This window comes from Phyllobates terribilis, unplaced genomic scaffold, assembly GCF_046119375.1.
Source record: "Phyllobates terribilis strain yellow unplaced genomic scaffold, ASM4611937v1 Scaffold_1__5_contigs__length_1240528914, whole genome shotgun sequence".
NCBI classification, from domain to species: domain Eukaryota; kingdom Metazoa; phylum Chordata; class Amphibia; order Anura; family Dendrobatidae; genus Phyllobates; species Phyllobates terribilis.
In genome coordinates this window covers 482,290,029-482,578,386 of record NW_027362761.1, presented here as the reverse complement: position 1 = coordinate 482,578,386, position 288,358 = coordinate 482,290,029, and the positions used below count along the sequence as shown (strand labels likewise).

Below are 288,358 nucleotides of genomic sequence, written 5' to 3'. Positions count from 1 at the left end.
CCAAAAGGCAGAACCGGAGGGTGAAAGTTTTCTGTTCCAGATTCAGTCTGGCTTATGCCTTTCCTCCCGTGTCTCTACTTCCGGTAGTCATTAGAAAGATCGGGGCAGACAAAGCGCGGGTCGTGCTGGTAGCCCCCTTCTGGCCCAAGAGGCCTTGGTTCTCTTGCCTGAGGTAGATGTCAGTTTTAGACCTGTGGATTCTACCAGAGATTCCGGATCTCCTCTCACAAGGGCCAATAATCCATCCTCAAGCACCCGATCTACACCTGACAGCGTGGAACTTGAGAGGGCATTGTTAAAAAGAAGAGGTTTTCATCGAACCTCAGACACCTTTTTACATAGCAGAAAAGTAATCACTGCACGTATATATGTGAGAACCTAGAAGAAGTTTCTGGCCTTTTAAGGAGCCAAAGTTGAGGATGGGGCACGTATAGGTAAAATCTTAGAGTTCCTACAGAAAGGCCTTGAATTGGGGTTATCCATCAGCACCCTAAAGGTTCAGGTGTCAGCACTCGGGGCTTTGTTTAGCTGCCATTTGGCAGGAAATTACTGGGTCTCGCGGTTAATTAAGGCATACTTTAGATCTAGACCTATTGTTAAAGCTAATCTGATGCCATGGGACTTGAACTTGGTCTTGACAGCATTGTTCAACCCGCCATTTAAACCCTTAGATTCAGCAACCCTTAAAATCATTTCCCCTAAAACAGCCCTTCTGCTTGCGTTAACTTCAGCCAGAAGAGTTTGTGACATCCAATCCCTGTCTACGGACAATAGTAGATGACAGAGTGATCTTTAAACCGGACCCGGCCTATCTCCCTAAGGTAGCAACCCGCTTTCATAGGACTCAGGAGGTAGTTTTGCCCTCCTTCTGTTCCAATCCAAAAAATCCAAAAGGAGGAAAAGTTACACACGTTAGAAGTTAGGATATGCATAATCAAGTATCTTTCGGTCACTAAAGATTGCAGGAAAGATAGGTCCCTTTTTGTGTGTCACCAGAGTGTTAGGAAAGGGTGTATGGCCTCGAAACCCACTACTGCTAGATGGATAAGGGATGCCATCGCTGTCGCCTAATCATCAAGCGATGAGGAAATGCCGGAAGGTCAGAGCCAATTCCACTCGGGCTGTGGCGACCTCCTGGGCGGAGAAGACGGATGTCTCCATAGATGAGATATGTAAGGCCGCTACCTGGTCCTCTCCCTCTACTTTTTACAGGCACTATAGACTAGATATGGGTGTCTCTATTGATTTCACCCTTGTGAGAAGGGTGCTCCAGGCTCTGGTCCCTCCCCAGAATATTCAATCTGTGCAATTCTCTCGTGGTGCTATCATGGGTGATCGAATAAAGTCTTAGTTACTTACCGGTAATGGGACTTTTCGGAACCCACGAGAGCACCCTTATATTCCCTCCCTTCACGTTTGTGGGAGCACCCCCCCTTTTTTAGTCTATTATAGTCTCACATTCAGGGGTGTCATGTGGTGTATGTTAAAGTTGTTGTTTTTATGTTGTTATAACCTTGGCAGTCCTCTCATGCTCTGTAAACCAACTGAGGCAGGAGAGAGGTGCCACCCTTTTAGCCTGTATATTTCCTGTCCTCGGTGGGCAGATCCACCGTCGTGGTGCTGTCATGGGTTGCCGAAAAATCCAGTTACCGGTAAGTAATTAAGACTTTTAATCAACAGGAAATCATCGCTAGAGGACTAATAAGCCTGCTGCCATGTAGTCTAACCACACCCTCATCACAGATTGGCAGCTTTCTGCCTATGCAGAGTGTACACAGAAAGCTGCCAATCGGTGTGGACAGGGTTATATAGAGCTCAGCATTCAGAGAACTGATAGATCTGTATCAGATAAAAAAAGTTTTTATTCAAAATTACACCCAGTAAAGTAAGTGACATATCGCTGGAATCAGGGTCTCTGCCCCACATCATGCTGGGGTAGCAAAAACTTGGTGACAGATTTCAGCTGGCTCAGCATATGTCCGGCCACTCCAGTATCTATGCGGCTGACAGACGTGAGCGCTGTACTCTGCTGTACTACAGACAAATAAAGTGGCAGGGCGGATCGGCAATGACAGCTCCATTAGGCGCATAAATGCAAATTGGATCCTGATAAGTTTGCCAACAAGGGGTACAGCCTGAAGAGGGGCGCCCCAACAATACATGTATGGTGCTAAAGAAATGCATTGCACAGCAACATGTAGCGGCCTACAGCCCAAAATGAGCCAATAAATTAACTTTAAATAAATAAATAGAGGTATTTGATAAGATGTGACTGTACACAACAGATATACATACATACAAACATAAAAAGGCATTGTAGAATGAATAATACACGCATCATATGTAATCCCAGTAACATACATAGGACATCCAGCGCACTGTGCTTGACAATGTATGAAGCCAATAACGGTCAGATGGCGTCAATCATCAACCTCCATGAAAATATCGCTAAAGAAATATTCAGACACCGGAGCAGCTTCTTCTTCAGTAGCCAGGTCATGAGATTTGGATGGACTTTGTAGTTCTGTATTTTGATTGTCAGAAATCTGGAACATGAACAAAGACACAAGATTTAGTCTGGAGCCCAATGCAAAATCTGTAATGGACAATATACTACAATCGGCAACAAATTCCCTCCCCACCAGCTGTCCTGTGGCATTTATAATCTTCTCTTTCCCCATCTGCCACGCATCTTTTATCACTAACCTCCTCCTTCGGCCTTTCACAGCTTGCTAATTCTCCTACACATGAGGACGGGAACACATTGGACCTGATCTTCTCCCGGCTTTGCTCAGTACATGACTTTACTAACTCTCCCCTTCCACTCTCTGACCATAATCTTCTTTCATTCTCTGTCAAGAACTGTGACTCTACTCAAGACACTCCCACCGTCCACACTTATAGAAATTTACGCGCCATTAACACCCAGAAATTTATAAAAAGGTTGCACTCATCATTGGCCTCAATCTCCTCCCTCTCATGTCCCGACTCTGCATTGAAGCATTATAACAAAATAATGCTATGCGCCCTGGATGAAACCGCACCTCCTACACAAAGAAAAATTCAGCATAGACGGCGACAACCCTGGCACACGCCTCAAACACGTCTTCTCCAGAGGTACTCCAGGTGCGCTGAAAGGCTGTGGAGAAAATCTAATCTGCCCGAAGATTTCCTCCATTATAAATTTATGCTGAAAACATATAACTCTGCCCTTCACCTCTCCAAACAAACCTACTTTAACAACCTCATCATCTCACTGTCCAATAATCCTAAACGACTCTTTGACACGTTTCATTCTCTCCTCAATCAAACAGCACAGGCCCCAACCACCGACCTCAGCGCTGACGATCTGGCCAATTATTTCAAAGAAAAAATTGACCATATCCGACAGGAAATTTTCTCCCAATCCCCAAATGTTATGCATGCTCTCCCCCGCCACATTGTATCCTGCTCACTTTCTGACTTCGAACCAGTCACAGAAGATGAAGTGATCAGGCTCCTTGCATCTTCTCGCCCTACCACCTGCACCAGTGACCCTATTCCCTCACATCTCCTTCAGTCCCTTGCTCCAGCTGTCACCACTCACCTAACTAAAATTTTCAACCTTTCCCTCTCATCTGGTATCTTTCCCTCTTCTTTTAAACACGCCAGCATACAACCATTACTTAAAAAAACATCCCTTGACCAGAACTGCACGGCCAACTATAGACCTGTTTCCAATCTTCCCTTTATCTCTAAACTCCTGGAACGCCTGGTCCACTCCCGTCTCATCCGCTATCTCTCAGACAACTCTCTTCTTGACCCTTTACAATCTGGTTTCAGCTCTTTACATTCTACTGAAACTGCCCTCACTAAAGTCTCTAATGATCTACTAACAGCTAAATCTAATGGTCACTACTCCCTGCTGATTCTCCTGGATCTCTCCGCAGCATTCAACACTGTGGATCACCAGCTCCTCCTCACTATGCTCCGCACTATTGGCCTCAAGGACATTGTTCTCTCCTGGTTCTCCTCCTATCTCTCTGATCGCTCCTTCTGTGTCTTTCACCGGCTCCTCCTCCTCTCTCCTTCCCCTTACTGTCGGGGATCCTCAAGGATCAGTCCTAGGCCCCTTTCTTTTCTCCTTATACACCGCTCCCATTGGACAAACAATCAGCAGATTCGGCTTTCAGTACCATCTCTATGCTGATGACACCCAATTATACACCTCTGCTCCGGACATCACCCCTGCATTATTACAAAAGACCAGTGATTGTCTTTCTGCTGTGTCTAACATTATGTCCTCCCTCTGTCTAAAACTGAATCTGTCAAAAACTGAACTACTCCTATTTCCTCCCTCCACTAACCTACCTGTGCCCGATATTGCCATTTCCGTTTGTGGCTCAACCATTACTCCCCAGCAACAAGCCCGCTGTCTTGGGGTCATTTTTGATTCAGATCTTTCCTTCACTCCTCACATCAAATCACTCGCTCGTTCAGGTCATCTACACCTCAAAAACATCTCAAGAATCAGGACTTTTCTCACCTTTGACTCGGCAAAAACTCACTGTAGCTCTTATTCATTCTTGTCTTGACTATTGCAACGCTCTACTAATCGGGCTCCCTCTTACTAAACTCTCCCCTCTCCAATCCGTCCTTAAAGCAGCAGCCAGGATCATATTCCTCGCCAACCACTACACCGATGCCTCTTCCCTGTGCCAGTCATTGCATTGGTTGCCCATCCAATATAGAGTTCAATTTAAACTTATCACGCTTACCCACAAAGCGCTCCATGCTTCAGTACCCCCCTACATCCCCTCTCTTGTCTCAGTCTACCACCCTACACGTGCCCTCAGTTCTGCAAATGACTTAAAACTAAAATCCTCCATAATCCGAACTTCCCACTCCCGTCTCCAAGATTTCTCGCGTGCTGCGCCAATTCTTTGGAATGCACTACCCAGGACAGTTCGATTAATTCCCAATACCGACAGTTTTCAAGCGAACCCTAAAAACACATTTCTTTAGACTGGCGTATCGCCTAAACACACTGTCCGTCCCAGTTTTCCCCCATATTAAAATCTTCTTCAACTTCAGGTTCATACCAACCATGCACTTAATAGCCTCTGTCAGGACTGTACACATACTGGCTGGCGACCAGTCCATGTATTATCTATCCTATTTAGTATTATTATTTATCCTATTTAGTATATCAAGGTTGCATTATACAATATTTGTACTTTTTACCTTTTGTGTCTCCCCCATTTCCTCATAGACTGTAAGCTTGCGAGCAGGGCCCTCACTCCTTTCGATATGAGATATGCTTATTCTGTATTGTTTGTATATGTCCCCCCTAAAAATTGTAAAGTGCTGCGGAATATGTTGGCGCTATAAAAATAAAAACTATTATTATTATTATTATTAATAATAAACTATTATTCTCCTGGTGCTAAAGGGTCTTTGATGCAACTACTACCTTTGCATACCTATGCTCCTTTACTGATTTAAAGAGGTTATTCGGGACTTCAACATTGATGGCCTATTCAATATGTGATTGGTGAGGGTGCGACACTCGACAACCCCTTCAATCAGCTGTTCCAAGTTTTGGCCGGAACTGCTCAGTTACAGAGCTACACAGCACAGCTACATCGACTGTATAGCGACCATGGCGGGGTACTGCACATCCGTCCCCGATTCAAAATCAATAGGAGGTAGATGTGCAGTGCCCGGCCACTATGCCATCGACAGCTTTGCAGCAATTCCGGCTGCCACCTACACCGGGATAAGCTGATCGGTGGGGGTGCGACACCCCGTACTCCTGCCAATCAGACACTGATGACCTATCCTAAAGATAGGCCATCAATGGTAAAGTCCCGGACAATCTCTTTAATAGTAGCTCTATTCCTACAGGAAAATTCTGTTTTTTGCCCAGTTTTATATTCATGTTCCTGGGGAATCATATTATAGCGGAGGCTGCTGCTAAAAAGCACATTATTTTTTGGCACCTTTCTACTGCTCCTCTGTATAATGCAAAATAGCTCTCCACCAGAAGGAAGAACACTTCCTCCAGTGTCACCTATAGGTCACTATCCTGTAAATCGATGTCGGAGCTTTGCAACATGACTGGTTATCAGCCAAACCAGAGCCCCCCCATCTGTGGACAGCACTGCTTCAGGGTCCTCATCAGCATCTGGTGGGGTTTTGGTCGGCTTTATCAGATGCTCTGGGTACTGCCCCTCAGGAGATACAGTACCTCCAGACAAGTCCAGTTTCTGGATTATAGGGCAGATAGAAAATGTTTATAAATCTTATAAATTGTAGAGATCTTTCAGGAAGCCATCCCAAAATAAAATGTTAAAATGGTGAGACAAGTACAGCATATCGATGGGGCATGCCATAAATGTTGACAGATGCAAGTCCCACATCTATATCAAAAACAGGGTCTTGGCGTGCGCTGTCATTTTCAGAGCACCTATAGAATATAATATCTGCGAGCAGCACATATGCGGCCTCCTCTCCATTCCCAAAAGCGTGGGCAGGATGCCCTGTCCTTAACATAAATGCAGGTCCTACTGAGACCTGCACTATTCTGGCATTAATGCCATAGTCCACTGATGTGCCCTAAATATCCCAGGTGGGATCAACCCTTTTCTACTCTAATTGTTATAGGTATTCCTTTGGCATATCCACGAGTTTCTGAGCCTTTTCTTAAATTGCAATACACTTCTTTAAAGTGCTGGATGTAAGCATGGCCACTTCTCCAATGATGTATACAAGGAAGGTGGTGGCTGGAAATTGTCAACCAGAAGTCACCCTGTGCTGCTCCACGGCTATAAGCCACAATCAAACCCTATGAGTAGTGTGATCTGGCAGTCCTATTACTCTATAACCCAGACCTGAGCCCTGCCGATCTTTCCACCTTAAACATCATCAGGACTAGCCATGTCATTTCTCAATGTTCTAGGAAAGCAGAGAGAAGTAGTAAGGAAAAGTGGGGTCTGCCGGTAGTCCCGTTACTTGGCAAGAACATTAGGAGAAATCAAAGGAAGAGAGAAGGCGCGCACCACTGCGAATACAGGCGAGCTGTGAACAAGAACGTAGTCAGAAAAAAACAGATTGTGCAACTAAAAGAGGATCCAATCCAGATTTGATTCCCAATTGATAAAAGAACTGCAGCAAGTGCTACAACCATGATGCCCGTTCTTCGTGAGAACGTCCCCCAGTACATGAAAGCGCTGACACTCACTTGAGATATGGAGGTTAGGGCTTGCTCAGTACTTGTACTCTGCATTTCTGCAGCGGATGATGAAGGCACTTCATTGTCATTAGCATTTTCTAGGGTCAAGTTCGGACTTTCTTTCTGTCGACCACAAACTGTAGGGGAAATCTTTCTTTTTGTTTTTGGTAGATTTTTCTTCTTTCGATTTTCTTTTGTTTTCTTTGACTGTTTTTCTTTGCAAACCAAAGATAAAAATCCCAAAGGTTTTCTACCAGGTCTGAAAAAAACAAGAAAAAAATTCTGAATGCCAGGTAAAATATGGACTGGCTCATGGAAGCAATGGTGGCTACATCTAGGGAAATAAACAATCACATTGGTTGCAAGGCCCAGACCACCCTCCCAGGCTTCGTGCCGTAAGTGAGTAGGAACCTCTTCCTGCCTGTGCGCCACCTGCACCGCCACACAGTGCGCCACCTGCACCGCCACACAGTGCGCCACCTGCACCGCCACACAGTGCGCCACCTGCACCGCCACACAGTGCACATATATTCTGTGAGATCAGAAAGCCTTATCACTGCAGTATCTAATATACTATGAAGAAAGGAGAACAAGGCAATATGTGCTCACGCTGGAGACATCCCAGCATATGGCTGTAGACCTACTCTATATTACACCGGATTGGCGGGTGCCATACGCACCTTTTCAATGTGGGTTTAGAAGTCGTTACTGGATTTACATATGTTAAAGGCAAATTTCTGTCTAATGGATCAGTAACTGACATTCCAGGCATCTCCACAGGAACAACACTGGTGGTCCTAGCTATTGCCCAGTTAGAGGGTCCTTCAGCAGCGGCACCGATTGGAGAAACTCCAGCTGATTCTTCAGGCATGGGCTGCGTATCCAGAACCTCAGGTGCAACTTTTCCATCATCCCCTTCCACAGCTGAAAAATATACATGTAAGTGATATCAGGAGCAGACAAAATGATTGAATTTACTGACAAACATCAGATCAGTAAAATAAGATGAGCTAAAAACTAACTGGGGAATAAAAAATACAGATTTTGGTAAGACCTTACCTGTAAAATCCTTTTCAGCGAAGGAAGGAAGGGAGACACAGTCATTACTAGTGGGTAGGCGGAGCCCCACAGGATAGTTCACCTCAGAGATTTATAAAAAGTGACGACCGGCCCCTCCAGCTTAGGCTCCTCCTACTTCCATGTTCCTCAGTCCGTACACAAGCTAAGGAAGAGCAGACAACACCAGCGGAACAACACAACCCCTTCCGAAAATTCAGAAATGCGAGAGAACAGGTTATGCATATAACAGAAAGAACACACAGTCCCAGGCACTACTCACTGGACCTGACAACTGCAATGAGCTGGCAATGCTGGAACAGAGCCCTAGCGCGCCGACCCCAGTCCCGATGACCGCCATCAGAGAGGAGTCCTGCCGCATCTGGAAAACAATAATACACTTCTGCCATGGGAGGGTGCTGTGTCTCCCTTCCTTCCTTCGCTGAAAAGGATTTTACAGGTAAGGTCTTACCAAAATCCGTCTTTCAGCAGCAGAAGGGAAGGAAGGGAGACACAGATCCATTACTAGTGGGACGTCCCAAAGCAGTCCAGAACTCAAGGGTGGGAAACAGTGGCAGAATCGCCAACACCCCAACAACACAGTCAAGCGCGCAACAAGCGCCAAAACTAGATAAAGAGATAACCTAAACCACCGCCGCCTGCAGGACCCTGCGTCCCAAGGCCGCATCGGCGGAAGCACTCACGTCCACTTTATAAAATTTAGTAAAAGTGTGGACGGAACGCCATGTAGCCGCCCGGCAGAGCTGCGCTACCGAGGCCCCCTGACTAACAGCCCACGACGAACCAACCGCTCTCGTGGAATGAGCTCGAACCTTAACCAGACAAGGCTCGCCCTTGAGCCGGTACGCCTCCAGGATAGCCGAACGTATCCACCGAGCTATAGTGTCCTTGGAAGCCAGCTGACCACGCCTACGACCAGCACGAAAAGAGAGTCCGACTTCCGAAACCCTTGCGTGATGGTAAGATAGAACTTCAAAGCCCGCACCAAATCCAAAGAGTGCAAGGCCCGCTCCTTTGGATTCCTTGGTTTCGGACAGAGAGAGGGCAACACGATGTCCTGATTGACATGGAAACGCGACACCACTTTGGGCAGAAAATCGCAATGGGTACGAAGCACCACGCGATCCGAGTGGAACTCCAGAAAAGGGGGCGAGCAAGACAGTGCCGCCAACTCAGAAACCCTTCTCAAAGAGGTGGCCACCTTCCAAGAAAGCAAGTAAAGGTAGCTGAATCCATAGGCTCAAACGGCCCGTGCTGAAGAGCCTCCAAGACTAGATTGAGCCGCCAAGGAGCCATAAACGCCCTCCGGGGCGGGAACTGGCATGCAATCCCGCGAAAAAACGAACGCACATCCCTGCGCGAGGCAATAGCTTTCCGAAAAAGCACGGATAGTGCAGATACCTGACCCCGCAAGGTACCAACCGCCAGACCCTTGGCCAAACCACATTGCAGAAAAGCCAAGAAGTTGGGAATGGGAAAAACCCTCGGGTTCCTTGACGATCCAAAACACCATGAATAGAAGGCCTTCCAAGTTCTGTGATAAATCCTGGTCGTAGCCGGACCTCTGGCCGCCCGCAAGGTGGCGATGACTTCGGCCGAAAACCCACGACGGGTCAAGATCTCGGTCTCAAGAACCACGCCGTCAAACGAAGCAACTTCAGGTCCGGATGGCGAATGGGCCCTTGGGTTAGCAGGTCCGGGCGAAGAGGCAGTGGAAACGGAGGCGCCGCCAGAAGAGACACCAGCGTTGAATACCACGCCCTCCGCGGCCAATCCGGCCCCACCAAAATCGTCGGAATACGCTCTAGTTTGATCCGCCGGATCACCAGTGAAAGTAAGGATACTGGCGGAAACACGTAGATCAGCTCGAACTGGTCCCACGGGGCCACTAGAGCATCTACCGCCACAGCTTCCGGGTCCCTGTATCTGGACATGAACGTCGGAATCCTGGCGTTCAGCCTGGATGCCATCAAGTCCACTTGGGGAGTCCCCCAACGGGAGCACAGCAGTGCAAAAACTTCCGGATGAAGACCCCATTCCCCGGGATCCACCTGCTCGCGACTGAGGAAGTCCGCCGTGATATTCAGCACTCCTGGGATGTGAATCGCGGATATGGCTGGAACCCTGGATTCGGCCCAAACCAGGATCCGAGAGACCTCCATCATGAGTCTGGAACTCCTCGTCCCGCCCTGATGGTTGATATATGTGACCGCTGTCGCATTGTCCGTCTGAATCCGGACCGGCAGACCGCTCAAAGGGACCGTCCAATGTCGGAGGCAGAGAAATATCGCTCTCAACTCCAAGATGTTGATCGGCAGAGACTACTCCTCTGACGACCAGACCCCCTGAACCCAGAGATCGTTCCAACCCCCCCCCCAGCCAGTCAGGTTGGCATCGGTGGTAATGACCGACCACCGTGGGAGGAGGAAGGATTTCCCCAGGGATAAAGTCTCCGGACGTAACCACCATCCAAGAGACTCTAGCACCTTGCGGGAGATACCGACACAGCGAAGGCGGCGATCGGTCCCAACGGGTCAGAATAAGATCTTGAAGACCCCGGGAATGAAATTGTGCAAACGGTACCACTTCCATTGCCGCCACCATCAGACCCAGAAGGCGCATACACCTCCGAAGAGACATAGTCATTGCTGACCTCATAGCCTGGACATGGTGACGAAGGTTCGCTTGTTTGTCCGGAGGCAGGGACACCACTGCCCGTACCGTGTCGAAATGCATCCCCAAGAACAGGATTGACTGCGACGGCTCCAATGACGACTTCTTCCAATTGACCAGCCACCCGAAGTCCTCCAGGTGCTGAAGGGAGAGATCGCGAGCTGTCACCGCCTCCTCCGCTGTGGGTGACACAATTAACAGGTCGTCCAGGTAGGGGAGAATCGTAACTCCTTGCTTTCGAAGGAGCGCCATGAGTGGCGCCAGAATCTTTGTAAAAACCCTGGGCGCCGAGGCCAACCCGAACGGTAGGGCCACAAACTGGTAATGGGCCTGACCTATGGCGAACCGCAGGAAGTGCTGGTGAGCCCTGCCGATAGGGACATGCAAATAGGCATCGCGGATGTCGATCGACACCAAAAAATCGTGCTGCGACAGGGCCGCCACGACGGAGCGAAGAGACTCCATACGGAATTTCCGGCTCCGGACATGCAAATTCAATTCTTTGAGGTCCAGAATGGGGCGAAACTTGTCCTCCTTTTTGGGAACCACAAAAAGGTTGGAGTAAAACCCCCTTCCCTGGTCCTCCGGCGGAACCGGAATCACCACACCCTGCTGCAGAAGAGAGTCGACCTCCCGCAGCTAGCCTGGGCTCGGACGGGATGCGCGACTGACGAAACCTGTCCAGGGGTCGAGAATGAAACTATGAAATAACCTTCCGACATAACCCGCGTCACCCAGGCGTCCGATACATGTGACGCCCAAATCGACCCGAATTGTAGCAGACGACCTCCCACCCGAGAGCCCTCGAGAGGGTTCCTGGCGTCAGGTCCGCCTTAGCGGGCTTTTTGTCAACCTACCGCTTGTCCTGACGGAAACGTTGTTTCCAGGGAGTACGGGATTTCTGGGAGGTCTTTTTTCCGGAAGACGAGGGACGATCCGATCTCCAAGAAGGCTGACCGAACCGACCCCTGGGCCGAAAGGACCGACGACCACTACCGGCACTTGACTTGCCGGACGTAGAAACCGCTGCCTTTCGCTGTGGCAAAGCCGTATCTTTGGCCTTGGCCTTAGCAATCAGCTCCGTGAGGTCCGAACCAAACAGCTGACCGCCCTTGTACACCAGACTCAGCAAACCTTGTTTGGATACTGCGTCTCCAGTCCACTGTTTAAGCCACAGAGCTCTCCTGACTGTGACGGCCGAGGATTGAGCCCTGGACATCACCGAAGTAGTATCCAGCACTGCGTCCCTGCCATATCGGGCCGCCTCTTCCAAGAACTGGAAGAGCCTTTCCACTTCAGACAGCGGAGTTCCATCTTGCCATGCCGTCCGCAGCTGATCCAACCACCGCAGCGAAGCCTCACCAGCCCACATGGCCCCCAAGGCCGCTCGGAATCCGTGACCCGCAGCCTCGTAGATGGACTTTGCCGCTAACTCCGTCCTTCTGTCCAGCGGGTCCTGAAGACTCGCCTTCCCTTTAACAGGAAGCAAAGAGGATTTGCTCAGCTGAGACAATGGCACATCCACTTCAGGAGAGGGGACCCAATTAGTGATCGTTTCCGTGGAACAGGGATACAGGGCATCAAAAAACCGCAACCCTTGGAAACGTTTATCCGGACACAGGCGTTCTTTCTCCACCGCCTTGTTAAGTTCCTCATGCATCGGCAGCGTCGAGCGAGCCCGACGCGACTCCTGATACAGCCGGGCCGATTTGCCAGGGCGCCCCGTCACCTCTTCAGACAGTTGTAACGCTTCCCGCATAGCTTCAACAAAAGCGTCCACGCGGCCCGAAAGCGAAGCAGAGCGACCCCGCCGATTCTCTTCATCAGAATCGGAGATCTCACCAGAAGAATCTGTTGGCGATTCTGAAGCCTCCGACGCACTGCGCGGAGGAGACGGCGCCGCCACAGGCCTGTGACGCTTCTTGCTTCTAGACGTCGGTTGGGACTTAGCAGAGACCCAATGACCCAGGAGGTCAGACAGACTGTCAATGGAGCGAGTGAGCGCCTCCACCTTAACATCACTGAGACCCCCAACTAGCGTCGAACCTGACGCCGTTGAAGACCCCGGCGTATCAGATACGCGTGACCGATCCTGAAGCGGACCGGGAGAGAGGTCTGCGCCCCCTGGTCCCTGATCCGACATGCCCCCACACAGTTGCGAGCGTCGCGGATAAGGCGGTAATAACCTTACAATGGGTACAGTAACCAAGGATGTGTGAATTCCACTACCACAGCCTGTTCTTGCACAAAAAAATCACCCGGCACTGAAGGGTTAAAGCTCCTCCTTAGAAGGAGAAAAGCTACCCCAGCAGCCTGCAGAGCAAAAGTTAACCTAACAGACTAGAGAGAAGCACCCTCTGATCCCAGAAGGGTGCACCTCCAGAGGGTTAAGAGCCTGATCCCGTTCAGAAGGGGTTAATGCTACTGATCCGCACTACCCTTTTTGTGAGGTGTGCGTCAGAGCCATCTCAGCAGGGAAGTAGCAGCGCCGTATACAGCACACCCTGTCAGCCTAGGACATAAGGAAAGTGCTCTGCGCTGTAATACCCAAGAAGGAACTTTCTGCCTAAAAGGCAGGAGAGACTCACCAGCTGGTGTAGCGACTGCTCTTCTCGGTGTGATGAGAGCGGGGAGCAGGGAGTAGGAGACGCTGCACGAGGATGGACGCTGGCTGGAAGAAGAAGGGGCTGGGACATCTCCAGCGCGCGCTTTCCCGGCACTTCCTGTCACGAGCTAAGAAGACCGACAGCAGAGAAACGCTAAGCCACGCCCCCCGCCGAGCTACGAACGGAGCGCGCGAATCCTCCATCCCTGCTCCCCTGCCAGCCGAGGATCAAACGCTGCATGCAGAGGAGAAATCCCTGCAAGCCAGAAAAAAACAGCAGTCCCCACAAAACACATATACAGTGACTGCCGCAGCAGCCGCTGAAAGCACTGAATAAGAGCACTTACCCAGCTGAGCGCCACAGGGACCCCCAGGGATGTGTGGCGCCGTGGGGGGGAGCAAGGGCTCAGGGACCCCACACGAGCGGTGTGCGTCTCCGCCAGGGAGCGCCCTGTATCCCCCGGGGCCATCAGGGTTCTGCGGGGACCTCCTTAGGGGGTACGCAGATCTGCCAGGGGAGGGTCAGGGGTCCCAGCAGTGCTGAGACCCCCTGAGACCTCTAGACCACGGGGGGTCCAGGTCTCCGGAATAAAAATAAGAAAATCTTCTGAGGAGCTGCGAAGGCAGCGACTATCCTCTGCGACCTCAAATTTCAGACTGAGGAACATGGGAGTAGGAGGAGCCTAAGCTGGAGGGGCCGGTCGTCACTTTTTATAAATCTGAGGTGAACTATCCTGTGGGGCTCCGCCTACACACTAGTAATGGATCTGTGTCTCCCTTCCTTCCCTTCTGCTGCTGAAATAAGGATGTTCCCGTTTAAAAAGTAATAATTCAGCCTCCTGACCAGTTCTCTATAATATATTTTTTTCTTGTGGCTCATACTAGCCCAATGAATGGACACCCTCAGAACAGACTACTACTAAACAGGGTTGTAGGATATTAGAACAACATGGCGGCTTTCCCGAATCAACTGTTGTCCATCTAGCACTGGAGCCTGGTAAAGGGGGCTGAGCTCTAATAAAAGACTTGTCCAGTGGATCAGAATGATGTCTTCAGAACAAAACAGCCATGTTTTTTACGGATCTCATACAAACCTTTCAAAGAAATACATTAAAATTGGTTTTCCCAACTCAGACATTTATGGTATGTGGCAAAGTGAGAAGTAGAGGCAATGTCCGCTAATCTAGCTCTCGCTGCAGTTCTTAAATGAAATTTGTCAGTAGGATCAACCCTCCTAAGGACTTTATATGGGCATGAAGGTCATAGGAAGCTAAATAAAATGACACCTTGATATCTGCGAGCCGTTATTTTATTCCAGAGATATCCACGTTTTTTTATATATGTAAATGAGCTGTTCAGCACTATGGGCCGGACATAGATCTCTATGGGAGTGTGGCCCAGAGATTATATTCAATAAAAGGAGGGGTTACCAGTCTGAGATATGCAAGTAACACAGAGAAGAAAAACATGGTCTCCTTACAAATACATTCTTAATATTTAATTAGCTTTTAAGATCTATGGGCGGGACTTTTTTTTTTTTTCTTTTAATGGCCTTTGGCTCAATCTCGAACCATGGTGACTTGATGGATGAATTATCTTTAAGAACAATCTTGTACAAGCCTAGTTAGGACCAGCAGTCTTTTCCGTCGTTATCTTGATAGTATCAAGCCATCAGGTTGCTGGTCTTCCTCTTCGCCTTGTTCCTTCTATTCTTCCGACCATGATGTCATTCTCCAGTGATTGCTCTCTTCGTATGAAGTGTCCAAAGTAGACAAATCGTAGCTTGGTGATCCTTGCTTCGAGTGACATGTCTGGCTTGATTTGTTCCAAAATTGAGGTGTTTGTTCTTCTTGCCATCCATGGTATTGGTCCATCCTTCTCCAGCACCACATTTTGAAGGCATTGATTCTTCTTCTGTCTTGTTTCTTTATCGTCCAGGTTTCACATCCGTATTTTTCCACAGAAGAAACCAACATGGTTCTCCCTGAGAATCTGCCTCCAGAGATTATTTTAAAAATGAAACGAGGCATTTCCAGTGTGAGACATGTAGATCAGGAGAGCAGACTGTCATTACATGTCTCACACTGGTTACACCCAGTTTCATTTAAAATAAGCCGTGGAGACAGATTCTCAGGGAGATCTGTGTCCGGCCAGTAGATCTATAAATCTACTATGACTTACATGCTCATATAGACTGCTTAGGAGGGTTGATCCTACTGATAGATTCCCTTTAAAGGGGTTGTTACCTTTCAGAATTTTTTGTTAATACGTACAGTTGGTTGAATGACAAACTGTGCTTTACTTACCCTCCCGTGGTCCAGCGCATTGTCTCTTCCACTAATCCTGGTCTCCATAATTTGGCTGCAGCAGTGATATCACTGAGCTCAGCAGCTCGGCCCATGTAGACGGCGCAAGCCTCTGCGCTCACTGATTGGCTGCAGCACTGTCGATGTGGTGTCACCGCTGCTGTCAAATAAAGAGACCAGGGCAGTGCATACACACTGTGCTAGACCCTGGGAACTGTTCTTGTACATATCAGGAAACGTTTTCTGATAGGGAACAACCCCTTTAATTTTATGAGCAGATTGACACTTTGTTAAAGAAAAGCACATTTGTGTTATTGGTGTATATTTTACTATTTCATTTGTATTTAATCCAGACTATCCGTGCAGGTTGTTTTTACATCTACATTGTGGCTTCTGTTCTTCCTGGTAGCCATAACATATCATTTACTGCATCCACCACACAACAGACACCACTGGTGGTGCGTGGCAGCCCTCAGACTTCTAATGAGACTTTCCAGGTTACTTCTACTTGTCTATCATTCTACGAAGAAAAACCGTGATTGTTGCAGTGACATTTTTCCTGTAAAATAAACAGTCTGCGAACTATGTGGCGAAGCAAATAAAGACATACAAGAGAGAATACGATTGTTATACTTAAATATTTACCTGCTTGTTTGATTTTTGGATCAATTACCTGCGACAAAGAATAAAAAAAAAAAAGTTAACAAACTTATCTTAATCAACAGCAAATTGAATAACAAACAAGCAAGAAACATTGATGCACAATATGGACAGATTTGGAAGGGCAATGGGGGCCATTTCCCCTACATCCAAACAACTGCTGTGTCAATCTTTGAGAACTCCAGGATTCTTTTCAGCTCCGGGAAATGCAGCATTTGGCTTCTCATCCAGGATTAAGACATAGCGGGTGGCACAGGAGACAACATCCTGATTCTGTCAGTCTTCCACCCTTTGTACAGTGCAACCCAGACTGAAGAGGGATCCAGGAATGAGAAAGGCATATAAAAAAGTCTGAAATGAGGACAATAGCTTTCTTTTCTCTGGACTTTAGATTAATTTTGGAATCTGAATTTGAATCTAGGAAGTAATCTATTTGTGTTGCTGTAAAGGGTAGGGATGGTCTGCAGAAGTCAGGGGCCAAACTCTGCAGCGGGCAGAAGTCATGATGGCAATCAGAACTAATTGCATACGGTTTTATTAGTAACTCACTGTAGAAACAGAATGAATTACAGTAGAAGTCCTGAACACAACAGGAAACTAATCAGCACAAAATGTTACTAAAGGATCAGGTACGCACAGATATAGGTCAAGCACAAAGGGAGTTATTCACATCTACAATTTTATTTGATGTAATCTATGCCACAAAAGAAGAAGATTGGCAGTAGAGAAATAGGACTAGACCCAAACAATGTAATGTTACCTCTGAAACACTGGGTTTCTTTGGCAGTGGAGCGAGGTCTCCATCATCCATGCACTGCACACTTCTCTTTCTTTTAGTCTGGCCTAACCCCGGATCTGGGGCTTCCTGGCTGACGGTAGGAGGCTCATGTGATACGGTCTCCACACTATGCAAAGAACATAAAGAACAATAACGCGTCAGCCTGAAGAGGGGGGATTTTACACATTAGGCCGATGTCAGCTGACAGTCAATATCGTTGGTATTGGCCGACAGTATGTGTTTGGAAGATAAGGATCTGTCATGTTTGAGTCCGGACTGATGATCCTTATGTTCTTGGAGAAATAAGTCCCCTTGCGCCAGGAGAGTCAGGCAGGGTCTCTCATAGAGAACAATGGTGCACTCCTGTGTATGGGAGAGTTGGGAAACATAGCAGCCGGCCGAACGATCAGTCACACCATCGCTCAGCTGACACCTGTCTTATGTTTGGGGGGGCTCAGCCTGGTTACACATCACCATTATCTCACCCTGGATTTAGCTCCTCTGTTAGCGCTTCAGTGGAGCCCGAACTGATGAATACAGGTGCTGGGAGACTTTCTGCCATGTTGGAATCACATGAATAGACATAATCCTCTTCAATGGGAATTTCCACCAGCGTCAGAATAAATGTGGCTTCCTCTCCAGTGTTTTGTTCTCCTATGAGGCAATCTGTACAGAAAAGCAAACAAGTTAAACTTTTAGATACTGGTACAACAATCGTAATATGATTCACCTGTAAGAATGGAGATGCTCAGACATGGCTTAAAGAGGTGTGATTATGGGTGATGTAATGCTCTGTGTGTAAAGCTAATAGGGGACTGCACTTTGGAGGTAAGTTATGTTTCCAGTTCCACTTTCCCTTCCTAATAAATAAGCCATAGAGGTCTAATGCTGGTTCCACCTCCTGGATCTGCTCCTATGTGGTCTCCTGACCCACCACATCCAGTGAGGTCTTTATAACACCGTAGTATGAGATGCCGCACTGCCCCCGGATCGGCAAGTGCAGCCCATGATGAGTAGGGAGCACACAGTAGTGTCGCAGTTTACTGCTGCAGTGGCAGAAAGTGCCCAAAGAGGGAACCCAAGTAATTTTTACATCAGCTTAAAGGGGTTGTCCAATACTTGGACAACCCTTTCTCATTCTTCATGTTTGCCCCCATTAAATAAAAAACACCTATACTCGCCTCCCATGCCAGCGCCATTCCAGCGGTTTCAGCACTTGTTTTCCCAGGGCTCCCGTGAGGTTGTCACACAAGCCCTCCGCCCAATCAGTGCTGGTGTGTCCCCACCTTCAAACATATTGTACATCAACAGGAAACCATCGCTGCGCCTGCTTCACAACTTCCTATTGATGTTCGATTTATCCGAAGGAGGGGATAGTGACCTCACTGCTCACAGGGCTCGCGTGTCAATCTCATGTGAGCCCCAGGAACGCGAGCGCTGACACCGCTGGAATGGCGCCAGCACGGGAGATAAGTACAAGTGTTTTTATTTCCACAGGGCCAAACATGTCCTAGTAGTTGACACTGTTAACCCCTTTTTGCCATCTGCAGAGTATTTATGGATGAAGGTGCCATGGTGTGTATGTAGCAGGACCCAAGTCTCACGGTGGGCACAGGCATCCACATACCTGCAGCTATACCTTTTAACAGATTGAATAAAGGTTACAGGGATTACTTTTTCTTTACAATACAAAATGGAACAGAATATCAACATACCCGACACACTGACATGTTGACAATTAAAATCTTGTGGCAGAACATCAGCATCCCCTTCCATGATGGGGTAACTCCTCTATAAAATGTAAAAAAACAATATGAGCTAAATGCTTACAGTTCTTGGTAAACCGTACAGATCCCGTGAGGATCCACCAGCATTGCAAAAGGTTCAATTTGCATCAAATCTATATATCTATATAACATTTGTTTCAGCACTACAATTCCAGCGCCCACTTACCTGCACTACTGGAAATGCTAAGTTTTCATGTATTGCATCGTTCTCTGGATTTGGGGCACAGTGAGGATCTGCCTCAATTCTACACAAGGATGTAAAAATAGGATATTGTAGCTATCTAATGTGGTTAAGATTAAGAAAAAGCAAAAATTACAAGTTTCCAACCTTGGATCTCCTGTAACGCTGTTCTCCACAGCACACACATTATCATGATGGCTGGACGGAGAGGATGGCAGTTCAGGAGTTGGCAGCGGTCCTTGGTCAGATTGTTGTGCATTACTGGACGGGTCATTTTCTGTGCATTGATCAGAACTCAAAAATTCCTCTAGCAAGAAATAAGGTTTGCAGTGGGTCAAAAAAAAAAAAAGACATGAAAACTTGCACTTGCATAAGTAAAACATTTCTTATTGTGTCGTCACGTGTGGTCATTTTGAGACTTACAATGGCCTTGTACGTGTCAGTATGATGGGTAACAGTCCACATTGAAAAGGCATTAAAGATATTAGGTATGTAATAATATTGCGTCTCTCTCTCATATATATGTTCTCACATAACGTAAATGCTTCGCTTTCCTGGTTTTTTTTTTATGCAGAAAATCTACGAACAATCGATGCGATTTCATGAAAACTCCTATCCATTGAGCGTTTCAACATTGATGAACTTTCCCTGTACAATATACTTATTAGGAGCCTTAAAAGACACATGAATAATTACAATTGAGTTTTTAAGTACTGATTGGGATTTGGGAGGAATCGTAAAGTTTCCGTAAAAATAAACAAAAAAAAGTAATTAAAAGTTCTACAGCAAATTTGTCATTCAAAGACCGGAAGCAGGTGGAGGGTCCGGGGAATCACAGTAAGGGAGGAGAAGACCCCATGCACAGTCCCGGCTCCTGTGCCCCAAAATATAATTAGTAGAAAACTTCACATGGTGATTAAAGAAGAATAAAAAAGAGGAATTCTACACCAAAGGCAACAATGTAATCCGCAGTACAGCCATATCTTACAAGGAAATGCAACATGCAGCTTTTGGTGCCGAAAAGGAGTGAACATTACAAAAAAAAAAATGTATAAATGAAAAGACAGACACTCCTGGATTCTTTGTCCAGACCATGACCATCACTACATGTAAGAGATCTGTAGAGTCTTGCACAATTGATATAACAATTAAAGAGCACACCATGACAGCAACACACCTACCTATGTTAGGCTTGTAGACCGAACTGCCCATTGATATTAGGGTCATTGCTGCTTCTGCACTTCCATCATACGGACCTGTAAAACCATTTATAACACAGAACATCAGTGTCAATGAAAGTGTCAAGTCACAGTCTGTGTTCTCGAGTCCAGACATGTATTCATAGGTATGTCTAGGAAAGTTTCTATTCTAAAAACTATATATAAGCAGCATGAAAAATACAAAACATTCATCATTGCCTTACATGTTATTAACAGTTAAACATTTACCTTTATCTGCATGTACTTGAGGATCCACAACCTAGATGTGATGAAACAATGTGAGATTTTTAGAAAGTTATTCATTTTTAATTTGACAACCCCAGTCTATAAGCCCTACAAGAGGCTTCACCTCGGAGTGCAGCTCTCGTTCAGACAGACTCGAGACGTCCAAATATTACCTTAGGAGCAGGGGCGTAAAGATCATGGTCGCAGAGGTCACAACTGCGACCAAGCTGTGCGGGTGAGGAGTCCGCCGACACCAGGGCAAACTTTAGCTGAAGTATAATGCGGTGCAGAGACCCGCCAGGTCTGTGCACTGCAATACACCCTGCCAGCCAATCAGAGGCTAGCAGCTATTGTCAGCGTGCACGGTACTGGGGGCGCGTGAAAGTGACGTCATGCAAACCTATTGCTTGCACGCTGAAGTCAGCTGCTGGCTTCCGAAGAGGACGCCGCATGGCGGGGGAGCAGAGGGAAGGTGAGCAGAATCATTTATTTTTTTTCTATGCATTAAAAAAAAGCGCCAGAATGGGGGACATATGTACCAGGATATAAGGTATATCTCAGAATGGGGGATATACAGTGAAGGAAATAATTATTTGATCCCTTGCTGTTTTTGTAAGTTTGCCCACTGACAAAGACATGAACAGTCTATAATTTTAAGGGTAGGTTAATTTTAACATTGAGGGATAGAATATCCAAAGAAAATCACATTGTATACATTAGATAAATTTATTTGCATTTTGCAGTGAGAGATAAGTATTTGATCCCCTACAAACCATTATGAGTTCTGGCTCCTACAGACCAGTTAGACGCTCCTAATAAAACTCTTTACCTGCTTTAAAGACAGCTGTCTTACATAGTCACCTGTATAAAAGACTCCTGTCCACAGACTCAATTAATCAGTCAGACTCTAACCTCTACAACATGGGCAAGACCAAAGAGCTTTCTAAGGATGTCAGGGACAAGATCATAGACCTGCACAAAGCTGGAATGGGCTACAAAACCATAAGACGCTGGGTGAGAAGGAGACAACTGTTGGTGCAATAGTAAGAAAATGGAAGAAATACAAAATGACTGTCAATCGACATTGATTTGGGGCACCATGCAAAATCTCACCTCGTGGGGTATCCTTGATCATGAGGAAGGGGAGAGATCAGCATAAAACTACACGGGGGGAACTTGTTAATGATCTCAAGGCAGCTGGGTCTACAGTCACAAAGAAAACTATTGGTAACACATTACGCCTTAAAGGTTTAAAATCCTGCAGTGCCCGCAAGGTCTCCCTGCTCAAGAAGGCACATGTGCAGGCCCATCTGAAGTTTGCCAATGAACACCTGGATGATTCTGTGAGTTATTGGGAGAAGGTGCTGTAGTCAGATGACACAAAAATTGAGCTCTTTGGCATTAACGCAACGTGTTTGGAGGAAGAAGAAGGATGAGTACACCCCTAAGAACATCGTCCCAACCGTGAAGCATGGTGGGGGAAACATTATACTTTAGGGGTGCTTTTCTGCAAAGGGGATATGACGACTGCACCGTACGGAAGGGAAGATGGATGGGGTCATGTATCGCAAGATTTTGGCCAACAACCTCCTTCCCTCAGTAAGATGGGTCGTGGCAGGGTCTTCCAGCAAGACAATGACCCAAAACATATAGCCAAGGCAACAAAGGAGTGGCTCAAAAAGAAGCACAGTAAGGTCATGGAGTGGCCTTGCCAGTCTCCAGACCTTAATCCCATAGAAAACTTATGGAGGGAGTTGAAGCTCCGAGTTGCCAAGCGACAGCCTCAAAATCTTAATGATTTAGAGATGATCTGCAAAGAGGAGTGGACCAAAATTCCTCCTGACATGTGCGCAAACCTCATCATCAACTACAAAAAATGTCTGACTGCTGTGCTTGCCAACAAGGGTTTTGCCACCAAGTATTAAGTGTTTGCCAGAGGGATCAAATACTTATTTCTCACTGCAAAATGCAAATAAATTTTATACAATGTGATTTTCTTGATTTTTTTTTGGATATTCTATCTCTCAATGTTAAAATTAACCTACCCTTAAAATTATAGACTGTTCATGTCTTTGTCAGTGGGCAAACTTACAAAAACAGCAAGGGATCAAATAATTATTTCCTTCACTGTACATATCAGGATGGGGAACATGTCTAGCAGGATGGGTGATATATATACCAGGAAGGAGACCAAAATGGGGGATATTACTACATAATGGGGATGGAGGTGCAACCCGTATGTACTTATAGGATTTAGAACGCTACAATGGCCCATACATCTGACCAACATGTGGGGGAGCAGGTCCAAATCTTGCACCGGGGCCCATTGCAGTCTAGTTACGCCACTGCTTAGGAGTATGGCCAGTTTAAGTAAGAGGCCATTCTACAATTACCAACACCACAACACCTCATCAAGGAAACAGAAATCACCTAGTAAGTACACCAGCCTCTAAAGGTCTAACGTCTATTTAACAATATATACAGCATGTATTTGTGAAATCTGGTGACAGATCTGCTCTAAATTTCAGGTTTCTTATATTCACAATGAACCAGTATAAATTAGTACAACCGTTGTTTTGCATTGTTCGGTAAGGACAGTTCATAGATACTCACATGCTGAAAAAGGGAGGTTTCCAAATCCTGGCTTATGCCATTCTCCAAATCCACTGGTATTTCAAGCTGTTTTAGATTGAAAAACAAAAAATGCAAAAATTATAGCAGAACATGCAATAGAAAACTGGAGATCCCAAAATTGGTGGAGATGTGGGCGTAAAGGGCTTATTTCTGCATTGGGAGGGGAGTACTGGTGATGACATCCCACCTACAGATACCTGTCAGGATTCAGCAGCTGTCCTATCAATCAGAATAGGTCATCTACACGTCCCGTAGATGTGAGGTCATCAGTGTCACTCTGATCCCTCAATCGCTGTTTTAAGGGTTTTTCTGGGTGCAGCACTTCCGCAATGGGAGTAGACATTTTATCTTCCCCGTAGTAACCCCCATAAAAGAAGATCCCAATTATTTTTCAGCTTAATCCTGAAATGGTTAATAACAGGTAAAAGCTGTGTACCTCTTCCACCGTCTCTTCTATCTCAGCTGGAACTGGCTTTGGTGACCTCAGATGGAAGGGAATAAATACAGGAGCCTGGTTCTGCATATCGGGTGAAAGATCATAATTCTCATCCTCAAACCCTACGTCTGCGTCTTCTTCCTCATCATCTTCCTGCTGTGTAGCCCTGATCTTCACAAGAGTGGTCTTCCCTTTGCTCTTGGTGGTCACAGGCTTTGACACTTTGGGTGTGCTTGATTTGACATTGCGCACAGCTTTTTCTTTCTCTGGATGATCGGATGCATTTTCAGATTTGGGTGATGCAGATGGCGGTGTGGAGAATTTCCTTAAAGGCCTTCCAAATCTTTTACGTCAAATAAAAAAAGAAGTATTTCAATTAGCTTTTACACATGAATAAAATACCGAGCTGCACACAAATCATGATCGCTTCACTACATCTACAAGATTAAACCAGCTCAGGCATCATGTCCGCTTCATGGTCTCCTGAAACGTGTGGGGAAGATCTCCTCTTCTGCCAAAGCACTTCTAATAACTAGGGACTCTCCCCATATAAGAGTGGGTTAACATTAGGCTTCTGCTCTACATTCATGACTCTATTGAGTTCAGTCTCTGGAATTCAGACATTAAAAATTACGAGGCAAATGGAGTTCAATGTTTGCAACTTTTGACTCTATTTGGCCCCCGTTTCAACAGTGTCCAGCTTTTCAGCCAGATACCAAAGTGTTAATAAATAATGCCACCTGTTTAAAGGTTGTGTTTGACAACACAGCTTAGCTCCATTGAAGTGAATGGTGCAGAGATGAACACCTTTAATCATTGAAAAAAAACAAAAACATAAAAACAAAAATTATAACTTAGTAGACCTGGGGTTTTCTGCACATAAAATAACCCCCCAAAAACAAAGAAACAAATTAGTTTTCTTTATCGCTTCATTGGGGGACAGGACCATGGGTGTATGCTGCTGTCGCTAGGAGGTTGACACCAAGCCAAAAAAAAAAAGGAAATAGCTCCTCCTCCGCAGTATACACCCGCCTACAGGCACCAAGCTCACCAGTTTAAGCTTAGTGTCTGTAGGAGGTAGACCTGGATCCTACTGATCCAACCCTGTTGTGTTTTATTAATGTTTGTTCTTTATTTTTCAGATACAGCTCTTCAGGGTTATCAGGGAACACTGCGTCCCCTGTTGTTCCCATTCTCAAGCGACCCCCACATCGCCCACTCTCGGACCCGCTGGGCAGGATCTATCCCCCGTCACCTCCAGGTGTCTCAGGGCGATTCCCGGTGGCCAGTCCTTGCCTATTCCCCACCCCAGCCTCCTCCTCGGAGCGGCCTGGGAGGGAGACGGTGGTCACTGCGGTGACCTTCCCCCAGATTCTGGGGTCGACACCGTCTCCTGCACTGTCCAGGACCGGTCAGTGCGGGAAGGAGGAAGAGACAGGATCCCCCCTATCCACGGAGGACCTCCTGTGACCATCCTCAGAAGGGGAGAGGAAGAAGAGGCATCGGGACCTCTAACAAAGGTAATCCCTCGCACTCCTCTCAGCCCCTCAGAACACTGGATATGGCACAGAGTTGCCTGCCAGCGGGTCCCGTAAATCCCGTGGATTATTAATGGGGGCATCACATCCCCACCGACGCTCACTTACAGCAGTGCTTCCCTGGCCACGCCCCCTCTCCTCGCATATCCACGGCATCTCCCGCAGCATGGCTTCCCCCCAAACCCCCTCCTTTCTTTTTCCTTTTTGCGCGGCAAATCTGCCCGCGCTCTCTCTGTCGGGGGGCGTCTCGGGTGGGGAGTTCCTCTTACCGGCGGGTATATGCCACCCCGGAAACCGGTCAATCAGGACCGAGGGGCAATGTGATGCTTCCGTCACGCCCACAGTTCTCCCGGGGACCTATCAGCGGCTGGGTTCTTAAGCCCACCCCCATTCTTTCTGCCTATCAGAGCCTCGGCTGCCCTAGGGCAGCACGCCCTGCTCCTGCCCCGCCCCTCTACGCTGTTCTCTGTTCTGGCTCCGGCAGCATCACTCTGTCTGACTGCCTCATCACCGCAGCCCTGCTCCTGTCTCCGCAGCTCCAGAGTTTCCGACGGGGGATAAGGGACAGTGCACATTCCAGACCGGGTAGGCCCTGCTCTGGCACCTACACACACCCTTTCCTGTCCACAGGCTCCCTCCTCTGCAGTATTCCTGGTTAGGCACATATGCCCAAACCCAGGGAGCTTTCTGTCCGTCCCGCTCACACAGTCAGATAGTACTGCAAAGAGCACAGGCGTAGTAAGTGGCCCGCGGGTCTGACAACGGCTTTCTGCTCCACCTGCAAGCCTCCCACCATGCTGGCACCCCAAGATCCACCTGCCGCCCAGGACGAGGTAACTCTCCCTCCTCCGGAGTGGGCTGTTGCTATATCCCAGTCTGTCTCTAACCTCACCAAGGTATCTCAATCTCTGGTGCAGGTCCTAGAACGCTTGCCCATGCTATCCACGGCCACCAGTGCTCCGAACGTTCCAACGGACGATTCGCAGGCACCCCTGCCCCCTCCTCCTAAGGGCAGACCGAGGGCACGTTCTCCGAAACGGACTCACACAAGCTCATCCTCCAGCTCTCCAGACTCCAAATTGCTCCCTGCATCTCACACCTCTTCCCCAGAGGTCGCTCCGGGATCAGACACTGCATCAGGTTCTGACTCTGGATCCGACACGGACCAATATTCTAGAATCCAGGACATGGTTGACAGCCTTATATCGTCAATCAGACTCTGCATGTTAAAGAGGACGAGAACCCTCTATGTTCAGTGAACATTCAGGATGCTTATCTTCATATCCGAATCTGCGCACCACATCAGAAGTTCCTTCGATTTGCCTTCCAGAACGCACATTACCAGTTCACTTCTCTCCCCTTCGGGCTTGCCTCCGCCCCGAGGGTTTTCATAAAGGTAATGGCGACGGTCATGGCCATTCTTCGAGCCAGGGGGATTGTAATTATCCCCTACCTCGACGACCTAATGATCAAGGTCCCACGTTCAGGGACTGCCTCCACATCACCCTGAACACGCTCTTTCGGTTAGGCTGGCTGATCAACACAGACAAATCCTCCCTGGTCCCATCTCAGTACTTAACCTTTCTAGGGATGCAGTTCGACACGACCCATGCCCAGGTCCTTCTCCCGAGGGAAAAGATAAACGCTCTCCGTCGGGGGATTCACCTTCTCTCCGACCCAAGTCCACGCCGTCTTCGCCTATGCATGAGTGTCTTGGGAAAAATGGTGGCAGCTATGGAAGTAGTGCCATTTGTCCAGTTCCATACCCGGCCTCTTCAACTTGCGCTTCTGTCGGCATGGGACAAGAACCCGTCGTCTCTAGATCGACGCATCAGGTTACCTCTTCATGTGGGAAGGTCATTAATTTGGTGGACTCGCCCTTCTTCTTTCAGACCCGGGATGTCATTCCTACCACTTCGCTGGCAGGTGGTCCCGACCGATGTCAGCCTCATCGGTTGGGGGGCAGTTTTCCTCCACCACACGGTGCAGGGCCGTTGGAGTCCCCACGAAGTCTCCCTACCGATCAATATATTGGAGATGAGGGCAATCTACCTGGCGTTGCATCACTGGCAGGACATTCTTGCAGGGTTCCCAGTCCGCGCACAATCGGACAATGCCACGGCTGTGGCATACATAAACCGTCGGGGAGGAACGCGCAGCAAGTCCGTCTTGAAAGAGGTGGCAAGAGTGCTAGTTTGGGCCGAGAACACTGTTCCGGCAATATCAGCAGTCCACATTCCGGGGGTCGACTTCCTCAGTCGGCAGGGCCTTGCCTCAGGAGAATGGTCTCTCCATCCCGAGGTGTTCCATCAGATTTGCTTACGATGGGGCACGCCGGACGTCGACCTCATGGCGTCTCGGTTAAACCACAAGGTTCCATCCTTTGTAGTCCGATCCCACGATCCCCTTGTTATCGCTCAAGACGCGCAAGTCATTTCATGGTCTCAGTTCCAGCTGCCCTATCTTTTTCCCCCTCTACCATTGATACCTCGGGTCGTCAAAAAGATCAAGACAGAAGGAGTACCCGTAATTCTAGTATCCCCTGATTGGCCCAGACGCACCTGGTACGCAGATCTAGTAAACCTGCTCGTCGACTCCCCCTGTAGACTACCGGACCGTCCGGACCCCCTCTCTCAGGGGCCTATTCTTCATCAGAGTTCTCGTTCTCTGAATTTAATGGCATGGCCATTGAGGCCGCAGTGTTGAGGAAGGCGGTTTTTGCGGACGTCATCCAGACCCTAATTAGTGCAAGGAAACCCGCAACCTAACGCATATACCACAGAACCTGGAGAGCCTTTTTTCATCACTGCGAGGAGGATCAGCTAGCTCCCATGTCCTTTTCGCTACCGGTCATTTTGGCCTTTCTTCAGTCTGGCCTGGAAGTGGGACTCTCTCTAAGCACTCTCAAAGGCCAGGTTTCAGCCTTGTCCATTCTATTCCAACGTAACTTGGCTTTCTGTCCTCAGGTCAAGATGTTTCTACAAGGGGTGGCTCACCTTGCACCGCCTTATCGCCCCCCAGTGGATCCATGGGACCTTAATATGGTCCTGAGCGTCCTTCAACAGCCCCTGTTTGAACCCATTCAGGACATCTCAGCCTCTCTTCTCTCCTGGAAGGTGGCTTTTCTGGTGGCTGTTACCTCTATTAGGAGGGTTGCAGAGCTCGCAGCCCTCTCTTGTCGGTCGCCTTTTCTGGTCTTCCATCAAGACAAGGTAGTGCTCAGGCCAGTGCCTTCTTTTTTGCCAAAAGTAGTCTCCTCTTTCCACATCAATGAGGACATTGTTTTGCCTTCCTTCTGCCTGGCCCCAGTGCACCCTCGGGAGAAATCCCTGCACAAACTGGATCTGGTCAGAGCTTTACGTGTGTACCTGTCTAGAACGGTTTCCCTTCGGCGTACAGATGCCCTGTTTGTCATCCCCGAGGGGCGTCGCAAGGGTCTTCCTGCTTCCAAGTCAACCATAGCATGTTGGATACGTTCGACCATTTTGGAGGCATATCGCGTCTCGGGGGCAAGGGCTCATTCCACCCGGGCGGTGGAGGCCTCTTGGGCTGTTCGCCATCAGGCTTCAGCTTCTCAGATCTGTAAGGCCGCAACATGGTCTTCACTCCACACCTTTTCAAGGTTTTACAAGGTCCACACTTATTCCTCGGCTGATGCCAGTCTTGGACGGAAGGTTCTGCAGGCAGCGGTAGCCCGCAGTCAGACCTAGTCTGTGGCTATCATTTGTTCTCCCACCCAGGGGACTGCTTTTGGACGTCCCATAGTCCCGAGTCCCCCAATGAAGCGATAAAGCAAGAGGGATTTTTGCTACTCACTGTAAAATCTCTTTCTTGGAGCCTTCATTGGGGGACACAGCACCCTCCCTGATTTTGGGCATAGGTACAGTTGGCCCTGTTGGACATCTAATTTAGTTTTCACGGTTGTGCCCCGTTGGGCATTGTATAGTTAATTGTTTTATGTTTCTCCTACTGCTTTAGCCACTAACTGGTGAGCTTGGTGCCTGTAGGCGGGTGTATACTGCAGAGGAGGAGCTATTTCTTTTTTTTTTTTTGCCTAGTGTCAACCTCCTAGCGACGGCAGCATACACCCATGGTCCTGTCCCCCAATGAAGGCTCCAAGAAAGATTTTACGGTGAGTACCAAAAATCCCTCTTTTTTCTGTAATGAGTCCCCAAAACCTTTTTTCTAGCTCTCCTTCAGCCCCATGCTGCCATCCTAATAATGTATTATTGTTTACATCCTCTGGACAATATTACTCCAAGAGGCAGAGCTGTATCTGTCCCATAGCGTACGCACTCCTATCCTCAGTAGCTGCCTACAAAGCACAATGTTGACAGTTTTTCTCCCCTACCATTCCTCTCACTTCACCTAGTATATACAAATACTCTCCTTCAGTCAGTAACGTTACATGTGCACACATCGGCTGACTCAGATATATCGTATAATATAGTCATTGTAATGTAACCTAGCACTCTGGAATGCCCAGCACCATCCCCTCTAGCTAAGGTCACAAACCGGTAAGATTACTTGCACTGCAGTGCTTGAGCGCCTGCAATGTCTCAGTGCTCTCCATCCCTTCTCCCTGCACCCTTTCCATTTATTCTACTTGCTGAGGATTGCCAGCCAGCCAGGCCCCCCCCCCCCACCATGACATGGCCAGCCAGGCCGCCCCCCCCCCCCCCATGACATGGCCAGCCAGGCCGCCCCCCCCCCCATGACATGGCCAGCCAGGCCGCCCCCCCCCCCCCCCCATGACATGGCCAGCCAGGCCGCCCCCCCCCCCCCCATGACATGGCCAGCCAGGCCGCCCCCCCCATGACATGGCCAGCCAGGCCGCCCCCCCCCCCCCATGACATGGCCAGCCAGGCCGCCCCCCCCCCCCCATGACATCACTGGCTAAAGCGCATTGCAGAGCTGCTGGCTAAGCTAATCTAAGCACAGACAGGAAATCTCTCTACTCTGTGCCATGAATGGACTGTAGCAGGAGGTACAGAGCTACCACATGTTACAGCTCAAGAACAAAGCAGAATTTTACCAGTAAGTAAATTATGGAGTTTCTTTCTTAATTTTTCATAAGTTTTACAATGCTTTCATAATCTTTTGCCCAGAAAACCCCTTTACTCAGCAGACCATTTCACTTACCTAGAACGCTGCGTAGAAGCGAGGTCCTGCACACTGCTAGTCTGGCTGCTGCTCTGAGGCTCAGTCAATGAAGGTTGGTCCACTTCAGAGTCCAACAAACATTTTGGCTTCTGGGTTGCGCCCAAGGGGCAAAATCTCTTGGGTGACAAGTCAGCATTGCAATCTGCGGCTTTTCTTTTCTGAGTTGGTGAAGATATGGCCACTACCTGATCTTTATCCTTCCAGAGAAAAACAAAAAATTGTAATCACTTATTCCATATCCATGATGTCCTGTAAATTATAGATTACCAAAAAGCCAGGTTTCTCTTCTTAATACAAACAGTATTAGTATTATTTTTGCACCCAGACCCTGTAGTATAAGGCAATAATATATATGTATCTATATGTAAACAACATGGTCAGAAGTAAAGCGCCACCTAGTGATACTATGACCACATGGTCACGCTGTGCATAGGCTCCTGTACTGTATATGCTCCAATGTGTGCACCGGAAAGAGCCCATATAGACACTAAAGGTCACTTAATTATATAAAGAATTTATATCCTAAAATCTGTAGGGTATCTTTTTTTCTTTTGTCTTTTCTTAGGGAAATTACATTTTTTGGATTTCACTTAATACATGTCACTCATATTGCATTATACTCAGCTAGTAAAATATGAAGGAAGACACTTTCACAGGGTCGGGTGTTATGTCCAGTGCCTGCAGAGCTGTGGAATTCATTTTCCCATGAAACTTTCTTTACTCTGAATATTTTTTTAAATATAAATGATCCATTAACCTTAAATGTAATATTAATTTAAAGGCTATGGACACCTTTGACATTAGTGGTTACATTTAGTTAATAAAATGATCCTAAGTTTCAGTCTGCAATCTTCATTTCCAAACCCCAAGATATGCAATTTGCTGCCTGATCCGAGGTTTTTCTCGTGGGAGTGTTTCTCTCAGTAATATATGCTGGATTTGAGGTCTGTGTATATCCTGTGTGCTGCTGTCTTCCCTGCTCATAGATCAGCACAGCTTTTATTCTGCACTTATTTCTTCTTCATATGCTTTGGTCTTTTTCTATTGCCCCTTTACTGTGTCCTCTGTGAGACTGCACACATACATTCCCCCCTGTCCACATGGTGGAGATCTGTATACAACCCTCCCCCCTTCCCTGCTGCTATCTCTGACACAGAGAAGGGAAGTGGAGCAGGGGCTCAGAGGGATTTGTGATGAACACCATGTAGAAAGTTGCTTAAAAGCACCACTCCAGCGTGCGTTTGTTTCTTTCACTGCTGGAGTGGTGCTTTAAATGCAAGTCCCATGCCCCCGGTCATATACTCTTCACCATTTTCGGCACCGCTTCGGTCCCACGACGCCATCTTGTGACAATAGCTTCTGACTAGCCGAAAGTCAGAAGTTACGTCCCACGCTCTCAATACAAGTCTACGAGGCCAGAACGAGGCAGTCATAGACTTACATTGTAAAATGACCTCCACGCCGCTCCATGAAACACTGGAGCTGTCGGCAGGTCACTTTTTCTCGGAGACCGACAGGAGCAACGCTGGAAAACGATGAAGGCTGCGGCAGGCGAGCATCAGACAGGGGGCAGGGAATTTACATTCAAAGCACCACTCTAGGGGTGCAATAAAAAAAAAGAACTTCAGGACGTATCCATGGGCAACCAGGTGAGAAAAGCCTCCGACATACAGATTTTCAGGAGGTGAAATCCAATTTCCAATTTGCAAATTAATTGCATTTGACAAGTTTAAGGATTTTAAGGATACATATTGAGGGAATATCCCCTTTAAAATCCCATATAACCAGAAGCTGAGCTACATATTATGCTAAGGGAAGGAGTCACAGACTCCATGAAATTGTTACATTAAATCTTAAAGTAACCTTGTCATATTGCAAAACTCAATTCGTTAACAAAATAAATAAAAATACTAATTCACGTGATCAGTATAACCAAAACCAAAGAAATGAGCAGGAGCATAAATTAGTATACATGTGTAAGAGCCAGTTCACACTGTGGCCATTTAACAGACAAAACCTAAAATAAAAACAAAAAAAAGCAAATACCCTATAGTTAGTAGACACTGTTCTTGATCAAAAAAGGGATATTTTTGTGTACTCACGGTAAAATCTCTTTCTCTTAGCCTCTAATTGGGGGACACAGGACCATGGGTGTTATGCTGCTGTCCACTAGGAGGCGACACTATGCACAATCTGAAAAAGATTAACCGTGGCTCCTCCTCTGCAGTATACACCCCTGGACGGCATCAGCCTTCTTCAGTTTTGTGCAAAAGCAATAGGAGGAAAGTAACATGGATAACATAACCATGCCTATAAGAAGGCAACTATGTACGAGCTCAAGAAAAAAACAATATGAGAACTCAACATAACGGCCCAGAACGGGCAACAGGGTGGGAGCTGTGTCCCCCAATTAGAGGCTAAGAGAAAGAGATTTTACGGTGAGTACACAAAAATCTCCTTTACTCTGTCGCCTCATGGGGGGACACAGGACCATGGGACGTCCCAAAGCAGTCCCTGGGTGGGAAGCAATGGACGAATATTGTGTAGACAGGCCCCTAGAATTGGGGCACTGCTGCCTGCAGGATACATATACCCAGGCTCGCGTCTGCTGAGGATTGGGTATGAACCCTGTAGTGTTTTGTAAACGTGTGTAGGCTAGTCCAGGTGGCTGCCTTACACACTTGTTGCGCCGAGGCCTGGTGCCGAATGGCCCAGGAGGCCCCTACCGCACGTGTAGAGTGTGCCGTAATACCTGCTGGAAGAGAAGAATTTTTGAGGCGGTAGGCCTCTTGTATGGTGGATTTGATCCACCTGGCAAGGGTAGCTTTGGAAGCTGGTAGACCCTTGCGGCCTCCCTCCAGTAGAAGGAAAAGAGAATCAGACTTCCGGAAGGGCACAGTCCTAGACACATAGATACGCAATGCCCTGACAAGGTCAAGCGTATGCATATCCTTCTCCACTCTATGAACCGGACAGAGGGATGGCAGTGAAATTTCCTCATTGAGGTGGAAGTTGGACACAACCTTTGGAAGGAAGGATGGGACCGTACGGAGAACTACCTTGTCCTGGTAAAAAGCCAGGAAGGGTTGTCTGCAGGAGAGTGCTGCGAGTTCAGACACCCTGCATAGCGAGGTGATTGCCACTAGGAAAACCACTTTCTGGGATAGAAGGCGGAGTGACACTTCCCTAAGGGGTTCAAAAGGTGTTTCCTGCAATGCTGTCAGCACCAGGTTGAGATCCCACGTTTCTAGTGGTCGTCTGAAGGGGGGAACCAATCGGGAAACCCCCTGAAGAAATGTCCTTACTTGCGGCTTATTAGCAATGCGCCTCTGAAAAAGCACTGAGAGCTGACACCTGGCTCTTAAGGGAGGCCAGGGACAGTCTGGCCTCCAGACCCGATTGGAGAAAACCAAGTACCCTGGGGAGGGAATAAGGGAATGGGGTCTGGCCACGAGATTCGCACCAGGTATAGAAGGCTTTCCAGGTACGGTAATAAATCTTTGCAGAGGTTGGCTTCCGTGCTCTGATCATGGTTCCAATGACGTCAGGCGAGAACTCTGACTGAGTTTAAACCCAGGTCTCAATGGCCATGCCATCAAATTGAGGGCCCCTGAGTTCTGGTGGTAGAAAGGGCGTGGTGACAGAAGATCCGGGCGGTCGGGGAGACGCCAGGGGACGTCTGCTGTGAGCTGCACGATGTCTGCGTACCATGTATGTCTGGGCCAGTCTGGTGCGATTAGGATGGTTGGAACTCCCTCTTGCTTGATCTTCCTCACCACTCTGGATATCAGGGGAGAGGTGGAAAAATGTACAGGAGCTGGAACTGGGTCCAGTCCTGGACCAGGGCGTCCCCTCCCAGCGCCCGCGGGTCATGTGTCCTGGCCATAAAGTTGGAGACCTTGGCATTGAAGTGGGATGCCATTAGGTCCACGTCCGGATTCCCCCCGTGATGGCAGATCTGGCGAAAAACTTTGGGATGGAGAGACCACTCTCCCGAGTCCATTCCTTGCCGGCTGAGGAAGTCTGCTTCCCAGCTGTCCACACCCGGAATGTGGACCGCAGAGAGAACCGAACCTGTGTCTTCCGCCCAGTGGAGAACGTGTGTAACTTCTCGCATCGCCTGGGCACTGCGGATCCCTCCTTGGTGATTCACATATGCCACAGCCGTGGCATTGTCCAACTGTACTCTGATGTGAGAGGCTGCCAGTAAGTGATGGAAGGCTCTCAACGCCAGGAGGATGGCACGAATTTCCAAGATGTTGATTGGCATGGTCGCTTCTGCTGGGGACCACTTGCCCGTCAGGCTCGCGTCGGTGGTCAGAACCTTCCATTGACCCGTGAGAAAGGATTTCCCCTTTGTTAGTGAGGTTGGCTTGAGCCACCAGTGCAGGGACCTCCTGGTTGACGTCAACTGAAACTCCCTGTCGAGAGAAAAAAGGGTTCCTATCCCATGACTTGAGGATGGCTAGTTGGAGAGGCCTGAGGTGAAGCTGGGCAAATGGGACCGCTTCTATTGCCGCCACCATCCTGCCAAGGACTCTCATGGCAACCCAGAGAGATCGAGGGGGTTTGCTTAGGAGGGTGCAAACTCCTAAACGGAGAGGCAGCGCCTTGTCCTTGGGAAGGAGTACTAGACCCCTGAAGGTGTTGAATAACATTCCCAGGAAGGTCAGAGACTGACTCGGGGTTGGTGATGACTTTTGTAGGTTGACTAACCAACCCAGGAGACTCAGAGTGTCGATTGTAATTGAGATGCTGAGCTCGCAGTCCTAGAAGGTGGGAGCCTTGATAAGGAGATCGTCCAGATATGGAACGACAACTATGCCTCTGGAGTGCAGGACGTCCATGGTGGCTGCCATGACTTTGGTAAACACTCTGGGAGCCGTGGCGAGTCCGAACGGGAGAGCCACAAACTGGTAGTGGTCTTGGTCGATTGCGAACCTGAGAAATCTCTGATGGGCGGGCGCAATCGGTATATGCAGGTATGCGTCTTGAATGTCTATGGAGGCGAGAAATTCTCCCTTCTCCATGGACGCAATGATGGACCGAAGGGACTCCATGCGAAAATGACGTACCCGTACATATTTGTTGAGCTGTTTCAGGTCCAGTATGGGTCGTACGCCACCTCCTTTCTTGGGGACTACGAATACCGCGGGGACCGGTACTATGACTCCTGCTTGAAGAAGCGAGGAGACCGCTTGGTGGAAGGCACAAGCCTTGGCTGGCGGCTTTTTGGGGAACAGAAAGAAAGAGTCTGTTTGGTTGGAAGTGAACTCTATCTTGTATCCCGAAGACACTAGTTCCCTGACCCACCTGTCTTCTGTAATAGGCAGTCAGACTTGATGAAAAGAGAGAAAGACGGCCGCCTACAGGTGGGGTATCTTTCAGAGTCCGTGAGTCAAGATGAGGAGGAAATCTGAGATTTTCCTCCTTTAAACTTTGACTGGCCTGCTCTTGACTGTCAGGTCTTGTCCGACTTCTGCGTCGACCGCGAGTTGTCTTTGCGTGGGGCGCGGTTGTTATTTTGTGCTGGTCGCGAGACGGACCAGCCGGTAGAGTTCCGAAAGGATTGGAATCGTGTTTGGTTGCGCTTTTTGTAAGTGCGTTTGGGCTTCAGTTGGGGGAGAGAGGTACTCTTACCCCCGGTGGTGTTGGATATCATTGTGTCCAACTGTTCACCGAAAAGTCGACCACTGAGGTACGGGAGGTGCGTGAGGGACTTCTTTGAGGCTGCATCTGCTTTCCATTCCCGCAGCCAGAGGATACGCCGAATTGTGATTGCGTTTGATCCCCGCTGCACCCCTAGCAGAATCCAGAGCTGCATGAAGCATGTAATCTGCTACAACTGCTATTTGGGCCGCTTGGTCCGACAGTTCAGGGGTAGATACTTGTAGGCTAGTTTGTAAATTTTGGGCCCAAGCCAAGATGGCCTTGGCAGCCCAAACTGAGGCGAACGCGGGAGCGTTCTACCTGCCGTTCTGCTGTGTCCCTAAGGGTTGAGCTATCTGGCAGTGAAAGGAGTGACTGTGCTGCTAGCCTAGAGACTGGGGGATCCACTTCAGGTGGATCGGTCCATTGTTCGGTGACCTCCTGTGGGAAGGGGTACCGCGCCTTCAGATATTTGCGATTAGTAAACTTCTTCTCAGGTTGTGAGAACTGCTTTTTAAGGATCGCTTTAAATTCTGGGTGGTCAAAGACGACTTTAGGCAGTTTCAGAAGTCCTTCAAAGGAAATCTTATGTCCTGGTGTCTCCGGGGTGGATCAGAGATGTCCAGCACCCGATGGATGGATGAGATTAGATCATCGACTAGCACCGTTTTGCTAGGGGGGATAGGGATTAGGGAACCTTCGGTTTCCTTGTCTGAGTCAGAATCACAGATGTCTTCCGAATCCTGTGTATCACCAAGGCGTCTCCTGCTGGATGAACCGGAGCGGAGGCCTTCTCTGGTCAGGGATGGCTGTGGAAATCTGTATTGTCTGTCCCTGGCAGGGGACGGTCTAGATGAGCTGGGACTACGGTGTCTCTCCCTAGAAGGGGATGACCGTGTGGTATGGGATGACGCAGATGAACGTGACCTGTGGGTCCACTTGCGTACTGACCTAGACGTGGATGTGCCCGTGCCATCATGTCCCCGAGTGGAACTCTCCCTTTGCTGGGTAGAGTTCATAGCTAAGGCAGGACTCTGCAGAGCCTGAAGCAACGTGGCTGTGAGGTTATCTATAGACTGCGTCATAGATTGCGACATCTGAGTGACCCATTCCGGCGTGGTATTAGACACCGAAGTATTGGCAGGGGCTTCTTGGGGCTCTGGCACAGCAGTCTGGATGCAGTCCTGGCAGTGTGGGTACATGCTGCCACTGGGGAGAGTATTACTGCAGGCTGTACAGAGTGCATAATAGCAGTCCTGCCTGGTTCTCTTGGACCTTGAGCCCGGCATAGTGTACAGGGGTGGCTATGCAGAGGGCCCTGGTTATGCAGAGGAGCTTATAGGATTCACAGCTGAGGGAGAGACTCCAGCTGTGATCTTACCCCACCAGTGTGTCTCTATAGTCCAGCGCCGAAGATCCACAATCCTGTGCCCCCCGGAGACTGGCAGGCCTGGCTTGCATGTGCCGACTGGTAGCTGCAGGGTTAATGTTTTCCTGCAGTAGATAATGGCCGCCGGAGTATAAAGAAGAAGGTGGGCGGAGAGCTGAAAAGGGCTGCAGTGCAGTGAAAAACGCGCCCTTTCAGTCTGGATCCGCCCCCTCTATGACACTGTAGACCCCCCCGGCTTTAAAGGCAGTCATAGCGGTGGGGGTATCAGTGGGAGGGGGGGCCCTTGAAGGGTCCCCCTGAAGCACCATAGCGCTGGTGCTGCCACAGAGACAGAGCCAGGAAGGCCTGTGTCTGTATGTGCCATGTCTGCCTGCACTCTCCCCCACCCGGCCCCAACAGGAGTTCGCAGCAGGGCAGTGTGTCAGCTACTGGGAGCTGCAGATTGCTGCCTGTACAGGCCCTACCTGAGATGTCTCAACCTAATACCCCCCCTCCCCAGAGGTGGATTAGGAAGGGTGCTGTTATCACCGTCAGGGGGCTTTATCCTTGCCTCTACCTCAACCCAGAGACCAAAAGGAATTGGGTGAATGAGGGGGGTCTCGACTTCGGACCAGCACCCGAGGGGTTGGGGAAGGAGCGACATGGTGAATAGTCATCTCTACTTCAACTGTGCACCCCATAAAAGGGGGCAGAGGAAGGAGCCATGCCGGGAGTCTCGCAGGAAACCCACTTATCTTCATCTGTAATCCTCGGAAAAAAAATCGGAGTAAAAATTTTTAGGTGTGCCTCCTATGCGACACTAAGCAAAAACTGGAGAAGGCTGACGCCGTCCAGGGGTGTATACTGCAGAGGAGGAGCCACAGTTAATCTTTTTCAGATTAAGCATAGTGTCGCCTCCTAGTGGACAGCAGCATAACACCCATGGTCCTGTGTCCCCCAATGAGGCGACAGAGTAAGTGTAGAAGCCATTCCACCACGACAAGGTGAACCCAATCGGGACGGTCCTATCCTCTAATATTAAAACCTCACCATGTGTCAGACGACCTCAATGCAGATGGGGCAGAGCAGGACCGGAGCCTGGCTGTTTGCCAAGTACCCTATGCTATTTATATGTACCACTACTATTTACTTACTACAGGGTATGTTCTCATCTTCTTTCTAACCAGTATAACTTATTACATGGCAAGATAACAAAATCAGAAAAAAATGTCTACAAGTAAAATTACCTTGTCAGCAGCTGCTCCGTTTAAGTCTTCATCTTTCTTGCTCTTTAATGGACCCAGGGTCTTGGCAGACGGTTTTCCCAGGTTTGGCACGGGCCTGATAAGTCTGCCACGTCTTAGCTGCGCTGGCTTGATGGAGGCAGATTTTTCTTCAGTGGTACTGAGGGTAGACAAAATGAGGAACAGAAGTCAGAAGCCTGAAGTGAGAGTAATAATCTGCAAATTTAATGACTTTAGGAATTAAATCTTTTCAAAAACTGCGGCTTTGATATCCCTCTGTGGATGTGCCATAAAGGAATGAGAAGGACTATCTCTTTATGAATCTAAACATGGAAGAGATTTTTTTCCTACTTACTGTCCAGCTTCTTTACAGACATCACCAGCGGTGGACGCATCAGGGAAGTCCCGAGTTTTAGAAAGGTCCGCAGTGGATGTCTCTTTTCTCACAGCTCGGCCAAGGTTTGGACTGGGTTTCGGAAACCTTGTGGAGACGGGTTTTAAACAAGCATCTTTGCCTTTTTCTATATCAGTTATGGCTTCTTTAGGTCTAAAGAAGAAGAAGAATTTTTTTTTTATTATATATATATATTTACATATATAATTACTAGTGATGAGCGAGTATGTTTTGTTAACCCTTTCGCCGAGTACCGAGTATTTACAGCAGCTCGGTGATATGTTTGAATCACTCCAGTGTGCATGATCTGCTTCTTACACATTCCTCACATGTAATAAAGCTGTCAAACCGTCGCAAATCATGCACACGGGAGCGATTCAACCATATCACCGAGCAGCTGTAACTACTCGGAGCTCAGCCCGAGCATACTCGCCGAAAGGGTTAACAGAACATACTCGCTCAACACTATTACATAACATCTATATTTATGCATTACATAATATATATCTCTATCTATCTATATATACACACACACAAACATTGCTCAAAAAAATAAAGGGAACACTCAAATAACACATCCTACATCTGAATGAATGAATGAAATATTCTCATTGAATACTTTGTTCTGTACAAAGTTGAATGTGCTGACAACAAAATCACACAAAAATCATCAATGGAAATCAAACTTATTAACCAATGGAGGCCTGGATTTGGAGTCACCCCCAAAATTAAAGTGGAAAAACACACTACAGGCTGATCTGACTTTGATGTAATGTCCTTAAAACAAGTCAAAATGAGGCTCAGTATTGCGTGTGGCCTCCACGTGCCTGTATGACCTCCCTACAACGCCTGGGCATGCTCCTGATGAGGTTGCGGATGGTCTCCTGTGGGATCTCCTCCCAGACCTGGACTAAAGCATCCACCAACTCCTGGACAGTCTGTGGTGCAACGTGACGTTGGTGGATGGAAAGAGACATGATGTCCCAGATGTGCTCAATCGGATTCAGGTCTGGGGAACGGGCGGGCCAGTCCATAGCTTCAATGACTTCATCTTGCAGGAACTGCTGACACACTCCAGCCACATGAGGTTTGGCACTGTCCCGCATTAGGAGGAACCCAGGGCCAACCGCACCAGCATATGGTCTCACAAGGGGTCTGAGGAACTCATCTCGGTACCTAATGGCAGTCAGGCTACCTCTGGCGAGCACGTGGACGGCTCTGCGGCCCTCCAAAGAAATGCCACCCCACACCATTACTGACCCACTGCCAAACCGGTCATGCTGAAGGATGTTGCAGGCAGCAGATCGCTCTCCACGGCGTCTCCAGACTGTCTCGTCTGTCACAAGTGCTCAGTGTGAACCTGCTTTCATCTGTGAAGAGCACAGGGCGCCAGTGGCGACTTTGCCAATCCTGGTGTTCTGTGGCAAATGCCAAGAGTCCTGCATGGTGTTGGGCTGTGAGCACAACCCCCATCTGTGGATGTCAGGCCCTCATACCACCCTCATGGAGTCGGTTTCTAACCGTTTGTGCAGACACATGCATCATTTTGCAGGGCTCCTCCTGTTCCTCCTTGCACAAAGGCGAAGGAAGTAGTCCTGCTGCTGGGTTATTGCCCTCCTACGGCCCCATCCACGTCTCCTGGTGTACTGGCCTGTCTCCTCGTAGCGCCTCCAGCCTCTGGAGACTACGCTGACAGACACCGCAAACCTTCTTGCCACAGCTCGCATTGATGTGCCATCCTGGATGAGCTGCACTACCTGAGCAACTTCTGTGGGTTGTAGAGTCCATCTCATGCTACCACAAGTGTGAAAGCACAACCAACATTCAAAAGTGACCAAAACATCAGCCAGAAAGCATTGGTACTGAGATGTGGTCTGTTGTCCCCACCTGCAGAAACACTCCTTTGAGTGTGTCTTGATAATTGCCAATAATTTCCATCTATTGTCTATTCCATTTGCACAACAGCATGTGAAATTGATTGTCAATCAGTGTTGCTTCCTAAGTGGACAGTTTGATTTCACAGAAGTTTGATTTACTTGGAGTTATATTCTGTTGCTGTTGTTTAAGTGTTCCCTTTATTTTTGTGAGCAGTATGTATGTATGTATGTATGTATGTATGTATGTATGTATGTATTATATAAATATCTATATCTATATATATATCTCCACGTACAAACTGCGCAGGGGAAAACATTACGTTCTTGAAAAGGAGTCTAAGTTCCCAATTAGTGTATACACCAAGCACAGCACATTGTATGGACTGTGCCCAGAGGGGGGGGGGGGGGGGAGGAGTAAATAAAAATTGAACTTTTTAATGCTAAAACCCCTTGCGTCGCTTTTAATAAAAAAACCATTATTCTTCTATGCTATATTTTAGCAGCACATCTTGGGGGTGACCTAGCAGTTGAGTGCACCCTGTTTTTTTTCCACGTCATTCTGCTTGATTGACCACAAATGATTCACAGGCGCCAGTGCGGTCTCCTCAAGAGATATGCGCCGTTGAGGAAAGAAGAGCTGCATAAGTAGAACAGCCTTTATCCTGGAGTTGTCCTGTGCAGGTACCCTTACAAATGGCGCATGTGTGAGATTTCAGTGGAGACGGTGCTGGCGACTGTGAAGCCAGTGTTGTCAATCAAGCTAGACAAGGGCAAAGATAACCTGAAGACAAAACCGCTCAGCCACTCCCAAGGTGCACCAATCATCTAATTAACATAGCCTTATTCTGATATGTGCCCACGATGCAGAAAATTTCACATGTACAATGCTGAAATGAATGTCACTTACTGAGCAAGCACTTTAACAGCAGATCCGTCACATGTATCTTTTATCGCAGACCATTTATTCTCCGTATCCGGTAACATTTCAGCATCCACTGAAATATTGGAACCATCCTAAAGTTACAGGAACATATCAGATTCAGAATTCACATTTTAATCCTCAGCCAATGGTGTAGTTATTAGAAATGGCATTGAGCATATATTTACCTCTGACCACCACTAATACAGTTTCCATAAATCAAACTTATGGGAACAGTATAACTTGCTCTGCTACACCATTTCGGTATCTTCCTTCATTGGAAGGAAACAGCTCTCGGCTGTTTCTGTAGCCTCAACGGGTTGGTGCTGGGACAGAGTTATTCACGTCTCAGCCATGAAAGGCTTAGGTGGGAATAACCCTTTCGGGCGGCCATACAGCTTCAACAGTAATCAGTTGTACACATTTGGCTGAATGCCACCCTTCCCATACAGATACGGTTTGACCAATCACCTGATGTCAATGGGGAGAGGGGAATAAAATCACTGCCAGAGTCTCGTTACTATTAAGCATGTCTTACATTGTCTTCCCGCACAGCAGACACGGGTGGACCAGTCACTGCTGGTCTTGGAGCGGATTTGCTTAAGTTTGGCTTTGGTCTTTGCATTCTACCCCTTGTCACAACCGGTTTCAACGTCTTTCTTTCTTCATCAGATGCATTTCGTTCTTTATCAGTTCTGTAAAACAGATCATCTTTAGCCAGCTTCCAATACTACACTGTGTTCCAAATTATTATGCAAATAATATTTTCTCAGATTTTCCCAAATTACCTATATGAATTGCAGTCATTGTAATTTTCCAGTCAAATAACTATTAGCGTACAATTGAAAGGTTTTTGTACAAACTGCCTATGATAACAGTATATTTTTAAAAAAATAAAAAACTCAAACTGCACTCAAAATGCATGTTCCAAATTATTATGCACAGCAGAGTTTTCAACCTTTTCATTTTAATAAAGAACAAAAAAATGGTCATTTTTGAAATTATAAGCATTAGCAGGTTATTACAAACTGAAATCAAACAGTTTTCAACTCAAAACTTTATTCTAGGTGATGTTACATTTGCACATAGGACCGCTTGTTCGAAAGGAGCTTCTGAACTCTCTCGTCCATTGAATTTGTCAGGTTTTGGATGGTTTCTGCTTCAATTGTTTTGCATGAGGACAGAATACCCTCCCAGAGCTTTTGCTCAGATGTGAACTGCCTCCCGCCATCATAGACACTCCTTTTGATGATGCTCCAGAGGTTCTCAATGGGGTTGAGGTCAGGGGAGCATGGGGGCCACACCATAAGTTTGTCCCCTTTTATGCCCACTCCATCCATCTGGACCATCGAACTGTTTTGTTCACCGATGAGTACCATGCAATGCTTGATGGTGCAGATGGATGGAGTGGAAGATGGCTGGTTGATGGACACCCCATGCAAACACGGCTACGGCGCCAACAAGGAGGAGGTGGAGTAATGTTTTGGGCTGGAATCATGGGGAGAGAGATTGTCGGCCCCTTTAGGATCCCTGAAGGGGTAAAGATGAACTTTCTTGAGAACAATAAAATTACATCTTATGCTTAGTTAATTAATCCAGGGATTTAATCGGACTGCCAGATTGGTGTCGGGAAGTGAATTTTTCCTCAATGATGTAAATTGGCCTATACCGCATGGGTTTTTTTTTTGCCTTCCCCTGGATCAACGCTGCGGAATAGCTGCAGTGCACAAGAAATAGGCTGAACTGGATGGACGCTTGTCTTTTTTCGGCCTTATAAACTATGTAACTCCATAATGTATGTTGAGCTTCTCAAACAGCACTTCCTTCCATGGTTCAAGAAGAAGAACCGTGCATTCCACAGCAAGATCATTTTCATGCATGATAATGCCCCGTCTCATGCTGCACATAACACATCTGCATCTCTGGCTGCTATGGGCATAAAAGGGGACAAACTTATGGTGTGACCCCCATGCTCCCCTGACCTCAACCCCATTGAGAACCTCTGGAGCATCATCAAAAGGAGTGTCTATGATGGCGGGAGGCAGTTCACATCTAAGCAACAGCTCTGGGAGGGTATTCTGTCCTCATGCAAAACAATTGAAGCAGAAACCATCCAAAACCTGACAAATTCAATGGACGAGAGAGTTCAGAAGCTCCTTTCGAACAAGGGGTCCTATGTGCAAATGTAACATCACCTAGAATAAAGTTCTGAGTTGAAAACTGTTTGATTTCAGTTTGTAATAACCTGCTAATGCTTATAATTTCAAAAATGACCATTTTTTTGTTCTTTATTAAAATGAAAAGGTTGAAAACTCTGCTGTGCATAATAATTTGGAACATGCATTTTGAGTGCAGTTTGAGTGTTTTATTTTTTAAAAAATATACTGTTATCATAGGCAGTTTGTACAAAAACCTTTCAATTGTACTCTAATAGTTATTTGACTGGAAAATTACAATGACTGCAATTCATATAGGTAATTTGGGAAAATCTGAGAAAATATTATTTGCATAATAATTTGGAACACAGTGTACATTAAATACATAACTCTATATAGTGTCCAATCCCCTTTGGTTCTGCTCCTAGATCTGTGAATGGAAATCTTACATCCTACAGAAATCTCCGAGCAGTGCCAAAGGAGTTTGAACTCTAAATCCTTTTATTCTCAAAATCAGGGGTCAGTCTGAGATCACACATTTCCCCATGTGATCTTCTTGCATGTGATCGCAGACATATTAGAAAATCATTCAATGCATAAGTGAAAACAAATGAAACATAATAATGATAACCATAATAAAGGGAACCAGTCATCAAAATTGCTAATAAATCACCTCTAGAATGTTACAAGGCCCATAGACAAAATTTATAGGTTACCCCATGTTCAAACTGCTGATTTTATAAGGAAGGAGAAGTATATGCTTCCTAGCAGTTGAGCAGACAGGAGCGCACAGCTACTGCCTGAGCATGGATTCAACAGGCTTCCTAGCCCATGTTTTCTATTGAATATGTCCTCCGGGGCTGGGGGAGCGCTCAGACAGCAGCTGGGGGAGCGCTCAGACAGCAGCTGGGGGCACCTGACTGCTGAGCTGCTAGAAAGCATATGCTTTTTATTGAATCTGTCCTCCAGGCTGTGCACGCTCAGATGCGAGCTACGCTGTCCTGTCTACTTAGCTGCACATTTCTCGGCAGTTTATTTTGCGATAGAAGGGAAAGGAAGGGGTCTCAGGACCCCATCCGATCATAGGCAATTGAACTGCCATGGTAAAAAAAAACAAGAAGAAAGTTTAGTTATTCTTCAAGTTCAACGTCTCCCTCCTAATAAATGCAGCATTTTAAACACAAGAATATCTGGAAAGGTATTTCTGTGTATCATGTTGGTGGTGGTATCAAACAAATGTTTCTAATATGATGGGGGTAATTAAATGGCTATAATAAAACAGAATCCAACAGAAGATTAAGCCACAAATTCTATTGCATGAAGGGCCAAAAAGCTAGGTCTATATTCAGAAGTAATCTTCAATCATACGAGAATAAAGCACTTTAAGGCTGTGTGCCCACGATGCGTTTTTTAAGCGTTTCCGCAGCGGCAAAAACGCTGCAGAAACGCTTAAAAATGCATGGTAGAAGGCCTGCCATGTTCCCCAATGATAATCTGCATGTGCTGTGCACATGCTGCGGAAATTTCCGCTGCGGATAAAAACGCAGCACTACCAATTATTTTGCGGAAGTGCTGCGTTTTCGCCGCCATTGACTTGCATTAGAACATGCCAATTCCACAAGACTGCATCTGTACTTGCGTAATTGGCGAGTTCTAATGTGCGGATGGTACCCGGGTGTGGAGGAGAGGAGGGTCTCCTCCACACCCAGAAACCATTAAAAAAGCTGTAAAAAAAAAAAAAGAATAAAATAAATGTATACTTACCTTCCGGCGGCCCGCAGTGAGCTCCTCCTTGCTTCCCGGCACTGAAGGACCTGCACTGACGTCAGAGTCATGTGACGGGTCACACGACGCTGACGTCGGCAGGTCCTTCAATCCACCGCTGCCGGCAGCCGGGATGGACGGTGAAGCAAGACAGCGCGGGCCATCGGAGGGTAAGTATATATTTATTTTTTTATTTTTGTCATTCTTTCGGTCACAGTATATAAATCCATGATGTTTGCATGGATTTATATAGTGTGACCAAGTGACAAGCACTTTCCAAGTGATGCTAAAATCGCTTGGAAAGCGCTTGTCAACCCGCATGCGGAAATGCATGTGAAGAACGCTTCACTTAGGCTGCGTGCACACGATGCGTTTTTCATGCGTTTATGCTGCGGAATTTCGGCAGCGGAAACGCATGGTAATCCGCACCCCATGGTCCCCAATGGCATTCCGCAATGTCAATGCACATGCTGCGGATTTTTCCGCAAAGTTTCTGCAGCGCAAATAAATCCGCAGCATGTTCATTAATTTTGCGGAAGAGCCGCCATTGACTTGCATTGAGACGCATAGAATCCGTGTCAGTACATTTGTACAAGCGGATTTTATGTGTCTCTATGTGCGGATGGTACCCAGTTCTGGAGGAGAGGAGACTCTCATCCAGACCTGGGTACCATTGTACCTGTAAAAAAAGAAGAAAATAAAAAATAAAGTTTATATTCACCTGTCCGGCTTGCCGGCAGCGCTTCTCCTTCCAGGACCTGAGATGACGTCGCGGTCATGTGACTGCAGACTGTCTCGCGATGTGCCGGCAACCCGGAAGAAGCCAGGACAAGCGCTGCAGCACACGCCGGGGCATCGGGGGTGAGTATAGCTTTATTTTTTTATTTTTACGGTCACACTATATACATTCATGCCGTTTGCATGGATTTATACAGTGTGACCTAGTTGTCAAGCACTTTCCAAGTGATGCTATCGCCTGGAAAGTGCTTGTCAGTCCGCATGCGGAAACACATGCGTTAACGCATGTGAATCCGCATGTATTCTGCAGGAAAAACACATGCACAATCCGCATGCGTTTTTTCTGCCAGGGAGATGCAGAAATGCTCAGGAAAAAATCCGGAGCATTTCTGCATCGTGGGCACAGAGCCTAAAACAGAAGGAAGCTGAGAGCGGCAATGAAATGTGAACAAGATAATGTTACACAAAGAAACATACATGGCAGGTGTAGAGTCCACAGACGTCCTGGGAGAGGCTCCATTATCAGATTTTTTCAAGGTTAGAGAATCCTCTTCAGTAACAGAACTTTTTTCATTATTTGCTGCCAGCAAGGAGGCTGCTCCTGCTTCATTCCCAGGAATCTGCCAACAGAGAAAGGAAAAAAAAAAGGCAAGAAACACTTGAAATAGATCACTCTGTTTGTAATGACTCTATATAATATATGAGTTTCACTTTTTGTATTCAAGAACTGAAATAAATTTACTTTTTGATATTCTAATTTTGTGAGATGCAGTGTACATTCCAGAGTCTGGTAAAGACGATACATAATCAGAAGCTGAGATTGTGGTGATATTTGTCACTCAAATGTTGAAGAAAATAACCTATATTTACATTCTTTGTGTTCATATCAGGCATTTCCATGTAAGTTTATGTACTTGTACTTTGCTCCTGGCCGATGCAATAGTTATTCACAATTCTGCTACTTACATTTTCGGCCCCAGATGAATTGATCTCATCAGTCGCTGGTTTCTTCTCAGCATTACCAGAAGACACCTCAAGGCTTTTACTTTCTCTATCATCAATTTCTGCTTTCCGTTCAGATCGTCTTCCTAGATTTGGCTTTGGTTTCTGCAACCGTCCCCAAGGCAGAGGAGCAGGTTTAGATTTAATGTCCTGAGTTTCAGATATACTTGTTCCTTCATTACTAAGTATGTAAAAATAAAGGAAAGAAAAAAACATTTTTTTCCAATACTTTTACAAAAACAAAAATCTAGAACAAAAATTGCAACGATCAGCAATAATACCGAAGCACTTACAGGGGATCCTGGCTCACAGTGCTGTCTTGGGTCAAAGATGGAGAATGAGAGTTGATTTCAGACTTACAAGAATCTTGATAAGATCCAGATCCAGGAATCTTCATATCACTTTCTTGCTATAAAATGAAACACAGATTATTATATCAAACGTGTTTATAAGGAATGGCCTTGTGTCCTGTGAAAGCAGATGGATTACACACAGTGAAGCTTTGCTGTATTCTGTGCATGGCTTTTAGGTCAAGGGAATTTCAGCATATGCATGAACAATAGCGACTGCAGCACCTGGATGCTGTCTGTGCAGGTAACTGCAGTCAGTTCCTGCAGCTTACAATTATTCATCTGGTCTGTAAACTGTCCAGGTAAAATCCATTACTGATGACATGACATCTGAGAGTAGCCATATACGAGAACAGCTGCCACATACTTTTCCAGAATGGTGATCAACAGGAAAGTCTCCACCAGTGTCCCCATCAGCATGTGCAGCGCTCGGTGCAGAGGAGTCCTCCTTGTCCTCTGATCCTCCTTTCCTACAAGTGGCCTTTATCACATTGGGCTTTAGTCTCTGGAAACGTCCTCGTGCCAAAGGTGCAGGTTTTATGGATGATTTTCCACATTCATCTTGAGAGCCAGATGATGATTCCGCCCTAAGGACATAAATACTTTCTTTTAGATGTATTGATCCATGAAAAAATGAAAAAGAGGATTTTGGTTACTTAGCATAAAATCTTTCTCAGAGTCTTTATTGGGGGACACAGTACCCGCCCTTGTGGTGCCCATGTTGGACTTGTTCAAGTTATTGTTTCTTGTCCTTCTACTACTTTCTCACTAGCTGATTAGCTTTGTGCCGGTTGGGGGTGTACCCAGCTGAGAAGGCACTAACCTTTTTAGCCTAGTGTCAGCGGCATACACACATGGTCTCCTTGTCCCCCTATCAAGCGATAGAAAAAGGGAACTAAACACTTAGAATTTTACTACTAAGAGTGTCTGTAGAGGAAAGGTGGAGAGGAAGCCTAAGGAGTTTTCCAGGATCACAATAATAATGACCTATACTTAGATTAGACTAGTGGGGGTCCTACTCTAAACTATCCCGGTGATCAGCCTTAGCCACTTTATTGCTGAGTAAAGCAGTCCATTCTATAAAATGAAAAATGAAGAGCTTAGCTCAGCACCATGGCCCTCAAACAGCTGATTGGGAATAGGGGGAGTGATATGATATGGTTGACCTATCCTAAAGCCCCCCCATTATGCTTTAGATAGCTGTCTGATATCGCCTGACTCTCCCATACACCAGAGGGCTTGCTCTGCCGACTCCTCTCTAAATAAAAGGGTCATCAGTCTGAAATCAGACATTCCGGATACTTATCTCCTTCGACAGATGGGTCGGGGACCCTCATACAGGATAGACCATCAACCAAACCCATTGATATCAGTAGGTTTGGGCAACATTTGTTCAACACGTATGGTGGCCTTAATAGTGGGCCCTGGAAACCCCCTTATTGCAGCTATATTAGTGATGAATCTCTCAGGATAAAGCTACTTAAAGATGTAAATGAATTAATTTGCCGTCAGACAGGGTCCCACCGGATTAAAAGAATGGAAGTGACTAGATAGTCTGGTGTACTGCACATATCTATGTATTTTTAGTATTTCTATTTATACCCAGTTTAGGAGCCATTCATTTGTGGACAAATTTAGTCTTTACACAAAATACAGTGTTTGTTACCTTTCCTTAACTTTACTTTCTTGACCACCGTGCGGTGTATGTGACGGCGACTTGATACCAACAGGTGAAACCTGAGAAAAGTAGAGGCCATAAGACAAATACATCCGTTGTAGAGAAAATATATGCAGATCTATACTAAAAGTGAGAGTGATACTAGAAATAGTACGAGGAAAAAAATAAGTGAGAAAACTCAACTCATAACGATCCAGGTTATCCAGAATAATAGAGACACTGAAAGGCTACTAGAAAACTGTAGGCAAGGTAGTCCCACATAATGCCGCATAGTGTCTTACTATCGGGAGCATGTCTTAGGATTCGGTCAGCATACGGCTACTTTTAAAAATATTATTAGATTTATTGTAAATGGTAAAAATAAACAAGCAATTTACTATTAACTTGTAATAATACGCTCATTGTCACTGTGACTTTTAGGAAGCAGCCGCATGGCAGTAGAGTCACAGCTACGTGGTACCAATGCTCTGAACGATTTGTGGGACCACAGACTCATGGCTGAATTCACACGTCAGTTTTATTGTTTTAGCATAGAAGAGGACTGATGTTCACCAGTGCGCTGGATGATATTTTCATCTGTGCCAGTCTGTTCCCATAGGAGAAAAACAAAATGTTTAAGGTCCCCAAGCTACTCCTGGCATTAGTAAGTGAATAATGAACTGACATCATTCACTTCAACGGGCGAGTTTGGTCCACAGATAAGACCACAACTTGGACAGACATCTATCCTGTCTTTTGAAAAGAACCATAAACTAAAATGGGGATGTGATCTATTTCACAAAAAAACCCAACAACCCCAAACAAACAAGAACTATAGAAGACAAGTGAAACTCAGATGTCAATATGGGGTCTTAAAGGGGTTCTCTACTAATGTCCAACCTCTTAGTAGCTCCACTGTATTATATTCAGCCTCCCTGATGAGTGCTGCTCCTACAATATTTGCATGGTGTTCCTTGGTGGTCACTGATCATTTCCACACTTCTCCGTGAGAGCAGAAGTAATAAAAATAAAATAATAAATATGTCAAGTGACCATTAAAGGAAACAGCGGCAACGCTGCAGGAACGACACCAGTCTGGGAGGTACATTTTGGGGTTTAGTGATGTGCAGTGAGCTATTAAGAAGGGGTGGTCCAGTAGTAGAGAGCCCTTAGCCAGCTTAATCCTGCTCTGCACTGATGAGGGGTGAGTACAGACACCTGTCTGAAGATGGTTGTCTTCTCAGTCATGTGGACACTGTCTTATAGGTGGCACTTGTGAGACATTTGTCATTGTTAATTTTCGTGCAATACATAGACATACCCGTCCAGATATTGGTGAATGTTCACTTCCTTGCTCGGTATCTGAAGACGTCTTATGCGTTTCTGCCTTGGTCAGGTTTGGCTTTGGTCTTAAACGTCCTCTAACGGGCAGGGCAGGCTTCTCCTTACTGTGGGTAACAATATCTCGTATAAGCTTTTCTTGTCCTTTACATTTCACCACTGCAGCAATAAACTACACTCACTGCATACAGCAGCCGAATTGTAAAATCTACCGGCATTTGGTTTAGTCCATTTCACATAGACATGTAAGAAAGGCTTTAAATGTGGATTCCCCAGAAATCCTTACCTAGAGTCCTGCTGTAGGTGGTTGGCCTTCTCTGTCCGTGCCACCGGCTCAGACTCTGAACACACATCTCTTTGACCACTGGAAGAACGGTCCTGTCTGTGCTGATCGACTGATGAAACATCAACTTCTCCACGGTCAACCTAATGAAAAAAAGATAAAAATCATCAGCTCTGGAGTCTTTACTACATCTGTTACATGACACACACAGATTTTAAGGTCCATAAGCCCAGAAGGGATGTGCCAGAACATCAGAATTTACAATTTGCAATTAGAAGAGCATTTATCAATCTCATTTGAACAAGAAAACTAGTGGGTCTCTAAGGTCGGGGTCACAGGACCATAGAGTCTCTAATCCGAGAGAATTGGGTCGATTATGAAAGTGAAACTCTGATCCGAGCATCAGCCTAGTGTGATCTCATTCTCTCGGATTAGAGAATTGGAGCACACTTTGAAGAGAAGATGGAGAACAAAATTTCTCCATTATGTCAGTGCGGGAAATCGGACTGCATTTGGATGTCATCAGAGTGCAGTCCAATGATTTCCACTGCCTCTGACTAGCATGGTCAAGTGCGATCTGATAATATGATCAAACTCTGACATGGTGTGATTTTGCGCAGCCCTATAGAATAACAATGGTGCAAGCGTGTTCCGATGTTTAGTCGGATTGCACTCAGATGGCAAATATGGTGGTGCAAGCGAGCCCGAACTGTAAAGATCAGACAGGGCAGCACTGACTCGGCTGTAAACCCCATCTGTGTGCAGCTATTGCCACTTTCAAATTTAACATTAACTGCCCCCAAAATAGTTTTTTTTAAAGAAAACCCCGCTCCAATTTAGAAGTCACAATAAAAACTGCAGCAGCTGCATAGCTGTCAGACACATCACTCAAAGTGGTTTAACAATGACCTGACCCATCGGGGCAAATGCTATACATATGACCTATTAGATCCAAAGGACCCTACATTGTAATCTCTTACAGCAATATAATGATCGATGTATTGCTGGATCATCTTCGGATCCGGACACTTGGTTCTGAATGTAGTTTTCCAGTATTTTCATTCCTTACCTTTACTGCGTGTTCCTTCTTGTTCTGCGTCAGTACATCAGCGTGTTCAGCACACGTCTCCGTTCCTGCCACAAGGACGTCCACAGAGTCAGGTACATCAACTTTTTCTCTTTTGGCTGATGCCCTAACTGGCAAGTTAGGCTTAGGTCTCTGTAATCTCCCTCTCCCCGGTAATGTGGGTTTTATAGATGATACTTTATCTCCATTATCTGTAGAAAAATCCTCACCCCTACAGTCAAACAAACCAACAGCAAATTAGGCAAAGGCAAAAAAAAAACAAAGTTTTGTCAAACACCACTACGACAATGTGAGTAAAAAAAAAAAAAAAAAGGGTTATTCCCGGTTTCTAATGATAGAGACTTAACCTGTGTTTAAGCATACTGGCTTTAGCACTGAGCATCTAACTTATTTTTTTCCAGTCTTACTTTTCGGCTTCGTCCATTTGCTTCTGGTTATCAATATTGAAGCATTCTTCCGGCATTTTATTATTACCCTAAAAAACAAAAGCAAATCAATTGCATCAACAGAATAACCTAGCATTGCAAGAGGTTTTTCAGGCAATACGCATTGTTAGTACATCTAGAAATTCATTTGTTTCAACAATGTGTGTAATACACTTTAAAAGTACCTTCTCAACATCTGTATCATCGCTATGATCTTCTCGTTGCTCCTCAGTGGAGACCTTCATCTTTAAAGAAGCGCTGGATAAGTTTGGAGATGGACGTGCTCTGCGCCCTTGAGGCATTTTTTGTCTTAAAGTAAGATTAAGTGTAATGTTATATAAACCCTGAATTCACATATGCACAATACATATATAACCAACCCCCCCTCGAGAGATTACTTCTAGTTTATTGATCACTAAAGTACATGTCCACATCATGTTCTGGCTTTAGCACTGAACACAGAGTTTAAGTGATACATTAGTATAGATTTTTTTTCCGGTCTTACTTTTCTGTTTGGTCCATTAGCTTCTGTTCTTCCACGCTGAGGATTTCTTCCTGTACTTTATTACCACCCTGAAAAACAAATGTAAACCAATTATGTCAACAGATTAATCTAGTATTGTGAGAGGTTTTTCAGGCATTACAAATTGTTAATGCATCTAGGAAATTCATATATTTCAACACAGTGGCCTGAAAATATCAAGGTGATTTATGGCAGAGTTCTTGCATAAAACACCTTAAATGTTGCCATTTCTTTTTTGCACAAATCAAAGTTGAGCAAAATTGTTGCGGTTTTCAGCATTTTTACACCAGCTCAGGTCAAATCTGTCAAAGTGGGCAGAACAGGGAACGGTGAACCCTGCCCAATATCATCATAAATCACTCCAAAAGGTGGTGTAATGTACACCAGCCCCTAGTAAGATTTCTGGCGGAGGCACACAGCAGTTAAATTATGTGCCAAATTCATTAAAGAGACGCAATGAATTTGGGGCAAATAACTCCAGAAGATGCCTTCATTAAGACTGGTGTTTAAAACTCCAGTCTAAATTAATTGGAGCCCATGTGTATTATACAGTATAAAGTACCTTCCCAACACGGATATCCTTATTATCGGATGGGTGATCACTTTGTTCTTCAACGGAAACTTCCTTCTTTACAGAAGCTCTGAATAAGTTTGGAGCCGGCCGTGCTTTGCGCCCTTGAGCCATCTCTTGTCTGAAATAATAAATTAAAGTAACAATCTAGATCACTTAGGAAGAACGATAATTAGATAAAATGATAATTTGCACTCACTTTTCCTTAGGTTTTGAATCCTGTTCACTAGGTTGACCACTTGCTGCATCTAATGTTTTATTTGAACAGTCAAACTGCAAAAGAATAAAAAAAGAAAAAAAATCATTTTCTAGTAAGGAATTGCACAGATGGTAACCGGGCTGATCTTCACCTGTACAACTAGGTAGTAGACCAACTTTGCCTCCTCAGTTTGTGGTGTTGATTGAAAGCCTACCAAATACTGGCAGGTGCAGGCTAGGATGATTTGCAGTCATTATTCACTAGGGAGTCTAAGGGACTACTAAATGGATAACTAAGGCTAGGGTTACATGGCCACAACCACACACATCATGCAGCCAAAGTTTGCTAGGTGTCACTGCTACATCGCAATACAAGTGAATGGGGTCGCATTGGAGCCCTGAGTATACCGTGACTGCAACAAGCAACTCGCAAGATATCCAACTGAATCTGATTTTTTGTGGCTTGCTTGCCGTCATACCCTCACAGTCGCACTTGTATTGCACTACTATGTATAAGCGACACCTAGCAAACCTTAACTGCACAACCCAAAGTCGCCATGTAGACCCAGCCTAATGGGAACTTTCGGCTTTCACTAGACCTCAGCCACGGGCATGCGTGGTCATAGGATGTATCTAAACAAATGATTCCCAATCAGATAGGATAAGGAGAATTAACTCATGAACAGAATAGGTCACTAACAAGAAATATTAAATACATACCTTATCACTGACTGAAGAGATGGTTTCTTCTTGGCTGACATCCATGGGCTCCTTTTCCCCCAGCATGACATTCGAGGCAACCAGTGGGACATCTGAGGCTTGCGACTCGGCTTCGTTCACCTCGTCGAGGCTGTGATGGGTGCTAAAAAGTGTGCAATTGTTCAGAAAAGGTTGTGAAAAGAAGGTACTGCTTTTCTAGTCAAAACCCATCAACTACTCAGAGTTACGCAAAGAGATTAAGTGGGATAAAAGGATCCAGTTTTCCCAATTTACGGGATCACCTAGTGCTGAGCACCATAGCAGTGACACGATAGCACATAACTTACACTTTGTTCTAGTAAATACGCCAATGCTACAACATCCGTGCTCGCGACTACAGATCGTGCTGAACATTTATTAATAATCCGATAACTGGGAGTGATGTGTCCTTACATTGTCTGACAGTGCCAACATTGATTGGATAATGTCAGCCTGTGTAGATAACACTGATAAAACACGCATCTATTCAGCCATACATTTCAGGAGGAATAACAGGGGAACGGCAAAAAAAAGTTCAATAAAAACCGTTCCAGAATTGTTACTTCATAAGAAATACTAATTTCCTTAAACAGACAAGTCAGATAAGAGGATTTTTGGTTATTTACCGTAAAATCTTTCTTGGAGCCTTCATAAGGGGACACCGGAGACCATGGGTGTATGCTGCTGCCACTAGGAGGCTGACGCTAGGCAAAAAATGTTAGCTCCTCTTCAGCAGGGTACATGACTGCTAATCAGTTAGTGATAAAGCAGTAGAAAAAGTTACAACGAAACTAACAACTTGAACATGCCCCAACATAAGCAAACAAGGGAGGGTGCTGTGTCCACCTATGAAGGCTCTGAGAAAGAGATTTTATGGTAAGTATCCAAAATCCTCTTTTCTCTATTGCTTCATTGGGAGACACAGGAGACTATGAGACGTCCTAAAGCAGTCCCGTGGGTAGGAAAAAGTAGATGAAAACACACCTGGGATCAGTCTAAGCCCGTTGACTGCCACTAGAAGAACCTTCCTACCTAGGCTCGCATCAGTCGAAGCATAGGTGTATACTCCGTAGAACTTTGATAAGGTATACATGGAGGACCAAGAGGCCATCTTGCATATCTGCGTCACTGAGGCTTGATGGCGAACGGACCAGGAAGCCTGTGTGGAGAGATCCCTGACCCTATGAGGGGGTGTTTTTTTTTTGAGGCAGATAGGCTTACAGGATGGCAGAGCAGATCCAGTGGGCTATTGTGGCTTTGGAAGCCAGGCGACCTTTGTGATGACCTTCGGGAATCCAAAACAGAGTTGGAGAGTCTAAACGATGCTGTTCTGGAAAGATAGAGATGCAGGGCCCTGACGAGATCCAATTTGTGAATGGAATGCTCCCGAGGATGAAAGGTGATGGACAGAAGGATGGGAGAATGATGTCCTTGTTAAGATGGAAGGGAGAAAACATCAAGGGGCGAACGGAAGGAATGGACACAGCAACACTTTGTCTTGATGGAGGGCAAGATAGGGTGAACGGCAGAATAAGGCTGCCAGATCTGAAACATGTCTGATGGAGGTGACCTTCCAGGAAAGCAAGGATTGAGAAACTTCTCCAAAGGGAAGACCCTGAAGAGCGTTCACGACCAGGTTGAGGTCCCAGGGGGTTCATGGAAGGAATGGAATAAGTGACTCCCTGTAAGAACATCCTGAGTCACGAGCGTGAAGCTAGGTTACTCTGAAACAGGATCGAAAGAATAGAGATCTGACCCTTAAGGGAGCTGAGAGACAGGCCCAACTAAAGAAAAGACAAAAGGCACAGCAGAGAGAAGGACATGGGAGCAGCCTGGTTCCATTGACACCATTGGAAAAAGGCCTTCCATGTGCAATAGTAGATGAGGGAGGAAGAAAGCTTCCTCTCTTTGATCATAATTTGAATAACCTAGTCAGAGAAGCCTGCATCTTTCAGGACTGTGGCTTCAACAGCCATGTCGTTAAATTGAGAGAATGTGAATTCTGGTTGAAGAGGAGACCCTGGGAAAGGAGGTCTAGACGATCCGGACGTTTCCACGGGAAGTCTGCGATGAGATTGACGGCTTCTGCATACTAAGATCTTCTGGGCCAATCTAGAGCCACGAGAATAACCGGTATTCCTTCTGCTGCGAGGGGGTGTATGGAAAGTAAAACTGAGACCACGGAAAAACCAGTGGATCAGAGTGGGTTGCGAGATCTGGACATGAAGCGTGGAACCTTGTTCATCCTGGACGTCATCTGGTCGACGTAGGGCATGCCCCATTTTTGACAGATCTGGAAGTCTTCAAACAGAGGCTGGACAGACACATGTCTGAGATGGTTTAAAGAATCCTGCAATGAGCAGGGTGGGTTGGACCAGATGACCCTTGAGGTCCCTTCCCACTCTAACATTCTACGATTCTATTAAAATCGACAGTTTCAGAGACCACTTGCCGGGGGAGAGCCCTTGGTGACTTAGGAATTCGGCGCCTCAGTTATCCACTCCCAGACTGTGAACTGCTGAAATCACCGGCACCTTGTGTTGGGCCCAAGCTAGGATCCGAGAGACTTCCACCATGACGGAACTGTTTCCTGTTCCGCCCTGATGATTGATGTAGGAGACGGCCGAGGCATTGTCGGACTCAACGGCCTGCTAGTAGGTCCAACCAATGCAGGAGGGCGAGAAAGATGGCTCCAAGTTTCAAAATGTTGATGGTAATTGAGGACTCTCAAGCTTTCCAGCGGCCCTGGGCCGTGAACTGGAAAAACACTGCTCCCCAGCCCAGAAAACTGGTGTCCGTCGTCACTATCTGCCAGTGGAGTGGGAGAAAGGATCTCCTGTTGCGGACGAGGGGAGAAAGGCACCAGGCAAAAGACTGATGTACTTGCAGAGTTAAGAAGATGGGATGATCCAAGGAGGAAATCTGCTTGTACCAACTTGATAGAAGTGCAAGCTGAAGAGGGCAAGTGTGAAACTAAGCAAAGAGATAGAGCCTACCTGGTCCTGAAGGCGATCCTGTTCCTGGGTCAGCTTGCACAGGAGACGCTGCAGAGTGAACTGCGTTCTGCAGAAGATGGTACAGAGCGGAGGAGGGGGTGGAGTCCAGGGAGATACATAACGAGCCTGCAACCCCAAAGAAGGAGTGCTCTGAAAGCCCGCGCGATGCAATGCAGATGGAGGGCGGGGATTAAGAGAGTAGGCCCCGGTCAAAGTCGAGACCTAGATTAACGTGGTCGGCCCGGAAGACGGAGTGAAGGAATACCGCGAGAGGGGGACTCCCCACCATGTGAAGAGAAAAAACAAGTGCCCAAATAGGAGAAAGGAATCCCCAGCGAGTGGAGGCCCAGAGAACCGTGTCTGAGAGGAAGGGGGGGGTGCTGTGCCGTTGTGGTAAGCCCAGGAGCTAACTTATTTTTCATTCCTCTTCTGTAGTCTTTGATGCAAAAGGGGGATCCTAGAGAAGGGGGAAGAGTATCTGTACAGATGCAGTCCCGACTGCTCCTTCTCAGAGTAGAAGACGGTCTTCAGGTACTTGGAGTGGAAAGGGGAAAGTCACGGACAGGTCCGTCTTCCTCCCGGCGCCGTTTCGATCTGGTGGGCTTGGAAATAGGTGGCAAAAGACAGTCGTCTGGCTGCCCCGAGACACTCTTTATGTGTTGAGGGGGTAGGGTCCTGCCACGTAGACACGAGAGGGTATGATGTGGCTCTCTCGGTCTCTAGGTGGGAAATCAGGGTGATTATACACCCTTTTGCCCATAGTCAAAAGCTGAGCCTGAAAGAGAAAGGGGAAAGATTAATAAAACACAACAAGGCCCTAAGGTAGAAATGGGTCTGGGAGCAGACCCATGTCTGCCTCCTACTGACACCAAGCTAAAATTGATTAGCACCCGTGCCAGCAGGGTGAGTGTACCCTCAAGGAAGAGCTAACTTTTTTTGCCTAGTGTCAGCCTCCTAGCGGCAGCAGCATACACCCATGGTCTCCTGTGTCCCCCAATGAAGCGATAGAGAAAAGCCGATTCTTTTAAATCGGTCATACATAATGATTTGGCTCAGACACAATTTTATACATTTTGATTGCAAATAGCTAGTATTGTTTAATATACCCAGATAGATCATCAAGTCCCGACTGACAGTCACTCTCTTCGGTAAACAGTACCAGTGAGGCTTCCTCTTCACATGTCAGAACAGGAGACTGAGAGGAGAGGTCAGCGTCCTCAGCGCAACCAGACACGTGTGCATCATCGGCATCAGAACTCTCTGCTGTGGCAAAGTCTTCTAAAACAGGGACAAAAGGGAGAATAAAAACGGCACATTCGTTATCATCGCTCACAAAGCCAGTGATTACGGTACATCCCCAATCATGGAAATAAACAGCAGTTTTACATTTTGGTTATCGTCATCAGCACAGTACCCATAGCCCTATGTAGACCATGAGGCTGATTCATTAAAACGGCAGTCTTAATAAATGGCGTGCTGGTAGAATTCATTCACTCAATGAATTTGACGCATCTTCTCAGGGGCGTGTGCCTCCGTGCACCTCGCCAGAAATCTTACTACAGTCAGGGACTAGAGTAACATTTTTAGCATAAGACAGCAGGCACTTCTGACGAATTTGAGGAGTAGCCGCAGCCAAGCCTCGTCTCCTCTCCAATTCTTCAAAGTAGAAAACGTCTAAAGAATGGTCGGCTCACTTTTAACTACTTGGCGTCTTTGGAAACCTGAAGCGGTTGAAAGACAAAAGTATGACCAGCAAGTGGTCTTTACATAGAAAAAGGCCTACGTTCATTGTTTTCAGCATTTAGTTAATGTTTTTCAAGAGGGTTTTGGAGCAGAATCCACCTGAAAAGGATGTCGTGTGCATATGCCCTTATTGGAAAACATCCACCAGTTAGTGTAACATGCGGTGTCTTGGTGTCCAGCTGAAAAGGACATCTGTAGACAATTTTGCTGGAGCCACTAACAATTTTCAAAAGGACAATGGGGGCGATTGAAGCTGGCCAAGAGAAATAAGCAAAGCCTCCAAGACCCTACACCCACCCAGCTCGGTAGAGCCCTCAGCCATATGCATCTCATTGTCGGCCAATACTGCTGGAAAGGTCTGGATTTTAAGCTAACACCTATGGGTAGCTGCAATGTATATTTACCATCATTTTCATCTTCCAGCTCAGTCTCTTTGTAATTAGGTTTCTTTTTCTGTACCCTCGTTTTCTTTTCAGCCAGGGTCCCTTTAAGATTTCCATCACTGTCAACTGAGTGAAGCTCAGGTTTGTTGTCAGTGTCCAGTGCGAGGGTCTTAGCTATACAGACATAAAGAGCACATCAATAATAATAATGTATGTAAAGTGCTGCGGAATATGATAGCGCCATATAAGCAATGCATAATAAAAAATCATTCAGACAAGGAAAGGCAGTTTCTCGGTCACTTCATTCACAAGGGGGACTCTGCTGCCACCAGGAGGCGGACACTAAGAACTACACTTAAAAGAAAAGTCAGCTCCTCCCCTGCACACACCGGACTAAACCAGTTCAGGTTAGTGTCACGTAGGAGGCAGACAGAGGCCTGGAGCTCTAGACCTGTCTCTAGCTATGGTGTTTTTTATTTTGTTCTAAACTTTTTTCCCCTTTTCTTTTAGGTTTGAAAACAGAGCGGAATAGCTGAAAGGGTCACACTGTGCCCTCCATGGTCTGGATGGCAGGACTTTATTTCCTAATGCAGCTGCATCCTGGTGACCAGGCAGATGGTCCTTCCCTTGTCTCCGGTCTGCCCACCGCAGCGCGATGCCTTGCATGAAATGAAGGCGGGTGTGTCAGTATCCAGTGCAGGGGTCTTTCCTATATACACATAATGAGCCCATCATTCAGATAAGGAAAGGCTGTATATGACAGTACCGATGGATGCATAGAAACCCAAGTGCCAGAGTTCTTCATTGTTTTGTTTTTTTTTCAAATCTGCAGCATGTCAATTCTTTAAGCGGTTTTAAACCATTTTTCATCCATTCAAATTAATAGGGAAAAAATGAAAAGTAAAAACACATCAAAAACATATGTAAGAACACATCAAAAAGTGGCATATTTTTAGTTTTTCTTGCCAACACTGGTTTTAGGTGCAGAAAAATCTGCTGAAATACTCAACGTGTGCACATAAACCCATTGGTTAAGTACAGGTTTGGTAACTTAGCCCTCCTGGGAAACCATAGAAAATAGATATAATAAAAAGGAAAAAATCTAATGGTACAAGCACATGGATGGGTATATTGTATGCAAAAAAATTCCCAGTTTTAGAGAGTAAGAAAATGAGATCTCACTTTTACTAGACTTCTCCTCTGTGGGTAGCTGTGTTAGATCATCATCCTGTGACTCACGATTTTCCTCTTCCGGCTTCTTTGTGTTATCTTTTTTCCTCTTGGCCTTCTTCTTTTTGGCGGGTTCAGTCACCCCTGAGCACTCATCGACATCTAGAGATCTCTTGTTCTCCTTCTCAGCTGTGCCAGCATCAGCTCCTTCCTCCTCGGATATGGCCGATTCCTCATCATGAAGGCTTTGTTCTGCGACAGCTTTGTTGCATAAATCAAATCTATTAATATACTTTAAAAGGGGTATTCCCATCTCCAAGATTCTATCCCAATATTTAGTAGGTGTAATATGTAATAATAATAATAATAATAAATACCATCAATTAGAAATTTAGTATAGTTCTCCTGATTAGCAATGCCGCTTACCCCATGTGCAGGGCATTGCTGAAGCTTCGGAATCGATTGTTACGACCACTCATATAGTGAGTTCGTTAGCTGTCAAGCCCCCGTCTCACATAGCGAGATCGCTGCTGAGTCAAGATTTTGGTGACGCAACAGCGACCTCACAGCGATGTCGTTATGTGTGACACTTTGCAGCGATCAGGCCCCTGCTGTGAGGTTGCTGATCGCTGCAAAGTGTCCTGGACCATTTTTTGGTCCTTGCCCTCCCGCTGGTCAGCACACATCGCTGTGTGTGACCAGCGGGAACAGCGATCAGGCTGGTAACCATGATAAACAGCGGGTTACTAGGGGCACACGCGCACTTAGTAACCCGCTGTTTATCATGGTTACCACTGTGCTACGGTGAGCGGTAACATCCCGCTCACTGTAGCAGAGGGGTAACTATGATAAACAGCGGGTTACTAAGTGTGCGTGTGCCCCTAGTAACCTGCTGTTTATCACGGTTACCAGCCTGCTCCTGCTTCAGCAGGCTGGTAACCAGGAACAGGACATCGTGGAAAGATTCTTTCCACGATGTCGCTGCTCCTCTGATCGCTGGTGAGCCTGCCTGTTTGACAGCTCACCAGCGATCACTTAGCGACGCACCAGCGATATAGGCCAGGTCACATCGTTGTCGGGATCACTGGTGCGTCGTTATGTTAGACGGTACCTTTAGTGTTCATAACAATGGATACCTAAGCTGCTGTAATGTCCTGCACATGGGGTAATTTGCTAATCAGCAAACCATCTCACAAGACATCTGCAACAGTGTAGTTTATTTTTCCCCGGGCACCAGAAAGAGAATGATAGCCCAGTGTAAGTGGAGAGATAAGGCATTACCTTTTTGTTTCTTGCGTGGCTTAGTGTTAGTCTTACGTGGCTGATTACTTCTGGTTTTCTTTTTCTTTCCTTCGTCTAGAGCTTTCTCAAGAAGTTGAGCAAAAAACTCAAAATCAAAATCCTTGGTCTCCCCTGATAGTCAGAAAAAAAATGGATTAGCTGGCAACATATCCGATTTCTAGCTACCGGCACCTGAAAATTGGGAAAAATATTTTTGAGGTGGGGTGAAATGATGAAAAGAAGAAAACAAAACTCAGTAAAAAATTTGATTTGGGTTGCCATTTTCCGAGACTTAACTTTTTTTTTCCCTTTCCCATCGATAGGGCTATGTTTTTTTGTGCACCGAGCTGAAGTTCTTAATTATACCATTTTTGGGTACATATGACGTTTTGATCTCTTTGTATTGCGTTTATTTTTTGGGGAGAGGAAATATGGGAATTTCGATGTTTTTTTTTAACATCACTTACATTATGGGCTAAATAATTTTACATTTTGCTAGAGCGGACTTTTCTGGATGCGGCGATTCCGAATACATGTATTATATTATTTTTGGATAGGAAAAATGGGAGAAATCTATTCATATTTTAATGTTTTTATTTAAGATTTTTTTCTATAGGCTTTTCACTTTTTCAGTTCTTATAAGATACTTGAACCTGTGATTGATCACTATTTGCTGCAGTACTTTAGTATTGCAGTATATAGTAAAATAAAACATCTTCTATGAAGCCAAGCCTTTGGCAAGGCTTGACAGGAGGACGAAGATGGCAGTGACAGGGTCCTTTAGAAGGCCCCCAGATGTCATAACAATCCTTTGGCACACAATGACCAGCATGGCTCACCAGGATCACGCCACCTAAATGCCAGCGCCGATTGGCACTGTGTGAGGCAGGTACTCCTGAGCCCGCACCATGATGTAACAGTATGCTATGGAGCGAGAAGAGGCTAAGAAGTGGTAGAATTCTTCTACACAGCTTTTAAACAGGAGTTACACTTGCATACTGCACCTAGGGGGCTGTGAGCAGGCTCATACTGCACCTAGGGGGCTGTGAGCGGGCTCATACTGCACCTAGGGGGCTGTGAGCGGGCTCATACTGCACCTAGGGGGCTGTGAGCGGGCTCATACTGTATGCAGGGGGCTATATGGGGGTTCATACTGTATGCAGGGGGCTGTGTGTGGACTTAATTGTATATATGGGCTATGTGGGGGATATTGCCTGGGCCTGTGAGCTGTTATCGTCACTGCAGTACAGCTTAAGGAATTTCCTGATTGCCCCCCTCTCTTGGTCATTCAGGGGGTTCAACGCATCAGAAGAAGTTACCATGAAATAAATAATATATATATATATATATATATATATATATATATATATATATATATATATATATATATATATATACACACATATATACACATATATATATATACACATACATATATATACACACACACACACGATGGCAAAAATTAAGAGACCACTGAACAGTTTTCTATTGGAAAGCGTGGAAAGCATGCCAAAACGCATGAAAGCTGTGATTAAAAATCATGGTTATTCCACCAAATATTGACTTCTGAACTCTTCCTGAGTTAAAACATGAGTAATCTGAGGTCTGAAAGCACTGTTTCTTTTTTAGTATTTTGACGCTTTATCATTTGCTGCAAATAAATACAAAATTTTTAGCTATGAATTTTGGAGACATGTTGTCAGTAGTTTATAGACTAAAACAACAATGTACATTTTACTCAAAAATATACCTCAAAGAGAAAAATCAGAGAAACTGAAAATTTTGCAGTGGTCTCTTAATTTTTGCCAGTGCTGTATATATACATACACACATTTAGATATATACATACCCACATGTATATATATCTCCAACCTTCTTAAGGGCACAAAGAGGTCAAGCAGAGATGGCGTTCCAAGAGTTGAAACTCAGGGCTACAGGACTTAGGACTTCAACCTTCATGTAGAACACAGGCCTGGGAAGCTGAATGGCAACGTAGATGCCCTGCCTAGACTTCCCTGTTTGGTGACTGAAGGTGCCAAAACCCACAGCTTTGGGTGGGGGGGGGGGGGATATGTGACAAAGTCACTGGCAAAGTACTAGAGGGGAGATGTGTAGCACTGAGGTTGTTAGCTTCAGTAATATACACCTAGGAAAAATGATACAGCACAGAAATTGCTGAGAGGGGTTAATCAGCCATGTTTAGTGCTAGGATGATTGAACAGCTGTAGAGTGGGAAGAGTCCAGAGGATAAATACCCAGCTTTCTAGAGCAGTGTGTGTGTGGGCCTGGAGGTACAAGCTCTGGAGCTGTGTTGTCATGTGAAGGAACGCTAAACCTTGGGTTATTGTTCCTGAAGTGAGCGGTTTCCCGTAGCAACAAGGACTGTGTGATACATTATGTTTTCCTGCTAGGCCGGGAAGGCCGTGTTTGTTTTGCTAACATTGCCATGGTTTATGCAGTACTCTTAATAAACCAGCGGAAGATTTAAAGAGACCGTGTACCTGTGTCTACCTCTATGTGCAGCTGAGTGAGCCGATCTAATTATATATGTATATATATATATATATATATTTATATATATATATATATATTTATTAATTAGAGAGGCCAATGGAATAAACTTATGTGAGAATCATACCTACAGTGAATTTTTTTCCACTAGGTGACGTTAGAACAATCAAGTTATATACCACTGTCATTTAGCACAAAGTATGTATGGTTCACTATCTAGTTAGTTTGAGAACCCATATACCTCTATAGTCACATTATATATTATAAATATATTATATTATATGGAAACGTGACTATAGAGGTATATGGGTTCTTAAACTAACTAGATAGAGAACCATACATACTTTGTGCTAAATGACAGTGGTATATAACTTGATTGTTCTAACGTCACTTAGTGGAAAAAAATTCACTGTAGGTATGCTTCTCACATAAGTTTATTCCATTGACCTCTCTAATGACACAAGTGCATCTAATAATGATCTTTAGGCAATAAAGTACCAGATGTAGACCCAATGGACCCAAGGTAGCAGCACAAGTGCGTGAGATGTACAGTCCTTAGTTACAAATGTTTCCAAGGTGCAAAATGCAAAAAAAATTGTGAATAGCATGGACTCTAAGTAGATCTCTATCACATGTGCCGCATGGTGTCAGCAAATACTACATCAATAGTCTATAGCTAGGCATTCATCATTACCGTTAGGTGCGTATCAGCCATGTTCTGAGTCCCCCTAACGCACGTTTCACGCAGGCTTCTTCTAAAGAAGAACCACCTCATAAGTCTTAGATGTTTTTTAGAATTGTGTAATGTTTTGTCTTAATGAAGTTTTGATGATTTTACAAAGTAAAGTCTCCATTTTTGATAGGATGTTCTTGTTAATGATATAGTGGAACTTTGCAATACAGAGGCCTATTCTTTGGTTATAAATAAAGAGAGAATAGAAGGTTTTTTTTTGTTATGGTTGACATGTATAAGGGCACCATAGGTTGATCGCTTTTGGTTGTTGATTGAGAGGGCTATGTAGGGGCTCATACAGTTTATAGGGGGATGGCAGCTTACTTAATTCTGCTCAATATTAAGACATACAACAGACACGGTCTCTCATGTGGCCCCTTGGGAACATTAATCTCCCACCGCTGCTCTATTATGTATGGTGCTGTACATAAGGGAAAAGTTTGCGTGGTGCACTGAGCGCGCCGCTATCTGTCATTTTCCATCTACAGATGAGCACCTGTGTGTTACTCACATGACCTATCACAATATCTATCAAAGGGCGGTCACGTGACAAATCGGATTACAAAAATATTTAAACACAGGTTGTAATGTAACAAAATAGGTAAAAAGTCACTAAAATCTAAATATTATATATACACACACGGGGCTGGATGCCTTTCAAGAATGTACTTAGCCCTGTAATGAGCATACATTTATGGAAAATACATTTATAGAAAATCACTTACTAAACGCCTTGTCTATCCTCCATCCATTTGCTTTTTCTTCCTTCTTAAATTTGTTCTAAAAAGTTTAAAAGTAAAATATATATATATAAAAAAAAAATAAAACATTTTTTCTTTAAAAAGTTTATGGCAAATACTAGAAACCATCTAATAAAGGTTTACTGCACATACAAGCCATGAAATCCTTGAACATTGGCGTTGGGGACGCCCCCCTACAAGGGTATATTTAGTTGTGAGTGCGTATTATATGTTTTTTTATTGGTTATTTTTTACTTTTTGGTCTCGGTATCCGCATATTCATACACTGGCATATACGCGTCTCCTACAGAGCCCTAAGCTTATTGGACCCTCAGAGTACACACGGTATATATAATATATACTAAGCACATTGTCCATTTAAAGGGAACAGGTACAAGTGTGACTTGTATTATGTAAAATATAATAACAGGTGCTATATCATATCATGTTTCTGATGGGTGGGGGTCCGGGTCCTCAGACCCACAGTGACCAGTCAAAACATGGAGTTGCGCACAGAGCAGTGTACAAGCCTATGGGTCCGTATACCGGTCTGAGAGAATGGACAGACCCACAGACTTGGTACTGAGCTCATATAACGCTTTGTGCACGCGGCTCATGCAGGAACTGCAGTGTTTTGTCCAATCTGTGGGGGTATCAGGACTGATGTATAGTGACTATATATTATAAGTGAAAAGTATAGTAACGTTTACTATGGAGGGGGTCACTTTAAAAATTGGTATATCTGTAGAGGAACATAGTGTGGGTAAGCAGTGACCACAGAATCCTGCCAGTGGCCACTGCTGTAGAAAATGTTAATAAACAAAAACAGTGGCTACTGTGAAAACTGCAAAGTTTTATTTAAACTCAAAATTAATCTTTGTGATAACTTTCCCAATATTTTTTCAAAAAAAAAAAAAAAAAATGACGTAAACATTTCTGTCGACATCTCCCCTTTAGCCAAGCAGAAAAAGAATACAATGGAGACTCACCTTAATCTCTATTCTCTGTCTGTGAGGGAAAAGTTGGCTTATCATTGTGAAGTCTGTTCCCACCATACTGATGGCCAAGAAGAACAGATCTGTTTCTAAAAGATAAGTAAAGGTGCAGTCAGATATGTACCCAGACACCTCCAATATCAGACGACGGCTGCAGGAAGAGATGCTATACAGACCTTGATTAGACCAAGGCTTTGAGTAATTCGACCGCCGAAAACTAGTATATGTTGTCGTGGAACCTCGTTCAAAAATGGGATCGTTCCCTTCAACAATCGCTGCTTTAGCTCTAGTCACTTCCACGGTTAAACTAAAATAAAAACATAAAACAGTTAAATGTGTGGACCTACATCTCAAGATGAGCAGAATTTATTTATTTTAAGACCGCACTTCTAGATTTTTCTTGATATCAGAACACCTAAAGTAGAGCAAATGCCACTGTAAACAGCCACAAAATCCTAACTAAAATTTAATTTCCATGTCTTCCTAGCAGCGTGCAGTCCATTCGCTTAAAAGGGGTTGTCCACTACTCGGGACAATCCTTTTTCAATTGGTACATTCACCCATAAAAAATAAGACAGTAATCACCTCCCGTGCTGGGTCTCCCATGGCTCTCGTGACTTTGTTATGCCATGTGAGCCCTGCAGCCACTTTACTCTCAGATGGACACACACATGTAAGAATTGAAAGCGCGCTCTGACTTCCTCTAAATGTCACATATGTCCGAAAGAAGTGAGTGAAGTGGCCGCTGATTGGCTGCAGGGCTCATGTGGCACAATCAAATGACGCGTGCCCCGGGAGACACAGTGCTGTCACTGCTGAAATAGCGAAGGCACAGGAGGTGAATGTAGGATGTTTTTATTTTGTACACGAGAATATAGCAATTGAAAAGGGGTTGTCCAAGTATTGGACAACCCCTTTAATGTTCAACTATGTCTAGAGTTAAATTAGAGCAATTAAAAAATGTGATGCAATCCGACTCAATTTCCCTGACTCACGACTCCACAGCACGACCTCACTACTGAGCGTGTACATAAAGTGCAGCACAGATTCATCTCAACAAAAAGCTGAGATCCTTAGATCAGGAACAGAACAGACATTTATAGGACATTTCATAACTTTTCCAAATTCTTCTGTAAACATTTACAGCACATCTTGCATTGTACTACTGTACCCAATTTATTATATACAGTACAGACCAAAAGTTTGGACACACCTTCTCATTTAAAGATTTTTCTGTATTTTCATGATTATGAAAATTGTACATTCACACTGAAGGCATCAAAACTATGAATTAACACATGTGGAATTATATACTTAACAAAAAAGTGTGAAACAACTGAAAATATGTCTTATATTCTAGGTTCTTCAAAGTAGCCACCTTTTGCTTTGATGAATGCTTTGCACACTCTTGGCATTCTCTTGATGAGCTTCAAGAGGTAGTCACCGGAAATGGTCTTCCAACAATCTTGGAGGAGTTCCCAGAGATGGTTAGCACTTGTTGGCCCTTTTGCCTTCACTCTGCGGTCCAGCTCACCCCAAACCATCTCGATTGGGTTCAGGTCTGGTGACTGTGGAGGCCAGGTCATCTGGCGTAGCACCCCATCACTCTCCTTCTTGGTCAAATAGCCCTTACACAGCCTGGAGGTGTGTTTAGGGTCATTGTCCTGTTGAAAAGTAAATGATAGTCCAACTAAACGCAAACCGGATGGAATAGCATGCTGCTGCAAGATGCTGTGGTAGCCATGCTGGTTCAGTATGCCTTCAATTTTGAATTGAATAAGTCCCCAACAGTGTCACCAGCAAAGCACCATCACACCTCCTCCTCCATGCTTCACGGTGGGAACAAGGCATGTAGAGTCCATCCGTTCACTTTTTCTGCGTCGCACAAAGACACGGTGGTTGGAACCAAAGATCTCAAATGTGGGCTCCTCAGACCAAAGCACAGATTTCCACTGGTCTAATGTCCATTCCTTGTGTTCTTTAGCCCAAACAAGTCTCTTCTGCTTGTTGCATGTCCTTAGCAGTGGTTTCCTAGCAGCTATTTTACCATGAAGGCCTGCTGCACAAAGTCTCCTCTTAACAGTTGTTGAAGAGATGCGTCTGCTGCTAGAACTCTGTGTGGCATTGACCTGGTCTCTAATCTGAGCTGCTGTTAACCTGCGATTTCTGAGGCTGGTGACTCGGATAAACTTATCCTCAGAAGCAGAGGTGACTCTTGGTCTTCCTTTCCTGGGGCGGTCCTCATGTGAGCCAGTTTCTTTGTAGCGCTTGATGGTTTTTGCAACTGCACTTGGGGACACTTTCAAAGTTTTCCTAATTTTTCGCACAGACTGACCTTCATTTCTTAGAGTAATGATGGCCACTCGTTTTTATTTACTTAGAATTTGTATTATGGCAAGAAAAAAGCAGCTAACAGTCTATTCAGTAGGACTATCAGCTGTGTATCCACCAGACTTCTGCACAACACAACTGATGGTCCCAACCCCATTTATAAGCCAAGAAATCCCACTTGTTAAACCTGACAGGGCACACCTATGAAGTGAAAACCATTTCCGGTGACTACCTCTTGAAGCTCATCAAAAGAATGCCAAGCAGTCATCAAAGCAAAAGGTGGCTACTTTGAAGAACCTATAATATAAGACATATTTTCAGTTGTTTCACACTTTTTTGTTAAGTATATAATTCCACATGTGTTAATTCATAGTTTTGATGCCTTCAGTGTGAATGTACAATTTTCAAAGTCATGAAAATACAGAAAAATCTTTATATGAGAAGGTGTGTCCAAACTTTTGGTCTGTACTGTATATTTTAGGAGGAGGAGCTGTGATCCCCTGCTGTAATATATCTGTATACTCTTTTGCTTCCTCCCCTGCCCAGGAGATGTGGTATGATCAGACCATGTTCCTGTACGGTCAGACACAGCCATTACACAGTACACAGCAGGGGCACATGTATAAGATTATCTCAGCACAGGAACATTTTATTTAAACACATCCAATTGTGGAAGTTATTATTATTCCAAGATCTATTGAATAAAATTAACTTTTGTTTGTGGGAAATCCCCTTTAATTTACATGTCAGATGTTGAGAAACACAAAAGTACGACGGGTGGGACAGCAGCAGAGGCAACTAGCAGTCATCCAAACTGGTCCTATATTAATTAACAGGACAGCTGCTCAATACCTTTCGGATGTTGTAAGGTTGACTCAGCAGCCCTCCAATACAGCATGCCACAAGGTGGAAATAAAAGGCAATGCACAACCCCTTTAAGAACAGGTTACACATTTTAAGTGCTTCTAATATACACAATATAATATGCACATCTGCTACAAAACTAGAGCACGAACTAAAGTAGGATGCTTTCTACAGAAATGTTTTGATTTGATCATTAAGTTATAACCCAAAACTAAAAGGAAATTACAATTTCTAATTGACATCATAATGGCTTACCTCTCCTCATCAAGAATAATGGAGCCATCCTCTGCCACCTTCACGCGAGGCGCCAATAACTGGCTGTCATCTTCTTCATCGTCGTCATCATCATCATCATCATCATCATCATCAAGATCCTCTTCTTCAGCATTATTTTTCACTCCCAATCTAAAGTGTTAAGTTAAAGACATAATAAAGAAGGAGAATAAGGAATAAATCTAGAAAACTAGTACAAAAAAAAGTCTAGCTCCATTATGTTTCAAAGGTTTTCTACAAGCACAAAAACCACTGAAACTTCCAGATTGTGCCTTCTCAGTGGCGAACACAATATTGTATGGTGCAATGAACCGGAAAGAGATTTATAAAACCTTACCCCGTGACCTGAGGTTCCACAGGAGAAGACTTCTCACTGTTTCTACTTTCTTCAAGTGAAGAACTTAAAAAAATAGAAGAGAAAAATAAATTAGTCCGGTATCAACAACGCTAGAATTGCTCAGTAATATCTCACATCAGCCATAACCACATCTCTACGCACATAACGTCAGTCTGGTCCCATCGCAGACCTACCTCATCGGGTTAGTCATCGGAATGAAGTGTATGAAGTCTCTCATCGTCATCTTGGATTTTTCCAGCTCCGTTATTTGGTGTATAACAGGATGCTTCGCTCTCCAAGCTTTCTATACCAATTATCAATAAGACAAAACTATTAGGATCACCAGGAAGGGCGAGGTATATCCTGATTTCATTACAATTATTCTGACTTCATTGTAGGAGAAATGCCTCTATATGGATTGCGTATGCTCCCAAAAAATAAAATATTTTATTTTACAGGAATTGCCTCTATTAACCACTTAAAGAGAATCGGGCACCAGGTTTTTGCTACCTAATCTCAGAGTAATGTAGGAGCAGAGGCCCGGATTCCAGCCATTTGTCACTTATTGGGCTGCTTGCTGTAATTTAAATAATCTCCTTCTGATAAAATAGTGATTGTATCACTAGAGGACTAGTAAACCTGCTGCAATGTAGTCATCCATACTTATGAGCTCTGTGTAACCCCTGCCTCCATCACCGATTGCATAGGCAGAAAGTTGCCGAAGTGTACACAGAAAGCTGCCAATCAGTGGTAGGGTCGGGTTATACAGAGTTCAGCAGTCAGATCTGCAGCAGAAAAAAACTGATTTTATAAAAATTGCAGCAAGCAGCTAGTAAGCGACACATTGCTGGAATCAGGGTCTCTGCTCCTACATCATGCATCAGATGGGGTAGGATTAACCTGGTGACAGATGCCATTTAAGGGCACGTTAAAGGGGTCTACAAAAATTATCATTTATCCACTGAATAGTTGGTAGATCGTTTTAGAGCTAGGTGGGACGAATCATCCGAGCTCCACACATCACCAGATCGTGCCTCTAATATAGTCTCTCTTATGAGTGGCAGAGCTCACGCATGGAGGACATCTGGTGAGGTGAATCGAGGTGGGGGGGGGGGGGGAGATGGGGAGCCCCCATATGTGTAATACTTTGATTTATTTCTTGTGCATAGGAGAGATCCTCTTAGATCCCGGCCCTAGCAGCAAGCTTTATATTACAGCTGGGAGTCAATGCTGATGGCAAGGGCACAGCTGCTGATATGCAGGAAGGGAAGATAGAAACATATACTTTTAAATCTGTATTTAAAAGCGGTTTATCAACAACAAATCCTAAAAAAAAGTTTTTTGGGTTGTTTTTTTTTGCATAGGTCCAGCTACTGAAGTCTGCGGATACAGCTATACCATGGCCTTGAATATACCATTTTCTGTGAAGGAGGCTTAGACACATTAAAATGAAAATCCATAAAAGATTAAACTAGTGCAATCTCAGAAGAACCAATATGCAGCCTCCTGAATCGGAGATGGGGAGGGAACTGTAGAATTCGCTTGGCATCCAAATGAAAAGGACAAACTGAAGGAGCGGTGTGAGCAGCTCTTGCACAATTGGCATTGCTGTGTCATGTTTGGCTGACAGATTGGATTTGCCTCATACTTTTAAGAGGACCTAGTGATATAAGAGAAAGGGTCATCTTTCCAGTTGATGAGGCTACTATCCCCTAGCACTGGCTGCACGGCGCTGGTCCTATGGGCTTAGTACTCAGCTGTCTGCTGCCATCACTAGTGTGGATGCCACATATAGGCTGAGCCCCGAGCGGCACGGTTAGGCATATTACAAGTAAGGGAGAACAAAGTCCAGCAGTAAACTAACGCGTTTCATATGTTTTCAGAACTTACACTTTAGGCTGATGGAGGAGGAACGTTTGCTGTCACTCACCTGCTCTTTCCGCAGTTCCTCTTTCAGCAGGTCGCGCAGTTTTTGCGCTCGTCGGATCCTCTCCTTTTCCAGGTTACTGGTGATAATCTTTCTCGGATTTGATTTTTTAACCACTTCATAGAAATCGTTACTACAGGATTTCTGGGATGGCCGTTCTTTCAGCGGACTGGGATCCTCCTTCTGGGCGCTCTCCACAGGTTTAGCAGGGCTAACATCTTCGTGTTTAAGGACAGATTTCTTATATGGAGAAAACTGGGGAACTTGAGGGACAGGTGTTCTTTTTTCAGGTAAAGTTACGAGTTGTCCTTGAGGGGGAGATTGAAGCCCCTGAGATTTTTGAGGGCTCAACACCTTGCCCTTCTCAGCAGAGGACCCTTCATTCTTACATGGGACAGGGATGACGGGTGGTGTTGAAGGCACCTCCACTTGAGAAGGTTTGGGAGGTGGACCAGCAGAGGCAGAATTTGACACCCTGGGTTTTACAAGGTTGGGCAAAGTAGAAATTCTCTTGCGTCTTTGGAGCGGAGCAGACGCGGTCCTACCGGGCGTTTCAATGCTGACTTGGGCCGTTATTTCAATGCTAGAAGATAAAAAAATGAAAGTGGAACATTTGTGACATCTATGTGACACCGGTCATTTATTGTATTATGTACTGGACCAGGAGGAACCTTCATTGTGAAATTGATGTCAGGACAGGCCATTTGTCCATATCCTCTATTTTTAACGAGCCTGACCTACGACTGTACAGCACAAAGCCGCATTGTCCTCCATACAGCCGTGCCTTCTACTGTAGGCCAGATCTGACTATACACATTAACAGCCGATGGCCGGACAATTGCAATTAATAAACCGCTATTTCGCCATAATAACATCGAAACCACTCACCCTGCCCTTTATAAGCCCTTACGTTCACCCGGCATAGTGTCCATGTGTTCTATATGGGAAAACTTTTGGAGTAAGCATGCTCCAGTTCTAAGCTATTGATCATGCGAGGGAACAGGCCCTGGACCCGGACTGGTCTTACAAAGCATTACATTTTTTTTGTACTATCTGGCAGATTTTAAAATCTGTATCCATATGATACAGGATTGTTGCATAATAGGGACTATGACATTAGGACTGACCCAGTCCGTAATTTACACTTAATTACAGAACATATTTTCACATCGGTTTTGGGGGGACTCACAAGCTGCACCATTCTGACAGATAAAAAAAAAAAAAAAAAAAAAAAAGACATCCACAAGGCCCCATTCTAGTTAATGGGACCCATCATATGTAGCTGGTGTCCAACATGAGACAGATCTGGCAGCGCTAAACTTTTTATGTTCTGCTTCCATGATGGAACAGAAGACTGAAAATAAAAAAAACACTGATGTGAACACAGAGTCCAAGATATTATGGTCCCTTGAGAAACGAAGATGACATGGCTGGAGTGGGAAATATGTGAATTTCACACAAAACAACAATTTTACAGCAATAGTGTATACACAGGGAGATTCACTCGCTACTTTACACGGAAAAATCGCTGTAACTTATAAAAGACGGTCGACCATAATGAATTTTGGACTGTAGCTTATTTGGTTCATGAGAAGTGAGAGTGCAATGAACCTCAGCAACAGCGACGAGAAACATCCTTGTGCTGAGTGGTCTCGCCGACTTGTCGACCCACCAGTCGTCCCGCCGGTCATCTACACACCTTTCTGCGCGTTGGTAGTTTATGTGGCGCTGGCATTTCACTCCTGCTGAATTCCTTCTTCAATTCTTAACAATGTACAGATACCAGGGCTGTGGAGTCGGTAAGCCAAACCTCCGACTCCTCAATTTCCATGACACCGACTCCAACATACAAGGCTCATGTTTAAGTGATAAATTTACTGTAGCACAGATTCATCTCAGCTAAAAGTCTAGACCCTTAGATCAGGAATAGGACAGACATTTATAGGACATTTCATAACTTTCCCAAATTCTTATGAAAAAATATTCCCCACAAACTGCATTGAATTACTGCACCCAATTTATTATATATTTTAGGAGTCGGGGGTCGGTCCATTTTATACTGACTCCACAGCCCTGACAAATACAGTTTGGAGTAGCATGTTTATATTGTGAAAACTTATTGGAAAACTGAGTCCTTTAGACTATGAGCACACGGTGCGTTTTTTGTGCATTTTTTTTTCCGCACTGAACTGGGCGAAAAAGGCATTGTAATCCTTATCCCAGCATTTCCTATGGGAATTTGGAAGATTGGTGCACATGATCAGGAATTTTCCTGACAGGATTTCATATGCGTTTAAATAAGCAGCATGTCCATTCTTTGTGCAGATTTGCCAGTGTTTTTCCTATACAATGCATTGGAAAAAAACTCATGGCAAATACTCAAAAAAAACCATGAAAAATGCAAAAAAAAACCCTCAAAAAAGTGTGGAATTTCTGCAGTGTTTTTGCTGCCAAGAGGTGCAGAAACGTTGCAGAAATATCTGCAAGCTAATACTGATCGTGCGCACATAACCTAAGTTTCTAAAGAAGTTTGGAGGTTGAAATCCGCCATCCAAACCGTGTATTCGGTCATTGGTGAATAAGCTGGAACATACAGGAACATTACGGGATAGGCATGATGGAGGACGTCCGAAAATGTCTGAGGAAACAATTCAAGATGTGAACAGCGACTTCTGGCAACTCCACGTAAATCGTTGCACAGGCTTTCTCAGTAGACAAACATGTCGTATTCCACGTGTCCACGAGCGGCCAAGAAAAGTTATGTTTACCCATATAGAGTCACTGTTATTCAGGAATTGAAAGGGCCCGATCAAGAGAAATGAATTTGTTATTGCCGGATTTTTTCCTTTGTGACCATTTGAAGGGTCGGATGTACAGTAACAAGCCACGAACATTACAGGCCCTCCGAGAAATTCAGGCTATGACCCCAGACATCCTGCGGAATACATTCAACAATATGGAATGGCAAGTGCAGGCGTGCTTGGATGAAAATGGTGGATATTTTCATCTCCTGCTTTATGGCACATGAACCAAAGTATGTACAGTCCAAATTTCAATTACAGCTATTTTTTTCCGGGTAAAGTAGCGAGTGAATCAGTGTGTTGTGTAATAAATAATATACATATGTTTGTGTGTGTAAGTACATATGTATGTGTATACAAGTGCATGTAGGGAGAGGAATAGATGTCAGACGATAAGACTCAGCTGTACAAGGTGCCCGGCCGCCTCCGAGCTGGATCTAATAGGGCCTAGACAGGTATATACAGTATGGGGTAATGAACACTAGTGATGCCGGCCTCCTCCTCACCCCGCTGACTGTATACCAGTTACTATCTACGCCCTATTGCTCGGGTGACACATACCTCGTAGTTCAGACCTCAAATATGTAACACACAGTAACAAGAAGTGATGTAACAGACAAACCGTTGTACACTGACTTCTCACATTACCGATATACTATACCCACATAACGCCGGCCCCGCAGCAGGACTACAGGTGATGATGGCACAATGCAGGTAATAGGACAGGTATAACAGCTTCCGCACAGATTATGAAGCAGAAATCATCATTTACTGTGACGCAATCCTTGTGAAAAAAGTCTACAAAAACAGATCCAATTGTTTTCAATAGAAATCTCGTCTGTCGGCCATTTCACCTGGCTGCGGTTTTTCCCAATGCAATTTCTAATATTACTTCAGTCACTTTCTAAGACGTTACCAGGCATATTCTGTCAAAGTCAAACTCCGAGAAAAAAAATAAAATGGCGGCGCCCCAATTGTAGATGTAGACCGAGGAACAGAAAAAGACCCCTAAAAAATAACCTTTAATAATAAAGTTAAAACTCTCCAAAATTATTAAAATATTAAGGGGTGTATATCCACATACACATATTATCAAATGGACAAACAATGTTGGCCACAAAACTATATATAGAGGCAGGAAATAAAGTGCAAACTATCAAGGCCCTAATAGTCCCTAAGGGAATACCTGCCTACCAGCGGAGGTTGGCACCCTACTTTGAAACGGTATAGCACCCCCGCTCAACGGCGGCTGTCCCTTATGACCCTATAACACCCCTAATATGACAATGCGTCATCAATATGACAGTATCCTGTGGCAACAAAGATTCATGTGCACAGCTTAGTAGCTCAAAGTGCCGCTATTTAAACCAGCGTCTGACCTCATTTCCGGTTGCATTGCGTCATTTCTGGTTGTAGGAAGTAGCTGCTAGTGCAATGCACATGCGTTCCACACATCAATGGTAGGTGCCTCTACAAATTAAATTAATATGCATGTGCTCCACACATCACTAGTGGAGCGCAAGTATCACCCATGGAGCATATATAAGATTTGTGCATATATTATGGCCACAGCTTTCTTCCATAATTAGAATGTGGCTAAAAATAAGGCACAAGGTGCATCCCACTTACAGTAGAAGCATGAATGTTAAAATGTGTATTTTTTGTTTAGGACCTATATATAAAAAGGTCCAGCAGCATAGTATTAAATTAGTGGACAATCCAATACCATTGATCATGTTTAAAAACAGTTATGTACTCAGGAAGCAAATTGGCATAGGCTGTACTCATGTACATAATAAAATCTTACAAAAATTATATACTGTCCATTATTAAAAAATTTGAGGGAAAATATTACCCACCATCAAAAATAGATGGGACAATCATATATCCAATGATCATTTTGAAAAGTATGGTTCCAAGGAATAGCCGTAAAAATTTTGTTTTTAGATGAGACTAGCAAAGCTACATTGCTCATTGAGTCCTCGGGGGCTGGTAGATTCCATCCAGTAGATCTATCTAGTCTCCCGCTGAAGTATCCTTTTGTCCCAATCACCTTGCGCCGAGTTAACGTGCCGTGCTATTGGTGTGTCCCTATTGTTCCTTACAACTCCCAAATGTTCACTGATACGTACGCAAAGTTCACGCTTCGTTTTGCCCACGTAATCAATGGGACATGTGCAGGTGCATAGGTACACGACACCCACTGTCTTACAGTTTGCGAAACACTTTATGTTGTATGTTCTCTTCGTTACAACACTCTGAAAAGTACTTGATGGGGATATATAACGGCAAAAACTACAATATCGGTGCCCAAAACCCTTTTGTCTAACCAGGTTTTATCCTTTTTTGGTGGAATGAAATGACTATGGACAATCCTATCACGGATCGATTTCCCTTTCCTAAATGTTACAGATGGATATGGAGACACAAATCCGCTTACATCTGGGTCAGTTCTCAGGATTTGCCAGTGTTTTCTCAATATCCCCATGACCTTATTGGATTGGAACGTATGATGACCAATCAGACGTGTAATAGAGTCACTCTCTACTTTAGGTTTAGGAATTAACAGGGATGATGTATTCACACCCAAAGCAGGCCTACATGCCGATTCAACTGTCCCCAACGGATATCCCTGATCCAAAAATCTCCTTCTTAGATCAACTGACTGGTTGTTGAATTCAGCTAGAGAGGAGCAGTTCCTCCTCACTCTTAACTGCCCCTTCAGGATCCCCCTCTTTAAGGAGATTGGGTGATGGCTCTCCAATTTAAGCAAGCTGTTCGTTGCTGTGGGTTTCTAATATATGGAAGACCTGAGAGAGCCATCACTACCTCCCTAAACAAAAGGACATCCATGAAGGCAATCTCCACCTTCCCCATTTCATATGTGAAGGACAGGCCTAGGCTATTGGTGTTAAGATAATCCATAAAGGATTCAAAATGTTACCTGATCTCCGGCCCACAGGACGAAGAGGTCGTCAATATATAGCGGCCTCAGAATATAATCCTGGGGAACCAGACGACATCCTCATCCCTGAACACTACAGTGTCCTCCAACCAGGCCAGGAGCAAATTGGCATATGAGGGGACACAAGGGCTCCCCATTGCCGTGCCCCTGAGCTGGTGGTAACATTTGCAGTTAAAGAGGGAGTAGTTGCTTCGAAGCACAAATTCCAATAATTCTTGAAGAAACACATTATGAGATGTGAAATGTAAGCCTCTGCTGTTCAAGAAGTGTTTAACCGCTGCAAGACCTGATGTATGCTGCTATAAAGTGCCTCCACGCCAATGGAGGCCAAAATAGTACCTGCATCAATAGATAGGTCTTCAAGCTTGTTCAACAATTTTAGGGGGGGGGCTTGAACAGACAAAAAGACGTTACAGAATAAGCATAACTCCGATATTAAAAGGAGTGAGGGTCCTGCTCGCAAGCTTACAGTATATAAGGAAATGGGGGGGGGGGGGGGGGGACACAAAAGGTAAAATGTACAAATATTGTATAATGCAGCCATAATATGCTAAATAAGGTAAGTACATAACACTGCATGAACTGGTCGCCAGCCAGTATGTATGTATAGTATATACAGAGGCTAATCACTGCATGGATGGTATGAACATGATTTTGAAGAAAATTTTAATATGGGCCAAACTGGGACAGTTAGATAAGTGTGTTGAGGTGATAGGCCGGTCTAAAGAAATGGGTTTTCAGGGCATGCTTAAAACTGTGGGTATTGGAAATTAATCGAATTGTCCTGGGAGGTGTGCTCCAAAGAATTGGCGCAGCACGCGTGAAATCTTGGAGACGGGAGTGGGAGGTTCGGATTATGGAGGATTTTAGTTTTAAGTCATTAGCAGAACGGAGGGCATGAGTAGGGTTGTAAACTGAGATGAGGGAGGAAATGTAGGGCGGTGCTGAATCGAGGAGAGCTTTGTGGGTAAGAGTGATACTTTTATATTTCCCAGTGCAATGACTGGCACAGGGAAGAGGCATCGGTGTAGCTGTTGGCAAGGAATATGATCCTGGCTGCTGCATTCAGGATGGATTGGAGAGGGGAAAGTTTAGAAAGAGGGAGACCGATTAGTAAAGAGTTACAATAGTCCAGACGAGAATGAATAAGAGCTACAGTAAGAGTTTTTGCCGAGTCAAAGGTAAGAAAAGTTCTGATTCTAGAGATGTTTTTGAGGTGTAGATGACATGAACAAGCGAGTGATTTGATGTGAGGAGTGAAGGAAAGATCTAAATCAAGTATGACCCCAAGACAGCGGGCTTGTTGCTGGGGAGTAAAGGTAGAGCCACAAACGGAAATGGCAATATCGGGGACTGGTAGGTTAGTGGAGGGAGGAAATACGAGTAGTTCCGTTTTTGACAGATTCAAATTTTAGATAGAGGGAGGACATAATGTTAAAGACAGCGGAAAGACAATCACTGGTCTTTTGTAAAAATGCAGGGGTGATGTCCGGCGAAGAGGTGTATAATTGGGTGTCGTCAGCATAGAGCAGGCATGTCCAAAGTCCGGCCCGCGGGCCATTTGCGGCCCGCGGTCCGGACTAATAAGGCCCCCAGGTATCCAGCAGCATGTACCTTGCGGCCGCTGCCGCTCTCGTCGCCACCGCCGCTCTCGTCGCCACCGCCGCTCAGTACTCCGGCGCAGGGAGAAGAGCCGAAATCTCGGACATCGCGAGATTTCGGCTTTCCTTCTCCCTGCGCCGGAGTACTGAGCGGCGGCAACCGGCCAGCCAAGATCTCGCGACGTGCGAGATCTCCAGCCCCCAGGGGTTGTAAGACGTTCAGAGGTCAGATAGGCTGAAGACCTCAGCTTAGTTGTGTAAAATTATATAAATAATATATATATTAAGTTATATATAAGTCCCTGCGCCACCTTACACCTCCAGAAAGGTTAGGCCAGCAGGGCTCTCACACAAGCTTGTGGTAGCAAGCTGTCATACCCTTCATTAACCCCTGACTGCCTGTCACTGTGCTATAATTCCATTATCTGATGTGCGACTGTTGCACAGCTTGCTATTCTCTGCCTGTGTTATAAAGCATATAGCAGTATCTTATTTTTGCTGTTCCACCCTCTGCGCCTTTTAATCTCTCCCCTTCTGGCCAATTTTTATAATGGCAACTACAAATAAGAAACGAAAAGTTGACAGTGAGGGCCGCCGCTTCCAGGACAAGTGGAAAGTAGAATATTTTTTCACTGAAATAAAGAATCACTGTGTTTGTCTGATATGCCAAGAGACCGTTGCTGTTTATAAAGAATTTAATGTCAAGCGACACTATCAGACGAGACATAGCACATACGACAAGCTAACAGGGCACGACCGAAGTGAAAAGTATAAGCAACTTGAAGCTGTTTTATTGTCACAACAGCGATTTTTTACAAGAGCCCGTGAGTCAAATGAAAATGCCACAAAGGCGAGCTATGAGGTGGCAGCGTTAATTGCTAAAAATTGCAAATCTTTTGCAGAGGGTGACTTTATCAAAGAATGTGTTATGAAAATGGTAGAGAATGTCTGTCCCGAGAAGAAGCAAGAGTTTTCCAACATTTGCCTGGCTCGTAACACTGTAGCACGGAGAATTGAAGAAATTTCATCGGATATTAAGAGACAGTTAATGTCAAAAGGAGCTGATTTTGACTTCTTTTCAATAGCCTGTGATGAAAGCACGGACCTATCTGACACGGCTCAGTTGCTGATTTTTTTAAGAGGGGTGGACGATGAAATGAATGTGACTGAAGAGCTACTTGACCTCCAGAGCCTCAAGGATCAAACAAGAGGGAAAGATTTATTTGATTCTGTTAGTTCTGCCATAGATGACATGAAACTGCCTTGGAACAAAGTTACTGGATTATTACTGATGGGGCACCTGCCATGACTGGTGAACGAAGTGGATTATCAACCCTAATCTGTAACAAGGTGAGCGAAGAAGGAGGCAAAGCTATTAAACTTCATTGCATCATTCATCAACAAGTTCTCTGTGCTAAACATCTCCAATATGATCATGTTATGAAACCGGTACTAAAGACCATTAATTTTATCCGCTCTAAAGCCCTGTGCCACCGCCAGTTTAAACAGTTTCTACTGGATATCCAGGCTGAATATGAAGATGTTTCATATCATAACGATGTAAGATGGCTCAGTCGGGGGTCTGCACTGCAACGTTTCTACTCTCTCAGAAAGGAAATAGGAGAATTCTTGGAAACAAAGGGACAAACGATGCGAGAACTATCTGATCCAATTTGGCTGGCTGATTTGGGGTTTCTAGTCGACCTAACAAAGCATCTGAATGTACTGAACATGAATCTTCAGGGCAAAGATGCAGCGGTGAACCAACTTTATTCACACCTCAAAGCCTTTGGAACAAAGCTGCAACTTTTCCTAAGGCAGTTGTCACAAACACCGCCCAATACCATCCATTTTTCAGCGCTACAGGAAATAATTAACAGTTTTCCACAGGATGATATCCATGCGCAAATAAGCAGGTATGCAGCAGACATCACATCTCTGGCTGGGGAGTTTCAACGGCGCTTTCAAGATTTTGCAGCTATTGAAAAGGAGATCAGCATTTTCTCCTCTCCATTCTCTGTTGACCCCGACAATGCTCCTGATCAGTTGCAGCTCGAGCTCATTGAGCTACATTGTGACAGCGAGTTACGCAGTCGTCATCAACAGCTCTCTCTTGTTAACTTTTACCGCCAACTGGATAAGAGCCGGTTTCAAGAGATTCGAACATTGGCTAAGAAAACCCTGAGCTTGTTTGGCTCAACATATTTGTGTGAGAAGACATTCTCTGTTATGAACTTTAACAAGAACCGCGTGAGGACAAGACTAAGTGACTCTCACCTGCGTGACATTTTGCGCATCAAAACCACGGCCATTGAACCAGACCTAGTCTATGTGCTGCAGTCCAGATCCCAGTTTCACCCTTCACATTAGTGCAGGCTAGTTTCTTTTTTTTAATTGAGATTAATATGTTGTAAAATCTCAATTAATGTCAGTTGGATAGACAGTTATATATTTGAACACATGTATACTTGCTGTTATGTTCCTGTTCACATTTTTTGAACTTATAAGTTGACAGACAACCTTACATTACTTTGTGTAATGTACTTTAAAATGTTCCTGAGATATCTCAGTTTCCTGTTTTTATTATATTAAAGGGGTTGTCCAAGTTCAGAACCCAGACATACCCCCTTTTTCACCCAGGCAGCCCCCCTGCCATGGGCATCAAAGCATCTCATGCTCCGATGTGCTCCCTTGCCCTGTGCTATTTACAATGACACACTGCCGGTAGGAGGCTTCACCGGCTCTAATGTGCAGGCTTTAGCGCTGCTCTAGCTGGTTTACTGGTGATAAAGCCCGCCCATCAGTGCCGGTGACGTCACTGGGCTTTCTGCCAGCCCCGTGGAGAGCCGGGTATGTCACTAGAACTCCAGAAAATGCCTTTCCTCTGCGCAATTTAGTGCAGGGCAAAAGTAGGACATTGGAGCATAAACTGCTTCGATGCTCAAGTCGGGGAGGGGCTTCCTGGGTGAGAATGGGGGTATGTCTGGGTTAACCCCTTTAAGGCAGATTGATTAAACACCTGTTTAGATTTGTCATCCAAGTCACAAAATAAAAAGTATGCCGTTTTCAATAAACTTTGCAAAAAAAGTTTATTTGCATTCATTTTAATGGTCCAAAGAATGTCAAGCAAAATGATCGGCCCTCGCACATGTTCACTTCATCAAATTTGGCACTCTTAGAAAAAAGTTTGGACACCCCTGGCATAGAGATAATACTGAAAACCGAATCTGCTGATTGTTTGTCCAATAGGAGTAGTGTATAAGGAGAAGAGGAGGGGACCTAGGACCGATCCTTGATGAACCCCGACAATAAGGGGAAGGGAAGAGAAGCCAGCAAAAGACACAGTGAAGCAGCGGTCAGATAGGTAGGAGGAGAACCAGGATAGAACAGTGTCCTTGAGGCCTATAGAGCGGAGCATAGTGAGGAAGAGCTGGTGATCCACAGTGTCGAATGCTGCAGAGAGATCCAGGAGAATCAGCAGGGAGTAGTGACCATTAGATTTAGATGTTCGTAGATCATTAGAGACTTTGGTAAGGGCAGTTTCAGTAGAATGTAAAGAGCGGAAACCGGATTGTAGAGGGCCAAGAAAAGAGTTCTCAGATATAGCGGATTAGACGGGAGTGGACCAGGCATTCCAGGAGTTTAGAGATGATGGGAAGATTAGACACAGGTCTGTAGTTGGCCGTGCAGTTCTGGTCAAGGGATGGTTTTTTAAGTAATGGATGTATGCTGGCGTGTTTAAAAGAGGAGGGAAAGATACCAGATGAGAGGGAGAGGTTGAATATTTTAGTTAGGCGAGTGGTGACAGCAGGGGAAAGTGACTGAAGGAGATGTGACGGAATAGGGTCACTGGTACAGCTGGTAGGGCGAGAGGAAGCAAAGAGCCTGAGCACCACTTCTTCCGTGACTGGTTCGAAGTCAGAAAGTGAGCAGGATACAATGTGGCGGGGGAGAGCATGCGTAACGTTTGGGGATTGGGAGAAAATTTCCTGTCGGATATGGTCAATTTTTTCTTTGAAATAATTGGCCAGAACGTCAGCGCTGAGGTCGGTGGTCGGGGCCTGTGCTGTTTGATTAAGGAGAGAATGAAACGTGTCAAAGAGTCGTTTAGGATTATTGGACAGTGAGATGATGAGGTTGTTAAAATAGGTTTGATTGGAGAAGTGAAGTGCGGAGTTATATGTTTTAAGCATTAATTTATAATGGAGGAAATCTTCGGCCAGATTAGATTTTCTCCACAGCCTTTCAGCGCACCTGGAGCACCGCTGGAGGAAACGTGTTTGTAGTGTGTGCCAAGGTTGTCGCCATCTGTGCCGAGTTGTTCTCGGTGTAGGAGGTGCGGCTTCATCCAGGGTGCATTGCAATGTTTCATTATGATGCTTCAGGGCAGAGTCAGGACACGAGAGGGAGGAGATTGGGGCCAATGATGATTGCAGCGTTTTCATGAATTTCTGAGTGTTAACGGTGCGTATATTTCTATAAGTGTGGAAAATGGGGGTGTCCTGAGCAGGGTGACAGTTCTTGACATAAAATGAAAGAAGGGTGTGGTCAGAAAGCAGAAGAGGAGAGTAAGGCTGTGTGCCCAAGATGCGTTTTTTAAGCGTTTCCGCGGCGGCAAAAATGCTGCAGAAACGCTTAAAAACGCATGGTAGAAGGCCAACCATGTTCTCCAATGATAATCCGCATGTGCTGTGCACATGCTGCGGAAATTTCCGCTGCGGATTATCATTGCGGAAAAAAACGCAGCTCTACCAATTATTTTGCGGAAGTGCTGCGTTTTCGTCGCCATTGACTTTCATTGGAACACATGGAATCTACATCACTGGATCTGTACATGCGGATTACATGCGTTTCAATGTGCGGATGGTACCCGGGTGTGGAGGAGAGGAGACCATAGAACCTGTGAAAAAAAGAATAAAATAAAAAATAAATATTATATTTACCTTCTGATGGCCCCCGGTGTGCTCGTCTTCGCTTGCCGGCAGCTCTCGGTGGACTGAAGGACCTGCGCGGACGTCATTTAGTCATGTGACGGCAGGTCCTTCAGTGTAGTGCACCGCGAGCTGAAGCCAGGACGGAAAAAATCCTGAGCATTTCAGCATTGTGGGCACAGAGCCTTAGTAAAGTCATGTACTGAGCAAAGCCGGGAGAAGATCAGATCAAGAGTATTTCCATCATCTGTGGATCGATATTTGTATGAATTGATGTCATTGGGACTGGTTGCTCCTTTACATGGAAATTAAGAGTTAGGCTTAGATCATGCAAATACTAATAAGTGGGTATGGCTGTGTGCCCACAATGCATTTCCGCAGCGGCAATTCCGCCGCGGAAACGCTTAAAAAACGCTTGGTAGAAGGTCTACAATGTTCCCCAATGATAATCCGCATGTGCCGTGCACATGCTGCGGAAATTTCCGCTACGGATTATCATTGCGGAAAAATCCGCAGCACTACCATTAATTTTGCGTTTTCGCCGCCATTGACTTGGATTGAATCGCTTAATATCCGCATGCTATCAGGTCATGGAAGGTCCTTTTACACCACTGCGAGCAGCCGGGGAGCCAGGACGCATTGGAGAGAAGACCACATGCCATCGGAAGGTGAGTATAATGGTTTTTTATTTTTTTTTATCATTTTATTCTTTTTTTAAATTAACTTGGTCACACTATATAAATCCATAACGTTTCATGGATTTATATAGTGTGACCAAGTTGTCAAGCTCTTTCCAAGTGATGCTAAAATCGCTTGGAAAAGCGCTTGACAACCCACTTGCGAAATCACATGTTCAAAACGCTTCTACCTGGCAGAATGTACAATCCGCATGTACAATCCGCATGCGTATTTTCTGCCAGGGAGATGCAGAAACGCTCAGGAAAAATCTGAAGCATTTCTGCATCGTGGGCACATAGGCTAATAATATCCTCATACAGTGAAGGAAATAAGTATTTGATCCATTGCTGTTTTTGTAAGTTTGCACATAATTTTAAGGGTAGGTTAATTTTAACATTGAGAGATAGAATAACAAACAAACAAAAAAAAAAAAAAAAATCAAGAAAATTACATTGCATAAATTAGATAAATTTATTTGCATTTTTCAGTGAGAAATAGATATTTGATCCCCTACAAACCATTATTGAGTTCTGGCTGCTACAGACCAGTTAAACGCTCCTAATCAACTCGTTACCTGCATTAAAGACAGCTGTCTTACACTGTGTGCAGAATTATTAGGCAAGTTGTATTTTAGAGGATTATTTTTATTACTGATTAACAACTATGTTCTCAATCAACCCAAAAGACTCATAAATATCCAAGCTTAATACTTTTGAAAGTTAGAGTGCGTTTTTTTTAGATTTGGCTATCTTAGGAGGATATCTGTTTGTGCAGGTAACTATTACTGTGCAGAATTATTAGGCAACTTAATAAAAACCAAATATAATCCCATCTCACTTGTTTATTTTCACCAGGTAAACCAATATCAGTGCACAAAATTTAGAAATAAACATTTCTGACATGCAAAAACAAAAAAATTTGTGTTCAATATAGCCACCTTTCTTTATGATGACACTCAGCAGCCTTCCATCCATAGATTCTGTCAGTTGCTTGATCTGATTTCGATCAACATTGCGTGCAGCAGCCACCACAGCCTTCCAGACACTGTTCCGAGAGGTGTACTGTTTTCCCTCCCTGTAGATCTCACATTTTATGATGGGGTTCTCTATGGGGTTCAGATCAGGTGAACAAGGGGGCCATGTCATTATTTTTTCTTCTTTTAGACATTTACTGGCCAGCCACGCTGTGGAGTAGTTGGATGCATGTGATGTCCTGCATGAAAATCATGTTTTCCTTGAACGATACCGACTTCTTCCTGTACCACTGCTTGAAGAAGTTGTCTTCCAGAAACTGGCAGTAGGTCTGGGAGTTGAGCTTCACTCCATCCTCAATCCGAAAAGGTCCCACAAGTTCATCTTTGATGATACCAGCCCATACCAGTACACCACCTCCACCTTGCTGGCGTCTGAGTCGGAGTGGAGCTCTCTGCCCTTTACTGATCCAGCCTCTGGCCCATCAAGAGTCACTCTCATTTCATCAGTCCATAAAACCTTTGAAAAATCAGTCTTAAGATATTTCTTGGCCCATTCTTGACGTTTTATCTTATGTTTCTTGTTCAAAGGTGGTCGTTTTTCAGCCTTCCTTACGTTGGCCATGTCCCTGAGTATCGCACACCTTGTGCTTTTTGATGCTCCAGTAACGTTGCAGATCTGAAATATGGCAAAACTGGTGGCAAATGGCATCTTGGCAGCTTCACGCTTGATTTTCCTCAATTCATTGGCAGTTATTTTACGCCTTTTTTGGCCAACACGCTTCTTGCGACCCTGTTAGCTATTTGCCATGAAACGCTTGATTGTTCGGTGATCACGCTTCAAAAGTTTTGAAATTTCAAGACTGCTGCATCCCTCTGCAAGACATCTCACAATTTTGGACTTTTCAGAGCCCGTCAAATCTCTCTCCTGACCCATTTTGCCAAAGGAAAGGAAGTTGCCTAATAATTAAGCACACCTTATATAGAGTGTTGATGTCATTAGTCAACACCCCTCCTCATTACAGAGATGTACATCACCAGATTTAATTAATTGGTAGTTGGCTCTCAAACCTATGCAGCTTGGAGTAGGACAACATGTATAAAAAGTATCATGTGGTCAAAATACTAATTTGCCTAATAATTCTGCACACAGTGTACATTGTCACCTGTATAAAAGACTCCTGTCCACATACTCAATCATTCAGACTCTAACCTCTACAACATGGGCAAGACCAAAGAGCTTTCTATGGATGTCAGGGCCAAGATTATAGACCAGCACAAAGCTGGAATGGGCTACAAAACCATAAGCAAGACGCTGGGTCAGAAGGAGACAACTGTTCAAAATGACTGTCAATTAACATAGATCTAGGGCACCATGCAAAATGTCACCTTGTGGGGTATCCTTGATAATGAGGAAGGTGAGAAATCAGCCTAAATCTACACGGGGGGGGGACTTGTTAATGATCTCAAGGCAGCTGGGACCACAGTCACCAAGAAAACCATTGGTAACACATTACGCCTTAAAGGTTTAAAATCCTGCAGTGCCCCCAAGGTCCCCCTGCTCAAGAAGGCACATGTGCAGGCCCGTCTGAAGTTTGCTAATGAATGAACACCTGGATGATTCTGTGAGTTATTGGGAGAAGGTGGTCAGATGAGACAAAAATTGAGCTCTTTGGCATTAACTCCACTCGCCGTGTTTGGAGGAAGAAGAAGGATGAGTACAACCCTAAGAACATCGTCCCAACCGTGAAGCATGGTGGGGGGAAACATTATACTTTGGGGGTGCTTTTCTGCAAAGGGGACATGACGACTGCACTGTACTGAAGGGAAGATGGATGGGGTCATGTATCGCGAGATTTTGGCCAACAAACTCCTTCCCTCAGTAAGAACATTGAAGATGGTTCGTGGCGGGGTCTTGCAGCAAGACAATGACCCAAAACATACAGCCAAGGCAACAAAGGAGTAGCTCAAAAAGAAGCACATTAAGGTCATGGAGTGTCCTAGCCAGTCTCCAGACTTTAATCCCATAGAAAACTTATGGAGGGAGTTGAAGCTCCGAGTTGCCAAGCGACAGCCTCAAAATCTTAATGATTTAGAGATGATCTGCAAAGAGGAGTGGACCAAAATTCCTCCTGACATGTGCGCAGCCCTCATCATTAACTACAAACAATGTCTGACTGCTGTGCTTGCCAACAAAGGTTTTGCCACCAAGTATTAATTGTTGTTTGCCAGAGGGATCAAATACTTATTTCTCACTGCAAAATGCAAATAAATGTATCTAATTTATACAATGTGATTTTCTTGATTATTTTTGGGTATTCTATCTCTCAATGTTAAAATTAACCCACCCTTAAAATTATAGACTGTTCATGTCTTTGTCAGTGGGCAAACTTACAAAAACAGCAAGGGATCAAATAATTATTTCCTTCACTGCATCTATTAAGTCCTTTTATCTGAGCACTTTATATTAGGGGTGTTATAGGGTCATAAGGGACAGCCGCTGTCCAGCAGGTGCACCATACCATTTCAAAGTAGGGTGCCAACCTATTAGGGTCTTGATAGTTTGCACTTTATTTCCTGTCTCTCTCGCTCTATATATATAATTTTGTGGCTATGATTGTCTGTCCATTTGATATGTGTATATGGATATACACCCCTTAATATTTTAATACTTTTGGAGAGTTTTAACTTTATTATTAAAGGTCACATTTTGGCTATGTGCCCACGTTGCATTTATGAAGCAGAAAATTTCTGCTGCATAAATGCAAGTCCTCTCCCGGAAAAACGCATGCGGAATTCCGCACGCGTTTATCGCGCTTTTTTCGCGCGTTTATCACGCGTTTTCCACATGCGGAATTGCCTTGCGTTTTTTATGCATTGAACAAAGGCAATTCTGCTTGCGGAAACGCAAAATTAAATGACATGCTGCGGATTTTTGAACGCAGCATAAACGCTGCGGAAAAATCCGCAGCATGTGCATAGAACTTGCGGAATCCCATTGGGGACCATGGGGGGCGGATTACCTAGCGTTTTTCAAGCGTTTACGCTGCGGAAATTCCGCATCAAAAACGCTTGAAAAATGCTACGTGGGCACACAGCCTTAATGAGTCTTTTTCTGTTTCTCGGTATTCTGTCATATAAGCATGGTGGGCAGCAGCATGTATAATAATCACTGAACGGGATCAAACCATGTGCGGGCCTGCGGCAGGATCATGTCCAACACTTCGTGTGAACACTCCTCTACAATGCTGCAGAATTCGAAGCCTTTTGGCTTATTCAAATGTTAGGAAAGTCCAGCACTGAGGCAAGAGACCTCCACCGCCACCTTGTCCTAGTGTTTGGCAATGTGCAGAGTTTTAGGCTGATAGGTTGCATACCACTGCTGCATCGCAGCACAATGCAAGTGAAGGAGCAACATTGTGACCTGAATGTACCGCACAAGCTAGTCACCAAAAATCCAATATGATCTAATTGTACTAGACCACGATGTAGCGGCAGAGTACAGCGCCATCTCAGACCGCGCACCCACAGTGCTGCACAGCAGAAGGGAACCTGTCCCATTGTACCTACGGTCACATGTGGGCAGCACGGTAAAGGGCAGGAGAAGCTGAGCCGTGCTATATGGGTCTGTGGGAAATGCTTCAGTATCATTTGTATTATAGTCCTTTACATCCCCGCTCATTTTATACTTAGGAGTCCAGTGGGCGGTCCTACATATTTCTGTATATACAATTATACAGGAAAGGCAAATAACCGCCCCCTGGACTCATAGTATAAACAGGGCAATGATGTAAGTGAACAATGCACAAGTTACACTGACACGTTTCCCACAAACCTTTGTATCACTCTGCCCTCCTGCCCCTGTTCAGACTGAATATCCCCCCCCGTGTTAGGGCCGACGCAGACGGCCAGAGAAGGTCTCATCCGAGAATCCAGACGATTATATAATCACGGCCTGACCAGAGCCTCTAAGATGATTAGATGGAGAATAAGCTTTCTCCATTCTGTCAGTCCACGGATATCCGACCACTCAGCTGTCATCCGAGTGCAGTCCGATGGTTTCCAAGCATGACCGAGCGTGATCCGAATATCATATCAAACTCAGGCATGCTGAGATTTTTCCCCAGACTGTCAGAGGGAAAAAAATGTAAAATAGATATATATCTATCAGACATGTGCGCGACCCCAAAGACTGACATTGGTCGGAGAGTGATCTGATGTTTTATCGGATCGCACTTGGACTGAAAATACGCTCGTCTGCACCTGTCCTTAGAGGGGAGGCTCATATCACTGACACATCGCTAAAGCCTGTGCCCATCATACTGCTCACTTGTGTAACACACACACACACACACAGGAGCGGCCCCTGTACAGTAACGCTATCTGGGCCCCTTGCAGTCCACAGCCCCTCATGTGCCTGCTGTGGGGGTAGTAGCTCCTTGCAGCAATCGCAGGTCCGCCCTCATACATACAGGGTGACAGCAGCTGGGACTTGCCCGGCTACAGCTGCACAACCTGCAGGACACAAGTCACACTCACGGTTCCGCCTGCTGCTTCTCCTCTTGCGGTTTCTCCTCCTGCGGTTCTCCCGGCTCCCCAGGCTCGGTGGCTCCGCTCTCCTTTCCGGGGTCAGGCACAGGATCTGCTGCGGGGGCGACTCCTCCATCCCGAGCAGTGGTCGCACTCGCCTGCCCCGCAGCACGGCCGCCGGGCCTGACGTTGGGCCGGACGCTGAGCCTCGCTCTGCGCATCATGGTGTGGCCGGCTCTCCGCTGCTCGTCTTCCTCATCCCGGAGCCGCCCGCACACTCACAGCCAGGCTCCGAGCTAAGCACAGCACACTCACAGGCCTATCACGTGGGCTACAGAAGGGTGTGCGGGCGGAATAGAGAGGTTTCATGATGACGTCATCTCCGCGCGACTTCTCCAACGTCCTGTTAGGCAGCGCTCACCTAGAATTACAGGATGACCAGAGCACAGTTGCTGATCGGATGGTTTTCTGTAATTCCATGAATGATCAGGATGCTGCTCCATCACAGCTATGCATGATAGGTGCATTGTGATACTGAAGCTCATCTCATACCTACAATATACAAATTAAAGAAGTTGTCCACTACTTTATATGAACCCCCAATGATAGCGCCGCTCACAGGCAGAAAAGGCACCGCAAGATATTTAGAGAATGAATGCATTGGGGGATCATATAAAGTAGTGGACAACCCCTTTAAACATTTCCTTTTATTGTTTCTAGAGACATCAAAATGGAATTGTATAGTAAAAATAAGGGTGTGTAATACTGCATACAGGTTTAGAAGAATTCAAAAATCTGAGACAAATTAGTCACAGATAAAGAAGAGGTCTATGATAATATAAAACATAGCATTTTTATTTAGATAATATTAAAAACAAAATTTTACTTAATAAAATCAATTAAAAAACAAGGCTACCTCAAAAAGGAGCAACAAATCATTAGCATCCAAATTAAATAAGAAAAATGCATGATAAGTGATGATAGGTATTTTTAGATATATACAGTACAGACCAAAAGTTTGGACACACCTCATTTAAACATTTTTCTGTATTGTCATGACTTTGAAAACTATACATTCACATCGAAGGCATCAAAACTATGAATTAACACATGTGGAATTATATACTTAACAAAAAAGTGTGAAACAACTGAAAATATAGAGTGTGCAAAGCAGTTATCAAAGCAAAAGGTGGCTACTTTGAAGAACCTAGAATATAAGACATATTTTCAGTTGTTTCACACTTTTTTGTTAAGTATATAATTCCACAGGTGTTAATTCATAGTTTTGATGCCTTCAGTGTGAATGTACAATTTTCAAAGTCATGAAAATACAGAAAAATCTTTAAATGAGAAGGCGTGTCCAAACTTTTGGTCTGTATTGTATATGCATATAAAGTGCCAGTGCATAAGATTATTGCTGTATATCTATAAACATGATTCAGATCAAATTCTATGTAGTAGGCTTGTATTGATCTAAAGATAAGTGAAAATCTTAAGAATCTATAGGTAAGGAGGTTACCTTTAAATATATAGACTAATGCTAAGAGTGGAGCTGTGTGGTTTGTGCCCCTCTTAACAATGACGCGCGTTTCATCACAATGGCTTCTTCCTGGAAGCCTAGTTTTTCAGGTTGTAGATCATGTTGATGTATTCACAGTATATAGATTGAGTGGTTGATCTAATAAGAACATAATTTATGTAGAATATGATCTGAATGATTTCTATAGATATACAGCAATAATCTTATGCACTGGCACTTTATATGCACATATATATCTAAAAATACCATCACTTATCATGCATTTTTGGGTAGATTATTTTCTTATTTAATTTGGATGCTATTGGTTTGTTGCTCCTTTTTGAGGTATCCTTGTTTATTTAATTGATTTTATTAATTATGTAAAAAAAATTCAATTTTATCTAAATAAAAATTCTATGTTTTATATTATTGTTATCTGTGACTAATTTGCCTCAGATCTTTGAATTCTGATGCATAAATGAAGTGCTATGCTGTAACTTTGGAGAAAAAAGTTCTTATGTTATGGATTCACAATCGCCGTATCAGGCCGGGATTACCAGAGCGTATTTCATGATCCAACTGCAGGTCTCTATATAGTAGAAGGGCTGTATAAGCTGACGCGCCCCCAGGGCCGTGGGGTACTCGACAGCCGGGCCTCTTACGAATGCCGGTATGGGGAATATCACGGTGGCTGGCCCGGCCCGTGACCCAGGGCGGTCAGTAAAAAGGGGAAGAAATTTATAGGGGAATTTTGGGAAGGTTCGTGACGCCACCTGTGGATTGCGGCTACAGGGTGCCGCCGCTGCGGAGCAGGTCCTATGGAGCTGGTGTTACGGCAGCAGGGATGGTGTGGCTCTCCACAGGTAGAGCTAGCTCCAGGGCAGTGTCGGCGCAGCGGCGTCCCTGCCCCATGTCAGACAGGGACACCGTCTCTTTCGCCCCCCGACTCCTGGCGTGGCTTCTCCCTGCGCTCCGTTCCCTGCTGTGGCCGGCGCGCGTTCCTCCTCCAGCAGAGTGCTTAGGGCGCGCGCGCGCGCACTCCCCCCCTCGTAAAGGGACGGCGCGCATCTTCCTAAAAAGTCCCCGGCCAATGGCCAGAGGACTTCCCATATTTAAGGCACCTCCTCCAAAATGGAGATGCCCGAGCAACAGTTGTCGCACTGTGTCTTCACCTCTGCTTCAGCCCTCAGGTCCCTTCGCTAGTCTGACTAGTCCAGCCTATTTCCTGCCTGTCACCTGTCTGCTACCTGGAAGCACCTGCCAGCACTCGCTGAGTCTATCCTCCTGCTTACCTGGAAGCGCCTGCCAGCACCTGCTGAGTTATCTACCTGCTTATCCGGAAGCGCCCGCCAGCACCTGCCGCGGCTATTCACCTGCTTACTCGGAGGCACCTGCCAGTACCTGCCGTGTCTATCTGCCCGCTGGGTTGAAGGTACCTGCCTGTCTACCCAGAGACTGTCCCCGTCACTTGCCGTGACCACCTGCCTGTCTACCCAGAGACTGTCCCCGTCACTTGCCGTAACCACCTGCCTGTCTACCCAGAGACTGTCCCCGTCACTTGCCGTGACCACCTGCCTGTCTTCCCAGAGACTGTCCCCGTCACTTGCCGTGACCACCTGCCTGCTTACCCAGAGACTGTCCCCGTCACTTGTTGTGACTACCTGCTTGCCTCCCCTGGGAGTCACCCGCTTCCTTACAAGGACTTCCCCTTTGTATTGCAGCTCAGAGGTTCCACCTCCCGGACCCGTTACATTGGTGACTCCTTGCCTTGACGGACACATGTATGCGGACAGTCACAGTTGCAAGGGGCAGGGTATGCTTTTGGCTCCATTCTGGGACCCGGCCCACGATGGGAGGTTCCATATTGTTGTCTTTGATCACGCACATAATGGCGCCCGTTCTTCTGGGGCGGGCGCCACATTCAGTGTAGAAAAACAGTTCCTTAGGCACACAATACCCGCTGATAACGGGCTGGTCACGTATCCTGTTCGTGACGCCAGAAGCTGACGCGCCTCCAGGGCCGTGGGGTACTCGGCAGCTGGGCATCTTACGGATGCCGGTATGGGGAATATCACGGTGGCTGGCCCAGTCCGTGACCCAGGGCGGTCAGTAAAAAGGGGAAGAAATTTATAGGGGAATTTTGGGAAGGTTCGTGACGCCACCTGTGGATTGCGGCTACAGGGTGCCGCCGCTGCGGAGCAGGTCCTCTGGAGCTGGTGTTACGGCAGCAGGGATGGTGTGGCTCTCCACAGGTAGAGCTAGCTCCAGGGCAGTGTAGGATGCGAAAGGTGGCGCTGGGCGTTGTAGTGCCGGGAGGTAGAGATGGCGCAGATGAAAGAAGGGACGGAGGCAGTGCGGTGCAGTCATCCGAGTTTTTACTCACAGTTCTTATGACAGTTCCACTGGTGCACTGTACAGGTGTCAGCCTCCCACGTCGCTCTGCATTCACCAGGCAGGGGTTCAGCACTTCCTCAGGCAGTTTGGGAGTACCTGTCAGAACCCCACTTTCTTGTGTTCCTAGCTAGACCGTCTTCACGCTGGGTCTTTCTCCCTCCTGCCCTGCGCTTCCCACTCTCAATCCCGCTCGGGTGCTCTGAAGTCCCTCCTGTCTCGTCGGAGTTCCCAGACCTGCTTGACCCTCACGGTGATTAGAATGGGGCTTCGGCGACTGACTATATAAGCCAGAAGCCTCCGGTTTTCCCAGCCAGGATGTAGCGTAACATGGCTGGACCAGGGGCTGGTCCCCTTCTTGCGGCCTACGATCCCTCTGTCTTCTGACAGATGCGGGGCATACGGGTGCCGTCCTGCACTCGCCGTACCCCGTAGGATCCCTTCATTAGAACGGAGCCTACTCCGCTGCTCCCCACCTGGGCCTCTTAGGACTGGGCCCTGCTTGGGGATCAGAGCTCCTAGAGAGACTCTGCTCCCTGACTGACTTCTCTCACTTACTAGCCTTACTGAACTGCCATCCTAAAATGGCTTCCCTTTATATACCTCAATCTATAGTGCTCCTCTAAACTGCTTCCTCCATCCACACCCACTACTGGTTCCCCCTACCTCTGGGTTCCCCCGACTCCAGCCAGGGACAGGGCTCAGCAGGAAAACACATTGCATCTTGCCCTTCCTGCTGGCCTGGATCAGTGTAGTGTTGGATGCAGGTGTGGGGGTTCCGGGCAGCACTCCCTCCCTACCTGAGAGAAGGGGATACCACACCTCTGGGTGAGGTGCAGTACCTCTGTGGAGACTGAAACCTCAGGGGCGCCACAAGTACATGTGACGATACAGCGTAAAATCTTAACTATGCCAGACATACTTTCTGATGGCAAGAGCAGCATACCTTTATTTTTATGTTGACTCTTTAATCTCTGTTCTTCTTTAGTTGATTAACACAGAATATTATTTGTATAACCCTGAATGTTATCTGCTCTTTGAGTCTCAAACAATGATGTGTATTTCCAGGGCCCCTGTAATACCAACTATGTAAATTGATTAAGCTTTATGTGGATTCTGTGGCTTGTTGACTCTCGTCACCAGACAGGAGGACAAACTATGTAAATAGATTAGCTAGAATAATGAACGTTTGCTAGATATGTTAAATACCATTATAGGGTTTTTTGCCAGTCAATCTTGGGGGATGAGCTGTGGATACTCAAGCCCTGTGGAATAATATCATCCCTAATTCTTAACCTCTGTAATTCATAACCTGTGGATGTGTATTTAAGAAGGGATATGTGTTTCTGAGACAGAATCAGTCTTGGGACAGAGATTCAGATTTAGAAGGAGAATGAGAAACATCCTTCAGGAAAGTAGATGAATTGCATGGCATCCAACGAGACACAGATTTGTATTCTACATGATTCTAATCTAAGGGTGATGGCCCTGACTGGAAAGATTCTGATCTACTTGATTAACCATCAGAGAGACATGGATACATTTTGGGGAGTCCAGGAGAGAACAAAGAAGTCACCTGGTCCCATGGATATGTTGTTTTGGGGTTGCTAGGAGGGACCCACCGGTCGCCTAGAACTCATGGAGACATTTGGAGTTGCCAGGAGGGACCCACCAGTCGCCTGGCCCCATGGAAACTCTCGGAGAGGCCAGGTTGGGACCCTTGGGTCTCCTGGTCTTGTACCTCAATGGACTGCTAGCTTCCTAAGCTTTCCGCTACCTCCTCTCTGTGGGGGCCTGCATGAAGCGGGGGGCCACTGGTTGAGGTCGTTGGCCCTGGAAATCTCCAAAGTCACAGCTGTTCTATCCCAGGTGGGTCAGCGGAAGGGTGAGACTGTGTAATGTTGTACCATCTTGGGTATTTGCTTGGACTGTTCTGTGTGTTTATTGTCCGCTTTGTGGTTCAATAAAGTATTGCCATGCTGTTTTACCCTCACCCTGTGTTGTCAGAGTAGTGTTACGTCCACGGAACACCCCGGGTCTTCACAGTAGATTTGTACAGAGGGTCTCTCCAATAACACATTTTTTTATTGCAGACAATCATGTTTTTAAGATCAGCATATGCAAATTGCCCCTTCAGAAGAAGAGGACTTGAGCTCTACTATTGGAAGTAAAAATCCTAAAAGTCACTATCAACCCTTTAACAAGCCTTTACACATGACTTCATGATCTCAGAGCATTAGGGTCTGCAGCTAGTAAGGAGCTTAATATAAACAGGACGAAAACTTATTATCCTTTCCCTGAAATGTACAGGATTGTATACAGGGGTGGACATACCATTGGTGCAGCCACACAGGAGCCCAAGAGGTAAAGGGTCCACTACCACCTCCAAGACAGGCGAAATTTTGCATTCTTATGAATTATTGGCCTGCAAAGGGACAAATCCTAACTCCAACCCTAACTGCAAAGAATGGAAAAAAAATATTTTTTATTTTACAATTTTTATCTAACTAAGGGGGTACAAAAGGGGACTTGATTAACTTATTTTTGACTTTTGATCACTGTGATAGGGTTTATCAGTGATCAAAAGGAACCAATAGGGAAAATTCCCCATTGTTGCCGAGTACCGGCAGGGAGATCTCAGCGGGCGCCGGCAGGGAGATCTCAGCGGGCGCACTGAGCATGAGCCCGCCATTTTCCTTCAGAAGAAAGAGGGGGTTGGGGGATGGTACTAAGGTACTAGGGTTAAATGGGAGACATTGTTTCTCTCTCCTCTGAAATGTAAGATTATGTCAGAGGAGAGAAAATCTTTTTTCACACGATCAGTTTTTTTCTCTGCATAATCGCCGTTATTCATTGAATAACGGCGATCACGTGATCAGGGACCGGAAAAAACATCCTGATCATGTTCTCAAGTGTCTCAGCTACCCCAGGTAGCTGAAACCCCAGAGAGTTTGCGCCTCTGGAGGACGCTACAGCCTTATTCCCGATGGCCATTTTAAAACGGCAATGGAGGAATAAGGCCCCTTAATGACTGCCTTTTAATGGGCATTGGCGGTTATTAAGTATCCCATGGAGACTATAGAAGCATCCAAAAAGTATGTTTTTAAAAACATTAAAGAAATAAAAAAATATAAAAGTTTAAGTCACCCTCCTTTCGCCACATTTAAAATAAAACAATAAAAAAAATCCCCACATACAAATATTTGGTATCACCGAGTTCAGAATCGCCCGATCTATCAATATAAAAAAACAAGACTTAATCCGATCGTAATGAGACAAAAATTCGAAACGTGAGAATTGTGGTTTTTTTGGTCGCCGAAACATTGCAATAAAATGCAATAAAGGGGGATCAAAATATCAGATCTACCCCAAAAAGGTATCAATAAAAACTTCAGCTTGGCATGCAAAAATTAAGCCCTCACCCGGCCCCAGATCCTGAAAAATGGAGATGCTACGGGTCTTGGAAAATGGCGCCATTTTTTAAATTTTTTTTAGCAAACTTTGGAATATTTTTTCACCACTTAAGTAAAAAAGAACCTATACATGTTTTGTGTCTACGAACTCGTAATGACCTGGAGAATAAGAATGGCAGGTCAGTTTTAGAATTCAGTGAAAGTGGTTAAAAAAAAATAAAAAAAAAACATCTGTGGTATTGCAATTTTTTTGCAATTTCACTGCACTTGGAATTTTTTTTCCATTTTCCCGTACACTATATGGTAAAACCAGTAATGTCGTTCAAAAGTACAACTCTTCCCGCAAAAAAAGCCCTCACACGGCCATATTGACCAAAAAATAAAAACGCTATGGCTCTGGGAGCAAGGGGAGCAAAAAACAAAAATGCAAAAACGGAAAATCCCAGGGTTGCAAAGGGGTTAAAGTACACTCTTCATCCCATCTTGACTGAAAAAACCAGAAATGTTGAAATTTTTGCAAATTTATTAAAAAAGAAAAACTGAAATATCACATGGTCATAAGTATTCAGACCCTTTGCTCGGTATTGAGTAGCAGCACCCTTTTGAGCTAGTACAGCCATGAGTCTTCTTGGGAATGATGCAACAAGTTTTTCACACTTGGATTTGGGGATCCTCTGCCATTCTTCCTTGCAGATCCTTTCTAGTTCCGCCAGGTTGGATGGTGAACATTGGTGGACAGCCATTTTCAGGCCTCTCCAGAGATGCTCAAGTGGGTTTACGTCAGGGCTCTGGCTGGGCCAGTCAAGAATGGTCACAGAGTTGTTCTGAAGCCACTCCTTTGTTATTTTAGCTGTGTGCTTCTTAGGGTCATTGTCTTGTTGGAAGGTGAATCTTTGGCCAAGTCTGAGGTCCAGAGCACGCTGGAAGAGGTTGTCATCCAGGATATCTCTGTACTTGGTCGCATTCATGTTTCCTTCAATTGCAACCAGTCGTCCTGTCCCTGCAGCTGAAAACCACCCCCATAGCATGATGCTGCCACCACAATGTTTCACTGTTGGGATTGTATTGGACAGGTGATGTTAGAACCCTCCTGTTTGTTTTTTCCATCTTGTGTTTTGCGGTCACATGACCATCTGCCTTTATATTCCAGCTCCGCCCTTTTGGCTTTGCTGGACTTCAGTGTTTGACTCTTTCTCTAGCCAGGTGCTTCTGTGCCTTTCTCTGTCAGTTCGCTTTGTCCTTCTGGGACCTCTAGTACTTTTTTGTCAGTTTGTCTTTTGTGTTCTGCAACAACTTCTCTGTTTAGGAGGTGTCCCATTTTTTGTCCCAGTCCTTAGTTCTTTTAGGGACCCCTCCCTTAATGCTATAGGTCTTCGTTCAGACTAGCCGAGGACTAAGGCGGGTCTGTTCGCTAGGAACAGGCAGCCCGCTACAACGTAGGGATTCAGCTTAGTCTTATTTTAGGGACAGCTTTCCCCTATCTTTCCTTAGTTCTTGTTGCAGATCATAACAGGTGATGAGAGCCTGTCTCTGCGCGGCAATACACTGCGCTACAGCGCTGATGTCAGCTGCTCCTGGACCAGGCCGCGTGCAGAAAGGATGCCGAGGGAACGGAGGACAGGTGAGAATAATCTTTATTTTTTTTTTCTGTCATGCCTATGTGAAATACAGTACAGGGGACCTGTGCGCAGTATGGGGGGGGGGAACTTGTGCGCAGAATTGGGTGGGTGACCTGTGCGCAGTAGTGGGTGGGTGACCTGTGCGCAGTATGGGGGGGGGGCACTGTGCGCAGTATGGGGGGGAGGGAACTTGTGCGCAGTATTGGGTGGGTGACCTGTGCGCAGTATTGGGTGGATGACCTGCGTGCAGTATTGGGTGGGTGACCTGCGCGCAGTATTGGAAGGGTGACCTGCGCGCAGTATTGGGAGGGTGACCTGTGCGCAGTATTGGGTGGGTGACCTGTGCGCAGTATGGGGGGGGCACTGTGCGCAGTATGGGGGGGGGACTTGTGCGCAGTATTGGGTGGGTGACCTGTGCGCAGTATTGGGTGGGTGACCTGTGCGCTGTATGAGTTGGGTGACCTGTGCGCAGTATTGGGTGGGTGACCTGTGCGCAGTATTGGGAGGGTGACCTGTGCGCAGTATTGTGTGACCTGTGCGCAGTATGGGGGGGGGGCACTGTGCGCAGTATGGGGGGGAGGGAACCTGTGCGCAGTATTGGGTGGGTGACCTGTGCGCAGTATTGGGTGGGTGACCTGTGCGCAGTATTGGGTGGGTGACCTGCACGCAGTATTGAGTGGGTGACCAGCGCGCAGTATTGGGTGGGCGACCTGTGCGCTGTATTGGGTGGGTGACCTGTGCGCTATATTGGGTAGGAAAAAAAAATGGTATCACTAAAAATGTCACTTTGTCCTGCTAATAATGCGGCCCCCCAAATTAAATGTTTTTCCATGTGCGGCCCATATACCCAGCTGAGTTTGAGACCCCTGGTGTAGGGAGAGTGCTGCTGAGCTAGGGAGAGATTTATACTGCAAAATAGGTAGTGCAGGGTCTCTAAAGCCTGCAAAATCAAACAAACAGTCCTTCTGAGGACTAATATCCATCCCAGATAGACAAGGACTTGCACGGGGATAGTTGCAAGTCTGCATCTTCTGATGCGGAAAGGATCACTTCTGATGGGCACACTTTTAGGCAGTGATCTGGGTGTCAGATGCTTCCAGGGGTCTTCCCCATGCTGTTCCTTTTTCAGCACTATATGCATGTGTCACACAGCACATGGCCAGATAAGGTTGTAAAATGTTAAAATGACATTTCCCGGTGAATGCATTTGTCACGGTTGAAAGCAATACAAAAGTGCAAAAACGCATAAAAAATGCTACTTGTAAACATAGCCCAAGGTGTGGAGAAGTATTTTTGTTTTTGGTTATTAATTTTACCTTATACACAAGTCTTTACCCTGGAAAGGATGTTCCTTAACATATTTCACAGGAAAACCGTTTCAGTTTTGTTTTTGAACGTTTTATTGTGAGCCCGTAAAAGTGGTTTAATACCTCTGACCAAGTTGTTGACAGCAGTGACCTTGGGGTCAGAAATGCTTCCTGGGGTGATGCCCATGCTGTCTCCATGTCTTTTGAGCACTGTCACTATCGTTTTGGGCACTTTTTAGGCTTTCTACAGACTGCCGGGGGTGCCGCAAAAATGCTCGGGTCTCCGATAGACTAACATTGGGCTCGTTGCTCGGGCCGAGCACCCAAGTATCACGGCAAGCTCGGGCCGAGCTTCAAGCACCCGAGCATTTTAGTGCTCACTCAACACTAGTGATGAGCAGTGCCTGGTTTTCTCCACACATACCGCTTAGAATTATCACCAAAAAGTTCTATCTTCGTCTCATCAGACCAGAGAATCTTATTTCTCATAGTCTGGGAGTCCTTCATGTGTTTTTGAGCAAACTCTCTGCAGTCTTTCATATGTCTTGCACTGAGGAGAGGCTTCCGTCGGGCCACTCAGCCATAAAGGCCCGACTGGTGGAGGGCTGCAGTGATAGTTGACTTTGTGGAACTTTCTCCTATCTCCTTTCTGCATCTCTGGAGCTCAGCCACAGTGATCTTGGGGTTCTTCTTTACCTCTCTCACCAAGGCTCTTCTCCCACGATTGCTCAGTTTGGCTGGACGGCCAGGTCTAGGAAGACTTCTGGTGGTCTAAAACTTCTTCCATTTAAGGATTATGGAGGCCACTGTGCTCTTAGGAACCTTGAGTAATGCAGAAATTCATTTGTAACCTTGGCCAGATCTGTGCCTAGCCACAATTTTGTCTCTGAGCTCCTTGGGCAGTTCCTTTGAGTTCATGATTCTCATTTGGTCTGACATGCACTGTGAGCTGTGAGGTCTTATATAGACAGGTGTGTGCCTTATCAAATCAAGCCCTATCAGTTTAATTAAACATAGCTGGACTCCAATAAAGGAGTAGAACCATCTCAAGGAGCGTCACAAGGAAATGGACAGCATGTGACTTAAATATGAGTGTCTGAGCAAAGGGTCTGAATACTTATGACCATGTGATATTTCAGTTTTTCTTTTTTAATAAATTTGCAAAAATTTCTACATTTCTGCTTTTTTTCAGTAAAGATGGGGTGCAGAGTGTACATTAATGAGAAAAAATTAACTTTTTAGAATTTACCAAATGGCTGCAATGAAACAAAGAGTGAAAAATTTAAAGGCGTATGAATACTTTCCGTACCCACTATAAGCCCTCAAATGGCCATATTGACCGAAAAATAAAAAAGCTATGGCTCTGGAAACAAGGGGAGCAAAAAATGAAAACAGAAAATGCTCTGGTCATTAAGGGGTTAACCAATTCAATCCTGCTGTCAATCCTTGATGGGGGCATTTACATAATTTACTGTCCTGGTGGTGCGACGACCATCGTCCCGCATTATTATAAAAAGTGTAATGTAAAAATAAGAGAAGTTTTATAAAAAAATAAAGGAATAAAAAACATAAAAATGTGAAATGTGAATCACCTGTTATCACGTTTGTCAAAGTCCGATCTCTATCAAATGCCAAAATTGCAGTTAGATCACAGTTACCCCCAAAAATGCATTAAAAAATGATGATAATGTATGTTTCATATAGTTGAAGCATTAAAACAGATCAGTGAACAAATACTCCGGCCCTCATACTGTTCGATGGAAAGAAAATTAACGTTTTGAGTCTCAAAAAATTGTGATACAAACCAAATTTTTTTTACAAGGTTCTGGATGTTTAAAGCCACTAAAATAATAAAACAAAGTAAATACGTTTGGTGTCACCGTAATCGCACCGGCCTGGAGAATCAGGATTTCAGGTCACTTTTAATGCACAATGAACGGCGTAAAAACAAAACCCATAAACCATGGTGGAATTCTGGGCTTCACAAAAATGTTAAGGGTCACTAATCTGCTCCCATTCTATGAGAAGAAGTATATCCATAGGGTGGGCTCCATGTGCCCTGGTCGGGCAGACAGGCGGGGGACAGGCATGCAGGAGTTCTGATGGGGCAGACAGGCAGGAGACCTCATGGGCAGACAGGCGGGAGACCTGTTAGGGCAGACAGGCGGGGTCCTAATGGGGCACACAGGCAGGAGTCCTGATGGGGCAGACAGGCAGGAGTCCTGATGGGGCAAACAGGCGGGGGTCCTGATGGGGCAGACAGGCGGGGGACAGGCATGCAGGAGTCCTGATGGGGCAGACAGGCAGGAGACCTCATGGGCAGACTGGCGGGAGACCTGTTAGGGCAGACAGGCGGGGTCCTAATGGGGCACACAGGCAAGAGTCCTGATGGGGCAGACAGGCAGGAGTCCTGATGGGGCAGACAGGCGGGGGTCCTGATGGGGCAGACAGGTCTTGATGGGGCAGACATGCGGGGGTCCTGATGGGGCAGACCGGCGGGGTGCCTGATGGGGCAGAAAGGTATTGATAGGGCAGACAGGTGGGCCTCCTGATGGGGCAGACAGGTCTTGATGTGGCAGACAGGTGGGGGTCCTGATGGGGCAGACAGGTGGAGGTATTGATGGGGCAGAGAGGCGGGGGTCCTGATGGGGCAGAGAGGCGGGGGTCCTGATGGGGGAGACCGGCCGGGGTCCTGATGGGGCAGACAGGCGGAGGTCCTGATGGGGCAGACAGGCGGGGGGCAGACAGCAGGGGGTACTGATTAAGCAGACAGGTCTTGATGGGGCAGACAGCCAGGGATACTGATGGGGCAGACAAGCGGGGGTACTGATGGGGCAGACAGCCGGAGGTCCTGATGAGGCAGACAGGCGGTGCTCCTGATGGGGCAGACAGGCGGGGCTCCTGATGGGTCAGACAGGCGGGGGTCCTGATGGGACAGACAGGTGGAGGTCCTGATGGGGCTGACAGGCGGAGGTCCTGATGGGGCAGACAGGCGGGGGTCCTGATGGGGCAGACAGGTGGGGGTCCTGATGGGGCAGACAGGCGGGGGCCTGATTGGGCAGACAGGCGGAGGTCCTGTTGGGGCAGACAGGTGGAGGTCCTGTTGGGGCAGACAGGCGGGGGTACTGATTGGGCAGACAGGCGGAGGTCCTGATGGGGCAGAGAGGCGGGGGTCCTGATGGGGCAAACAGGCAGGGGTCCTGATGGGGCAGACAAGCGGGGGTCCTGATGGGGCAGACAGGAGGGGGTCCTGATGGGGCAGACAGGAGGGGTCCTGATGGGGCAGACAGGTGGGGGTCCTGATGGGGCAGACAGGCGGGGGTCCTGATGGGGCAGACAGGCGGAGGTCCTGATGGGGCAGACAGGCGGGGGTCCTGATTGGGCAGACAGGCGGAGGTCCTGTTGGGGCAGACAGGCGGGGGTCCTGATTGGGCAGACAGGCGGAGGTCCTGATGGGGCAGACAGGTGGGGGTCCTGATGGGGCAGACAGGCGGGGGTCCCGATGGGGCAGACAGGTGGGGGTCCTGATGGGGCAGACAGGCGGGGGTCCTGATGGGGCATACAGACGGGGGTCCTGATGGGGCAGACAGGCAGAGGTCCTGATGGGGCAGACAGGTGGGGGTCCTGATGGGGCAGACCTTGTTCTGCAGCGGCTGATTCTACCAGTAATCTGTGGACGGTGTAATCTCCGCTGCACCCTGTCTACTGCTCCTACATAGCATACAGTACACCGGAGGGCGATGAACGCAGTCTCCACCAGGGGGCGCTGATCAGGAATCTCCTTAGCTATCTCTCCCGCAGCTCGGTGGTGATGACATATGACGGATGCCCTAGTTGGTCAGTACGTGACGGTGTGCTTGCGGCGTTCTATGGCAGGACTGGAGGAGAGTGGGGAGATTTTGTTCCGGCGCGGAGCTGGTCAGGTACCGTTCACCGGATGACTGTGGTGTAGTGTGTGGTTCGGGGCTGCCAGTTATTCTCCAGGTGGTGTCAGTGCACGGGGGACATGGAGCCGCACTATCTCTTCTCTTACCACGGACTATGCGGGGTTGTCAGGCCTCTGTCCCCATACTGCAGTGGTGCATAGATAGCTCTGAGGTTTCTGTAACTTTGACAGCAAGAATAGTGTAATGGTGCTGCTGCCGGTGGGGCCCGCCTGCCACTGGTTTTGATCAAAAATAGTATAAAAGCCGTCCCACCACGGCACGGTGACCCCATATTCGGGATGGTCCTACTCTGTCTAATATTTAAAACCTTACCATGTGTCAGAGTTGACTTCAGTGTGTGAATAAGGTCCGACAATGGATCGGGTCCCGAACTATGGACACCATCCCAGGGAAGCTATATAAATGTGTTTACCAGCTCTAGGAAGGGAGGCCACACCCAGGTTTGCATAGAATAAAAATATACAAAGAAAAAAAACACAAAAACTGAGCTTGGTGTAAGTTGGTATATATGCAGCACATAAATGTCGCTGTCTGCCCTTATTCACACACTGAGGTCAACTCTGACACATGGTAAGGTTTTAGTTTCATATTGTTGAACAATAAATTCGGTGACAATTGCCCCACGCAGGGGGAGTATCCAAAGGTTTTAAATATTAGACAGAGTAGGACCAATCCGAATATGGGGTCACCGTGTCTTGGTGGGATAGCTTTTATACTATTTTTGATTAAAAACAGTGTTACTAAGATCCTTATGTTATTTAAATGCACTTTTGCTTTTTATTTTTTTTTACAGCAGGGTTTTTGTTCGTTTTTGCTTGTTGTAGTTTTTTTCTGAATTATGGCCAGTTTAAATGTGCATTTAAGTCTGTAGTAACATAGTCACTGCAGAGTTTTGTGATAAGCCTGGACAATCCCTTTAATGATCTTTATACAGCCTCAACATATTCCTCAGAGTCCATGCACAAGCAATAGCACACATTACAGAATAAACAATCATTTAAGGTTGAAAATAAACAAAGGTCCATCTGAGTTCAAGCGATAATCCAAACTTTGATCCAAGGAAAGCAAAAACCCCATAATGTAGACACTAATGGCCCCATATTAAGGGAAAAGTTTCTGCCCGACTCCACACACCGCAATCAACATCCCATAACCTGGAATATTCTGTTTCAAGAAAGGCATCCAGAAGTCCTTGTACTTTTATAGTAAATCGACCATTACAACATCATGTGGCAGAGAGTCCCACAGTCTCACTGCTCTTACAGTGAAGAATCGCCGTCTGTGATTGTGATTAAACCTTCTTTCCCCCAGATGTATAGGCGGCCCCCTTGTCAGAGTTGCAGTCCTAGGTGTAAAAAGATCATTAGAAAGATCTCTCTACTGTCCCCCCATATATTTGTTTATTGTAATAAGATCACTCCTCAGCCTTCTTTTCTCCAAACTAAATAACCTCATATTTAATAACCTATAGTACTGCAGTTCACCCATTCCCTTAAAAGGGTGGTCCTGAGGCAAAGCATTTTTCTCCTAACTTCCTATCTAGTCCTATAATTGAAGCTATTTTCTAATATACTTGCTTTAAAAATCCCCTACTGTTACTTAGTGTTGTTGGAGTCGGGGGGCAGAGGCTGCGGTCACTGTCACAGGCTGCCTCTGCCCCCTCCCTGAAACAAAGCGTTACCAGGGACCAGGGGTGCCCGAACATTTACATGCCGCTGTATGTTAGAAAATAGTTTAGATTATGGGACTAAATAGATAGGGAGTTAGGAGAAAAATGCTTTGCCTTTGGACCACTCCTTAATAACCTTGGTCGCTCTTCTCTGCACCCGCTCTAGTTCAGCTATGTCTTTCTTATACACCGGAGACCAGAACTGTACACAGTATCAATGAATCAGTTGTCAACCCAATTACACATATTTGCGCTTGTCCTGTTGCTCTCATTTTATGTATCAACTTTTTATGTGGCACCGTATCAAGCACTTTTGAAAAGTTCAGACAGACAACATCCTCTGTTTCCCTAGTCCAGTCTGGAAATGACCTCCTCATAGAAGCTGATCAGATTAGTCTGACAGGACTGATCCATTATAAACCCGTGTTGGTGTTGGCTTATGAGTTTTTTTTCAATGAGATTCTGCAGGATAGCATGTCTTAGAAAATCCTCAAAGACTTTGCCCAAGGTCAAAGTTAAACTTACTGGCTTAGTTGAATATTGGCACCAAGTTTGCTATATGCAAAACAAACCAGAGGAGTGAGAGCCCTGCTCACAAGAGCTTACAATCTAGGAGGAAATAAAGGGGTCAGCTACTGTCTACTACATCACTAGATGGTATATTAACAGCTCTTACTTTTCTCTTCGTATTAGAGTGATGATTCGGACATCTGGGATGATACTGCATTGATCAAGGCTTACGATAAAGCGGTGTCCTCATTCAAGGTTTGTTTTGTGCATGTTGTATATCATTTATTTCTAATCTGAAGAGCAGACTTACATTTATTGCTTTTAATACAGCATATGTGAACAGAAGAGACACTATACCTTTTATATGCACACCCCGTCATATATTGAACAAAACATACAGTAGTAATACTAAGAAGCATTGCTAAGAATCTGAACACAGCCTAAGGCCTTATTCAGATGTTTGTGTTGCACTTGCGTGTTTTTCACGGATACAACCTGTACCCATTACAGTCTATGGGGCTGTTCACTTGTTTGTTTTTTCTGGTATCATCAACGCAAAGGGCCAATACAAGTCTATGGGTCCATGAAAACCCGTACAGGAGGTGGATCGCTTACATGTGTCATCCGTGTGCTGTCCGTAGAGGATAGGAGAAACGTTGTAATTTATTTATCCATTTGTGAAAAACACTGACGGTAAAAATGGACACACAGACTATACACTGACAACACACTGATTGTAAAAACGGACACACGGACTGTACACTGTCATGCTATCATTTTTTCACGTGCGTGTTTAAAAACGGACGTGTGAATGAAGCCTAATGATGTATGTAAGAGTCTTCTCATAATAAGGTTGTATGGTAATGTATTCTGTACTTTCAGAAAGCCCTGAAGAATGGAGGCGATTTCAATATGGAACCTGAGTCACCAGAGAAAAATACCAAAGCCAAAAGGAAAAATAACAAGAAAAACAGAAGCCGGAAGAAGATCAATGCTGCTCCTTTAAAAAAGGTGGTGTATTCCTGTACACATTATGTGAATTAACATTAGCCCTACACAAACCTGGACAGATGCCTGGGAGGGAGGGGAACTCATTGCTACCTTTAAGAAATGTAGCTTTTGTCTTATTATAGAGTGAAAATAGCCTGAGATTCGACCTGTTTTTGCCTATAGACTGCCTCTAGGGCAGCCATTGCTTGCCCATTTCGATCTGCCATTGCTGAAGATTAGGCTAAGCCAGGACTGCCAGCAGAACACAGCTCACTCTACCACAGCAGTAAAAGCCTCCATATGTCTTCTGTCATTGTTCTTCTACTTAGTTTTGCGCATGCGCTCAGTGTTTTCCCTGCCTGAGAATACGCAATGATGTCAGGTGTACATACCGAGCTTCATGGTCGCACTGCCCATGCCCCCGGAGGTAGCAGTGACGTAGATCTCAGCCATCCGAGAGATTTGCAAAGAGCCAGCGGTGACGTCTCTCTTACCAATTATCTCGCCCACATGCACAGGGGCGTGCTTACATGATTAAGCCCCTGCGGACAAGTCAACCACTAATTTGCACAGCTCAAATACAGCTTCTAAGTTTTATATTATTGCAACAAAAAGAGGCTTGTTAAAATGCAAGAAAAGGGTAGAGACCTGGTAGTGGTTTAGGGGTGTTATGGCAGCTGACAGGTTACTTTTAACAATTCTGGAGCGTTTTAGGGCCTCTCTGGTGCTATTCCTCTGTAATTCCGGAAGATGTATGAAAATTGATAGCAGGATTTTATTAAATACTCTGATAATTGTGCCCTTTCTGTCTGACACTTTATGCACACAATGGGCTGTATCAGACTGTGTGTGGACACCTCCTTGAGAAGGACAATGGCAATACTTAGCTGTCAATGTATTTTTAATTTTTCTTGAGGAATAACAGTCAAGGCACAAGACAGAATTATGATTATATATGGGATGGAAGTACATGCTGAGGAAGTGCTGTCAATAGCCATACTAACTAGGGCAATAACATTTTTATATTTTACTTAACTGGGTTACTGCAAATTTACTTCCTTTTGTGCCTCCTCATTGATGTGCCAACCACTTTTACACCATTGCGTTCTCTCCCTGTATCAGCGCAGCTGTTATCATCCCAATTCTCATGTTTTTTTTATATAACCAAATTGCTATTAAAGTAGTTGTCCGGTCTAAAACTACAAATCAGCAATCACTCCATGTGACTGCAGACTTGTGAATCCTCACATTGCGCGCCCTGCATATTGTGAGGATTCTCTGGCACCGAGAGAGGAGGGAGCGTGACCTCAATTATCCAATTTGCATTCATGCGGTCACTTGCCGACTAGACTGTATCTGGCCTCGCTCAATGCAAGTCTATTGAGCGAGACCAGGTACAATCTAGTCGGAATGGGGCCAGAAGTATGCAGATTGCATACTTTAGGTCACATGACGGCTCGCTGCCGGCTCCGCAGAATCTTAACAGTGAGCAATGCGCGCGATGTGAGGATTCACAAGTCTGCAGTCACATGGAGTCACTGCAGACTTGTTTTAGACTGGACAACCCCTTTTAAGGTGAACCTACATGTCTACTTATTGGTCACCTATTGTCATTTACCTGCTTTGTTCTAGTGGAGAGTTGGGGACTCTTGTAATGCAGTCTGGTCAGAGGATGGCAACTTGTATCCCGCCACCATTACTTGTATTGATGCCAAGCGAGGGACTTGTATAGTCACATATACCGGCTACGGGAATAATGAAGAACAAAGTTTGGCTGATTTGCGTTTCCCTGACAGTTCTGAAGGAGAAAGTGACCCAAGAGATGTAGTGCAGGTAAGAATCTACAGCATCGGTGAGAGTTATCGAAATTTACTTTATTTCCTAAAGTCTGATAATAAAATTGTCGGTTACCGTCACTGTGAGAAAATTGTATTTGTTAAAAAAAAAATGTAGTGGATCCCTTCAGAGAAAAGCAGCAAAAAATGTTTTCCATCTAATGGGATTCCCCTTTTGACAACGCAAAGCCTACACCGACACATAGTGACATGTAAGTGGAGTCCTGTATGACCGCTCCACTAAGTCCTTGCTATGGGCTGCCAGCAGCCGTTTGGCGCATCCGGGCAGCACCGGTTTCTCCCTTTGAATGATTACTTTGTGGAGGAAATGCCTCATTGATTCTTCCTGCCATGAAACTTTTTAGATTATGTATAAATTTATGAGAAAAAACCTTCTGTGCATCTGTCTGCGCTCATGGAAGGACAGTATGAGCCCATAGGTTTCCATGGGTTCAAGATTATGGCCTTGTGCTTGAACCCTCCAGCAGATCTTTGCAATTATGATTTGCAATCAAAGGGAGCAGCTTCCAAGTCCCTCTGTGATCTCTCATCATAAAATAAAATGTCCGCAATGCTGTCTATGACATTGTGGATAGCCTTTCAATTAAGTGTTTCTATTTAAGGATATAAATGGGGATGAACACTCAACAGATGAAAGTGAGAAGTCTTCCAGAGCGTCTGACAGCAGAGAAGAGAACAGAGCAGCCGCGCCAAAGTCCTCCAACTGGAATCTTCCCTTCCCACCTGTTGCTCCCCCATTTATGCCTGGGTTTGGACAGGTAACGATTAAATCAAATATGATTGGGATTAGTCATAAATGGCTTGCAAGAGGGGAGACGTTTCCAAACTCAGTTTTTTTTTCTTTTGCCATAAATGGCCTTCTGCATGTGCTTTGTGCTGTATAATAATGGAGAATTGTTATTTTTATCTTTGATTTTTGCACTCCGTTTTGCTTTGATGGCTCTTGCAGAAGTAATAAACTTGCTCATAGACCGATTTCTAAAGTATCCTATTGTAGAGATGTAATCCCTCTAGTCCAGTGGCTGCACATGCACGCTGTGCTTTTCACTGCTCAGTGGCCAGGATTGTGCATTCTACCTCGTGTGTTAGCGCATGTCCCTCACCACCCCTTTGGCTTGCCTTTCTCCTTAAGTCTATAGGACAGGTCTCAGGACTGTACTGTAGCCCTGAACTGGTTCTGGAGTCCTGCTGAACAGGTCAGTGGTGCAGTGCTGTAACCCAAGTGCTGCAGGCCTGGACTGTCAATCAGGCAGGAGAGCACGCCCATAACAAAACCAGAATGGTGGCAGCTTAGGCAGTGATGCGGGTAATACTGTATAATGGAAATAAGCCTTCAAAATGCACCTATACAAATTATATTTTATGTATTTACAGCATGGGGAGAAATCAAGTCCAGCACACCCCTTTCTTCCTGGATGGCCACCATCATTCCCTCCGGGTCCTCCTGTAAGTTATTTTCTTGCCACATTATTCAGGAGATTTATGGTTCCTTATAAATACATATTTATATACAGTTCTGTGCTAACATTTTAGTCAGGTGTGGAATAAATGCTGTAAAATTAGAACTGCTATTTGTTTTGGTTTTATCAATTAACAAAATGCAAAATGAACCTACAAAAGAGAAGTCTAAATCAAATCGATATTTGGTGTGACCACACTTTTCCATCAAAACAGCATCAGTTCTTCTAGGTACACATACACACTGTATGTGAAGGAACTCGGCGGGGAGGTTGTTCCAAACATCTTGGAGAACTAACCACAGAGCTTCTGTGGATGTAGACTGTGCAAATCCTTCTGTTCATGTAATCACAGACAGACTCGCTGATGTTGAGATCTGAGCTCTGTGGAGGCCATATAGTCTCTTCCAGGACTCCTTGTTCTTCCTTATGCTCAAGGTGGTAACACCAAATACTGATTTTAGTTAGATTTCTCTTTTGTTTGTTCACTTTCCATTTTGTTTATTGATTAATATAAACTATTAACACTTCTATTTTTGAAAGCATTCTTACTTTGTATCATTTATTTTCTGCCTAAAACATTTGCACACCACTGTAACACGTTCAGATTAACAGCATCACATAGCACATGCTTATTACAGAACAACCTCTGTCTGATGTCTAGAGGTCTTGGGTGCACTGTGGATGGGGCATGGCATCTTTTAGGAGACATTGTCAATCTCGGACCCTGTTCACACATATACACTGCTCAAAAAAAGGGAACACTTAAACAACTGAATATAACTCCAAGTAAATCAAACTTCTGTGAAATCAAACTGTCCACTTAGGAAGTAACACTGATTGTCAATCAATTTCACATGCTGTTGTGCAAATCGAATAGACAATAGATGGAAATTATTGGCAATTATCAAGACACCCACAATAAAGGAGTCGTTCTGCAGGTGGGGACCACAGACCACATCTCAGTACCAATGCTTTCTGGCTGATGATTTGGTCACTTTTGAATGTTGGTTGTGCTTTCACACTCGTGGTAGCATGAGACGGACTCTACAACCCACAGAAGTTGCTCCGGTAGTGCAGCTCATCCAGGATGGCACATCAATGCGAGCTGTGGCAAGAAGGTTTGCTGTGTCTGTCAGCGTAGTGTCCAGAGGCTGGAGGCGCTACCAGGAGACAGGCTAGTACACCAGGAGATGTGGAGGGGGCCGTAGGAGAGCAACAACCCAGCAGCAGGACCGCTACCTCCGCCTTTGTGCAAGCAGGAACAAGAGGAGCACTGCTAGAGCCCTGCAAAATGCAGGCTAGAAATGTGCATGTGTCTGCACAAACGATTAGAAACCGACTCCATGAGGGTGGTATGAGGACCCGACGTCCACAGATGGGGGTTGTGCTCACAGCCCAACACCGTGCAGAACGCTTTGCATTTGCCACAGAACACCAGGATTGGCAAAGTCGCCACTGGCGCCCTGTGCTCTTCACAGATGAAAGCATGTTCACACTGAGCACATGTGACAGTCTGGAGACACCATGGAGAGCGATCTGCTGCCTGCAACATCCTTCAGCATGACCTGTTTGGCAGTGGGTCAGTAATGGTGTGGGGTGGCATTTCTTTGGAGGGCTGCACAGCCCTCCATGTGCTCGCCAGAGGTAGCCTGACTGCCATTAGGTACCGAGATGAGATCCTCAGACCCCTTGTGAGACCATATGCTGGTGCGGTTGGCCCTGGGTTCCTCCTAATGCAGGACAATGCCAGACATCATGTGGCTGGAGTGTGTCAGCAGTTCCTGCCAGATGAAGGCATTGAAGCTATGGGCTGGCCCGCCCGTTTCCCAGACCTGAATCCGATTGAGCACATCTGGGACATCATGTCTCGCTCCATCCACCAACGTCACTTTGCACCACAGACTGTCCAGGAGTTGGCGGATACTTTAGTCCAGATCTGGGAGGAGATCCCACAGGAGACCATCCGCAACCTCATCAGGAGCATGCCCAGGCGTTGTAGGGAGGTCATACAGGCACGTGGAGGCCACACACAATACTGACCCTCATTTTGACTTGTATTAAGGACATTACATCAAAGTTGGATCAGCCTGTAGTGTGTTTTTCCACTTGAATTTTGGGGGTGACTCCAAATCCAGGCCTCCATTGGTTAATAAATTTGATTTCCATTGGTGATTTTTGTGTGATTTTGTTGTCAGCACATTCAACTTTGTACAGAACCAAGTATTCAATGAGAATATTTCATTCATTCAGGTCTAGGATGTGTTATTTGAGTGTTCCCTTTACTTTTTGAGCAGTGTACATGCTTTATATCAGGGTATCCAGTATTTTTGGTACCAGGAATAGCACAATCTGTAGCAGTCTTCTCTCAGCATCAAACATACTAGAACCCTAGCGTACTGCATTATGCCATAAGGCTAAGTAAGATTTTATTAAAAAGCAGAAAATGCTGGGGAACAAAAAGCGCAGTAGTCTTATCTGATGGTCAGAGCCAATAAAGTGCAGGGAGGTGCTCAGCTGATTGCTTGTGTATCACACAGCAATGGATGGATATGACATTTCAGATGCTGCATTTCCACAGGTTAAAAAAGAACTGTAATGTGCTAGAAAGGAATAAGTGGCGTTTCCGCACTGCTGAAGATCCAAGAGAGAAGCTCTAGTACAACCCCTGGCAAAAATTATGGATTAACCGGGCTCGGAGGATGTTCATTCAGTTGTTTAATGTTGTTGAAAAAAAGCAGATCACAGACATGGCACAAAACTAAAGTCATTTCAAATGGCAACTTTAGGACTTTAAGAAACACTAAAAGAAATCAAGATTAAAAATGTGGTACTCAGTAAGGGTAATTTTTTTCAGACCAAGCAGAGGGAAAAAATTATGGAATCACTCATTTCTGAGGAAAAAATTATGGAATAATGAAAAAGAAACACACAAAAGAACACTCCAATACATCACTAGTATTTTGTTGCACCACCTCTGGGTTTAATAACAGCTTGCAGTCTCTGAGGCATGGACTTAATGAGTGACAAACAGTACTCTTCATCAATCTGGCTCCAACTTTCTCTGATTGCTGTTGCCAGATCAGCTTTGCAGGTTGGAGCCTTGTCATGGACCATTTTCTTCAACTTCCACCAAAGATTTTCAGTTCGATTGAGATCCGGACTATTTGCAGGCTATGACATTGACCTTATGTGTCTTCTTTCAAGGAACGTTTTCACAGTTTTTGCTCTATGGCAGGATGCATTATCATCTTGAAAAATGATGTCATCATCCCCAAACATCCTTTCAATTGATGGGATAAGAAAACTGTCCAAAATATCAATGTAAACTTGTGCATTTATTGAAGATGTAATGACAGCCATCTCCCCAGTGCCTTTACCTGACATGCAGCCCCATATCATCAATGACTGTGGAAATTTGCATGTTCTCTTCATGCAGTCATCTTTATAAATCTCATTGGAACAGCACCAAACAAAAGTTCCAGCATCATCACCTTGCCCAATGCAGATTCGCGATTCATCACTGAATATGACTTTCATCCAGTCATCCATAGTCAACTATTGCTTTTCCTTAGCCCATTGTAACCTTGTTTTTTTCTGTTTAGGTGTTAATGATGGCTTATGTTTTTTCTGCATGTAAATCCCATTTCCTTTAGGCGGTTTCTTACAGTTCGGTCACAGACATTGACTCCAGTTTCCTCCCATTCGTTCCTCATTTGTTTTGTTGTGCATTTCCTGTTTTGAACACACATTGCTTTAAGTTTCCGGTCTTGACGCTTTGATGTCTTCCTTGGTCTACCAGTATGTTTGTCTTTAACAACCTTCCCATGTTGTATGTATTTGGTCCAGATTTTAGACACAGCTGACTGTGAACAACCAATATCTTTTGCAACATTGCGTGATGATTTACCTTTTAAGAGTTTGATAATCCTCTCCTTTGTTTCAATTGATATCATCTCGTGTTGGAGCCATGATTCATGTCAGTCCACTTGGTGCAACAGCTCTCCAAGGTGTCATTACTCCTTTTTAGATGCAGACTAACGAGCCGATCTAATTTGATGCTGGTGTTAGTTTTGGAAATGACAATTTACAGGGTGATTCCATAATTTTTTCCCTCTGCTTGGTCTGAAAAAAATTACCCTTACTGAGTACCACATTTTTTTATCTTGATTTCTTTTAGTGTTTCTTAAAGCCCTAAAGTTGCCATTTGAAATTACTTTAGTTTTGTGCCATGTCTGTGATCTGCTTTTTTTCAACAACATTAAACAACTGAATGAACATCCTCCGAGCCCGGTGATTCCATAATTTTTGCCAGGGGTTGTATGCGCTATTTGCTGATGAAGAAGTCGGAGGACTTTGAAACATGTTGATAAAAAACTGCAATAATTCATCTCGTCTCCTGAGATTTTCTTTTGGATCTTCATCAGCAGCGCAGAGAATTCACTAAGGCTATGTGCACATGGTGCATTTTTTTTCTGCGTTTTTGCTGCAGCAAATCCACGTGGAATTGGCCCCAAAATGCATTGCAAACCTTATCCCCGCATTTTCTATGGGATTTTGGAAGATCTGTGCACATGATCAGGAATTTTCCTGACAGGATTTCATGTGCTGAAAAAGAAGCAGCATGTCCATTCTTTGTGGATTTGCCAGTGTTTTTCCTATACAATGCAATAGAAAAAACGCATGGCAAATCCGCAGGCAAAAAGCACATAAAAAAGGGTAGCCTTAAGGGTAGGGTGTCACGATGTAGCTGCCGCATGTAACCAAGCACCATGCCCACCCACAAGGGTGAATGATTGCACAGGTATGCATGTAACACCTCTGTTACCACAAACACAAGGGCTGGTTTGTCCCCGTAGCCCATTAGATCAGATGGTGAGGGTCTGACACCTGGCTCCTCCACTGATCAGCTGTTTGCAGCTCCCATGGTGGTCAGAAGTACATAGTAAGTTTGCAGGGCCAGAAATGCACAGCTCCGTGGACAGTGTAGTGGTCGTTCTTTGGTACTGTATCCACGTATGGTCACTGTACCGTGTACGGAGCTGTCCTTCCTTGTGTACATCCAGCTGCTGATCAGTGGGGGTGCCAGGTATTGGACCACCACCGATCTGATATTGATTACTTGGTCAAGTGAAAATAAAATAATAAGAAGCTGGCCTATAACCATCAGTAACATTTCTCCTTTGTGCGTAGTTGATCCCCCCTCCACCTCCCATGGGTCCTGATATTGCTGAAGACGATGAAGCTTTGGGAAGCATGTTAATTGCCTGGTACATGAGTGGCTATCATACTGGTTACTACCTGGTAAGTGGAGCCGCATATGGCAACATAGGATACTGTTAAGACTCGTGTTTTGCATTTTATAAATTTAATTTTTTTAATTTTAACCCCTTTATGAAATGAATTTAATGTTTTTGAGCGATCATTTTTTTATTCTTCTTCCTAGAGCCATTTAGCTTTATTTATTCATCACCATAGGCGTGTGAGGACTGGTCTTTTGTGTTGTACTTTTGAATGACTCCATTCCCCTTTACCATGTACTGAAAAATGGGGATATCATTATAAATGTGGTAAAATGGTGGCAATAAAATGAATTGCACCATCATTTTATGGCTTTCATTATTTGATAAAAATGTCCTGGAAATATTATTCTTCAGGTCAGTATGATTATTATTTATTAGGATTTTTTTCTGTCTATTTCAGTGGTCCAAAAAAAAAAATTAGGCTTATCTGTATTTTCTGACTCCCATCGTGTTTTTATTTTTCAGTCAATGGAGCTGTGTGAAGTCTTGTTTTTTGCGCTCAAAGCTTCAGTTTTTATTAAGTTTTGGCATACACATGTTTAATCTATTTTTTAATTATTGGGGTAATGTGGTAATAACTCTGGACCACTTCAATCGATCCCATTGATTCTGAGACTGTTTTTTTGTGACACATTGTATGTTATGGTAGTGGTAAATTTAGGTCAATATTTTTTGAGTTTATTTCTGAAAATATCGGAATTTTGGCAAAAATTTCGCAATTTTCCAACTTTTCATTTTTATGCCTTTAAACTGGAGAGTTATGGCACACAAAATAGTTAATAAAGAACTTTTACCACATGTCTACTTTACATCTGCATCATTTTTGAAGCATAATTTTTTTTTGTTAGAAGGGTTAAAGATTATCAGCAATTTTTCAGTTTTTCAACAAAATTTACAAAAACACCTTTTTTTAACCCATTAGTGACTGGACCAATTTTTTATAACCTGACCAGTGTCACTTTATGTAGTAATAACTCTGGAACGCTTCAACATAGCTCATTGATTTTGAGATTGTTTTTTGTGACACATGATACTTTATAATGGTAAATTTAGGTTGATTTTGTTTTACATTTATATATAAAAATATCAGAAAAAAAATGTTTTAAAAATTGCAATTTTCAAACTTTAAATGACTATCCCTTTAATCCCAATAGTCATACCATACAAAAACATTAATAAATAACATTTCCCTCATGTCTGCTTTACATCAGCACCATTTGTAAAGTGTCGTTTTATTTTGTTATCATTCTAGAAGGTTTAAAAATAGCAGTAATTTTTCATTTTTTTTCAAGGAAATTTACAAAACTTATTTTTATAGGGACCTGTTCAGTTTTGAAGTGACTTTGGGGGTTCTATATGTTGGAAACCACCCAAAAGTGATACCATTTTAAAAAACGCACCCCTCAATATATTTAAAATTGCTTTCAGGTAGTTCATTAACCCTTCTGGTTCTTTTCAGGAGGTAATGGAAAGTGACATGACAGGAATGAAAGTTTATTTTTACCACCTAAATTTTGATAACTTCTGAACGGACCACTATAGCCGGAAGACTCTAAGGCCGTTATTTGGCCGTTACCTGTCATGGCAAATATCAGGACCTCACAATCAAGAGCTCAGGGTGCCTATGTGGTTAAAGAGGGAGCCCCCACACTGTTAGCTATTTAGATTCTGTAGTCACTATTGACAGAAGAATCTAAGGGGTTAAACGTCCATCGTCGGTGCCAACACTGATCCTGGCTGATGCAGCAAGTTGTCAGCTATAGTGTATAGGTGACATCTAGAGGATAGTCACTTGTCGGGGAACGCTAGTCTCTTATATCGCAGGTCAGTAAAAAGACGTCTATTGGTCATTAAGTGGTTAAGGAATCACAACACATTTGAAGTGATTTTGGCAGGTCTATTTGACGCAAAATACCCAAAAGTGACACCATTCTAAAAATTACACCCCCCTCAGCCACATTCAAGAAGCTTATTAACCCTTCAGGTGATTCACAGGATTTAATGCCATGTGGAAGGAAAAGTTAAAATGTAACTTTATCCCACAAAAAATGTTTTTGCCCCAAAGTTTTCATTTTTACAAGGGTAATGGAGAAAATGGATTGTACAATTTGTTGTAGATGTAGTAGACCGCGCCTGAGTGTCCGTCTCCAGGAATTTCTGCACGTCAGAGTGCACATTTGCTCTGTCAGCACCATTAGAGTTTATGACTCCGTCGGCGCGTACTCCTGAATCCCGTTTTGCATGTAAACCCCGACAGGATCACCAAACGGGCGCCTGAACGCAGTGTGCAAGCACCCTAAGACTGCTTTATTCTTTGGCTCAGTACGATTTTAGCGATACCACATTTATATTTTTCTTTTTTATGTTTTGCTGCTTTTACACAATACAAACTATTTTATAGAAAAAAATAATTATTTTTGCATCACTTTATTCTAAGTGCTATAGCTTTTTTAGGTTTGCACCGATGGAGCTGTACAGCAGCTTGTTTTTCAGCAATACCATTTTTATTTACATTCGTCTTTTTTTGATTGTGCAGATCTTGTTCTGGCCGCTACTGTTGCACAGCGGGTATCATGCTTGGCATAGTGCGGGCTCCGCTCCTGAGCCTGCTCCATACATTCAACACGACCACATGCTGTAAACTTGTCATGTGATTATCAAGTTACTCTAAAACAAATAATAGTGCACAAAACCTGCTATGTAGCGATTTGTCAGAGAGAAACATTGAGACCTCAATTTGAAAGTAACTAGATGTTGGCTATTGGGTAATGGAACACATGATTGTGTTTCTTCATAAAGAATGGACAGGGTATATAACATTTAAGTAACAGCTCTCGATGCATCAAATATTGTTTTTCTTTCAGGGTTTAAAGCAGAGTCGAATGGAAGCTTCATATGGAAAGTATTCACGTCCTAAATAGTACCAACCAGGAACATGTGAGTATTGTGGCCTCAGAATAGATTTTTCTGTCTCTCTGTACCCATAGCATACTATGATATGTAATAAACCAGTGCGAGAATCTCTCCCAGCTCCTACCTATATTCGTACACTGGGCTCGAAGAGCTGTTAGTTTGAACTCCGCACCCATCAAGGGGACAACCTGTAGTCAGCTTGTCAATGGACCTTTCTGAAGCAAAATGAGGGAATTAAAGTAAACAACCTGTTACATAAAAGCCCAAGTAATTTTCCTAACTTCTAATATTCCTGTACAATTCTAACTTTTTTTCTTTTTTTTTCCCTCATATTTCCTTACAGCTGGCATCTCTCCCAGGGAGAGGATAGGACTATCAGTGACAAGAAAGACGGACGTTTCTTCTTCTCTTCTCTTTTCTTTTTTTTTGTGTTATTCCTTCATCTGATATAGTTGTCCTCAGATGTTGGTTTGGTTATTAAATGCGAACCTCCATTTACAAAAGAAAAATGATTATAGTGCCGGACTTTGCAGTCTAATCGTTTTTGAAAATCTAGAGTTTTTCACTGTTAACTCGCAGAGACAACCTGAGATCAGGCTGTGGGCCACACTATACTCTATACAAGGCTGCGTCCTGCTGGTGGGCTGCTGATCAGTGGGGGAGTGAGTGTCCGAGGGTCTTACAGTACTGGAGACTGAAGCTAAGAGTGATGAGCAGGACTCTGCCTGGATTAGTGCAGCACAGACTTAGGGCGGTCCGTGTTGCAGGTTTGTAGTAAAAACTTTTAATAAAGTGATTTAAAAAATGAGAATATTACAATGTCCTGCACTGAAATAATTTGTGTTTTGAAAGCAGAAGTACTCTTCAATCATCTTGTGTAATTGAGGGCTTATTAGCCAAAACTGGAAAACTAAGCCCATGCTTCAATTAATTAAGTCCAATTATCAGAGGTACAGAGAAACCACATTTAATCCTATAATTACTGCCAATTAAAAATATAATAAACTACACTAGTCCTTTTATCAAAATTATATCATACTTTATTAACAAACGTTAAAAACACAATCCCGAAAGACAAAAAAAAATCATTAAAAAAAAAATCATTAAAAAAAAAACATGAAACCTGAAAAAAGGGCATAGTGGTAAAATGGAAATTGCATGATTTACCATAAATAAACAGTCCATAAGGCCAAACTTAAAGGGGGATTCCCATCTCCAAGGTCCTATCCCAATATGTAGTAGGTGTAGTGATAATGATAATAATCATGTGCAGGCATTGCTGGACCTTAGGAGTCCATGGTTAGGACCACTGATTTAGTGACAACTAGTTGCTAGTGGTCATAACCATGGATACCTAAGGTCCTGCAATGCCTGCACATGAGGAGAGAGACAGCGAATCAGAAAAACTATACTACATTTCTAGTTGGAGGTATTTGCTAATATTATTATTATTACACCTACTACATATCAGGAATAGGATCTTGGAGATGGGAATACCCCTTTAACACCATAGGTATGGATATAACAAACAGTCTTTATAACCCTATATGAACAGCCAGTGCTAGATGTAAAAATCTTAGTTGATGCCATAGGTAATCAGGAAACCCCCCTACATTACCATCCACATAGTGTCATGCAGTCAGACTCCTATACCCACCATTTGCCATCATCCATAGAAACCAACAGCCGCCCAGTACCCCTAATTAGTCGCTACTGTAACTGAGCCCATTACTGTTCGTTGTATAACGACTGTACACTTTTTAAAATGGATTAATGCATTTAATAATCTCCACACACTTGTATAATAATAATAATTCAAGACAATGTGGATTTGGCTGATCAAAGAGCGAGAAAATGGGTCAGGCAACTAAAGTGTGAAGGGTGTCCAAAGACGAAACCTTGCAGAGCAGAATCTGTTTCCTGCTGTCATATTAAGACTAGTGTTGAGCATTCCGATACTGTAATATCGGGTATCGGCCGATATTCGCAGTATCGGAATTCCGATACTTAATTCCGATACTTTTACAATATCGAATACCGGAATCGGAAGTTCCCATAATGCCTGCGCTCTGCAGTGTCTGTGAAGGATGACAAGCTGGATGGCAGCGCGATCCAGCTTGTCATCAGAATGCCATCCCAGCGGGGGAGAATTCTCCTGATTGTTTAAAAGCCGGCGCGCGGTAAAAAGCCGCCGGCTTTTAAACAATCACACAGCCCCATACTGCTTCCCCGCAGCCTCCCACCCCGATCCTCCGCTCCCCTCGCCACCTCCCATCCCGATCGTAAGTTAGGACCGGGCAGGGAGCGCAGCACCAAGGAGCGAAGGACCCGGGCGGGGAAGCCGGCAGTGAAAAGACTTCACCGCCGGCTTTCCCGTTCTGTGCTGCGCTTTCCCGCCGGTTATTTCAAATGAACAGCTGAGGTATCAGGTGATGCCGATCAGCTGTTCATTTGAAGTAGCCGCGGTGCCCTCAGAGGGTTCATGTGAGTTCATGCTTGACTGCATGAACTCACATGAACTTTCCCACGACCGCACAGGTCAGCCACACCTCACAGACCATCAGACCGGTCATGATTAGTGTGTGTGCGGGGTGTCTGTGTGCGGGGTGTCTGTGTGCGGGGTGTCTGTGTGCGGGGTGTCTGTGTGCGGGGTGTCTGTGTGCGGGGTGTCTGTGTGCGGGGTGTCTGTGTGCGGGGTGTCTGTGTGCGGGGTGTCTGTGTGCGGGGTGTCTGTGTGCGGGGTGTCTGTGTGCGGGGTGTCTGTGCGATGTTTGTGCGGGTGTCTGTGCGTGCAGGCAGACATAGGCCGATGTGACACTACTACTCCCATCGGCCTATGTCTGTCCCCCGTCCACTCGTGCCAGCAGGATCAGCTCGATGGGAGCAGTAGTTCCCATCAGTCTGATCCTGCTATTTAAATTGCCCTACTGTGCCCCAATAAATGTTAAATACATGTCATTGGTGGCCAGTGGTTACCTACAATAAATTAGTTCATACATTACCTGTCCCCGCCGATCGCCACCTAAAATAAAGTAAAAAATAAAAAACTACACCTATACTCACCTAGACACCTAATTCCCCGAAGCCATCGATCTCCTGTAATAAAATATAAAATAATAAACCACAACCTTATCCTTACCCCTCCGGAGTAGTCCACGAGTGTCCCACGAAGATCTCCAGTTCAGAGCAGCCACATAGAATGTGACCGCTCTGAACCGCTGCCGCCGCTAGAATGACGGGGCCGTAAAGCAGCCCCGTCATTGCATAAGCGGGTTCACCGGAGTTCAGGCAGCGCTGCTCCGGTTAGCTGCTTTACGGCCCTGCTGTATCGTGAGAAATTCCCACGGTACAGCACTGCCGTAAAGGAGGTCTCCGGAGCTGCGCTGCCTGAATGCACTCCGGTGACCTCAGTCAGTGGCTCCCGCTGCCGGGAGCGGACGTGTTCCCGGCAGTGTGAGCTTACAGCAGCCATGCACAGCTGTCACCATCTCCAGATGTGACAGCTGTGCATGGGAGATCAGCACAGGAACGTGGACAGGTAACTATTATTTTTAGTGAACTAAGAATTAAATAAAATGGTGTGTTTTATTTCAAATAAATTATTTTTTTCTGGGTGTAGTGTGTTTTTTCTTTTTAACACTTTGTAGGTTAGTAATGGGGGTGTCTTATAGACGCCCATCATTACTAACCTGGGCTTCATGGCAGCTGGCGCTGACATGAACCCCACCACTATTACCCCCTGCCACCGCACCAGGGCAGCGTGGAAGAGCGAGGCTAAGTGCCAGAATTGGCGCATCCTACGGATGCGCCATTTCTGGGGCGGCTGACGGCTGGTGTTTCTAGCCTGGGAGGGGGCCATTATTCATGGCACCCTTCCTGGGCTATTAATATCAGCCCCCAGCTGTCTGCCTAGCCTTTGCTAGCTATTAAAATAGGGGGGACCCCACGTCATTTTTTTGGGGGGGGTCCCCCATTTTAATAGCTAGTAAAGGCTAGGTATTCAGCTGGGGGCTGATATTAGTAGCCTGGGAAGCTCCGTGCGTTTTACCCCCTTCCCAGGCTTCAAACATCTGCCCCAGCTGTCTGCTTAACCTCCGCTAGAGACTAAAATTATGGGGGATCCCACGCCATTTTTTTTTTAAATAAATCCTTTATTTTAACACTAAATGACATTTGAGGAGTTAATAAAGATGCAGTCCCTAAATTATTATTTATTTTTTAATTAATTTTTCCCAAAACTTTTGACGTGGGCTTCGCCATATTTTTGTATGCCAGCCAGGTACAGCATCCAGCTTCTATGAACGCGCCATTTTCCGGGGCGGCTGCGGACTGCAATTTTCAGCGGGGGGGGGGGGGGAGGGGGGCAGAAAGCTTGGGCCTCCCTGCGCTGCGGATTCCAGCCCCCAGCTGCCTAGTTGTACCTGGCTGGACACAAAAATAGGGAGAAGCTCCACGTTTTTTTTTTTTTCATTATTTCATGAAATTCATGGAATAATTAAGAAAAAAAGGGCTTCCCTATATTGTTGTGTCCGGCTAGGTACAAATAGGCAGCTGGTGGTTGGGGGCAGCCCGTTCCTGCCTGCTGTACCTGGCTGGACACAAATATAGTGCAAAGCCCCACGTCAATTTTTTTTAATTATTTCAGGAAATTCATGAAATAATTAAAAAAAAATTGACGTGGGGCTTCGCTCTATATTTGTGTCCAGCCAGGTACAGCAGGCAGGAACGGGCTGCCCCCAACCACCAGCTGCCTATTTGTACCTAGCCGGACACAACAATATAGGGAAGCCCTTTTTTTCTTAATTATTCCATGAATTTCATGAAATAATTAAAAAAAAAAAAATGCGTGGGGCTTCGCCCTATTTTTGTGTCCAGCCAGGTACAACAAGGCAGCTGGGGGCTGGAATCCGCAGCGCAGGGAGGCCCAAGCTTTCTGGGCCCCACCCGCTGCAAATTGCAGTCCGCAGCCGCCCCGGAAAATGGCGCGTTCATAGAAGCGCCATCTTCTGGCGCTGTACCCAACTCATCCAGGGCCCTGGTGCGGTGGCTCACTGGGTAATAAAGGGGTTAAGGCCAGCTTGGCATTATCAGCTGGCCCTAAGCCCGAAATTCATGGGGTCACGCCAATATTAGACATGACCGCCATGAATTTCTAGTAAAGTATTTAAAAAAAACACAAACACCCAGAAAAAAGTCCTTTAATTGAAATAAAGACACAATTCTTTATTGTTCTAAATTAAACCATACTTACCGTCACGCCCATTCCAGCTGAAGCCAACGATCTCCTGCAATAAAAGTAAAATAATAAAGCAACATCATCCTTACCTTTCCATGGCTCCCACGACAGCTTCAGCTCTGCTTCATCGAGATGACAGCCTGGATCGCAGCAGAAAGTTGCCATCCAGCCTGTCATCCCGCAGACACTGAGAAGCGCAGGCATGCTTGCGCTCCTCAGTGTCAGGCTGTGACGGCATCCCGATAAGCCGAGTCTCTCACGCTCACCGCATGCGCAGGAGAATTTTCCCACGCTGTCAGTGACGTGCATGAGGTGAGCTGAGTTCATTGGACATGACCTCGGCTCATCTGGATGCCGTCACAGCCAGACACTGAGGAGCGCAAGCATGCCTGCGCTTCTCAGTGTCTGCGGGATGATAGGCTGGATGGCAGCGTTCTGCTGCGGTCCAGCCTGTCATCTCGATGTAGCAGAGCTGGAGCCGTCGTGGGAGCCATGGAAAGGTAAGGATGAGGTTGCTTTATTATTTTTCTTTTATTGCAGGAGATCGTTGGCTTCAGCTGGAATGGGCGTGATGGTAAGTATGGTTTAATTTAGAACAATAAAGAATTGTGTGTTTATTTCAATTAAAGGACTTTTTTCTGGGTGTTTGTGTTTTTTTTAAATACTTTACTAGAAATTCATGGTGGTCATGTCTAATATTGGCGTGACCCCATGAATTTCGGGCTTAGGGCCAGCTGATAATGCCAAGCTGGCCTTAACCCCTTTATTACCCAGTGAGCCACCGCACCAGGGCCCTGGATGAGTTGGGTACAGCGCCAGAAGATGGCGCTTCTATGAACGCGCCATTTTCCGGGGCGGCTGCGGACTGCAATTTGCAGCGGGTGGGGCCCAGAAAGCTTGGGCCTCCCTGCGCTGCAGATTCCAGCCCCCAGCTGCCTAGTTGTACCTGGCTGGACACAAAAATAGGGCGAAGCTCCACGTTTTTTTTTTTTTAATTCATGAAATTCATGGAATAATTAAGAAAAAAAGGGCTTCCCTATATTGTTGTGTCCGGCTAGGTACAAATAGGCAGCTGGTGGTTGGGGGCAGCCCGTTCCTGCCTGCTGTACCTGACTGGACACAAATATAGGGCGAAGCCCCACATCAATTTTTTTTAATTATTTCATGAATTTCCTGAAATGATTTAAAAAAAATTGACGTGGGGCTTCGCACTATATTTGTGTCCAGCCAGGTACAGCAGGCAGGAACGGGCTGCCCCCAACCACCAGCTGCCTATTTGTACCTGGTTGGACACAACAATATAGGGAAGCCCTTTTTTTCTTAATTATTTCATGAATTTCATGAAATAATTAAAAAAAAAAAATACGTGGAGCTTCGCCCTATTTTTGTGTCCAGCCAGATACAACTATGCAGCTGGGGGCTGGAATCCGCAGCGCAGGGAGACCCAAGCTTTCTGGGCCACCCCCGCTGCAAATTGCAGTCCGCAGCCGCCCCAGAAAATGGCGCGTTCATTGAAGCGCCATCTTCTGGCGCTGTACCCAACTCATCCAGGGCCCTGGTGCGGTGGCTCACTGGGTAACAAAGGGGTTAGGGCCAGCTTGGTATTATCAGCTGGCCCTAAGCCCAAAATTCATGGGGTCACGCCAATATTAGACATGACCACCATGAATTTCTAGTAAAGTATTTAAAAAAACACAACACCCAGAAAAAAGTCCTTTAATTGAAATAAACACACAATTCTTTATTGTTCTAAATTAAACCATACTTACCATCACGCCCATTCCAGCTGAAGCCAACGATCTCCTGCAATAAAAGTAAAATAATAAAGCAACCTCATCCTTACCTTTCCATGGCTCCCACGACAGCTTCAGCTCTGCTACATCGAGATGACAGGCTGGACCGCAGCAGAACGCTGCCATCCATCCTGTCATCCCGCAGACACTGAGAAGCACAGGCATGCTTGTGCTCCTCAATGTCTGGCTGTGACGGCATAAAGATGAGCCGAGGTCATGTCCAATGAACTCAGCTCACCTCATGTACGTCACTGACAGCGTGGGAAAATTCTCCTGCACTCAGCACTTCAGCGTGAGAATTTTCCCACACTGTCAGTGACGTGCATGAGGTGAGCTGAGTTCATTGGACATGACCTCACCTCATGTATGTCACTGACAGCGTGGGAGAATTCTCACGCTGAAGCGCTGAGTGCAGGAGAACTTTCCCACGCTGTCAGTGACGTGCATGAGGTGAGCTGAGTTCATTGGACATGAACTCGGCTCATCTGGATGACGTCACAGAGAGACACTGAGGAGCGCAAGCATGCCTGCCTTCTCAGTGTCTGCGGGATGACAGGCTGGATGGCAGCTTTCTGCTGCGGTCCATCCTGTCATCTCGATGTAGCAGAGCTGGAGCTGTCCTGGGAACCATCGAAAGGTAAGGATGAGGTTGCTTTATTATTTTTCTTTTATTGCAGGAGATCGTTGGCTTCAGCTGGAATGGGCGTGATGGTAAGTATGGTTTAATTTAGAACAATAAAGAATTGTGTCTTTATTTCAATTAAAGGACTTTACTCTGGGTGTTTGTGTTTTCTTTTAACTTTGACTATGGGGTTAGTAATGGGGGTGTCTTATAGACGCCTCTCCATTACTAACCTGGGCTTGATGTCAGCTGGCATTATAAGCTGACATCAACCCCAACCCTATTACCCCCTGCCACCGCACCAGGGCAGCGTGGAAGAGCGAGGCTAAGTGCCAGAATTGGCGCATCCTATGGATGCGCCATTTCTGGGGCGGCTGACGGCTGGTGTTTCTAGCCTGGGAGGGGGCCAATATTCATGGCACCCTTCCTGGGCTATTAATATCAGCCCCCAGCTGTCTGCCTAGCCTGTGCTAGCTATTAAATTAGGGGGGACCCCACGTTATTTTTTTGGGGGGGTTCCCCCATTTTAATAGCTAGTAAAGGCTAGGTATTCAGCTGGGGGCTGATATTAGTAGCCTGGGAAGCTCCGTGGGTATTACCCCCTTCCCAGGCTTCAAACATTTGCCCCAGCTGTCTGCTTAACCTCCGCTAGAGCCTAAAATTAAGGGGAACCCCACGCCAATTTTTTTTTTAAATAAATCCTTTATTTTAACACTAAATGACAAGTACAGTAATCAACACTGTCACTGTACTTCATATATATGTGACTGACATGTTTCTATCTATCTAATCTATGTGTGAAGCTCTATTCTTTCTGTTATAAATTGTCGGGTACCGCTGCTGAATTGCCGGCCGGCTTTTTTAAAGAGACGGTGCACGAAAACACTAATATTTTTTTTAATAAATCCTTTACACTAAATGACAAGTACAGTAAGCAACACTGTCACTGTACTTCATATATATGTGACTGACATGTTTCTATCTATCTAATCTATGTGTGATGCTCTATTCTTTCTGTTGTAAATTGTCGGGTACCGGTGTATGCCGCTAATGAATTGCCGGCTTTTCATGTCATTCTACATTATTCTTAGTTGTTTTACTTCATGTAGAATTAACCTACAAGGAAAGAAAGGGTTTATTTTCATTCCGATATTTGTGTCCCATTGACTTGCATTGGTTTCCGGTATCGGAATCGGCGATATCCGATACTTTTTGGGTATCGGCCCGATCCAATCCGATACGATATTTCCTGATATCGGAAGGTATCGCTCAACACTAATTAAGACTCATTTAATTATGTCCCCATCTGACCCTCGGATGGGTGCACAGTCATAGCTTGCCCTGATAGGGTATCATGTAAATCTATTGCGGATGTCAGGTGAGTGTAGTCCTAGCCTAAGCATGTGCTCTATGTGATATCTTCTGCCTTGGTATGGTTCCCATTATGTAATAAATTCTCATTAGTAACAGATCACATCTTCACTCATCTCTCCCTTCCTTTGTGTGCAGTATTCAGTGGACATAGGTTTTGTTCTGCGAGGGGACTCCTTTTGGACCTCTTGCCTCATTGAATGTTTTTGATTTATCTCTGTAACGCTCTCAATATTCCTTTAAAATATTTACAGTTTATGAATAAAAATTTTTTGTAATAAAATAAAGAAAAACTCTTGTCACCTTTTTTGTTTTTCTCCTAATAAAGAACATTTTATAGCTACTCGTTACAAACAAATTCAGCAGAGTTGGTAAGGTTTTTATGTCCTAAGGAAGAAGTATGGTACTTCGGAACGCGTAGCCTGAATAAATTACTGTTTTGTATCCCAATGTGGATTTGGATTTGCTTTATCAACCAGCAGCGCTGATTTCCACTTTTTTTCATTTATTTGTATTCAGCAGAGTTAGGGCATAGTGTTTAATATGGAATCATTTTTTGAATAGCGCCCTGATCTTAACTTCCAAGCTTGAGAACAATCCTTTAAGTACCGTATTTTTCGGACTATGAGACGCACTGTTTTCCTCCAAAATTTTGGAGGAAAGTTGGGGGTGCGTCTTATAGTCATATATATTCATTGTCTTTAATAGCGGGCACACAGACCGTGGACGGGCAGCAGGAGCTGCGCTGCAGGTACAATGTGCGCGCTATTAAGGTGAGTGAATGGTCACTGCTCCCCACGCACACAGTCTTGGCGTGGAGAGCAGTGACTATTCTGGCACAGCATCTCAGTCTGAGGGCGCATGGCAGTTAAGCCATGCGCGGCTCACACAGTGAGATCCCTGTCGACAGCAGAACGGTACGCAGCGCTCAAGGAGAGAGAGGAGGGGGGTATGTTTGGTATGATTGTTTATTTTCCTGTGTGCAGCATGATGGGGATCAGAGGGTGCCAAGCATACGAGGATGAAAGGGGCCAAGCACACCAGGAAGAGTGATGAGGGGGGCCATACATACCAGGATGATGGGATGAAGGGGGCCATACATGCCAGGTAGCGGGGTGAGGGGGGCCATACATGCCAGGATGAGGGATGAAGGGGGGAAATACATGCCAGGAAGTGGGGTGAGGGGGGGCCATACATACCAGGATGAAGGGTGCAATACATACCCAGAAGAGGTATGAGGATGCCAAACATACCAGGATGATGGATGAAGGGTGTCATGGATGCGAGTGGTAGAACCTCTGTGCTGCGGTGCAAGGAGTGACCAGAGGGGCGTAACTAGGTATCAACTCGGACCGACCAAGGCCGTATGGCGGCTCAATCGACTCCGTGACCAGGGAAGGACCGAGTAGAGGGACCAGGTGCTACTCTGGGGACCGACCTTGTATGAGAGCAGGTGACTCCCACGGGTCAGAAGGCAGAACTGACCGGTACAGCAGATGAGCACGGCAGGCAGACTGACGAGAGATCTGGGCAGACAGGCTGGCAGACACGGCAGGAAACTAGCAGGAGCCTCTAGGTAGGCTGTCAGGTATACACGGCAAGTGACAGGCAGGAGCCTCTAGGTAGGCTGTCAGGTATACACGGCAGGTGCAGGCAGGAGCCTCTAGGTAGGCTGTCTGGTGGTCACGGCAAGCGACAGGCAGGAGCCTCTAGGTAGGTTCTCAGGTATATTCTTGGCAGGTGCAGGCAGATGCCTCTAGGTAGGCTGTCAGGTGGTCACGGCAAGTGACTGGCAGAAGCCTCTAGGTAGGTTGTCAGGTGGTCACGGCTAGTGACGGGCGGGAGCCTCTAGGTAGGCTGTCAGGTGGTCACGGCGAGTGACGGGCGGGAGCCTCTAGGTAGGCTGTCGGGTATACACGGCAGGTGCGGGCAGGAGCCTCCAGGTAACAGGCAAGTTCTCCAAGTAGGCAGGCTAGCCTAGCCCATAGACAGACTGGTGCGTTTGACCGGAGGCAGACCGTCAGGCTGGAGAGTGTCCTTGGCAGGCGGAGACAGGTAGCAGGTGGAGGCTCCGGATAAGCGGACTGGCCAAGCCCATAGACAGACTAGCGGACTGGGCTGTAAGCAGACTGTCGGGCTGGACTGGTAATCAGACTGGACTGATAGACGGACTAGACTGGTAGACAGGCAGCGGGACCTGTGGGCTGAAGCAGAGTTTAGCATACAGAGCAACAACCTTGCACGGGCACCTCCATATTGGAGGAGGTGCCTTTTATAGGGGAAGTCCGGCCATTGGCCAGGGACTTCTTAGGACGATGCGCGCGGCCCCTTTAAGAGGGCGGGAGTGTGCGCGCGCCCTAAGCCCAGGGCCTGGGAAGCTGCGTGCACCAGCAGCAGCTGCAGGGAGGCCAGAAGACGCCGGGGCAGGACCTCGACTGTAAGGGGGATGGTGTCTCTGCCGGGCAGGAGGCAAAGACCCTGATGCCACAAAGGGTGCCATGCACATCAGGATGAGGGATGAAAGGCCACATATAACAGGAAGGAGGGGGCCATATATACCAGGATCGGAGATATTAACAGAATTGGGGGACATTACCCCATAACAGTATCAGCAGCAGACTCCCTCCCTCTTAACTGCATCATGACCACATTTTTTGCTTACATTTTTTTTTCTATTTTCCTCCTCTAAAACCTAGATGCGTCTTATAGTCCGAAAAATACGGCAATCCCCTATTCATGGGATAATGTCCCAATCACTGGAGGTCTGACCGCTGGTACACCCACCTATCCTGAGAATCGGGTCCCTGAAGAACCTGTGTGAATGGAGCGTGTTCGATCATGCACATTCTTATGGGAGTGCAGAGGACCAGTCAAACACTGTACTTGACTATCTTGGGCGGTCCAATTAAGAATGAATGCAGTGCCAGTGCGCATGATCTACCTATGGTCCTTTTTCTCAGGATCAGTGGACCCAGCTAAAAAAAAGGCAGTGATCTGGAAATTATCCCATGGATATCCTTGATAATATCCCTTAAACACTATGCAAAAGTATAAAGTAATTCAGCAGCAGATAACATTGCTGAACATGGTGCACAAAGATTATCGTTCAGAGAAATGATCATTATGAATGCACAACACTTTATAACTTGCATATACAAAGTATACAGCTCTCACGGATTTTTGTTTGCTTTATTGGCTTTCAGCTTCATCTGGAGCCATGGTGAGTCTGACTTAATGGATGAATGATCTGTAAGAAACGCGATCTTGTGCAACAGCAATAGTACACACCTACTTTTTACACCTATTTACTTGTTATACTCTAATTTTTTCCTATGTTTGTGTTGAAAACTGATAATGTTATATCAGCCAATTAAATGTATGCAAAAAGCATCTTTTTTGGTGTTTTCTGTACCTATTGACGGTCAGTAGAATGAGAACTTGGCTTTCCATCTACGTACTAGTTCATCTAAAAGGTGTTCATTGAGGTCAGGGCTCTTACAAAAAAAGTAAGGCAGGTAATGTTCTCATGATTCCTCAAATTCTGACTCATATCAAATCTTGATTTGTCACTCCACAGAATAATAATCATTTTATATAGCGCCACCCTATTCCATAGCACTTTACAATTGAGCGGAGACAGGTACACACTATAGACCTTACAGAGTAGCACGTTTCAACAGTTACATGAGGAGTGAGGACCCTCCTCTCAAGCTTACAATCTATAAGGAGATTAAGGGGACACAATATGTAGAACATGCTTGTCATGTTTGGTCCAGCCGTCATTTTAATAAATAGGGGTTATGATATAAAGCTGCATGATCCGGTCATCAGCCAGGATCTGTCCAAGTGCAGTTACCAAGTGTTATTGGGTGCATGGAGGATGTGGAAACATGAATGCAAAAGAGCAGATTCTGAGGAAAAATTGGAAGGGGGAACAGGGCAGAGTTAGATTAGTGAATTGAGGTGATAAGCTTGTCTAAAGACAGGTATTTTTAAAGCACACATAAAAATGTGGGAGCTGGGAATTAATCTGATCTAGGGTAGTGCATTCCAGAAAATTGGCGCAGCACAAGAAAAGTCTTGGAGACAGAAGTGGAGGTTCAGATTATGGAGGATGTTAGTTTTAGATCAGTTGCAGAACAGAGAGCACAGGTAAGGTGATAGACAGATGAGGGAGGAGATGTATGCAAAACTGTGGAAAACTTTGTGGGTGAGAGTGATGAGTTTATATTGTACTCTAGCGAATGGGCAGTCAGTACAATAACTGGCACAAGCATAAAGATGGTCTGGAAACAAAATCTGCTGATGGATTTTCTAATACATAGGGAGAAGAGGAGGGGATCTAAGACTGAACCCGGAGGAACCTCAACAGTAAGGGGAAGAGGATAGGGAGATGAGCTGGTGAATGACAGTGAAGGAGCGGTCAGAGGTAGGAGGAGAGAACAAGGAGAGAGCATTTTCTTTGCCACCTATAGAGCGGAGCATAGTGAGCAAGAGCGGGTGATCCACAGAGTCAAATGTGGCAGGGAGTAGTGGCCATTAGGTTTAGCTGTTAATAGATCGTTGGAGACTTTAGTGAGGGCAGTTCAGTAAAGAGCGGAAACCGGATTGTAAAGGATCAAGAAGAGAGTTATCTGAGAGATAGATCAGATGGGAGTGGACCAAGCGTTCCAGGATTTTAAAGGTGAAGGGGAGATTAGAGACAGGTATATAGTTGGCAGAATAGGCCGGCGTTCATAAATCTGCAATGACAAGCACAGGGATCTTTTGCAGACCTCTGGTTCTCATGCCTACCCATCAGTGCCTCACGATCATGTGACAGGGGCACCGATGGGCGGGGTTTGCGACATGTATCCGGCTTGCGCGAGTTAAATGCTGCTGTCAGATATTGACTGTGGCGTTTAACATGTTAAAAGCCGTGCGTGGACTGCAATTCAACCTGCGGCCATTAGGGGCACATGACTGCTGATCAAATCAGCTGTCATGTGCCTGGAAAGATGCGGGCTCTGGCGCTGGGAGGGACACGACCTATGACTTACCTATACGTCATAGGTTGTGAAGGGGTTGAATGACGGAAAGATACCAGAAGAAAGACAAAGGTTAAATATTTTAGTTAGGTGGGTAGTGACAACCAGGGAGAAAGACTGAAGGAGATGCGAAGAAAGGGTTACTGTTGTAGGGTGAATCACCTGTGCTGAGCTGACTGGAAGTACTACAAGTGCAGAGATACCTAGCGAAGCTGCTGAGCGTTCCAGAGGCTGCAGTTAAGTACAGAGGAGGCAGATAAGTACATAGTTAAACACAATATCACACTTTAACACAAGAGCATAGTTTGTGTTTTACTAGCCTTCTATTAGTTTTTCTGCTTTTACCTGTATTGTTTATCCCCATTAAATATGTGCTCCATGGACAGTGCTACCAGGTGTGTGTCTTGTGAGATGTATGCAGGCCTCGAACAGCTGTTTGAGGGTGAATATGTCTGCACTCTATGTCAGTGAGTTACTTGCATGGAAGCACAGGTACTGGATCTAAATGTGCAGCTAGCACCACTCAGGAGCATTGCAAACCTGGAGAGGAGTTTAGAGATCACTGAGCTTGCGCTGGCTGGGGCCAGTGATATGGAGGTGGGGAACATCAGGACAGCAGGATAGAGAACTACGTAGCTGGGTAAATGTTAGAAGAAGGGGTAGGGGGGAAAAGTGCCAGGGACCCCAGTCCTGATCTGGCACAACCTAGTAAATATGCCTGTTTGGCTGATATTAGGATTGCAAGCCGAGGATTATGATCCCTGCAGCAGGATGTTGCTCCTAGTAATCAGGAAGACAACTGCTATAGGAAGGAGGGAAATAGGAGTGCAGCAAAGGCCAGACAGATGTTGGTGGTAGGGGACTCTATAATTAGGAGGACAGACTGGGTCATCTGCTGCCGAGACGGTGAATGTCAAACAGTGTGTTGTCTGCCGGGTGCTCGGGTTCGACATATTGTGGATCAGATAGACAGATTGCTGGAGAAAACCCAGCGGTCAAGGTACACATCAGCACCAATGACAAAATTAGAGGGAGGTGGAAGGTCCTTAAAAATGATTACAGGGAACTAGGAGAGAAGCTGAAGGCCAGAACCTCCAAGGTGTTTTCAGAAATACAGGCAGATAAATAAGTGGCTTAGAAAGTGGTGAAGGAAGGGTTTGGGTTCATGGAGAACATGCTCTACAGTATCGACGGGCTGCACCTCACTGGGGAGGGTGCAGCTGTGCTGGGGGAAAAAATGGTCAGACGGATGGAGGAACTTTTAAACTAGGATCTGAGGGGAGGGAGGGTAGTTGTGCTTATAAGGGGATAGAGTAGACAGAGTGTGACAGTAGAGATTAACGAAGATTTAGGGAAAAGTAGGGAGCTGAGTAGGAGTAACAAGTGTGCTAATAATATTAAATGTCTGCTGACAAATGCAAGAAGTATCGCAAACAAAATGAATGAACTGGAGACTCTTTTGTTGGTTACAGAATGCGATGTTGTGGGCATTATAGAAACTTTGCTGGATGAAAGCCATGACTGGGTGACAAATGTAGAGGGATACACTACATTTAGAAAGGACAGGAAAGACTAGAAACGTGGAGGGGTGTGTATTTTCGCAAGATCCAACTTAAAACCTGTGCTCAATTATGACATTGGAGGGAGCTGCGACAATGTAGAGTCAGTATGGGTAAATGTACATGGGGATGGCAATAATGGAAGGCTGCTAATTGGAGTTCCGTTACAAGCCGCCTAATATAGCCAAACAGGTAGAGGATGAAATGCTGTAACAAATTAAAAAGGCAGCAAATAATAATACGGTCTTTATTATGGGGGATTTTAACTATCCAATATTCAATAGGACTTAGAATCTTCCAGTTGTGCTTAAAGCTGCAAGTTCTTATCCACAGTTTAGGATAATTACCTCTCTCAGCTGGTAGATAAACCAACTAGGGGAGATAATCTGCTGGATCTGGCTCTATCAAATAGACCAGATACAATTTCAGCATTTGGGAAGCAGTGACCATAATATGGTAAGTTTCAATGTAATATTCAATAAAACATTTCAAAAGGGAAATGCAAAAACCTGGAACTTTACGAAAGCTGATTTCAACAAATTAAGGGAAGAGATCAATCGTGTAGACTGGGACCATGTTATGGTAAGTGGGGATAGCGAACATAAATGGGGCATGTTTAAGGAAATGCTACTAGAATCCTGTAGAAAATGTATACCCTCTGGTAATAAAATGTCCAGGAATAAAAAGACACCATTATGGATAAATAAGACAGCACAAAGTTTAATAAGACAAAAACAAAGGGCATTCAAAATCTTGAAGGCCAAGAATATAAAAATAGCATTTCAGCATTTCAGGAGTATAAAGACCTACATAAGAAATGTTAAAAAAGAAATCAAGCTAGCAAAGTTATCTACAGAGAAACAAATCGCCAGCAATGTTAAAATAAATTCCAAAATTTTTTATAAATACATCAATGCCAAAAAGAAAAAAACAGAAGGCATGAGCCCTTTAAAAGATGATAATAACAAGATAATTATAGAGGACAAAGAAAAGGCTGAGATATTAAACAGGCACTTTTCATCAATGTTCGCCAATGAACCATCTGTTGCAGGGATCTTTCAACAGGGCAAAAATCAAAGTTCACCACTTGATATAACTAGTTAACATAACAAGAAGTACGCCTGCGTCTGAGCAAATTAAACATTGACAAATCCCCCGGCCCAGATGGCATTCATCCACGGATACCAAGGGAATTGAGCTCAGTAATTGACAGACCACTGTCATATTCTTAGACTCTCTTGTAACAGGGGTAGTGCCACAAGACTGGAGGATGGCTGATATGGTACCAATATTTAAGAAAGGTAAGAAGGTGGATCCAGGTAACTACCGTCCAGTAAGTCTGACATCGGTAGTGTGTAAAGTTTTTGAGAGTATCATAAGAGATGACCTGCAGAGTTATATCACAGAATAATATAATAAATGATAATAATGGATTCATGAAAAATAGGTCATGTCTAACTAACATGGTTTCTATGAGGAGGTAAGTGCAAATCTGGATGTTTGTAATGCAGCTGATGTGATTTATCTGGAATTTGCAAAGGCATTTGATACTGTACCTCATAGCAGCCTTATACTGAAGCAAGGGCTTGGGGAAACTATATGCAGATGCAGATCTGACCATGACATTACAATATTGAAGAACAATCTGGATAAGATGACTGAATGGGCAAACACTTGGCAGATGAGGTTTAATGTACAGGGTGGGATATTTATATGGATACAGCTAAATTAAATGGGAATGATTGGTGATATCAACTTCCTGTTTGTGGCACATTAATATATGGGAGGGGGAAAACTTTTCCAGATGGGTGGTGACCATGGTGGCCATTTTGAAGTCGGCCATTTTGGATTCAACTTTATTTTTTTCAATGGGAAGAGGGTCATGTGACACAACAAACTTATTGAGAATTTCATAAGAAAAACAATGGTGTGCTTGGTTTTAACGTAACTTTATTCTTTCATTAGTTTTTTTACAAGTTCATGACCACTTATAAAATGTGTTCAAAGTGCTGCCCATTGTGTTGGATTGTCAATGCAACCCTCTTCTCCCACTCTTGACACACTGATAGCAACACCGCAGAAGAAATGCTAGCACAGGCTTCCAGTATCCATTGTTTCAGATGCTGCACATCTCATATCTTCACAGCATAGACAATTGCCTTCAAATGACTACAAAGATAAAAGTCTAAGGGGGTCAGATCGGGAGACTTTAGTGGCCATTCAACTGGCCCACGACAACCAATCCACTTTCCAGGAAACAGTTCATGTAAGAATGCTCGAACCTGACACCCATAATGTGGTGGTGCACCATCTTGTTGGAAAAACTCAGGGAACATGTCATCTTCAGTGCATAAAGAGGGCAACACATCATCATGTAGCAATTTCAGATATCCAGTGGCATTGAGGTTTACATTGATGAAGAATGGCCCCACTCTCTTTGTAGCCCATATACCACACCATACCATCAAGATACGAGATGTGCAGCATCTGAAACAATGGATACTGGAAGCCTGTGCTAGCATTTCTTCTGCGGTGTTGTTATCAGTGTGTCAAGAGTGGGAGAAGAGGGTTGCATTGACAATCCAACACAATGGGCAGCACTTTGAACACATTTTATAAATGGTCATAAACTTGTAAAAAACTCATGAAAGAATAAAGTTATGTTAAAACTAAGCACACCATTGTTTTTCCTAGGAAATTCTCAATAAGTTTGATGTGTCACATGACCCTCTTCCCATTGAAAAAAATAAAGTTGGATCCAAAATGGCCACCATGGTCACCACCCATCTGGAAAAGTTTTCCCCCTCCCATATACATAATGTACCACAAACATGAAGTTGATATCACCAACCATTCCCATTTAATTTAGGTGTATCCATATAAATGGCCCACCCTGTAGATAAATGTAGAGTAATGCACCTAGGACGGAGTAATCCTATTGCTACATACACACTAAATGGGAGTATACTCGGGACTACAGAACAGGAGAAGGACTTGGGTATTCTGGTTACAGGTAAGTTTTTTTCTTGGAAGAAAGTGGCCAGATTATAAGCGCTGAGGTTGGTAACGGGGGACTGTAATTTAGGGCTCAGGGGAGTGGAAATTTTTAAAGAGTAATTTTTGATTGTCGGCTAGTGATGTGATGAGGGTGATGATGTAGACTTGTTTGGCCAGATGGAGAGCAGAGTTATAAGTTTTGAGCTTGAAATTATAGTTGATGAAGTTTTTGCTAAAAGTTATTTTTTCCACTGACGCTCGACACACCTAGAGCATCTCTTGAAGAAAATGCTCGCGCCTGCGCACTATGCTCTGCCCTATTGCGGCAGAGCCAAAAACATCAGTGTGCATGTGCACAGCAATGGCGGCAAAATAGTTCTGGCATGTGAGCCGGAAAGACTGTACCGCCGCATACGCCCTGATGTTTTCAACTCTGCCCACAGTAGGGCAGTGTTAGAACCCTCCTGTTAGTTTTTTCTATCTTGTGTTTTGTGGTCACGTGACCATCTGCCTATATATTCCAGCTCCGCCCTTCTGGCTTTGCTGGACTTCAGTGTTGTTTGTCTGTCTCTCTAACCAGGTGCTTCGGTGCCTATCTCTGTCTAGTTCGCTTGGTCCTCTGGGACCTCTAGTACTTTTTGTCAGTTTGTCTTTTGTGCTCTGCAACAACTTCTGTTTAGGAGGTGTCCCATTTTGTCCCAGTCCTTAGTTCTTTTAGGGACCCCTCACTTAATTCTATAGGTCTTTGCACAGACTAGCTGAGGACTAAGGCGGGTCTGTTCACAAGGATCAGGCAGCCCGCTACATCGTAGGGATTCAGCTTAGTCTTACTGTAGGGACAGCTTTCCCCTATCTTTCCTTAGTTTATGTTGCAGATCATAACAGTAAGTCCAGCCCAAAAAAAAATAAAAGGAAAGAAATTCGAGGATCAGTATGGTTTCTGTCCAGGAATTGGCTCAACGCCTGCAGGGATTTTCTCTGGAGGTGACCAAGCTTCAGCAACAAGTGAGTAGCTGTCCTGGAGCGCATTTTGTGGAACCGAAGGTAGGACTGCCTGATGTTTTTTATGGTAAACAGCAAGATTTTTTTTCCTTTAAAAATGCTTGTTTGTTATATTTTCGTTTGCGACCAAGATCCTCTGGGAATGAATCACAGCGCATTGGTTTTATTATGTCACTTTTGCGCAAAGAACCACAGGGTTGGGCCTTTTCTCTCCAGCCTAATGATCCGTGTTTAAGTTCTGTTGAAGAATTTTTTTCTGCTATGGGGCTATTATATGACGATCCTGATCGAATCTCATCTGCTGAATCAGAACTTAGACGTTTGATTCAGGGGTCTGATGATGTTGAAAATTATTGCACACACTTCAGGAGATGGGCCTCAGAAGTTAAATGGAATGATTCTGCGCTGAGATGTTTATTTCTTGCTGCTCTGAGTGAAAGGGTTAAGGATTTGCTAATTGCATTCCCTGCACCTGAGACTCTACAGGAAGCTATGCAGTTAGCTGTTCGTATAGACAGGAAACTGAGGTGCAGGCTCAATGAGGTAAAGACTCCTGTAATGTCAGGTCCTAGTCCCCAGAAAATCTGCTCTGATGGTGGGGAACTGATGGAGGTTGGGGGGATGTCACTCCGCTCTCAGGAAAAAGACCGGAGATTCACCGAGGGATTGTGTCTTTATTGTGGTAAAGGTGACCATTTGATTAAGTATTGTGAGCGTCGTTTAAGTAAAGAAAAAAAAAAAGGTCAGTTACGCCCGTATAGCTTGTTTACGCTCTGCAGGAGTATTTCTTTCTGGGAGTACTACTCTGCAGGGAGATTTGATTGAATTTCAGGTATTTGTGGATTGTGGTTCAACACTTAATGTGATTGATAAAGGGTTTTTGGAAAACCTTAAATTGAAATCCAAACCTTTGTCATCACCTATTTCTGTGGTTGCAATTGATAACACTCCTTTGAAATGTATTACTCACAAGACTGCTGCATTTCCTTTCACTATCAATGGAGTTCACCAAGAAATTTTGGACTTGGTTGTTTTGGATAACTTACCCTCTCCACTTGTTCTAGGATTGCCTTGGTTAAAACTGCACAATCCTTTATTGGACTGGTCTACTAATGTGATTAAGTCTTGGAGTCCGAAGTGCTATGATAAATGTTGTAATGGTCACATTGCGGCTGTGGAAAAAGTGGAATTACCTGTACCTATTCAAGATTTTTGGAGGGTTTTTTCAGAGGAGGAGTCGCAAATTTTACCTCCTCATAGGGATTATGATTGCGCCATTGAGTTTGTTCCGGGTGCTACTCTTCCCAAAAGTCGCTTGTTTAATCTGACTATCCCTGAAAGAAAGGCCTTGGAGGAGTACATAGAGACTAGCCTGGCTGCTGGTCACATTATACCTTCTAAGTCGCCTGTGGCAGTTGGATTCTTCTTTGTTAAAAAAAAGGACGGCGGTTTACGTCCATGTATGGATTTTCGTGAAATTAATAAGATTACCGTACGCAATTCCTACCCATTACCGTTAATTCCTGACTTGTTTAACCAGTTAGTGGGAGCCAAGTGGTTCTCCAAAATTGATCTCCGGGGGGCATGCAATTTGTTACGTGTGAAGGAGGGTGATCAATGGAAAACTGCTTTTAACACTCCGGTAGGTCATTTTGAGAATCTGGTGATGCCTTTTGGTCTTACCAATGCACCTGCATTTTTTCAGAACCTTATTAATGACATCCTGAGACCTCTGATTGGTAAGAATGTGGATGTGTATTTGGATGACATTTTGATTTATTCGCCAGATCTGGAGTCCCATTGGCAGAGTGTACGTGAAGTTTTGCAGTTATTGAGTGATAATTCACTGTTTGCTAAGCTGGAGAAATGTGAGTTTGCTGTGCAGAAAATTAGTTTTTTGGGCTACATTGTCTCCAGAGAGGGCTTTGAGATGGACCCTGTGAAGGTTCAGGCTGTGCAGGAATGGCCTAGGCCTATTGGTTTGAAATCTATACAGAGACTTTTGGGTTTTGCCAATTATTACAGGAAATTCATTAAGAATGTTTCTGTAATTGTTAAACCTCTAACCGATCTCTCCAGGAAAGGTGCGAATACGGCCCAGTGGACTACTCAGGCCATTGAAGCGTTTGAGTATCTCAAAGAGAGGTTCAGTTCTACCCCTATCCTTATGCAGCCTGATGAGACCAAGCCTTTTTTGGTCTAGGTCGATGCTTCATCAGTGGGGGTCGGAGCAGTTTTGTCTCAGGAGAACAAGGGTGGAGTACATCCTTGTGCCTTCTTTTCGAAAAAAAATTCGGAAACCAAACTGAATTATGATGTTGGAAATCGGGAATTGCTGGTTATTAAACTCGCGTTTGAACATTGGCGTCATTTTTTGGAAGGCGCTAGATTTTTTGGAAGGCGCTAGATTTCCTATTCAGGTTTTCACAGATCATAAGAATTTGATCTATCTGGATGCTGCAAAGCGCTTGAATGCCCGTCAAGCTGGGTGGGCACTTTTTTTTTCTCGGTTTCATTTTTCTGTTACCTATATCCCTGGTACTAAGAATGTTAAAGTCAATGCTTTATCTCGCAGCTTCTCTACTACAGTCGGTGCCGAGAAAGGAGTTGTGGTGGCGGTTTTGGACTCCGTTTTGGAGAATGGGATTCTGAAAGCTCAAGATGATGCTCCATCTAACACTCCCCATGGGAGGTTGTTCGTTCCTAGAGCCTTTAGAAGAGATTTGTTTGTGGAGTGTCATGAGTCCCTGTTGGCAGGTCATCCAGGAATTTCGGAGACTAAAAGACTGATCAGTCGCAGTTTTTGGTGGCCTGGATGGCAGAAGGAAGTCATCAAGTGGGTGCGTCAGTGTACTGTGTGCGCTAGGTCAAAGGCTTCACATACTCCTGCTGCGGAGTTGCTTTGCCCTCTGGAGGTTCCTACTGCGCCTTGGACGCATCTCACTATGGATTTTATTACTGATCTTCCTGTGTCCGAGGGTTTTACTGTTATCTGGGTGGTCGTGGACCGTTTTAGTAAGATGTGTCTTTTGGTTCCATTCATTAAGTTGCCCTGCGCCAAGACACTCGCTAAGGCGTTTGTTAAGGAGATTGTCAAGCTCCATGGCGTTCCAACGGATATTATTTCTGATAGAGGACCTCAGTTTGTGGCTCGCTTTTGGCGTATTTTTTGTGACAGGTTGGGAGTCCATTTGTCATTTTCGTCTGGTTATCATCCTGAGTCTAATGAACAGACTGAAAGAAAGAACCAGGATGTTGAGCAGTTTTTGCGTTGTTTTGTGGCGGACAATCAAGAGGTGTGGTCGGAATTTCTGCCTCTCGCAGAATTTGCTCTTAACAATCATACATCCTCCTCTGCTGGGTGTTCTCCTTTTTTTGTTGTACTGGGAGACATCCGTCTTTTGGTTCGTTCTCCAAATTGGGGTCGGCGGTGCCGGAGGAGGAGAATTTTTCCGGTGATTTGGAGAGAGTTTGGACTAATGTACGTTGTAACCTTCAAGAGGCTAATAAAAAGTCCAAGAAGTATTTTGACAGGAAACGTAAAGAGGTTTTGTTTACTGTAGGTGATATGGTTTGGTTGTCCTCGAAGAACCTGCGGTTGAGGATTCCCTCTAAAAAATTGGGTCCTAAGTTTGTGGGTCCATTTAAAGTGCTACAAGTTGTTAACCAGTCTGCTATTAGGTTGGATGTCTCTACTTCCTGGAAGATTAATCCTGTGTTTCATGTTTCCTTGTTGAAAAAGGCTGACGTATCTGATAGGGACGCCACTGTCATAGTTCCTCCTGTGGTGGAAGATGGCGAATATGAGATTTCGCGTGTCTTGAATTCTAGATGGCATAGAGGGAGATTACAATATCTTGTCTCCTGGAAGGGTTTCGGTCCCAAAGACAATTCGTGGGTAAGGACGGATGATGTCTCTGCTCCTAGGCTTGTTAAAGCTTTCCACAGGAGGTTTCCGGATAGGCCTGGGCCTGGAGGATCCGGAGGATCCTCATAAAAGAGGGGGTACTGTTAGAACCCTCCTGTTAGTTTTTTCTATCTTGTGTTTTGCGGTCACGTGACCATCTGCCTAGATATTCCAGCTCCGCCCTTCTGGCTTTGCTGGACTTCAGTGTTGTTTGACTGTCTCTCTAGCCAGGTGCTTCGGGGCCTATCTCTGTCTAGTTCACTTGGTCCTCTGGGACCTCTAGTACTTTTTGTCAGTTTGTCTTTTGTGCTCTGCAACAACTTCTGTTTAGGAGGTGTCCCATTAGTCTTCGTTCAGACTAGCCAAGGACTAAGGCGGGTCTGTTCACAAGGAACAGGCATCCCGCTACATCGTAGGGATTCAGCTTAGTCTTACTGTAGGGACAGCTTTCCCCTATCTTTCCTTAGTTTATGTTGCAGATCATAACAGGCAGAGTATAGTGTGCAGGCACGAGCCAGCGATTTCACTGCTTTGGTGTGGTATTTTGCCCGGCTATTTGGATGATGCAGGAGGTGTCACCCACGTAAATCAAAGCAGGAGGATGGCGAGCAGCAGCAGGGAGGAAGGATAGGGATCCCAGAATGATGCCCCTCTTACCGGACCAACAGGATTAACATACAGCACAGGAGAACTTTAAAAGGTTTTTGTTTTTTTATACAGGGGGAGTCAGGGGATAATATAAGCATTTATGGAATGCAGTACAGGTTCTGAATAAGGTGATAGTTTTAGTTGACACCTGACAAAACTGGTGACAGCAGAATCAGTGAGTACATACCTGTATGAAGAGAAGAGAGATGAGTATTCGCTTCTTGCCATGTTTAACTGCTGTGCACTTCGAAAGATATTGCACATGTGCCCATAGAACACGTTTCCACTGCTCCAGGGTCCAGTGGTGGCTGCTTTCCACCACTCTATCCGACATTTGGCATTGTGCTTAGTGATGGAAGGGTTGAATGCAGCATGGAAATGGAAGCTCCAGGCAAACAATTTTTGTGTTGATGTTAATGCCAGTGAGGTTTGGCACTCTGCATTTATTAAATCATCAGAGCGTTGGTGAGTTTTATGCACTATGCCCACTCAGGAACCCCCGCTCTGTAACTTTACATGGAATGTCACTTCAAGGCTCAGTATCTGTGGTTACTGTATGATTCCACTTTTCTATAATACAACTCCAGGTTATCATGGAATATTTAGGAGTGAAGAAATTTCCCAAGCTGACTTTTTACCACAGTGGTGTCTTATTACAAGACAACAGTGATATCAGTGAGCTCTATCGAAAGACCCATTGTTTTAGAAATGTCAGTGAAGGCCGACTACATGGCGAGGGACTGGATTATATATACATCAATGACAATAAGCCTGAATTCAATGATTACTTATGTCCCAATACTTTTGTCCATATGTACAGTGATACAAAGAGGCTATAGAAGCCAGACTGTCCAAAATGTTTAATTGTAAACATGATTTTTAGGCAAAAATGCATGCATTTATAGAGGTGGTCCGACGAACAAAGTTTATTTTAATCAATAGATCTTTGAATAATAATAAGTTTTACAATTGGATGTGTTGGAAAAAAAAAAGTTCCTGTGCTGAGGCAATCTTATAAATGTGCCCCTGCTGTGTACTGTGTAATGGCTGTGTCTGACTGCAGGAACATTCTCCCCTGACCTCAACCCTATTGAGAACCTTTGAAGTATCCTCAATCAAAAGATCTATGAGGGTAGAAGGCAGTTCACATCAAAACAGCAGCTTTTGGAAGCTGTCCTGAGATCCTGCAAAGATATTCAAGCAGAAACTATCCAAATACACAAGTTAAATGGAAACAAGAATTGTGAAGGTGATATCAGAGAATGGGTTCTGAGTTAGCATTTAACTGAAAAGATGTTTTTGATTGAAAAAGCTTTTGATTTCAGTAACATTTAATGCAAATTTAACAAATGGCCATTTTCAGTTCTTTACAACCTGTAAAAATGTTTGGAAACTGTTGTGCATAATCATTTGGATTAATGCATTTTGATTTTTTTTTTAGTTTTGAAAAAAGTACTGTTATCATTGGAAGGTTTGTCTAATTAAATTTGATTCATACTCTAACGGCTGATGCAGAGACGTAGCTAGGGGTTCAGCTTGGGGACCGAAACATCTGAGTGGGCCCTAACCAGGTAACTCTGATTACAACTATGGTGGCCCAGCCTAATTGTGGGTACATGGGAACCTCAGCAAATTATCAGACTGCTCCTGAAAATAAATCTCTATACAAAGACCAACACCAATATTACTGCCATATGGTGACATATAGTTTTAGATACCCATCATGCAAAACATACGAGTGGTTACAGTACAGTTATAGATGGTAACTTACAGCTGACGTTCTTTCTGATGGAGTCAATCACTTTTCCCGTCTTTTCCATCTGGCCCAAATCAACATAACTTCTCCAGCCAGGACTCCTCTTCAGAGATAGCAAAAAAGACACATTTGACTTCTCACATTTCCAGTGCCGTCTCCATCTATTCCCAACCAGTACAAACTTCTCATCCTGCTGATACCCCAATACTGAGCCACTGCTGCCATATCTGTCCCTATTACTGCACCTGCTGTGTCTGCTTTTTACTGCCCCATATAATAATGCCCACCACGGTGCCCCTTACAAGGTAAAATGCTCCCTTTGCACACTGTAGATGGTAAAATTGCCTCCTAGAGAATGTTAATGCCCTGTGCAAGTGCCTTAGAAAAGTGTATTGTCCACATTTTACCCTTGGAAAATAATAATGCCCCCATGTGCACCTTTGACATTCATCACAATATTCTGAATTACCCTAGAAGAATAACACTTTCGTGCCCACTTAAAATGTAATAATGTCCCCTGTGTCCCCCCATGTACAGCTCCTCTATACACAGTATTATAGGCCCACAGTTCTCCTAAACACAGTATGATGGGCCCCAGCATCCCTATACACAGTATGGTGGGCTCACTGCTCCCCTATAGACAGCATGATGGGACAACAGCTCCCCTATTAATAGTATGATGGTCTCACAGCTCCCCTACGCATAGTGTGATGTCCTCACTACTCCCACAAAACACAGTATAATGACCTCCATAGTAGTCCTGACACTGTATAATGGCCCTCACATTAGTGCTCAAATTGTATAATGGCCTTCACATTAGCTCCCACACTGTATAATGGCCCCTACAGTAGCTGCCATACAGTATAATGGCTCCTACAGTAGCCCCCCACACTGTATGATGAACCCCTCAGCCGTTCCCATACTTTATGAGATTCCCCACAGTAGTCCCCAAACTGTATAATTGCCCTTACATTAGCTTCCACACTGTATGATGGCCCCCTCAGTAGTTCCCACACTTTATGATGGCCCCCCACATTAGTCTCTACACTTTGAGGGCTCCCACACTGTATAATCGCCCCCACACTGTACAAGGGCCCCCACAGTAGTCTCCAAACTGTATTATGGCCCTCACCTTAGCTTTCACACTGTCTAATGACCCCTACAGAAGTCCACACACTTTGAGTACCCCCACACTGTATGAGGGCCCCCACATTAGCCCTTATACTATATTATGGGCCCCACATTAGCCTCTATACTGTATTATGGCCCCCACATTAGCCCCTATACTGTATTATGGCCCCCACATTAGCCCCATACTGTATGACGGCCCCACATTAGCCCCTGTACTGTATGATGGCCCCCACATTAGCCCCATACTGTATGATGGCCCCCACATTGGCCTCATACTGTATGATGGCCCCCACATGAGCCCCCATATTGTATGATGGCCCCCATATTATCCCCATACTGTATGATGTCCCCTACATTATTCCCATACTATATAATGACTCCATTAGCCCCCCATATTGTATTATGGCCACCACATTAGCCCCTATACTATGTGATGGCCCCACATTAGCCCCATATTGTATGATGACTCCACATTAGCCCCATATTGTATGATGGCCCCCATATTGGAGTCATACTATATGATGGCCTCATATTAGCCCCTATACTGTATTATGGCCCCCACATTAGCCCCATACTGTATGATGGCCCCATATTAGCCCCTGTACTGTATGATGGCCCCCACATTAGCCTTATACTGTATTATGGCCCCCACATTAGCCCCCATATTATATGATGGCCCCCATATTGTCCCCATACTGTATTATGTCCCCCACATTATTCCCCGTACTGTATAATGACTCCATTAGACCTCATATTGTATTATGGCCGCCATATTAGCCCCCATACTATATGATGGCCCCCACATTAGCCCCATATTGTATGATGGCTCCACATTAGCCCCATACTGTATGATGGCCCCAACATTGGGGCCATACTATATGATGGCCCCATATTAGCCCCATATTGTATGATGGCTCCACATTAGCCCCATATTGTATGATGGCCCCCATATTGGAGTCATACTATATGATGGCCTCATATTAGCCCCTATACTGTATTATGGCCCCCACATTAGCCCCATACTGTATGATGGCCCCATATTAGCCCCTGTACTGTATGATGGCCCCCACATTAGCCTTATACTGTATTATGGCCCCCACATTAGCCCCCATATTATATGATGGCCCCCATATTGTCCCCATACTGTATTATGTCCCCCACATTATTCCCCGTACTGTATAATGACTCCATTAGACCTCATATTGTATTATGGCCGCCATATTAGCCCCCATACTATATGATGGCCCCCACATTAGCCCCATATTGTATGATGGCTCCACATTAGCCCCATACTGTATGATGGCCCCAACATTGGGGCCATACTATATGATGGCCCCATATTAGCCCCATACTATATGATGGCACCCACATTAGCCCCCATTCTGTATGATGGCCCCCATGTCCCAATATTGTATGATGGCCCCCACATTAGCCCCCATGCTGTATAATGACCCTCACATTAGCCCCCATATTGTATTATGACCCCCACATTAGCCCCATACTATATGATGGCCCCCACATTAGCCCATATACTGTATGACAGCCCCCATATTGTATAATGACACCCACGCTTTGAGGGCTCCCACAGTCACCGCGCTGGGACTCTGATGTCCTGTGTGTGTGCCTCAGCTACTGCATTATCCTGCTGTTATGTAGACCACTGACATAAAGCGACCTGCGATCTACAGAATAGAGAGTGGTGGTGCAGGGAGATTGTGTCTCCCTGCTTTACCAATGCTGATACAGTTAAGGGTGCCGGTAGCTCCTGGTGGCCCCTCTGAGTGCAGGGCCCAGGGCAACCACACCCTCTGCTCCCCTGTTAGCCATGCTACTGGGTTGATGATTTCAACATTATAGTGACTCATTTGCACCCGCCATTTAGGGAAATCAGAGAAAAATAGCCTTTGCATAAAATTTGGAACGCAGTGTATGTACTGTAGTGGTAATAGACACACTAAATATTGTCTTCCCCAGTTTCCAGCAGCACGCCATGCCTCTTCTGGGTCACATGACTTCCATCCCTACTCGCCGGATGTTGCTTTACAATGTAAGCCTATGAAGCCTCAATGGTGACACTCCGTAGACTTAGATTTTAAAAGCAACATCTGGCTTGCACATAAACCCCAGTGTGATCTGGCAAGTCGCCATTGCAAATTTTGTCCCAGAAGAGGACTGGAGTAGCGCTGGAAGCGGGGGAAAATAGCGATCAGTAAGAATATTACTGCACTTACACAATACTTCATACACATTTACACTGGTTTAGGAAATAAAGAGATTCATGGGACTGCTTCTTTAAAGTAACACAAATGAAGAACAGCAATGTGTAATGATGAAATAGTTTTTTTTAATTTCTGATTGCTTTCCTTGGATAGTAATAAAACATAGCTTTATACTTTTAATTCTCTATATTTGGGGTACAGGGAAATGGTATTTGCCAAATAATTTCTAAACTTGTGGACTGAGGGTGCTTCTCCTTCATGTTGTTGAACAGGCTGAAGTCATCTTTATCTAGCTGCCATCCCATCATCCATATTGTGATGAGACTTGGCATGCGAGACACAAATCGGACAAAGGAAGTAACTGTAGTGGCTTGACTCTTTATTGGGAGGGACTCCAGTCTCATCAAGTTCAGTAAGGTTAGCTCCGGCATGTCTGCAGCTGTTTCAAAAAAAGTTGTCCATCCAGATTCAGAGATCATGTAGTTGGATTGTAACTCAAGATCGTGCAGCCTTTTCAGAAAGCCATCTCTTGCCACTTTCCCTGTGAAAATTACATACAGTTATATAAACCTGCAAATAGTGCATGTGTACTGTAGTCAAAGTATGTTGCTAATGGTATTATGTACTGTAACAAAGCCACAAAAATACGGCCATGTTATGGATGCTACCCCTTAAAGGGGTGTTCAAGTTTAAAAGATATCCCTTATCCATGGGGTAACTTTCAGATCACTGGTGTGTGACTGATATGGCCCCCGACAGATCTCCAGAATCAGGATTCCGTAGAGCTCCGCCTGAATGGAGCGGAGGTCGATAATGCGCACTAACGGTCCATTCATTCTAATAGGAGCTTTGTGCTCAGCAATATACAGTGCAGAAGGAATGGAACATTGGTACGCATGATCGACCTCCGCTCCAGTCAGCTGAGGTTCTTTAGAATCCTAATTCTCAGGATCGGTGGTGGCCATGGAAGTCAGACCCCCAGAGATCAGAAAGTTATCCCATGGATAAGGAATATCTTTTAAACTTGAGAACACCCCTTTAAGCGTGTTGTCTGGGCTAAATGTAATATTGCACGGTGGCTGGGATTCACTAAAATAGCAAAATGAATTGTACCTGCTGTCACCCATCAGGATTCTGCACAGGCCGCTCTGTGGTGTGCATCGGATCGCACTCAGACAAATGTTATTCTTTGGAGCTGTGCACATGTCTGAATTTTTCATTGGACCAGATTGGTCCAAGGGAAAAAAAAATTGCAGCATACACAATTTTTCTCCGATTGGATGGCACTGCCCACTCATGTCTATGGGTCCGTGGAAAACATCGGACCACACTCAAATGACATTTGATTTTTATAAAGAGACAGAATTAAGAAGATGGAGATATATACAGTATATTTTTTAAATTCTTCACATCTTAGAAAATTGGATCCCACTATAATAATACTCTGACCATACTCTGATCAGAGTTAACATAATTGGGTCGATTTTCTCAGATGGAGAACATACAGGCGTCTGCACCTGCTCTTTTTGTTTGAGCTTTTGTAAACTTTTGACTTTGCAGTTAATTATAAAAATGCTTTAAAACATTCTCTCTCTCATTATTCTGGCATTTGGCAAATGTTAAAAATTATGGTAATTCTAATTGACCTAAAACGGGAAAGGTTTATTCTGATTTCATGACAGATATTGAGAAAAACATGCATATGTGTCTTTTTATATAGAGTATGTAAACTTCTGGTTTCAAATGTATATATATATATATATATTTTTAAATATTATTGAAAACATTTTTTTTCACTGTACTTGTTAGCCCCTTTAGGTCACTTGAACCTGTGATCATCCGATCGCTTGTGCTATATACAGCAATGCTACAGTACTGCTGTATATAGCAAAAATTCATGGTCTGCTATGAGCACCAGCCATATGCTAGTGTTCTCAGGAGTGCTGTCATGACAGGCACGGGGGTCTTCAGCAGACCCTTGTCCTTTGAGCAGAACTAGGTATGAAAGGACCTGGGTGATTGCTTATTTCAATTTCTATCTCAGTCTCCTCCTCTGTCTATATATTTGATGTGACACTAAAGTGACACTGCTGTGCTTGACTGATGTATTGAGGGAAATATAGGATTTGTTTTTCATTTCAAACTATATAGGGATGATGAAACCATGTTCTTGAAAATCCTGACCATACAATGTGGGAGGATTATACAATATTGTGACGTTCCACTGCTTCTTGTACATCAGGAAATTTTCAGAATTGGAAAATAATTACTTTTTCTCTAAACAAAGAAACTCAGTGACTTACCTAACAAGGCAATACTTGCATCGTCTAAGATTTCCTTCATAACTAGGAACTGGAGGTTGGGAAGAGCCTGAAATTGTTCGATAATCAGTTTGGCAGCACGAGCCATTCCTGGCCCTAGAGGCAACCACAATTTCTCCAGATAAATCAGGGATCCCAGTGATACAGCTGAAAACAAAAGATGTATATATATATATACTTTTTGTTATGAAATTAATGGATGGAGATATGAAAGTATGAATCTGTTCATCACAAAAGTAATAAGCAAAACTAATGCAAAGCTGATGGATTTAGAGGTGTTATTCAGTCTAAAGATCTATGTGACTGCAGACTTGTGAAGCCTCACATCTCGCGTACTGCACACTGTGAGGACTCTTCAGTGCCGGGAACACCGGTCATGTGACCACAAGTATATGCTATGCATACTCCCGGTCACAATCTGACTAGAGTGTTTCTGGCAAAGCTCAATACACTTGCATTAAGCGAGGCCGCACCTATCTAGTCGGCACGTGACGGCATGTACGCAAATCACATACTTACAGTCACATGACCGCTGTTCCTGGCGGCAGCACCTGAGAGTCCTCACACAGCGTAGTGTCCATGATGTGTGGATTTACAAGTCTGCAGCCACATAGTGTGACTGCAGACTTGTAGTTTTAGACCGGCCAACACCTTTAATGTTTTAAAGGGGTAATCTCATAAAAATGATAGGCTACATTTAATAAGCATTTTATGTCCTTTTTAGGTGTAAACTCCACCAAACTGTGAAGCTAGTCACTACTCATGGACAAGCAGTGAGGCTGGAGAGTCAATAGGTCAGGGGTCATATACCTAATGGGTTCGATATAAACAAAGCAGTAAAGCAAAGGCATAGTCAGGTCAGGTATGTCAAAGTTCCAGGATGGTAGCGGATCAAGACAAAAGTGCAAGGCTACGGATGGTTAAAGGCAAGTTCCAAGGTTGGACAACAAAGATCAAAATACAGGAATATAGAGTACAGAGCAAACACACAGCACTTGAGCTAAGCTACAACTGGCAGTAATTGGAGGCAGAGAGCCAGCTAAATAGACAGGTAATTACTCCGAACAAAAGACTCATGGAAGAAGCCCCGACACTCCCGGCCATGATTGGAAGACTGAACTATACTCAACGCACTGACAGTTCAGCACGCTCCAGTCTCTGATTGGACAGCTGAACTGTCACCCACTGCGTCCAGACACACTGATAGGCGGAATCGTGACACAAAGAAGTCGCAAATTTTTTTTGAGGGTGGAAGGGGTGGGAGAGGTCTGTGTACACTTAGTTTTTTGAGGAGGTTTTGAAGCAGAAACTGAAAGAGAACTCTCCAAATCTTCCTCAAAAACTGGAAACTCCTCAAAAACTTGCTCAGTTTTTACTCCGAAAACTCTGCAAAAAAATTCTGTGTGCACATAGCCTTGGATAGTCCTAAGTGCATCAAACTTATGCTTTACATTGACCCTTGCTTCAGAAATCCTTTGCACTCAACTGTTATTTCAGTGGGAAGTTGTGAATGAAATGTAATATGCTGCATATAACACATAGATGGGCCAAGTTCGCCAAAATGAAAGCTGCTTTTTTTTTTTGTTATACTATTTTATACTATAACATATTTAATGATGGAAAACTGACAACCCCATTACTGTAAGTGGTATCTATCATGTGATGGGTAACTTCACCAGTGAATCTTTTATCAACTGTTTATGTAAAAGTCAGAAACATGAAATTATCTTGTCATAGCAGGAGCTGATGGGGAGGGAAAAATTATTCCTGCAAAATCCCTTTAAATTGACACTAAAATAAAGTACAACTAATGCACAAAAGATGCGCTGTAATGTGCTTGCTACATTTTTAATTTCTTTAGCAAAGTAGCTAGACTATGATTCAACTTTCAAAACCAGTATGTATACCGAACATTTCAGCAGTCTCTGTTCCAACAATTATATGTCGATCCAAATTTAGAATTTTCAAAGATGTAAAGTTCTTCATTGTTGCAGCTGTTGGATAATATATAAAAGTAATTAATAATTTATAAATTTCTACAGTATCGACAGTGTAAAGACTGATAGTTTTTGCTGAGTTTTTGACTCATTTCATACGTGCTTATTAACAGTTACATTGCTGGGATGGCACGGGCGTTGGATGAATTTAAAGTGATTTTCTGGTTTGGATTCTGCAATTCTCTGTTAGTATACATTCACACATTGTGTCTGTTTTTACATCTGTGTAAAACAGACCATTTTCTTTCTTATTCCAACTTAATGAAATACGTATTTTTGTTATTTATGCTTCTTCTATTCTTCTTAGCAAGTTGTCAAGCTTGACAAAGAACGCTGGTTAGCGTTGGAAACACATTGCTATTTGAATTTTCTTGTGACCTCATCAGATTTTAATATGATACAATAAAGACATGGAATTTTTGAGATGTTTTTGAAGCTGGAATATTACTCCTTTTTCTGTATATTGTCATTACCCTATCTTAAATAAACAATAATAATAAAAACTAATAAATGACTTGTGTGTCCAAAAATGGTACCGCTGAAAATATTACTTGTGCCAGAAAAAGCTATGAAGCTATACGGAAAGTAATAAAAAAAAGAACATTCCTTGAAAAATGCTTTTACAGTGTAGTAAAACTGTATTCATAGCACAAATTCTCATAGCACATAGGACTTGTGCTATGAGTACAGTTTGTCCTATTCTGCCATTTGAATGAAGGCACCCGGGTGCCGCTAAGTGTATGTAGAAATATGAATACTACTATAAAATACTAAAGGCAGATTAGGGACAACGTTTTTTATATACCCCTAGGCGTTTTTAATCAAATATGAAATAAAAGCTAAGTTTTATGGCTTGTTAGAGAGGGGTCTCTTTTGGGGTTCTCCCCATTTTGTAAATACATTATCAATATAACCCTCCCAGGCCATTGTTTTCCTCACAGTTTGTTATATATCATTATGATTGAGAAGTATTACCAAGGACAGCCATATTGTCTTCACGAAGTAAGGATCCAAAGAAGCTCAGTTCTTTCAGCTTCTTACATCCAGAGAGGGAGCTCATCAGACCATCAAAATCTGCATAGTATTTTAATGATAAGTGCAGGATCTCCAAATCTGCAAAGTTTTTAATGAATGGAACTGGAAATAAAAGTATATATTCATACACTGGGAATTACATGTCTTATCTAGTGATTCAATAATATAACTTTTTGTCCATGGGAAATGTCTTTAATAATGCCCACAACACAGCGCCAATAGTTGAGTGTTCTCACTAATTGCATGTATGCTGAAATCAGCTTTGCAAGTAATTTGGTACATGTTGTAGTTGTTTCACATTAGTCCATGGTAGTTAAAGGGAGTTTGTCATCCATAATAAGTACTTATATTTAGCCTATAGTCATATGGGGGACTTAGTCCTTTATGGTGTAACCAAACCTTTGTTGTAGTACACGTTGCCTTTATTGTGCCTTAAAGGCATTCAGTTTAGCAAGGCTAAGAGATGTGGTGCCCCTCAAACAGCAAGGAAGGCTGCTTTCTCCTGTGTTTACTGACAGAAAAAAGTGCCTGAAAAAATCCTCTGACATGCATGCACATAGTGATGGGTCGTTCATAAATGATCGAGTACAAAGAGCTGTAAATTATGGTAACCGGTACCCAAGGGAGAGCCGCTATATTCCCACGATGAGTTTTTGGTGTTGCAAATTTTCTGCACCCATTGCATAAAATAGGTTACTAGCATTTGTTTTCCGAAAATACACAGCATAAAAAACTCACCAAAAACTAATTGTGGGAAAGTAACCTTAAAGTCTCTGAATGTCTCTCTCTGGGTACAAAATGACGGTATTCGGAGGTCGAAACCCCAGGTAGGGTTTCAGCTGCATTGATTTCATCTTAAATGTGATTCACTTGGGGTTAACACATATTTAATAGGGATCCAAAAGAGTCGGCTCTTTTTTGTGAGCGGAGCCAAGTGATCCAGATTACCAAAAAGAGCCAGACTGCCCATCACTAGTAACAACAGGACACAATATACCTTTCTTCTTAACCTCCACCTTCTCCTCATCTCTCTGTAGCCAGTATCAGAGGGACGAGTAGCCACAGCAGAGAGGTCTGAGAGCGTGTGCGCCGGCTCCTACTGTTACACTATGTGCGCCCATACCCGAGGATTCTCTTCATGCAGAGCTCACAGTGGGTCATGATTACTGAGGGGCAGAATAGTGCACCATATCTCTTGGCCATGACAAGGCTGCATGGAGATGCCTAATTTGCATATCAAAATAAATGTTTTTTTAGGCACAATAAAGCCAGTATTTTCTTCAACAACCAAAGAAGACAATGTTCTATTATAATGACGCTAAGTAGTGATGAGCGAGCGTGCTGACCGAGTATTTGCGGCGTTCTCGACAACTATGTTCGAGTCACCTCGGCTGCATGTGTTGCGGCTGTTAGACAGCTGCGACACATGCAGGGATTGCCTGCTTGTTAGACAATCCCTGCATATGTCGCAGCTATCTAAAGCCGCGACACATGCAGCTGAGGCGACTTGAACACAGTTGTTGAGCATGCTGAAAATACTTGGTCAGCACCCAAGCGGTTTCGGTGAAAGGGTTAACCGAACACATTCGCTGATCACTAATGCTGAGAAAAATAGGACTGGTTGGTTCATTTTCCTATTATAAATACTTACCAAATTTTATTGATCCAGTGCCAAAACTAATGCAACCAAAAGCAAGTTTTTTCATTTGCCCCAGTTTTTCAAATTCTATTGGTAGGTGGTCAAGCACCTCAGGGTTTTGCAGCAGATAGATAGTTACTTCTGATAAGTTAGAAAAGTTGTGTATACCACAAATCAAATGCTCTAGAACCAAAGAAACATGAACATTAAAGACAGAACTTTAAATAGACACTATCACAAGGAAAGGCAGCTTGCTTACTTGTTTTCAAATAACAAAGAGATTAAACAAAAATAATTTTAACAATACAGTGCATTGAAAAATATTCATACCCCTTGAACTTTTCCACATTTATTTACGTTACACCCACAAACTTACATACCATCACTAAGTAGCAAGTATTTGTGAAGTGTAAGGAAAATTAAGGAAATGATACATGGTTTTCTAAACATTTTAAAAATATAAATCTGAAAATTGTGACGTGTATTTGTATTCAGCCCCCCTGAGTAAATACTAGGGTCTGTCTCTACCAGCTTTTCACATCTATAGGCTGAAGTTTTTGCCCATTCCACTTTGCAAACTAGCTTTAGCTCAGTGAGATTGGATGGAGAGTTTTTGTGAAGGGCAATTTTCAAGCTTTGTTACATATTATTAATGGGATTTAGGTCTGAACTGTGACTGGGCCATTTACACACATGAATATGCTTTGATCTAAATGATTCCATTATAACTCTGGTAGTATATTTAGGGTCGGTGTCCTGCTGGAAGGTGAACATACACCCCAGTCTTTTGCAGCCTTTAATAGTTTTTCCTCATGGATTGCCCTGAATGTAGCTCCATCCATCTTCTTAGTTAGTCTGACCATCTTCCCTGTCCCTGCTGAAGAAAAGCATCCAACAGCATGATGCTACCACCACCATGTTTGACAGTGGTGATGGTGTTTCAGCGTGATGCGCAGTGTTAGGCTTCCACAACACATAACATTTTGAATTTAGCCCAATAAGTTCTACTTTGGTCTCATCTGACTAAAGCAACTTCTTCCACATGCCTTATAGCGGACATGGCTACCATGTGGAAGAAGGAAAAAGCATGTGGAAGAATAATTTTTCAAGGCACTGTATAATTAATTAAATAAAATGAAAAAAGGTCTCTTTTGTTAGCATGACAATTTTTACACTTTTGCAAGTCCCACCTTTGAAGTGACACACATCTTCTGACAGTTCTCATCATGCTGACATTACATGCCCTTAATTTCCCACAATGCCCTCCTGCAGAAACGTAAACCATGAGATCTTACTAGTTGTCATGAGATATTGCAGATAAAAATAAATGAGTACAATTAACTTAGAATTATTTCATTTTATATTTCTCCTTTATTCACAGCCCTAAGCTCTTTAGAGGTGAGCATTGGACTTCTTTATGTGCTCATAATCCTGTTACATTTATTGAGTTATAAAAATAATTATAACTATTATTGTACATTTAAAAAAAACGTATACTTCAAATTTGACTACTTGGCTTTACTAGTGAACAATAAAGAAATAAAATGGTTTTCCATAGGATAGGTGGTAATTACATAATGGCTGTTGGTCTGACCACTGGGACTCATATCAATCTAAAGAATAAGGTCTATGTGTGATTTGAACGTTAGTGTACATGTATGACCACTGCTCCATTCACTTCTGTGGAACTGCTGGAATGGCTGTCTCTGACAGTCTTTTTAAAGTGATTGGAGCAGTGGTCATTCTAAGGATTGGTGATGGTCCTAGCATTCAGAGCCCCAACAATAAATGTATTTAATGGGAACCCCTTTAAAGCAATTGAAGCATACATAGGGCAACCTAAACTAAACTACTAAATCTACTAAACCTAAGAATTTGAAGTGAAAGTTAGGAACAAATAGTTTGTAAGGCCTTCTTTTTACTTTTTTTTTTTTTTACTCTAAAAGGTATTTGTAATGTTAGCATGAACAGAGCCAAATCCCATAGATACAGCTAAATTATTCAAATATCATTGAAAAAAAAAGATCTTGCAATTGGAATGTACCTGGGTAGTTTTCAGCATAGTTGCATCCAATATCCAGGCCTTCTAGAGAAGACATCTTGAGAATTAAATCTTGTTCCTCTTCTGTCAAATAGGAATCACAAAGGCATAATTTCCTGAAAGAACTTATGTGTTGCTCAATTGCGGGTGCAAGGTCCCTGACAAAATCTGTACAATTATTCAATTCCAGCTCAATTCTATCTGATATTGAAAAAAGGACCTTAAAGTTTTCACAATCTACTTGAGAAAAATTGTCATGATTCACGTCATTTACTTGAATTTTAAAAACTGGCACCTTATACCCCCCAATAGATGTAAATGGGTGAATAATTGAGTCCATTATTACAATTTGGCTGGGGAATATTGAGTAGAATTCAGAGCTGTCATTTTTTGACTTTTCATTCTCCTTTTTTATATCATTGAGTGGAAGATAAGCCTCCGCATAATCACTTTCTACTGTAGGGACACCATAACTTTCCAAACATCTCTCCAACCTTGAATAATCTGGTGGGGTTAGCTGCTTTTCTGCATTAATGTTAAACTTGATGCTGCTCAACAGAATAATACTTTCTGGATATTTTTCAATAAAACTGAGAATTTTTTCAGAAGAATTGTTGTTGATCAGACTAACAGCAAACTCAAATGATTTCCCTGAAAGAAACTGTTTTATTATGGGAGCACAGTCTGGTAGACATTGACTTTCCATGGCTGATTCAATGGAAAATGTTGCGAGTGCATTCATTAGAACCAAATTTATGTCCACGGTTGTGTGTTTACGAAGTATCAAAAAAAATAATTCTTCTTCTAGTTTAAGTTCTGGGTGGCGCTGCAAGTGTTCTGTGCTGTCTAGATGGCAAGCCAAAGCTTCTGGGTTCCCATAAAGACTGAAGAAATATGAAAGGATCTTGAGAGTCGCTTTTGTAGAAATCCTGGTTGCGTATTTCAATAAATAGCAGTAACGTCCAATCATTTTAAGAAAAGTATTTATCTGTTGAAGGTAATAGAATCCTTTTTCCAAATCTTCACTTTTCTCAGACTCTAGTAATTCACTGAGTCTCTTTCCAGCAAGAAACTCCTGGAATGAAGGATCATAGAACACATATATTGAATGGAGCCTCTGTGCTGTAAATTTACTCAATAGTCCATATTTGATGGCTTTGTCCCCATCCACATCAGCTTCTCTTAAGTCATTCTCTGTAAACTGAAATTGGGAATTGAACAGTCCATTGAGAGAAAGTTCTCCGCAACAAGACACCTGGGACGTCACTGCTTCCTTCTCATTAGCAAACTTTGTCATGTTATATTTTACGTATTCCTTAAACACATAGATGTCACCAGTGGTATTGGCATTAGGATACTGTATCCAAGAGGAACACTGGGCAAGAATCATCAAGGGGGTTTGTAATATGGCTGGAAAATTTTTAGATGTTAGCAATTCCAGTATAAATGTGTCTAAATGTTTACTATCACGTGGAGGCAGGTTTTTGGCTAGATAAATTGCACTATATAGAGGGAACTTCTGGATGCTCATTATGGTTCTTGCATATTGCCGCAGCTTCATCCCCTTATCAGTGCTCACGGTGACTGCCAGATTCAATCTGTTCCAAGGGTTCTTCAGTATTAATTCCTCTATGGCTTCGGGAGCAGAGTCCACCATACCATAGTCATCCAGGAGGAAGAGGACCTTATCCTTTAGTTTCTCTATGATATCCCCAAGGCTCTCTTCTGTCAAAGATGTTGAGTATCCGATCAGTTGTTGGCAGATGAGGCCACTGAGATTTTGATGGCTCTCAGCAGAAGTAAGAGAAATATAAAACACGAGACTAAATCTACTGATTATAGGACAGGATCCTGAGGCCCACAGAATGGCAATCTTTTTGAGAAGAGCGGTTTTCCCACTGCCGGCTTCCCCTTCTATCATGATGACATCTCTTAGCTCAGAGAGGATATCTGGTAATGTCAGGTGCCGAACTGGTTGATTTTTTATGTCTTTTAACATAACACATATGTCAGCAAAATGCGAGTGCAGATCTACAGTAACGGAATCCCCAAAAGGAGAAGAACAGCAGAATGAAGGCTCATGATACTTTTCAGTAAGATGTTTTTTTAAGGTATCCACTTTTTCTTCGATCTGTGTTTGTCCACTTGTAAATTCTTGAAAAGAACAAGAGAAAAAAGAAAATCATAAAAGAAACATATAAAAGTTCACATAAGAAAAGCATTATGCACATGGCTCTGTTATCTTAGTATATCATAGATCAATAAATTATAGATGTTGCCAAAAAATAGGTCAATGCCTTGAAATCTGGTGTGCTCCAAGTGAACAGCTAAATAAGGAGGATCCTGTCTGCAGATGAAATGCAAGGAAAGTAAATCATTACATGTGATTAGGGTATTTACTATTAATGTTGCGGAATCATTTACAGTAGAATTTCACTGTCATTTTTAAGGGCCACGATATGAACAGAATCATAGCCACACATTTTCAATAATGATGTAACGCTCAGTTTACTGACATCAGATAAGATATGTGGAAGTAGCCAAACCTTCGTAGTTCACTTTCTGACTAGAAATGACAAAGATATTCCAACATGGATTTATTGGGTGGCAGAAGATTAATGAATAAAAATGCAACATTTTCACATGCATTTATTAATACCACTATTCGACAGATAATAGATAGTTTACAGATAGATAGATAGATAGATAGATAGAGATTCTTCTCACCTGTTATTGGATAAACATTTTTTTCAGATGCATATGTGAAAGATGTTCCCTGAAAAAAAAATGTGATAGATCCCAATAACAATATTCATGTGTAAACCATACATTCACTGTGCTGTTATTTCATTGCACTATGTGTAATTTTGCTCACATTTTACTCCTGCCTTATTACTCAGTGGTATCTGTTCAGAAAGTACCATTGTTATTTAATTTTAGTTTATTTTTTTTTAATTCTTGTCTGTATATAACAGACAACACTTGCTTTTTACCCTTTCTAATTTGTCAAGCTTAATCTCAATTACAATTGTGAATGTTGCTTAATGAACAGGACCAGCCTTGAAAGAGCTTTGTAAAATGCTTCAACATGGGCAAAATTGCAAAACATAAATCCAGGGAACTGCTTGAAAACGTATGAAGATCTGACCATCAATGTAAATTCACGTTTCTAATCTAGAATTTGTGTTCTACTGGCACCATATAAAAGAGAAATGACATAAGATCTGAGAAGGAAAATAATGTCTTTACATAAGAAAGGTGAAGGCTACAAGAAGATCAGCAAAACTTTACTTGCAAGTCAGAATACTGAGTGATACAAAAATTTAACAGTGAACTGTAACCATTTCATAGGATGTCCAGACTGACCTTGGAAGTTAACACCTAAACAGGACTGTTTTCTTATAAGAAGGATTGAAGAAAATAGACATGTAAGTTTACTACAGTTAGCTAAAGAAGTAGAAAGCCAATTCAGGGTTTCCCATTACACAATATGGCATACACTCCAGGGAAATAGCATGCATGGGCGACATCCTAGAAGGAAGCCTTTACTAAAGCCCATGCGCAAAAAAAGGCCACCTATAATTTGCCAGTGCTGAAAAATATGAAGACTACTAGGACTCTATATTCTGGAGTGAAGAGACCAAAATAAATGTTTTTGACACTGATGGCTTCAAAATTTTATTGCTTGGCAAAGGTGAGAAGAAAAGAAAAAAGAAAAATGCATGGTGGCTACAGTGAAATGTGGTGGCAGTGACCTTATGAGGGGCTGCTGGTGTCAGGGAACTACATTTCATTGATGGTATCATGAATTCACAGATGTACTGCTCTGAAAATGTTACCAATAAAAGTCAACTTGTTCTGCAAAAAGCAAGCTGTCACATGACTCTGTTGGCAGAAATATGGAAAAATTATAGCTCTAAAAATATGGCGAAGTAAAAAGCGTCTTTTAGTGTGTGAGAGCTCTCAATCATAAAAACCCGATAATCTGGCATCACTGTAATTGCACCGACCCAAAGAATAAAGTCGACACTTATACCGCACGAGGAAAGGCATAAAAAATAAACTCTAGGGTGAGGGTTGTGCTAGAGTTAGGGTTGTGCTAGGGTTAGGGTTAGGATTGTGCTAGGGTTAGGGTTAGGGTTGTGCTAGGGTTAGGTTTAGGGTTGTGCTAGGGTTAGGGTTGTGCTAGTGTTAGGATTAGGGTTGTGCTAGGGTTGTGTTAGGGTTAGGGTTGTACTAGGGTTAAGGTTAGGGTTATGCTAGGGATAGGGTTGTGCTAGGGTTAGGGTTGTGCTAGGGTTAGGTTTAGTGTTGTACTAAGGTAAGGGTTGTGCTAGGGTTGGGGTTGTTCTAGGGTTAGGGCTGTGCTAGGGTTAGGTTTGTACTAGGGTTAGGGTTGTGTTATTGTTAGAGTTGTGTTAGGGTTATGGTTAGGATTAGGGTTAGGGTTGTATTAGGGTCAGGATTAGGGTTAGGGTTGTGTCGGGGTTGGGATTTTTTCAAAAGTAAAAAAAAAAATGATGACGATATGGCGTGTTGAGTTCAAGTGCTCGCTATTTGAGTTTGCATCGAGTGCTCGGGTATGCACCGAGTATCGCGGGTGCTTGAGTGATATGCTCGAGTCTCCGCCCCATATGTGGTAAAGAGAGAAGAAAGAAACAATGTAAAATTGGATGTGCACACCTGGATTCAAATCGATTATGTCAAAATACAAAGTTTACTAATGTACACTGACATACTAAAAACAATTAAAAGCAGAGACCATAGGAAAAGACCATGTCCAAGAATCACGAAGTAACAAATTACACCATGGTTCAAATTATCATGATTATAACATGGGTCAAGGTAGATCCACTCCCACAAACTTATGTATTAGTTATAGCCACTATATATCATGGAGATCAGGTATACCAGAATATATCCACAACTGGGTAGAAAATCATGCAAAGATCATTTCTGCTTTGATAGGATAGATCAGGCGCCATAGACCTGATTTGAGCCTCTGCCTCCACCTGATTACTATATGGTGACACATACACAAGACGCTGGGTTTCAAATCAGGTATTGCATTGTGGCTGTTAACCCCTACAAGGATGCCTGGGTTTTGTTTTTTTTGTTTTTTTTGCACTACTGCTATATCACGTAAATCTGTGTATTATTGATCTTTGCTTGATTTTCTACCCTGTTGTGGATATATTCTGGTATACCTGATCTCCAAGAAATGTGGTGGCTATAACTACTACATAAGTTTAGTGGATCTACCTGGACCCATGTTATAATCATGATCATTTGAACAATCATGTAATTTGTTACTTTGTGATTCTTGGACATGGTCTTTTCCTATGATCCCTGTTTTTAATTGTTTTCAGTATGTCAGTGTACATTAATAAACTTTGTATTTTGATATAATCAATTTGAATGTGTGCACATCCAATTTTGAATTGTTTCTTTCCTCTCTCTTTGCCATTTATGATTATTTCAATGCAGGATCTAGCATCCGCTAATAATTGATATACTTAGTGACTGGTGTATGGTGCACCCCTCCCCATTTATATATGTGCCCCATATGCTTCGCGGCCCAAAAAAACCTTGCGGGGATTGCCTGCCATGCACCAGCAATCCCCGCATGGTTTTTTTTTGGTGTCTAACAACCGTGAAACATGCGGGGTGGGGACTCGAGCATGTCACTCGAGCACCTGCAATACATGGTGCATACCTGGGTACCCGATGCAAACTCAAGTAGCGAACACTTGCGATCAAGACTAATGACAACTTATTCAATATGATGACTTAATGTTATCAATTTCTGTGTCGTACCTCTGGGTTCAAAATGTTCACTATACCCCTTGATAAAATCCTTGAGGGGTCTGGTTTCCAAAATGGGGTCACTTGTGGGGGGTTTCCACTATTTAGGCACATCAGGGGCATCCACTCTCAATTCCAGCCAATTTTGCATTCAAAAAGTCACACAGTGCTCCTTCCCTTCTGAACCATGCCATGTGCCCAAACAGTGTATTTTTCCCATATATGGGGTATCTGTGTACTCAGGAGAAATTGAAAAAAAGTTTTTGGGGTCCATTTTCTCCTCTTACTGTTGTGAATATAAAAAATTTGGGGTTAAAACATAATTTTTGTGGAAAAAGTTTGATTTTTTTTATTTTCACGCTCCATGTTATAAATACGGAGCACCTCGGGGATCAGGGTGCTCACCACACATCTAGATAAGTTCCCTGAGGGATCTAGTGTCCAAAATGGTGTCACTTGTGGGGAGATTCCACTGTTTAGGCACATTAGGGGCTCTCCAAATGCAACATGGCGTCCGCTAATTATTCAAGCAAATTTTACATTCAAAAAGTCAAATGGCGCTTCTTCCCTTTCGAGCCATGCCGTGCACCCAAACAGTGGTTTGCCCCCACATATGAGGTATTGGCATGCTCAGAAGAAATTGCACAACAAATTTTGCAGTCCATTTTTTTCTGTTACCCTTACAAAAGTAAAAAAATTGGGGTCTAAAGTAACATTTTTGTGAAAAAAGTTAAATGTTCATTTTTTACTTCCACATTCCAAAAATTCCTGTGAAGCACCTGAAGGGTTAATAAACTTCATGAATGTGGTTTTGAGCACCTTGAGGGGTGCATTTTTTCGAATGGTGTCACTTTTGGGTATTTTCTGTCATAAAGGCCCCTCAAAGGCATGTCAAATGTGACGTGGTCCATAAAAAAATGGTTTTGTAAATTTTGTTGAAAAAATGAGAAATTGCTGGTCATCTTTTAACCCTTATAACTCCCTAACCCCCAAAAATTGGTTCCAAAATTGTGCTGATATAAAGTAGACATGTGGGAAATGTTATTTATTAAATATTTTGTGTGACATACAGTACAGACCAAAAGTTTGGACACACCTTCTCATTTAAAGATTTTTCTGTATTTTCATGACTATGAAAATTGTACATTCACACTGAATGCATCAAAACTATGAATTAACAAATGTGCAATTATATACTTAACAAAAAAGTGTGAAACAACTGAAAATATGTCTTATATTCTAGGTTCTTCAAAGTAGCCACATTTTGCTTTGATGACTGCTTTGCACACTCTTGGCATTCTCTTGATGAGCTTCAAGAGGTAGTCACCCGAAATGGTTTTCACTTCACAGGTGGGCCCTGTCAGGTTTAATAAGTGGGATTTCTTGCCTTATTAATGGGGTTGGGACCATTATTTGTGTTGTGCAGAAGTCTGGTGGATAGTCCTACTGAATAGACTGTTAGAATTTGTATTATGGCAAGAAAAAAGCAGCTAAGTAAAGAAAAACGAGTGGCCATCATTACTTTAAGAAATGAAGGTCAGTCAGTGCGAAAAATTGGGAAAACTTTGAAAGTGTCCCCAAGTGCAGTTTCAAAAACCATCAAGCGCTACAAAGAAACTGGCTCACATGAAGACCACCCCAGGAAAAGAAGAGCAAGAGTCACCTCTGCTTCTGAGGATAAGTTTAACTGAGTCACCAGCCTCAGAAATCGCAGGTTAACAGCAGCTCAGATTAGAGACTAGGTCAATGCCACACAGAGTTCTAGCAGCAGATACATCTCTTCAACAACTGTTAAAAGGAGACTTTGTGCAGCAGGCCTTCATGGTAAAATAGCTGCTAGGAAACCACTGCTAAGGACAGGCAACAAGCAGAAGAGACTTGTTTGGGCTAAAGAACACAAGGAATGGACATTAGACCAGTGGAAATCTGTGCTTTGGTCTGATGAGTCCAAATTTGAGATCTTTGGTTTCAACCACCGTGTCTTTGTGCGACGCAGAAAAAGTGAACGGATGGACTCTACATGCCTGGTTCCCACCGTGAAGCATGGAGGAGGAGGTGTGATGGTGTGGGGGTGCTTTGCTGGTGACACTGTTGGGGATTTATTCAAAATTGAAGGCATACTGAACCAGCATGGCTACCACAGCATCTTGCAGCGGCATGCTATTCCATCCGGTTTGCGTTTAGTTGGACCATCATTTATTTTTCAACAGGACAATGACACCAAACACACCTCCAGGCTGTGTAAGGGCTATTTCACCAAGAAGGAGAGTGAGGGGTGCTACGCCAGATGACCTGGCCTCCACAGTCACCAGACCTGAACCCAATCGAGATGGTTTGGGGTGAGCTGGACCGCAGAGTGAAGGCAAAAGAGCCAACAAGTGCTAAGCATCTCTGGGAACTCCTTCAAGATTGTTGGAAGACCATTTCCGGTGACTACCTCTTGAAGCTCATCAAGAGAATGCCAAGAGTGTGCAAAGCAGTCATCAAAGCAAAAAGTGGCTACTTTGAAGAACCTAGAATATAAGACATATTTTCAGTTGTTTCACACTTTTTTGTTAAGTATATAATTCCACATGTGTTAATTCATTGTTTTGATGCCTTCAGTGTGAATGTACAATTTTCATATAGTGTAAACACTCGGCACTCAAGATAATATCTCAAAAACTGAAAAAGATTTTTATTCAATCCGGAGTGTTAGGTAACAACGTTTCGGACAAATAGACCTTCATCAGAACACTCTGCAATAATGAAGTCAACAGAAAAAATAATAAATACATTGAAAATAATATTATTGATATTACAATATTCATATTCCAGTCATGTATATTTTTATCACAGCAAAAATTCATATATCTCAATAGCAGAATGCATGGAATATATTGAAAATACATACAAGGTACAATAACAACGCTGTGAAAGAGTCCAATATAATGCTTTCTATGACTTAAGGAGAGGTAAGCAAAAATAAAATGCAGGAGACATAGGAGAAATAGGAGAAAAAGAAGCGTACCTGTATGATTGAAAGATAGGGGAAAATGTGTGACCCAGTGCCTCACATATATGGAGTTTTTCTGTAAAGTAATAAAGTGCCAGGTAAGCAACCTAAATTACTATCAGCAGCCCCAGAGGATATATGAATTTTTTCTGTGATAAAAATATACATGACTGGAATATGAATATTGTAATATCAATAATATTATTTTCAATGTATTTATTATTTTTTCTGTTGACTTCATTATTGCAGAGTGTTCTGATGAAACATTGTTACCTAACACTCCTGATTGAATAAAAATCTTTTTAAATTTTTGAGATATTATCTTGAGTGCCGAGTGTTTACACTATATATCTACTGGCATTGGACCCTGCTCGTGCACCACCAATAGGACGTGCAGTGATCTATTTCTTCATCTATGTACAATTTTCATAGTCAAGAAAATACAGAAAAATCTTTAAATGAGAAGGTGTGTCCAAACTTTTGGTCTGTACTGTATCTCTCTGATTTAAGGGCATGAAAATTCAAAGTTTGAAAATTGCCGATTTTTTCACAAATAAATGCAAGTCATATCAAAGAAATTTTACCAGTATCATGAAGTACAATATGTCACAAAAAATACAGTCTCAGAATCAGGGGGATCCGTTGAAGCGTTTCATAGTTTTTATCTCATAAAGTGACAGTGGTCAGAATTATAAAAATTGGCCTCATCATTAACGTGCAAATCACCCTCGGAGGTAAAGGGGTTAAAGGAGGCTGATCTTGAAGAATGGAAAAAGATAGATGTTGCATTATGTCGCCAACTTGTTTACTCCATACCTAGAAACTTGCTGCTGTCCTTAAAAATCATGGCGGTCATACAAAACACTAGATGTAGTAATAGTTTTTGATGTGGGCTGTATTCATTTTTCCATCAACTAATTTGAGCAAAACTGAAGATTTTGTAATTAAAGTATTATTATTAGCTTTACTTTCATGTTATGGGTTAATAATAATTATAATTTTTATTTCTATAGTGCCAACATTTTCCGCAACACTTTACATTTCAGAGGGCATTTGTACAGACAATAAAGACATAACAGAATAAACACATAATTCATCCAAAGAGGAGTGAGGGCCCTGCTTGAAAGCTTACAATCTATGAGGAAACAGGAAAGACATGAAAGATAAACGGTAAAAAGTGCTTGCATTTTATGGTCTAGCCATGAATACAATAAATAGGATATTTAAATAACACTGCATGAATCAGTCACCAGCCAGTAGCTGTATAAGTGCAGATACAGAGTGCTTTAAATTGCATGGAGGGTGGTAAACAGATGCTACGAGGGACCAGAATTGGAAGAAAATTGGGGAAGGGCAAAACTGTAATTATTACCTAAGTGAGGTGAGGCAATAGGTCAGTCTAAAGAAGTGCGTTTTTAGGGCCCGCTTAAAGCTGCGGGTATTAGGAAGTAATCAAATTGTCCTGGGTAGTGCATTCCATAGAATAGGTGCATCAAGCAAGAAGTCTTGGAGATAGGAGTGGTAGGTTAGGATTATTGAGGATGTTAGTCTTAGAACATTAGCAGAACGGAGGGCATGGATAGGGTGATAGAGATGAGGGAGGAGATGTAGGGTGGTGCAGAACTGGAGAGCTTTGTGAGTGAGAGTGATAAGTTTATATTAGACTCTGTAGCGGATGGGAAACCAGTGCAATGACTGGCACAGCGTAGAGAAATCGATGTAGCAGTTGGAGACGATTATGATCTTGGCTGCTGCATTCAGTATGGATTGGAGAGGGGAGATTTAAGTAAGAGTGAGACCGATTAGTAGAGTTGCAGTAGTCAAGACAAGAATGAATAAGAGCAAGAGAGTTTTTGCAGAGTCAAAGGTAAGAAAAGGTAGAATTCTAATGATGTTTTTGAGGTTTAGGTGACATGAGCGAGAAAGTGATCGGATGTGGGGAGTTAAGGAAAGATTTGAGTCAAATATAGCACCAAGAGAGAGGTATGGTAGATAAGTAGAAGGTAGTAGGTATGGTAGAACCGCACATGGAAATGGCAACATGGGGTTTGGGAAGGTTAGTGGAGGGAGGAAACAAAAGGAGTTAAGTTTTTGACAAATTCAGTTTTACATATAGGGGGGACATGATGTTAGAGACGGCAGAAAGACAATCACTGGTATTTTGTAGTAATGCAGGGGTGATGTCAGGAGATGATGTATATAATTTGGAGTCATCAGCATATAGATGGTACTGAAAACCGAACTTACTGATGGTTTGTCCAATAGAGGCAGTATATAGGGAGAAGAGGAGCAGACCTAGAACTGAGCCCTGAGGAACCCCGACAGTAAGAGTAAGAGGAGAGGAAGAGGAGCCAGCAAAAGTTACAGTGAAGAGAGGCCAAAGAGGTACAAGGAGAACCAAAGGCGTCAAAAACCGCACGCATACGTGGGAGCCAGGACGCGTCACCGGGGTACACAGACAATTACAATTTTTTAATAATTACAAATGTTAAAAAACATGTATCACAAATAACACACATTACTAAGACATGAAATATTCTTTTAAAAGACGTCAGTCTGAAGGGAAGCATCGTCAACCACCTCCAGACTGATGTTCAGGAAGTCAATACATCTGGTGTCACACTTATAGGTTAGTTTAATATTCAGAGAATTCTCATTCAAACCACCCATAAAAAAAAAAAAGGTTGAGCTCCTCCAGAGTGCCTTGCCAAAAAAACAAAACGTCATCAACATACCTCAGCCAGCACTGCACATGGTCTACGGCTCACGCATCCTCGCCGCCGAAAATGCCCCTCTCTCAATATCCAAGAAACAGGTTAGCGTACAAGGGCACACAAGCTGCACCCATGGAAGTGTGCCTCAAGAGAATGCTCGCTCAGAAGGAAACAATGTTGGGATCCATGGTACCACATGGTCTCAATGAGACCATTAGTTTTTCGCCCCTCTGGTTAGCATCCACCATTTTCCCTTGTTCTTTTATTAGCTTTTCCACCCCCTTTCCTTTTTTTCCCTTTGATGTGATGGTTATGTACCACATATATATTATGTTTTTATTTATACTTTTTTCTTTTCATCTGACAGTGATCTTCTTTCCTTATGGTAGTTGAACTGGAACCTATACATGCCATCCTGGGATTAGGGGGGACCCTGGTATTCCTGCAATAATGTCCTTACTAAAAACAAATTATCCACCTTGAAATACATGTGACCAAGAGGATCTCTCCAATTATTTTCATACACCTGTTTCTTTATATGTTTAATAGGTTTTTTATATGTTGGTCCCAGTGTGGGTGTTATTTTTGAACTTCAGCTCAGTTTCATTTCAGTGATGGTGAAGGGCTCATGCCCGCGCCCTCTGCCTGGCGTCAGTGTTTCCCGGGGTGTCATTCTGTACTGTGCGCGTGGTGATGCAGTTTGTGACGCCTTCACAATGGACGGTGATCCATCCATTTATATACAACTTAGCACATGGTTATTTACCCTGTATTATATTATAAACCAAGTTGATTGCTACTATCCTTGTGTGCTTTTGTTTATATTCAAACCAGCATCATGAACTCTGGTATCATTTTTTTTATTTCACTGATTCTAGTGATGCTGGTTTACTATGTTTTTTGTCCCAAACTGTGACTACCTCATGTTCTACTGCCACCAATTGCTGCGTTCAGCCGTATTTGTATGTTTGTCTCATGTCTTAGTATTGTGTGTTATTTGTGATACGTGTTTTTTAACATTTGTAATTAATAAAAAATTGTTTTAATTTTGAATTAATCTAAGACTCCAGCATCCTCCTTGTGTTCCAATAACTACTTTATGAAGTCTTCCTGGTGAATCAGTTGGGGAAAAATTATCCTGTAATAAATATATATACATAACATATATATTCAAACCCCTTCTTGACATACATATGTCATATGTTGTGTCCTTGCCCTTGGTGCAGGCTCAATAATCAGCTGAGCTCTGCCTGTGGCTGGTAACCTGTTAAATCAAGTTTTCAATCTGTGACAGCGGCATTTAACACACGCTGCCAGGGGGTTGCATCATTCCACGCTCCCAGTGGCTCACCCTTGACATAATCGCAGGGTGCTGATGGGTTGTCATGACAGCCAGGGGTCTGCTGAAGATCTCTGTGACTGTCATTAAGATCCTCCTGTGAAAGCCAGCCTGTAGCTGGTGTTCATAGGAGATCATGATTTTCACTACACATAGCAGTGCTTATGCAGTGATACCTAATAGTACAAGTGATCAGAAGATTGTGGCTTCAAGTCCTCTAACAGGACTAACAAGTACAATAAAAAGTGAAGAAAAAAAGGTTTTAAAAATATGAAAGAATAAAAAAAACAAAAGTTCAAATCACCCCATTTTGCCCCATTTACAATAAAACAATTGATAAAATAAAAAAACACACTTATTTGATATCGCTGCATTCGTAAAAGTCCTATCTATCAAGATATAAAGTAAACTAATCCAATTGGTAAATGATGTAATGAGAAAAAAAATCAAAACGCCAAAATTATGTTTTTTTGGCCGCCACAACATTGCAATAAAATGCAATAAGAGGCAATCAAAACATTGTATCAAACCTAAAATGGTATCAGTAAAAATGTCTGCTCAGGGTGCAAAAAATAAGCCCTCACACAGCACCATATCCCGAAAAATGAAAACGTTACGGTTCTCAAAAAATGGTGACAGAAGGTAAATTTTTCTTTGTACAAATTTTCAAGATTTTTTTTCACTAATAAAATAATAAAAAAAAACTATACATGTTTAGCATCTGCTTACTGGTGGGAACTAACCTGGATACTCATATTGCCAGTCAGTTTTACTATATAGTGAACATGGTAAATAAAAAATCCAAAAAACAATTGTGGAATTGCACTTTTTTTCCCCCAATTTCAACACACTATAAAATTATTATTATTTATTATTATAGCGCCATTTATTTCATGGCACTTTACATGTTAAAAAGGGGTATACATAGCAGAAACACACAATAATCTTGAACAAAACAAGTCAGCGACTGGTACAGGAGGAGAGAGGACCCTGCCCGCTAGGGCTCACAATCTACAAGGGATGGGCGATGGTACAGTAAGTGAGGGTAGAACTGGTTGGGCAGCGGTATGGTGGAGCGGTGGTTACTGCAGGTTGTAGGCTTGTCGGAAAAGGTGAGTCTTCAGGTTCCTTTTGAAGGTTTAAACGGTAGACGAGAGTCTGATGTTGGGGTAGAAAGTTCCAGAGTAGGGGGGATGCATGGGAGAAATCTTGTACGCGATTGTGGGAAGAGGAGATAAGAGGGGAGTAGAGAAGGAGATCTTGTGAAGATCAGAGGTTGTGAGTAGGTAGGTACCGGGAGACTAGGTCACAGATGTATGGTGGAGACAGGTTGTGGATGGCTTTGTATGCCAGGGTTAGGGTCTTGAACTTGAGTCTCTGGGCAATGGGAAGCCAGTGAAGTGATTGACAGAGGGGAGAGGCCAGGGAGTAGTGGGGGGACAGGTGGATTAGTCGGGCAGCGGAGTTTAGGATAGATTGGAGGGGTCCAAGAGTGTTAGAAGGGAGGCCACAGAGCAGGAGGCCACAGTAGTCGAGACGAGAGATGATGAGGGCATGCACTAGTGTTTTTGCAGAGTCTTTGCTGAGGAATGTGCGGATCTGGGAGATATTTTTGAGTTGGAGTTGGCAGGAAGTGGAAAGGGCTTGGATATGTGGTTTGAATGAGAGATTAGAGTTCAGGGTTACCCCGAGGCAGCGAGCTTGTGGGACTGGGCAGAGTGGGTAGCCATTAACTTTGATGGATGAGTCAGATGGGGGGGTTGAGTGAGGTGGGGGAAAGATGATGAATTCAGTTTTATCCATGTTAAGTTTTAGAAATCTAGCAGAGAAGGATGAAATAGTGGACAGACATTGTGGGATTCTGGTTAGTAAGGAGTTGATATTGGGTCCAGAGAGGTAGATCTGTGGGTCATCAGCATAGAGGTGATACTAAAAGCCAGGAGACTCTATGAGCTGTCCCAGTTTTGTTCCAGTAGTTTTGAGGCATAGGGGAGAAGTGATATGGGGCAATAGCTAGTCAGAGAGGATGGGTCAAGGGAGGGCTTTTTGAGGATGGGTGTGATTGAGGCATGTTTGAAACATGAGGGGAATATGCCGGTTGTTAGTGACAGGTTGAAGAGGTGGGTTAGGGTTGGGATGAAGACTGTGGTAAGATTAGGGATGAGGTGGGACGGGATTGGGTGAAGTTTGCAAGTGGTGAGGTGTGATTTGGAGAGTAAAGAGGAAACTTGATCTTCTGTAATGGTGAAGAAGTTGGTTTTGGAGGAGGAAGGTTGAGTAGATGTGAGGAGGGGCTGTGGGGACTTTAGGCAAAAGCCTTGTCTGATGGTGTCAATCTTCTGCTTGAAGAATGAGGCAAACTCTTTGGCTGAGATGAGAGCAGAGGTAGGAGGCGCAGGGGGACAGAGGAGAGAATTGAAAGTGTTGAATAGCTGTTTGGGGTTGTGAGACAGAGAGGGTATGAGAGATGAGAAGTATGTTTTCCCGCTGTGAGTGTGGACTTGAAAATAGTGAGGGATTGTTTGAATGCGATGAAGTGCTTGTTGGAGTGGGATCTTTTCCATCTCCGCTCAGCAACCCTGGAAGCCCTTCACAGTTCTTTAGTCAGGTTAGTGTGCCAGGGTTGCCTGTTGAGTGTGCGAGCTTTGGTATGTGTGAGAGGGGTGACTGAATCGAGAGCTGCAGCTGTTGTGGTGTTATATAAAGCAGCAGCAACATCTGCGTCATGTAAGAAATTTATGCCTGTAAGAGGGAGAAGGGATTCAGAGAGTTAGTGTAGGTCAAGGTGTTTGAGATTTCTGCGAGGGTGTGCCAGTTTGTAACGTGGGGATTGTGGACCTGGAGAGGAGAGGGCAGAGAATGTAAGTAGGTTGTGGTCAGAAAGAGGGAGAGTTGAGTTAGAGAGGTTAGATAGGGAACAGAGGCAGATGAAGATGAGGTCCAGTGTGTGGCCATCTTTGTGAGTGGCTGCAACAGACCATTGAGCAAGGCCGAAAGAGGAAGTGAGGGATAGGAGATTAGAGACAGATGAGTGGGAAGTGTCAATGGGGATGTTGAAGTCGCCAATGATGATAGTGGGGATGTCGGTGGAAAGGAAGTGAAGCAGCCAGGTGGTGAAATGATCGAAGAAAGTGGTGGCCCTGGGGGCGGTAAAGGACAGCCGGTTGGAGGGGGAGTAGATGCGCACACAGTACACCTCAAAAGAAGGGAGAGTAACGGAGAGCGGTAGTGGGATTTGGGTTAAGGCGCAGGTGTCTGACAGGAGAAAACTTACGCCTCCACCATGTTTGCCACTGAGGAGGGGGGTGTAGTAAGGTGGAATCTGCCATGCGAAAGTGCAGCTGGAAAGGCATTGTCAGAGGGGGTGAGCCAGGATTCGGTGATGGTGAGGACGGAAAGTTTGATAGTAATGAAAAGATCATGAATGTAGGAAAGTTTGTTGCTGACAGAGCGAACGTTCCATAGAGCACCTGTTAGTGCAACTGGGGAAGCGGGGGCTGGGTGGATGGGTTGAGGTTAGAAAGGTTGCGAGAGTTTGTGGTAGATCGTGGATAGGAGGTAGAAGTGACTGTGGGGATACGGTGAGGAGGACCAGGATTCGAAGAGATATCGCCGGCAGTCAGGAGGAGCAGAGAAAGTGTCAGCAGGTGGGAGAAGGAGAGGGCATGAGGTGGTTGTCTGTGTTTGGACACACAGGATTGAATGTTGAGGAATAATTCTGAGGTGGAGGTGAGATGGATGGGGAGGATGGAGGGAGAGATGAAGAGTCCATTACTAGGTGTGGGGATTATTAAAATAGATAATAAATAACATTTCCCACATATCTAGTTTACATCAGCGCAATTTTTGAAATATAATGTTTTAAGTTATACGTTTTTTTAAGTTAGAAGGGTTAAAAGTTAACCAGCGATTTCTCATTTTTTCAACAAAATTTAGAAAACCATTTTTTTTAAGGAACAGCATGACAATTGAAGTCACTTTGAAGGGTCTATATGACAGAAAATAAACATTTAACTTTTTTTCACAAAAATGTTACTTCAGACCCAATTGTTTTTTACTTTCAGGGGTAACAGGAAAAAATGGACCCTAAAATGTGTTGTGTAATTTCTTCTGAGCACGCTGATACCCCATATGTGGGGGCAAACCACAGTTTGGGCGCACAGCAATGGCATGGAAAAGAATGCCATTTCACGTTTTGATTGTAAAATTTGCTGGAATAATTAGCAGAAGCCATGTCGCGCATGGAGAGCCGCTGATGTGCCTAAATATTGGAAACTCCCTACAAGTGACACCATTTTGGAAACTAGACCCCTCATGGAATTTCTCTAGATGTATGGTGAGCACCTTGAACCCCCAGGTGCTTCACAGAAGTTTATAAAATAGAGCTGTGAAAAAAAATCAAATTTTTCCCACAAAAATGTTCTTTTAGCCCCAATTGTTTTATTTTCACAAGAGTAACAGGAGAAAATGGACCCCACAATTTGTTGTGGAATTTCTCTTGAGGTTGCAGATATCCCATATGTAGGGGAAAACTACTGTTTTGGCACACAGCAGGGCTCAGAAAGGAAGCAGTGACGTTTTGGAACGCTGACTTCAATGAAATGGTCTGTGGGTGTCATGTTGCGTTCGGTGAGCCCCTTACGTGACTAAACAGTGGAAAACATCCACAAGTGACCCATTTTAGGAACTAGACCCTTCAAGGAATTTATCTAGATGTGTGGTGAACACCTTGTACCCACAAGTGCTTCACAAAATTTTACAACGTTGATCCGTGAAAATGAAGAATGTATATTTTTCCCACAAAAACGTCATTTTAGACCTAAATTTTTTCATTTTCACACTGGTAAATGGGTAAAAATGGCATCAATATTTGTCTCACAATTTCTTCTGAATGTAGACACACCCATATGTGGCTGTACAGTACTGCTTAGCCATACGGCCAGACTTGGGAGGGACGGAGCACTATTTGCTTCCTGGAGTGCTGATTTTCCTAGAATAGTACGTGGACTCCATATACAGAGCCCCTAAGTGCTAGAATAGCAGAATCCCCCCTCAGGTGACCCCATTTTGAAAATGAACCCCTTTGGGAATTTATTTACACGTGTAGTGACGATTTTGACTCCATGGGTGTTGTCCAGAAACAAGCAGCAGTGGATGTTGCAGAGTGAAAATTTCAAACTGCTGTTGTAGTGAACAGTACATTATAGAGACCGGTACGTTGTAGTGCCCAGCTCATGCTGCTGGAGGCATGCACCCGTAAATTAGTTGGGATCTCATCACTACAGAAATGCCAAACATGTGGCTGCTAAATGTGGTTTAGGCTCACTGGTGATCGGAAGGGAGGGGGGCATTTGGATTTGGGAGTGCAGAATTTTCTGAATTTCTTTTATAGGGAGAGGAGCCATTTGGCTTTTCCAGTGCCTTTGTACTACCAGTAACGTGGAAGCCCCCTATATTTCCGATAACAGTTGATGGACCTGAGTGGGGGCTTTTTTTATTCGTGGATTGAGTTGACGCTTTTATTGGGAACATTTTACATAACATTTTGGATCACATTTATCCTCCGCTCTATGCTGGGCACTTACTTTGGGGTTTCCATCTAGATCTCTCAGTGACATGATTCACATGTAACCCCTGACGGATCCATTCGCTATACTGAGGCAGCAGAGTTACTCTGGATTCCGTCTAGCCTTTGTCCAGCGTTGTCCTTCTATTTTTTTTTTACTCCATTCCTCGTGCGGTATAAGTGATTAGACTACTTTATTCTTCGGGTCAGTGGGAGTACAGTGATACCGTATTTATAGTGGGTTTTTATGTTTGTCAGCAGTCACACACTAAGGGCTCTTTCACACGTCCTGATATTTCCGGTACTGGAAAAAACAGTACCAGAGATATCCATGTCTGTATGTACCTGTGTGGCATATGTGTGGCAACCATGTGACGCCCATGTGCCGCATCAGGATCGCCTGTACCAGCGCCTGGGAATCAGCGGTACAGTTTGCGCTGTTCTCAAGCACCTGGTGCTGGAGGCATCTGTCATCATTGTTCCCTGCTGGCATTAAGATCAGTGTGAGCAAGGGACAATGTTGAGAGTAGTATTCTTCCCCTGCTGTGTCCAGCAAGTGTAAAAAAAGGCATAAAATAAAAAACATTATACTCATATTTACATCTAATTCCCTGAAGCCATTTATTCTTAATTTTACACTTGCTGGACACAGCGGGGGCAGAATACAACTCACAACATTGTGCCTTGCTTGTGCTGATCTCAGCACCAGCAGTAGACAATGATGAGAGCTGCCTCCATCACTCGGCACTTGGGAACAGCGCGAACTGTACCACTGATTCCCAGGCGCCGATACATCTCACAGTGATGACACACAGATAAAATCCATGTGTCATCAGTGTCCACGTATGGGTGATGTTTTGCAGCCCGTGCTGCGGGTAAAAACGGACATGTCAGCGTATTTTGCCCACAGACACACGGTCAGTGAAAACACACTGACATGTGCGCTGACCCATTCATTTGAATGGGTCTACATATATAAGTGTCTCCAGTAAGTGTGAAAACGGTCACCACACGTACTGGAAATACTGATGTGTGAAAGAGCCCTAAAATACATTTTTTTTTGTTGCAAAAACTAGTTTTTGCATCCCCAGATTTTGATAGCTATAATTTTTCCATCTTTCGGCCGACAGAGTGATGTGAGGGCTTGTGAGGGCTTGTTTTTTGCAGGAGGAGTTGATGATTTTATTGGTATCATTTTCAGGCAATTGAGGAATTTTTTTTTGTAGTTTCGCGTATGGTAAAATTGATAAGGCAGCTTTATTCTTCAGGTCAGTACGATTACAGCAATACCACATTTATATATTTTTTTTTACGTTTTGGCGCTTTTATGCAATTAAAACTATTTTATAGAAAAAATAATTAGTTTTGTATCACTTTATTCTGAGATCTATAACTTTTTTCTTTTTCCGCTGATGGAGCTGTATGGCAGCTTGTTTTTTGAGGGACAAGATGATATTTTCAGCGGTACTATTTTTATTTACATGTGTCTTTTTGATCATGTTTTATTGCACTTTTTGTTCAGCAGTATAATGATAAAGCATCGTTTTTTGCTTTGTTTTTTATTTTTTACGGTGTTCAATAAAGGGATTAACTAGTAAATATTTGCACTTTTATTGTTTTTTTTTTTCATAAAAATATTTATTTATGGGTACAATATATATTTTATTTTTTTATTATTTTATTATTATTACTTTTTTTAAATATGTTTACAATTTTTTTCACTTTTTTCTTACTTTTTTACTTTGTCCCACTATGGGACTTTCACTTTTTGCAGGCTGATCGCTTGTATAGCATAGGGATGCAGAAGCATTCTTATGTTATGCAAACTGTCAGAACTGAACTGATTGACAAACTTGTTAGATCATGCTCTGAGCATGATCTTTGACGTGTGCTAGCTCTGGTGACCCGGCTGTCGTCATGGCGACATCGGGTCACCATAGAAACTATCGGCTCCTTGCGCTGACATCGAGGGGGCGCTGATCCAAGTGAAGAGGTTGCTTCCTCCCTCTGCCTGCTGTGTAAATGTTGCAATCAATTTCACGTGGGCTTTTTGATTTCAAGGGTTTTTTGTCCCTCTGCTTGCACATTAAATGATGCGATCGCAGCATTTCGGGGGTTTAAGTGCCCGGAGCGGTGTGGGACCACTCCTGGCACCGAGTGCCGGGTGTCAGCTGTTAGAATTGGCTGTCACCCGGGGGCGATCGCCATGACGTATCCATACATCCAAGGTCGGTAAGTACCAGGCGACCTGGACGTATGTATATGTCTGAGATCGTGAAGGGGTTAAACATTCTGCCTCATCCATGGTCAGCATATATCAGACACTGGATGTATGATTTCAACCATTTATGCTTGACTCTGAAATACTGAGGCTTTTCAGAGAAAACATAGTTTAATAGCAGCCGGGCACTAGGACAAACGAGAAACTAGTCAGACAGGCAGGTCCCTACCAGCTTGCCCTTGAGCGATAGATCTCTCCCTATACATGTATGCAGGGAGAGACCTGTCACTCCAGGGCAACGGGTGGGGAAAAGCCTGTCTGACTAGTTTCCCGTGCAGCTCAGTCCGCACTAGAGGTGAAGGAAGATGAAGAAATGGAAAGTGGAGGGTGGCAGTGACCGTGTTCAGCCAGTGGAACCTGCAGTAGTACCAGAAGTTATTTAGCCATCATAAGATGGACCACTGGCCAGAAGAAACTTTGGGGCAAAAGAACAGTGTATAGAGAGGGTATCTGACTACTACACTGACCTGTTCCCAGAATACTTCCTGAACAATATAAACTAGTCTATAAAGAGTTGCACTTTGTAACCCGGCAAGCTTTTATCTCCTGCAAGTTTACTGTTGTAATGTGTCTGTTATAAAGCAATTGTAGTTATTAATGAGCTGAGACACTACCCATGTTAATAGGATTTTGACTGGAATTGTATGTGCCACTGTTTGCCCTGGGGCTATTTTCTTTGTTGCCCTTCAGAAAAACGACATGCATGTTGCACAATTATCCAATTTTTCTCCACATGAGTCTTCTTGATGACCACACCCAGTTTGCTAAAAGACTAGATTATATACTGGAAAAACTGGGCTGTTTCTCACTAACAGAGAGGCACAGGAACAAAAAATAAGCAATGCCAGATTCAAGAGAACAGAGGCCTTATATATTGGAAAATGTTAAAATGGGTTACCACTTTACATCACCATTTTAAACTGAGATCATACAAAACACATGAATTCTTGGTCAGGGCTAGGGATATTTTAACAATAATAAATTTTAATGGTAACAAGAAAAGTTAAATATTAATAATACATATTCACAGTCTTTATCCCCTTCTTTCCCCTTTCCCTTAATAATGGTTTATGGTAAAATACATTTCATGTTTACCGTCATTTCCATGAAACCACAGTAACTTCTGATGTATTGCTGAAGCTCATCACTAGTTTTGTTGCTCTGGAGAAATGTACACCTTTAGAAAAATATATTGGTTATCATTTTTCAAAATTTAGTTAACAATTTAGAAACATGCAAAACTAAATGTTCATTATGTTAAAAGGATCTGGCACCATGTTTTTGCTATTTAATCTGAGAGCAGCTTAATATTGGGGAAGTAATGCTGATTCTGACGATGTATCACTTAGTTTACTGAATGCAGCAGTTGTGACACAGAGTTTTTAGATGTAGCAGAGCTGAGAAAGCTAATCCCACTGACACTAGGTTCTCTATGTACATTGTCTATTGACAATGAGCTGCTTATTACAGGTAGGGGCGTGGTCAAAACATGGCGCACATGAGCTGTCACTGCTGTAGTCCAGCAGTGATTATCTCCTAGTTATAAAACTTTCATTGTAAATAAACAACAGGACACAGCCAAAAAAGTGACACCGCTGAATTCAGTGTCTCAGCTGCAATATCATGCTGTCCTCAGATTTCATAGAAAAAACCTGCTGACAGACTCCCTTCAACATATTTCATACGTATAAACATATAGAATCACTCCATAATGTACAACCCCTGGCAAAAATTATGGAATCACCGGGCTCGGAGGATGTTCATTCAGTTGTTTAATGTTGTTAAAAAAAAAGCAGATCACAGACATGGCACAAAACTAAAGTCATTTCAAATGGCAACTTTAGGGCTTTAAGAAACACTAAAAGAAATCAAGATAAAAATGTGGTACTCAGTAAGGGTAATTTTTTTCAGACCAAGCAGAGGGAAAAAATTGTGGAATCAATCAATTCTGAGGAAAAAATTATGGAATCATGAAAAACAAACACAGAAAAGAACACTCCAATAGATCACTAGTATTGTGTTGCACCACCTCTGGCTTTAATAACAGCTTGCAGTCTCTGAGACATGGACTTATTGAGTAACAAACAGTACTCTTCATCAATCTGGCTCCAACTTTCTCTGATTGCTGTTGCCAGATCAGCTTTGCAGGTTGGAGCCTTGTCATGGACCATTTTCTTCAACTTCCACCAAAGATTTTCAGTTGGATTGTTATCCGGACTATTTGCAGGCCATGACATTGACCTTATGTGTCTTCTTTCAAGGAATGTTTTCACAGTTTTTGCTCTATGGCAGGATGCATTATCATCTTGAAAAATGTCATCATCCCCAAACATCCTTTCAATTGATGGGATAAGAAAACAGTCCAAAATATCAATGTAAACTTGAGCATTTATTGAAGATGTAATGACAGCCATCTCCCCAGTGCCTTTCCCTGACATGCAGCCCCATATCATCAATGTCTGTGGAAATTTGCATGTTCTCTTCATGCAGTCATCTTTATAAATCTCATTGGAACGGCACCAAACAAAAGTTCCAGCATCATCACCTTGCCCAATGCAGATTTGCGATTCATCACTGAATATGACTTTCATCCAGTCACCCACAGTCCACGATTGCTTTTCCTTAGCCCATTGTAACCTTGTTTTTTTCTGTTTAGGTGTTAATGATGGCTTTTGTTTCGCTTTTCTGTATGTAAATCCCATTTCCTTTAGGCGGTTTCTTACAGTTCGGTCACAGACATTGACTCCAGTTTCCTCCCATTCATTCCTCATTTGTTTTGTTGTGCATTTCCTGTTTTGGAGACATATTGCTTTAAGTTTCCGGTCTTGACTCTTTGATGTCTTCCTTGATCTACCAGTATGTTTGCCTTTAACAACCTTCCCATGTTGTTTGTATTTGGTCCAGATTTTAGACACAGCTGACTGTGAACAACCAACATCTTTTGCAACATTGTGTGATGATTTACCTTCTTTTAAGAGTTTGATATTCTCTCCTTTGTTTCCATTGACATCTCTAATGGTGGAGCCATGATTCATGTGAGTCCACTTGGTGTAACAGCTCTCCAAGGTGTGATCACTCCTTTTTAGATTCAGACTAACGAGCAGATCTAATTTGATGCAAGTGTTAGTTTTGGAAATGAAAAAATTACAGGGTGATTCCATAATTTTTTCCGCAGAATTGAGTGATTCCATATTTTTTTCCCTCTGCTTGGTCTGAAAACAATTACCCTTACTGAGTACCACATTTTTTATCTTGATTTCTTTTATTGTTTCTTAAAGCCCTAAAGTTGCCATTTGAAATGACTTTAGTTTTGTGCTATGTCTGTGATCTGCTTTTTTTTCAGCAACATTAAACAACTAAATGAACATCCTCCGAGCCCGGTGATTCCATAATTTTTGCCAGGGGTTGTATGGTCTATAGCAGGTGAGGCAAAAAGAACCATATAACACTTGAGAAAAATCATCTTCCCCAGTTTGCTTATTATACAGCAAAGGAAATATATAGCAATATATAAAGTTACAGCATCAGTATAATATGTGATATGAAACCATACTCAGGAAACCATTTTGCATGTTCTTTCCAAGGATCATCATTTTCTTCCCAGTTTCCTAAACATCCACCACAGGAGAAGCACTGCACATTGTCTCTTGTTCCTGTGTTAAATAATATAGCATAGGTAAGAACATTCCCGAATTAAAGGGGTATTCCCATCTCCAAGATCCTATCCCATTATATAGTAGGTGTAATAATAGTAATATTAGCATAAAAAACTCAATAAAGTCAGGTTATATTGGACAATATTCAAACTGGTGAACACCACCAATTAGATAGTAAATCATAAGGGAAGGGGAGAGGAAGGAAAAGAATGTGAATAAATATAAAATGTAACTTTTATTATTAATCTAAAATCTGAATGAATTCATATATATAAAATCATATTATTCCATACATCCTATGTGGATGTACATAGGGTCGGTACTAATGAATTATATACTCGGACCCTGTAAATCCTGGATTGTATGAGACAGCCAATAAAATTATGTGGTTCCACCACCAATATCCCTTAAAATTAAAATGTGGGGAAACATATCCTTCCAATGCCCTAATTATGCTCGTCCCTCGATATATCCAAAGTCAGCAGAATAATATAGGAAAATATGCGGATCCCCGCTACATTCTACATAACCAGGTTGATAAATCACCTGTGAGTCACTGTGCAGTATGACAACTTATCATGTTGTCAATAATGTATAAACTGCCAGATCGTAAGTAAAGGTCGCTTTTATATTACAAGCGACCATGTGAATAAGTCAAGTGGGATCACCATAAGAGTCCCCGCAAGAGGATTCTCCTTAACTGACTGGACCAAGTCTGGATGTAATTATACCCCCGTTATGTAAATTATGCGGGACTGTTAATCTCGACCTCCACTCAGTATCAAAGAGCAGGCAGCGCCCTACCATGTGCGGCTGAACATAAGGCTGCACTTTAGCTCCTGTCACCGGCAATGTAGTCCTTAGAAAAAGCCGGTACCCTCGGCGAAACGCGCGTCAGGGACGTCCATGTCCTGTGAATTGATATGTCAGCCAAAATCCTAATGTCCAGTCCCCACTTGTCGGCCATGCCTCTGATACATATGGTGTTGCAGTGTCTCATTGGAGCCTAATAGCTCCAGGTTACACAGACCGTGTGCGTACCACGTGCACGCGGTCAGTGTTTGAGACTACATTGCCGGTGTCAGGAGCTAAAGTGCAGCCCTATGTTCAGCCGCACATGGTAGGGCGCTGCCTGCTCTTTGATACCGAGCGGAGGTCGAGATTCACGGTCCCGCATAATTTACATAACGGGGGTATAATTACATCCGCACTTGGTCCAGTCAATAATGTATAAACTGCCAGATCGTAAGTAAAGGTCGCTTTTATATTACAAGCGACCATGTGAATAAGTCAAGCGGGATCACCATAAGAGTCCCCGCAAGAGGATTCTCCTTAACTGACTGGACCAAGTGCGGATGTAATTATACCCCTGTTATGTAAATTATGTGGGACTGTGAATCTCGACCTCCGCTCAGTATCAAAGAGCAGGCAGCGCCCTACCAAGTGCGGCTGAACATAAGGCTGCACTTTAGCTCCTGACACCGGCAATGTAGTCTCAAACACTGACCGCGTGTACGTGGTACGCACGCGGTCTGTGTAACCTGGAGCTATTAGGCTCCAGTGAGACACTGCAACACCATATGTATCAGAGGCATGGCCGACAAGTGGGGACGGGACATTAGGATTTTGGCTGACATATCAATTCACAGGACATGGACATCCCTGACGCGCGTTTCGCCGGGGGTACCGGCTTTTTCTAAGGACTACATTGCCGGTGACAGGAGCTAAAGTGCAGCCTTATGTTCAGCCGCACATGGTAGGGTGTTGCCTGCTCTTTGATACCGAGCGGAGGTCGAGATTCACGGTCCCGCATAATTTACATAACGGGGATATAATTACATCCGCACTTGGTCCAGTCAGTTAAGAAGAATTTTCTTGCGGGGACTCTTATGGTGATCCCACTTGACTTATTCACATGGTCGCTTGTAATATAAAAGCGACCTTTACTTACGATCTGGCAGTTTATACAATATTGACAACATGATAAGTTGTCATACTGCACAGTGACTCACAGGTGATTTATCAACCTGGTTATGTAGAATGTAGCGGGGATCCGCATATTTTCCTATATTATTCTGCTGACTTTGGATATATCGAGGGACGAACATAATTAGGGCATTGGAAGGATATATTTCCCCACATTTTAATTTTAAGGGATATTGGTGGTGGAACCACATAATTTTATTAGCTGTCTCATACAATCCAGGATTTACAGGGTCCGAGTGTATAATTTATTAGTACCGACCCTATGTACATCCACATAGGATGTATGGAATAATATGATTTTATATATATGAATTCATTCAGATTTTAGATTAATAATAAAAGTTACATTTTATATTTATTCACATTCTTTTCCTTTCTCTCCCCTTCCCTTATGATTTAGTAATATTAGCAAATGCCTCCAATTTGAAATGTAGTATAGTATTTATGATTCGCTATGCCACTTACCTCATGTGCAGGCATCGCAGGACCTTAGGTATCCACAGTTACGTCCACTGATAAAATCACAGTTAGTTAGTTGCTAGTGGTCGTAACAGTGGATACCTAAGGTCCTGCGATGCCTGAACATGAGGAAAGAGCGATAGCGAATCAAAAATACTATACTACATTTCTAATTGGAGGTACAGTATTTGCTAATATAACTATTATTACACCTTGTACATATTGGGATAGGATCTTGGAGATGGGAATACCCCTTTAAGTCTGTACAGTACATTAACCACAGATAGATAGATAGATAGAGATCATGCAAATTACTGTGGAGATGTGCAAAAAGATGGCGTTGCCATGATCCGGTGTCTAGTCTGTTCCTCCATGGCAGCTGGACCAGTCTCCACTTCTGCAGGTGGCATTCTCAGTCCAGGATCCAGGGTGCTTCTGGCATTTACTAGGCACCATGACATTGTAGACTGATCAAACACTAGAGGTGCCCAGGATACCGGGAGAAGGTGCCGGGTGCTACTCTGGTCTGACTCCTAGTAAATGCTAGAGGTACCCAGGATGCCATTTGCAGAAAGAAGACTGTTACAAAGGTCCTGATTGGACGAAAGACTAGGACAGCTCGAATCTTTGTGCTCATCTCTTTATTCCATGGCTATTCTTTATTTATTGAAACATCATGTCAATATTAGAGAGGAGTGGATCTTTTGAAATTCAAATTCGACAAATTTTCCCAACAAATTCAATTTGCAGCAAATAAATTTGTGCAAATCTCTATACTGAAAAACTTGTAAGTGCTCTGAAATACACGTGCAGGAGAGAGAGAGAAAAGGCTGACCATAAGAGCTTACATACTACAGGTGAGCGAGAGAGAGAACCCTGCTGATCATAAGAGTTTATATTCTACAGAAGAAAGAGAGGACCCCACTGACCCTATGAGCTTACATTCTACACGAGAGAGATTTACCCAGTGACTCCGGAAATGGAAAATGACGCTGCCATACAAACTGTGCTCCCATGGGAGCCGCTGATCTGTGATATACCAGGTTCTGAACACCACTGTACAAGGTATGATAATCCGTAAGATGTCATAATTGCAGGTCATTATGTGGAAGCCTGCATTGCAATGCAAAATTATGTTGGCCCGGTATCAGATGCTTCAGCAGTGTGGGAAATGGTACCGGAAAAGTTTTCTTTTTTGAGAACCACAAATTGAATCTGAAACTGTTCAAATTTGGTTGAAATTGCAAATTTCATAGAACTGGACTTCACTCGATCCTCAGATTGATCTGCTCTTCTCTATTTAATATGCTTTGTTGAATGTCTCTTAACTGGCATTCTACGTACTTTTCACCATGCATGATAGGTACAACATTGTAGGTATCTATTTATAAGGTTATACATGTATATTTATTAATTATTTTACTCACTAATATAGCGCAATTAATTCTGCAGCGCTTTACAGGCATTATAATCAAGGTCCCCATTAGGGCTCATAATCTAGATTCCCTATCAGTATGTCTTTGGAAAGAAAACCACACAAACACGGAAAGAACATACAAAGTCCTTAGAGATGTTGTTCTTGGTGGGAAATGAACCCAGGACCACTGAGTTGATCACTAACTTACTGATTTTTGGGGTAGAATTCTGGCATGATTTGCATCATAAAACTATCTTTCATGACTTGCACCATATTTTTTGTTTGTTTTAGATACTTTCTTGTCCGTCAAAATGAATGGACTTGTTAGAAGGGCTTTGATTGCCAGTAAAGACACGGCTAAACCTGGGACACTGCATTTCAAAAAATGCACCAGAATTGAGGGGTACATTTTTGGCACCAAGTAGGTAAACTAACAGGTAGTGTAAACGTAGACTAGACAGTGTAAAAATCTGCAAGATTTATCAAACACTTCGTACCACTTTGATAAATCTGGCGCATTTTAAGACTCTCTAGTCTCAGTTTCCACTGTCTACACTGTCTAAGAATTAGACAGCATTGATAAAAATGTCCCACATTGTTTTATCTTATTTCTCAGTCTTTGTTCATGTGCGAACTTCACCTCATATTTAGAGTTTCTGAATGATGGGTGTTGGTTCATCTGTTATTTAATGTAAAATTCTCCTGCTGGTCACATAGTTGTCAGATATTGATACTCCTCACATCTCAATGCTGCTGACAACGAACTATACATTTTTTTCATTGATTCTCTTCTACTGTATTAATTTAAGATTAGAAATCTAGGAGGAGGCTGGAGGCAGGTCCAGCTAGGAGAAAGCCCCACATGACCGGGATTGGCCAGGAGGATGCAATTTTCAAAAATTAAGGAATTGGGATTGGGTAGAAGGATTCAGGGGCACGAGCATTGGAAAAAGGGGGGTATATGAAGGAAAAAGTGTGGGAAAATCGCCAGTCCTGCAGTGCAGTTACAGAGGAAGGATCCACTCAATCACTATAAACACTGATCAGTCCTGATGGAAACAGTGGACTCTCTGATTAGCAGGCTGTGGGATGCAGCGTGATCCAGACATGGCGGGTGGTTGGAGTCCCAACTATCCGAATTGCTGGGGAGTCCAGGACCGAAGATTTGCCGGCGGGGTCAGGAAGGAGAGCCAGGAGAACGCGGCCCCCTGAGAGACTTTCGCCAGAGATGTCCACACGCAGCAGGCGCAGGCTGCGGAGCCCCTCCACGGCAGAAATCCACCCAGCTGGCCTGCTGGCATTGCTGCGAGCGGGTCGCGGTCTACGGCCGAAGTGAGGGCCTCGCCGGAAGTGCAGCCTTCATCTTGGGTGAGGCGCGGTACGCGAGCCAGGGCCGTACCGGAAGTTAGGCCCGCATCTTATCGCTGAGGAGGCGGGGCTGCACAGCGAGAGTGTCCGAGCAATGTGGGAGGGCCTCACCGGAATCAGGCGGTAGAGCACAGGTGCGGACCCCCAGAAGAGAAGCCACAGGGGTGCACAGCGCCATGCGTTGCAGAGGAGTGAGGCCAGAAGAAGCAGCAGCATGGCAGGCACACCCATCGATGATCCAGTCGGGGTGCCTGTTAGATCGAACGGCAGGCGAGCACCTCAAAGGGGTGCGACGGGCAAGTAGCAGCAGTTTGAAGATCTGCTGCCTGGCTTGGGTCATCAATCTTCAGGGAGCGGAGTGGCGGGCAGCAACATGGAGCTGCCTGGCAGTCCTATACAGAGCAGCACGGACCAGGCTGGACAGTCCGGGTCTAGAGGTCGTGCAGGGTCAAGGGCTGCAGGGAGGAGCGGCGCATCGTCACATGTTCATGTCCCCCCTGGTGATGCGGAGGCCAGGGGAGCGGGCCTTGAGCAGCTGCAAGAGTCTGGAGGATCAGACTATGGGGACGATCGTGATAACTTAAGGGATTTGCAGAATTCAGGACCAACGGCTGGCGGGGACACATCACCTGCGCAGCTCGGTGAGTATGTGTCCATGTATGGTTTGTCGCCCGCAGTGTTGTTGGCAGAATGGGTAAGGGGTAGGCAGGTGGCAGGGCCCAGCGGGGAGAATTTTAGGGGGTGGAGTGTGGCAGAGGTACTGGGGCTCAGGGATATTTTAGCGAGCATGTCGCAATTTTTGGCAAGGTTAGACAGTGTGGCAGCCAGTGGGTCAGGGTTATCACCTATCGGGGCTTGGTTACCTGGTCTACCTGTAGTGCCACAGGTTAGGAGTGAATCTCCGGTGGTGTGTGTGGAGGGGGCACCTTCGGGTGTATCGGTGTCGGTGCAGATGGAAAAGGACAAAGCAGATGCCGTGAAGCTTTATGATAGGGCGAAAGGGGAGGTATATGTGTGCTTTGAGTGGCCATTGGGGGCACACTCGAAGAAGTAAGTAAAGGAGAAAATCTGGCGGGATGAATACGTGGAAATTTCTCCCTTCTTCCCCTTGAAAACTTTAATTTGGGCAAGGGTAAAAAGGATGAGAGCAAAAAAGGAGGAAGAGAAGCTTAGGTGGCGGTTGATTCCCCAGACGTTTGTGAATTGGTTGCAAGTGTTTGCAATAATGGCCAGCGTCATTGGAGAAAAGGCTCCAGATAATTGCTCAGGTTTATTTTGTTACCTGGATTCTATTGGGGAGGCACATCATACTTATGGGGGCCAGACATGGTTAAGATACGATGAGCAACTCCGGCAGAGGAAAGCGGTGCGGCCGGAGATTAGATGGGATCAGAAGGACATAGGGCTGTGGCTAAAGGTTATGGCCCCGGCAAGGTACGGGCAGTCCTTTCACAGGAGTGGAAATAGTGGGAACCAATCAACAGGACACGGGGGAGGGTATCCAGGGGGCACAAAGCACTAAGAAGGAAACGGGAACCTGCTGGCAATTTAATGATAGCCAGTGTAAGTATGGGAACAGTTGTGAATTCAAACATGTGTGCTCCCATTGTAATGGAAGTTCACACGGGGCATCAAAATGTTTTAAGAAAGGAAAGGGAAAGCTTATGGTGGGTACCGGTCAAGAGAGTGACTCTGGTGAGACCTCTCGCGATGGCCCTCTTTCTAAGTAGATATCCAGATCAGTTGAAATCTAGGGTTATTTCAGATGGTTTTTCGGAAGGTTTCAGAATTCCTCCACCTAGTCATGACGTTCCTTTTTCAGTTAATAATTTGAGGTCGGCTTTCCTTCATCTGGAGGTGGATAGTGAGAAATTGGCGAAGGAGGTAGAGTTGGGTAGGATGGCTGGTCCGTTTTGTAATTTACCAAGCAAGGAGGTGATTATTTCTCCATTAGGGGTAGTGCCTAAGAAGGAGCCGAATAAATATTGTTCGATTCGGCATTTTTCGTACCCAAAGGGGTTTTCTGTGAATGATGGCATTGCACAAGAATTGTGTTCGGTTGAATATACATCATTCGGTGCAATGGGTGCGGAGATATGGGCCACATCATTTCATTCATTTAAATAAGTGTCACAAGGAGGATTTGAGGGTTTGGAAGTTGTTTTTGGAAAATTACAACGGTAGGTCGATAATCCAGCACGCGTTTTTGAGCAGTTTTGATTGCAAGATTTTTACAGATGTGGCAGGATGTGCGGGTTACGGGGCCTATTGGAAGGGTCGTTGGAGTGTTGGAGAATGGCCGAGTTTGTGGAAAGATAGAGATTTTACAAGGAACCTGGCTCTTTTGGAGCTATTTTGTATTGTAGTTGCAGTTTCAATTTGGGGGGAATGTTTTGAGAATAGAAGGGTACGGTTTCATTGCGATAATATGAGTGTGGTATCTGTAATTAACAGTTTGCCTGCCTCGTCTCCTCCGGTGATCAGGCTGCTTAGGGAACTAGTTCTCCATTGTCTCTAATTAAACACTTGGATTACAGCAGTCCACGTTCCTGGTGTACAAAATTGCATTGCGGATGCCTTATCTCATTTCCAGTGGGATCATTTCTGGGCATTGGCACCAGAGGTAGAGGACATGGGACAGGAATGCCCTTCGCATCTGTGGCAGCTGGTTGTGGAAGAGCTGAATGGTTAATGTAGGAGTCAATCACAAAGCAGACCTGGTCGTCATATGAGGCATCATGGCAAGTATGGCACAGTTGGGTATTGCAGTGGGGAGCGGTGGAGAACGATGGTGATAGAATGCTAGCGGCTTTGTGTCTTGTCGGTAGGGCAACGGATATTGGGTGGTCTGTAGCTAAAGTTGGCAAGTTCATTGTTCGGTTTTAAGTTACAGGGGGTGAAGGACGTGACAATGTCTTTTTTGGTGAAACAAGCACTAAGGGGTTTTAGGAGAGGCAGTAGGGTTTTAGATAAACGCAGACCCGTGTCTTTTAGTATTTTGGAAAGGTTGGGTTTAGCGTTGGACAGGATATGCTGTTCTGGTTTTGAAGCTACACTGTTTAGGTTAGCTTTTTCATTAGCATTTTTTTGGGCACTGAGGTTAGGTGAGTTGGTGGCACCGAGGGGTTTGTTGGCGGAGGACGTGAGCTGTTGGGCTGGGGGCATTGAATTTTGGATCAGGCATGGAAAAACAGACCAATGGGGCCGAGGCAGGCGGGTGGTATTGGGTGATATAAACGGAGCTTTGATGTGCCCAAGAAAATGTCTAGTGACATATTGGCAGGCTTGGCTTGAAGAGTCGGCCCGCTATTATGTCATGAAAATGGCAAGTTTTTGTCACGTTTTTAATTTGCAGCGGTATTTAAACAAGTAGTTCATGATTTGGGCCTTAGTCCTGAAGTGTATGGTTCACATTCTTTCAGGATTGGTGCAGCATCAGAAGCCGATAGCTTGGGGTTAGGCGCGGATGTGATAAAATGGATCAGGAGGTGGAATTCTGATAGGTATTTGTCTTATGTCCGGCGCTAGGGAAAGGGAGTGAGAGGTTTTTAGTTGGTTGAATAATATGTGGTTGTTTGTTGCAGGTGGCGTTCCTTTGTTAGCATGGATTCTTGGACACTCCTTTGTGCACTGGGGGGCGCTATGTGCTGACGTGAGACCAGACGGTATGGAAATTGGGATTTCGCAGACAGCAAGTGGTTGTTCGGTGGCTGGGCTTTAGGGGAATGGTGTGGAGATGGGTGCTGCCTGAGTTTCATAAGGCGGCCCGCTTGGATAGAACGCCAGACATTTTGGTTGTGCACATGAGAGGGAATGATCTGGGAGCGTGAACTCAAGGAAGGGGTTGTAATTTTTTGGAGGGAGGATAGCGTGCACTTGAACGCCATTGGTATTGATATATGGGCATTGGCTATACAGGAGGGGATTGAGAGGGCTTTGGTGGTGTTGGGGTACTCACGAACCAGAAGTTTCAGGGCTGTTCGTGTTTGGCGGGGGGGGGTGGGGTTCTTGGAGTTGGTACAGAAGTGCCCGTGGAAAGAATTTGGTATAAAAATTACAGGCAGTATGTTAAATTGAGTGGGGTTGATCTGGCATTTGGTTTTGGGCTTTGGAAGGGGTTTTACCCTGGGTACTTTTGTTGCCCTTAAGCTGGTGGTGTACGGCTGAGGGGAACATGGCGGTTTCGAGTTTAGTTTTAATTTATGCCAGATCTATTTTAGCTCCAAAAAGCCTCCCCTCTTATTTATTTTATAATACTGTTTAAAATCTTAATGTTGTTTGTCAATAAAATGGCCGCTGTGGCCAAATTTATCCAAAAGAAATACAGGTGCAGTGTTTTTATTTGGTGGGAAAAAGGTGAGTGCTGGAGGATGGGGGGGAGAAGTTACAAGGGAGGAACCTGGGCTGGACGTACACGGTCATGTAACACCTTACAGTAACATCAAAGTGGATAAGATTTTGGCAAGGTCTTCACTCAGGCTACATTTGGCTTCTGGAATGCACTACCTCACTAACACAATCAATGTTAGGTTTGCCTGGAAAACTCACCTGTTCAACTATACTTACACAATTTTAATGCCCACGTCCATTTTTGCACACTTCATTATTTTTTCCACCACCCATCTGCCAGTCCTAACACAACCTATTCAGGAAGTTAAAGTTCTATAGTTTATTTAAAGCTTTGGACCTCTGTGTACTTTGGATACAGTCATGGCCGAAAGTGTTGGCACCCTTGAAATTGTTTCAGAAAATAAAGTATTTCTCCAAATTATTGCAATGAAATATGTTTTCTTATACATGTTTATTTCCTTTGTATTTATCAGAACAACACAAAAAAACAGAGAACAAAGGCAAATTGGACATAATTTCACACAAAACCCCCAAAATGGGCCAGACAAAATTTGGGTAAACAACTTGTTTCAAGCATGTGATGCTCATTCAAACTCACCTGTGCTAAGTAATAACAGGTATGGGCTATATGAAAATCACACCTGAAACCAGGTAAAAAGGGGAGAAGTTGACTCAATCTTTGCATTGTGTGTCTGTGTGCCACACTAAGTATGGACAACAGAAAGAGGAAAAGAGAACTGTCTGAGGACTTGAGATCCAAAATTGTTGAAGAATATCAACAATCTCAAGGTTACAAGTTCATCTCCAGAGATCTTGAAGTTCCTTTGTCCACGGTGCACAACATAATCAAGAAGTTTACAACACATGGCACTATAGCTAATCTCCCTGTACGTGGACGGCAGAGAATAAATGATGAAAGGTTGCAATGCAGGATAGTCCTGATGGCGAATAAGCAGCCCAATCAAGTTTCAAAGAAATTCAAATTGTCCTGCAGGCTCAGGGTGCATCAGCGTCAGCGCAAAGTATCCACGACATTTGAATGAAATGAAAAGCTATGGCAGGAGACCGAGAAGGACCTCACTGCTGACACAGAGACATAAAAAAGCTAGAATTCAGTTTGTCAAAATGTACGTAAGAAAGCCAAAATATTTCTGGGAAACGTGTTGTGGACAGATGAGATCAATATAGAGCTTTTAGGTAAAGCAAATCTTTCTGCGGTTTATAGAAAACAGAATGAGGCCTACAAAGAACACAGTACCTACAATCAAATATGGTGGAGGTTCAAAGATGTTCTGGGGTTGTTTCACTGCCTCTGGCACTGGGTGCCTTGACTGTGTGCAAGGCATCATGACACCTGAAGATTATCAAAGGATTTTGGGTCGCAATGTAGTGCCCAGTGTCAGAAAGATAGGTTTTGCGTCCTAGGTCATGGATCTTCCAGCAGGACAATGAACCCCCAAATACTTCAAGAAACACCCAGAAATGGATGGAAAAAAAGTGTTGGAGAGTTCTGCAGTGGCCAGAAATGAGTCCGGATCTAAATCCCATTGAACATCTGTGGAGAGATCTTAAAATTGCTGTTTGGAGAAGACAACCTTCAGATATGAGAGACCTAGAGCAGTTTGCAAAAGAAGAGTGGTTCAAAATTCCAGTTGAGAGGTGTAAGAAGCTTGTTGATGGTTATAGGAAGTGATTGATTGCAGTTATTTATTCCAACCAAATATTAAGTTGAAGGTGCCAACAATTTTGTCCGGCCCATTTTTTGGGTTTTGTGTGAAATTATGTCCAATTTGCCCTTTTTCTCTGTTTTTTTGTGTTGCTCCAATACACACAAAGGAAATAAACTGTGCATAACAAAACATGCATAATTGCAATAATTTTCTGTGAGAAATACTTCATTTTCTGGATCAATTTCAAGGGTGCCAACACTTTTGGCCATGACTGTATTTATTTGCACAGATGATGCCCAAGTGATTGGCTAAGACAAATTTATTGAAAAATTCAGTCATCTACCTGTGACTTGTAAACTATACCAGCATCTTACAACCAAATGCTGCCAATAGGATTGTATTACCTGTGAAGAAAAATCCAGTCTCTGCTAGTTGACAGGGTTTTATTGAAGCATACACAGGCCAACAGGTAAAGGATTGTAGCCTAGTCTGCTCATTTTCCATGGACTCCTTGACATTGATTGGATCAATCTCCTTTGGCTGCACACGAATATCATAACTTGGTATATTACCAGCATCTTTGCCCTGAATGAATGCACAGGAGGGATTAAACTTCTTATGCCTTTCCAACGGGGTAGGCGATATAGACAGCCTGCACAGGACCAGTCCACAGCAGAAGCACTGGCAGCTGTTCTCCAATCCAGTTCTATAGAATCCGGCTGAAGCCAACTCTTTTGGGGAACAGCCAGAAAGAGGATCTTGAGTCCAGTGGGTCTTCAGTCTCTTTATCTCACTTCTCATTGAGTAGTTGGGTTGTGTAGGCAGCTGCGCTCTTATTTTTCTGTACCTTTCTTCATTCCTATGAACAGATTTGTCTACATCAACATGACTTATAAATGGAGGTAACAGCAAGTCGTGGGATGAATCAAACTCTGATATATTTATTAACTCCATCTTCTCTAAGACTTTTAATGCAAAACAGCACCAGAATAATTGTAAGTTTCAAGTCGCTGTCGAATTTTTTTGACATCCTGAAAAATAGCAAAAAAACAACAATCATTTACTAACATTTTCCAAGATCGTGAGTCCACTTGTGACTTTTTTAACAGAGAATTAAAGTTGCACAAAGACCATGATTTCTATGTGAATTAGAAGCTTGTGTAGTCAAAATTTAAGTGTGGATCCACACTGGACTGATATACAGAAGAACTTTCACAACGGCAACTTATTTTGCGTAAATGTTGAGGATTCACTAGACTTTGGCTTTCAAAAGATGAAGTCTTCGGTTACATCCGTAGCATAAATTAATTATGGTTTTCTCCAAAGTATGTGAATGAGCTTTTGGGTATCAGAAGCTTGGAAGTAATAAGTCATGTAATTGCATTTGCCTTTTAACCCCTTCCTGCGTTGTTGGATGTGGGTGAATGAAGTGCTCTGAGGAGTTGAGCCCACTTCATACATGGCAGATGCCAGCTGTGTTACACAGCCAGCACATGCTGCTAACATCTTCCTACAGAGCGTTCATCCATCAAGTCGCCATGGCTCGAGATCGAAGCGAATAAATAATAATAAATTAATCTTTCACAGCTGTATTTTAATGCGCAATCTCTGAGAGCCAATGAGTTGTCAGGTCTACTCAACGTTTCTTTCACCACAATTTTGGTGCTCTTATAAAGCCTAGATGCAGGATATCAGTAATTTCACAATATAACTCAATACTGTATATAAAAAGTACTGTGATACTACATATATAGTACAAGCAAACGATTACAAGTTCATGACTCCTAGGTGGACTAAAAAATGAAAAAAGAATGACAAAAAATATAAAAAAAGTTAAAATTAATTTTTTCCCCTTTCAAAAATAAAGTAATAAAAAAATAAACATATTTATTATCATCATGTCCATAAAAGTCAGAGCTATCAAAATCTAAAATGAATTAATATGATAAACTCCATAAAGAAAAAAATATGGAAATATCAGATGCATCTCCTCCAAAAAATGCAATAAAGAGGGCTAAAACATCATATATACAGTATATATGCAAAATTGTATTAATTAAAATGACAGTTCACCAAGCAAAACAAAAGCCCCCACACAGGTCCATTCACAGAAATCAAGAAATATTACAGGTGTATTAAAATGGCGACACAAACCAATTTTTTTTAACCATGAAAATATGAAAAAAACTCCTTATGTTTGTTATGACTGTATTAGTACTGACCTCAATAATGATATTGTCTTGTCATTTTTACCATGCAATCAATATTGTAAAAACAAATTTTATCCCACTTGGATTTGTTTTTTAGTACATTATGGTAAAAAGATTAATTGAAAATGTGAAAAGAAGAAAAAGTTATAGCTGTTTGGAAGAAGAGGAGGAAAAAAACTAAAAATTACTGTGAAGACATGGGGTCTTACGTGGGCATAATACTACTCAGACAACACTGTCAAACAATGTGGCAATACTTTATTGAACCACCAAACAGACAATAACATATAGAACTGTCCCAGAAAATACCCAAGATGGTGTAAAATTACACAGTCTCACCCTTTCGCTGGCTCACTGGGAATAGAGCAATTGCAACTTTGGGACTTCCAGTGCCAACTACCTCAACCAGTGGCCCCCCGCTGTTGCGGGCACCCACAGAGAGGAGGTATCGGCGAGTTTAGGAAGCTGACAGTCTATTGAGGTACGTGGCCAGGAGACCCAAAGATACCATCCTGGCTTTCTCCAAACGTCTCCATGGGACCAAGCAACCAGATGGTCCCAACCTGGCGTCTCAGAACATATCCATGGGACCAGGTGACCAGAGGGTCACAATCCTGGTTTCCCTAAACGTTTCCATAGGGTCAGTGATGGTCAATAGAGCAGATCTGTATCCTTCCAGCCAGGGAAGTGTTCCCTTAGGCTGGCATCCCGTAGAATCCAAATCTATGTCCCTCAGGATGGAGCCATGCTACCAAGCTGCTGTCCTTGTTTATATGTACATCTGTGGCTCAGGTCATTATTCACAGGTCAGGGGGGAAGGTGCAGTGCTCATGTCTCATTGTTTGAGCATTTAATCAATTTGCAGAACTTATACTCCTCTACTCTGTGAGTCACCAAGCCACAGGGACCACACAATGGTTAATCAACATATTTAGCAAACATTCATTTTTCACAGACTAAGAGAAGTCAACATCAGACTTATAACAAAAGTCCATGTTTCTTGTTCCACCCGAAAGAAAAACACATACAGTAAATTCAAAAGTTAACATAAACATAATAGTGTAATTATACTGGCCTAATGAATTTAGATGCCTGGCTAATTAAGATTAGAAACTGTGTCCTCACAATTACCCAGACTGGAAGGAGTTTTGCTACTGGCTAATGCTACCAGTACTTCGGATCAGCACAATAACTAATCTCCCCATAACTCAGGGGTTGCAGCCTTGGCTGGGTAAGTGGGCGCATTCCTTGCAGAATGAGATGACGTTTTCAGTGATACTATTTTTTTTCTGTACAACTTTTTAATTACTTTTTATTCCATTTTTTGTGTGTCAGTATAATGAATAAGCTACACTTTTCGCATGTTTTTTATTTATTTATTATTACGGTGTTCATCATATGGCTTATTGTTCAGGTTTTTTTTTACCTTGGGTCTTTCTGGACATGGTGATACCAAATGTGCACTTTTTTTGCTTACTTTTGTTTTTACATAAAACATCAGTTTTAGTGGCAAAATGTTTTTCTGTTATTTTTTCTTACTTTATTTTGTAATACACTGCTCAAAAAAATAAAGGGAACACTCAAATAACACATCCTCGATCTGTGTGAATGAAATATTCTCATTGAATACTTTGTTCTGTACAAAGTTGAATGTGCTGACAACAAAATCACACAAAAATCATCAATGGAAATCAAATTTATTAACCAATGGAGGCCTGGATTTGGAGTCACCCCCAAAATTCAAGTGGAAAAACACACTACAGGCTGATCCAACTTTGATGTAATGTCCTTAAAACAAGTCAAAATGAGGCTCAGTATTGTGTGTGGCCTCCATGTGCCTGTATGACCTCCCTACAACGCCTGGGCATGCTCCTGATGAGGTTGCAGGTGGTCTCCTGTGTGATCTCCACCCAGACCTGGACTAAAACATCTGCCAACTCCTGGACAATCTGTGGTGCAACGTGACATTGGTGGATGGAGCGAGACATGATGTCCCAGATGTGCTCAATCGGATTCAGGTCTGGGGAACGGGCGGGCCAGTCCATAGCTTCAATGCCTTCATCTTGTAGGAACTGCTGACACACTCCAGCCACATGAGGTCTGGCATTGTCCTGCATTAGGAGGAACCCAGGGCCAACTGCACCAGGGGTCTGAGGATCTCATCTCGGTACCTAATGGCAGTCAGGCTACCTCTAGCGAGCACATGGAGGGCTGTTCGGCCCTCCAAAGAAATGTCACCCCACACCATTAGTGACCCACTGCCAAACCGGTCATGCTGAAGGATGCTGCAGGAAGCAGATCGCTCTCCACAGCGTCTCCAGACTCTGTCACGTCTGTCACATGTGCTCAGTGTGAACCTGCTTTCATCTGTAAAGAGCACAGGGCGCCATGGGCAACTTTGCCATTCCTGGTATTCTGTGGCAAATCAAAGCGCCCTGCACGGTGTTGGGCTGTGATTACAACCCCCATCTGTGGATGTCGGGCCCTCATACCATCCTCATGGAGTCGGTTTCTAACCGTTTGTGCAGACACATGCACATTTGTGGCCTGCTGGAGGTCATTTTGCAGGGCTCTGGCAGTGCTCCTCCTGTTCCTCCTTGCACAAAGGCGGAGGTAGCGGTCCTGCTGCTGGGTTATTGCCCTCCTACGGCCCCCTCCACATCTCCTGGTGTACTGGCCTGTCTCCTGGTAGCGCCTCCAGCCTCTGGACACTACGCTGACAGGCACAGCAAACCTTCTTGCCACAGCTCTCATTGATGTGCCTTCCTGGATGAGCTGCACTACCTGAGCAACTTCTGTGGGTTGTAGAGTCCGTCTCATGCTACCACGAGTGTGAAAGCACAACCAACATTCAAAAGTGACCAAAACATCAGCCAGAAAGCATTGGTACTGAGATGTGGTCTGTGGTCCCCACCTGCAGAATCACTCCTTTATTGAGTGTGTCTTGATAATTGCCAATAATTTCCATCTACTGTCTATTCCATTTGCACAACAACATGTGAAATTGATTGTCAATCAGTGTTGCTTCCTAAGTGGACAGTTTGATTTCACAGAAGTTTGATCTACTTGGAGTTATATTCTGTTGTTTAAGTGTTCCCTTTATTTTTTTGAGCAGTGTATTTTTTTTTATTTTGAAATATTTTTCCCTTTTTTTTTAGCTTACTTCTGATATGGAAAGTTTTAGTTTAAAAGTTTTATTTTAACTTTTACCTGCCTGAATGTTGATCTAATATCCACCAATACTTCTCTACTGCAGAATATTAGATCTGGCAGTTTTACACTGACACTTCGCTTGTTAGACCCTGGTTATTGCAGGGCCTTACAAACCACCATGGCTGGCTAGCCTGAAGTCCATTACTAGGCTTCAGGTAGTCATGGCAACTACTGACACCCACCAGTTTGCCGAGGGGCTTAAAGAGGGTGCCCCTCACTTAGATAACCATCTAAATACTGCTGTCACTATTGACAGTGGTATCCAAGGGGTTAAGTGCCCACGATCGGTGCTAATATCATTTGTGGCCTTTGCAACATGGTATCAGTTAAAACTCGCTGATGATGGTGACGTTTCTGCTTTCCTCCCACTGCATCATACAGTTATGGCAGATGTTGAGAAAGGGTAAAAAAATGCTCTTCTCCATATTCAACTGCCACTAGTTATTCAGCAGTACTGGAAAGAGATGCCTCAATTCTGATGCACTGCGCTCTGACAAATTGTGCTTCAGTGTGATGTCACTAAGCAGCGCCGGTGCTCTCCTCCTTCAGCCTGCTCTCCATTGTCACAAGGATATTTTGGGAGCTCTAGTGCCCTACGGGCTGCAGATGACAGCCTCAGGGGACGCATGGGACCCCCTGGCCACTATGCCCTAACCCATAGTATTGTCTGCATATCAGAATTATGGCCTGTAGACATATCATGTAAAATCTTTAAGATTTGTTATGGTTTTTAAATGAATTGGCTTCCCTTTAGATCAAATAATGTTAGCGTAGGGGATTCATGGATTTGTGGCGCCCTACAACCCCCCAAGAAATGATAGTGTTGGCCCCCTTAAAAATAGTCTGGGTGAAATGGTGGGTGAGGATGAGGAAAAAGCCAAAATGCTAAATTATTTTTTTTCAACCATATTTACACAAGAAAATCGCATGACAGAAAACATGATTAGTGATAACAAAAATTCTCCATTAAATGTCACTTGCTCAACCCAGCAGGAAGTACGGCGGCGTCTAAAAATCACTGAAGTTGACAAATCCCCGGGCCCGGATGGGATATACCCGCGAGTACTGCAGGAATTAAGTAACGTCATAGATAGACCATTATTTTTAATCTTTAAAGATTACATAATAACAGGGTCTGTACCACAGGACTGGCGTATAGCAAATGTGGTGCCAATATTCAACAAGGGGACAAAAACTGAACTAAGAAATTATAGGCCGGTAAGCTTAACCTCTACTATGGGTAAAATCCTGGAGGGTTTCCTAAGAGAGGCTATACTAGAGTATCTGAAGAAGAATAACCTCATGACCCATTATCAACGTGAGTTTATGAGGGACCGTTCCTGTCAAACTAATTTGATCAGTTTTTATGAGGAGACAAGTTCGGGACTGGACCAAGGAAATGCAGTGGATGTTGTGTATATGGACTTTTCAAAAGCTTTTGATACGGATCCACACAAAAGGTTGATACATAAAATGAGAACAATGGGGATAGGGGAAAATATATGTATGTGGGTTAAGAATTGGCTCAGTGATAGGAAACAAAGGGTGGTTCTTAATGGAAAACACTTAGACTGGGTCTCAGTTAACAGTGGGGTACCACAGGGGTCAGTATTGGGCCCCCTTCTTTTTAACATATTTATTAATGACCTTGTAGGGGGCATACAGAGTAATATTTCAATATTTGCAGATGACACTAAACTCTGCAGGGTAATCAATACAGAGGAAGACAATTTTATATTACAGGAGGATCTATGTAAACCAGAAGCTTGGGCTGATAAATGGCAAATGAGCTTTAATGGGGATAAATGTAAGGTAATGCACTTGGGCAGAGGAAATAAAATGTATAATTATATGCTTAATTGTAAAATGCTGGGCAAAACTGTAACTGAAAAAGACCTGTTACAGATCTGGGTGGTGGAACCTCTGTGCTAGCGGTGCAAGGAGGGACCAGAGGGGCGTAACTAGGTATCAACTCGGACTGACCGGGGTCGTACGGCGGCTCAATCGACTCCGTGACCAGGGAAGGACCGAGCAGAGGGACCAGGTGCTACTCTGGGCCAGACTTTGTATGAGAGCAGGTGACTCCCACGGGTCAGAAGGCAGGGACTGACTAGTACAGAGGATGAGCATGGCAGGCGTGCTTGACGGGCGATCCGGGTAGACAAGCTGGTGGCACAACAGGTTGCAGGCAGGTGCTTCCAGGTAAGCAGGCTGGCAGGCCTGGCAGGTATCAGGCAGGTGCTTCCAGGTAAGCGGGCTGGCAGGCACGGCAGGTATCAGGCAGGTGCTTCCAGGTAAGCGGGCTGGCAGGCACGGCAGGTAACAGGCAGGTGCTTCCAGGTAAGCGGGCTGGCATGCACGGCAGGTATCAGGCAGGTGCTTCCAGGTAAGCGGGCTGGCAGGCACAGCAGGCATCAGGCAGGTGCTTCCAGGTAAGCGGGCTGGCAGGCACGGCAGGTAACAGGCAGGTGCTTCCTGGTAAGCGGGCTGTCAGGCACGGCAGGTAACAGGCAGGTGCTTCCAGGTAAGCAGGTGGGCAGAGTCCATAGACAGACTAGCGGACTGGACTGTAGACAGACGGTCGGGCAGAAGAGTGGTCAAGCTGGCGGACAGAACTAGTAGTCAGGCTGGCGGACAGGAATGGTAGTCAGACTAACAGCGGGACCTGAGGGCTGAAGCAGAGGTAAGTATACAGAGCTACAACCTTGCACGGGCACCTCCATACTGGAGGAGGTGCCTTTTATAGGGGAAGTCCTTCGGCCATTGGCCGGGGACTTTTTAGGACGGCGCGCGCGGCCCCATTAAGAGGGAGGGAGCACGCGCGCCCTAAGCACAGAGCGGGGAAAGCTGCATGCACCAGCAGCAGCTGCAGGGAGGCCGGAAGACGCCGGAGCAGGACTGCGGCGGTAAGGGGGACGGCGTCTCTGCCGGGCAGGAGGCAGAAACGCTGATGCTACAAGACCTGGGTGTATTGGTGGATGACAAGCTCACGTTTAGTGGCCAGTGTCAAGCAGCTGCTGAAAAGTCAAATAAAATAATGGGATGCATTAAAAGAGGCATAGATGCTCATGAGGAGAACAAAATTTTACCTCTATACAAGTCACTAGTGCGACCACACTTAGAATACTGTGTACAGTTATGGTCTCCGGTGTATAAGAAAGACATAACTGAACTAGACAGGGTGCAGAGAAGAGCGACCAAGGTTATTAGAGGACTGGGGGGTCTGCAATACCAAGACAGGTTATTACACTTGGGATTATTTACTGTGGAAAAACGAAGGCTTAGGGGTGATCTTATTACTATGCACAAGTATATGAGGGGACAGTACAAAGACCTTTCTACTGATCTTTTTACTCTGAGGCCAGAGACGGGGACAAGGGGGCATCTTCTACGTCTTGAGGAAAGAAGGTTTAATCATAATCACAGACGGGGATTCTTTACTGTAAGAGCAGTGATACTATGGAACTCTCTGCCGCATGATGTTGTAATGAGTGATTCACTACTACAGTAAAATTTAAGAAGGGCATGGATGCCTTTCTTGAAAAGTATGATATGACAAGTTATATATACTAGAGTCCTTGACAGGGCGTTGATCCAGGGAACTAGTCTGATTGTCGTTTGGTGTCGGGAAGGAATTTTTTTCCCCAATGTGGAGCTTAGTGTTTGCCACGTGCTTTTTTTGCCTTCCTCTGGATCAACATGTTAGGCTATGGGTTGAACTAGATGGACTTAGTCTTCCTTCAACCTTAAAAACTATGTTACTATGTTACTATTCCTTCTGTAGTACGAGACAGTGGTCAACTGTATTGAAAGCAGAGGACAGGTCAAGAAGAAGGAGTACAGAGAATTGTCTGTTAGCTTTGGCTGTAAGTAAGTCATTGGTGATTTTGGTAAGGGCAGTTTCGGTGGAATGATGGGGGCGGAAGCTGGATTGTCGGTTGTCGAAGAGAGAATTAGATGAGAAGTGGGAGGAAAGTTCAGCGTGAATGTGTTGCTCAAGGAGTTTGGAGGCAAATGGGAGCAGCGTTATGGGGCAATAGCTGGACAAGGCGGTTGGGTCGAGGGATGGCTTTTTGAGGGTGGGCGTGATTGTGGATCCAATGGGAGCAGTATTTCTTGTAGGTATTTTGTACTGAATGTCATGTGTGCACCCAAAGTCGTCTTCATGCTGTGCAAACACTCCCTGGTACCGCTGTAGCAGTTGCTCAACCTGTCTGACTTGGCTTGCGGAAAAGTCAGTAAGGTTAGTCTCCATTTGTTCTAAGAGGTGGCGTCCAGCCAGTGGTTCTCTTCCATTCTCTTGGCTGTTGAGGGACACCTCTAGGGTCCATGGTTCTCCTTTCACAGGTGTCAGCCCTATAACGTCAACTCTGGGAAGATCCTCTGGCATTATACAAACTCGCGCCATCTCTTGTCGGGACAACAACTAGTGATGAGTGAATATGTTCGAAATCCAATCTCAAATGTTAAATTTGACACGAATATGGCACATTCGGATTCGTGATCGGAAACGTGAGCATTTTTTCTTAAAATATGCAAAGATCGGTAACATTCAGTGAAAAAGTGCGGTGCAACTAAAGTGCTTTTAACACTTTGCCTAGCATATTGCTTGTGTATGATGAGTGGGGGGGATGTGTTTGATGAGGGGAATAGCTGGGGGGAGAGCAGTCAGAAGCTGAGAGCAGCGCTGTGCTTCTAATTTTTTTCTCTCTTATTTTCTGCGTGTAAATCGAGGCTATCCGATCAGAGCGCAGGAAGCATCCACACTGTCCAGACACAAGGGCTTGTGCCATTGGCGGCTGACATCACATGTCCTCTCTTTATAAAGAGTGAACATGTTCTGTGAGCGCCATTTTATGCATGTAACTGGTCACAGACGCTGCTGCTGGACCCTGCTCCTGTATACTGACAGATTTTAGCTAGATAGATAGGCGGTTGCATGTAAGTCAGATAGTTTAGATAACTAGTGTCCTGTGTGTCTGTGAAATCGACCTTCCAGCAGATTTTTTTTCATGTGCTATTACTGAGGTCCAGACAAAGACAGCAGAGCCCATGTCATAGAACTCTGTTGTGCACTGGTTCTATTGTGCTCCATGCACGAGTATCCCTTAACCCCTTTACCCCCGAGAGTGGTTTGCTTGTTAATGACCAGGCCAATTTTTACAATTCTGACCACTGTCACTTTATGAGGTAATTACTCTGGAACTCTTCAACGGATCCCGCTGATTCTGAGAATGTTTTTTCATGACATATTGTACTTCATAATAGTGGTAAAATTTCTTCGATATCACTTGCGTTTATTTGTGAAATAAACGGAAATTTGGCAAAAATTTTGAAAATTTTGCAATTTTCAAAATTTGAATTTTTATGCCCTTAAATCAGAGAGATATGTCACACAAAATAGTTAATAAATAACATTTCCCACATGTCTAATTTATATCAGCACAATTTTGGAACCAAATTTTTTTTTCATTAGGGAGCTATAAGGGTTAAAATTTGACCAGCGATTTTTCATTTTTACAACAAAATTTACAAAACCATTTTTTTAGAGACCACATCACATTTGAAGTCACTTTGAGGGGTCTTTATGACAGAAAATACGCAAAAGTGACACTATTCTAAAAACTTCACCCCTCAAGGTGCTCAAAACCACATTCAAGAACTTTATTAACCCTTCAGGTGCTTCACAGGAATTTTTGGAATGTGGAAGAAAAAAATTAACATTTAACTTTTTCACAAAAATGTTACTTTAGACCGAATTTTTTTTATTTTCGCAGGGGTAACAGTAAAAAATGGACCCCAAAATTTGTTGTGCAATTTCCCCTGAGCATGCAGATACCCCATACGTGGGGAAAAAACACTGTTTGGGCGCACGGCAGAGCTCGGAAGAGAAGGAGCGCCATTTAACTTATTGAATGTAAAATTTGCTTGAAAAATTAGCGGACGCCATGTTGCGTTTGGAGAGCCCCTGATGTGCTTAAACAGTGGGAACCCCCACAAGTGACACCATTTTGGAAACTAGACCCCCCAGGGAACTTATCTAGATGTGTGGTGAGCACCTTGAACCCCCAGGTGCTTCACAGAAGTTTAGAATATTGTGACGTAAAAATACAATTTTCATATTTTTCCCACAAAAATGTTTTTCAGCCCCCAATTTTGCATTTTCATAAGGGTAACAGGAGAAATTGCACCATGCAGTTTGTTGTGCAATTTCTCCTGAGTAAGCAGATACCCCATATGTGGGGGAAAACTACTGTTTGGGCACACGGCAGGGTTTGGAAGGGAAGGAGCGCCATTTGACTTTTTGATTGTAAAATTTGCTTGAATAATTAGCAGACGCCATGTTGCATTTGGAGAGCCCCTGATGTGCCTAAACAGTGGAAACCTCCCACAAGTGACACCATTTTTGAAACTAGACCCCTCAGGGAACTTATCTAGATGTGTGGTGAGCACCTTGAACCCCCAGGTGCTTCACAGAAGTTTAGAATATTGAGACGTAAAAATAAAATTTTCACATTTTTCCCACAAAAATGTTTTTCAGCCCTCAATTTTGCATTTTAATAAGGGTAACAGGAGAAATTGCACCATGCAGTTTGTTGTGCAATTTATCCTGAGTAAGCAGATACCCCATATGTGGGGGAAAACCACTGTTTGGGCACACGGCAGGGTTCGGAAGGGAAGGAGCGCCATTTGACTTTTTGATTGTAAAATTTGCTTGAATAATTAGCGGACGCCATGTTGCGTTTGGAGAGCCTCTGATGTGCCTTAACAGTGGAAACCCCCCAACAAGTGACCCCATTTTGGAAACCCCTCAAGGATTTTATCAAGGGGGTATAGTGAACATTTTGAATCCAGAGGTACGACACAGAATTTGATAACATTAGGTCATCATATTGAATAAGTTGTCATTAGTCTTGAGCGCAAGTGCTCACTACTTAAGTTTGCATCAGGTACACGGGTATGCACCATGTATTGCGCGTGCTTGAGGGACATGCTCGAGTCCCCGCTCACATGTTTCATGGTCATGGTCATTAGACACCCCAAAAAAAATATGCAGGATCGCTCGTGCATGGCAGGCAATTCCCGCAAGGTGTTTTTGGCCATGAAGCATATGGGGCAGAGACTCGAGCATGTCACTTGAGCACCTGCGATACTCAGTGCATACCCGAGCACCCGATGCAAACTTAAGTAGCAAGCACTTGCGCTCAACACTAGTCGCCATATCGTCATCTTTTTTTTTTTTTACTTTTGAAAAAAATCCCAATCCCATCACAACCCTAACCCTAGCCCAACCCTAACCCTAGAGTTTGTTTTTTATGCCGTTCCTCGTGCGGTATAAGTGATTAGACAACTTTATTCTTCGGGTCGGTGCAATTACAGCGATACCAGAATCATATCGGGTTTTTATGATTGACAGCTGTCACACTAAAAGATGCATTTTTTTGCAAAACCTAGTTTTTGCATCACCATATTTTGACGGCTATAATTTTTCCATATTTTGGCCGACAGAGTCATGTGATGGCTTATTTTTTGCGGGATGAGTTGATGTTTTTATTGGTGCCATTTTCAGGCACGTGACATTTTTTTATCGCTTTCTATTCCGATTTTTGGGAGGCAGAATAAACAAAAAAACAGCAATTCCAGAATTGTTTTTATGTTTTTTTTTTATTCTGTTTTGCGTGTGGTAAAATTGATAAGGCAGCATTATTCTTCGGGTCAGTACCACATTCATATAGTTTTTTTATGTTTTGGCGCTTTTACATAATAAAAGCAATTTTATATAAAAAATATTTTTTGCATCACTTTATTCTGAGAGCTATAACTTTTTTATTTTTCAGCTGATGGAGCTGTGTGGCAGCTTGTTTTTTGTGGGACAAGATGACGTTTTCAGCGGTACCATTTTTATTTATATTCGTCTTTTTGATTGCGTGTTTATTTTTTGTTTGGTGGTATGATGATAAAGCACTGTTTTTTGCTTCGTTTTTTATTTATTTTTTTTACCATGTTCACTGAAGGAACTAACTAGTGGACAGTTTTATAGGTCTGGTCGTTCCGGACGCGGTGATACCAAATATGTGTACTTTTATTGTTTTTTTTTTTTTTTTTTCATAATAATATTTATTGATGGTTACATTATATTTTTATTTTTGGTGGATTATTTTTTTTTTATATTTTTACAATTTTTTTTCATTTTTTAACACTTTGTGGACTTTTATTCTGTGTCCCACTCTAGGACTTTCACTTTTTTTATTCTGATCGCCTGTATAGCACAGGAATGCAGCACCATTCCTGTGCTACACAGGTTGTCAGTGCTGCACAGGGAGAACATTCTTTGGTCATGCACTGCGCATGCCCAAAGAATCTTCCTGCTGTCTGGTGACCCGGATGTTGTCATGACGACATCGGGTCATCATGGCAACATCCAAGAAGCCGCGGCAGACAGTGCTGGAGGCCGGAATGCCACCGCAATGTTGCGATCGACTTTGATCACAGCATTGAGGGGGTTAATGTGCCGGGAGCGGTGGAGGACCGCTCCCTGCACATAGCACCGGGTGTCAGCTGTGACTATCAGCTGATACCCAGCGGCAATCGCCGCGCACCGCTTGTGTGCGCCGCGATTGCCGTATGACCTAATAGTACGTCATTGGTCAAATCGGCCCAGGTCACCATGACGTACTATTAGGTCATACGTCAGAAAGGGGTTAAAAAATCAATTTTTGCACTTGCTAATGTGATACAGCAAGCAAGACCTACTAGCCCACGTTTTCATTTTGTGTGGTTAAAATTCAGCTGTATGCAGAGCTCCTCAGTGCAGAGTAGAAAAGTAAATATTTTTCATTTGAAATACCACAAGCTATGATAGCCCACCTTGGCATTTTTGGGGGTGAAATTCAGCTGTATGCACAGTAAATAAAATCTATTTTTTCTGTTGCTAGCTAGAGTACAAAAATATTTTTTTCTGTGACAAACATGATACAGTCTGCTATAAGCCACCTAGTGCTTTTGTGGTGATTCAGATGTTTTCAGAGTAAAAAAATCTATTTTTTCTGTTGCTAGCCAGTACAAAAAATATTTTTTTCTGTGACAAACGTGATACAGTCTGCTATAAGCCACCCAGTCCTTTTGTGGCATTGAAATTCAGCTGTTTTCAGAGTAAAAAAAATGTCTTTTTTCTCTTGCTAGCCAGAGTACAAAAAACATTTTTTTCTATGACAAACGTGATACAGTCTGCTATATGCCAACTAGTCCTTTTGTGGTGGTGAAATGAGTAAACAAACTTTTTTTTTTCTGCTAACAAGAGTAAACATTTTTTTTTTGTGACAAACGTGATATAGTACGTGATATGTCACCTTGTCATTTTGTGGCCGAGAAATTCAGCTGTATACCAAGCTTATGCAGAAAAAATCAACTTTTTTCTGTGACTAACGTAACACAGTAGGTTAGATCTGAGTTTGAAATATCTTGGAGCATATATTCTATGTTATACAGGCTTCATCCACAGTAAAAAAAAATACGTTCTTCTGTTACTAACATGATACAACAGGGGACATCTCTGTTTGAAATAGTTTGGAGCATATCTCCTATGTTATACAGGCCTCATCCACAGTAAAAAAATACTTTCTTCTGTTACTAATGTGATACAGTAGGGGACATCTCAGTTTGAAATAGTTTGGAGCATATCTCCTATGTTATACAGGCCTCATCCACAGTAAAAAAAATACTTTCTTTTGTTATAACGTCATACAGCAGGCCAGATGTCAGTTTCCAATATTTGGGTGCTGATATTGTTCTCCACACAGGGGTTCATATGATTAAATTGAAATTCATTTACCGTTGTATATAAAGCAGGCTACATCTCATCTTTTAATTTTTTGGTGCAGATATGGTTCTCACAGGGGTACACATAATAAAATAGAAATTGGTTTTATTTCTACAGTGGTATATAAACCAGGCTATAGCTCATCTTTTAATTCTTTGGTGCTGATATTGTTATCCATACAGGGTACACATTAGTGATGAGAGAGCACTAAACGTGCTTACCTTGGTGGTTCAGCGGTTTCTCAAAACCTACTCAGATCTGCCAGAGCCACTTGTGAAAGTACAACGTGTGTGTGCCCATTTCTGAAAGTCAGCTACAGCTTTCACCACCCTGGCAGTGCTTCATCGGTGTTTGCAGCTTTATGACATCACCACACATTGGAAATCAACATTGAAGATGTTGTAAAGGATTTGTGAGCAGCAGAGGGCAGTTGTTGAGCACCAGCTTCAACACGCCCGTTGGAATTCAGGTCAGCCTCTGCACATAAGAGCTGATGAGTGGGCATGGATGTCGGACATCTGTGTGGTCCTCCAAAACTTTTAGGACTCCCCTAAGATGGTGAGCGGTGATGGCGCCATAATTAGAGTCACCATCCGGCTTCTCTGTCTACTGAAACGCTCAGTGTTCACAATTAAAGAGGAGGTATTGCAGGCAGAGCAAGGAACTATACAGGGTGATGCTATACAGCCCAGCCTCATCTCATCTCATTGCGGGCTGGGTGATAATGAGGAGGAGGAGAACATGGACAGTCATCCTCTTGGTGAGGACAGGGAAGTCTTGGCTGTCTTGGAAGTCTTGATACCCATCTTTCAGTCTGTGGGAAAGCTGTATGAGTTTCGCTTAATTATGACCTTCAGTGGCCTAAACCGTGGCTTTGCTTATGCACGTTATTTCTCAAAATGCATTGCAGATCAGGCCATTGCCTAACTCTGCAGTCATGAAATTCAAGGCGCAAAGAAAGATCTTTGTGTGTCGAAGTGACGCGCCCCCTGAGCCTGTGCCGTGCAGGGGATACCCGGAGCCGGATCGCTGGGGGTTGTAGTCTCCATGGCGCTGACCCGGTCCGTGCCCAGGGTGGTCAATTCAGTGGCAGTCTTAATGTAATAGCAAATGTCCGACTAGGCCACCCGTGGATTGCGGTCAGTGGGGACCGCCGCTGTGCTGCAGACCGCTGAGGCTGGTGTTGTATGCGCAGCCAAGTATGGGATAACTCCCCACGGGAGAAGTATTGCCTCAGGGCAGCTAATGTGAATGATGGGAGTAATGGTGTGAGCGCCCCAGTCCTAATGGTGCTGGTGCGGCGATGAAACACAGAGACTTATAATTGCAGTTTCCAATGCTTTACTCACAGTTGTTATTCGGTCAATCCTGCAGGCGATGACGGCCCAAGCCGTGCTGCGTCCACCAGGTGAGGGACTCGGTCAACTCCCAGGCAATTCCAGAGCGTGGCTCAGGGCTCCCTTCTCTACCTTTCTCTGGCCGTCCCCACCAGTGACCCACCTTTGTCCAGCTTCCTCGGGCCTTCTGTTGGCGAAACCTATCTCCGGTTTCCCTGACCCTATGCGGTATGCTTTCCTGGTGGATGTAGTGAGAGGTCGCACCAAGACGTGGTCACAACCTCCGGTCTTTGGCTGAGGAATCTGTTGCCTCCACCAATTTGGGTTCCGGTACCCTGCTCTGCCAACCCGTCACCCGTTGTCTCCTGGTTCCTTAGGGTTCCCTCTGTCCTCGTGTCTCTGGGCCTTTCTCTGTGTTCCTGTTCCTTGTTTCCTTTCTTACTTTCCTTTCTGTTCTTTCTTCTCTCTCTCTCTCTCAGGCTCCGGCCTCCTGACAAGGCCTGCCCGTGGAGCAGAGCCCATGCAGCAGCTCTGCTCCCTGTCACTTCTCCTCAGACTGCACACTGATCTAAGATGGTGCCCACCTTATATACCTCCCTTATGTGTGAGCCCAGGTGACTAGCAACCAATGGGCTCCTACCTATGCCCAGAGACCAACCCCTATCTGCTCCTACACCACTGGGTGTACTTTCCCCTCCCCACTCCAGCCAGGGACAGATGCTCTCGTGCCTGCACTTCTGTCTAGTGGGAGCACCGTTGAGCTGTCCCTCGGAAATGGGGTGTGTGTAGTGCATGCAGCCTACCGAGTCCTGGTCCACACTCCATCCTTACCCGGGAGTGGAATATCACACCTCTGGTTTGAGGTGCAATACCCCTGTAGCAGCCGAGCCCTCGGGGTGCTACATTCCCCCCTGGTAAATCACAGCACGTCCTCGGGCTGGAAAAGAGCAAAACAATTTAAACATACAAAAATTTTAGAATGCATTCACATATAAGACATCAACTATTAACCCATCCCTTTATGGGAGGCACTTTTCCCTTTTAACGTTACTGGTATAAAACATTACAAGACTTTCTTCACACACATATAAAATACTATAAACTCTTTTAGCAGCATATGAAACTTTTTCAGTATAAGACATTCTTAAGTAAAACATTTTTTTTTTTTTCAAAAACACATTCTTGAGTTCTGGCCGCGGTGCAACTTGCGACCAGGTGTTCTTTCTTCTTAGGGGAATGGCTGCTCACAGTCCCCAGCCAGATTAGGAAAAAGGGATGGCTGTTCTCAGTCCCCAGCCAGATAAGGGATATAGGGGGTAACTTCTACACAGTTCTATATCAGTCCCAACGGGGACCACAATCCACTCAGCAACAGTTTCTATACCCTTACGGGTAACTATATACAGTTCCATTTACCGTTCATCAGTAACGGTGTCCTCCTGATGCTCCTTCCTCGTACTCTTCAGACCCGTCCGGGCCCTCTTGGTACTCGTGGTCCGAGTGGTACTGCTCCTCCTCTTCTACCACTCTGTGGAAGTGGAGGGCGTACCATCCCTTCACGCTTTGGTGTCGGGTGTAGGACACCACGTTTCCTGGATATAGATCCCGCCCTCGATGACCTTCTGGCAGGTGGCTCTCTACATCCCTCCTAGTCACGAACACGTTGCTGATGGTCTCAGGATCTTTAATGAAACCCCAGCCATGTTCCATGTGAAATTTTACGACAGTCCCGGTGACTGGGGGACCGCGGGCAACTCGGGGATCTCGTCGGGCCTTCATCTTCTGCTCCGCACTTTGGGCCTGCAGCTTCTCCTGTTTCATGCGCCGCTCCCGCTGCTCCCTCTCGAACATCTCCAGCTGTTGGCGGCAGTACTCCCGTCGACGGGCGGCGTCTGGGGGCGTTAGGCCTTGCGACCGGGCCTGCGATTGTGGTCTGCTGATCACGCCCGGGGTCAGAGGGCACGGCGTAGGGCGGGACTCGCTGGCGGTGTCGATGGCCTGGGAACCGGTTGGTAGCGGTGGAGGCACGGTGTCGACGGCGGGTTCAGGTACGTTGGGCTCCGCAACAGGGTGCAGGGGCAGGTCGGCGGCCCCAGGGTTCGGGGTAGGGGGGTCTCCGTTACCGGCCTCTGCTGTCGCGGCCTCCTCCGCGGCGTCGTCCTCGGCCTCCGCTCTGCTTTCACTGCCCTCGGTGGCTGGTGTGCCGCTGGATGTCGACGGCGCCTCCTGCTGCAGGATCATGGCCCGCCGGGCCATTTCTTCTTTCCACCCGGCAATCACGTCCCGCTGCGCCCGGACCATCCTCCGGTCCAGCTCCTCCAGCGCAGCCCGCGCATACTCGGGGTCTTCCTTGGGGAGGTGTGTTAGCAGCTCTGTGAAGCTGCATGGTGGTGCGGCCTGCAGCAGGCCCCTCGCCAAGGTGTTGGAGCTGGCTCCTTTCTCCATCTCCGGGTGCGGCCTGGCCAGACTGATCCAGACCGCGCCCTGCCCCACAGTTTTCTTCTCTTTCTGCCCCCAGAGGGGGTGGTCCTGGGGCATTCTGCTGACAATCACTCTCAGGGGCAGTCCCTCCACGTTGACGGACATCTCCACAGCCGCTCTCATGGCTGTTGGGGGTGGGCTCCTTCTTTGGCGCCATTCTGGGACCTGGCCCACGATGGAAGGTGGCTTCCTGTTGTCTTTTGGCGCGCACATTATGGCGCTTGTTCTTCTGGGGCGGGCGCCATCTTTAACACAATAAAAAAGTCTCTTTTCAGGCGCGCAATACCCGCTTGTGGCGGGTTGGTTTGAATCCTGCCGACTACGCCAAAAGTTGACGCGCCCCCTGGGCCTGTGCTGTGCAGGGGATACCCGGAGCCGGATCGCTGGGGGTTGTAGTCTCCGTGGCGCTGACCCGGTCCGTGCCCAGGGTGGTCAATTCAGAGGCAGTCTTAATGTAATAGCAAATGTCCGACTACGCCACCCGTGGATTGCGGTCAGTGGGGACATCCGCTGCGCTGCAGACCGCTGAGGCTGGTGTTGTATGCGCAGCCAAGTATGGGATAACTCCCCACAGGAGAAGTATTGCCTCAGGGCAGCTAATGTGGATGATGGGAGTAATGGTGTGAGCGTCCCAGTCCTAATGGTGCTGGTGTGGCGACGAAACACAGAGACTTGTAATTGCAGTTTCCAATGCTTTACGCACAGTTGTTATTCGGTCAATCCTGCAGGCGATGACGGCCCAAGCCGTGCTGCGTCCACCAGGTGAGGGACTCGGTCAACTCCCAGGCAATTCCAGAGCGTGGCTCAGGGCTCCCTTCTCTACCTTTCTCTGGCCGTCCCCACCAGTGACCCACCTTTGTCCAGCTTCCTCGGGCCTTCTGTTGGCGAAACCTATCTCCGGTTTCCCTGACCCTATGCGGTATGCTTTCCTGGTGGATGTAGTGAGGGGTCGCACCAAGACGTGGTCACAACCTCCGGTCTTTGGCTAAGGAATCTGTTGCCTCCACCAATTTGGGTTCCGGTACCCTGCTCTGCCAACCCGTCACCCGCTGTCTCCTGGGTCCTTAGGGTTCCCTCTGTCCTCGTGTCTCTGGGCCTTTCTCTGTGTTCCTGTTCCTTGTTTCCTTTCTTACTTTCCTTTCTGTTCTTTCTTCTCTCTCTCTCTCAGGCTCCGGCCTCCTGACAAGGTCTGCCCGTGGAGCAGAGCCCATGCAGCAGCTCTGCTCCCTGTCACTTCTCCTCAGACTGCACACTGATTTAAGATGGTGCCCACCTTATATACCTCCCTTATGTGTGAGCCCAGGTGACTAGCAACCAATGGGCTCCTACCTATGCCCAGAGACCCACCCCTATCTGCTCCTACACCACTGGGTGTAGTTTCACCTCCCCACTCCAGCCAGGGACAGATGCTGTCGTGCCTGCACTTCTGTCTAGTGGGAGCACCGTTGAGCTGTCCCTCGGAAATGGGGTGTGTGTGGTGCATGCAGCCTACCGAGTCCTGGTCCACACTCCATCCTTACCCGGGAGTGGAATATCACACCTCTGGTTTGAGGTGCAATACCCCTGTAGCAGCCGAAGTGAAGTGTGAGCTGATGTTGGATGGGCTGTCATTGCTTATGGAACAAGCTGCATTAGAGGACTTTCCTGGTATAAAAAACAGCTGGAGTTGATACGGTTTCCCTCTATGCCAGTCCTTTCACCGAGCTAAAGAATATGGCTGACATGAAATACAACTGTCACCGAGAAACAGTGTCAGACTGAAGAACATAGGGCCCACCAGAGTATTTGATTCTGAGGGACCACCTTTCTCCCCCCTCAAGAGCCCCATAGCAGCTGCAAGGTTTGTGCTATGAACTCTCCTGAAGGAGAAGCCAGGGCCCACCGGAGGAGTCTCTAGTTCTCTGGTGTGCTCGTCCAACCCTGCCAAGAAGCAGCCCCAGCTAAGAAAAGTCTGTGTGAAGGGTCTGTATGGCTGCTTTTTTACTGAGGAGGAAACCGGAGAACCCAGGGGAAACTCCCGCAAACACAGGGAGAACATAAAAACTCACAGATGTTGTCCTTGGTGGGATTTTAACCCAGGACCCCAGCGCTGCAAGCCTGCAGTGCTAACCACTGAGCCACCATGCTGCCCTCTCTGTTCTCCCTCTGATATCTAACGTGCTGGAGACACTTGCGCCTACTGCCACTCAGTATCTTTAGCTCCTTTGTGACAAACTAATGTTTGGGCAGCCACTCAGTCTACCAAATAAAATTCCTGAGAAGGAAATTGTGGAAGGCTTCGCTTCTGGTACTGGGTGAACTGCTAATACCATTGTGTGCCATAATTCACTGGAAATATTCCAGGCTGGTTTGAGACAAGCTCATTCCCACAGAAAAGTACCAGCAGCAAGCTAAGGAGATGATGACGTCTATCATCATCACAACCTGCAATGTTTGCATTATGAACTCTCCTGAAGGAGAAGCCAGGGCCCACCGGAGGAGTCTCCAGTTCTCTGATGGGCCCGTCCAACCCTGCTGAGAAACAGCCCTGGCCAAGAAAAGTCTGTGTGAAGGTTACCGGACACTCTATGGCTGCTTTTTTACTGTGAACTGGCTCCAGCAATCTATAAGATTGCAATCTATAGGATCCCTTCACTGGCTCTCAATTGCCCAGCATATCCAGTTCAAACTACTAACAATGACCTACAAAGCCATCCATAAACTTCCTCCTTAGTGCATCTCTGAACTAATCTCCCGATATAATCCCTTACATAATCTCCGGTCCTCCCAAGACCTCTTTCTCTCTTCCACACTTATTCGTTCCTCACCCGATCGCCTCCAAGACTTCTCCCGAATATCCCACATCCTCTGGAATTCTGTGCCTCAACACATCAGATTAGCCACCACATTTGGATCCTTCAGACAGAACCTGAAAACCCATCTCTTCAAGCCTACAGCCTAGCATTACCTCGCTGCTACCTCAACACCACCGGAGCTACTGCAATCCCACAACCTACTGTCTCCTTCCCCACCATCTTGTAGAATGTAAGCCTGCAAGGGCAGGGTGTATAAGACTTAAGATGCAATCTGGCACTTTGGCAAAGCCTGATTCTGTTCTCCCTATGATATCTAACAATAACAAACACGTCATGCTGGAGAAACTTGTACCTACTGCCTCTCAGTGTCTTCAGCTCCTTTGTGAGAAACTAATGTTTGGGCAGCCAGTCTACCAAATAAAATTAGTGAGATATGGAAATTGTGGATGGCTTCGTTTCTGGTACTGGGTGCTAATTCCAAATTGTGGCATGCCATTTACTGGATATTCCTTGCTGATTGGAGACAAGCTCATTCCCACAGAAAAGTACCAGCAAGCTAAGGAGATGGTGGTCTCTATCATCATGAAGGAGTTTGCTTGTTGTCTAAGGGACCGACCTCCACTTCTGTCTACCTTGTGAACATTGTGTTGAAGCTTGCAAGGATTAAGAGGTCACATTGGCAAGTCTGGTTTTTATACTAAAGATCCTGCTGTTTTTATAGTTCTAAGTGAGTACACAGAGACCGTGGTTTCTACAGCAGAGCATCAGGCCCGGATAGTGGCAGAGAAATTGCTGTACCATAAGGTTGAGGATGTGAGCCATGCAAGGCACATGTGTGAGGTTGCCCTGGCGTAGGGCCACCACCAGGTTTGCACCGTTATTGCACATGGCCTTCCCTTGCTCCAGGTTTAGTGGAGACAGCCGTGCTCAAACTCGGCCTGGAGAGCTGTCCACAACTCTTCAGCTGTATGACTGCGATCTCCAAGGCATATTAATTTTAACACTGCCTGATTGCGGTGAGCCATGGCTACAAAGTGTTAGATACAGAGGTTTGTCCTGCAAGCCTTGGGGATTCCAACACTTGCTCTATAGTGACACCTTGGTGTCTAGTAGTTTAGTTCTCTAACCCTAGATATTTAGTAGTTTAGTTTTCCAACCCCTGTTGTCTATTAGTTTAGTTCTCCAACCCCTGTTTTCTATTCGTTTAGTTCTTCATGTTCTGGTGTGTATTTTTTCATTTTCCTACCTTAGATGTTTAGTAGTTTAGTTCTCCAACCCCTGTTGTCTATTAGTTTGGTTCTCCATCTTCTGGTGTCTAATGGTTTAGTTCTCCATCCCCTCGTGTGTAGTAGTTTAGTTATGCGTATAACATTGGTGGCCAATTCCTGAGCGGGAATTAGCGTGTAGAGGGAGAAGAGGAAAAGTGTTTGGAAAAACACAGCAGCACAGCACCTCAACTCAACTCTGCTACACCAGTTTAAGGGGACCAGCCCTAAAGAAAGCTCACTAGCAGCAATGGATGTGGAAATACAAATGGACAGAATTAGTGAGCTGCTTCTTCAGTTAACCTGTGAAGAATTGAGAATAGTAGCAGAACATATAAAGACGTCAGAAGAACAGATTTCTAAAGCACACAACCGCAGGCTACTGTTAGCTGCCATTAATGCAAAAATGGATGAGCTGGGGGAGAAAGAAGCTGAAGACGACATGGGGACATTCCTCCAGGACCTAACACAGTTTCTAACCAGGTTGAAGTCAGAGGATGGAGGGGCGGCACCATTACCAAAAGTGGAAATCTCTGTCCACAAACTGAACTACAGGAATTGAAAGTACAATTCAAAGCCCTAACAACAGCCCTGCAGGAATCGACCAAGCCTTTGAACAGGTGACAGACTCAGACAGGACCCTGTCTGCTCCGGTTAGATAAATCTGGGAGGAAATCCTCACTAACACCACAAATCATCATAAGAAAAGAATTCAAGATCCTGGGACAGATTGGAGAGTGTGAACAGAAAGAGAGACTGTCTTATATGAACTTGTTGCACCAGATCGATGCAGGCTTACAGAAAGGCTGCCAGCCAGATGAGATCATTGAGGGGGTGGTGTAAGCGATCAGTCCAGGACTGAACCTCCGTAGTATGCTAGAAATGAAGAGTCAACTGACCTTGCAACAGCTGAAGATGAATTTAAAAGGGCACTATAAAGAAGAGAGTACTTCAGAATTGTTCCACTGACTCATTAACCTCTCTCAGAAATATAATGAATCACCCCAAAGTTTCTTGTTCAGCGCAATTGAACTGAAGGATAGACTGTTGTTTGCATCCAGAGATGTAGAAGCGGAAGAGAAATTTGATGCTGGACTAGTCCACAAGAAGTTCTTGAGATCATTGGGAATGGGGTTAATCAGCAAAGACATCAAGTTGCAGCTGAAACAGTACCTAGAATATCCTTGCACTCTGGACAAAGTCATGAATGAGGCAGCTAGTTTGGAGTCAGAGAGCGAATAGAAGTTAAAGAAAGGCTCTGCTCCTAAAATCACCAAAATGAGTCAGCTTAAGTTGGAGACCCGCAGTGGCCAGTCCGAAGATCATCATGGAGACCCTCCAGTGCCGCCTCCAATAGGGAACCTTAATTTACCAACAAAAGAGAGAACCGCCAGCGCTGACTGGGAGGAAGTAATAGGAGAACTGCGAGCCGAGTTGATTGAGGTGAAAAAGTTGATTCGTTCCAGGCCAGAATTTGTATCCCTCAGACCCAGGAGTGGGTTCCAAAACAGAAGATACCCGGCTTGTGAAGCATGCGGTTCATCAAATCAGAGTACGGTGTGTGTCCACTGTTTAAGATGTGTTGAGGAAGGACATTATGCCAAAGAATGCCAATGGTCACGGTCGTTTGGGTTAAAAGACAGGAGGTTACCATTGCGGGGCGACTGGTAACCGCGACACGGAGGAAGCCCTAGAAGCAAATTCAAATCTCATCAAACCCCAGAACGGCGCATGAGGTAAAACGGCTGCGTCAGTAATATCCCCAAGTGTGTTCCCGTCTACAACAGCTGCAAGAGAGATGGGGCATCAGTTACTTAATGCCCAGTGTGGAGGTCAAACGATGTACTCCTGGGAGGAGGATTCATCGGTCAGTATAGATAGCCTCATCAGCCTAATCGGTGAAAGGTGCTTTATACAGTGCCAGCTAGATGGACTCCTGGTAAAAGTGCTGTGTGACACAGGATCCCAAGTGAGACTTTTAAATGAAGAATGGAGAAGGTGCTATCTGCCACATACCTGCCTTCAGTCGCTAAAAGAACTCTTAGGACCAGTGGAACTCCACGGCAAAGCTGTCAACCAGACCGAAATCCCTTTCATAGGCTGGGTGAAAGTGACTTTCCAAGTGAGGGCCACAAAGAACAGCAACACCATTGAGCTTTTGGTACCTTTTCTCATGCCCAGTTATCAGAATGTGGCAGAGGATCCTATCCTGGGTTATAATGTAATCAGTGAGGTCATCACGAAAGACAAGGCAGGGACGCTGGTAGTGCATGCAATTGCCACATCACTTGCCATACCCAACACTGTGGCGAAAAATGTGATTCATAGAGTAAAGAAAGCACAGAATACAATGGACCTAAAAGAAGTCAAGGTAAGCTGACGCCCAACCATCATCCCTGCAAACCAAATGGTGGGGGTGAGGTGTGGAGTCCGGGTAGAACCGGGAAGAAAAGTCCAGAAAAGACTGTTCGTGCCAAAAGACTCCTCAGACCTTCCGGAAGGCCTAGTTCATGGTGAGACTGTGCTTATGATTCCTACTTGGTGGGTTTGTTCGAGGGACTGTACCGGTGATGAATACTACGAAACACGAAATTAGACTGGATCCAAAGACTGTGTTAGGTCACATTGAAACTGTTAAAACGGTATATCCAGCCAGTGTGAGACCCGCCCAGGGGTCTACAGTGAATTCAGTATCCCCACCAAGGAACAGGAATTTCCCAGGGGAAGAAATTGCATGACCCACCTCGGAGTCCTGGGATCCCCCAATACACCTGTAACACTTGTGAGCTGAAGATCGAGCGGTAGCAAAACAGATGCTGAGAGAAGAGTGTCATGCATTCTCTAAAGATGACTCTGATATAGGCTGTATCCCATCGTTGCAGTTGAAAATTAATTTGAAAGACACGACCCCAGTAACCAGAAGTTACATGTCTGTGCCGAAACCATTACGCCGTGAAGCGAAAGAGTATTTACAAGACCTAATCAACAGAGGTTGGGTCCAAAAGTCGAAGTCATCTTATTCCTCTCTTATTGTTTGCGTTAGGAGGAAGGACGGTACGTTGAGACTCTGCTGTGATTACCGAGAACTAAACCGAAAGTCAGTACCTGATCGGCACCCAATACCAAAGATCCAAGATATGCTGGATAGCCTATCAGGAAGTACCTAATTCTCTGTCCTCGATCAGGGTAAGGCATACCACCAAGGGTTTGTTGAAGAGTCCTGTAGACCCTTGACAGCATTCATCACACCGTGAGGATTATATGAGTGGATCTGCATACCGTTTGGGCTCAGTTCAGCTCCAGCAGAATGCCAGAGGAGCATGGAGACATGTTTAGAAGGATTGAGGGACGATATCTGCCAGCCGTACTTGGATGACAATGTGGTACACAGCAAAACCTTCCGGGAGCATGTTGGAAACGTGAGGACCGTATTACAATGGTATCAACAACACGGAGTTAAGTTGACCCCAAAGAAGTGTGAACTGTTCAAAAGGCAAGTCCAATTTCTAGGGAAAATTGTGTCCAGAGAAGGATATACCATGGACCTAGCAGAAATCACTCCGTTACTGGCCTTAAAAGACAAGCGACCCTCTACCGTCAGGGAGTTGAGGCAGATATTAGGATTCCTCTCCTACTATCGTACTTACATTCGGAACTTCTCCAGGATTGCCGCCCCACTATACCTCCTCTTGGGGGGGTGACAGAGATGACAACACCCATGGAGAAAAAGAAGAACGTGGGTAGGACCGGGCTTAAAAGAAACAACACCGTTTCATCCCAACAGCCCATTATCTGGACAGCAGACCACAAGGAGGTATTGTAAGAACTAGTTGACTGCCTGGTAAAACCACCCATCTTGGGATATCCTGATTTCAATTTACCATTTGTTCTTCATTGTGACTCTTCTAAAGTTGGACTGGGAGCTGCCCTGTATCAACATCAAGATGGAAAATTGAGAGTCATCGGTTACGGTTCTAAAACATTGACAGATGCCGAGAATAATTATCATCTACATTCCGTAAAATTGGAGTTCCTGGCGCTGAAATGGGCTATCTGTGAACGATTTAGAGATTATCTCTACTACAGCAAAGAGTTTGAGGTATACACTGACAACAACCCTTTGACCTTTGTCCTTACTACAGCCAAACTGAATGCAACAGATCAGAGATGGGTCGCTGAACTAGCTGACTTCAATTTCAGCATCAAGTACAGGCCAAGAAAATGCAATGCAGATGCTGATGGATTGTCAAGAATGCCACTGGAGCCTGAGGAGTTCATGCAAGAATGCTCGAAGGAAGTCAGTCTGGAAGCAATTGAGAGCACTACCCAAGCAGTATAAGCTTATCAGGAGGAAGACACACCATTGTGGTGTCCGTTGACGGTGGAAACCACCGTAAAAGCGAGAGAACAAGATCACCCCCGATCCATTCAACAACTACCAAAAGGGAAAATCCATAGAGCACAAAGGGAAGATCAGATAATTGGTAGAATACTACCTTATGTGGACCGAAATCACTTTCCAAGTAAACGAGAGAGAGACAATGAGTTACCAGCAGTATCTGTTTTAATTAAAGAATGGACGAAGCTCTACCACAGTGAAGACGGCATCTTGTATTGTAAAAGGAGGACATAACCGGCAGTTGGTACTACCCAGAGTGTTCCGTAGGTTGGTCTTGAAAGAACTCCATGAAAACATGGGACACTTGGGAGTGGAAAGGACAACCAACTTGATCGGTGAAAGTGTCTTCTGGCCGTACATGCAGAGAGATATTGAGAGGTACGTGACCAGGGAGTGTGGGAGTCTGAATGATAAACGTCCCAACACATCATCCCAGGCACCTATGGGCAACAAGCAAAATACGTATCCGTTTGAGGTGGTCTCAATAGACGTTTTACATCTCAAGACATGCAAGGGTGGTATTGAATATATCTTGGTGGTAATGGACCATTTCACTTGATTTGCACAATCATATGCCACCACCAATAAATCATGTCGAACAGTGGCAGAGAAGATCTTCAATGATTTTGCTTTGAGGTTTGGGTTCCCTACGAGGTTACACCACGACCAAGGAAGAGAATTTGAGAACCAGCTCTTTGCCAAGCTAGGAAAGTACTGTAGAATTCAGAGATCCCACACAACGCCCTATCATCCAGGGGGTAATGGACAAGTGGAATGTTTTAACCAGACATTATTGTTGATGTTGCGCACTTTAACAGCTGAAGAGAAGAAAGACTCGAAGAGTTCTCTGTCAAAAGTGGTACATGCCTATAGCTCAGCCTTTTTCCTATTGTATGGACGATCGCCAAGGCTGCCAATTGACATCATGTTTGAAACTCCGGTTTCAGAGACTTACAGAACGTATCCGGAGTACGTTCGGAAATGGAAGGAATGGATGGCAGAGGCATACAATGTAGCGTCCAAAGTGGTTATGCAAGGACAGAGCAAGAGTAAGGAGTACTATGATCGAAAATGTTATGGAGCAGAATTGCCACCAGGAAGCCGGGTGCTAGTCAAAAACATACGTGAGAAAGGCGGTCCATGAAAACTTCGTTCATACTGGGAAGACAGGGTGCATGTGGTCGTAAGGAGGAAACCTGATGACAACCCAGTGTATGAAATCCAATTGGAAACGGGAGACAAGAAAACCAGAATAGTCCATCGGAATTTACTACTACCCTGTGATTTTCTCCCACCACAACAAGACTTCCCAGAGGTAGACCGACATCATCTGAGATCGACTAAGGGACCACCACATACTGAAGCTCAGGAGGTGGATAGTGACCGTGAAAGTTCAGATGGAGAAGAACACACCATTGTATTTCTCGGACCGGCAAGGAGAGGGATGTACCATCCTCAGGAGAATGAACTAAGTCCTGAGGCTCCAGAGTTTGTGCCAAGGAGTACAGATGAAGTCCAATTCAGATCTGATGATCGAACACTGGTCCTTGAAGAAACTGATCAACACTCAGGAGGAGCGGAATTACCAGACCGTGGGGAAACAGGTGACTCAGGAGAAGTACATGAACTTAGAGAGGCAGCTCCAAGAGCATCTGAGGAAGCACGGGAAATGAGTGCGGCGGAAGAAACTTCTGTGACCGAAGAAGCTGTGGTATCTGAGGAAAAACCGACCAGGACAATGTCGTCTCCAGAAGTGAGGAGGCCCGTGATGCTGATGTAACAGGTATCTCTGCCTGCGAACCAGGTAAGCCCACTTGAGTGGTATTCACCACCGAGAGGCAGTATGGAAGATATTGCCTGGTGGAAAGACTTGTTTCCATGCTTTTATTTTTCTTAAAAGGCTTTGTAGGAACAAAGAACTGTTAAAGCATAGATAGAGAGAGCGAGTTGAAGATGTACGAAATGCTCCAGCTGAAGAGATACTGATTGTTTTAATTGTGCTAATTGTTTATTACTAACAGGCATCTGTTATGGTTAATATTTTATATCTGGCTTCATTATTATTTAGAAAACAATTATATATCTATTCTATGTCTGAAGTCTTTGTTTAAAACTTGCATCATGGAATGTCTGACTAAGATACTGGTTTTCTGTGAATTCCCTGACAAGAAGGTTTTACGTCAAGCCACGGGAAGTGTGCTATCATTGATAGTCTATTTCGGTTTCCTGTTCAGTTGTATGTAATAGTTGTAGTTCCGTTTTGTCTAGCTAATAAATATGGTGTGTCTTAGCCATCTCAGACAGACTCTACCTGCTGACAATGCATGTCACATGTATTTTGTCTCTCTCCCTTCATCGATGAAGTATTTTAATTTGAATCTCACTGGCAATGTGAAGATCCTTTGCTGTCTATTCCAAAGTTCTCCCTAATAATGAAGAAGGGTTTCCACATCAGTACTTGGTGCCTGAAACCTGGTATTGTCACAACCGGACCTCCTCTGGACCCGTCAACAAGAATCTCTCTGGGAATCACTGAATAAATCTGCGGTAAGTAACCCCTTGTGTTACTAATAATTCAGTGTTACCTAGAGGGCTCCCGGGCAGGTAATTGGTGGTCCTAACAAGACAATCATTTTTGAACCCTTGAATTTTTTTCTTATGTGCAAAATTTGTTGTCTTATATGTTTCAATGTGTTTTTAGATGTATAATTGACGTTTGAATGATGGTTGAATGATAATTGTATGAATAAATGTCGGAATTAGGCACCTCCGCAGATCTACTCTATATTTCCGGAGTCGGAGGATTGTTTTATGTTGTTTGTTTTGTCTACGTCATAAATGTCTGGTATGATATTGTAAACTATGAGGATCTTTGAATGTGGGACTGAATGATTTTTGATTGACCAATAAGGGACTACAGTCTCTGCTTGATAAGGGATTCCATTAGGTGTGTTCCTTCACATGTGGTGGAGAGGAAAATCGGTCCGTAAGAGGATCAGGGAAGTGTGATTGCCTATAACAGAGGAATCCTTCATGATAAGGTAGTACTCTGAGGGTATTAAATTCCCCTGTAAATTGAGGGTATTAAATTCCCCTGTAAATTGATAAGGGCACCCTCAAGAAAGGGGGAACAGTTTTTAGCCTAAAGACAGCAGGGGGATTAATATCAGCGATTGTGCAGTGTGCATTGAGTGATTGAAGTATTGTTAAGTCGTTTTTGATTAATCAGAATCATTGTCCTCAGTGTCTGTGTTCTGTTTTTTCTAAGCTCAAGAGAGGGAAAATCATAGTAGTTGAAGTTCTTGCTCAGTCTGTATACCCAGACCGGGAAACATATAATATAAAACGTAACACTTATTGCAGATATAATTGTCACGCAGTGCCTTTACAAGGTGTAGAAGGAAAACCTTTGAACTGGGTAGTAAAAACAAACCACTACGCCCCCACCTGGGTGACTTCCTTTTTGTGTCCCAGAACTAACCTAGTTGATAGAGAAACTGCAGAGGCAGCTATTTAATAATTGCAGATTACCTCAGGAAATGTTATATGATCATGCAGAAATAATTGTAATAGTAGGTGGAACAGTAGGCTTGGTATTGTTATTTGTTTGATTGTGTATAAGAATCTCCCTAGCTCACAGGGCTGGAAAATAAGTGTTAGTACTTCCTTAAAGATCCGTCTTTCGAGGCTCAGAGGAGACTGGGACAGTATCAAATTTAGAGTCTGAGAGGCTCTTGGTGTGTGTCAGGGATTCCAACACACACAGAGGGACGACACCGGGGAGATCACGCAATATCTCACCGTGCCGTCACGCTGTCCATATTTTGTCCGGAGTCGCGAGCACGTGATCCAGACTACTCCCTACATAGGTTTCGGTAAGTGACCAGTGAGCGTATGGCGCAACACCTTGGGTTCCACAGCCTGGAATCCGTGTTTAACGCCCTCCGTACGGATACTGTCAGCTTCACGATAGCCCAATTATTAATACTCTCTGCCACCACCAGCTGAGTTTGAAATATAATACAGGCCTAGCCGGACGCCTGCGTTTTGGTAGCGTATATGGCTTCGGGGAAGGGAACGATTACAGAACAAAAGAAACAGAACTATTAAATTTTATATTTAATCCAAAAGGGAGGCAGTGTTTAGGAAAAATATATACATAAGGATGTTACAAAGGGGACATTAAAATACATACGCAGTTACATAAAATAAACAGGGTAAAAAGAAGACAACTTACTCTATACGATCGTGGAGACGATTCAATATAGGTGGAGGAGGGGCTCCCCGGATGGAATATGCTGTTATTGAACAGGACCCATTGCTTATAATTCTTATTCCCCCCTGGCAATGAGTGCTCCTGTCTTGTCCATAGATTCTCTTATACCTAAGGGGAGATCTGGCCACACGCCCCTTGTGGTGACATCATGTGTCTCCAGCCTGTACATTTTTATTAGAAACGCTAACTTCTGCGATAACTCATCGCTCTTTGATCGCAGAAGCTTGCAAACTACGCCATTTTTTCCCTTATGATTTTATCTTTATTTTGATATCACACATCACATAGCTGCAGTCTGCTATGCTGCAGTCTGGTGTTTTTGCGCTACAGCTCCCTGATTTTGGTTACAGCCCTGGAAAACTACCTATACATTCCTGGGCTGATTTGGTCACTACACATATGGGTCCCGTTACTGTCAGACCTATGGAACTCACAAGATTGCATATTTCATACCGGAGTCGATCTGGCTATTGCTGGTGGCCGGGAATTGTTTGAGTGCCTTTGAACTTAGCAAACCATTTCCTCTTTCCTCCAAACTCTGGCCTGGGAGAAGGTGTCAATCTATCTCAGGTGTGTGTTAAGAGGAAATACATTTGCATTTTAGCTTGTAACACTTCATGACCCACATGTTTGTGTAAGGCCTTGTTTGCATTAGCTATTTCTCAGGCGTGTGCTAATTGGGTCTTTTGTGCTGAGCAGAAGGGGAATAAGGGAGGGGGGTGAACATCTATGTCAGGCAGATATGGACGAACATTTCTCTGATATTAATATGTTCCTGACATCTTCCCCTCTTTGAGGTGGCATAAGGGGTGATTTACAGATCGCCCCTTTAAGCCAACCTCCTGGCCCACCCTTCCTGCGGATCCGACAAGCCGCAGATCCACTTGCCCACCAACCTGAGGGTCCAGCTTTCCTGTCACCCTGACGGGTTCGGGATACATTTTCTCCACACGTCTGACAGGCTATGGGTACCTTCCTCCTATACTCCTGACAGACAGGGGGACACACTTTCCTGTTACCTCGCCTGGTTGTGGGGCCTACCTTTTTACCTGTCATCATTTTTACCTTGGGAGCCATGCTCACTAGGGGGGAGCTACGACCGGCCATGTCACAGTCCGTCGTGACACTGGCCGTCGGCACGGGACCACTTTTACTATGATCCCCGTGTTTCTCCCCATCCTTCCACATCACCTCTGGAGCCGTGCTAGTCATGGGGCAGCTACCACCGACCATGTTACCATCTGGCGTGACACTGGTGACCTGCACGAGACAACCTGTTTCCTGGTGTCCATGTCTGCTCCCCTTGTCCCTAGCACTTATGCTGGCTCGCTTTAGGGGATCCTCAGCAGCATCACCCTGTGGGGTGAGGCGGCTGAGTTCCCCTTTACCACAACACACACTTTTATTAGACATCACATTGACATTTTTGACAGCAGCATTACATGACATATTAGATCTGGGAGGGTTGTCAGGGATGTATAGGACAACCAACCGTCCCAGATCAGTTCCCAATAGTACATTAGTGGGGAGATTCTCCAACACCCCCACTTCCCTTAACCCCCTCCCCGCACCCCAGTCCAGGAAAACTCGGGCCATCGGTATGGGACGGCGAACACCCCCAAACCCGGTGACAGTCAGGGTCTTCCCAGGAATGAGTTCCTCCGGCAACACAAACTCAGGGCGGATCAGGGTGCGTTCTGCGCCGGTGTACTTAAGGCCGACAGTGACTGTGTTTCCCACGGTAACGGGTTGTAAGTTCTCCCAGGCCCGGCCAACCGCCCCACCCACAAAAAGAATGGCTGCAGTAGGCCCTGGGGCCTCAGATGTGGGGTTCATCTTTTGCCTCTCCGGGCAGACAAGGCTGATGTGACCCATTTGGTCACAAGTATAACACTTACGGGAGTCAAACGCAGTCCAGGTGCTGGAAGATGGGGCAGGACCCGCTGAGGGCCGGCTGGCTGGAACACTGGGGATGGTCGTCGGCTTACCCCCTTTCCAGCTGGCGGTGGCTGACTTCCGCACCTCTGGTGTGCGGTTGGCCTCAGAGGTATCCGCGATCTGGGCTGCTTTGGCGGCTTCCCTCGGCTCCCGGTAAAGCACAAACTGTCTTACCGCCACAGGGCAAAGATGAAGAAACTGGTCCTTCACCATCAGATCCTTCAGGTCCTCGAAGGTGGTGACTGACAGTCCTCGGATCCACTGCTTAAAGTTGGTTCTGAGCCCGTCTACCACATCATTGTAGGAATCATGTGGTCCACGTTGGAGGGCTCTGAACTTTTTCAGGTAAACCCTCGGAGTCAGCTGGTACTTTTTTATCAGGACCTGCTTGACGGCCTCATAGTCTCCATCTTGTTCTCGAGGGAGGGAAGCGAACACCTCCAAGGCTTTTCCTCGGAGCCCTGGAGTTAAGTACCTGGCCCACTGGTCTGTGGGCAGCTGATACTGCCTGCAGGCCTTTTCAAAGCCTCGCAGAAATGTGTCCAAGTCCCCATCCTTTTCTATCACAGGGAAGTGCTCAGGACGGGATTTAAAGCAGTTGGTGCTGTTGGACTCACGGGTCTGCATGGAGGATGACTCGGTCGGGATCCGGGCTAGCTCCTGCTAGTGTTGTCGGTCAGCTTGGGCCTGGCGCTCAGCAGCCCCTCGGTCAGCTTGTCGCTCAGCTCTCTCAGCCTCTCAGTCAGCTTGTGCCTGGCACTCCACTCTCTCCTGGAATTTCAGGATCGGCTGCAGTCGTCCGTCACGATCATCAGCATCGAGCTGCTCCAAGGCCATCAGCAGGTGGGGGTCCACACTACCCTGGTTGCGGGTATGGCTGGCAATCACAGGTGGGACCCCTGCAGCAGCGCCTTGGCTGGCCGCCCCATCATCAGGGCTCTGCTGTCGGACGGGCTCTGCATCACCTTGCAGCAGTTCAGAAATCATTTGGACCTTGGTTTTGCCCATGGGGTTAATCTGCCTCAGCTCACAGAGGGCGATGATAGTGGTCTTCACCTGCTGGTGATACCAGTTCTCTCCACGTGTAGCCATTATTGCCAAATAAAAGATAGGATAGAAAAACAAGAGAAGGGGAGGGGATGCAACTGCTACACGTATAGTAATGTCCCAGATAAAAAATATTAAAACACTGAGTCTGATTTCTTAAAACTCTGCACCGAATTCTCGCAAGAACCATGCAAGTTTTCAGTGACAGGAATAATTGCTCAATCCAGCCACTGATGTTCTGTAATATCGCACCGCTTGCCACCAATTTGTCAGGGATTCCAACACACACAGAGGGACGACACCGGGGAGATCACGCAATATCTCACCGTGCCATCACGCTGTCCATATTTTGTCCGGAGTCGCGAGCACGCGATCCAGACTACTCCCTACATAGGTTTCGGTAAGTGACCAGTGAGCGTATGGCGCAACACCCTGGGTTCCACAGCCTGGAATCCATGTTTAACGCCCTCCGTACGGTCACTGTCATCTTCACGATAGCCCAATTATTAATACTCTCTGCTAGTGTTGAGCCACCCCCGTAGTGTTTAGTTCGGTTCGGTTCGTCGAACAACCGCATGTTCGTCAAACAGTTCGTCGTACACCGTCGAACACCGTTAAAACCAATGGCAGGGATTGTCTGCCACTCACTGTAATGCCACAGCCATGGTGGTTGTGGCATTACAGTGGTTGCCCAAATCGATGGGAACAGTGCTCACAGTGAAACATGAAAAGCCGGCAATTCAGCAGCGGCATACACCGGTAGATTAGATAGATAGAAACATGTCAGTCACATATATAATTCTCCTGTGCGTGTGGTGACGTTATTTGCCGGCTCCGCAAGCGCAGGAGAATTCTCCCACGCTGTCAGTGACGTGCATGAGGTGAGCTGAGTTCATTGGACTCGGCTCATCTGTATGCCGTCACAGCCAGACGCTGAGAAACTTCACTGAGGAGCGGCATGGCAAGCTGGATGGTGGCGTTCTGCTGTGGTCCAGCCTGTCATGTCAATGCAGCAGAGCTGAAGCTGTCCTGGGAACCATGGAAAGGTAAGGATGAGGTTGTTTTATTATTTTACTTTTATTGCAGGAGATCGTTGGCTTCAGCTGGAATGGGCGTGACGGTAAGTAGGGTTTAATTTAGAACATTAAAGTATTGTGTCTTTATTTCAATTAAAGGACTTTATTCTGGATGTTGGTGTTTTTATTTCACATTCACTTTCACTATGGGGTTAGTAATGGGGGTGTCTTATAGACGCCTCTCCATTACTAACATGGGCTTGATGTCAGCTGGCATTATAAGCTGACATCAAGCCCAGCCCTATTACCCCACTGCCACCGCTACAGGGCAGTAGGAAGAGCGAGGCTAAGTGCCAGAATTGGCGCATCCTATGGATGCGCCATTTCTGGGGCGGCTGAGGGCTGGTGTTTCTAGCCTGGGTGGGGGCCAATATTCATGGCACCCTTCCTGGGCTATTAATATTAGCCCCCAGCTGTCTGCCTAGCCTTTGCTAGCTATTAAAATAGGGGCGACCTCACGCCATTTTTTGGGGGGTTCCCCATTTTAATAGCTAGTAAAGGCTAGGTATTCAGCTGGGGGCTGATATTAGTAGCCTGGGAAGCTCCGTGGGTATTACTCCCTTCCCAGGCTTCAAACATCTGCCCCAGCCATCTGCTTAATCTCTGCTAGAGACTAAAATTACGGGGAACCCCACGCCAATTTTTTTTTAATAAATCCTTTATTTTAACACTAAATGACAAGTACAGTAACCAACACTGTCACTATACTTATTATATATGTGACTGATATGTTTCTATCGATCTAATCTATGTGTGATGCTCTATTCTTTCTATTCTAAATTGTCGGGTACCGATGCTGAATTACCGGCCGGCTTTTTTAAAGAGACAGGTGCATGAAAACATTTTTATTTTTTTAAATAAATCCTTTAACACTAAATGACAAGTACAGTAACCAACACTGTCACTGTATTTATTTTATATGTGACTGACATGTTTCTATCGATCTAATCTATGTGTGATGCTCTATTCTTTCTATTCTAAATTGTCGGGTACCGGTGTATGCCGCTGCTGAATTGCTGGCTTTTCATGTTTCACTGTGAGCACTGTTCCCATTGATTTGGGCAACCACTGTAATGCCACAACCACCATGGCTGTGTCATTACAGTGAGTGGCAGACAATCCCTGCATGATTGGTGCTCTAAATAGCGCCAGGCATGCAGGACGGGGGCTTGAGCTCCTGTCCGAGCATCTCGAAAGTATTACTGTGAAAAAATCCAGTTACGCTTTTGGTGCACGAACAGTTATCGAACGACTCGAACACCGCCCAAAACAGCTCGAATTTGAGATTGGCGAACAGTTCTAGTCGAACACCGCTCACCTCTACTCTCTGCCACCACCGGTCGAGTTTGAAATATAATACAGGCCTGGCCGGACGCCTGCGTTTTGATAGCGTATATGGCTACGGGGAAGGGAACGATTACAGAACAAAAGAAACAGAACTATTACATTTTATATTTAATCCAAAAGGGAAGCAGTGTTTAGGACAAATATATACATAAGGATGTTACAAAGGGGACATTAAAATACATACGCAGTTACATAAAATAAACAGGGTAAAAAGAAGACAACTTACTCTATACGATCGTGGAGACGATTCAATATAGTTGGAGGAGGGGCTCCCCTGATGGAATATGCTGTTATTGAACAGGACCCATTGCTTATAATTCTTATTCCCCCCTGGCAATGAGTGCTCCTGTCTTGTCCATAGATTCTCTTATACCTAAGGGGAGATCTGGCCACACGCCCCTTGTGGTGACATCATGTGTCTCCAGCCTGTACATTTTTATTAGAAACGCTAGCTTCTGCGATAACTCATCGTTCGTTGATCGCAGAAGCTTGCAAACTACGCCATTGGTTCCCTTATGATTTTATCTTCATTTTGATATCACACATCACATAGCTGCAGTCTGCTATTCTGGTGTTTTTGCGCTACAGCTCCCTGATTTTGGTTACAGCCCTGGAAATCTACCTATACATTCCTGGGCTGATTTGGTCACTACACATATGGGTACCGTTACTGTCGGACCTATGAAACTCACAAGATTTCATATTTCATACCGGAGTCGATCTGGCTATGGCTGGTGGCCGGGAATTGTTTGAGTGCCTTTGAACTTAACGAACCATTTCCTCTTTCCTCCAAACTCTGGCCTGGGAGAAGGTGTCAATCTATCTCAGGTGTGTGTTAAGAGGAAATACATTTGCATTTTAGCTTGTAACACTTCATGACCGACATGTTTGTGTAAGGCCTTGTTTGCATTAGCTATTTCTCATGCGTGTGCTAATTGGGGCCTTTGTGCTGAGCAGAAGGGGAATAAGGGAGGGGGGTGAACATCTATGTCAGGCAGATATGGACGAACATTTCTCTGATATTAATATGTTCCTGACAGAAGAGAGTTCTAGGTAACTCTGGCACAGTGATTGCAGTCATGGGGACTGGCAACAGTAAGGAATTGACTGACCTAAAGGGCATGGCCCCAGTTCCAGTATGTGAGATAGTGAAGAGACTGAAAGTGAAAGAAGCAGTAGAGGGATGTGAAATAATATTGAAGAAATTTGGTATGGGAAAGTGGGGAAATCTGGAAGAGAAGGAATGGGAGAAATATATCTGCAATTGGGAAGGATGGTTGAAAGATAAAAACAAACTAGAGCAAGCTAGGATGTGGTTAGAAGTAGCAAAACGTCTCTCAATGAGTGAACAGAAATCAGAGGAAACCAGGCATGGAACTGTCTATGTAATCTATGATAGTTTAAAAAACTCTCAGACCCCCGTAGTCTCTGTTACTGATGTACATTCTGCACCCCCTTCAGCACCCCGTCTTATGCTGGGTCAATGGGATGGACTTGCAGACATTGTGGTCATCAGAATCCACCTGGTGTTAATTGTTGCAACACCCAGGGTGTCTCTGTTCCCTATGAGGACCACTAGTCATGTGCAGTTTCAATCTCCTAGGATGGTTGATAATGTTCAGGTACTCGATCCCCCTCAAGTATGGCCAATAGAAACATATCGGCCTTGGTCCCCCAGTCAACTTATTGCCCTCGCTACCCAGCTCCCAGATCCCCGAAAAAAAACCTTAACATTTAGACTGCGCCTCCAGGGTGTTCAGGAGGCATATCGGGCCACATGGGAGGATCTACTTTCTGTCAATCTGCAGAAAGGCAGTGACCCCTTACTTATGGAAATTACTCAGATGCTGCCAGGCCAGGAACCGGCCATTAAAAATACACCAGAGTCGGGTCGAGTGTTTATGCAAAGGATACAAAATGCCTCTAGTATTATGTCCCTATTGTTCCAATGCCTCAAAACTGAGCCTTTCACCATTTATTCTGAGGCTATTGATGCATTTCATACCCTCAAGCTCACTCTTTCTGCCTCACCAGCTCTAGGTATACCAAATTATGACAAGTTTTTTACTTTGTACTGCCACGAACAGGCTGGACATGCGTCTGGTGTCCTTACCCAATAACATGGTGTTAGGCAGCGCCCTCTGGGTATTAGTCTGTAACCCTAGATCCTGTCTTTATGGGGTCTCCTACTTGTGTTAGACCTGTGGCAGCTGCTTCAGAACTCATTAAAAAGACAGAGGACATAATGTTAGAAAGCCCCTCACACTTCAAGTTCCTCATGCTGTATCTGAAATACTTCAACAGGCTCAGACTCGCCACCTCTCAGCATCAAGGTTGACAAAATATGAAGTCTCACTCCTTACACCCCCCATATAACTATCAAATGCTGTAATGATCTAAATCCAGCTACACTACTTCCAGTGGATTTAGAAAAGGGAGGAAAGTATCAGAATGGGGAAGAGGGAGGGACCATGAGCCAAGACTTGCCCCTGTTTTTCAAATTAGCAGTTGAGGAAGCTCAGTTTGATATGGCACATGAACATGATTATCAGGCATTGATGGAAGCTGAAATAAATGGCTTGGCAAATATTACTGATGTACCACTCACTAACCCCTCTGCTGAGTATTTTGTAGATGGTTCCAGAGCTCGGGACAGTGAACAAGGACGATTCATCACCGGGTATGCAGTAGTCCACAATGGTAAAGCAGTGAAACAAGAACCACTCCCCTCCAGCTGCTCTGCGCAAGAGGCGGAGCTTAAAGCATTCGCTGCAGCGTGTAATCTGGGAAAAGGTAGAGAAATTAATGTATTTTCAGACTCGCAATATGCTTATGGTATTGCACATGACTTTGGCGCCATTTGGCGAAGCCGTAATTTCTTGACCTCTGCTGGAAAACCTATAAGGAATGCACAAGCGGTAGAACAGCTACTCACAGCACTCACCCTTCCCCGAAGGGCAGCCATAGTCAAACTGTCGGCACACACACGGGAACAAACTCCCCTTGCAGTAAGGAATGCCTTGGCCGACCAGGCGGCTAAGGAAGCAGCACGACTACCTCTGACAGCGATACTGGCTATAGCAGGTGCGAGAATCCCAGGAGACTCAGAGAGTGCAGGAAGCCCCCTTTCAAATAAGGAGACATTCCCTGCACCGGTCCCAGTGGCTGTGGACCTCGAACTAATGCAGGTCTACCAGACCCAGGCTCCCCCCCACGAGCAGAATTCATGGATCAAAGAGGGTGCTGTATAGTCAGTGTCAGGAGTATGGCAGGTAAACAAATGTAGCACCCTGAGGATTCGGCTGCTACAGGGGTATTGCACCTCAACCCAGAGGTGTGATATTCCACTCCCGGGTAAGGATGGAGTGTGGAACTGAGCTCAGATAGACTGCATGCACTACATACATCCCATTTCCGGGGAACAGGCCGACGGCACTCCCACTTAGAAATGTGCAGGTGCGACCGAGCCTGTTCCTGGCTGGAGTGGGAGGGGGGAGGAACATCCCATGTAGTGTAGGGGCAGATAGGGGGAGCAGTCTGGGTAGTGGTAGGAGCTCATTGGGTGCTGGTCACCTGAGCTCACACATAGAGGGATATATAAGGAGGGCACCAACTTAGATCAGGGTCAGACGCAGAGGAGCCTGTCAGACGCAGAGGAGCCTGTCAGACGCAGAGAGTCAGTCAGTCAGCTGCAGAGAACAAGTCTGCTGCAGAGGAAGTCAGCCTGCAGCAAGGGAGCAGAGCAGACCTGAGCCTGAAGAGAGAGAGAGTGGAGTGCAGAAAGACCCAGAGGGGGGACAAAGAAGGGACCCAAGAACCCAAATAAGAACACCGGGTGAGGAGTCAGCAGAAGGGTACCGGAACCCAAGCTGGTGGGGGTAAAGACATTCCCCAGCCAGAGACCGGAGACCGTGGGCAGTGTCTGTCACGGTCACCCACTACATTCACCCTGAAGGCACACCACATGGAGGGTCAGGGAACCTGAGGCCAAAGGTTGCCCAACAGAAGGCCCGAGGGAGCTGGATTTAGGTGAATCACTGGTGGGGACGGCTGAAGAAAGGACAGAGGGAGAGCTCAGGGCCACGCTCCGGACTTGTTTGGGGGTTGGCCGGATCCAGGACCTGGTGGACGCAGCACGGCTCGGGAGGTCACTTGGAGCTAGAGTGACCAGGAACATCTGCAGTAAGTAAAGACCCTTAACTGCACTACCCGAGTCTGTCATCATTACCGGCTGCACCGCACCACCACAACCCCCATCCTCTGCGCCTGTCCCCTCTGAGGCTATACCCCTCCCGTTGGGGGTTATCCCACCAAGCTGCGCATCCACCATCAGCCTCAGCGGACCCTGCTGCAGCGGCGGCCACAGTGACCGCATCACAACGGGTGGCGTAGTCGACACAACGAACTTTAATAACATCAGTAAAGACTGCCACATAACCCTGAGCTTGACGCCCTGGGCACGGGACCGGGTCACAGCCGCTCGGAGACTACAACCCCCCATCTGATCCGGTGCCGGGTATTCCCCTCAAAAAGGAATATGTCCCAGGGGGCGCGTCACAAACGTATTTGCCTTCCACGCTGCTTGTTCCCCATGATGGCTGCCCTTGCACATTCTCCGGTGCATAACTCAAAGGGTGTTATGTGTGCAGTGGTGTGCCCCAGGGTTCTCAAATGCGGCTGGAAAGTATGTTCAAGAATGTCTAGTTTGTGCAAAACATAACCCTGGTAGGCCCCTTCGAGTCCCATGGAAATGCGCACCAAAACCATATTACCCATTTCAGAGACTGCAGGTGGACTACATACAGCTACCTAAGGTGGGTAATTATGAATACGCCCTGGTATGCACTTTCCTTTTCTCTGTGTGACCAGAAGCTTGGGCGGTGACTAAAGCAAACACAAAAACTACTGCTAAAAATTGATCAGTGAGGTCGTTTGTAGATATGGGGTACTATAGAAAGTGACAGAGGAACCCATTTTACTGGGGAACTAATGCAACAAATCATGGTCACTCTTGGGATAGAACAGGATTTCCATGCTCCCTATTATCCACAAAGTAGTGGGAAGGTGGAACGCCTCAATGGTACCTTGAAACTAAAAATCCAAAAGTGCATGGAAGAAACACACTTGTCCAGGGTAGATTGTTTGCCCTTAGCATTGTATTCAGTGAGAACTGCCCCAAGGGGGAGGAAGAAGCTTTCCCCATATGAAATACTGTTTGGTAGTGTCCTTAAGACAGGGTTGTATTTCCCACAGCAGCTGCAGGCCTCATAGAATCATAGAATCATAGAATGGAAGAGTTGGAAGGGACCTCCTGGGTCATCTGGTCCAACCCCCTGTTCAAAGCAGGATTCACTAAATCATCTCAGACAGATGTCTGTCCAGTCTCTGTTTGAAGACGTCCATTGAACCTCCTATGGTTCTCTCACTGAATATGTTCTGGAGTTGCATAAATATTTTACTGTTACTCATAATCGTGTTCTTTCCTCTATCCCAGACCCCAATTACCTCAGCGGCACTCACACTTTGGTACCAGGAGACTGGGTCGTGGTAAAGAGACATATGAGGAGACCATTGGAGCCCAGATACAGTGAACCATTCCAAGTGCTGTTAACCACTGCCACTTATGTCAAGCTTCAACGCAAGGACTAGGGATGAGCGTTGTTCGACTCGAACTGTTCGCCAATCTCAAATTCAAGCTGTTTTGGGCGGTGTTCAAGTCTTTCAAAGAACTCGAACGATTTGCAAAAAATTCGGCTGTTCGAGGTTATGTTCGATAACTGTTCGTGCACCAAAAGCGTAACTAGATTTTTTCACAGTAATACTGTTAATCAATGTTAATAGACAGTTTCAGTGTAGAGTGGGCGGGGGGAGGGGCAGGGGATGGATCTCTGCAGAAATAATGCCGATCTCCATTTTTTTTTTCTTTCCCGCATTTACAGTGGAGCGGTGCAGTCTGTCAGCCTATCAGCAGCGCACACATGCAGCAAAGTGCTTTTTTTTCACACAAGCAAGGGCATGTGTCATTGGCTGTGTATGTCACATGTCCTTGCCCTATAAGACCCAGCCATTTTCCCCGTCGCCACCATTTTCCCACTGCTGCAGCTGAGTGTTAGACGGCATCGCTGCTGCTGTGGGCGCTATATAGTATAACTGTGTAAATTGAGAGCGAATTTCCAGTTACATAGAGAGATAGGTTTAGGGAGTAGGGACTAGTTCTAATTGCAGCCCTTTTGAGGGCAAGGTTACAGCAGTTCATAGCACTTTTTGACAGGCAGGTCTGTGTCAGTGCTGTGCAAGTATTTTTCACAGCATTTGGCGAAATGTAGCTCAGCCAATCTTTTGGGCCTGTAGCAGTGTCTGTTAGTCATTGGAGTAGCCTATCTGTGTTGCAAGCTACACCACCTGTGTATCTAATACCAATTTTTTACTGCATCTAAGCCAGCCAATCGTTTTTGGGCCTGTAGAAGTGTCTGGTAGTCAGTGGAGTAGCCCATCTGAAGCAAGCTACACCACCTGTGTATCTAATAACAATTTTTTACTGCATCTAACCCACTAAATCCTTTTGGGCATGGTAGCAGTGTCTGGTAGTCAGCGGAGTAGCCCACGTGTGAAGGAAGCTACATCAACTGTGTATCTAATACCAATTTTTTACTGCATCTAAGCCAGCCAATCCTTTTGGGCCTGTAGCAGTGTCTGGTAGTCAGTGGAGTAGCCCATCTGAAGCAAGCTACACCACCTGTTTATCTAATAAATTTTTTTTACTGCATCTAACCCAGGAAATCCTTTTGGGCATAGTAGCAGTGTCTGGTAGTCAGCGGAGTAGCCCACCTGTGAAGGAAGCTACACCACCTGTGTATCTAATACCAATTTTTTACTGCATCTAAGCCAGCCAATCCTTTTGGGCCTGTAGCAGTGTCTGGTAGTCAGTGGAGTAGCCCATCTGAAGCAAGCTACACCACCTGTGTATCTAATAACAACTTTTTACTGCATCTAACCCAGTAAATCCTTTTGGGCATAGTAGCAGTATCTGGTAGTCAGCGGAGTAGCCCACCTGTGAAGGAAGCTACATCGCCTGTGTATCTAATTCTAATTTTTTACTGCATCTAACCCAGGAAATCTTTTTGGGCCTAGTAGAAGTGTCTGGTAGTAAGCGGAGTAGCCCACCTGTGAAGGAAGCTACACCACCTGTGTATCTAATAACATTTTTTTACTGCATCTAAGCCAGCCAATCCTTTTGGGCCTGTAGCAGTGTCTGGTAGTCAGTAGAGTAGCCCATCTGCAGCAAGCTACACCACCTGTGTATCTAATAACAATTTTTTACTGCATCTAACCCAGTAAATCCTTTTGGGCATAGTAGCAGTGTCTGGTAGTCAGCGGAGTAGCCCACCTGTGAAGGAAGCTACACCGCCTGTGTATCTAATTCCAATTTTTTACTGCATCTAACCCAGGAAATCTTTTTGTTCCTAGTAGCAGTGTCTGGTAGTCAGCGGAGTAGCCCACCTGTGAAGGAAGCTACACCACCTGTGTATCTAATACGAATTTTTTACTGCATCTAAGCCAGCCAATCCTTTTGGGCCTGTAGAAGTGTCTGGTAGTCAGTGAAGTTGCCCATTTGAAGCAAGCTACACCACCTGTATATCTAATAACAATTTTTTACTGCATCTAACCCAGTAAATCCTTTTGGGCATAGTAGCAGTGTCTCATAGTCAGCGGAGTAGCCCACCTGTGAAGGAAGCTACACCGCCTGTGTATCTAATAACAATTTTTTACTGCATCTAACCCAGGAAATCTTTTTGGGCATAGTAGCAGTGTCTGGTAGTCAGCAGAGTAGCCCACCTGTGAAGGAAGCTACACCATCTGTGTATCTAATAACAATTTTTTACTGCATCTAAGCCAGCCAATCCTTTTGGGCCTGTAGCAGTGTCTGGTAGTCAGTGGAGTAGCCAATCTGAAGCAAGCTACACCACCTGTGTATCTAATTCAAATTTTTTACTGCATCTAACCCAGGAAATCCTTTTGGGCCAACTACAGAGTTACCAATTAGTTAACCACCAAAATGAGTGGCAAAAGGCCTGCTGCTGGTGGAAAGGGGAATAGGCGTGTTGGAAAGGGAAAAAAAGGTTGTGTCCGTGGGGTAGGTGGTAAAGCAACAGTAACATCTGCATAAGAAAGACCATCTTCCAGCCAAACTAAGATGTCTACTTCTTTTCGTGGACAATGTGATATGATCCCTTTCTTACGGACACGCCCATCGCTACAAATTCCAGATGAGGCACAAAAACAGCAGGTGCTTCAACGGATATCAAGTTCTCCTTCAAGTGGGCTCTCCTCCACCTCAACTTCAACATCACAAATACTCCAGTCCTCAGAGGTGTCACCCCAATCGCACTTGCTTCCTCACAGCTTCCAAGTCTCCAGCTGCCCGTCTGAGTATGGGGTAACACAGATGGTTGAGTCTGCACAGCTGTTTACTCATACTATAGCCTGGGAATCTGAGGTCTGCTCCAGAGCTTCTGTGAATCCAGGCGAGGAAATGATCTGCACTGATGCCCAGAATGTTTATGAGTCGGATCCAGGCCCAGATGAAGAAGGTTCTGAACATAATGTAGACCCTCGTTCCCAAACTGTAACTCCTGTTGGTGGAGACAATGAGGAAGACGATGATGAGACTCAGATACCTGATTGGAGCGACAACTTGACTTTTCGGTCAGGGCAGGAAGAGGTTGGCTCTGAGGACGACGGGTGTGAGAACACACAGGGTGATGATGACAAGGTTGGAGATTCCACTTACTGTCAACCCACATTCAGCCAGTCGATGAGGTCAGCAGAGGAGGTGGAGGAGGATGCTAGTGACGATAAGGTTAGGTTGCGCCTTCCTGGACAGAGACGGAGTACTGGAAGCACGTCAACAATTGCATCCTCAACCACAAATCTGCCTCTGACCACAAGTCGTGGTGGCTCTTCAGGTCGCATGGGCTCTAAGCCTTGCATAGCCTGGGCATTTTTTGAGATCGCAAAGGATGACCCAACTCATGTTATCTGTAACATTTGTCACCAAAAGCTAAGTAGAGGCCAAAAAATCCATAGTTTGAGTACTTCATGCATGAACCGTCACATGGATATGAAGCATAAGTTGCAGTGGGGAGCTCACTGTGCTACAATACGGCCTAGCGGGCCGGGCCAACCACCGTCTGTCCCACCTGTGTCATCCTGGGGAGACTAAAAGCTTGAGTATTTTGGAAAATGACCTCACCAACCATTTTAAGAAACTCTGGGGCAATTGATGCCACTTAAGTGGTGTCTGTGCCACAATTTTTGGAAAAAATGGAGACTCTATTTGGAGTCCCCTTGCTGTGTTTTACATGACGTTGGCATTGTCAATTCTAGTTGGGTCAGGTCGCTCCCCCCCCTTTTAACCGTAAGAAACTACATACACTATGGCTTGGGGTAACACAGATGGTTGAGTCTGCAGAGCTGTTTACTCATACTATAGCCTGGGAATCAGGGGTCTGCTCCAAAGCTTCAGTGTCTGCTAGTCAGCGTAGTAGCCCAGCTGTGAAGCAACCTACACTGCCTGTGTATCTAATAACAATTTTTTACTGCATCTAACCTAGCCAATCATTTTGGGCTACTAGCAGTGTCTCGTAGTCAGCGGAGTAGCCCATCTGAAGCAAGCTACACCGCCTTTGTATCTAATAACAATTTTTAACTGCATCTAGCCCAGGCAATACTTTGGGCCTAGTAGCAGTGTCTGCTAGTCAGCGGAGTAGCCCAGCTGTTAAGCAAGCTACACCGCCTGTAGATCTAATTACAAATTTTTAACTGCATCTAGCCCAGGCAATACTTTGGGCCTAGTAGCAGTGTCTGCTAGTCAGCGGAGTAGCCCAGCTGTTAAGCAAGCTACACCACCTATGCTTTGGACACTTAATTTTTTCAAAGGAAACACTTTGGGCCCCCGGGACACTCAGTCAAGAGCATCGGGGAGGCGCCCCAAGGCAAAGGGGCTGGGACTGGCGGTAGCACGCCTTGCGGTGGACCGCCAAGCTCGATCCTTATAAAAGCTTTTAACTGCAGCAGCTTTAGTGGACGCTACTGGAACTGGAATTACTGCGGCTGCTGGCACCAGACTTGCCCTCCAATAGATCCTTGTAAAAGGATTTAAAGTATACTCATTCAAATTACAGAGCCAATTTAAATTACAGAGCTTAGACCTGCCTCCACCGCGGTGGGTCTCGACCCACCAGCGGACAGGCACCAGTATTGGGAGAGGGGGGCTGGCCGTCAGGGTCCACCGCGGCTCTGGCACAAACCCGGCGACATGGAGGTCTCACGGGCAGGAATGGCCTGGCCGTGTCGGCTTCGCACTCCAGCGTAGTCCCTCTCGCGCCCGTAACCTCAAAGGGATGCGCAAGTGGCTTTTCTTCCCAGGGCTGTTCCCCGCCCAGCAGGAATGTGAGGGAGCTCAGGTTGGCCTTCCACCGTACTCCCTTACCTCCCTCGCCCTCTTTCCTTCTTTCGTTCTCCATCTAACCCCTCGGCTCTGTGGTGTCCGCTCTCCTTCCAGCTCTCTCCTTCTCACAGGTGGACTACTGCGTGTATTCACATTGTGGCGAATCTTTTGGGCCCAGGCATAAGAAGTTGTCGAGGTAATGGATAATATGTGCCCCCTTAGAAACGTCCATGACGACCCATTCGAGGAAGCAACTAAACGCCTCAAATAGTGAGCAGGATATGGAGCACCCCATGGGCAAACAGCGATCTATATAGTATGCTCCTTCCCAGAAGCAGCCCAATAGGCGGACACTATTCGGAGGCACAGGTAGTAAGTAACCGGAACGCCCCCTCAATGTCTGTTTTGGCCATTAGGGTGCCCCTTCCCAACTTCTTGACCCGCCTGATTGCCTTGTCAAAGGAGGTACAGAATATACTACTGTACTTGGTTCCGCGTCGATGTTGTCGTTTACTGACCTGCCCCTTGGATATGACAAATGGTGGATTAGTCTGAATGTATTGGGTTCCGTTTTTGGCACGACTCCCAACGCGGATACCACTACGTCTTGTAAGGAAAGTGTTCTGAATTGAACCGCCATTCTACCTAAAGATATTTCTTTTTTTAATTTTCTTGTCACGACGTCTGGGTGTGGGTAGGCTGATTTTAGATTTTTACTCCAGCCTTTCTTGATTTTAGAAGGGCATGACATGCCTATATCTGTGTCTCCTCCTCCTTTTACTCCTCCACCTCTTTTCTTTTCGCATGACTATATGTACTTGTCACTTTTCCATGTGTTAGTTGTGTCTTCTGAGCAGTTTGTCAGCTTTTGGACACCTTTGAAGGTGTTTTCTATGTGTTTTCTATGTGTTTCTATGTGTTTTTGTTTGCCTGCCATTGGTTTTAACGGTGTTTGACGGTGTTCGACGAACCGTTCGGCAAACCTGTCGGTGTTTGACGAACCGAACCGAACCCGAACACTACGGGGGTGGCTCAACACTAGCAAGGACACTTGGATTCACGCCAGCCATTGTAAAAAGGTCTTGAACCCCGGCAGCAGCAAAGATGATGACCCTGTTTGTTTGGACTATGGTGATAGCAACCGTACCCCTTGCCCTAACTCTCCATGAAGTAATAAAAGAGAACTGGGATAACAAACTGATAAAGCATCACCAAGTCTTACTCCAAGACATGAACTATAATTACCGTCCTAAGAACTGTTGGATATGCACCCATAGTCCAATGTCCTCCAATACTATGCCTTATTTAGCCATTCCAGTGACTTTGAAAGAAATGTTTTACTTAAGTAACCACACTTCTCCTATAAACATATATGATGAGATTCACAAGCAAGATATTTGTCGGTGAACGGGGCTTGTCCCCTCCAGGCTATTATAGCATGGGGAAATAGCTGATAAATAAATTGTTTTGTAAAATAATAAAAAGGGAGGAGTTGTTATGGTTAATATTTTATATCTGGCCTCATTATTATTTAGAAAATAACTATATATATATTCTACAGGGTGGGCCATTTATATGGATACATCTAAATAAAATGGGAATGGTTGGTGATATCAACTTCCTGTTTGTGGCACATTAGTATAAGAGAGGGGGAAAACTTTTCAAGATGGGTGGTGACCATGGAGGCCATTTTGAAGTCGGCCATTTTGGATCCAACTTTATTTTTTTCAATGGGAAGAGGGTCATGTGACACATCAAACTTATTGAGATTTTTATAAGAAAAACAATGGTGCTTGGTTTTAACGTAACTTTATTCTTTCATGAGTTTTTTACAAGTTTATGACCACTTATAAAATGTGTTCAAAGTGCTGCCCATTGTGTTGGATTGTCAATGCAACCCTCTTCTCCCACTCTTGACACACTGATAGCAGCACTGCAGAAGAAATGCTAGCACAGGCTTCCAGTATCTGTTGTTTCAGTAACCAGTAATGACTGTCACCCAAAATTTTGAGAACGCGAGGGTCATGGGAATGGCAGCATAACATAAACTCAGCCATGCGTGCCACACTGCTAACAGGCAAGACTTCCGTATCCTCACCAAGAGGATGACTGACCATGCTCTCCTCCTTCTCCTACTCTCTGTCCTCTGGCCATCCACGCTGAACAGACGGTATGACAGTTGTGCATGTAGTACCGCCTATAGCGCATGAAACTATTTCCTGTTCTTCCTCCTCCTCTTCCTCATTGTCACCCAATCCACGTTGAGATGAGATGAGGCTGGGCTGTGTGTAATCACCCTGTATGGTTCCTTGCTCCATTTCATCATGCTCCGCCTGCAATGCATCCTCTTTGATTGTGAGCAGAGAGCATTTCAGAAGACAGAGAAGCGGGATGGTGATGCTAATTATGGCGTCATCGCCGCTCACCATCTTGGTGGAGTCCTCAAAGTTTTGGAGGATAGTACATATGTCTGACATCCATGTCCACTCCTGAGGTCTTATGTGTGGAGTCTGAACTGAATACTGACGGCCTTGTTGATGCTAGTACTCAACAACTGCCCTCTTCTGCTCACAAATCCTTCCCAACATCTGCAGGGTAGAGTTCCAACACGTGGGGACATCACACACCAGTCTGTGAGCCGGTATGGTACGTGTGTGAGCTCACCTCGCCTCAGAGCCACCACCAGGTTCTGACATTGTCACACACGAGCATGCCTGGCTGTAGGTTCAGCGTTGTCAGCCACAGATCAGCCTGCTCTTTCAGAGCTATCCACAACTCTTCTGCATTGTGCAGCTTATCACCTAAGCATATTAGCTTCAGCACAGCCTGTTGCCGCTTGGCTGAAGCAGTGGTGCAGTGCTTCCAGCTTGTGACTGAAGTGGTAATTTCAGAGATGGAAGCTGAAGAGGAGGAGGAGGCTGAGGAGGATGAGGTGCAGGAGCTGTAGACTGTGGGGGCAACCCTGATTGACCTAGGGCCCGCAATCCTCAGCATCAGGAGGACGTGTTCCATCCCAAGATCCGACTGGGTCCCGGCTTCCACTATGTTAATCCAGTGTGCCGTCAGCGAGATGTACCGTCCCTGCCCACAAGCACTTGTCCACGTGTCCGTGGTTAGGTGGACTTTCCCGGTCACTGTGTTGTTGAGGGCACGGCTAATGTTTTGGGACACGTGCTTGTGTAATGCGGTGACGGCACATCGGGAGAAATAGTGGCGGCTGGGGACCGAGTACCAAGGGATGGCCACCGCCATCAGGTTGCGGAAAGCTTCTGTCTCCATGAGCCTAAAAGGCAACATTTCAAGTTCAAGCAGTCGTGAAATGTGGGAATTTAGTAGTGTGGCCTGTGGGGCATTGGCTGCGTATTTGCGCTTGTGTTCCAAGGACTGGGGTATGGACAACTGAACGCTGCGCTGGGACAAGGACGTGGATGTGCTCCCTGATGCTGCTACTTGAGAGTGTGCAATGACAGCTGCAGGGCAGGAGGCATCTTCGCATGCGCCATGGACAGGGGATTGGCTTGCACGCACAACAGCGGAAGAAGCAGTGGTGTCTCCCGCAGACACTGTTCCTGGACCCTGGGGATCGGCCCACAAAGTCGGGTGCTTTGCTGCCATGTGCCTGATCATGCTGGTGATGGTCAGGCTGGTAGTTTTGCTACCCCTGCTGATGCTGGCCTGGCAGGTGGTGCAAATGGCCTTTTTGAGGTTATTGGCAGAGTCTTTAAAAAACAACCAGACTCGGGAAGACCTAACAGTTGTATTGGCAACTTCCGTCATGTTGGTGTTATGCCGCCTTCTGTCTGCGGCCACCACACTGCTTCTTGCTGCCTGTTGTGGTGCTATGCCTCCCTCACCCTGTGTGCTGCTGTCCTCGCTCTGTATGTCCCCCTACCAGGTTGGGTCAGTTACTATATCATCCACCACCTCGTCTTCAACTTCCGCACCCTGGTCCTCCTCCCGACTTTCTGGCAATTATGTCTCATCATCGTCCACATCTTGTGACAGATTCCCACCGTCGCCTTCGTGTGACCGTGGCTGCTGAAATATTTAGGCATCGCTACATGCGATCTCCTCTTACTCCGCTTCAAGTAGACCGGGCGAGAGTCCCGAATCTATAAATGAAAAAGTGAACAGCGCTTCGGAGTGTCCAAGTGTGGGATCAGTTGTCTCCGGGCACTCGACATGGTGGGAGGAAGGAGGATAAGGGTGTGGAATATGCAGACTCACGGCTACTGAGACTTGACCATGTGGAAGACAGGGTGGTGGTGGTGGTGGCTAAGTGACTGGAAGCATTATCTGCTATCCAGCCAATAACCTTTTCACACTGCTCTGTGTTCAATAGTGGTGTTCTGCGGGCCCCTATTAATTGGGACAGGAAGGTCGAGCGAGAAGATGTGGGTGTTTGTTGTGGCACAATTTCAGCTAGCCCACGGCCTTGGCCTCATCCTCTGCATGCACCATCATCACCATCACGTCCACCTCCCCGTCCCTTGCCACGCACCTTGTCCATTTTAAATGGAGGACAATATTTTCCACATTCACTACAAATGGCTGGATTTGAACCGCAGTGATACATGATACGCGTGATGAAAACCCACAGTTTTAAATAGCTGGCCTGTAGGTTTCTATTTTTAACAGCGAACTGGTGTCAATAACTTTGCTGACACACTGCAACAAAATTTAAATGGAGACCAGAAATGGCAGAATTTTGAGCGCACTTATATATGATCCGTGTGATGGACAAACCACAGTTTTAAATAGCTGACCTGTAAGTAACTATTTTTAACAGTGAACTGGTATCAATAACTTCGTGTTACACGCATGCTGCTAGGTTCAGATTGGGGCGAGATAGGTTGCATGAATTCTTTGGAATCCTGAGGGAACCGTTACTCAGGGCGACCATAGACCATGTGCTGCAGCTTCTCTCAGGCACACAGGGGTATTGACCCTCAGGCACAGACATGCAGATTGTTTCACTTGCTGACCAGACACACTTGACAAGAGTCCTCTTAAATGGTAGAACAGTAGCATTTAATAAGAAGCTGCACAGCCAGTGCAAGTTAAGTCTTATGAGCAACAGGCTCCAGTGACAAACAGTATAGTTTCCTTAGCAGTACAGCAGTTCACAGTCTTCCCAGTAGGACAGGACAGCACATTTCCAATGCAAAGGCACATTAATGAACACAGCATTCTTTACAGCACAGCGAGATGGAGGAGGGGGGGGGGTTTGCTGAGGGAGATGATCCGTGTGACACCATTTCTTACTGCCTGACAATACTCTGCACTGCTAGTTCAGGAACTCTTCCTGACCTGTGCTTAGCTTCATTCCTGACTTGAATCCTTTTCACTTGCAGGGGCACTTCTGTCAGATGCAGAACACACACACCACCTTTCTCTTCGGCTCCAGCCAGACAGTAAACAACTTCCCCACAATCCTCCTGGTGCTCTGCTAAAACACTCCCCTTCTCCTGTGACTGTGTTAACCCCTCTAGTTGCTGGATGCTTCTGGAGCACAACACTTCCTGTCTCGTGTGCTTGTGTTACTTCTAATAGTTGCTGAATGCTTTTAAAGTAACAGCACTACTTCTGCATGTCACACTCTTACCTTCTTTTTGAATGTTGACTTCGACATTCATCTTAATTGGTCAATCTGACCAATTCTGAGACAGTGGTGAAAGTTGGGTAGCTTAATATACAAATTTGCATTGTGAAATTGGTATAACATTCATAAAAATTGATAATAACCTAATCTTACGACATTTTTCTTGTAGGATGTGATGTGGAAACCCTTCTTCATTATTAGGGAGAACTTTGGAATAGACAGCAAAGGGTCTTCACTAGTGAGGAGCGAGCATGCTCGCTACTGCTCGATGCTCGCCAGAGCATCTCACTGCTCGAGATGCTCGGCGCTCGCCGAGTATTTCCGGGGTTGCTCGGTGGGAGCTCGAGTCTCCTCCCTGCATGTTTGGCGCTCTTTACAGAGCCAATTGACACGAAGGGAATGCCTGCCACTCACTGTAATTCCGTAGCCATGTTGGTTGTGGCATTACAGTGATTGGCTGGCCGCACAGCGTTATCAGGTCTATTTCAGACCTGGCGCCGCCATGCTCGTCACAGTCACTCCGGAATCAGACAGTGTAGGGAGAGGTGCTGCTGAGCTATGGAGAGATTTGCTTGTTTCTAGTTAGTGTAAGTGTACCAAACTATTTTAGAGACACATATCCATCTCAACAAACAGTCCATCTGAGGACTAATCCATCTGCAGAGACATCAGGCAGGCAGGGTATATAGCAGACTGCAGTGCACATAGCACAAGAGGCTCCATTCCAGTTTTGTCTGCTGCTGGTGTTAGATATTACTACAAATAGGCCCAGATCTTAGGGGCCAGGAATAATTTTTTTTTGGATCTTAATTAGTGTTGAGCCACCCCCGTAGTGTTCAAGTTCGGTTCGGTTCGTCGAACACCAGTATGTTCGCCGAACTGTTCGTCGAACTGTTCGTCGAACACCTTCGAACACCGTTAAAACCAATGGCAGGCAAACAAAAACACATAGAAACACATAGAAAACACATGGAAAACACTTCAAAGGTGTCCAAAAGCTTACAAACTGCTCAGAAGACACAACTAACACATGGAAAAGTGACAAGTACAAATAGTCATGCGAAAAGAAAAGAGGTGGAGGAGTAAAAGGAGGGGAAGACACAGATATAGGCATGTCATGCCCTTCTAAAATCAAGAAAGGCTGGAGTAAAAATCTAAAATCAGCCTACCAACACCCAGACGTCGTGACAACAAAATTAAAAAAAGAAATATCTTTAGGTAGAATGGCGGTTCCATTCAGAACACTTTCCTTACAAGACATAGTGGCATCCCCGTTGTGAGTTGTGCCAAAAACGTAACCCAATACATTCGGACTAATCCACCATTTGTCATATCCAAGGGGCAGGTCCGTAAACGACAACATCGACGCGGAACCAAGTATAGTAGTATATACTGTACATCCTTTGACAAGGCAATCAGGCGGATCAAGAAGTTGGGAAGGGTTACCCTAATGGCCAAAACAGACATTGATGCGGCGTTCCGGTTACTTACTACCTGTGCCTCCGAATAGTGTCCACCTATTGGGCTGCTTCTGGGAAGGAGCATACTATATAGATCGCTGTTTGCTCATGGGGTGCTCCAGATCCTGCTCACTATTTGAGGCATTTAGTTGCTTCCTCGAATGGGTTGTAATGGACGTTTCTAAGGGGGCACATATTATCCATTACCTCGACAACTTCTTATGCCTGGGCCCAAAAGATTCGCCACAGTGTGAATACACGCGGTAGTCCACCTGTGAGAAGGAGAGAGCTGGAAGGAGAGCGGACACCACAGAGCCGAGGGGTTAGATGGAGAACGGAAGGAGGAAAGAGGGCGAGGGAGGTAAGGGAGTACAGTGGAAGGCCGACCTGAGCTCCCCCACGTTCCTGCTGGGCGGGGAACAGCCCTGGGAAGAAAAGCCGCTTGCGCATCCCTTTGAGGTTACGGGCGCGAGCAGGCAGAGAGACTACGCTGGAGTGCAAAGCCGACACGGCCAGTCCTTTCCTGCCCGTGCGACCTCCGTGTCGCCGGGTTTGTGCCAGAGCCGCGGTGGACCCTGACGGCCAGCCCCCCTCTCCCAATACTGGTGCCTGTCCGCTGGTGGGTCGAGCCCACTGCGGTGGGGGGGGGAGTAACATCTGCAGAAGAAAGACCATCTTCCAGCCAAACTAAGATGTCTACTTCTTTTCATGGACAATGTGATACGATCGCTTTCTTACGGACACGCCCATCGCTACAAATTCCAGATGAGGCACAAAAACAGCAGGTGCTTCAACGGATATCAAGTTCTCCTTCAAGTGGGCTCTCCTCCACCTCAACTACAACATCACAAATACTCCAGTCCTCAGAGGTGTCACCCCAATCGCACTTGCTTCCTCACAGCTCCCAAGTCTCCAGCTGCCCGTCTGAGTATGGGGTAACACAGATGGTTGAGTCTGCACAGCTGTTTACTCATACTATAGCCTGGGAAACGGAGGTCTGCTCCAGAGCTTCTGTTAATCCAGACAAGGAAATGATCTGCACTGATGCCCAGAATCTTTATGAGTCGGATTCAGGACCAGATGAAGAAGGTTCTGAGCATAATGTAGACCCTCGTTCCCAAACTGTAACTCCTGTTGGTGGAGACAATGATAAGACGATGATGAGACTCAAATACCTGATTGGAGCGACAACTTGACTTTTCGGTCAGGGCAGGAAGAGGTTGGCTCTGAGGACGACGAGTGTGAGAACACACAGGGTGATGATGACGAGGTTGGAGATCCCACTTACTGTCAACCCACAGTCAGCCAGTCGATGAGGTCAGCAGAGGAGGTGGAGGAGGATGTGACTAGCCCAGGGGATGGGGATGACTCGGTACCCGGGCCTTTGCCTGGCCTTTGGGATGTCGCGGTGGTCGGCTCCCGAGCCCGTACCCTGGGGTCACTCTTTAAAAGGGTGGATAATTGTTAATTTTATAAGAGTTCGTGACGCCACCTGTGGTATCTGGTGAGAAGCACCAGCACTGCAGCAGTCCACTGAGGCCGGTGATAAGGCAGCTCGATGGTGTAGCTCCCCACAGGTGGAGCTAGGCCTCAGAAAAGTGTATGCAGGGGGAATGCAGGACAGCCGAGACCCAGCTGGGTCAGAGCAAGAACGGGAACGGACACGGTAGTTACTTCAGTACCTTTTACTGGTGGAAATTCAGGCACATACCGTAGCACTGTAGGGTGAAGGGTGCATATCAGGATCCTCCCCAATGAGCGGGTGTAGGGCCTCCTGTTTCTTGCCTCAGCGTAGTAAGTTTCTGACCTGCCTGGAGCTAGGCCTAACTTTGTCTCTGTCCTGCGCTGGCTGACCTTGTGGTAGGGCCTTCTCTTGGAGTTCATGCTCCCAGTATGCGGGGCCTAAGCATCTCCTGGCTCTGTTACGTATGAGCACCTTAGCGATCCTGGGACTTGTAGTTCTCCAGGGATTCCGGTTATGCCTTACTGGGTCATAGAGATCCCGGTAAGCTCGGATCCGGTGTCCGGTAAATGCTTCGGGGTGAGCTGGTTAAGCTCCTCTGCCCCCTATGTACTAACTCTCCACTCGCCTTCGGCCTACTCGGGCCCTCACTAGGCTATACACACTAACGGCAGCTTGCCACACTTCACCAATCTTATGGCGCCGGCACACCTTAAGCTCTAACTGGGCTCACTGAATCTAGCTAACAGGAGCCTCGTGCGCCACTGCTGAACTATTAACTGAGTTCTCTAGACTAGACTGAGCTCCACTGCAGACTGACCTCTCTTAGGCTTCTCTACTGCAGGAACTCTTCAGAGGAACTGAACTGCCTAGCTCCACCTTCCCTATTTATATCTTTAACGGGCTCCCACTGCCGGTCTGAGGTGGAAGGTGGAGATGTGTGAATGTTTATGGGGGCCTCTTGTGGAGGATTCCATCAATGCACTCTTCTAGGATCTGTGATACCAAGCGCAGCTGGGCGTCACAGATGCTATTGACGACGAGGTTAGGTTGCGCCTTCCTGTACAGAGACGGAGTACTGGAAGCATGTCAACAACTGCATCCTCAACCATAACTCTGCCTCTGACCACAAGTCGTAGTGGCTCTTCAGGTCGCATGGGCTCTAAGCCTTGCATAGCCTGGGCATTTTTTCAGATCGATAAGGATGACCCAACTCGTGTTATCTGTAATATTTGTCACCAAAAGCTAAGTAGAGGCCAAAAAATCCATAGTTTGAGTACTTCATGCATGAACCGTCACATGGATATGAAGCATAAGTTGCAGTGGGAAGCTCACTGTGCTACAATGTGGCCTAGCGGGCCGGGCCAACCACCGTCTGCCCCATCTTGTGCATCCACAGCCTCTTCATCCTCTGTGACTGGGGGGACAGCAGTCACACATGTTTCTGGACGCAGACCTGCCACCTCTTTACCCGCAACAGCCAGCGTGATTGGCAGGTCATCATTTCATTTGGAAGTGGAAACACCAGCTGGTGTTGAGCGCTCTCCGACATCGAGAGCACCACCTTTGGATCAAGGCAATCTAACTTTTCCGCCTGCATCTTCCTCACAGACCGGCAAGTTTGCTGCGGACACCCTACTCAACCCCGTCTAAGCACAACAGCCAGTCCTCGGTCCCTCAGATGTGGACAAGTAAAAGACCATTTCCTCCTAGCCATGACAAAGCTAAGAGGTTGAATTTCACCATCTGCAAGCTGTTGGCTACAGAAATGCTGCCTTTCCGCCTGGTGGACACAGAGGATTTTCGAGACCTTATGTCCGTCGCAGTGCCCCAGTACCAGATGCCCAGTCGGCACTACTTCTCAAAGAAAGGTGTGCCTGCGATCCACCAGCATGCCGCACACAACATCACCGCTTCTTTGAGAAACTCTGTGTGTGACAGGGTGCATTTCACCACAGACACTTGGGTGAGTAGGCATGGACAGGGGCGTTACATGTCGCTGACTGGGCACTGGGTAACTATGGTGACAGCAGGACAAGGGGCTGCTGTCCAAGTCTTGCCGTCCCCACGAGTTGTACGTCAATCCTCTTTATCTAGAAGTTCCTCCACTGCTTCTGCCTCCTCAACCTCCTCTCGGTCCTCCACCTGCACCCAAAGCCTGTCTGGTAATGCCACCCGTTTTCTAACTGCGCAGAAGGAATCCTGCACACCTCCTTACTATGCTGGCAGCAGGGCTCAATGGCATCAGGCAGTGTTTACTTTGAAATGTCTGGGAAATGTGAGTCACACAGCTGAGAAGTTGTGGTCAGCTCTGGAGACCCAGTTTCATGAATGGTTGTCTCCACTGGACCTGAAACCAGGGAAGGCCGTGTGCGACAATGCTGCAAACCTGGGTGCGGCCCTTAGCCGGGGCAATGTCACACACGTGCCTTGTATGGCTCACGTGTTGTATTGTCCAGCAATTTTTAGCCCACTATCCCGGACTAGATGGCCTTCTGCAGAGGGCACGGTCGCTGTGTGCTCACTTCCGTCGTTCGCATCCCGCCGCTCAACGACTTACATCTCTACAGAAGTCGTTGGGCCTGCCAGTTCACCGGCTGAAATGCGATGTGCCCACACGGTGGAATTCAACTCTGCACATGTTGCAGCGACTGTGGCAGCACCGACAAGCCCTTGTGCAATACGTTCTGACGTATAGCCTGGGCCAACGAGATCCAGAGGTGGGGCAAATCACGCTGCAGGAGTGGTCTCAGATCAGGGACCTATGAAGTTGACGCGCCCCCTGGGCCGTGGGGTACCCGGAGCTGGGCCGGTAGACGCTGGGGGTTGCAGTCACTGTGGCGGTGACCCAGGGCGGTCAATCCAAGGGTAATTTGTATATATGGGTTTTATAATGTCCGACTACGCCACCTGTGGAGTGCGGCCAAAGGGGCCGCTGCTGCGGAACAGTCCTCTGAAGCTGGTGGCTTTGCAGAAATGGTATTATTACTCCCCACAGGAAGAGTGTAGCTTCAGGGCAGTGTGGGTGGATGATGGTGGTTGTAGTGCAGGGAGTCAGTAATGAACACAGAGTCTGTGTGATGCAGTCCCAAGATCTTTACTCACAGTTGTTGCAGTCCAGATTACAGGTACCAGGTAGCAATCTCCCCCGTCGTGCTGTGCGTACTCAGTGAGGGGCTCAGTCCACCCCCAGATAGCTCCGGAGTACTTAGCAGGACCCCCTTCTGTGTGTCCTTTCTCTGGCCTTCTCCCTGCACCTCACACCCAGTGACACTTCTATCCGGTATCCTCGGGCCTTGGCGGGCGACGTGTGTTCCGTCCCCTGGGTCCTATGTGGCTACCTTCTTAGTGAGACTGGTGTGGACTTTGGCCTGCAATACATGAAATGCTGCAGCCTCCGGTTTCTAGTTGAGCCTTGCTGTTTCTCCGCTAGTTGAAGGACCGGTTCCCCTTATCTGGTCTGACCCCTCTACCTCCTGGTAGCAGCGGGCGTACGGGTGGCCTTCTGCACGGCCCGTACCCCTAGGGTCCCTTCGGTTCCTGGAGCCTTCTTGCTCCCACTCCTCTCTTCTCTCCTTCAGTCCTGGGCCTCCCAGGCTAGGCCAGCCTCCGGAGCAGAGCTCACGCAGAGCCTCTGCTCCTGTCACTTCTCCTCCTCTGACTGGTTTGCTCTTTCTAAGATGGCTTCCTATTTATACTCTCCCTGTCATGTGCTCCCCTAAGCTGCTTTCTCCACCCACACCCACTACATAGGACCCTCCCGCCAGCTAGGGACCTGGGACTGTGCTCTCCCTTAGGAGCAATCTCACCCTACCCCCACTGCGGGCATGTGTTGGATGCAGGTGTTAGGGTCCCGAGCCATACTCCTTCCTTACCTGAGGGTGAGATACCACCCCTCTGGGTGAGATGCAGTACCTCTGTGGCGACTGAACCCTCAGGGGCGCCAAACACCCTTCTGCACAGTTTTGAAATGGCGACGAAGATGTTTAGTGCTGACGATGCCATTATCAGCATGACTATTCCGGTGATTTACATGCTGGAGCACACGTTGAACAAAATTCAGAGTCAGGTGGTGGGACAAGAGGAGGTGGAGGAAGTAGAGGAGGAGTCGTATGCGGAAGGGATAACATCTCCAAGGTCCAGACGGTCGGCAGCACCAAGGCGGCAGGCATGGGAGTGTGGGGGAGAGGGATTAACCAGGGCGCATGGTAGCAGCCAAACTGTTGAGGAAGGTGCAGGAGCCGAGGAAGAAGTGGAGGACGAACTGGCGATGGGCATGTAAGACTCATCAGATGAGGGAGACCTTGATCACATTTCTGTTGTGTGAGGTTGGGGGGAGAGGGCAGAGGAAGGAAGCATGATTCTTACCTCACCACCAACACAACAAGGACTTGGTCCTCCTGGATGCGCAAGACACATGAGTGCCTTCTTGCTGCACTACCTGCAACATGACCCTTGGATTGTCAGAATTCGAAGTAGTCCCAACTACTGGGTTGCCAGTGCCACACTCTTAGATCCGCGGTACAAAAGTAAATTTGCTGAAATAATTCCTGCCATAGAAAGGGATTCACGCATGCAGGAGTATCAGCAGAGGCTGTTGCAGAATCTTACATGTGCTTTTCAACAAAACACCAGTGGTGCACATAGTGAATCTCACAGTTCTAACTTGCAAACCGTGGGACTGTCGAGTCTTCATCACTCAAACCGTAACAGTAACACAGTATCTGCTGGTAACAGCAATTTTGTGGAATAGTTTCACCACTTTTTTAGACCATCCTTTGCAAGGCCACAGGAGACAAGAAGTCTGACACATAGTCAACGCCTAGAGAGGATGGTACAGGAGTATCTCCAAGTGAACATCGAAGCTATGACTGTGTCACTGGACCCTTGCTCATTTTGGGCTTCCAATCTGGAAAAATGGCCGGAGCTCGCCACTTCCGCCTTGGAGATCTTGTCATGCCCTGCAGCCAGCGTTCTCTCTGAACGTGTGTTCAGCGCTGCTGGTGGTGTGCTGACAGATAAGCGCACGCGGCTGTCCACTGAGAATGTAGACAGACTCACGTTCATAAAGATGAACAAATCATGGATCCGCAAGGACTTTTCTACCCCTGTGTCATCCTGGGGAGACTAAAAGCTTGAGGATTTGGTAAAATCACCTCACCAACCGTTTTAAGCAACTCTGGGGCAATTGATGCCACTTAAGTGGTATCTGTGCCACAATTTTTGGAAAAAATGGAGACTCTTTTTGGAGTCCCCTTGCTGTGTTTTACGTGACGTTGGCATCGTCAATTCCAGGTGGGTTGTGTCTCCCCCCCCCCCCCTTTTAACTGTAAGAAACTACATACACTATGGCTTGGGGTAACACAGATGGTTGAGTCTGAAGAGCTGTTTACTCAGAGGTCTGCTCCAAACCTTCAGTGTCTGCTAGTCAGCGTAGAATTTTTAACTGCATCTAGCCTAGGCAATACTTTGGGCATAGTAGCCCAGCTGCGAAGCAAGCTGCACCGCCTGTGTATCTAATAAGAATTTTTAAATGCATCTAGCCTAGGCAGACTGTGGGGACCCCCAACCAAACTCAGACGCTCAGCCCCCCTTTCCTTGACAATACAATAATGTAACTCTTACAACTGGATGGGTGAGGATCGGTCACAGCTTTATTAACTCTTTATACTCATTCCATTAGAAAAGCATTTTAATTCTAAAATAATTCAGCTTGTTGCAGCATGCCCTGGGTCTCCACACCCGCAAGTTGGCCAACAAGTGTAACTCTCCAACATGTCCTTTCTATTTCCAGGCCACGGAGGATCCTGCGTACTCGTATGCAGGACTCTGACCCCATCCATCACTCTTAACGCTTGTTCCACTCCGTCCTGGAGTTCTGACAGGAATATGTCCAGTCCAATATCCATTAAGTGAACACCGTCAGGCCGTATGAGGCCTGCTTTATCTCTTTCCAGTTGTCGGTGTTGTATCACTACACCGTCTCTGTCTCTTCTAAATTTTGCCATCCGAATATTTATTACCCGCCTTGTCCGTTCGATGGCCGTGATGTCTCGCGCACCTTGCCATACCGCTATTGGCACAATCTCTGACCATACTATAGTTAGTTTTGTGAAAAATTCTCTGAAGCGCTCAGTGTCTAATTTCATTATTGCCATTAGTTATGCGCTCTTGTGATGACCTAGGTCGTTTCCCCCGGCCTGTATAACTAAGATGACCGGACCTCTTGCCTCTCTCCCTACCTTGATTACCTCCATTAGTACCTGTGTCCATAGCAGGCCTCTAATACCTCTCCAGTTGAAATATGTGTTATGAAACTCTAATTTCCTCCCGCCTGGGCGGACTTTCGCCCTTTTTTCTGCCCAATATATATACGAGTGGCCTATCACCCACACTGTTGGCTTAGCATCACCTGTAAAAGAAACAAACCACGTTAGGATAACAAGTCCGGTCTTATGTATCTCGCCAAACACGTGGATCGCCATCTCCCTATCCTCTGAACTTCCGTTTCTGACAGTCCTGCTCTTGCTGCTTCCGTGGCTGCGCCTATGCAGAATGAGTGTGTCCCGTAATCTTGGGGTGGTTCCCTGCTGATGTTATGCATTTATTAAATATAGCTTGGAACTGGTATCTTGATAATGGCGTTCCATCAATGTGTGATAGGAAGAAATTACTTTGTGATCTGATGGTTATATATGTTTTTACTATTGTTACCCGACTCAGTGTACCGTTTGTGGGTTGTAGAAGTACCCAAGTGCCCCTGCCCGCTGGAACCGTTTTCGATTGGCTTATGCGTAGACGTATTGCATTATTGGCTTTGACTACGTCCTGGTGTAATAAGCCTCCACTGGTGGTAATTTTGGATTGAGGGACTAATTCGCTTATGCATAGCGCCCCGAAGAAGGTGATCGCAAATGCAGTAGACAGTAGTGTTGCTTCAAATTGTGAGTGTCATGTTAATGGCGTTAGGGATATGATGTGAGAAATCAGTTTTAGTGACACAGGACGGGACGTCTACACTCCTGACTTGGCTGACCCCTTTTCCACCCTTTTATGGATTGTCTGATGATGAATCTCTTTGTCACATCTCCCCAATTCAGTAGTTGGAAGTGAAATGCTACTCTGGTCAGACACTGTTGCGCTGACGCCCCTGATATGCCCCTCATCATTAGCTGGTGGAGAAATTCTATGGTGACTTGTAATCTGGCTTGTTCACATTGGTCAACCCGTCTGCCTGCTACTAGTCGTGTCCACTCTTCCCATGCCTTACCGTATGTTTGCCACGTCGACGGGGCAACTGACGCTCTGATTAATGGCATCAACTATTCGCCACTAGATCCCATAGGGAGGGTGGGCAACTGTTGCCCGATGGGTGGGCGTTGGGGAGGAGCTCTGTGAAAATCTGCCAATTGAATTATGATAAAGCGTTAGCAGCAGCTTTAGACCCCTCAGCATCGTGGCTAACGCGGACCCATACATTGTGTTTTAGGCACAGGAATGCTAGCCGGCGTAGTAGGCCTAGCACTGGGAAAGACGATGATGCCATCTTATTAATGCAGCGCGCTAGGCTGTTGTTTTTTGTTATGAAGCGTAAATTTTTGTTAGCCAGGAGCGCGCCCCATATTTCTATTGCTACCACTATTGGGAAGAAAAATTATTTTCTAGTCTAGATGCAGCTAAAAATTATTATTAATTTCAAAGCTGGTGGAGCTTGGTATAGATGGCCTAATACAATGAGTACCACACACTGCTGCTATGCCCAAAATTATTTTCCAGGCAAGATGCAGCTAAAAATTATTAGTAATTTGAAAGCTGGTGGAGCTTAGTATAGATGGCCTAATAGAATGAGTACCACACACTGCTAATATGCCCAAAATTAGTTTACAGGCAAGATACAGCTAAAAATGATTATTAATTTCAAAGCTGGTGGAGCTTGGTATAGATGGCCTAATACAATGAGTACCACACATTGCTACTAAGCCCAAAATTATTTTCCGGGCTAGATGCAGCTAAAAATTATTATTAATTTCAAAGCTGGTGGAGCTTGGTATAGATGGCCTAATACAATGAGTACCACACACTGCTAATATGCCCAAAATTAGTTTACAGGCAAGAAGCAGCTAAAAATTATTATTAATTTCAAAGCTGGTGGAGCTGGGTATAGATGGCCTAATACAATGAGTACCACACACTGCTAATATGCCCAAAATTATTTTACAGGCAAGATGTAGCTAAAAATTATTAGTAATTTGAAAGCTGGTGGAGCTTAGTATAGATGGCCTAATAGAATGAGTACCACACACTGCTAATATGCCCAAAATTAGTTTACAGGCAAGCTGCAGATAAAAATTATTATTAATTTCAAGGCTGGTGGAGCTTGGTATAGATGGCCTAATACAATGAGTACCACACACTACTACTATGCCCAAAATTATTTTCCAGGCAAGATGCAGCTAAAAATTATTAGTAATTTGAAAGCTGGTGAAGCTTAGTATAGATGGCCTAATAGAATGAGTACCACACACTGCTAATATGCCCAAAATTAGTTTACAAGCAAGATGCAGATAAAAATTATTATTAATTTCAAAGCTGGTGGAGCTTGGTATAGATGGCCTAATACAATGAGTACCACACACTGCTACAAGCCCAAATATTTTTTTCAGAGCTAGATGCAGATAAAAATTATTTTGAATTTGCAACCTGGTGGAGGTTAGTATAGATGGACTAATAGAACAAGTCCCACACACTGCTACAAGCCCAAATATTTTTTCAGAGCTAGATGCAGATAAAAATTATTTTGAATTTGCAACCTGGTGGAGGTTAGTATAGATGGACTAATAGAACAAGTCCCACACACTGCTACAAGCCCAAATATTTTTTCAGAGCTAGATGCAGATAAAAATTATTTTGAATTTGCAACCTGGTTAGTATAGGTGAACTAATAGAATGATGCTATGCCCAAATGGTTTTACTTCACTAGGTGCAGTAAAAAAATTTGTATTCTATACACAGGTGGTGTAGCTTGCAACACAGATAGGCTACTCCACTGACTAACACACACTGCAGAAGGCCAGAAAGGATTTGCTTTGCTAGATTTAGCCAAATGCTGTGAAAAAAACTTGCACAGCACTGGCACAGACCTGCTTGGCAAAAAGTGATAGGAACTGATGTAACCTAGCCCTCAAAAGGACTGCAATTACAATTAGTCTTTACTCCCAACCTATCTATTTAAGAGCACAGACCTGCCTGATAAAAGTCGTAGGAAATGATGTAACCTAGTCCTCAAAAGGACTGCAATCACAACTATTCCCTACTCCCAAGCTATCTGTAGATTTGTGCGAAAATTGGCTTGAAATTAACACTCAAAGTATAGCGCACACAGCAACAGCGGTGCCGTCTAACACGCAGCTGCAGCAGTGAGAAAATGGTGGCTACGTGGAAAATGGCTGGGTCTTATAGGGCAAGGACATGTGACATACACTGCCAATGACACATGCCCTTGCTTGTGTGAAAAAAAGCAGTTCGCTCCGTGTGTGCGCTGCTGATAGGCTGACAGATAGCACCTCCCCACTGTAAATGCGGGAAAGGGGAAAAAAAATTGAGGTCTTCATTATTTATGCAGAGATCCATCCCCTGCCCCTCCCCCCACCCCGCTGTACACTCAAACTGTGTATTAATATTAATTTTCAGCATTACTGAGAAAAAATCCATTTATGATTTTGGTGCACAAACAGTTATCGAACATAGCCTCGAACAACCGAATTTTTTTCAAATTGTTCGTGTTCGCAGAACGGCTCGAACACCGCCCAAAACAGCTCGAATTTGAGATTGGCGAACAATTCGAGTCGAACACCGCTCATCTCTAATCTTAATCCTCATTATTTGCTTAAAAAGCAATCCAGAGAACACTGTTGTTCTGCCCCATTTACTTGTTGGCACTGCAGAATACAGCCAGGTCCTTTCCATATTACAGCACTAAAAATCCTGCTATTTAAAACTGTGGTTTGTCCGTCACACGGATCACATATAATTGCACTGAAAATACTGCCATTTCTGGCATCCATTAAAAATTTGACAGCAATTGACACCAGCTTGCTGTTCAAAATAGTTACCTACAGGCCAGGTATTCAAAACTGTGTTTTCTACGTCACACCGATCACATATACGTTTTCAGAAAATAATGCCATTTCTGGCCTCCATTAAATTTCTTTTTCAGTGTGTCAGCAAAGTTTTTGACACCGGTTTGCTGTTCAAAATAGTTACCTACAGGCCAGCTATTTAAAGCTGTGGTTTCTCCGTCACACGGATTACATATACCTTCGCTCCAAATTCAGCCATTTGTAGTGAGCATGGAAGATATTGTCCTCCATTTAAAATGGGCAATGCGCGTGGCAAGGGACGGGGAACTGGACGTGATGGTGATGGTGATGGTGCATGCAGAGACCGAGGCCAAGGCCGTGGGCAAGCTGAAATTGTGCCACAACAAACACCCACATCTTCTCAACCGACCTTCCTGTCCCAATTTCTAGGGGACCGCAGCAAACCACTATTCAACCCAGAGCAGTGTCAAAAAGTTGTTGGTTGGATAGCAGATAATGCTTCCAGTCACTTTGCCACCACCACCACCATCCTGTCTTCCACACAAGTCTCAGTAGCCGTGAGTCTGGACTGCATATTCTTCACCCTGGAAGGAAGTTGCCAGTACAACTGTTAGGTATTCCCAAGTCTGGTTGTTTTTTTAAAGAATCTGCCGATAACCCCAAAAAGGTCATTTGTACCTCCTGCCAGGCCAGCATCAGCAGGGGTGGCAAAACTAGCAACCTGACCATCACCAGCATGATCACGCACATGGCAGCAAAGCACCCGACTTTGTGGGCCGAACCCCAGGGTCCAGGAACAGTGTCTACGGGTGGCACCACTGCTTCTTCCGCTGTTGTGCATGCAAGTCAAACCCCTGTTCATGATGCATGCAATGATGCCTCCTGCCCTGCTGCTGTCATTGCACATTCTCAAGTAGCAGCATCAGGAATCACGTCCACCTCCTTGTCCCAGCGCAGTGTTCAGTTGTTCATACCCCAGTCCTTGGAACGCAAGCGCAAATACGAAGCCAATGCCCCAGAGGCCACACTACTAAATTCCCACATTTCACAACTGCCTGTGCTCGAAATGTTGCGTTTTAGGCTCCAGACGGAAGCATTCCGCAACCTCATAGCGGCGTCCATCCCTTGGTACTCAGTCCCCAGCCACCACTATTTCTCCCAGTGTGCCGTTTCCGCATTACACAAGCACGTGTCCCAAAACATTAGCCGTGTCCTCAACAATGCAGTTACCGGGAAAGTCCACCTAACCACGGCACGTGGACAAGTGCTTGTGGGCAGGGACGGTACATCTCGCTGACGGCACACTGGGTTAACATAGTGGAAGCCGGGACCCAGTCGGATCTTGGGATGGAACACGTCCTCTCGACGCCAAGGATTGCGGGCCCTAGGTCAATCAGGGTTGCCCCCACAGTCTACAGCTCCTGCACATCATCCTCCTCAGCCTCCTCCTCTTCCGCCTCCGTCTCTGAAATGACCATATCAGTCACAAGCTGGAAGCACTGCAGCACTGCCTCGGCCAAGCGGCAACAGGCTGTGCTTAAGCTAATATGCTTAGGTGACAAATAGAGATGAGCGTTGTTCTACTCGAACTGTTCGCCAATCTCAAATTCGAGCTGTTTTGGGCAGTGTTCGAGCCGTTTGGCGAACACGAACAATTTGAGAAAAATTCGGCTGTTCGAGGTTATGTTCGATAACTGTTCGTGCACCAAAATCATAACTGGATTTTTTCTCAGTAATGATGAAAATTAATGTTAATACGCAGTTTGAGTGTACAGCGGGGTGGGGGGAGGGGCAGGGGATGGATCTCTGCAGGAACAATGAAGATCTCCATTTTTTTTTCTCTTTCCCGCATTTGCAGTGGGGAGGTGCAATCTGTCAGCCTATCAGCAGCGCACACACGGAGCGAAGTGCTTTTTTTCACACAAGCAAGGGCATGTGTCATTGGCAGTGTATGTCACATGTCCTTGCCCTATAAGACCAAGCCATTTTCCCCGTCGCCACCATTTTCTCACTGCTGCAGCTGCGTGTTAGACGGCACCGCTGTTGCTGTGTGCGCTACACCTTGTTAATTTCAAGCCAATTTTCGCACAAATCTACAGATAGCTTGGGAGTAGGGAATAGTTGTGATTGCAGTCCTTTTAAGGACTAGGTTACAGCACTTCCTACGACTTTTATCAGGCAGGTCTGTGCTCTTAAATAGATAGATTGTGGGAGTAAAGACTAATTGTAATTGGAGTCCTTTTCAGGACTAGGTTACATCAGTTCCTATCAGTTTTAGCCAGGCAGGTCTGTGCCAGTGCTGTGCAAGTTTTTTTCACAGCATTTGGCTGAATCTAGCAAAGCTAATCCTTTTTGGCCTATTGCAGAGTGTGTTAGTCAGTGGAGTAGCCTATCTGTGTTGCAAGATATACCACTTGTGTATAGAATACCAATTTTTTTACTGCACCTAGTGAAGTAAAATCTTTTGGGCATAGCATCATTCTATTAGTCCATCTATACTGACCTCCATCAGGTTGCAAATTGAATATAATTTTTTTCTGCATCTAGCTCTGAAAAAATATTGGGCTTCTAGCTGTGTGTGGGACTTGTTCTATTAATCCATCTATACAGACCTCCATCAGGTTGCAAACTGAATATATTTTTTTCTGCATCTACTTCTGAAAAAATATTGGGCTTCTAGCTGTGTGTGGGACTTGTTCTATTAATCCATCTATATAGACCTCCATCAGGTTGCAAACTGAATATATTTTTTTCTGCATCTACCTCTGAAAAAATATTGGGCTTCTAGCTGTGTGTGGGACTTGTTGTATTAGTCCATCTATACTGACCTCCATCAGGTTGCAAACTGAATATATTTTTTTCTGCATCTACCTCTGAAAAAATATTGGGCTTCTAGCTGTGTGTGGGACTTGTTCTATTAATCCATCTATACAGACCTCCATCAGGTTGCAAACTGAATATATTTTTTTCTGCATCTAGCTCTGAAAAAATATTGGGCTTCTAGCTGTGTGTGGGACTTGTTCTATTAATCCATCTATACAGACCTCCATCAGGTTGCAAACTGAATATATTTTTTTCTGCATCTACCTCTGAAAAAATATTGGGCTTCTAGCTGTGTGTGGGACTTGTTCTATTAATCCATCTATACAGACCTCCATCAGGTTGCAAACTGAATATATTTTTTTCTGCATCTAGCTCTGAAAAAATATTGGGCTTCTAGCTGTGTGTGGGACTTGTTCTATTAATCCATCTATACAGACCTCCATCAGGTTGCAAACTGAATATATTTTTTTCTGCATCTACCTCTGAAAAAATATTGGGCTTCTAGCTGTGTGTGGGACTTGTTCTATTAATCCATCTATACAGACCTCCATCAGGTTGCAAACTGAATATATTTTTTTCTGCATCTACCTCTGAAAAAATATTTGGCTTCTAGCTGTGTGTGGGATTTGTTCTATTAATCCATCTATACAGACCTCCATCAGGTTGCAAACTGAATATATTTTTTTCTGCATCTACCTCTGAAAAAATATTGGGCTTCTAGCTGTGTGTGGGACTTGTTCTATTAATCCATCTATACAGACCTCCATCAGGTTGCAAATTGAATATAATTTTTTTCTGCATCTAACCCAGCCAATAGCTTTGGCCTAATACCACAGTTTGGCCACTCAGCTCTGCTCGGTTCCCATCCATTGTTTTTTTGTGCAAACAACTCCAGAGTTGTGAATTAGTTAACCACCAAAATGAGTGGAAAAAGGCCTGCTGCTGGTGGAAAGGGGAATAAGCGTGTTGGGAAGGGGAAAAAAGGTTGTGTCCGTGGGGTAGGTGTTAAAGCAACAGTAACATCTGCAGAAGAAAGACCATCTTCCAGCCAAACTAAAATGTCTACTTCTTTTAGCGGACAATGTGATAAGATCCCTTTCTTACGGCCACGCCAATCGCTACAAATTCCAGATGAGGCACAAAAACAGCAGGTGCTTCAACGGATATCAAGTGCTCCTTTAAGTGGGCTCTCCTCCACATCAACTTCAACATCACAAATACTCCAGTCCTCAAAGGTGTCACCCCAATCGCACCTGCTTCCTCACAGCTCCCAAATCTCCAGCTGCCCGTCTGAGTATGAGGTAGAACAGATGGTTGAGTCTGCAGAGCTGTTTACTCATACTATAGCCTGGGAATCAGAGGTCGACTCCAGCGCTTCTGTGAATCCAGACGAGGAAATGATCTGCACTGATGCCCAAGAATCTTTATGAGTCGGATCCAGGACCAGACGCAGAAGGTTCTGACCATAATGTAGACCCTCATTCCCAAACTGTAACTCCTGTTGGTGGAGACAATGAGGAAGACGATGATAAGACTCAAATACCTGATTGGAGCGACAACTTTAGTTTTTTGTCAGGGCAGGAACAGGTTGGCTCTGAGGACGACGGGTGTGATAACGCACAGGGTGATGATGATGAGGTTGGAGATCCCACTTACTATCAACCCACAGTCAGCCAAGAGATGAGGTCAGCAGAGGAGGTGGAGGAAGATGCTAGTGACGACGAGGTCAGGTTGCGCCTTCCTGGACAGAGACGTAGTACTGGAAGCACGTCAACAACTGCATCCTCAAACACAACTCTGCCTCTCACCACAAGTCGTGGTGGCTCTTCAGGTCGCATGGGTGCTAAGCCTTGCATAGCCTGGGCATTTTTTTCAGATCGATAAAGATGACCCAACTCGTGTTATCTGTAACATTTGTCAGCAAAAGCTAAGTAGAGGCCAAAAAATACATAGTTTGAGTACTTCATGCATGAACCGGCACATGGACATGAAGCATAAGTTGCAGTGGGAAGCTCAGTGTGCTACAATGCGGCCTAGCCGGCCGGGCCAACCACCGTCTGCCATATCTTGTGCATCCGCAGCCTCTTCATCCTCTGTGACTGGGGGGACAGCAGTCACACCTGTTTTGGGGCGCAGACCTGCCACCTCTTTACCCGCAACAGCCAGCGTGATTGGCAGGTCATCATTTTCTTTGGAGGTGGTAACACCAGCTGGTGTTGAGCGCTGTCCGACATCGATAGCACCACCTTTGGATCAAGGCAACCTAACATGTCCGCCTGCATCTTCCTCACAGACCGGCAGTTTGCCGGGGACACCCTTATCAACCCCGTCTAAGCACAATAGCCAGCCCTCGGTCCCTCAGATGTGGACAAGTAAAAGACCATTTCCTCCTAGCCATGAGAAAGCTAAGAGGTTGAATTTCACCATCTGCAAGCTCTTGGCTACAGAAATGCTGCCTTTCCGCCTGGTGAACACAGAGGATTTTCGAGACCTTATGTCCGTCGCAGTGCCCCAGTACCAGATGCCCAGTCGGCACTACTTCTCAAAGAAAGGTGTGCCTGCGCTCCACCAGCGTGTCGCACACAACATCACCGCTTCTTTGAGAAACTCTGTGTGTGACAGGGTGCATTTCACCACAGACACTTGGACGAGTAGGCATGGACAGGGGCGTTACATGTCGCTGACTGGGCACTGGGTAACTATGGTGACAGCAGGACAAGGGGCTGCTGTCCAAGTCTTGCCGTCCCCACGAGTTGTGCGTCAATCCTCTTTATGTCAAAGTTCCTCCACTGCTTCTGCCTCCTCATCCTCCTCTCGGTCTTCCACCTGCACCCAAAGCCTGTCTGGTCATGCCACAAGCTTTCTAACTGCGCAGAAGGGATCCTGCACACCTTCTTACTATGCTGGCAGTAGGGCTCAACGTCATCAGGCGGTTTTTACATTGAAATGTCTGGGAAATGTGAGTCACACAGCTGAGGAGTTGTGGTCAGCTCTGGAGAACCAATTTCATGAATGGTTGTCTCCACTGGACCTGAAACCAGGGAAGGCCGTGTGCGACAATGCTGCAAACCTGGTTGCGGCCCTTCGCCGGGGCAATGTCACACACGTGCCTTGTATGGCTCACGTGTTGAACCTGGTTGTCCAGCAATTTTAGCCCACTATCCCAGACTAGATGGCCTTCTGCAGAGGGCACGGTCGCTGTGTGCTCACTTCCGCCGTTCGCATCCCGCAGCTCAGCGACTTACATCTCTACAGAAGTCGTTGGGCCTGCCACTTCACCGGCTAAAATGCGATGTGCCTACCCGGTGGAATTCAACTCTGCACATGTTGCAGCGACTGTGGCAGCACCGACAAGCCCTGGTGCAATACGTTCTGACGTATAGCCTGGGCCAACGAGATTCAGAGGTGGGGCAAATCACGCTGGAGGAGTGGTCTCAGATCAGGGACCTATGCACCCTTCTGCACAGTTTTGAAATGGCGACGAAGATGTTTAGTGCTGACGATGCCATTATCAGCATGACTATTCTGGTGATTTACATGCTGGAGCACATGTTAAACAGAATTCGGAGTCAGGTGGTGGCACAAGAGGAGGTGGAGGAAGTAGAGGAGGAGGAGATGTATGCGGAAGGGCTAACATCTGCAAGGTCCAGACGGTCGGCAGCACCAAGGCGGCAGGCATGTGAGGGTGGGGGAGATGGTTTTACCAGGGCGCATGGTAGCAGCCAAACTAGTGAGGAAGGTGCAGGAGCCCAGGAAGGAGTGGAGGACGAACTGATGGAAGACTCATCAGATGAGGGAGACCTTGATCACATTTCTGTTGTGCGAGGTTGGGGGGAGAGGACAGAGGAAGGAAGCATGATTGTTACCTCGCCACCAACACAACAGGGACTTGGTGCTCCTGGATGCGCAACACACATGAGTGCCTTCTTGCTGCACTACCTGCAACATGACCCTCGAATTGTGAGAATTAGAAATAATCCTGACTACTGGGTTGCCACACTGTTAGATCCCCGGTACAAAAGTAAATTTGTAGAAATTATTCCTGCCATAGAAAGGGATGCACGCATGCAGGAGTATCAGCAGAGACTGTTGCAGAATCTTACATGTGCTTTTCCACAAAATACCAGTGGTGCACGTAGTGAATCTCACAGTTCCAACTTGCCAACCGTGGGACCGTCAAGTGTTCAGCACTCAAACCGTAACAGAACCACAGTATCTGCTGGTAACATCAATTTTGCGGAATCATTTCACCACTTTTTTAGCCCATCCTTTGCAAGGCCACAGGAGACAAGAAGTCTGACACATAGTCAACGCCTAGAGACGATGGTACAGGAGTGTCTCCAAGTAAACATTGAAGCCACGACTGTGTCACTGGACCCTTGCTCTTTTTGGGCTTCCAATCTGGATAAATGGCCGGAGCTAGCCACTTACGCCTTGGAGATCTTGTCATGCCCCGCAGCCAGCGTTCTGTCTGAACGTGTGTTCAGCGCTGCTGGTGGTGTGCTGACAGATAAGCGCACGCGGCTCTCCACTGATAATGTAGACAGACTCACGTTCATAAAGATGAACAAATCATGGATCCGAAACGACTTTTCTACCCCTGTGTCATCCTGGGGAGAGTAAAAGCTTGATGATTGGTTAAAATCACCCTACCAACCATTTTAAGCTTTCAAATTACTAATCATGTTTATCTGTATCTTGGCTGGAAAATAATTTGGGCTTTGTAGCAGTGTGCAGCACTGATTCTATTAGGCCATCTATAATAAGCTCCACCAGATTTAAAATTACTAATCATGTTTATCTGTATCTTGACTGGAAAATAATTTGGGCTTTGTAGCAGTGTGCAGCACTGATCCTATTAGGCCATCTATACTAAAGCTTCACCAGATTTAAAATTAATAATAATTTTTAGCTGCATCTAGCCCGGAAAATAATTTTGGGGCTCCGAGATGCGCAAGACACATAAGTGCCTTCTTGCTGCACTACCTGCAGCATGACCCTCATATTGTCAGAATTCTAAGTAATCATGACTACTGGTTGCCACACTCTTAGATCCCCCAAACTTTTCGATCAACCTTTTCATTTTAATAAAGACCAAAAAAATGGTCATTTTTGAAATTATAAGCATTAGCAGGTTGTTAGAAACTGAAATCAAACAGTTTTCAACTCAAAACTTTATTCTAGGTGATGTTACATTTTCACATAGGACCCCTTGTTCGAAAGGAGCTTCTGAACTCTCTCGTCCATTGAATTTGTCAGGTTTTGGATGGTTTCTGCTTCAATTGTTTTGCATGAGGACAGAATACCCTCCCAGAGCTGTTGCTTAGATGTGAACTGCCTCCCGCCATCATAGACACTCCTTTTAATGATGCTCCAAAGGTTCTGAATGGGGTACAGGTCAGGGGAGCATGGGGGTCACACCATAAGTTTGTCCCCTTTTATGCCCATATCAGCCAGAGATGCAGATGTTTTATGTGCAGCATGAGATGGTGCATTATCATGCAGAAAAATGATCTTGCTGTGAAATACACGGTTCTTCTTCTTGAACCATGGCAGGAAGTGCTGTTTGAGAAAATCCACATACATTATGGAGTTCATCTTTAGCGCCTTCAGGGATCCTAAAGGGGCCGACAATCTCTCTCCCCATGATTCCAGCCCAAAACATTACTCCACCTCCTCCTTGTTGGCGCTGTAGCCGTGTTTGCTTGGGGTGTCCATCAACCAGCCATCCTCCACTCCATCCATCTGGACCATCGAGCGCTGCACGGCACTCATCCGTGAACAAAACAGTTTTGAAATCAGTCTTCATGTAACGTTTGGCCCACTGGAGCCGTTTCTGCTTGTGTGAAGTGGATAGAGGAGGTCGACAGGATGGCGTATGCACAGCTGCAAACCTCTGAAGGACCCTGCATCTTGTTGTTCGGGGGACGTTGGAGGCACAAGCAGCTTCAAAAACTTGTCTGCTGCTATGACAAGGCTTTTTTGCCGCTGCTCTTTCAACCTGACGTAATTGCCTGTAGGAAAGAGTCCTCAATTTGCCCTTATCAGCACGCACACGTGTGTACTGTGAATCAGCTACATACTTCTTGATTGCCAAGACACTTCATCCTGATCATCGCACAATGTTGATTGTAGTCATGCCTTGACCTAAACACGCCACAATTTGTTGCTTCTCAGCAGCCGACACATCCTTTTTCTTTCCCATTTTGGCAGAAAATGTAGGCAGCGTTAATAATGTGAGACAACCTTCTTAAGTAGTCTTGCCTTTCATTGGACACACCTGCCAAACTAATTAGCACAGGTGTCTGCAATTGCTTACAGTGATATAAAGAGCCCTGACACACATCACCATCAATGAGTTTAACTGACAAACAAACAAATTCTTCCCTTATCACTCCTAAACACTTTTTGCATAATAATTTGGAACGCAGTGTACATGTGCTTTTCCACAAAACACCAGTGGTTCACGTAGTGAATCTTACAGTTCTAACTTGCCAACCGTGGTCTGTATGGAGTTGTTCAATAAAGGGCCCAAAATTAAGATAACATAGATGGGAGAGGTCTCTATGAATAGGAATTCCTAAGTATTTGATACCCTGTGAGGGCCAGGCAAAGGGAAAGTTGGACTGGATGGAATCCTATATGGATTTGGGGAGGGAGACATCAAGGGCCTCAGACTTCGCTGCATTGATTTTAAAATTTGACCATGTAACAAAGTGATCTATTTCAGCCATAACAGCATGGATGGATATATGTGATTGAGTGATATATACTAGGACATCATCAGCAAATAGAGAGCACTTGTACTCGGTGCCTCCCACCTCAATCCACCTAATATTGGGGTTATGGCGAATTGATGAGAGCAGGTGCTCCGTCACTAGGATGTATAAGAGAGGGGACAGAGGACATCCCTGCCTTGTCCCATTGGTGATTGTGAAAGGTGATGAAAATGTTCTGATGCACCCCCTGGGCCTTGGGACACCCGGAGCCGGACCCTTTTTGGTGGATGCTGGTGGTTGTAGTCTTCGTGGCGGCGACCCGGTTCCGTGGCTCAGGGTGGTCAAACCAGTGGCGGAACTATTTATGTGGTTTTGATGTTTAAATGTCCGACTACGCCACCCGTGGATTGCGGTCAGAGTGAACCGCCGCTGCAGGGCAGACCGCTGAGGCTGGTGTTGTGGGTGCAGCAGAGCGTAGCATAACTCCCCACGGGAGGAGTATAGCCTCAGGGCAGTGTATGCGGAGGATGGGGGTGATGGTGCAGGGCAGCAGCAGTAACGACACGGAGTCAGTGATGCAGTCCAGGGCCTTTACTCACAGTTCTTATTATCCAGACCACGTCTGCAGGTAACGGCTGCCCACGTCGTACTGTGCTCACTAGGTGAGGGGCTCAGACAACTCCCAGATAACTTTGGAGCGCTTCACAGGACCCCTTTTGTGTGTCCTTTGTCTGGCCTTTCTTACCAACACTTCTGTCCGGCTGCCTCGGGCCTCCTCTTGGTAAACTTGGCGCCAGTTTCCCTGACCCTATGTGGTGCCTTCCTAGCGGGTGTAGCGAGGGGCTGCGCCACATAAAATGTCACAGCCTCCGGTTTCTAGCTGAGGGTCGTTTCCTGCCTCCACTAGTTTCGGGGACCGGTCTCCCCCTTTGGCCTGACCCCTCCACGCAGGTGGATTCGGGCGTGCGGTGGCGACTCGCCCGTCCGCACCCCTGGGATCCCTTCATTCCTCGTTCCTGGAGCCTTCTCCGCTCCTCTTCCTTCCTTCTCCCTCTTCCAGGCCTGGGCCTCTGTTACTAGGCCCGCCTCCGGAGCAGAGCTCATGCAGAGCCCCTGCTCCCTGCCACTTCTGCTCAGACTTCTCTGCACTGAACTAAGATGGTGCCCACCTTTTATACTCCCTTCTCAATGCACCCAGGAACTGCTTCCTCCCTGCTCCTGCACTACAGGGTTCCCCTTCCTCAGTGTTCCCTCCCCCCACTCCAGCCAGGGACAGGGACTGTCGTGCCCATCTCAGAGGCATATTGGTCGCCCTGACCCACGACAATGTGGTGTAATGCATGCAGGTGTCGGGTCCTGATCCACACTCCATCCTTACCTGAGAGTGAGATATCACACCTCTGGGTGAGGTGCAATACCTCTGTAGCAACCGAGCCCTCAGGGTGCTACAGTTCCATTTATCTTCAGCCTAGGTGACGTATTGTGATACAGGGCCGTGATTTTGGCTATAAAAGGGTCCCCTAGACCCCTACCCCAAGCTTTTTAAGAGAATCATATATGGCGTGCCAGGAGACTCTATGGAATGCTTTCTCAGCATCCAACGAGAGTATCTAATTACAAATTTTTAACTGCATCTAGCCCAGGAAATACTTTGTGCCTAGTAGCAGTGTCTGCTAGTCAGCGGATTATCCCGGCTGTTAAGCAAGCTACACCACCTGTAGTTTAGACACTTAATTTTTTCAAAGGAAATGCTTCGGGACCATGGGATACTCAGTGAAGAGCATCAGGAGGCACCCCAAGGCATAGAGGCTGGGACTGGCAGTAGGATGCCTTGCGGTGGACAGCCGAGCTCGATCCTTATAAAAGCTTTTTAACTGCAGCAGCTTTAGTGGACGCTACTGGAGCTGGAATTACGCGGCTGCTGGCATGAGACTTGCCCTCCAATAGATCCTTGTAAATGGATTTAAAGTGTATTCATTCAAATTAGAGAGACAATTTAAATTAAAAAGCTTAGAGCTGCCTCCACCACAGGGGGGCTCGCTCGACCCACCACCGGACAGGCACCAGTATTGGGAGAGGGGGGCTGGCCATCAGGGTTCACCGCGGCTTTGGCACAAACCCGGCGACACGGAGGTGGCACGGGCAGAAGCGGACTGGCCGTGTCGGCTTCTCACTTTTTGGATTTTAGAAGGGCATGACATGCCTATATCTGTGTCTCCCCCTCCTTTTACTCCTCCACCTCTTTTATTTTCGCATGACTATATGTACTTGTCACTTTTCCATGTGTTAGTTATGTCTTCTGAGCAGTTTGTCAGCTTTTGGACACCTTTGAAGGTGTTTTCTATGTGTTTCTATGTGTTTTTGTTTGCCTGCCATTGGTTTTAACGGTGTTCGAAGGTGTTCGACGAACAGTTCGACGAACAGTTCGGCGAACACACGGGTGTTCGACGAACCGAACCGAACTCGAACACTACGGGGGTGGCTCAACACTAGTGACAAACCACACAATGCTGAATAGTTGTGGACAGCTCTGAAAGATCAGGTAGATCTGTGGCTCACACCGCTGAACCTACAGCCAGGCATGGTCGTGTGTGACAATGGCCGGAACCTGGTGGCAGCTCTGAGGTGAGACGAACTCACACACGTACCATGCCTGGCCCATGTGCTTAACCTCGTGGTTCAGCGGTTTCTCAAATTCTACCCAGAGCTGCCGGATCTGCTTGTTAAAGTACGCCGCCTGTGTGCTCATTTTAGAAAGTCACCTACACCTTCCGCCACCCTTGCTATGTTTCAGCAGCGTTTGAAGCTTCTGGCTCACAGACTGGTGTGTGATGTCCCCACGCATTGGAACTCTCCACTGCAGATGTTGGGAAGGATTTGTGAGCAGAAGAGGGCAGTTGTTGAGTACCAGCATCAACAAGGCCGTCGGTATTCAGTTCAGACTCCACACATAGGACCTCAGGAGTGGACATGGATGTCAGACATATGTACCATCCTCCAAAACTTTGAGGACTCCACTAAAATGGTGAGCGGCGATGACGCTATAATTAGCACCACAATCCCACTTCTCTGACTTCTGAAATGCTCTCTGCTCACAATCCAAGAGGATGCATTGCAGGCGGAGCACGATGAGATGGAGCAAAGAACCATACAGGGTGATTACACACAGCCCAGCCTCATCTCATCCCAACGTGGATTGGGTGACAATGAGGAAGAGGAGGAAGAGCTAGTTTCATGCGCTATAGACGGTACTACCTGCACAACTGTCATACCGTCTGTTCAGCGTGGATGGCCAGAGGACAGAGAGGAGGAGGAGGAGAGCATGGTCAGTCATCCTCTTGGTGAGGACACGGAAGTCTTGCCTGTTAGCAGTCTGGCACGCATGGCTGACTTTATGTTACGCTGCCTTTCCCATGACCCTCGCGTTCTCAAAATTTTGGGTGACAGTCATTACTGGTTGGTGACCCTTCTAGACTCACTCTACAAGGAGAACTTTATATCTCTTATTCCTGAGGTGGACAGGTCTACAAAAAAGGGCACCATAAGGCCATGGTTGCGGAACTATTAAAAAAATTCCCATCTGAAAACGCTGGCGGCAGAGGTCACAGTTCGTTGGACAACCAAGGAGTACAGGCGAGAGAGACACAACTTCAATCCAGCAGAGGCAGGGGAACACTGTCAAAGTTCTGGGACAGTTTTCTCAGACCCTCCCATCGCACAGGAGTGCAAAATTTGGGAAGATGCTGAGGGAGTACCTTGTCGACAGTATCAACATCCTCCATGATTCCTCTGTGTCTTATAATTATTAGGTATCCAAGCTGGATACGTGGAATGAACTGCCTGTCTACGCCTTGGAGGTCCTTGCCTTCCCTGTCGCCAGCTTTTTATCAGAGCTGGTTTTTAGTGCCGCTGGTGGAATTATAACTGATAACTGAAAGTTAACTTTCAGTTAACTGAAAATGCTGACAGGCTTACTCTTATAAAAATAAACAAGGGCTGGATTGGGCCAGACTTCTCAACACCACCGAATGATAGCAGCGTAACATAAACTCAAATCCATTGTCTTTTTTTGGGAGGTGTATTCCCATGCACCTCTTCACACCCACACATGGGTATACGCTTCCTGATTTTGGCTATGTGCTCTTGTCCTCCTTCTTCTCCTCATCCTCATCCTCCACTACCATATCACCAGTGTGACCGTGGTCCATGATGCAACACCCACATAATTTTTTAAAGGGTGTTTATGATGCCCATAAAAAATTTTTTTTATACAGTATGTTCATGTATATCCCCAGGGGTAAACCCATTTCCTAATATTGGGAACATTTTTCAGGAGGCCCTCCTATACATCTCTTCCAAGGGGCATTGGAGTGCCTCCAAATTTTTTGCAACCCTTGCATTCACTGCATAGGCAAACACAATGGGAGACCTACTTCCTAATAATGGGAACATTGTTTTCAGGAGGCCCTCTGATCTCCATGTCTCTTCCAAGGTGCTTTGGAGTGACTCCAAAGTTTTGGCAACCCTTGAATTCACTGCATAGGCAAACACAATGGGAGACCTACTTCCTAATAATGGGAACATTGTTTTCAGGAGGCCCTCCTCTAAGTCTTTTCAAAGGGGTATTGGGGTGCATCCAAATTTTGGGCAGCCCTGCCACTCACTGCATACGCAATAACAGTATAGGAGACCCACTCTTTAGTAATGGGAACAATAAAACATAGCCGGCTGATGGCTCTCTAAGAATAGTGAGGGCCGACTGCTCGCCCTTTAAGAATAGTAAAGGCCGCCTGATGGCCCTATAAAAATAGGCTTTGTGACTTTCAGAGTCCCTCCTTCATAAATGATACACGATGTGTCTGATGATATCTCACACACCACATGGCCAGATAAGGTTGTAAAATGTTAAAATGACATTTCCTGGTGAATGCATTTGTCACGGTTGAAAGAAATGCAAAAGTGCAAAAACGCATCAAAAACGCTACGTGTGAACATAGCCAAAGGTGTGCAGGAGTATTTTTTTTTTGGTTATTTATTTTGCTTTGTCATTATCCTGGAAAGGATGTTCCTTAACATATTTCCCAGGAAAATCCATTTTGGTTTCGTTTTTGTATGTTTTATTGTGAGTTCGTAAAAGTGGCTTAATATCTCTGACAACGTTGTTGACAGCAGTGACCTGGGAATCAGAAATGCTTCCAGGGGTCTTCCCCATGCTGTTCCCATGTCATTTGAGCACTGTTCCCATCGATTTGGGCAATTTTTAGGCCCACTGCAGACTGCCGGGGGGAGCCGCCTGAAAAATGCTCGAGTTTCATATAGATTTACATTGGGCTCGTTGCTCGGGTCGAGCACCCTAGTATTCCAATGTGCTCGACCCGAGCATCGAGCACCTGAGCATTTTAGTGCTCGTCCATCACTAGCTATCATCATGAACTCTCCTGATGGAGAAGCCAGGGACCACCCGAGGATTTTCTGGTGGGACCGTCCAACCCTGCCGAGAAGCAGTCCTGAAAAAAAGAAATGTGTGTAGGAAGGTTCCCAGACACTCTATGGCTGCTTTTTTTTTTACTGTGGATTGTACGTGCTTATGCATGTTATTTCTCAAACCGCATTGCAGATCAGGCCATTGCCCAACTCTGTAGTCATGAAATTAAAGGTGCAAGGAAAGATGTTTGTGTGTCGAACCACCACCAAGAAGTGTGACATGATGTTGGATGGGCTGCCATTGCTTATGCAAGAAGATGTATTAGAGGACTTCCTGGGAGAAATGACAGCTGGAGTAGATACTGTTTCCCAAGTCCTTTCACCAAGCTAAAGAATATGGCTGTGGTGAAATACAACTCTCACCGACAAGCTGTGAACTGGCTCCGTACTGTCCCTGGCCACATTCACTGTGTTTGTGGTTAAGCAGTCCTTCCCAGTAAGTGCACTGGGGAGGGCATGGGTAATGTTGTAGGACTCGTGCTTGTGGAAGGCTGAGACGACACCGGGACAAATTGTGGCGGCTGGGGACCGAGTATGTACACCCGGCTGCCGCCGGCATGAGGTTGTGAAAAGATTCTGCCTCCAGCCTAAAAGGCCATATTTCAAGTGTAAGCAGCTGTCAAAAATTTGGCAGTATAGTGTTGCAGCCTGTGGGTGGCTGGCTGGCTAGAATGGAGTAGGGATAACTGAACTCTGCGGTGTGACAAGGATGTGGATGGTGATTGTTGCAAGTCTGCAACGACAGGTGCATGGCGGGAGGCATCTTTGTATGCGCCAAGGTTCACTTATGATGGGCACACTTTTAGGCAGTGACCTGGGAGTTAGAGATGCTTCCAGGGGTCTTCCCCATGCTGTTCCCATGTCTTTTCAGCACTGTATGCATGTTTCTGATGATGTCTCACACACCACATGGCCAGATAAGGTTGTAAAATGTTAAAATTACATTTCCCACTGAATGCATTTGTCTTGGTTGAGAGCAAGGCAAAACTGCAAAAACGCATCAAAAACGCTACATGTGAACATAGCCCAAGGTGTGGAGGAGCATTTTTGTTTTTGTTTATTTATTTTGCTTTATATACAAGTCCCCTGCAAAGGATGTTTTTTAACATTATTCCCAGGAAAATCCATTTTAGTTTAGTTTTTGTATGTTTTATTGTGAGTCCGTAAAAGTGGCGTAATACTCTGACAACATTGTTCACAGCAGTGACCTGGGAGTCAGAAATGCTTTCAGGGGTCTTCCCAATGCTGTTCCCATGTCATTTGAGCACTGTTCCCATCGATTTCCGCAATTTCTAGTCCCTCTGCAGGCCGCTGGAGGGGCCACCGGAAAAATGCTCGAGTTTCCCATATACTTACATTGGGTTCATTGCTTGGGTTGAGCACCCGAGCATTCCAATTTGCTCGACCCAAGCAATGAGCACCCGAGCATTTTAGTGCTCGCCCATCACTAGCAATGATCAATACAGTACCTCTCCTTTATGCCCCCTCTTCTTCAAGCCTGTGATGACTCCCTGCAGAGGAGATGTAGCCAGATTCTTCTTCCTGGCTTCCAAGCCACAGGAAGAAAGGTTACATCTCCTTCTTCTTGGTCAGGATGCTTCTCACTGACTGTCCATTCAGGGGCAGAATGGAGTGGGTTTGGAAACAGGAACGTTAAATTGCTCAGTCTCTCTTAGCCCAGCTAGGCTGACTATCCCCTTGGAAGAAACGAAGATGGCCTGGGTTTCTTACTCCTGGTCAGTAGATAATAGAGACTCAGAAGATGCCTCTGCCTTGACGCTCTCATCCTCTGACCACCTGGAAGCAGAAGGTACCTTCTCCAGCTCAATCTTCCAATTGGTCTCACCGAGGATATGTCCTTTAACCGAGGGGTTTTCAGGAAATAGGTCATTGGAACAATTGCCTTGTGGAGAGGATGGCATCACTGACAGCCCAGCTGGAAGTGTAGGAATCAGACACCTGTTGCGACACGACTGTCCCCAACGAAGTACTTCACCAGACCTCCAATCTAGCACAGGCTCATGAGTTCTCAGCCAAGGAAGACTTAAGAGAAGTGGGTGAAAAATATCAGATAGCACATAGAAAGCAATTTTCTCCGAATGGAGTACCCCTATCTGGAGCTCTACAAGTTCCTTGATGACTTGAAGGATTTTGGGTAGATGCTTCCCCTCAACAGATGATATTCTCAGCGAATTCTGGGGCGTCAAATGGGAATTTGATACCGATCTACCACGGCCTAATGTAAGAAATTTCCTGCCAAACGGGAGTCAAGATAAGCTGTTTGGTTGAACCGAATACCTCTACAAGTCACGGATACATTCAAACTCAGTGGTGAAGGATCTCCACTTTCACCTATGTAAGCTTTACCTACTGGCCCTTGGTTTTGGAGTTTTTCAGGTTTCTCAGGACAGCAACGAACTAAATGCTCGGCGCTACTGCAGTCGAAGCACACTCCCTTGACACGAGCACGTTCCAGCTCCTCCTAGAAGATCGCTACCAATGCTTCGATGTTTCAACCTAGTTCGGAAGACAAGGTGCGGTACCAGACAGCATACTGGCTGACGGATAAGTCTCCCTGATGTAGTCTGAGTAGGGAAGATGCAGTGGAGGAGGAGTTTCAGAAGGCCACCAGGGAGGCCTGCAGGTCCATGGTCACAGGATCCACTCCCACAAGGGGTTAATCCTGCAAGGTGGGACATCAGGAATCCCACTTTAACCTGATCAGATGGGAACTGATGGGCTAAAAGTTTATAGTGAAAGGTGCAATGGTTCAAAAATTCACAGCACTGCTTATGGTCTTCGTTGAATCGTGGTAGAGCTGATAAACAAAGATTAATTCGAGAAGCGTAGGTTGCAGGCTAAGCAGGGTCGGCCATAGCCGCGGCAACTTGAACTGGAGCTGAAGAAGCGGCTGTGGTCAGAGCATCAAGCCAGATATTCACAGTCCGTAGATATGGAAAAAAAATTTCAGTTACAGTTGCAAACACCATCACCACTAACAAACTAACTATAGGGTTTGCTCAGGCACCTCCCTCTTGGGCAGGGTGCATTTTATACAAGATGCCTCCCAGCTATTGGCTAGGAGTCATTTTGCAGATGAACTAATTTACTACATGCCTCCTAGCCATTGGCTGGGGGCATTTTACTATGTGTGTGCTTCCTCTTTAAAGAGCAGGAGAGCGCCCGTGCACTAGGAGCGCCACCGGGAGACAACCCAGCGTGACCAGAAGAAGGAGGAGAAGGAGCATGAGGACGCTGCCACGGCTGGGGCGATGGGTACACCGGCAATAGAGATCTATTTTTTCTTCATTGACTACAGCAATTCTTTTGACTGTGTAGATCACCAGAAACCTTAGAATACCATGAAGGATATGGGCGTATGAACCATCTGATTAGCATCATTAGGAACCTATACATCGAACAAGAAGCAAAAGTCTAAACAGAACACAGTGACATGGCATGGTTCAAAGTAGAGCGAGGCGTCAGACAAGGCTGCATCGTGTCACCATTTCTCTTCAATTTATATGCAGAAGCTATTTTCAGAAAGACTGGACTTGCCGAAAAAGAAGCAAAGATCACTAAAACTACGACTTGCCTATTTTGGACACATCATAGAGAGAGCAATCGCTAGAGAAGGACATCAAGGTCAAAAGAATAGAAGGAACAAGGCAAAGAGAAAGACAAGCAACCCAATGGCTTGGTACTATCAAGATAATGGCGGAGAGGACCCTGGTGTACATATCTGGGCTTGTACAAGATCAATCTTCATACAGATCATTCATCCATCAAGCAACCATAGCTCGAGTTAGAGCCGAAGGCTGTTAAAAAATAAATTCCTGATTGACAGATTATCAATTTGCGGGAAGCAGAAGACATCGGTGTTAGTAACAGCCGATGAAGCAGATGGAAGAAGCTCCTCGCCCACCCTTACCTGGTCATTGTTACAATTCGCGGTTTTTATTAGCTGGGTGGCCGCCCCCCTAAGGCTGGGTAGACAGCGTTTTATTCTAAGTTTTTGGTAATTTTAATGAATAATTTCATATGTGATTTTATTGGTTTTTAAATATTTCATGGTTAGTTATTATGTAACCCATTAATAAATACCATGGCCTTTATTCACCAAAAATATGGTAATCTTTAGTTATTGGTATTTCTTGAGGTTATTTTGGTTGGATGGGACGTTTTGTGACGCCTATGATCCCATATGTCTGTAAAAAATGTTGGGTTTCTGAGATTGTTTGGCCAGCTGTCCAGAAAAAATAATTACATTTGCAGCCTTGCTCGCTTTCTTTCACTTTGGATTTATATACAAGGCAGAGCCCTGTGCACAGAGCATGTACAACAAAGGCTCTATGGTTTCTTATCTAATCAGAGTAATATAAAAATGGACATGTGCAGAAGTGTCCCTCTGTATTAGCCCTATTATATGGGCATATGAATGTGCCCTTATACAGTACCAATACACTTAGCAATACAATGTTTTCAGAAATTCTTGGATTGCATAAATGTATCATAATGATAATGTATCTCTAGCTGGGCCAGAAGTAGTCAATAAAATCATCCATATAGTCCTTGTATAGCATTAACCCCTTAAGCCCCGAAGCATTTTCCGTTTTTGCATTTTCGTTTTTGCTCCCCTTGTTCCCAGAGCCATAGCGTTTTTATTTTTTGGTCAATATGGCCATGTGAGGGCTTATTTTTTGCGGGACGAGTTGTACTTTTCAACGCCATTACTAGTTTTACCATATCCTGTACGGGAAAACGGGAAAAAAATTCCAAGTGCGGTAAAATTGCAAAAAAAGTGCAATACCACAGTTGTTTTTTATTTATTTTTTTACCACGTTCACTGAATGCTAAAACTGACCTGCCCTTCTTATTCTACAGGTCATTACGAGTTCATAGACACCAAACATGTATAGGTTCTTTTATATTTAAGTGGTGAAAAAAAAATCCAAAATTTGGTAAAAAAAAAAATAAAAAAATAGCGCCATTTTCTAAGACCCGTAGCGTCTCCATTTTTCGTGATCTGGGGCTGGTTGATGGCTTATTTTTTGCGTGCCGGGCTGACGTTTTTATTGATAACATTTGGGGTAGATCCGATGTTTTGATCGCCCATTATTGCATTTTATTGCAATTTTGCGGCGACCAAAAAACGTAATTCTGGCGTTTAGAATTTTTTTCTCGTTACGCCGTTTACCGATCGGATTAATTCTTTTTTTATATTGATAGATCAGGCGATTCTGAACGCGGCGATACCAAATATGTGTATGTGGTTTTTTTTTATATATATTTTATTTTGAATGGGGCGAAAGGGGGGTGATTTAAACTTTTATATATATATATTTTTTTTAAATATTTTTAAAAACTTTTTTTTTTTACTTTTTGCTTGCTTCTATAGTCTCCATAGGAGACTAGAAGCAGCAACTATCCGATCGCCTCTGCTACATACAGGGGACGAGCAGGTCCCCTGCATGCAGCAGAAATGGTCCTGTGCTATGAGCGCCGACCACTAGGTGGCGCTCATAGCGACAAGATCATGACAACCACAGGCGTCTGCTGCAGACCCTGGGTTGTCATGCACGCCCATCGGCGACCCGCGATCACGTGACGGGGTCGCCGGTGGGCGGGGCTTATGACTCGCTACCCGGAAGCGCGCGTTAAATGCTGCTGTCGGAGATTGACAGCGGCATTTAACATGTTAACAGCCGCGGGTGAATCGCGATTCCACCCGCGGCTGTTGCGGGCACATGTCAGCTGTAAGAATCAGCTGACATGTGCTCCGTTCAGTGAGGGCTCAGCGCAGCAGCCCTCACTGAACGGGCAGTACGCAAATATGCGTACTAATACGTCCCCGGTAAGTAAGGGGTTAAATTACATCTTATCCGGACAAAACAATACACTATCAAATAATGCAAGAAAAAGACAACCAATCCTAATCTTCCCATTAATCAATCCGTTTAATACTATAATCGTCCAGCTATTCACTAAACCGTTTGTTGATTATGATCAGGGAACATCTAGTGAAAACAAATAGACAATATTCACACATTGTACTTACCAGAAGGACAATTTCTACCAAGAGCAAAGAAAGAAAGAGCCTTCCAAGAAAGGTTAGAGACCAGTTCTTCCTCACAATCACATGACAGACGTGAACAGGAAGGAAAAATTACTGGTATGTTTTGGTTTCATCAAGAGAGGAGAGAAGTACGATATAATTAGCAACATCTACAAAATTTCAATTTATCATTAACAGGACTATATAATTCAGAGAGTGACTTTTGGACCGTGGGAGAAGTATGGAGAGTGGAGGAGTGTTTGTGTATAGGAAAATATGTGATATATTTCCCTGTATTCTCTGTCGTCATCTGTCATCTTGTACCTGATCTTGACCTTGAGTAATGCTGGTATAGCTCTTAAAGGGAATCTGTCAGTAGGATCGTCCCTCCTAAGCCGTCTATATGGTCATTGAGGTCATAAAAATACATTGATATCTTAGATCCGATGTCTTTTTCCAGAGAAATCCATGTTTTTATCATATGCAAATGAGCTGTTCAGGACTATGGGCCAGAAACTGACCTGCATGAGAATCTGTCTCCAGAGACTACACTGTGTGCCGAATTATTAGGCAAATGAGTATTTTGATCACATGATACTTTTTATACATGTTGTCCTACTCCAAGCTGCATAGGCTTGAGAGCCAACTACCAATTAAGTAAATCTGGTGATGTGCATCTCTGTAATGAGGAGGGATGTTGACTAATGACATCAACACCCTATATAAGCTGTGCTTAATTATTAGGCAACTTACTTTCGTTTGGCAAAATGGGTCAGAAGAGAGATTTGACGGGCTCTGAAAAGTCCAAAATTGTGAGATGTCTTGCAGAGGGATGCAGCAGTCTTGAAATGTTCAAACTTTTGAAGCGTGATCACCGAACAATCAAGCGTTTCATGGCAAATAGCCAACAGGGTCGCAAGAAGAGTTTTGGCCAAAAAAGGCGCAAAATAACTGCCCATGAATTGAGGAAAATCAAGCGTGAAGCTGCCAAGATGCCATTCGCCACCAGTTTTGCCATATGTCAGAGCTGCAACGTTACTGGAGTATCAAAAAGCACAAGGTGTGTGATACTCAGGGACATGGCCAAGGTAAGGAAGGCTGAAAAACGACCACCTTTGAACAAGAAACATAAGATAAAACGTCAAGAATGGGCCAAGAAATATCTTAAGACTGATTTTTCAAAGGTTTTATAGACTGATAAAATGAGAGTGACTCTTGATGGGCCAGATGGATGGGCCAGAGGCTGGATCTGTTAAGGGCAGAGAGCTCCACTCCGACTCAGACGCCAGCAAGGTGGAGGTGGGGTACTGGTATGGGCTGGTATCATCAAAGATGAACTTGTGGGACCGTTTCAGGTTGAGGATGGAGTGAAGCTCAACTCCCAGACCTACTGCCAGTTTCTGGAAGATAACTTCTTCAAGCAGTGGTACAGGAAGAAGTTGGTATCGTTCAAGAAAAACATGATTTTCATGCAGGACAATGCTCGATCACATGCATCCAACTACTCCACAGCGTGGCTGGCCAGTAAAGGTCTAAAAGAAGAAAAAATAATGACATGGCCCCCTTGTTCACCTGATCTGAACCCCATAGAGAACCTGTGGTCCATCATAAAATGTGAGTTTACAGGGAGGGAAAACAGTACACCTCTCGGAACAGTGTCTGGAAGGCTGTGGTGGCTGCTGCACGCAATGTTGATCGAAAACAGATCAAGCAACTGAGAGAATCTATGGATGGAAGGCTGTTGAGTGTCATCATAAAGAAAGGTGGCTATATTGATCACTAATTTTTTTTTTTTTTTTTACATGTCAGAAATGTTTATTTCTAAATTTTGTGCACTGATATTGGTTTACCTGGTGAAAATAAGCAAGTGAGATGGAATTATATTTGGTTTTTATTAAGTTGCCTAATAATTCTGCACAGTAATAGTTACCTGCACAAACAGATATCCTCCTAAGATAGTCAAATAAAAAAAAAGCCCACTCCAACTTCCAAAAATATTAAGCTTGGATATTTATGAGTCTTTTGGGTTGATTGAGAACATAGTTGTTGATCAATAATAAAAATAATCCTCTAAAATACAACTTGCCTAATAATTCTGCACACAGTGTATTATAAATAGGAGGGGTCGTTACCAGTGTGATGCGTAATAGCCACTCTCTGTTGTCCTGATCTCACTGCAGAGCTGTGTGTGATACCGAGAGGGAATAATGAAGGGCAGAAGGTGCGGTCGCCCAGGACCCTTCCCTCTGAGGGGTCCACCTGGAGCTAGGCTACTTCCAACTTTATTGGCGTGTGCAGCGAACCGATACAGTTAAACTCTACCGAAGAGCAAGGAGACACAATCTCCCTGCGCTGCCACATGGCTGCTATGTGTCATATCACAGCCTGGGAAGGTCACAAGAGCCACCCGCTGTGATCTTTGGAGCGAACAGCTCTCTGCTGCATCCCATCGTCCAGACAATTACACGATTGGCCGATGAATAGCGGAGGAGGTCGCAGGCTGTTTGTACTAACATGCCAGTTATCGGGAAATTAAAATGAGTGTATGGTATATACACTTCCAGATTCCAACACATGGAATATATGTATATACCCCTGTAGTTCACCGCTAACTCCACGATAACTGCAGACTACTCGCTGCCACAACCAATTAGTTTTTACAGGCTGATTGGACGCCTGATAGGTAGCCTATGGCTTCGAGGCGCAGTTTACAGAACAAAAGGAACAGAACTATTACTTTTTACATTTAATATAAAGGGAGGCAGTGTTTATGAAAAATATACAAGAGATTTTACAAAGGGGACAAAACAATACAGCATATACAGTTACAGAAAATAAAAGGGGTTAACAAGAGAACTTACTACACCGATCGCAGAGACAATTCAGTTTAGCTGAAGGAGAGCACTTCGATTGTACATTCAGTGAACGGGATTCCTGCATACACAATATGTATCTCTCTACATGAACCCAGATCATAATTTGGCATGATCTTTTATCAACTCCTGAGTCTCACCCATGTACTGCCCCGTGATGACCTCATGTGGGCAGGGTTGTGGGCTGGTCTCAGCCCTTCATAATTTTATGAAATTTCCAATTTCTGCGATAATTCCTCTCTGGATGATTGCAGAAGTTTGAAGTCATATTTTATATCGGGATTTTATCTTTACTTAGAGACCAAGCATGGCATAGCTGTTTTCAGTTATCTTCCACTGTTGATTTGCAGCCCATCGGCAGGGGTCACCGTTATGAAAAATGATGCGTCTTTTTCCCCTGTTAGTCCCAGTGTGGAAAATGTATGTCTCATAAATATTGGATTCATACAAATTACCATATTCTATATTTTCTTTCGGAGTCATACTGTTTGCTGAAGCTGTGCTAATGAAAGCAATGTGTATGCTGGGTGACAATTGCTATTTCTAAAGAGTGTGAGGTATCTGCTTTAATTCTCTCCAAACTTAAAAAGCCTTTTCCTGTCTAAACTATTTGTTCAATCTATACTCTTTGTCTATGCACAATATACATCCTCGTTCAGTCATCTGGCCCATATGTTAAACTGTGTAATTCACATTTAAGAGACTAGACTGTCAGCTCTTGCATGTGAATAAAGCTGGTTCACTATCAAATTTCCTACTTGTATTAGTCTATTGTACAATCCTACATCTAAGATTGTCAGCTATTGTGTGGTGCTGCACTCTGGGTGTCAGGAAAAAGGAGGGAGGGGGGATGTGAGTGACTTCAGAGATATTAATATTTTCTATGACACATCCCCCTTTTTGAGGTTGCATAGGGGCTGATTACAGATCACCCCTTAAGCCTAACTTACTGCCCAATCTTCCTGGATCCCATAATACCCCCTCCTTCGGTGATTTGTAGATTGGCTTCTCCGGGGGGCCACTCAGCATCACTCGACAGGTCTGGGACTTCTGGCTAGAGGTAGCCAGAAGTGACTCTAAGGCTTCAATCTCACATGAACCCTCCAGGACCTGTTCTGGGCCAGTCACTGGCCCTGTTATCCTGCTGGATGATGAAGGTCCAGAAGGCAGGGTGATACCTGTGTTTTGGGCTCTCAGGCGATGGTGACAGCCCCTAGGCAGGCTGTCTCCCCGGGGGATAACCACATTTTCCTATTTGTCCTACAGGCTGTGGACCCAACTCGTCCACCACCCTGACCGACTGTGAATATTATTTCCCTGGCACTCTGACAAACTGTGGGACACACCTGCCCACCAACCTGACCAACTGGGAATCCTGCTTTCCGATCACCCTGACCGACTCTGGTAACAATTTTTCCTACCTGTGACAGGCTATGGGTACTTTTTTCCCATCCTCCTGACAGACAGTGGGACACACAGGTCCCTCACCCTGTCTGGTATGGGACATAACTTCCCACCCCCTGGACGGGTTGGGGATAAGACCTTCCCTGTCCTCCTTGTTACCTTAGGAACTGGGCTAACTATGGGGCAGCTACCACTAGCCATGTCGCGGTCCATTGAGACAGTGGTCAGCTGCACGGGACCACCTTCCTTATGATCCCCGTGCTTCTCTCCATCTTCCCCTGTTACCTCAGGAGCCATGCTAATCATGGGGTAGCTACCACCGGCCATGCCACAGTCCATCGTGAAACGGACCAGCTGCATGGGACCACCTGCTTCATGGTCTCTGTGCCTGCTCCCATCGGTCTTAGCACTTATGCTGGCTCCTTTTAGGGGATTCTCAACCACATCACTCCGCAGTGTGACATGGCTGAATTCTACTTTCCCACAACTCACATTTTTATTATGCATTACATTCACAGTCACATTATCAACTTTTTCAATGCATGACATATCAGATCTGGGAGTGCTGTCAGGAAGGTATTGGGCAACCAACCGTCCCAGATGCGTTTCCAATAACACATTCGTGGAAAGATTTTCTGATACCCCACTTCCCTTATACCTCTCCCCGCACCCCAATCCAGAAAAATCATGGGCCATCTGTATGGGACAGCGAACACCCCCATACCCAGTGATAGTCAGGGTCCTCCCAGGAATGAGTTCCTCCAGTAGCACAAACTCAGGGTGGATGAGAGTATGTTCTGCGCCAGTGTCCTTAAGCCCAACAGTAATGGTGTTACCCACAGTAACTGGTTGCAAATTCTCATGGCCCTTCCAACCGCCCCAACCATAAAAAGAATGGCTGCACTAGGCCCTGGAGCCTCAGGTGTGGGGTTCGTCTTCTTCCTCTCCGGGCAGACGAGGCTAATGTGGCCAGTCTGGTCACAGGTGTGGCATCGCCGGGAGTCAGATGCAGGCCTGGTGCTGAAAGAAGGGACAGGACCCCATGAGGGCCAGCTGGTACGGGCACAGGGGGTGGTTGTTGGCTTACACCCTTTCCAGCTGATGACAGATGACTTCCACACCCAGGTGTATGATTGGCCTCATAGGTGTCTGCGATCTGGGTGGCCTTGGTGGCCTCCTTTAGCTCCCGATCCAGCACAAACTGTCACACCTCCACGGGGCAAAGATGAAGAAACTGGTCCTTCACCATTGGATCCTTCAAGTCCTCAAAGGTAGTGACTGACAGTCCATGGACACAATGCTAAAAGTTGGTTCTGAACCCATCCACCACATCAGTATAGCTGTCATGTGGTCCACGCTCGGTACTTTTTGCGGTTTACCTCTGGAGTAAGCTGGTACTTTTTATCAGGGCCTGCTTGATGGCATCATAGTCTCCATCTGGGTCTCAAGGGAGAGAAGCAAATACCTCCAGAGCTTTTCTGCAGAAATATATCCAAGTCCCCGTTCTGGTCCATCACAGGAAAATGCTCAGGGCGGGGTTTAAATCTGTTGGTATTGTTGGACTAGCGGTTCTGTGGGGTGGATCTCTGCATCTGGATTTATGTAAATGCCAGCTGGCACTCTCGCTCCTCCCGCTCAGCCTGGGCCTGTCGCTCTTGTTGAATCAGCTTCAGACGTCCCTCACGATCATCTGCATTTAGTTGTTCCAAGGCCATCTGCAGGAGGGGGTCCACACTATCCTGGTTATGGGTATGGCTAGCCTTCACAGGCGGGACCTCTGCAGCAGCACCACATGTGCCTTGGCTGGCCTGCCCATCATCAGGGCTCTGGTGACGGTCTTGCTCTACGCCATATTGCACCAGTGCAGCGATCATCTGCTGTCTGTGTTTGCCAGTGGCGTCAATCTGACTGACCGCACAAATGGCAAAAGGAGCCTCCTTCTTCTGCTGGTTATACTGGGCCTCATCAAGTGTAGCCATAATTGCCAAACAAAGGATAGAACAGAAAAACAAGAGAAGGGGAGGAATGTAACTGCTACATGTACAGTAATGTCCCAGATAAAAAATAATAAAAACACTGAGTCTGATTCCTCAAAACTCTGCACAGAATTCTCGCAAGAACTGTGCAGGTTTTCAGTGACAGGGATGATTTTTCAAACCAGATCACTGATTTCTGTAATATCCCACCACTGCCACTAATTTATCAAGGATTTATGCACATATCACAGCCCGGGAAGGTCACGAGAACCACCCACTGTGATCTTCCTGTGATCTTTGGAGCAAACAGCTCTCTGCTGCCCCCTATTGTCTGGACAATCACATGATTGGACAAGGAATAATGGAGGAGGACGCAGGCTGTTTGCACTAACAGGCCAGTT

General features: G+C 45.0%; 3 protein-coding genes across 3 annotated transcripts in view; 1 reads left to right on the top strand and 2 right to left on the bottom strand.

Annotated features, from left to right (window-relative positions):
* Positions 1–91,910, bottom strand: part of BDP1 (BDP1 general transcription factor IIIB subunit) — a 100,644-nt gene extending 8,734 nt beyond the window's left edge. Inside the window, exons 1-44 of the mRNA XM_073679580.1 lie at positions 91,554–91,910; positions 73,072–73,651; positions 71,336–71,445; positions 71,142–71,204; positions 70,787–70,936; positions 67,513–67,643; positions 67,331–67,425; positions 66,327–66,381; positions 62,355–62,486; positions 61,086–61,334; positions 59,925–60,077; positions 58,884–59,055; positions 54,764–54,905; positions 54,045–54,118; positions 53,837–53,966; positions 53,257–53,324; positions 52,937–53,060; positions 52,734–52,801; positions 52,309–52,537; positions 51,243–51,382; positions 50,937–51,063; positions 49,625–49,695; positions 48,326–48,545; positions 47,902–48,017; positions 47,573–47,789; positions 47,084–47,226; positions 42,487–42,643; positions 41,937–42,043; positions 39,114–39,305; positions 38,762–38,918; positions 30,476–30,693; positions 23,796–24,138; positions 23,339–23,404; positions 20,729–20,759; positions 20,462–20,536; positions 19,428–19,587; positions 19,266–19,344; positions 19,028–19,103; positions 17,798–17,978; positions 17,295–17,439; positions 16,520–16,547; positions 7,894–8,137; positions 7,223–7,472; positions 1–2,546 (exon numbers count right to left, since the gene is read on the bottom strand). The exon at positions 1–2,546 is cut by the window's left edge and continues 8,734 nt beyond it. Coding sequence (XP_073535681.1) covers positions 2,421–2,546; positions 7,223–7,472; positions 7,894–8,137; positions 16,520–16,547; positions 17,295–17,439; positions 17,798–17,978; positions 19,028–19,103; positions 19,266–19,344; positions 19,428–19,587; positions 20,462–20,536; positions 20,729–20,759; positions 23,339–23,404; positions 23,796–24,138; positions 30,476–30,693; positions 38,762–38,918; positions 39,114–39,305; positions 41,937–42,043; positions 42,487–42,643; positions 47,084–47,226; positions 47,573–47,789; positions 47,902–48,017; positions 48,326–48,545; positions 49,625–49,695; positions 50,937–51,063; positions 51,243–51,382; positions 52,309–52,537; positions 52,734–52,801; positions 52,937–53,060; positions 53,257–53,324; positions 53,837–53,966; positions 54,045–54,118; positions 54,764–54,905; positions 58,884–59,055; positions 59,925–60,077; positions 61,086–61,334; positions 62,355–62,486; positions 66,327–66,381; positions 67,331–67,425; positions 67,513–67,643; positions 70,787–70,936; positions 71,142–71,204; positions 71,336–71,445; positions 73,072–73,651; positions 91,554–91,768 — 6,609 coding nt within the window. The 5' untranslated portion in view covers positions 91,769–91,910 and the 3' untranslated portion in view covers positions 1–2,420. The remainder of the gene's footprint in view (positions 2,547–7,222; positions 7,473–7,893; positions 8,138–16,519; positions 16,548–17,294; positions 17,440–17,797; positions 17,979–19,027; positions 19,104–19,265; positions 19,345–19,427; positions 19,588–20,461; positions 20,537–20,728; positions 20,760–23,338; positions 23,405–23,795; positions 24,139–30,475; positions 30,694–38,761; positions 38,919–39,113; positions 39,306–41,936; positions 42,044–42,486; positions 42,644–47,083; positions 47,227–47,572; positions 47,790–47,901; positions 48,018–48,325; positions 48,546–49,624; positions 49,696–50,936; positions 51,064–51,242; positions 51,383–52,308; positions 52,538–52,733; positions 52,802–52,936; positions 53,061–53,256; positions 53,325–53,836; positions 53,967–54,044; positions 54,119–54,763; positions 54,906–58,883; positions 59,056–59,924; positions 60,078–61,085; positions 61,335–62,354; positions 62,487–66,326; positions 66,382–67,330; positions 67,426–67,512; positions 67,644–70,786; positions 70,937–71,141; positions 71,205–71,335; positions 71,446–73,071; positions 73,652–91,553) is intronic.
* Positions 91,911–105,562: 13,652 nt separating this feature from the next.
* Positions 105,563–121,503, top strand: SMN2 (survival of motor neuron 2, centromeric). The gene is made up of 9 exons (XM_073679568.1): positions 105,563–105,716; positions 108,103–108,174; positions 108,802–108,930; positions 110,542–110,742; positions 111,368–111,523; positions 112,140–112,211; positions 117,416–117,526; positions 120,390–120,462; positions 120,782–121,503. Exons 1-8 carry the CDS (start codon positions 105,612–105,614, stop codon positions 120,444–120,446), a joined length of 903 nt encoding a protein of 300 aa, XP_073535669.1. The 5' UTR covers positions 105,563–105,611; the 3' UTR covers positions 120,447–120,462; positions 120,782–121,503.
* Positions 121,504–149,843: 28,340 nt separating this feature from the next.
* LOC141265858 (baculoviral IAP repeat-containing protein 1-like) lies at positions 149,844–281,859 on the bottom strand. Its single transcript, XM_073679493.1, has 11 exons — positions 281,708–281,859; positions 194,750–195,376; positions 182,993–183,092; positions 180,535–180,616; positions 161,467–161,515; positions 158,743–160,893; positions 156,711–156,881; positions 155,000–155,161; positions 153,935–154,021; positions 152,010–152,174; positions 149,844–150,247 (listed from the first exon to the last, which is right to left on the bottom strand). Exons 2-11 carry the CDS (start codon positions 195,297–195,299, stop codon positions 149,883–149,885), a joined length of 3,882 nt encoding a protein of 1,293 aa, XP_073535594.1. The 5' UTR covers positions 195,300–195,376; positions 281,708–281,859; the 3' UTR covers positions 149,844–149,882.
* Between the last annotated feature and the right edge of the window lie 6,499 nt (positions 281,860–288,358).

What these genes read in the sequence shown, in the direction of transcription:
- LOC141265858 (XM_073679493.1), bottom strand. Translation starts at nt 195,299, where the DNA reads ATGGAGTTAATAAATATATCAGAGTTTGATTCATCCCACGACTTGCTG. An exon ending in GACTGGATTTTTCTTCACAG is followed by an intron (nt 183,093 to 194,749) that starts GTAATACAATCC and finishes TATTTAACACAG; the next exon opens with GAACAAGAGACAATGTGCAG. An exon ending in AGAGACTGCTGAAATGTTCG is followed by an intron (nt 152,175 to 153,934) that starts GTATACATACTG and finishes TTTTGTTTTCAG; the next exon opens with CTGTATCACTGGGATCCCTG.
- SMN2 (XM_073679568.1), top strand. Translation starts at nt 105,612, where the DNA reads ATGACGGATGCCCTAGTTGGTCAGTACGTGACGGTGTGCTTGCGGCGT. An exon ending in TCCGGCGCGGAGCTGGTCAG is followed by an intron (nt 105,717 to 108,102) that starts GTACCGTTCACC and finishes TCTTCGTATTAG; the next exon opens with AGTGATGATTCGGACATCTG. An exon ending in AAGCGGTGTCCTCATTCAAG is followed by an intron (nt 108,175 to 108,801) that starts GTTTGTTTTGTG and finishes CTGTACTTTCAG; the next exon opens with AAAGCCCTGAAGAATGGAGG.